Source organism: Schistocerca americana, chromosome 2 (assembly GCF_021461395.2).
Source record: "Schistocerca americana isolate TAMUIC-IGC-003095 chromosome 2, iqSchAmer2.1, whole genome shotgun sequence".
Taxonomy (NCBI): Eukaryota; Metazoa; Arthropoda; class Insecta; order Orthoptera; family Acrididae; genus Schistocerca; species Schistocerca americana.
Window position 1 is genome coordinate 145,402,253 of NC_060120.1, and position 288,358 is coordinate 145,690,610.

The 288,358-nt window shown below is 42.6% G+C and overlaps 2 protein-coding genes and 1 pseudogene across 2 annotated transcripts in view; 2 read left to right on the top strand and 1 right to left on the bottom strand.

The window, feature by feature from the left end:
• The first annotated feature begins 20,083 nt into the window (after positions 1–20,083).
• On the top strand, positions 20,084–184,024 carry LOC124593840 (runt-related transcription factor 1-like). The gene is made up of 5 exons (XM_047132187.1): positions 20,084–20,297; positions 142,679–142,784; positions 158,034–158,185; positions 171,885–172,037; positions 183,762–184,024. The coding sequence occupies exons 1-5, from the start codon at positions 20,084–20,086 to the stop codon at positions 184,022–184,024; spliced, it is 888 nt and encodes a 295-aa protein (XP_046988143.1).
• Positions 184,025–278,952: 94,928 nt separating this feature from the next.
• LOC124597433 lies at positions 278,953–279,070 on the bottom strand (annotated as a pseudogene).
• A 1,557-nt stretch (positions 279,071–280,627) lies between these two features.
• LOC124593841 (transcription factor MafA-like) overlaps positions 280,628–288,358 on the top strand; it is a 19,248-nt gene continuing 11,517 nt past the window's right edge. Inside the window, exon 1 of the mRNA XM_047132188.1 lies at positions 280,628–280,838. Coding sequence (XP_046988144.1) covers positions 280,628–280,838 — 211 coding nt within the window. The remainder of the gene's footprint in view (positions 280,839–288,358) is intronic.

Below are 288,358 nucleotides of genomic sequence, written 5' to 3' on the forward strand. Positions count from 1 at the left end.
AATTCGTTAATTCACTAGCGTTTGTCACATTTCGTCGCTCAGAAGGAGACAATGTCGGAGTGTTGTACGGTGCAGGCTGTCGTTGACAACACTGACTCAAAGAAATTGCAACATTTATTCAGTGAACACTAGACAGACTAGACAGAAAAAAAAAACAAGTTGCACTTGGATAATACTTCCATCAACCCTGTTGAGAAAGTTGTCCACTTCTCAGAGACAAAAAGGAACTCCGTCCCGGCCACAGACGGGCCAGTCGGCTCAACGACGGCCGTGCCATCCTCAACCAATGGGGACATCGAGATACGGTGAAAGACGATTGTTGTTAATGAAGTAAAGATCCACGCAGTGGACACTAAATGAAAAAGCTACTCCTTTTGTTTCAGATCTAGACTGCCATAAAAAAATTAATTAGAACTCAGGGAGAAGTTGTAGTCTAATTCACAATCGATTTATTGATCTTAAACATGACAAGACAACAAAATTATTAAAGAAACATCATACAAAATATATTTATTTAACAAAAGCCTTACTAAAATGGGATCTATGGTGGACAACGTGATCTGTTGGGGATCGACACACGACATTAACCAGAACATTACTCGCTCTATCTCACTTCATACACGTGATTCCAGGTTATGGCATCAAACTACGCCACCACCAAGCATCTATATTCTACCATAAAAAAAGAAAAATATTGGTCCGAAAGAACAGGGTGCTGAGAAGAATATATTTTAGCCCTACGTGGCAGCAGCGAATATTTTACCGTCCTGCTGGTCAAGGCGGCACACCACGATGTGTTCGGCGACTGAAGTCATGGACGAGGGCCGGCCGGAGTGGCCGTGTGGTTCTAGGAGCTACAGTCTGGAGCCGAGCGACCACTACGGTCGCAGGTTCGAATGCTGCCTCGGGCATGGATGTGTGTGATGTCCTTAGGTTAGTTAGGTTTAATTAGTTCTAAGTTCTAGGCGACTGATGACCTCAGAAGTTAAGAGGCATAGTGGTCAGAGCCATTTGAACCATTTGAACCAACTGAACCACGGACGATGGCAATCTGTTGTTTAAATGCACGTTCGCGAAAAATGCAAGTGCTCAGTCTCGCATTCGGTTAATTGAGAATGCAGGTACTTCCCTATGAGCCTCTGAAACCCCGATGGATTTCAGCGTGCAGGTGGACCCGTTTGCTGGTCTGCCAAACCAATCTGACTCCGTGCCACGACTGTGCGAGTCGGATTATGTCAAATGTTTAGACGACCGACTCATGACAAATAAGTACATACACGTGTCACTCGTTGTGACCGTGATGATATCAGCAGTAACTCTGACGGTTCAGAAGGTGTCTGGCCCAGACTCTAAGTCGCACCCTAGTAAAGGACACAAGTCTCACCATTTAGGTAGAGACCTGCAGTTCTTTACTAGTGAAGTGCCAGTACAAGAGATTTGTACCAGAGAGACTTTCTTCTTTCCTCCCCGTTTCCTCCTCGGTTCGGTTCCAAAAGCACATTTCTCTTTTTTGACTTCCCCCACTTATACACAAGCCAATCACAAGCTGCAGACCGGCATTCTAAGCTCGGAGAATGGTCTTTGCACTGCAAACCGATTTCAACAATCAGAAAACGGAATATATCTTCGCGGCCTTTTTCCCACACGTTTGCAGTGTCTTTTGCTAACATAATACAGGGTGGAATCACAGCCCTCCATAAACAGCTTGTTATCTCCCCTGTTGCGTCCATTTCAAAGTTTGCAAAGAAAAGCCATAAACTCGCATTGACAAAACATGTTTTGAAACAGAGTCTGGACGTCTGGGCGGCAGTTTCCCTGTCCCATGAACATTTGCAGAACGTTTACATTTCTTTTGGCGCCTTGTTCGCTAACAAGGCCGACAATGCGCTGTCGGCGACTTCTCGGCCCCATGCCGTATACCTGGACGTCTGCCTCCCCGTCTGGCGCCAAAGCTAATGTGTTTTGTCCAATGCAACCACTGCATGTGGGCGCCTGGAAATGCCTCTTCATCGTTCCCCAGAAAAAACGCGCTTTGTTGGACCACCAACGCCGTGCTTTTACTGCAGTCGTTCAAGTCGGCACCCTGTTCCTTTGAAAGCAGGTAAAGCTTGCCGTATTTCTTTCCCTAGAGCACGCTGCCCACCATTTCATCACAATGTATGAAGTCAAATCGCCGTAAATCGTTTTCCCAACACCGAATCAGAAGTGAGAGTGCCCTGCAATCTCTCAACAGTATGGATCGGCCGTGCCATCCTCAACCAATGGGGACATCGAGATACGGTATGGAGTCAATATTCCTCTCACCAGGCCATTGTTGCATTTGGAGACCTGATGCCTCTATATCTCATTCAAGTAGTTCCTCAATTAACATCACGACACTAAGCGATCCCGTTCCACTTCCTCTACCAAGGGGAAATCCCTGTTAGTATTGGGAATCGAAGTGCCCTCCGCATGGCAGTCAGCACAGAGATTCCTCAGTGGGGGCGCCAGGCGAACCAGAGTGCAAGGTTTGTAGACAGTGATTATCACAGTTAGTAGCGAAAACTTACACCGTAGAAAGTATAAGAGGGCAAAGGGGAAGGGGGGTGCAAAATGATAAGTCACTTCCGTGGAAAAACGTTCTCGAACCGGCCCTGGACGAAGCCAAAGTCTTTAAAGCTATGTTGAACGTTTTATTTGTGGCATACTGCTTCCATTCGGTACAGGAGTTCGTGGCAGTTGTTGAGAACTTCCCTCTGTAATTTGTTATTTCTTCGCATACTCTGTAACGGTATCACCGACCACCTTAGACGGCCTCTGCGAGGAATTTTTAAGTAGTTGTGGCCGTAAGATACCCTAATGGAAACAGAACAATCAGACTGGGATTTGTTTCCGAAAGACTCCAGCAAAGTATAACCAACAGTAGACGGTGGGTCAGGAACAGACGTTCTCCCAGCTCAAAAGCAAGTTGTAACATTACATATTAAAACAGGTCGCCAGCCTAATTAGGCATTCTTGTGTCAAGGACACACACACTAAACTCTTACTTTATATCTGTTCATACTACAACACAGTAACCTAACCTCCCGCGCCCGGGTTCCCGGGTTCGATTCCCGGCGGGGTCAGGGATTTTCTCTGCCTCGTGATGACTGGGTGTTGTGTGATGTCCTTAGGTTAGTTAGGTTTAAGTAGTTCTAAGTTCTAGGGGACTGATGACCATAGATGTTAAGTCCCATAGTGCTCAGAGCCATTTGAGCCATTTTTGAGTAACCTAACCTTGCAGATAAACGTGCTGCTAACAAAAATTAGGCCAATGAGATAGTAAACAGTAACATATGTCTCTCAACAACACGTACCTTAAATGAACTAGATGCAGCAGTTTATAAAGCCTGTTACTGAAACACATGAAACTAGTAGCAATACTGAACCGGGAAATGCTTGAAATGAGTATGAATTTAAATCAGGGGGTCTGTTAATGATCATACTCTACAACTTCATTGCTTAGTACAGGATCTCTTTGCCTGTGCCTCAAACAGCTTGCATTAGAATAGATAACAGAGTAAATAGTTCTTTCTTAAACTCGGTTTAAAGCAACTAAACAGAATTCAAATCTAACTACACTGGCTCTGAAGGAGCCATTGCATTGCCCCATTAACTAACTAGCCTGGTACATGAGGACCGTTAAACTTTCATGGGTTGATTAACCATCTTCATTAACAAAACTACGCCAGTATGTATGAGAAATTGTAAGTATTTTTATCATTAACTATGAATTAAGTACAGCACAACAAACTAAAACTCTTTAAATAACAAGTATAATTGGCTGTGCAGATAACAACACAACATTAGAGTTCAACCACTTTCTCGTAATAAATTAGGTTACTCCGAATTAAATTCACTAGGGTAGGATTCCTGTCCGGGTTTGTGATTTGGGATAGTCACGGGTGTAAGATAGAGTTTTTAGCAACACCACGATTATTATTATAAAATCAACCAAATTTCACAAATAACTGGTCCATTAACAGAGCGACAGATATAAAAAATTTAGTGGAAGGCTGGTGGCAATGGTGGCGCAATTTGCAGTGGCTATTAACCTGGCGGCGATGAAATCACAGCAATACTGTTGGGCTTGCCTTGTTACATATCTTCTTGGTGTCGGAATTATATTTTTCATAGGGCCTAAAACCATGCCATGATAGTGGTATCACCAAATGCAGCATCCGAGGCCTACAAATACTGCCCTTAAGCTCTTCTGGCCTCAGAACTCCAGGAATACGAGCCACAATGATCTGCTACTGCCAGCGAGGTGTTAAACACAGAACTGCTCAGCCCAGACTCCTTGCTCGTCGCAAAGGACGAGTTGCCACTTGCGTGCCAACCAGCATTTTGTAAACTATGTATTAACTCGTTCCAGGACTGAAATGTATTCAGCACGACTAAATATAATGGGTGGTCGAAACAGTCCGAAGAGCTTGTATGTGTGTTGTAAGGTAGGTTGTGCTGAGAAATAACTGTTTAGAAAAAAAAGTTCGATATTTTGCACCGTTTCCGAGTTAATTAGCATTGAAGTTAGACAATCAGGCAGTTGTGCGCGAAAATTCAAGCAGCCCGCCAGAGACGATGTCGCCAAACTTTTGATTTCCTAAAACGGAATAAGAGAGCGATACAAAAGTTGGGCATCAGACGGTAGTTAGGACCGATCCCGAGACAAAGACTGAACTAGAGAACAAGTGACACTAACCGTATCACGTGAGTTGTTTGAAATGCGCGCTCAACGACCTAACTGGCATACTTCAACACAATTAACACAGAAATGGCACAACATATAGAATTGTTTTTAGTGACAGTTTTTCGCAGCACTTCCTACCCTGCAACAACTTTCTAAGCTTTTCATGCTGTTTCATACCATCCTGTAGAAAGTTACGAATTTCAATAAATTATTGCGTACAGTTGGCGAAATTTCTGACACCCGCACTTAATTTTTACCGTCTACTGCTGCTGAAGTATGTCACCAACTCTGAAAAAAATGGAACTATATACTTTTCCTGTGGCGTTGAAAAGAGGCTGTGAAGAATACTTCAACGACTAAACGTATGTTTAACATGGTAAACAAGCAACAAGGAAACAGCACCGCGAAACATTATCCAGCCGTCTGCAGAAGAGGTCCCAGAAACGTCTGCGCGACTGTACCAAATGTAAACAAACATATGTCTCAGGTACATCACCTGCGTTTACATGCTAGCTTGAAGCTGATGACTCTATGCTCTGCCGTTGTAGCTATCAGACACCTTGATCGTGAAACTGTTCATAATTGCACAATGGTTAAGACAATCGAAAAACTGGACAAGGTTTCCACTCATGTCAAATGTCGTCAAACTATTAGAGTAGCGATGCTGTGGTGTTCTAGAAGGCAACCTGATCGAGCCAAGCACTCACGATCTGTCTTTGCAAACATTAAGAAACATTAAGAAGCTGGAAGTGAGACGTATAAGTACGTTATGAGAAAGAACAGCAGTTAAGGAAAAAATACGACTAACATTTTAGCAACAGTAGCACTCGATGTACATGTCACTATGAGGCAGCTTGAATGTGCGAGTGGGATTAGCCGACGGAGTGTTCTACGAATACTATATTCTAATGCATTTCATCCTTTCAATAGCTTCAAGGCAATGACTTTCAAAATCAATTACACTTTACAGGATGGTTACCTAAGAAAACTTCCCACGCAAGATTTTGTTTACGGATGTTGTAATGTTTACAAATCTCGCGCAAGTCAGTCTTCACAATTTTCTCTACTTGTCAGATGAAAATGCACGATGTTTGAAGGAAGTGGCTAAAAAACCACTGGCAATATTGATAATACCTTCAGGAGTTCAGCTGTTTGTATTAGTTTTTATTTATTTGTGGTCAATTACGGTGATACAATCCAAATCTGCAGACCTCTAGTTGCAGCAAAGATCGTACTATACGCAAGGAAAAAATTGTAATGTCTACACTCACTTTTTTAAATTATGGAATGTTAACTATACTAGACTGAACTAATTTTCATTACAAAAGCGTGTGTAAGAGCAGTATAAAGACATTAGCTATAGATAGTGCTTTCACTGTCACAAATTTGTTATAACTGTCGGAAAACTAAGGGGCTTACGCTGTTGATACGTAGGCTTGTTCAACAGAGTCTAAAACCTGCTACGTTATAGAAGCCTTCCATCGGTCACATAAAACCGTCAAATGTTGTGGCGAACAATGCATCAATTGCATGGGATGGAATGTAAGCATATAACAGAACACTTTTTGTTAAGTCGGTTACAGCTGAAACATATGGTAAAGAAAACTTACCCTTATAGGACAGAAATATTGTGTTCACTGCAACAGTCTACACATGGCTACCTACACTGTTCCACACCCTTCGTCAAACGACGGCAAGTATGCAGTCTGTAGGGAAATTCCTACAAGCGTAGTGTATTATAATAGTGAGATTCTGTCAGTAACAAACCCGTTTGGTTTTACGAGAGTTATTATAAATATGTTAAAATTCAATTATTTGATTCGATACAGCTGTCGGGAATTTCAAAAATTATGAGACTACGGTCAGCTGCACAGATGTATTATTAATTTTCTGCCGGTTTCGGTCCAAGCGACCATCTTCACAGGAAGGAATACAAATAGAAGTTGTACATGAGATGGATATGTAACTCCAGTGCATATCCAGCTGACGTACAATTTATTCCTTCCAGTGAAGATTGTCACTACGGATGAAAACGGCAAAAAAATAAATAAAAATTTGCACAACTGACAGCGAATAAGCGAGTTTTCACAAATAAATTTTGGAAACCGTACCTGCAGTTAACGTCTTTACACATCTAGTTCAGTACTGGTCTCACACACACGTATATAAAGAAATTAGGGTCAGTCTAATAGAATTCACATTTCATCAATTTAAAAAATTAAATATTACTATTAGGGTATGGCTTGCGTGTAGTATGATGAATGATACGTTTCTGTACCTAGGGGCCTGAAGGTGGTGGCGGACCGTGTCACCGAAACACTAGCAAATAAAAAGAAAAAACATAACATAAACAACTGAATGTATTATCAGTATTTTCTAGAATCGCATCATTGGACCCTATTTTATGCACTAAAGTAACTGCCTTTCCTAATAACCACGCAGGTCAGAAAGTACCCTTTCTCTCTGCGTTACATTACAGAAAATGCGTTGGTTTTGCTGAGATTGTGCTGAAACATGTTTTCAGGTTCTGGGCCCCTCTTATACATCAGTACCTATTTGAAAGGACTGTTGTTAACCGAAAGTTTACAACAATTAACGACATTTTTATTTTTTGTGGCGGTCATAAATTACCCCAACCCGTTGGTAGTACGCGTTATGGAAAGCACGGGGGTACTGCTAGGGTTAATGTCCACCAATAGATGTTCGGGTTATTAAGGGTTAATGTCCACCAATACATGTTCGGATTATTATGATCAGACAGTATATATGTCTGCCTTTTCAAAATATATGGGCCCTTTGCAGTTTATTTAGTCTTACGCATTATCCCGATCCATATTTACGGTCTCGATTCGCGGTCCATTGTACTACATCCGCTTCTGAAGCTAAAGTAAGAATACGTCTTTGTGATTTTTTCCTATACATTGTTTATGAACTGTCCGTGAAACATCTCAAAGAATTGGAATACTAAAATAAGTTTCCCATGTCGTCTGCCGCATTGTTGATAGATGTGCGCTTGGTTGATGCGTGTTGTAGAAAGCGGTGCGTAATTCGGCCGCTCTATTTTTATCGTTGTTGTAAACGAGGATCTGCAGTGAGCCGTGAGCTGTACTGCGGAAGTTTCCGCGACCTACTCTCAGAGCAGAGCCTTTTCGTGTTTTCATTGCTCTACACCTGCTCTCTGAAAGTGTTTTAGTTTACCTTGTAGTAACAAATACATTGTTATTTATATTTCATTGTGCATTCTGTGCATTCTACGATCATAGGCCATTAAAAAAAAACTAAAGCTACTCCAGGTTTCCCTTTACAAAAGTTGCAGGCAACCTGAATGAGAGCGCATTCTTTCTCAAGATTTAGGTGTTCCTTTTTCCCACGCGCCATTCGAGAGTGGAATGGTAGAGAAGCAGTATGAAAATGGTTCGATGAATCCTCTGCCAGGCACTTAAGTGTGAATTGCAGAGTAGCAATGTTTACATGGATGTAGATGTAGTACACTACAGTACACGATGAGGATGCTGAAAAGTGAAACAGCTCACGAGCTTTTAAGAAAGGTCTGTGGGAGTTTCAGTTTGTGGTACGTAATAATACAATATTCTAATCACTTCTCTTCTAAGCAGAGTAAGTTTAATAGAGTATTAAGAAATAATTATATTCTTGTTTTGGTCGTCAGACTTTGGTAGGCCTAGTGTAAATGGCGAATCTCAACAGTTTTATCCTTTCTTAATGATGTCATACCCTTTTAGTTTTTAATACAATCATTCATTTGCTACATATCAATGCTTTCAATAGTCATTGCCGATGAATAATGGATAAACACGCCAGTTGTTTAAAACGTCAAGTGCTGCCGCCGCGGCGCGAAGTCAACGTATATATTATTGAAATAGAAATTAGATAACTTATGAAGACAACAAATTACCAACGGAAACTATGATAGCAGCAATGAAAATGTATTTCCTTGTTGGCGACTGAAGTCCAATAAACTGCGTGAACCGGGTTCAATTTTGAAAGGATTCACGTTATAGCAAACTGTCATTTAACAGTAAGCACCGAAGTGTCTGTCTTTCACGAGACACCAGATATAGGAAACGTAGTAATGAAAAACATTCAACGAGCACTGCACTCAGCATTCAAGTAACAGTGGAGGATGGAAGTCAAGTTATTACGACATAAAGGCGAGAGTAACACTGCCGTTTGTTCACTGCCAAAGCATCACATTTATTCACAATTGCGATACAGGACAAGCAGTTCAACGTCAAAAGTAACCTCCTCTCAGCATCATTTTGTTACTGAACTGGGTCTGTGAATGAACAGTTCTCGTTATACGTTCATAGGAGCATAGGGGAATGGTTGTAATACACAGACCGAAATGAATTTCTGTACTGTCTGATGAAATGAAAGCAGAATCCTCATCATTATATAACACGTTAAGTTCTGACACCAATAAGGTTTGTCATTGCTGCTGTAGAATATTCTTTCTAAATAATCGACTTCACGATTTACAAAAGCGGTTCTATACATATGTCTTAATTTTTCATCGTCTTAACGTGTTGCGGCAGGGTATTAAATTCATTAACAATGTTACGAACTGGAGAATTATCACTAACTTGGTGGTTGTATCTGAAGAAAACAGAAAATAAAGAGAGACGATAGACAAACTAGACAACGAATGATTTAGTCAAATATGAAAATAAACATCCATTTCAATCTAGATTGATGATGGATTTTCAGGACTATGTGAGCCAGTTGGACCTAAACGTAAGAACAATCGTAATGACACAACTTCGGTGTGTACCAGAAATGTGTAAGGACTAAAGTCTAATCGATAAAATACAAATAGTATTTGTTTATAATGCTTCATGACTAAAACGATAAACCATTAATCACCGTACTTTGACAGATGAGTTTAACCGCTGCTCTTTCCTCTCAGTGTTTGTCGGCTTACGTTAAGTTTCTCTGGCATACGCGAAACCCAATATTGCCATTTACTGCATCGATGTGCAAGCAGAACCGTATAGAGTACTTAAGCTGACCAATAAAACTGGCGAGTACTTTCCACAGTGAAGTCTGCAGCCAAGTATAACTGTGGATTATATGATACCTTACAAATTCCATATTAGCTAGATCTGAAAATATTCTGAACTGCCGGCCGCGGTGGTCTAGCGGTTCTAGGCGCTCAGTCCGGAGCCGCGCGACTGCTATGGTCGCAGGTTCGAATCCTGCCTCGGGCATGGATGTGTGTGATGCCCTTAGGTTAGTTAGGTTTAAGTAGTTCTAAGTTCTAGGGGACTGATGACCATAGATGTTAAGTCCCATAGTGCTCAGGGCCATTTGAACCATTTTTTTATTCTGAACTGTTTTATACGGAAATTCATTTTCTGCTTATTTAGTTGAAAGTCTCACGGTTTATTTATATAATAAATGAAACATTTGTTATTATTATTCACAGAGTAAATTATTTTCTCTCTACGAATCGTTATGCAGCTTGCCAAAGAGCTCAGAATGTTGGAGAAATATTTCTCATCCTCTAACTTACTCGAAAAGGTATGTATTGTGTAGTATAAAATAATCTGTAATTGTTTCGTGTAATGAATCGGTTGATGACAGTGGTCAGGTAATAAATTAACAGTAAGGACAAGTCGAAACAAAACTCATTACGACTCGGACCGTTTAAGACAGATTTAATAACCTGCTGTAAAATGTAACATTAAATATTTTGCCGTTTATTCCAACCAGTGGCGGCTAAACTACTTGCAACACCAATACGAGTTACGAACCAAAGTTGTCATCAACGGTGGTCCGAATGGTATAATTTTTTAGGCAGCGATTACATTTCGTACGACAGCTAAACAATGGTACCGCTCACCTAACAGAATTCGTCATTTTGCTCCAGTATGGACTCGTATTTACTTCAGTGGTAGAGGCTATTAGTGCACACGCGGTACTCAGCAATAATTCAAGCAAAAATCTGCCAATGCCGATGCTACTGAAGTCTATGTGTTTGTTTAATCTTTGATACGAAAATAGCAGAAGGAAAATGTTCGAATGCTTCAGATCTCATTCGGCGATTTTTGTTTTGTTGTTGTTTTAATGCAGCGCGCTAAAAAGAAGCGACAGCAATTAACCACCGCACGTAAAAAAAAACAGCATTATAAAAGCTTAAAATCGCAGTTCAGTCAAATTCAAGACGTGTGCGTCATGTAGAATACTATAAGAGCAAAAGAAATTTCCATTTTCACTGCATGAAATTATGAAATTTTAACGAAGAAGAACAATAAGTGGAGATTGGTGCATAAAGTATCGTATGCAAGGTCTGTGGCAGCTGGAAGAAGGGGAGGTTGAAGTAGACCATGTCCTTTTCGAAGGAACTTTCCAGGCATTTGGCTTCATACATTCAGTGATATCTGAGTGATCGTAATGGCTTATTTCATTTTGTTCTGTTTGCCGTTATAACACAACAGCTCACACAGCTGTTTTAGTAGTCAGCAATGAGAGCCACATGCTTATCAAATTTCTTACTTAGTATCTGGCTATGGATATTTGTACAGAGGGATCATACGGCACTATTACTTCCCTAGAAATATGTGATGAATTCCGTAGTCGACAGATACAGATACTGGCTTCAAGTATTTTTAATTCCGCGGGAATGACAGTTCTTGACATTAAGGTAACAATACTAGAAATTACAGCTCACGGTTAGCTGTGATTATTAATTATTACTATTATTATTATTATGGAACTAAATGCTTATTCTACCGACGCAAAATATTGAATCATTCGGTTGACACGTACTTTGGAATTCTCTGGAATTAGCCTACGTTCAGAATCACATTGATATCACTGCGCTTCTCCAAACGAATCCCTCCGACGTGAAAAAACAAATCCCTGCCATCTTTTGAAGTTACAGACTTGGAGCCTGCTCAGTTTTATTTGTGCGGAGAAATGTTCAATTTTGCAATTCGTATGGGTTCTCGGCTTCATGTTGTTTGTTAAGTGATAACTTTTTAATGATTTTTGCGTTCCTGTTCCTGATGTTATCTTTTTTAGCAGCGTATGTTACTAAAGAGAAGACGCACTGGGATATAAAGTCAAAAGCATCTCTGAGATGTTAAATCTAAGTTTTGGTTGTTGTTGTTTTTTGGGGAAGGAGACCAGACAGCGAGGTCATCGGTCTTATCGGATTAAGGAAGGATAGGGGAGGAAGTCGGCCGTGCCCTTTCAGAGGAACCATCCCGGCATTTGCCTGGAGTGATTTAGGGAAAGCACGGAAAACCTAAATCAGGATGACCGGACGCGGGATTGAACCATCGTCCTCCCGAATGCGAGTCCAGTGTCTAACCACTGCGCCACCTCGCTCGGTCTAAGTTCTGGGAAATAATTCTATTCCCTGCTTTCGTAATAAAATGACACCGTAAGTTTATATGCGATACACGACAGGACGACAAGCGATAAACATTTATCTAAAGGAGACAGCCTTCGTAAACCTAAGAGTAATTAATGACACGGATAAATATTTTAAAAACTATAATGTCGAATATTTATTTTAAAAAGTGCATGAAATGCGACCGTGTTTTGAACTTGTTTACATCTGTAGTTCGGTGACGGCTAGAAACTGGATCCATTCGTTGCAAGCAAGTTACAACAAAAGAAAATCATGTGTAGCTTTCTACCTTTAGAACGAAGAAATCCAATGTGATGTCTGATAAGTCTGTCCTCCGTCATACAGTCACAGCAGTGGAAAGTAACTGACATCGAAAATGGCACTGTTGTTTACATTTCGCTCTATGACAGAAACTTTCGTTAAACGTATTTACTCTGGTTTCACATATTAATTAGTAAAAGCACCGGCGCTGAACTATTGCTGCTGCAAATACAAACCTGAATTGTTGATGCTACAAAAACAAATCGAAATTCATCAAAAGAAGAAAAATTACTTTTCAAAGATAATTATATTTCTCCTATCAGTATGAAGTGCTTTATGCGTTGATAAATATCGAAACACAGTGTAATGAAGGCTTACAGTAGTATAGCTAATTTATGTGACTGTATCACCACGTACTGATGACACAAATGCTGGATAAATTCAGTAGAGTACGAGAGTGCTATCAGTTAATTCGCTGAATCCACACACATGTAGAGAAATGTTTACATGCAGATCACCAATAGATGAAAGTCGTTTCCTTCGTATTACTCGCTTTTCCAAACTTATTTTACAAGACTCATAAAGTTCCTACGACGAGATGAATGACTATGTGTTATTAATGTTTTAGTTTTTCCAAGAATAAGAAAAATTAGAAAGAATGTACAAGAAAGTGAAAACGGAATAATTTAGTCCATGAACATACTTCAAAGTGATAAATCGCTAATTTGCTTCATGCCATAGCTCCAAATTCTAAGTTTTTCTGACCACTGTAAAACTAATGCCTCGGTAGTCATACCCAATATCACTGTAGCACAATTTATTAAAAAATAGAAACGGCAAGATGGTCGTGTGCAGTACAAATCCGAAGTAAATAATGGTGGCTACGCAAGAAAAAGACGAAGATACTTATACCCGAACTGTGACACTTGTCCCAAACCAGCAAAATGCCTTGGATTTTATCTCTTTAAAGTTTTGTACCAAGTTCATTCCAGGTATCGATTACAGATTCTCAATATTCCTGCGAGACGCAGCTTCAAAATCCTCAGTACTTTTGAACGAGATATCTCTGCACTAGCGATGTATTGCCATTCAAAATCAGCACAGCGCTTACGGACGAAGCTCATTTGACTCTTGAGTCGACGCCTATCGGCGACAAAAATGCCTTTCTGCAAATGTGAATGCTCAAAAAAAAAAAAAAAAAAAAAAAGGTTCAAATGTATCTAAGCACTATGGGACTTAACATCTGAGGTCATCAGTCCCCTAGACTTAGAACTACTTTAACCTAACTAATCTAAGGACATCACACACATCCATGCCCGAGGCAGGATTTGATCCTGCGACTGTAGCAGCCGCTTGGTTCCGGACTGATGTGAATGCTCACTTCATGGGTATTTCTACAGTGCATTCACAGTGCGTACGCCTTCACAATTAAAATTTAATGTGTAAGACTAGCATTTACAGGAAAGAAAACGCAAAAGTGATTTTAAAATTCCCTGGTTGTATGAAAGGACGGGTTATTCGGATTATGTTCATTGTGTTGGAGGTCATCTAATGAAGCACTGCCGTTTTGTACAGACCTGATTGTTGCCTTTTTCAGATACTCTTGCAATAAGCGACATGTAGATGAAGAGAATTAGAGTACTTGAATCAGAAGACCTACAATTATTATTTGTAAATGGCTGGTGGTTATGGCGCCAGAGAAATATAAGTTCAGGTATTTTTACGACTGCTTTGTGGACTGACTAAAATTTAAAAAATAAGTGTGAATAATGACATTTAGATCGATCGACACCATATGGCTATCGATACAGGAGACAGAGACGTCTAGGTCTGTAAAATCTCCGTGCTGCAAGACTAGAGCTCTTATACAGCGAGTATGGGGATAACTGTCTCGGGTAGAGTTGGCTAGCAGAAGAGAACCTTACAGTGTGGATATACAAAAAGAATTTTTACATAAATACCTACAAGGAAAGGAGTAAATGAAATTTCTATTATCATGATGGTCCGTTTCTCTACATTCAGAAACAGCAGAATACCTTCAGGTCAGTTTATTCGTAGAAACAAAGAGGCTGCTAATCAAAATAGAACTCAGAAACGATAATGTAGGTCAACTATTACATGCCACTTGTGCCTGCGACTTTGTTTCGCCGGCGTATTGGCTGTATTATTTGCCAAATAATTGCCTAACTGAAATCTGTAAGTTGTACAGAATTAGACAAAACATCTAACGTAAGTTGTACACATTACCTTATTTTCCTACCTTATGAGAAGTGGGTGACGAGCGATGTATTATAGCAACAAGATTTTCTTGGGAAATGTAGAAGTATTTCTGCTAAACTACAATTGAACAATAAATATAATGTCGTTGCAAATTGCTTAAGTTTATGCGATGACAGAGGCTTTCCGATTCAATTTCCTTTTTTAAAAAAAGTAGTGTAACGAGCATTCACAAGAAACTACTTTAGAAATTAGTAGCACTGCATCGAAAATTCCGTCATGACGTGGTGAAAAATATATTTAAATCTTCATTACGAATTAAAAAGTACTTGATCAGCGATGCTCTTTTATCCAGCTCTTATTTCTTCGTTGCGATGAAACTTACATCATGGCATTTCGGTCAACTTCATTAAGCATTTATGCACGACTGTATATCAAAACGGCCTTGCTGTGCTGGTACTGCGAACGGCTGAAAGCAAAGGGAAACTACAGCCGTAATTTTTCCCGAGGGCATGCAGCTTTACTGTATGATTAAATGATGATGGCGTCCTCTTGGGTAAAATATTCCGGAGGCAAAATAGTCCCCCATTCGGATCTCCGGGCGGGGACTACTCAAGAGGATGTCGTTATCAGGAGAAAGAAAACTGGCGTTCTACGGATCGGAGTGTGGAATGTCAGATCCCTTAATCGGGCAGGTAGGTTAGAAAATTTAAAAAGGTTGAAGTTAGATATAGTGGGAATTAGTGAAGTTCGGTGGCAGGAGGAACAAGACTTCTGGTCAGGTGACTACAGGGTTATAAATACAAAATCAAATAGGGGTAATGCAGGAGTAGGTTTAATAATGAATAGGGAAATAGGAATGCGGGTAAGCTACTACAAACAGCATAGTGAACGCATTATTGTGGCCAAGATAGATACGAAGCCCACACCTGCTACAGTAGTACAAGTTTATATGCCAACTAGCTCTGCAGATGACGAAGAAATTGAAGAAATGTATGAAGAAATAAAAGAAATTATTCAGATTGTGAAGGGAGACGAAAATTTAATAGTCATGGGTGACTGGAATTCGAATCTAGGAAAAGGGAGAGAAGGAAACATAGTAGGTGAATATGGATTGGGGCTACGAAACGAAAGCGGAAGCCGCCTGGTAGAATTTTGCACAGAGCACAACATAATCATAACTAACACTTGGTTTAAGAATGATGAAAGAAGGTTGTATACATGGAAGAACCCTGGAGATACTAAAAGGTATCAGATAGATTATATAATGGTAAGACAGAGATTTAGGAACCAGGTTTTAAATTGTAAGACATTTCCAGGGGCAGATGTGGACTCTGACCGCAATCTATTGGTTATGACCTGTAGATTAAAACTGAAGAAACTGCAAAAAGGTGGGAATTTAAGGAGATGGGACCTGGACAAACTGAAAGAACCAGAGGTTGTACAGAGTTTCAGGGAGAGCATAAGGGAACAATTGACAGGAATGGGGGAAAGAAATACAGTAGAAGAAGAATGGGTAGCTTTGAGGGACGAAGTAGCGAAGGCAGCAGAGGATCAAGTAGGTAAAAAGACGAGGGCTAGTAGAAATCCTTGGGTAACAGAAGAAATATTGAATTTAATTGATGAAAGGAGAAAATATAAAAATGCAGTAAATGAAGCAGGCAAAAAGGAACACAAACGTCTCAAAAATGAGATCGACAGGAAGTGCTAAATGGCTAAGCAGGGATGGCTAGAGGACAAATGTAAGGATGTAGAGGCCTATCTCACTAGGGGTAAGATAGATACTGCCTACAGGAAAATTAAAGAGACCTTTGGATAGAAGAGAACCACTTGTATGAATATCAAGAGCTCAGATGGAAACCCAGTTCTAAGCAAAGATGGGAAAGCAGAATGGTGGAAGGAGTATATAGAGGGTCTATACAAGGGCGATGTACTTGAGGACAATATTATGGAAATGGAAGAGGATGTAGATGAAGATGAAATGGGAGATATGATACTGCGCGAAGAGTTTGACAGAGCACTGAAAGGCCTGAGTCGAAACAAGGCCCCCGGAGTAGACAACATTCCATTAGAACTACTGACGGACTTGGGAGAGCCAGTCCTGACAAAACTCTACCATCTGGTGAGCAAGATGTATGAAACAGGCGAAATACCCTCAGACTTCAAGAATATTATAATAATTCCAATCCCAAAGAAAGCAGGTGTTGACGCATGTGAAAATTACCGAACTATCAGTTTAATAAGTCACAGCTGCAAAGTACTAACACGAATTCTTTACAGACGAATGGAAATACTAGTAGAAGCCAACCTCGGGGAAGATCTGTTTGGATTCCGTAGAAACACTGGAACACGTGAGGCAATACTGACCTTACGATTTATCTTAGAAGAAAGATTAAGTAAAGGCAAACCTACGTTTCTAGCATTTGTAGACTTAGAGAAAGCTTTTGACAATGTTGACTGAAATACTCTCTTTCAAATATTAAAGGTGGCAGGGGTAAAATACAGGGAGTGAAAGGCTATTTACAATTTGTACAGAAACCAGATGCAGTTATAAGAGTCGAGGGACATAAAAGGGAAGCAGTGGTTGGGAAGGGAGTAAGACAGGGTTGTAGCCTCTCCCCGATCTTGTTCAATCTGTATATTGAGCAAGCAGTAAAGGAAACAAAAGAAAAATTCGGAGTAGGTATTAAAATTCATGGATAAGAAATAAAACCTTTGAGGTTCGCCGATGACATTGTAATTCTGTCAGAGACAGCAAAGGACTTGGAAGAGCAGTTGAATGGAATGGACAGTGTCTTGAAAGGAGGATATAAGATGAACATCAACAAAAGCAAAACAAGGATAATGGAATGTAGTCTAATTAAGGCGGGTGATGCTGAGGGAATTAGATTAAGAAATGAGGCACTTAAAGTAGTAAAGGAGTTTTGCTATTTGGGGAGCAAAATAACTGATGATGGTCGAAGTAGAGGGGATTTAAAATGTAGGCTGGCAATGGCAAGGAAAGCGTTTCTGAAGAAGAGAAATTTGTTAACATCCAGTATTGATTGAAGTGTCAGGAAGTCATTTCTGAAAGTATTCGTATGGAGTGTAGCCATGTATGGAAGTGAAACATGGACGATAAATAGTTTGGACAAGAAGACAATAGAAGCTTTCGAAATGTGGTGCTACAGAAGATTGCTGAAGATTAGATGGGTAGATCACATAACTAATGAGGAAGTATTGAATAGGATTGGGGAGAAGAGAAGTTTGTGGCACAACTTGACCAGAAGAAGGGATCGGTTGGTAGGACATGTTCTGAGGCATCAAGGGATCACCAATTTAGTATTGGAGGGCAGCGTGGAGGTTAAAAATCGTAGAGGGAGACCAAGAGATGAATACACTAAGCAGATTCAGAAGGATGTAGGTTGCAGTAGGTACTGGGAGATGAAAAAGCTTGCACTGGATAGAGTAGCATGGAGAGCTGCATCAAACCAGTCTCAGGACTGAAGACCACAACAACAACAACAACATATATCAAAGTCGGCTGTAGACAATTGGGAATTTGCAAACAAAGCATTATATTTCGTTGAAACTACAGAGATAAGTATTTGATAAGATCCGAATTTCATGACAAATTTTTGAGAAACCCAGCCGTTATTTGTCATCTGTCCGTCTGATACGCTTTTCACATAGAACGTAAGATTCACCCATTGGTACAGCAGTACAGCTCAAGAGGTCTACGGTCATCTGGTTGTTAAATGTCATGTGGGTAATAACTTGGAAGACACCTGAAATGTTACACGTGTAAAAGCCATCTCTCGTGAAACGTCGATCGTTATTCTGCTTCTTGTTTAGCATTATTACTTTGTTCAGTTGACTACGTTTCAGAGAAGCATCACAGATAAATCCAATGTGGAGCTCCAACCAAAGATCTGTGTCTCTACTTCAGTGATATGGCTGGTAAACGATAAACGAGTTCGAACCGGCATTTGAATTCCCGATACGCCGAAGTGATTAATAAGGCTGTTGTATTTGATAAAATTTCGAAAGTATATTAAAATTTATAGTGATTCTGAAGTAAAAGTGACAGTAAAAGGCGAAAACGTTGTCCTTCAAATGTGGAACCCAGTTTTCTGGTTATAAGATGCTATAATGTTTTATCAAGTGGGTAACGATTAGTGGGTAGCAAACGATCATGTCGAACGCTGTTCACATGTTAGATTAACGGATAAAGATGTAACTAGTTTTTAGTCAATTTGAAGACAAGATGGTAAAATTAAGAAGAAGCGGGGAAGAAGATTAATTCGGAAATAAATTCTCAATAAACAGAGTAAACAATATCAAACTTGCTGTAATCCAGGTAGTCAGAATGAATCACAGTGTCATGATCTGTCACTGGATCATGGGACAAGAAAAAGCTTGAGAGTCGGAATGAATCGTGATTGCGAACCTTTATTAATTTATTACTTTCTGTTTTTACGTACGCACTCAAGAAGCTATTTGAGACTCTTCCACGGTTGTTTCTATTTTAAAAAATCCATTGTACATTAATAATGATGTCAAATCTCGTAGTGGAGATACTACCAACAGCATCAGCAAGGTAACGGGGCGTTCGTTCTAAAGCATGAGGAGAGCCCGATTTTTCTCGAACTCTGACGTAAATTCCCCGAACCATTCGAGACGTAGAGAAACATAGCAATCATCAACTGTCGTTGGTGGTAATCCATGTATTTGGTACTGTTTAGGAACAGGTAAAAAAAAGACATAACTGAAAACAGCTTTCTGTCTTTAGTTTTGCCTTTCCAATCAGTGTATTTTGAGTTGTCGGTACATCGTTCTAATAAAAAAGAAAAAAGAAAATTCCACATTACATTCGGATGCCATACCTTGAATATCACGCTTAATGTTTAATATCACGTGGTGTTTTCCAGATACAATTTTCTAATTATATCTGATGTGTGAATTGTTCTTTCTATATTTTATTTTTCATATTTACTAATTCTACCCTATAACATACCATGCTTCATAGATGTTTCAGTAGCTCCAAATGAAGCCGCTAGTATGTAGACGTGACTTAACTAAACCATGAGAAATCCCTCAGTAGTCAATTAAATCTCAGAACAGTTTGCCTACTCTGGGCGCACCAGTTCTCAGCATGCAGAAGTTTGCGTCATAGTTCAGGTTCTCAACTGGCCCCATAAATCACCCAATCTTAATCCTATATACAACGTGTGACACCATTTGTAACAGCGCGCGAAACGAAACAGTCATCGCCCAGCAATTTGGTGGCTCTGCGAGACATAATAATAATAGGTGGCTTTGGGTGGATATGAAAAAACTAAATAAACTTTTAGTCTCTCTTCTTCCCCGAAATAAAGCCATTATCAACGCTATAGGAACTGTTACAGAGCGTTAGCGTGGTGTCTCCTGTAGATGACAAACCGTTTGTACGATGTGCTTACTTATTATCTCAAAAGTTTCTGCGGAGTAGCCCATATTGTCTACTTATGAAGTCCTTTACAGAGTTTCTCTCCGCAGCGCGCATGGTTTCAGAATTATTTGCTGTTGTAATCGCTGCGTTCCTCTCTCGAGACAGGCAGTGGATTTTCCCCCGGCTGACGGTTGGCGGTTGTGCTGTTGCAGGGAAGAGCTTCACGCTGACCATCACGGTGAGCTCGTCGCCACCGCAGATGGCGACGTACAACAAGGCCATCAAGGTGACGGTGGACGGACCGCGGGAGCCCCGCTCCAAGACAAGTAAGTCTCACCGTGCTAGGCCGCACTGCGGCGCTGCGACGGCTCTACGAACTCTTTATCACGCAGACTCAGTTTCTGAAGCTCTCATTTTTTATATATACCAACAGTAGCAATATTTATGTTGGTCAGTCGTAACAATATTAACACTGTTAATATTTAACAATATTAGTCGCGTGCTCCAAAGTCAGTGCTTTCTGCAGATGACACTAGTACTGAGGTCAACCCAAACAGACCCACGGCAAAAGAAAAATTGGTAAATAATGTTCTCGAAAACTTTATTGAACAATGGAAAATCAAGGATGGAATGTAACAGTATTATGAAAAGAATTGTTGCTACTCATCATATAGTGAAGATGCTGAGTCGTGTCAGAAAGTGAACTTTCGGCCAACAAGGCCTTCGTCGCAAATGGACAACATACACACACACTCAACGTAAACGCAACTCACACTCACATGGCGACAGCAGGCAGAGACCGTGTTCATTTGTGTGTAGTGTGTTTCCGACGAAGACCTTGTTGGCCGGCAGTTCACTTTCTGACAGTCTTTTTGTTGTACTTATCTGCGACTTAGCATATCTGCGACTCAGCACCTCCGCTATATGGTGAGCAGCAACTATCCTTTTCATAACAGTGAAAATGTTATCGAGTGGTTTTCTGCGAGTGGTCGCCACCTCAGTTTCCAAAAGACACAAACTTCGAAAAGACACAACATATTCATTTCTGGTCATCAAAGGGTATTTCAGAATGATAAATAAAAGACATGGTGTCGAAATAATCACTTCGATAAAAACTTCAAACTTTTTACATCTACATCTACATCTACATTGATACTCCGCAAGCCACCCAACGGTGTGTGGCGGAGGGCACTTTACGTGCCACTGTCATTACCTCCCTTTCCTGTTCCAGTCGCGTATGGTTCGCGGGAAGAACGACTGTCTGAAAGCCTCCGTGCGCGCTCTAATCTCTCTAATTTTACATTCGTGATCTCCTCGGGAAGTATAAGTAGGGGGAAGCAATATATTCGATACCTCATCCAGAAACGCACCCTCTCGAAACCTGGCGAGCAAGCTACACCGCGATGCAGAGCGCCTCTCTTGCAGAGTCTGCCACTTGAGTTTATTAAACATCTCCGTAACGCTATCACGGTTACCAAATAACCCAGTGAGGAAACGCGCCGCTCTTCTTTGGATCTTCTCTATCTCCTCCGTCAACCCGACCTGGTACGGATCCCACACTGATGAGCAATACTCAAGTATAGGTCGAACGAGTGTTTTGTAAGCCACCTCCTTTGTTGATGGACTACATTTTCTAAGCACTCTCCCAATGAATCTCAACCTGGTACCCGCCTTACCAACAATTAGTTTTATATGATCATTCCACTTCAAATCGTTCCGTACGCATACTCCCAGATATTTTACAGAAGTAACTGCTACCAGTGTTTGTTCCGCTATCATATAATCATACAATAAAGGATCCTTCGTTCTATGTATTCGCAATACATTACATTTGTCTATGTTAAGGGTCAGTTGCCACTCCCTGCACCAAGTGCCTATCCGCTGCAGATCTTCCTGTATTTCGCTACAATTTTCTAATGCAGCAACTTCTCTGTATACTACAGCATCATCCGCGAAAAGCCGCATGGAACTTCCGACACTATCTACTAAGTCATTTATATATATTGTGAAAAGCAATGGTCCCATAACACTCCCCTGTGGCACGCCAGAGGTTACTTTAACGTCTGTAGACGTCTCTCCATTGATAACAACATGCTGTGTTCTGTTTGCTAAAAACTCTTCAATCCAGCCACACAGCTGGTCTGATATTCCGTAGGCTCTTACTTTGTTTATCAGGCGACAGTGCGGAACTGTATCGAACGCCTTCCGGAAGTCAAGAAAAATAGCATCTACCTGGGAGCCTGTATCTAATATTTTCTGGGTCTCATGAACAAATAAGGCGAGTTGGGTCTCACACGATCGCTGTTTCCGGAATCCATGTTGATTCCTACATAGTAGATTCTGGGTTTCCAGAAATGACATGATACGCGAGCAAAAAACATGTTCTAAAATTCTACAAGAGATCGACGTAAGAGATATAGGTCTATAGTTTTGCGCATCTGCTCGACGACCCTTCTTGAAGACTGGGACTATCTGTGCTCTTTTCCAATCATTTGGAACCCTCCGTTCCTCTAGAGACTTGCGGTACACGGCTGTTAGAAGGGGGGCAAGTTCTTTCGCGTACTCTGTGTAGAATCGAATTGGTATCCCGTCAGGTCCAGTGGACTTTCCTCTATTGAGTGATTCCAGTTGCTTTTCTATTCCTTGGACACTTATTTCGATGTCAGCCATTTTTTTTCGTTTGTGCGAGGATTTAGAGAAGGAACTGCAGTGCGGTCTTCCTCTGTGAAACAGCTTTGGAAAAAGGTGTTTAGTATTTCAGCTTTACGCGTGTCATCCTCTGTTTCAATGCCATCATCATCCCGTAGTGTCTGGATATGCTGTTTCGAGCCACTTACTGATTTAACGTAAGACCAGAACTTCCTAGGATTTTCTGTCAAGTCGGTACATAGAATTTTACTTTCGAATTCAATGAACGCTTCACGCATAGCCCTCCTTACGCTAACTTTGACATCGTTTAGCTTCAGTTTGACTGAGAGGTTTTGGCTGCGTTTAAACTTGGAGTGGAGCTCTCTTTGCTTTCGCAGTAGTTTCCTAATTTTGTTGTTGTACCACGGTGGGTTTTTCCCGTCCCTCACAGTTTTACTCGGCACGTACCTGTCTAAAACGCATTTTACGATTGCCTTGAACTTTTTCCATAAACACTCAACATTGTCAGTGTCGGAACAGAAATTTTCGTTTTGATCTGTTAGGTAGTCTGAAATCTGCCTTCTATTACTCTTGCTAAACAGATAAACCTTCCTCCCTTTTTTTATATTCCTATTAACTTCCATATTCAGGGATGCTGCAACGGCCTTATGATCACTGATTCCCTGTTCTGTACATACAGATTCGAAAAGTTCGGGTCTGTTTGTTATCAGTAGGTCCAAGATGTTATCCCCACGAGTCGGTTCTCTGTTTAATTGCTCGAGGTAATTTTCGGATAGTGCACTCAGTATAATGTCACTCGATGCTCTGTCCCTACCACCCGTCCTAAACATCTGAGTGTCCCAGTCTATATCTGGTAAATTGAAATCTCCACCTAAGACTATAACATGCTGAGAAAATTTATGTGAAATGTATTCCAAATTTTCTCTCAGTTGTTCTGCCACTAATGCTGCTGAGTCGGGAGGTCGGTAAAAGGAGCCAATTATTAACCTAGTTCGGTTGTTTAGTGTAACCTCCACCCATAATAATTCACAGGAACTATCCACTTCTACTTCACTACAGGATAAACTACTACTAACAGCGATGAACACTCCACCACCGGTTGCATGCAATCTATCCTTTCTAAACACCGTGTGTACCTTTGTAAAAATTTCGGCAGAATTTATCTCTGGCTTAAGCCAGCTTTCTGTACCTATAACGATTTCAGCTTCGGTGCTTTCTATCAGCGCTTGAAGTTCCGGTACTTTACCAACGCAGCTTCGACAGTTGACAATTACAATACCGATTGCTGCTTGGTCCCCGCATGACCTGACTTTGCCCCGCACCCGTTGAGGCTGTTGCCCTTTCTGTACTTGCCCAAGGCCATCTAACCTAAAAAACCGCCCAGCCCACGCCACACAACCCCTGCTACCCGTGTAGCCGCTTGTTGCTTGTAGTGGACTCCTGACCTATCCAGCGGAACCCGAAACCCCACCACTCTATGGCGCAAGTCGAGGAATCTGCAGCCCACACGGTCGCAGAACCGTCTCAGCCTCTGATTCAGACCCTCCACTCGGCTCTGTACCAAAGGTCCGCAGTCAGTCCTGTCGACGATGCTGCAGATGGTGAGCTCTGCTTTCATCCCGCTAGCGAGACTGGCAGTCTTCACCAAATCAGATAGCCGCCGGAAGCCAGAGAGGATTTCCTCCGATCCATAGCGACACACATCATTGGTGCCGACATGAGCGACCACCTGCAGGTGCACTCTACGACACTGGAACAAAATCACTTGCCCGGGATCTCTACCAAACTTTGCCCAACATACGATTTTTACACTGGCATTGTTGACACCACTGTCTACTGTCTTTGCTGCGCTGTGCGTTGTTCCGTGTCTCTGTCACTCCGGGTGCCATGTCTGCTTTGGTGCACTAAAGCAGCCGACATGCCGAATTCAGAATTATCAGCTAATGATGCCAAGCTAGGTTGGCAGCTAACGATGTCAGCGGCGGTCTAGTAACTTCGGTTTGGGTCGTTCCAGACAGTTCCCGTCAGCCATCGCGCCAAGTGATTTCAAGGCTTTTGTGAGTAAATATGAAAACATACTTAAAAAACCGCTAGTTGAAGGGCCTGTGAATTAATGCACCGGAAACTGTTTCTAAGAGTCGATAGGCGCTCTTGCTCGTAATTTCCCTGGTGTTTCAGAAGACAACGCGTTGGGACAGAGTGAGGTGGTACAGTGGTAAGATAATGAACTCGCACTTTTTGCTCAGTTAATTATTCTAAACATGTTTTCGACTAGTCCTCAATATATACCACAAAACTACTAAATTTATTTTTTTTCAGCTCCTCTGTATCTCATTCCCTCACGTATCCTTTCTTCTGTAGGACTTTCATCCAGGTCTGGGTTTTCCATGGGAGCAAATATCGGCATTGATATTTGAAATACCAAATTATAAAAAATCCAAGCAATCTGTTCATTCATATCACTTCACAACACACTACATACACAATGCACCCAACCACCCACTTACACGCACACACACACACACACACACACACACACACACACACACACACACACATATACATATATATATATAGGGTGGTCCATTGATCGTGACCGGGCCAAATATCTCACGAAATAAACGTCAAACGAAAAAACTACAAAGAGCGAAACTTGTCTAGCTTGAAGGGGGAAACCAGATGGCGCTATGGTTGGCCCGCTAGATGGCGCTGCCATAGGTCAAACGGATATCAATTGCGGTTTTTTTTTAATAGGAACCCCCATTCTTATTACATATTCGTGTAGTACGTAAAGAAATATGAATGTTTTAGTTGGACCACTTTTTTCACTTTGTGACGGATGACGCTGTAATAGTAACAAACATATGGCTTACAATTTTAGACAAACAGTTGGTAACAGGTACGTTTTTTAGATTAAAATGCAGAACGTAGGTACGTTTGAACATTTTATTTCGGTTGTCCAATGTGATACATGTACCTTTGTGAACTTATCCCTTCTGAAACCGCATGCTTTTACAGCATGATTACCTGTAAATACCACATTAATGCAATAAATGCTCAAAATTATGTCCGTCAATGTCAATGCATTTTCCATTACGTGTAACTACATTCCTCTCAACAGCGAGTAGTTCGCCTTCCGTAGTGTTCTCACATGCATTGACAATGCGCTGGCGCATGTTGTCGGCGTTGTCCGTGGATCACAATGGCAAATATCCTTCAACTTTCCCCACAGAAAGAAATCCGGGGACGTCAGATCCCGTGAACATGCGGGCCATGGTATGGTGCTTCGACGGCCAGTCCACTTGTCATGAAATATGCTATTCAACACCGCTTCAACCGCACGCGAGGTATGTGCCGGACATCCATCATGTTTGAAGTATATCGCCAATCTGTCATGCAGTCAAACATCTTGTAGTAACATCGGTCGATTGATGTCAGGGTCATTTTGATACTTTTAACTTTGTATTAAGTTCTACGTGCCGTATCATCTATCTGTGTGAAAAACTGAGTCGCCACTCGTGCACTTGTGAACGAGCGTTTTAAATCAGGTTAGTATATTACCCATCACTGATGTTACTCGTATGATTTAACCATAAGAAGCATTATGTTTTGATCGTATATTGTAGAATAACACTGGTGTTTATTAATAATTTGTGTTAATTCCTTTAGCAATAGTTACTCTGTCTAATCGGAATTAACTGAAAAAGTAGACTGATAAGCAGTTGATGAGTTACACAACGATTAAAAACAGAAGATGAGATGATAGAACAAATTAAAAAGAATTATAACTGGCAGCTGTTATCTTTCACGTGGCACTTTTACTATCTGTTTCGGTGATTCAGTTAACAACTACTCCAAATAAAAGAATGATGTGACAAACGGAGGAAGGAAAATAGAATTTGTAAGATTTAATGATGACACTGCATTCCGAAGCGAAACTAAAAAGGCAGCTAACAATATACCGTACAATATTGTATACACAAAAAAGACAGTTTCATGAGTCAGTCACTTTTTTTTTTGGCCAGTCCGCGTTTCGATGGTTCACATAATCATCTTCGAGTAGAGAACTGTTTAGCTACGTTGCTAATGTTACTGGAGAACACAGAAACTTTTCCGCAGCAGCAGACCAATGGCAATGTAGGTTATGCTGCGTCTTTTGCTGATGATAAAAACATGTTTTTTTACGAAACTCATTTTCAAAGTTGAAATACACGAATTTCTGAGAGTAAACTGAACTTACAAGGACAGTAGAGAGGTAAACGTCTGCGTAATGCTATTTGTTGTACGTCCTCTCCGTTGTACATTATGTTTATACTGTCACTTATACATGAGGTACAAAGACATTTGAAACGTGCAATAGCTATTCGTTACTCTAAATCACAATTCAATTAATTTATTAAATATTTGTACAAATGAACAAGTCTTTTTATTTTGAAAATGTGAGAGGACTGCAACAGAATATGGGCATGTCCACCATTCAATTATTATGTTAAATGCATATGTATTAAAATGAATACAACAGATCATATACAGACACTGGGGGTTGTTAGATAAATCGCTGTGCACTGAAAATTGTAGTTATGAGAATACTTTTTTGAAACAGTTGGATTAGGCTGTTTCAATATTGTCGTTGACTACATTTTCCGAAAATTTCTTTCTGTGGATATAGATTTCTAGTTGTTCATACGGAGACATGTTGAATCCTTTGTTCGGTTTTTGTTGAACTTTAAGATTACTTTTTACATCGTCAAATGGATGTTCCTTAACTTTTGTATTGGAGGCTGTTGCGGATTTGCGTGGTGTTTTTATCGGAAGGCGTTGATGTTTTCTTTGAGTCTAATGCCAATGTTACGAGCTGTTTGACCTGTGTACTGAGCTGGGCATTTGCTACATATGATTTTATGTATGCCATAATACGAAAACTTCTCGTGTTTTCCTTTTTAAGTTATAACGATATCTGTGGCAAATGTTATTGTTTGTTAGGATCTTATTTTACGTCGTTTGAAGATTTTGGCAAATTTTTGAGAGTTTTTACCGACGAAGGGTATGCATGTCGTCAGTGTATTTTCTTGATTCTCGGTGGTTATTTTGTTCACACAATTTTTTTAAATTTTTTAGCTAAATTTCCTGTTTGTGTGGCTTTAGCTGCAGCTACTTATTTTATGTTTCCCATTTCATTCACATCAATGACTTCCGCAAACCACATAAGACAGCAATAGCCTTCCATATAAAAGATACAGGACATCCATTTGACGAAGTACAAATCAACGTTACGGTAGTACACGCACTGAGAAAAGGACACAAAATGTCTCTGTATAAAGAACTAGAAAACTATATCCACAGAAAGGAACTCGGGGAATGTCTACTGAACGACAATAACGAAATAAGCTCAACTGTTTCAAAAGCTTTTACAAAGCACTTGAATCATTCACATTATCCTCAATGCACAGCAAGTTTTCTAACAATGTCCATTCATTTCTCAATAAGTTCAACCTACTTTGTTTATGAATGATGTAATCTTTTTCTTACATATGCATTTTATATACGTACTATAATAAATAAATTGTGATGTTGTTCATATTCTAATAGTTCTCCAACCGAATCTTGGAAACGCGTCTTGGCCAAATAAATAAGTGACTGACGCAGAAAACTGTTTTATTTTTATTTATCAACAGTTGCAGTTCTCATGACGCCGTCCTTTAGGGACGAAATATTCATAGAATTTTATTTGCTGTCGGAATATTACAAAGTACACGTTGTACAACGATGTTCACCTGCAGTATGCGTGTCCATACTATAAGTACTTATATGCTTTTAGACGTACAACTTTATTAACCGTAACTGTTCATACAATATGGCGCCAAAAGGCACGAATAGTTTTTTTGCAGAAATTCAAACCGTGAGCAGCAAGTACTCTCTTGATAAGATAGCCTATGTGTCTATTATTACACATAAACGACACAACTAGACTGGCAGATATAACTATCAGTAGTCAACAGGACACGATGGTAGACGTCGCCCTCATAAATATGATCATGCGCATATGGCTGCCTATTAGTTTGCTATAGTGCTACAGGACTCACCGCCATTTATTGATAACATTTTTAGAAAGTGGAAAAATATCGGTTATGTTAACAATACTGTTTTACAAAATAACAGTGCATCCAAATGAAACTTACAAAACAAAGAGGTAACGACATAGCGCACCTTCCTGTATATTCTTAATACAAAGTACAGTACCAAAAATCAATACATTCCGTACAGGTAGTCAATCCTATGATCTAAAATACGAGTACACTTTTTTTAGGTTATCCGCAAACTACCTATAAAAATAAAATAAGTTGACAGACATAAAACAGTTATACCTTCTTTAAATTACATTATTTGTGTAACCTTTGGCACCAAATCTTCAGTTACGCAATGAATAAACATTAAACAGCACCACGCTAAGCGTCAAGCATCATTCATGGCATGAAGGCCACATTCAAAGCCAAAACCTTATTTGTGCATTTAACATACATGCATCATATCGTAGCTGAAAGTGCTATATCTAAAATGACTTTAATATATCATTACATAGCGCTATACTACAAAAGAGACAGTTACATATAATATGCATCATCAAGACGGGTGCAATTGAATAAGTGTATTGAACTATTATGCAAGCACACAAGTTACGTGCGCTAATATAACAACGTACGCCTTTCACTTTGAAACGGAACAACTGTAAGTACCACTGCTACATAGAGCACAGCACATTTGTGTGACCAGTGCGTAACGTATCATACAAGGGCTCAGTTGTGGAATCGAACGGGTTACCATCTTTGATGTCATGCGCCAAAAGTTTCTTACAAAAACAAACTCTATTGTTGCTTATAAGTTGCCATGAATAAAATATGAACGTATTACAAACATGTAGTGCATGTATAAACACAATAATGCCAACAAATATCACATATGACACCTCCCTAAATTTCAGTACCTTTCCAAGTTCCTTTCCACAGCTCTCCTAGGTTGAAAGATAAGTACTCGAAAGGATTAGATTAAGAAAAGAAATCGGTTAGGACACTAGATGAGAAGAGACAGTGTAACAAAGGATGCCTCAAGAGGAATACTGATTAAGAAGAGGACCATACAAATTTATGAAAAGTATGGCGGAAAACCAGAAAGATCGAAAAATATTTAACACGGTGTGATGAATCCACCTATTGGTCAGAACACATTACCATACTCATCATCATCAGCATTGTAATCACCATTTGTCTCCAAATAATCCTTGTGAGTCACGTATTATTTAACAGGTATACTGTTATGAACATAATGAATCAACATCCAGATGATGTTGAGGACCAGTTACACATGTGCAAAGGCTTCAAAAATTTGTTCCCCTGTTTTGTTTATGACAACATGTAAGCTTTCTATAAAAAATTATCTCTGCGTGTGATACTGAATATTTTGTTTTAGAAAACTTTCTCCTCACGTAACGTGTAGTTTAGATATCGTGCTCAACTGCTGAGCAAAACTGTCGGTTGGCCCTGTGTTGCGCATACGAACAGTGTCGCGAAAACAAAATTTCAAACTTAATTACAAGCCGGATTTGAAATAAGGAAAATGAAACAAACTAACTCCCAAAAGTAAATGAGGGCACAATGAAAACTATCTAACTGAAACTCAGTACCGAAATACATTATGAAAGTTGTGTCACATGAAGTGCAACGTTTGACTTGGAATAATCACAAAAACAAATTACTGCTCTACTCAGAAAAAATAGCTTTATCAAATTATCAAGAAAGTTCAATGGAAGTTATTCTCCTTGCTTTGCACACCCGATAATTCTGACTATGTACTGTTTGCTCATGAGAATGCAAGGTGAGATCTCCGCAGAAATAAAAATGACTTACCTCTTCCTCAGCATGCTATTTTGTTACTGGTGTACTGTTCTCGAAAAGAAATATAATCAGCAAACGCAGCAACGAAAGGAAAATAATCGACTCTAATTTTTTATTTTTTGCTTGTCAGAAACAATCTGTTGCTGTGTGTGTGGCGTAAGGTGCAATGTACACACCACAAAATAATCAAAGATTTACTAAGAATGATGGAGGTGGGCTTTGCTGGGAATAAAATCGTATTTGAAACATTTAACTCTGATTGTTGACAAAAAGGACTGTACAACACAGTGGTGAATTAATGAAGTTTTGCGGTTGGGGGCGGTTGTTTAGAAGAGAAATAAGATCTAGGGGTCCGCTCCTTGAACGTTAAGAAAAAAACTCAAGAACTACTGTTCTAAAGTGATCAAAGAATTGCTAAATTTTATGTTTTATTTTAGACAAGAACTTTTAAATTTCTTGAAAAGTGTAGCATTTACAACCTTTCTCTGAGTAACTTCTTTTATATAATTGTTAACATATCAACATGCTCAAGATCCTTTTGTTAACACAGAGTTAATAAGCAAATTAAAAGAAAATAAACTGAAATTAGAATAAAATTCTCTTGAAACTGAAGTTCTTAATTTGTTGACAGTTATATTTTAGCTAGTTTAGGGTGCCACTGTGGAAGATCGGAAAGCCCTGCTAATATTTGGCGCCCACCATTCGAGCAGGAGGGAGAGAGTAATCAGTGGTAGAGTTATAGCACATCCTCTCGGGCACACGAAGTAAGGAGCCGTGGGAAACAATGAATTAAATAACTAAATCCACTGACCAAGACTCTAAATTAGCTTGCTTAACTCTGGCACAGATTACAAAATTTACCATTTGACTTTAATTTAGATTCAACTCTCGGAGGGGTCAATGGCCCCTTCCGCCCTTCCCCCCCCCCCCCCCCCCCCCCCCCCGCCCCTTTGTACAACGTAAGAAGACTATAGCGATTATAAAATTCTCTCGTTACAAAATTTACAAACATTTCAGTCGATTACGTAATTTGTGACATAATGAAAATAAAGATATGAAATTACCACTAATTATAAATATTATTAATTATGTAAGGCACAAATATTTCATTTGATAGTTATGACAAACAAAAATCTTATGCATGCACAAGCATGGGACACCATTAGAAATTCCTCTAAAGATCTTCTCCATTAATGCAAAGAAAGAAACATTTTTGTAAACAAGTTTTCATCTCCTGATAGTTTCTCCCAGATTGACAAATAACAATCTCACTCTCTGAAAACCTCAACCGCTAGGCTACAACGCCACAAATCAGAATGCCGCATGCAGCGCAACTGAGTGACTATCAAGTGAACCACAGATAAAATTAAACATAGAGTCAAAGATGTTATTCATTGCTCCTGTAGTGCGCCCAATCATCTTTGATCCGGTACAGTAAAGGTGAATTATTTACAGTAGCAGAAAACATATTAAAACCGTGCCGACCGTACAGGAGTCCCGCGCATGTGAGACTAGTAAGACCATCGCTCAGTTTAGGGCGTTACGGCCGATGGGACGACGGCGCCTCTCCCGAAACGATAGCCGGCTCGTTTCTTCTCGCTGCGGTTTCATTAAAGCTTCAAGGCGCGTGCCCCATAAATACTGCAAATGCTCTTAACGCAGCAATCCCGTTATTAATTTAGCTGCCGGGCGTGTGCGGCGGTGGAGGCGCCATCGAAAATTTCGCGAGCGAATCTGGCGCGCCAGCAGCAGCAGATTGTATGTACAACAAGCTCAGCTCGGCTCCTTGGTCTGGATAGTTGTGCGGGGCAAACATTCCGGCGCCGCCTTTCTCCCACTACGAGATGGTCGGCACGGCTCAAAAGCGCCCGCGGGGGTGCGTGTGTTTGTGGAATTTTAGTCTTGTCTAAATAAACTTCGCAGCCCCTTATATCACTTTCATCAACCCTCGTGCCGAAAAGGACAAACCCCTCCGAAAACGGAAATGTGTAAATGTTCCGGAGAGGACTGCGCCTACGGCATTTTTTTCCCCTTCCTATGCAGCTCCAGGAGGGTAGCTGTGACATTACGAGGATATTAACTGCCGACTGGGGTGCCAGCTTGATGCGATCTGGTAGGTGCGTCGTGGGGATGCGGAAGCAGACTTTTGTGTAGGCGCTGCCTTAGGCTACAAGTGATTAAGCACATCATCAAATTGTCATGCACTCGTTTGCTTTCGTAAAAAGGGTTCCCTTGCGACGATAATCCCGATCCGATTGTTTCATTGCCTCACTGGTATACGACGTATTTTGTTTGATCTCTGGTGTGCTACCGTAGCCGTATTAATGACATACGAGGGTTTCCTTTTAATATAATTGCTCAGGTTCCCGGGGCCAGCTGCTGTTGTCATAAAAGTTTTCTGGGTGAGATGTGCCGAGTCGAGTTGTAAAATAACAATAAGCAAATAAAACCGAAGTTTGACCAACCTGCAGCGCAGGGTAGAAAAAAACCGACTGGTCAAAACCGAAACCGTTATTTTAATTCTGAATAACCGATGTTTTTCGGTATTTTTTTGTCTGGGTTATAATAGATGTATTTTATTTGTTACTAATAACCGAGTAAAAAGGTGTAATAACTAGTTCAAAAAATGGTTCAAATGGCTCTGAGCACTATGGGACTTAACATCTACGGTCATCAGTCCCCTAGAACTTAGAACTACTTAAACCTAACTAACCTAAGGACAGCACACAACACCCAGTCATCACGAGGCAGAGAAAATCCCTGACCCCACCGGGAATCGAACCCGGGTAATAACTAGTAGCCATAGTAGTAGTGGTCCAGCTTTTCGCTTTTAAATAGACCGTTTTTATAAAGAAGTAGTTCAAAAAATGGTTCAAATGGATCTGAGCACTATGGGACTTAACATCTGAGGTCATCAGTCCCCTAGAACTTACAACTACTTAAACCTACCTAACATGAGGACATCACACACGTCCATGCCCGAGGCAGGATTCGAACCTGCGACCGTAGCAGTCCCGATATTCTGGAATGAAGCGCCTAGAACCGCTCGGCCACAACGGCCGGCAAAAAGAAGTAGTTTTTACAAGTGAAATTTGCATTGGTTTGAAATATTGCGTTGTTATAGAAATTGGGAAAAGTGATCAGTGTTATTTTATTAACATTGCAACAGAAACGCGCAAGAAACACATGACACAAGAACTGGTACAGCACTGCTGAGGCAATAATATTGCCACGTGTCGTCGCTTAAGGTACGTGCAGTGTGCCAGACTTGTCCCCACCAGGTCTATACGGTTGTTTCTCGCTGTCACCGCCGGACATCCGCTGTATTGCAGATTTGCGCCAAACCCAGTGTGGATATGATTTTATGAAGTGACGTGCCAATGAAGTATAACGATTCATTTGCTTTAAGATATTAAAGAATTTTCTGCAATTTCTATGAAATAGAGGAAGGATATTACAGTAACTGTAAAAGATTAAAAAGTTAACAATAATTCATTCGTAATATACAATGAAAACAGAAATGAGCTGATGTGAAGCCTGTGTCTACATAATATGCCTTTATCTGCTTGTAGCCATTGCAAGTGGCAAATTAACTCGAAAAACAGAGTTCTTGAAACTAAATTTCCAATCTTTACCACTGACTATTCGTAATACCCAAATAGTTGCATGATCCCTGATTACAACACGATTTTTGAACAGAGTTCCAAAAAATTACAATCAATAGGTGAATACTTGTAATTTTTATGGTATTCAACCAGCTATCCATTTTCGATAAAGCTGCGAACGTTGGACGGACTAACTTTCTGCTATTTGCCTGCTTAATTTAACATTTTGGTTGTATAAATCTCGAAACTGAGAGAGTCAAAATTGTTAAGTCTTCGTTCGATATCTACGTTTATAGGAAAAAAACCTAAACATTTTTATTTCAGAAACCGGTTATTTTTAACGGTTTTAACAGGTTAAACTGGCATAGGAAAAACCGATATATCCGAAAACCGTTTGTTTCAGTAATAACATCCATCCCTAGTGCAGTGGCTTTCTTCTGGGTCTGCTGTTGGGAGTTCGTGCGACATGACTTTTTACTGCGCAAGGCATTATGTCACAACTTTGAAACCGGTCTTTTTACAGATCTCGTGTGACGGAAAGAATGTGAAACTTTATTCTTGGCGGAATGAGAGCGAAAATTTATTGTAAGGATCAATACACATCAGCAAAAACCCACTCCCTCCACCACAAGTTATCAGTCACAATATATTTTTCCACCTCATCCATCACAGGTGCCCATAAAAGCAACGGTTTTGTAATTGTGACGTAATGTCGAGTTCAGAAGGGGAATATCGTGGTCCCTAAACAACAAAAATACACTAGAAGGCTCAGAAAGAAACATGTAACCGTGGCCGAAACGTCAGTTTAACCGAGCAATAATTTTTCTACAGTGTGACGCGGTATTCACCTTTTAAGTTTTTAAAAATGAATACTAGAGGACGCTATTGGGATGTAACAGTACCGTTGTTTCAGAAGGCATTTGTTAGGCCTACTGTTAAAAAGTGCTTCTCTACAATTTGGCGAGTAACCGGAGCAGAATTATATAAAAAAAAGGGAGATTTCACGTGAGATTTTAACGCAATAAAAGTGCGCCGAATCACGTCTTCCAACTTTTAGTAATCAAGTACTTTCAGAACAGACTGTCTACAAACGGAATACAGGCTTTCTCGGTGAATTTCATTGACAAAACCTTCTAGGATAATCAGTCGAGTCGTCGTGTCGTGTTGTCGTAACGTTTCAATGAAGATAACAAGTAGGAAACTCGTCGAAACTTTGCGATAACACAACGTCACGACTCGGCTGAAAACCAGAGATGGTTTCATCGATGTTTATAAATGGTTTCCAGATTTCCTGTCCACATAGTTTGTCAACGATAACTTTCGTGAAGGTCGACGAAAATCGATAGTCGTCCCCAGAGGCCATCGATACCACGCCCAACATGACTGTAGAGTACAGGCGCGATACTTGAAACAATGGTATCCTTAAATGTATCAAAAACTGCTCTAAATTCCGTTGTAAATGAACATTTAGCCTTAGAAATATATCTCTTCTCGATGGGTTCTGCTCAATTTGACTGGGGCTCAAATACAGACTCGGGTAAATTTTTGTAAAGAAATGGTCAAAATATTCGACTGAGTAAATCTCTAATCCGCACTTAACATCGTAACAGCAGACAGATCGACTATATATGTTTCTGAGAGTCGGCAGCTAACCAACTGTCTTATGTTTTGGATATTAGTGGATGGACCGAAAAAGAATAATTCGCCGAGAAGCGCTTAAGACAAAATGCTCCGTGAATCTTTGATGACAATGGATGAGTCGTGATCATTGTTTTAGAGTACTGAAGATCACTAAATACAAGTCATCGATGAAAAGACAAAAAAGTCGAAAATGTCGCACCATTCTCTTCATTGTAACAATTACAGTTGCCGCACAGGTTGCAACCCAATTGATTACCTCTCGGATAAAAACATCTAATTAATGTCTCATTGCCCGTGATAACATAACGACTCAAATGTACCTTTGCGTCAAACGAAAAATTTGTGGACGGATCTTTTCATAATCTCATGTAGTTGTTAAATTATTAAGAGACCAAGTTTTTCAGATACCAACAACAGAGGGATAATATGTTACCAGAAATTGTTTGTATGCGAGTTTTAAAGACGAATATTTGGAGAAACAATAAACTGATCTGTACCAAGTTAAGCTCTTCTTGTTAATGGGAGAACTTCAAATATATCCGTCGGACTACACACTTAAATTATAGTGTGAAGATAGACTGTCGCAGCTTCTGTCATCTTCAGTAAGACGTTTCCGGGTGCTCTTTCGTCACGTTAAATAGATCAACGCCAGCCCACAATTACCAGTGATCTACATTTTGGAACTTACAAGACTAAGAGAACCGGGTCACACATCCAGGGATGTGTTACGGAGTACTTATACTTCCACATCGCCTGTACAGTTTCTTATAATGTTCCTCTATGGCCAGTGCATACTCCCAATTTTTCGACGCAGTAGCGGTGTAGCATATTTGCCACCCTCCTTTATGATAGCCCGTTCCTACTAGCTCTCCGAACACATGGAAGAATAGCAAAAAAAATTGCAAATTAACTAACAGACAGGATAATGTATGTCAACATACAACAACAAAAAATCTGGCTGATCCTCAACCACCGTGTGATAGTACGAAAATACAGACATTCCCATTCACATTACATTTCGTTTATTCGCTGCCAGCACGTCGCACTCCCAAATTCTTGAATTTCCTTGTGTACCCTACCAATGGCAGTTCTGACATGAGTGCAAGATAACCGTGAGAAACACAGAGGTCGTTTAATATTAATTTAGAAATTGTGTCCTTGTACCACGTAGGTGTATAGTGCAGTGGATTTGTAAGTTTAAAAGAGAAAATAATCATTGTCCTCAGGTGGATTCGACTTCCTGAGTTCCGATACATGAGCCCCACGCCCTGATCACTCATCTACTGACTCTGACAACAACAACAACCACAATAATAATAATAATAATAATAATACTAACGAGTAATTATAGGAATGGTACATATTTTGAGATATAAATGACGGTAGACCCTTAGAAACGATAGACGATAAGCGATATTTTGAAAAGTCTACAACACATGTCTCATACAACTCACTTCATAATTTTTAACGTTGTACTGGAAACATTAGCGCTTAGGGTCGTTTGTGGGTAGTACTGACGTGGTGTCAGTAATAATGCTTATAAATTATGCTAATCAGTCCATCAAACCATTAACGACGCAGGACTTTTCATAATGATAACTGAAACCAACAGCCTTATTGCTGTCCCATTGTCCTCGATGGATTACCAGAGAACTAACGACGCAAGCGGACAGAAAACTAAGTTTGCAGAGTTTCCTTGACTGCCACCTAAAATTTTAAGCTCTCAAAATTTCCGCGCACTAATTCCCCGTTGTAGCAGAGTCTAACCTGGCCATGGCCCCTATTATACTGTCAAATATTTTATAAAAGCTATGGCCACACCCCAAATTTTATAGAATTTATAAAATGTTATGAGATATATTTTATGGAATGTAGCAGAGTCTAACCTGACCATGGCCCCTATTATACTGTCAAATATTTTATAAAAGCTATGGCCACACCCCAAATTTTATAGAATTTATAAAATGTTATGAGATATATCTTATGGAATATATATATATATATATATATATATATATATATATATATATATATAATATTTTATAGTGTAATACAAGCTAAAATGAGAGATTTTTCGGCCTTCACACTCATTGTGAACCACAGTGCTGGAATATTAGTGTTTACCACGCAGCGTTCAACTATGCTTCTCGTATTCTTAACGGATGACCTAATTACCTGTTAAGCAATTTTGTATACGGATCAGCTATCATCCTACAAAACTTTCGTGCTCTATAGCCTACGAATGGCCTGCGATCGTGAACTTCGTGAAGAATACTATAACAATGTAGACGATCTACTGTCCCGATAGTGTGCGTGAAAACGGGAGTGATATCAGAAAAATGTCGTGCGTACTAGGAAAATAGAAGAGGATTACACAGCCGACTTGGAATTATTTATTTGATTTGCATATTTGTGATTGTGATACAAGTACGAAAAGAAAGGAAAAATAATTCTTCCACAGACAACAGCACTTGCGTATTGCGCTCGAAATAACTGTGAAACTCTAGTATTTGTGGAAGATAAGCTACCTTTCAGGCGTTTCCGTACTATGTGATAACGCCGCGGAGACACCCCAGTATAAGTAGAAATGCGCTGATACTGAGATGCATTCACGCATTATCAGTACGATGAAGGCAGCCAGTAGTAGCGGTCCAAACATACTTTAACTGCGACGTGACCAACAAAATGTTTATTCACACTGCGTCCACGTCCAGCAGCGTTACCGAATATAGCTGTTAACGCCTACAACCTAAACATGTATATAACTCTTCAAGGCTGTAGTGAATGATTCCTCTCCCCTTGTTTCAGTATTTTACTTAGTGAGATACTTTCCAAAAATTTTTATATGAGCATTATTCCACAGCTCGAATGTATTTAAGAAACGCATTTGGCTTCTGTCAAAAGTAGCTGTACTGTCTATTTTATTTGTCGAAATCGATATCAGCCACGTGATCGTCCCTGATCTGCGGAGTTTGACTTTTGCAGCGAAGGTTGCAAGCCAAAATCCTTGAAAAAAGAATGTAGACATTTATCATGTCACATTTAAAGCTGTATGTCTTCGTACAAATGGTTCAAATGGCTCTGGGCACTATGGGACTTAACATCTGAGGTCATCAATCCCCTAGAACTTAGAACTACTTAAACCTAACTAACCTAAGGACATCACACAAATCCAAGCCCTAGGCAGGATTCGAACCTGTGACCGTAGCGGTCGCGCGGTTCCAGACTGAAGCGCCTAGAACCACTCGGCCACACCGGCCGGCTACCATTCCACAAGGCTTTACCATTATAACAGTAAGGCAGACTAACGACTAAGACCCCCTAAGAAAGGCTGACGACTAAGTCCTGCACCCACGCACAGGAACAGACTCGCGAATTATTTCGAAACATTCTGCACGATGTGAACCACTTCGTTGATCATAGGCTACGAAGCTAGCCACGTGCACCACACGAGGGCCACTACCTGACTCCTGATACTGTGTATTAAGAAACAGCACCACGAAATTCTTTTAACGTGCTGACCTATCAGATAACTAGCTTAAAGTGCAGAAAATAAGTACTTCAAGTGGTTGTTTCCAGATAACGCTCATGGTACTCGCTGTAAGGTGTTGCTTTCCGCCGATATTTTCAGACGTTTGCTTCCCAAGGGGTATCAGGAAACACAGGCCTCCCTATGCAAATCATACGACTTTGAAAATAACGGGACCGTGTAACACCACCTCCCATTCATCCTAATTTTTGGAAAGACTGGTGCTTTATCTCTAGGTCGGAAAGTAGACCTCATCCTCGGAAGTCGAAATACTGGTGGAGGTGTTCCCAGTAGCAAGTAGGATTACCCGATGGCCCTCGCCCAAACATGATACGTTACAGTTTCATATGTGTTACTGTAGCGGAATGCGAGAAATAGTGACTACGACTACCATGACATTAATGAACTTCCACGAATAAACCGTTAGTTGTCGCTGTTGACAACACTACCGAAACATTAGCCAACTCCCGCGAATCGCCCGTCAGTTGTCAGCTGTTAACCCAGTAGGGTAGTCCGCAGGCCTCTTCAGCGGCGCACGCAGAAGTCAAACTCGGGTTAACCAGCGCCGGCGGCGGATCTGCATGGCAGAGCGGCGCCGTAAACGCGCCGTGAGGCGGTGTTTAATGCGGGGGCGTGGCCAGCCCGGTAAGGTTTACCGTGCGGCGCGCTTTGATGTGCCGCTCTGTTTACGAGCCCCGCGCCGCGCCGCGCAATATGGCGCACCCCACGCCAGCCGCTGATTTGTCGGGTATAAATACGCGGCCTTCCTTACCAACCAATCAGCGGCTCGCCGGCGCAAGTTGTTGACGCTTCTTCTCAGTGCGACGCCGAGGCACGACTGACTTCCAGCTACAAAGATGGTCATATAATATCATTGCCACAGATCGATAGCTAGTGGGTGATAGGCTTGCCTGATTTTTGTATCTACATATACAGGGTGTTACAAAAAGATACGGTCAAACTTTCAGGAAACATTCTTCACACACAAATAAAGAAAAGATGTTATGTGGACATGTGTCCGGAAACGCTTAATTTCCATGTTAGAGCTCATTTTAGTTTCGTCAGTATGTACTGTACTTCCTCGATTCACCGCCAGTTGGCCCCATTGAAGGAAGGTAATGTTGACTTCGGTGCTTGTGTTGACATGTGACTCATTGCTCTACAGCAAGCACATCAGTACGTATCATCAACAGGTTAGTGTTCATCACGAACGTGGTTTTGCAGTCAGTGCAATGTTTACAAATGCGGAGTTTGCAGATGCCCATTTGATGTATGGATTAGCACGGGGCAATAGCCGTGGCGCGGTGTGTTTGTATCGAGACCCCAGAACGAAGGTGTCCCGACAGGAAGACGTTCGAAGCAATTGATCGGCGTCTTAGGGAGCACGGAACATTCCAGCCCAATGACTCGCTACTGGGGAAGACCTAGAACGACGAGGACACCTGCAATGGACGAGGCAATTCTTCGTGCAGTTGACGATAACACTAATGTCAGCCTCAGAGAAGTTGCTGCTGTACAAGGTAACGTTGACCACGTCACTGTATGGAGAGTGCTACGGAAGAACCAGTTGTTTCCGTACCATGTACAGCGTGTGCAGGCACTGTCAGCAGCTGATTGGCCTCCACGGGTGCACTTCTGCGAATGGTCGTCCAACAATGTCTCAATCCTCATTTCAGTGCAAATGTTCTCTTTACGTATGAGGCTTCATTCCAACGTGATCAAATTGTAAATTTTCACAATCAACGTGTGTGGACTGACGAGAATCCGCAAGCAATTGTGTAATCACGTCATCAACACAAATTTTCTGTGAACGTTTGGGCGGGCATTGTTGGTGATGTCTTGATTGGGCCTCATGTTCTTCCACCTACGCCCGATGGAGCACGTTATCATGATTTCATACGGGATACTCTACCTGTGCAACTGGAACATGTGCCTTTACAAGTACGACGCAACATGTTGTTCATGCACGATGGAGCTCCTGGACATTACAGTCGAAGTGTTCCTACGCTTCTCAGTAACAGATTCGGTGACCGATGGATTGGTAGAGGCGGTCCAATTCCAAGGCCTCCACGCTCTCCTGACCTCAACCCTCTTGCCTTTAATTTATGGGGGCATTTGAAAGCTCTTGTCTACGCAACCCCGGTACCAAATGTAGCGAGTCTTCGTGCTCGTATTGAGGACGGCTGTGATACAATACGCCATTCTCCAGGGCTGCATCAGCGCATCAGGGATTCCATGCGACGGAGGGTGGATGCATGTATCCTCGCTAGCGGAGAAAATTTTGAACATTTCCGGTAACAAAGTGTTTGAAGTCACGCTGGTACGTTCTGTTGCTGTGTGTTTCCATTCCGTGATTAATGTGATTTGAAGAGAAGTAATAAAATGAGCTCTAACATGGAAAGTAAGCGTTTCCGGACACCTGTCCACGTAACATATTTTCTTTCTTTGTGTGTGAGAAATGTTTCCTGAAGGTTTGGCCGTACCTTTTTGTAACACCCTGTATAGCCCACAAGCTTTTGTACAGACCAAAGAACAAATCTTAAGAATATCATCCATTCTCCATCCTATCCCACTAAGCGAATAGAAAATTATTCCCTCTGTGCGTGCCTTGATCTCTGTCAGGATCACGATTCCTATAGTCTGTCTGTAAACTCAGGAGCGAGCAGCGCTTTAGGTGGGGGAAGTGGCCTTTCTCGGAAGAACGCTGTCACTGGCCTACAGGGGCACCCGAAATCAGTTGCCCGTTACCTGTCCAGCGATGTAGATTGGCGTGCAGTGATATACGTTGTTTCTGTCCGGGGATCGTAGTTTCCAGTGTCAATTAACTTTGCATACTCACTGATATACGTAGGTATCCGGAAGTGGTGGATAATCGCCTTGCATTGCAAGAAAATGTGCAGAATACGAAGAGGAGGTATCTGTGGAGTAACGAGCGTTCAATCGTCTCTAATGCTAAACAGCGTGTGTTAAGAAGGCGACACCAAAAGAATTGTTTGCTGATTTTACCAGTCCCAATCAAAGGGCTGCAATTTATGCAAATGTCAGCCTCGCCACAATAGGACACGTAAGGAAGGAACGCGAAAATAAGCCGAATGGTTTACTGGTATCGCCACGAAAGAAAACTAACAATTTCGGGAGGAAACCCATCGCGTTACGGAAATTACTTACTGCCGTGAAACAAAAAATAGATTTTCCTTGGCAGAAAGATGTTTTACACGAGACACTGCGTGAAATGGGATTTACCTGGAAATGATCTGTAAGTAAACGAAAGATTCTGATAGAGAGAACGGACATAATTGACTGGAGATGTAAGTACCTGATCCAAGTGAGGAAAGTAAGGGAGCTAGGCAGAAAATTCTTTTATATTGATGAAACTTGGGTTGACAACAACATTACTTACAGAAAATGTTGGCAGGGCCCTGGCGAAGATGGCATTATGGTCAATGTTAGCGCAAGCAATAGGATTATACTGGTCAATATCGGACTAAAAGATGGGTTATTACCCAACGCCCATTTTTCAGATTTGATATCGACTGAAGTAATTCCGAATCTACCACCGAACTATGTTATTGTTATGGACAACGCTTCACATTACAGCAGGGAGCATAACAGAGCTCCAACTAGGTCTTCGAATAAGAGAGAAATGATTGCTTATTTATTAAAAAAAATAAGGTGGAAGCTGATTCGTTTATGAGAAAAACAAAATTATTTGATTTAATTAAACAATATAAGCTGGAGGAAATAGTATTTGAAATTAATAAAATACTTGAAGCTCATGGACACATTGTGCTGCGACTTGCACCATACAACTATGACTTAAATCTAGTTGAAATGGCGTGGGCAAAACTCAAAAATTTCGTCAGAGGAAGAAACATTGTTGGAGATATTTGCATGACGAAGTTGCTACAGTTGGTGAAAGAAGGCATGTAGCCATTTTCTGAGCTCCCATCTTTTATTCGAAACTAAATTTTACAGTAACCGTAAAATAGCATATACAAACACTTGTCCCAATTGTTACAGGTTTTGAAACGACAACTCAAGATGACTGGAGTGCGTAGTGCCTCCACGTGGAGAAACTTGAAAGACAGTACTGGGTTAAGGATGGGATTATTGGAGACATACTAGACGCCATAGTTATTAACTTAGAAAGCGACGATGACGACGACAGTGACACTGTTGATGATGACCTCTAAAATACGATGTAGTAAACAGGCACTGAATAATTTCTTAAAAATTTCATTGTGTGTCCTTTCAAGCGTGACTCAGCTCATACGCTATAAAGTTGTACAGATACTTTTCAGACTTGTTTACGAAGACAGGCAAAAAACGTAGTACAAGACACGAAATTATAAATGTCTGGTTACTTTTTAAACATTCTTCGTATTGCAAGAATGGTTAAGTTTCAATGCAGCCCTTCAAAGGAAACTTATAACTTTTAGTACAAACACAAAGTAGGAACAAACCTTAAATTCTACAGATTGACTGAACTATATGGGATTCGCTTTACGAACAGCAATAGAGGAACATACATTGACATGAACAGGCATTCGGTTCTATTTTTGTAGTAGAATTATGACTTCCGTTCTTATGTTAATATTATTTCCTCTATAATGTTGTGTTTCGGAAGAATCTATCGTCTTTTGTATTCCTTATAGTGCTATTGCATTTGTCTAAAAATAAACGCAACCGGCACGTATCTGTACACGGCGTCGCCACGGATTTAAAGTGCGCGCCGCGGCAGGGCCGGTACTACGTTGTGAAACAGCCTGTAGTAGCGCCTTGTGATGTAGATGGGTAGGCAGAGTGGGGACTCGCTCACTCGCTCTTCAGTTTACAGACAGAATATACGTGGGTTGTAGGGTGATGGAGGCGTAATGGTCCCAGTGTTCGTCGAATACAGGGTCTTTATATGTACCCTATAAGGTTGCTCGACAGCTAAGTCAGCCTCTTCCAAGAAATGCCATTTAACGCCATTTGGTCTGAAACAGATATTTTGATGAACACTAGTCATCATTAACACTAGTAAATAACACTGCAACAAAATAACTCGGAATTTCAGCGTAAGTAAAATACAGCTCCAACCTCAAAGACCATTTAAGTAGCGTTCGATCGTTTTTAGGGATAGTTAGTTTAAATAGGTCATTTCTAGCATCATATCTTACTATAACTCACCATCATCCCAAGAATCTTTCACCACAAGGCCACAAACTCATGGAAAGTTGAATAAATTTTTATATAGACTTGAACAGCCGTGCCGGCCGCGGTGGCCGTGCGGTCTAGGCACTGCAGTCCGGAACCGCGGGACTGCTACGGTCGCAGGTTCGAATCCTGCCTCGGGCATGGATGTGTGTGATGTCCTTAGGTTAGTTAGGTTTAAGTAGTTCTAAGTTCTAGGGGACTGATGACCTAAGATGTTAAGTCCCATAGTGCTCAGAGCCATTTTTGTTTTTGAACACCCGTCTGAAGAAACATATCGGTTCGAAACCAACAACGGCATTATATGTGTAAATAAATGGCATTATCAATTGTGTCTGGTTTCTGTTTTCTTCTCTACAAGAATCAACCTGTTATTCCATTAAAGTTCCCCGAATATTTTTGTTAAAAGTTTCGTCTGGGCTATACCGTTCTGCTACGATCCCCGCAGCGTGTCTGAAGTCGTTTCACGTCATGCGTCATCGCTACTTCAAAATAGCTCCAGACACTGGACGGTTCTCTAGAATTTGTCGTACTAACGTCTTTTATGCTATTTCCTTCACAGATGTACTATATTTTCCCGTAAACTTCCAACAAATCTAAGTCTTCCACTACCCTTTCCTAATATTGATTTTACGTGATCGACCTAATTCACTTCTTTGTAAAAGTCGTAAATGTGACCTGCTCAATACGATGACCATTAATATTGTAATCAGATACTATCGGATTCTTTCTACTTGTTGCAGACGTTTACATTCAAACATATCTAGCGACAGCTGCAATTCATTATACCAAGTGGAATTATTGCCCAAGTTTTGCTACGATACATTACGATAGTCCAAAGACGATAGTTTCCAGCAGATAACAGGATCATCAGGGAACATTCATACAGCGCTGCTGATCCCATCTGTTAAATCTTTTACTTGTAGTGAGAAGATTAAAGGCCCAGTTACGCGTCCTGGGGGCTCACCTGATATTACGTCCGTTTCCTGTAGAACACACGTCGTCCAGTGTAACGTTCCGGATTGTGTGATATTTTCCATACGTTGAAAGATACTCCGCATGATCGTGTTAGTAGTTGACGATATGGTACAGAACCTTTCGGAAGAAAAAAGAAATGAAATAAGCGTATGGCATCGCTGGCCTGGAGGCCCCTATTCGGGGAAGTCCGGCCGACAAGTGCAAGTTTTATGTCATTCTACGCCACATTGGGCTGATGAGGATAACACAAGGCCCTGGCGCCGAGCGGAGAAAATCTCCAACCCGGTCGGGAATCGAACCCAGGCCCACTTGCATGGCAGGCGAGCACGTTACCACCCAGCTAAGCAGGCGGACACAGTTCAGACATCTAGTAAGGCTGAAAACACCTGTCCACCTGCAACTATTGTTCGCCAGATGCCGTGTATGAATAACGCAGGCAGTGTTTCGCACTTGTGCCTGTTCCTAAATACGCGCTGATTATTTGAGACAAGTTTGTTTTCCTTCAGGTACCTCATAATATTTGAGGTTTTAATATCCTTAAGGATCCTTCAATAGACTGGCGTTAACATCAGTGGTCTACAGTTCTGTGCAACTGACCTTTTTCCTTTTTGTGAACAGAACTAATCTTCGCTCTTTTACAGTCAAACGGGATTATGTGTAGCGGAAGAGATCTCGATAAATATAAGCTTTGGCAGTAGCTACAGGGGGTGGAAAAGTATGGAAAAACCAAAAGCATGACACATAAGAGATTCTCGATAAGTATTATCTAGGTCCGGAGCTACAGAAGACGGACGAAAACATGAAAAAAACACAACACGTGAGAGATTCTCGATAAATATGAGCCGGGACAGGAGCTGCAGGGGTTGGGTAAAAATATGGAGAAATTAAGAACACTACACAATCCCGTGACTAATCCTTTGTACTAGAGCATTAGCATTCAAAACAGATTCCAGTCGTCTCGGAATGGATAAGTGAGTACAGGTCCTTTATGGTCTTCAAGGGAATCTTGTACCATTCTTCCTGCAAAATAATGACAAGTTTAGCTAACGTTGATGGAGGTGAATAGCAATCACGGAGCCTCCTCTCCAAAGTGGACCACTAAAGTTCAATAATATTGAGAAATGGTGACTGTGATAGCTAGTGGAGAGGCGAAAATTCGTCCTCTTGGTCACTAAAGAAGTCCTGGGCGATGCGAGCTGCGTGAACAGGGGCTCCGTCGTCTCGGAATACAGCAGCACCACAGGGGAACAAACACTGTACCACAGGATGGGACTGATCACACAAAACTGTCACATAATCCCTGGCAGTAGTGTGACCGTACAGAGAAACCATGGGATGCGACTGCCCAAATGATTACCGAACCCCCGCCACATAAACTCGGTCTGAAATTTGAAACACTGTGAAGCAAATTTCCTGAGACCAAATGACTTTCTTCCGTTACTTTGTAGTCCAGGTTTTATGGCTTCGACACGAAGTTTTCCTGTTACGGGCATTTGCAACACTGATGGAGTAGTTTCGGAGTTTCATCTCGTCCTTGAGTTCCCTGCATCTGGAACTACCATCGTGCAGTTTGGTGCTGACAGGGTTCGCGAGTGCGACATTAATTTCTTTCGCAGATGTAGTCCTCTTATGTTTCATCACAGTCCTCTTCAATGACCGTCTGTGACAATCAATCAACAGACATTTTCGTCCGCGTTGTGACTTAGCGGATGATGATTTCTGCTTTGACTGTGTGGGGTACAAATCATCGAAACAGTGCCTCTTGAAACACCAAACACTTTAGATCACTTGCTTACGGAAGTACCTCCCTCACTTAGCTTCGACAGATACACAGAGAACTGTTCTGATGATGAATGACACCTGCAGCGTAGTGAGGACACTGCGCGTGTGTCGTTCTCGGTCACACACAATGTCGCAACCTGCACGCTTGGCTAGCATATGGATTTATGTATGTTCAAACATGCATTTCTTCCGGTTTCCTTTTCTTCTCTCCAACCCCTGTAAATATGGGGGCGTATTGAATCTAAAATCCTACTGGAATTCCGTCAGGGCTTGATGCCTTGTTCGCTTTCAGTAGTCACTGTTGTTTCTCACGGCTGGGAGCGCCAATATCGATATCTCTCATTTGACAGTCTGGTCGGCGGTCAAATATACGCAAGACGTGGCTTACCGTATTTCTTACTTTCCAAGCAATCGCAGTCATTTGTGGTTTAAACACGACCGGCCAATAGTCCTTTCTCTAATCTGTGTTGCGAATTCTCTTGTTGCTCAGAATACGTTACTTAATGCGCAGTGGATTGTTCCCATTAATTAAACCTGCTCATTTCTTAAAAATACTTCCGGATCTGTATTTGAGTCCTCATTTCGCTTGTCAACGACTCACTCATACTTTTCCAAACGCCAAAGAAGTTGACAGGGATACAACTTCATGCCCGAAGTCGCCATCCGAAAAAGCCACTCCAGTTGTAATAAAAAGTTAATTTAAATCCACGACCAGTTTCGGCACTTACATCAGGCCATTTTCTAGTGAATCTGAAAACTGTGGTGCAAAAAGCAACGTCAAACCGGCCACGGACTCTATATAAAGTTCTTATTAGCATTTGGAGCGGTTTGTGTTAACTGAAGATACACTTGCGGAATCGGCACCCTTCGAACATAGACATACTAATAATTACAACTTCCTTTTTGACCCAGAGTCAAAACATTGTTGTAGAGTTGTCATCACACGGTTTTACAGACCGGAAATTTCACAATAGTGTACCGTCTGGTCTGAGGTTACCATTCTTACACGTGGTTTACTGTCGGATATTTCGAAGGTAAGTTTCATTTGTTGTTTATAGTCGGTAAGTGCAGTTTAAATATTTCCAGGTAGCATCCGGTACGTAGTTCAGCCTAGTGTGATTTTTGCTAGGCGCGAGATGTGACAGTTCCGCGAACATGATCGCCCGTTTCATTCACACAAGAACTTTTGTGTACAATTCTGGAATAGAATTCCACAGATAAAACCTACATAGAGCATAAATTCCTACCGAAAGCTTAAAATCTCTTAACAGGATGATATATCGTACAGCAGGGCACCCCAACCATTTTAGATAGCGGACCTCCTTTAAAGGCGAATATCTAGGGCGGAGTCAGTCAAGCGCATAGCAACTGTTGAAATTCAGCGCGAAACCTATAGGATTTGAAAACGTCCTAACGGAAGTGCCATTTTTCCAAAAAACGCACGACAAACTATGAGCCTTTGGTTTAAAGATGAATAGAAACAACTTGAAGCTAATGACGTTCCCATGTGTCTGAATTTCCACTATACTAAGATACCGACTGTTGTTTGATTTACTTCTATTGTTGAACACGCTAGGCTGGCCATATTTCGAATCGAGTAAAGGAGAATGTATTGCCAAGAAAAGCAAAATTCGTTTGATGTCATTTTAATTTTCGGAACGTCAACATCACTTAATTATGGCCGCAAGACGGGAATTAACAGATTTTCAACCTGGAATGGTGATTGGAGCTAGACGCATGGGACTTTCGATTTCGGAAATCGTTAGGGAATTCAGTATTCAGACAACCACAATGTGAAAAGTGTGCCGAGAATTCCGAATTTCACGCATTACCATTCAGTACGATCAACGCAGTGGCCGCCAGACTCCACTTAACTATCGAAAGTAGTGGCATTTGCGCAGAGCTAGCAGTGCTAAGAGACGAACAGAACTGCGTGAAATAACCACAGAAATCAATGTGAGACGTACTACGAAAGTATCCATTAGGATAGTGTGGCGAAATTTGGAGTTAATGGACTATGCCAGCAGACGACCGACGGGAATGCCTTTGCTAATAGCACACATCACATGCAGTGCCTCTCAACATGGTTCAAATGGCTCTGAGCACTATGGGACTTAACTTCTGAGGTCATCAGTCCCCTAGAACTTAGAACTAGTTAAACCTAACTAACCTAAGGACATCACACACATACATGCCCGAGGCAGGATTCGAACCTGCGACCGTAGCGGTCGTGCGGTATCAAACTGTAGCGCCTATAACCGCTCGGCCACTCCGGCCAGCGCAGTGCCTCTCTTGGGCTCCTGACCATATCGGTGGGGTCCTAGACGACTGGATAAAGGTGGTCTGGTCAGATGAGTCCAGATGTCAATTGGTAGGGGCTGATGGCGAGTTGCGACTGAGACGCAGACGCCACGACTCCAAAGGGCAAGTTTTCAACAAGCCACTGCGCAAGCTGGTGGTCGCTCCATAATTGAGTGGACTCTGATTACATGGAATGGATTGGGTCCTTTGGATGTTCCGCTATTTTGAGACGATTTTCAGCCATTAACGGTGGTCAAGTTCCCAAAAAACGAAGGAATTTTTATGGACGATAGTACGCCATATCGTTAAGTGCCCAGTTGGTGGTGACTGGTTTGAAGAATATTCTAGACGATTCGAGCGAATGTTTTGGCCACACAGGTCGTCCGATATGAGCCCCACCGAACAGTAATGGGATGTAAACGAGAGGTCAGTTTGTAATCTCCCCACAGATAATATAATAACATTTAGATTTAGTGTAACCTCCCCACATATAAATAATATTTATAATAACCTTCCAACAGCAAAAAATATAACTGTAACATTGACATTTAGCGTAACCTCCCAATAAATAAATTATATAATAAACTCCCAACAGTAAAAATTATAATTATATAATTCACATTCAGCGTAACTGCCCAACAGATAAATTCCGTAACCTACCAATAATACAATGTGACTAATCTCTCAATAAAACTGTCGCTCACTTATAACCTTTCAATAATGACTGTGAATTTAAACTGGTAAATTTTGGACGTCAGCAGCGCTGCGTCATGACCCTGAAAAATCATTGTGAATAAATTGAAAATTCTTACCTCAATAAGGTCGCCGGATAACGCGTATATATCTGCTCCTATAAGAAATTTTTCTGGCACAGCTCAGTGCAATGCTGACCGATAGATTTGTCATGTATAAAAAGAAACAACTGATTTTTCTTTTCAATAATCGGGATGACCAAGCATTAGAGAAATTAGTAAATTCTTTAAATGAATGATTGTCAAAAGTTAATTTTTATAAGAAAGATTATTATTAAGAGATTTCTTTTTAAAAGCATTTACATGGGACTTGATATAACAATACTACATACGCGCGAGGCTGCTTTTACCTTATACTACAACGCCCAGGGGCCGCCATCGCTCCCCACACCGGCTCAGCCAAGTTCATACACACGACTGATCGCTACTACAACTGCTACACAGTTCCTACTGCAGTCAACACTGCTCTCTGGTCTGAGATTCTCTTATAGCTTACATATCGCAGGCAGCGCGTGAGCAATCCATCGAAATTACATCTGCTCGAGTGCGCTAGCAACAAATTCTTTAATCATGGACCTGTTACAAGTTCTTGCACAAAATACAGCATCGGCAGCACATTCGCAGTTGTAGACGGCTGTAGAGGCAGCATGATTCAGTATTTCCGCAGCGGTCTTCCAGCCACATGTTGAATTCATGCCACGCCGAGTTGCTGCATCACGTTTGGCGAAAGGAGGTCCGACACGATATTTGGTGGTATCTGATGAATTTTGTCGCCTCGGTGTGTGTGTGAGACAATACAGACTTGGCCGGCGCAACAGGGAGAGAAGTACGTGCACGGGCCCCGGCCGTGGCGGCAGCCGCTCGCGGGACAGGCCCGACGTGCCTCCAGAGGAGTGCAGGGTAATTGCTGTGCCTCGGGGATTGTAAATCAGTGCCGGACTATCCAGCACGCCCGTACAGGAGCCTCTGCCTTCAGAGACCGGGTCGCCCCTCGGGAGCGGTCGCTCTTCTTCACGCACACGTCGTGTCGCTGTCCACCCTTGCGGCGACCGCTGCTTTCTATTCTACACGATATTCTCTCTCCGATAGCGGGGATCCACTCTGGGCCAGTGCTGTGTTCCACCCTTAGCCAGAATTGCTATGTTCAGTTTTCCTCGTTCACTTATAGTCTGATCTACACTGATGGACCAAAGCAGCTGGTATAGGCATGCGTATTCAAATACAGAGATATGTAAACAGGCAGAATACGGCGCTGTGGTCGGCAACGCCTAAATAAGACAATGAGTGTCTGGTTCAGTTATTAGATCGGTTACTGCTGCTACACTGGGAGTTCATCAAGATTTAAGTGAGTTTGTACGTGGTGTTATAGACGGCACACGAGCGATGGGACACAGCATCTCAGAGGTAGCGATGAAGTGGGGATTTTCCCGTACGGTCGTTTCACGAGCGTATCATGAATATCAGGGACCCGGTAAAACATTAAATCTCCGACATCGCTGCGGCCGGAAAAAGGTTCTGCAGGGAAGGGACTAACGAGGACGGAAGAGAACTGTTCAACGTCACAGTAGTGCAATCCTTCCGATAATTGCTGTAGATTTCAATGGTGGACCATCAACAAGTGTCAGCATTCGAACCATCCAACGAAATATCGTCGATATGAGCTTTCGGAACTGGAAGCTCACTCGTGTACCCTTGATGAATGCACGACACAAAGCTTTACTCCTCGCCTAGGCCCGTCAACACCGACGTTGGACTGTTGATAATTGGAAACATGTTGCCTGGTCGGACGAGCCTCGTTTCAAATTGCATCGAGCAGGTGGACGTGTATGGTTATGGAGACAACCTCATGAAACCACGGACCGAGCATGTCAGCAAGAAACTGTTCAAGCTGCTAACCAAGGCCAGAGTTACTTTAATTTTTTTGAAGTGGGTAAATTTCAGCTTTAAGCCTGCGACGTCATATCTCGAAGACTACTAAACTCAATCTTTCTTCATCTGTTTCCTGGTCATATCCCGTCATTCCATGGGCTCGGTATGTTAATTTTCAACTTGCACTGTTAGCAGCAGTGAGTTTCCATCTCCCACAAAAATTACGTTAATATTTTGAAAGTTACTTATGGCGCAGACCCATATAGTGTCGCCACATATGCCCCTATTTCGATTACTTTCACTGCATATTCTAAGGCACGCGAAACTTTAAAGTTACAAGACTATCCAATAACTCGCCTCACCGGGTTCAGTCGCCTACAATGATCTATGCAGCGGGAAAAAGGCACCATGCACGAATTTTTCGTACATGGAATGTACTGCTTAACACAGAAGGTGAAAGGAAATATGAAACTCAACAAAAACCGTAAGATTGTCGTCACCAAATTATTGTTGTAGAAGGTTGTGTTTTTCTTGCAGTTGATTGTTGGGGCGCTCAACATTAGTGATGCGGAGAAGCAAACTATCGATTCAGCTGGTTGTTGGACAATAATGGACTGATTCTGTTGTGTACCTGTGTGATTGACAGCTGAGCGTGGAAGGAGAGAAAGTTGTCTGTTCGCCATTTCGCGCAAGGGCTGTATGTCTCCGGAAACATCAGCTGTGAGGTTCCGCACTGAGTACTTTTATACGTTCGCCGTTGAAGTGCAGTATTGAGTTCGTTTTGAAGATAATAATAATCTTAGCTCTTTCCTATGCAGTTTCTCAGCTGTCTTTACATACCGCAAAAACACGCAAAGCATGTAAAAACAAATCATAACAGTTATATTATTGACAACAATTGTCATCGGCAGCTGAGTGGTAATGGGCAGCTGAGGTAGCAGAGCGATATGACTGTTGTGAAGAGGACGAAGTGACCAAAATGATGCTCTGATGTGTTGGTGCCTTGGTAGCTGCCCTGTAAATACACTCCTCGAAATTGAAATAAGAACACCGTGAATTCATTGTCCCAGGAAGGGGAAACTTTATTGACACATTCCTGGGGTCAGATACATCACATGATCACACTGACAGACCCACAGGCACGTAGACACAGGCAACAGAGCATGAACAATGTCGGCACTAGTACAGTGTATATCCACCTTTCGCAGCAATGCAGGCTGCTATTCTCCCATGGAGACGATCGTAGAGATGCTGGATGTAGTCCTGTGGAACGGCTTGCCATTTCCACCTGGCGCCTCAGTTGGACCAGCGTTCGTGCTGGACGTGCAGACCGCGTGAGACGACGCTTCATCCAGTCCCAAACATGCTCAATGGGGGACAGATCCGGAGATCTTGCTGGCCAGGGTAGTTGACTTACACCTTCTAGAGCACGTTGGGTGGCACGGGATACATGCGGACGTGCATTGTCCTGTTGGAACAGCAAGTTCCCTTGCCGGTCTAGGAATGGTAGAACGATGGGTTCGATGACGGTTTGGATGTACCGTGCACTATTCAGTGTCCCCTCGACGATCACCAGTGGTGTACGGCCAGTGTAGGAGATCGCTCCCCACACCATGATGCCGGGTGTTGGCCCTGTGTGACTCGGTCGTATGCAGTCCTGAATGTGGCGCTCACCTGCACGGCGCCAAACACGCATACGACCATCATTGGCACCAAGGCAGAAGCGACTCTCATCGCTGACGACGACACGTCTCCATTCGTCCCTCCATTCACGCCTGTCGCGACACCACTGGAGGCGGGCTGCACGATGTTGGGGCGTGAGCGGAAGACGGCCTAACGGTGTGCGGGACCGTAGCCCAGCTTCATGGAGACGGTTGCGAATGGTCCTCGCCGATACCCCAGGAGCAACAGTGTCCCTAATTTGCTGGGAAGTGGCGGTGCGGTCCCCTACGGCACTGCGTAGGATCCTACGGTCTTGGCGTGCATCCGTGCGTCGCTGCGGTCCGGTCCCAGGTCGACGGGCACGTGCACCTTCCGCCGACCACTGGCGACAACATCGATGTACTGTGGAGACCTCACGCCCCACGTGTTGAGCAATTCGGCGGTACGTCCACCCGGCCTCCCGCATGCCCACTATACGCCCTCGCTCAAAGTCCGTCAACTGCACATACGGTTCACGTCCACGCTGTCGCGGCATGCTACCAGTGTTAAAGACTGCGATGGAGCTCCGTATGCCACGGCAAACTGGCTGACACTGACGGCGGCGGTGCACAAATGCTGCGCAGCTAGCGCCATTCGACGGCCAACACCGCGGTTCCTGGTGTGTCCGCTGTGCCGTGCGTGTGATCATTGCTTGTACAGCCCTCTCGCAGTGTCCGGAGCAAGTATGGTGGGTCTGACACACCGGTGTCAATGTGTTCTTTTTTCCATTTCCAGGAGTGTAACTAGCTGTCAGTCACTTTGTTATTTTGATAAATGTATAGTTGTACTTATTAATTGAGTTATTCATACATGGCTTTGAGTGAAACCAGTCTATGGGAGCAACCGGATGAAAACAGTCGGTTCAGTCTGTTGTAGTTCTACGAGTTGGTTTGACTATTCTTCCTTTCTTTTGAGTGAAACCAGTTTATGGGAGCTACCGAAAGAAGTAAGAAAAAAAGAATTTCAGTGGGTTATAGTGTAACGTATCGATTTTATTATTATTCATCCATCTCTTTAGAGTGAAACGAGTGTGTGGGAGCAACCGATTCAAAACAGTCGACTGAGTCCGCAGTTTTGCATATAGACTAGGTTATTCATTCTGTTTATCAAGTGGAAGCAGTCTGCAGTTTTTCTGTCATTTGAACCATGTATTCGTTTTCTGGACTAAACAACTCTTTAGTGCTGTAGTTGACGGAGCTACCCATTCAATACTCCGAGTGAAACTCATATGTAGTATTTTCACTAGCAGAACTAAAGTAGTGGCATGTAACCGGAGTACACAAACCTCGGGAGTGTAGCCCTATACCGGGTGGGGGGAGGGGGTTATGCGAAGGCATCTCAGAAGCACGCCAAAGTTGAAATAAACACAACACATAATCATTTAATTATGTACTGAATAGGCTAATTTTTTTCATTTTAGCGTTTAAAACCGATTTATTTATTGCAGTGGATGAAGTTGTTCCGGATGCAGTTGACATGTAGGTAATTTAGTTGATATATGGTTTGGGGTACAAAATTGAGCATGGAAGATCCCTTCGGTGTACACGAAGAAAAAGAAACATCGCCAAATTTTAGCGACTGTTTGCATTCGATTATTCGATGTCAATGAAAATATGTGATGATGACCACTAATTCAAAATCATTTTAATCTAGCCCTTAAACACTTATTAAGCTGTTTATTTGCGTGGAAGGTAAATATTTTGCGCAGAAAACACGTTGTTGGCTACATATGAACAACTCGTACCAATGCATACAAACCTGTTTACATTTTACAGCCTTAGAAAACAGTATTTCACAGGTACAAACATATTCACGAATAGCGCCTTCAGACTTACAGTTAAGCTAATCTCTAGCCGTCACTGTAATAATAATGAGCGTATGGCATTGGTGGCCAGGAGACCCCTCACGGGGCGGTTCGGCCGCCGCTCCACAAGTTCTTTACCGCCACCACGGCGATTTGCGAGTGAATGAGAATGAAATGATGACGAAAGACACACAACACCCAGTCATATCGAGGCAGAGAAAATCCCTGACCCCACGGGGAATCGAACCCGGGACCCCGGGCGCGTGAACGGAGAACGCTACCGGAAGACCACGAGCCGCGGACGCCGTCACTGTAAGCCGTCTGTAACCATGTTCGCACCCTTATGGACCGCTGCGAGCGACAGTCGGATTCTCCTGAGCCCCGGCGCATTCAGGTCTGAGCGGAAACTTTCGACCCTTTTGACATTGTTTAAATCATTGTTGTTGACTGCACATTGTTGTCACCTGTCGTCATCGTTATTGACGTTCTGATATTTGATTTCTGTTGAATGCCAATAAATAAGTTTTAGTTCAGTTTCCTGTTCATGTTTATGAATGGGTATTTAATTAAAATGACATCGTGTCTGAAGCAATACGCCGGAAAGCTCAGCGGCGAGAAATGGAAAGAATAATATGACTGGGTAAAAAGTCATCCTCAAAATAAAGTCAATGCGATACTCATTATCCGCAAAGATGATGCATATTCTGAAACTGAAAGAAAGAATTCTAAAGAAAATTAATAAATGACCACAAATATCTCACGTGAAATAATGCACCGATAAGTGACGGGGGGCAGGGGGGGGGGGGGGGCAAACAGAGAGGTCATTGTTCGCATTGGATTAGGGATTAGGGAGAAGATGGGGAAGGAAGTCGGCCGTGCCATTTCACAGGAAATCACGGAAAACCTAAATCAGGATGGCCGGACGCGGGTTTGAACCGTCGTCCTCTCGAATGCGAGTACCTTGTGCTAACCGCTGCGCCCCCTCGCACGGCATTTAATGTAAGAGTTTCAATAAACTTAAATTAAAAAGTAACTGTTCATTTATTTTAACATAAATTTATAATGTAGCACCAGTTATTAACCTTTTCAATCCAACCAAAATTCCATATTTAAATTAAGTATGAAAAATTCTTAGATAACTTCGTACAGAGGGTGCTCAAAAAGAAGTGTCGAATACTTTGAGAGGTGTTATGCAGAACGTATGCCTTTCCAGACCCACGTTTGTTCGATTTATTTTTGTTTTCATGAGTACGATCTCATGTGTTCAACGTGGCGTCCACTCATGACAATGCACCCCTCTGCCCTCCGGCGTAAGGACTGACACACCCTTTGAGGTATACTCAGTTGTTGTACCTACTGGCACGCATTGGGACGTGACCCTATAGTGTCCGCACATCGTTGATTGGCGTGGCATAAACAAATTTCTTCTGTCCCCGTAGGGGACTGAGGTCTGGGGAGCGAGCAGGCCAAGGTGTCTCCCCCCTCCCTCCCCACCCGAGACCAATCCAGCATTCCTCAAATTTGTGCCTGAGATGTCCGCGCACATTGTGACGCCATCAAGCATGAACCACATTTGTATTCGTTGCTGCAATGGTCCAGCCTTCAGCAAGGTAGGCAATAAATTTATAAGAAAATCCAGATAGTGGGCCGCAATTAAGCTTTGTGGTAGCACTTATGGCGCTATTAACCTATCGCTAAATACACCTGCCCATACATTGATTGAGAATCGGTGTTGATGTCCTCTTTCCTAAATTGCTTAGGGAATTTAGGTCTGCCCATGCATGCTGGTTACGGAAATTCAGGAAATCATCTCTTGTGAACCCCACCTCATCGATAAATAAAATCTTGGATATGAACACACTTCCGCAACAGCCACCGACAGAACCCACGTCTGCCAAGATGATCTTGCGGCCTTAGGGCCTGAACGCACTGCAGATGATATGGGTACAGCAACTGTCCATGAAGTAGGTACCTCGCACATAAGAGAGTGAGACACGCCTTCTGCCGCTGCTAATCGTTGTACACTGGTCCCAGTTCTTCCACCAAATGTAGCACATGCTCCTTCATGTCAGGTGTGCGGACTGTGAGGGCCTTCTACTGTCAGTCCTCAGGCAGGAGAAAACATGTCCCATAGATGGGCGATAACCATATCCACCACGACTAAGGTCAAGGAAAAGTTTCATCAGATCATCGGGGAACCTAACAACCACTGATGAACAAGGCAGGCTGCAACTATGGAAAGGCTGAGACATCCCACCCTCCTGAATAGAAAAGATTTCGTTGCTGTTGTGGTCTTCAGTCCTGAGACTGGTTTGATGCAGTTCTCCATGCTACTCTATCCTGTGCAAGCTTCTTCATCTCCCAGTACTTACTGCAACCTACATCCTTCTGAATCTGTTTAGTGTATTCATCTCTTGGTCTCCCTCTACGATTTTTACCCCCCACGCTGCCCTCCAATACTAAACTGGTGATCCCTTGATGCCTCAGAACATGTCCTACCAACCGATCCCTTCTTATAGTCAAGTTGTGCCACAAACTCCTCTTCTCCCCAAACCTATTCAATATTTCCTCATTAGCTACGTGATCTACCCGTCTAATCTTCAGCATTCTTCTGTAGCACCACATTTCGAAAGCTTCTATTCTCTTCTTGTCCAAACTATTTATCGTCCATGTTTCACTTCCATACATGGCTACACTCCATACAAATATTTTCAGAAACGACTTCCTGACACTTAAACCTATACTCGATGTTAACAAATTTCTCTTCTTCAGAAATGCTTTCCTTGCCATTGCCAATCAACATTTTATATGCTCTCTACTTCGACCATCATCAGTTATTTTGCTCCCCAAATAGCAGAACTCCTTTACTACTTTAAGTGTCTCATTTCCTAATCTAATTGACTGAGTATCACCCGGCTTAATTCGACTACATTCCATTATCCTTTTTTTGCTTTTGTTGATGTTCATCTTATATCCTCCTTTCAAGACACTATCCATTCCGTTCAACTGCTCTTCCAAGTCCATTGCTGTCTCTGACAGAATTACAACGTCATCGGCGAACCTTAAAGTTTTTATTTCTTCTCTATGGATTTTAATACCTACTCCGAATTTTTCTTTTGTTTCCTTTACTGCTTGCTCAATATACAGAGTGAACAACATCGGGGAGAGGCTACAACCCTGTCTCACTCCCTTCCCAACCACTGCTTCCCGTTCATGTCCCTCGACTCTTATAACTGCCATCTGGTTTCTGTACAAATTGTAAATAGCTTTTCGCTCACTGTAGATTTTAAGAATCTTTATCCCCTGATCATGATGAGAATTGACCAGTCTGTAAGTCTTTGAAAACCCAAAGGTGAGGAGTGGGCAGAACACGGCCTAACCTGCATAATGGGGATACACTGAAGAAAACAAAACCCAATGTGATTGTGGTGAAGGACAGACTGTTCAACATTTACTCTAGTGTCGACTGTGTCCAACAGCCTGCACGGAAAAAGACCTTCACCAGGCAACTGGAAGTCGCCAAATTTTGGTCAAAAATAGTATAAACTTTGTTGATCTGTCACGCTAACCACTACGCTATATCATCATGCTTAAAAACAAGGTATTATATGTATGACTCTGGTAAGTCAGTGACAGCTATTAATTGCAGCCATCAAAAGTTCAGGTTCACCCAATATCGTGCAAAGCTTCTCTAATGTAAGCCGATCTGTGTGACTATAATAACAGTGCATATGACGCTGAACCACGTCTTCTGTGGAACGATCCAGTTGTGTTTGGTTCGTGTTGTCTATGAAACGCGTGTATTCTTTAACATCGTTGTGTGTGTGTATGTGTGTGTGTGTGGGTATGTGTTTTAGTTTTGGTGTGTTTATCAAGTGTGCTAAAATAGGAAATATGAGGGCCAGACCCAGGATTCGGGATCCAAACACATGAAGATAGAAAGCCAGTCGAGGAACTGCATGTGAACTAACTAATTATTATGTCAGTTTGGCAACAGCGAACGGTTCGCGCGTGACGTTGAGCGTTCTGATTGGAGGAAACTCGCTACGACTCGTGAAGTGTCAACTTTGAAGTAATTTTAATCGTACTACAGATTCTTACCACTAGACGTAGTAAATGGCATTAGAAGTTGTTCGTTAGGTTCCGATATAAATGCTTACTACTGTATGTTTCAGCCCTCTGCGTAGTGATACCCTCTGAAGGCCATGCGCCCTCGAACAGTGGTCACCTGCGGAAATGCGGCTGACAGTAGTCGGTGGTTCAGTAAGCCACTTGGGTACTTCAGGGTTTGTCGGGACTCCCCACTGCGTCATCTCATTACGGCTCGCTGGATACAAATTGGATAGATTTAATCCACATATAAAAGCTGCACGTAGCCGTTTGTAATGCAAATTAGCAGAATTATTGAGATTATAATATCGTGACTGTTAAAACAATGCGATTATGACTGATTCCACGCCGAGCGATATATTTCAGCCGTTTTACCAATGTTTTGGTATTTAATGAAGTGTAGCATAAATTCGGATTAATAACGTAGCCACATCATGTTGCGCTGATAATTTCTGGCGTGCACGAATGTCATCACAGTAATCTCGTATCAGCTTTAATTCGTCCTGATTCGATGACCATTTGATGATTACTGCCGTCGTAGCAAAACAGCGAAACTACCTCAACCAACTCATTCGCTTTTCTAGCTGCTGATATTGCAGCTTGTTCTCCTTCTTACTTTTCTGCATTTACATTCGAAGCGGATTCGGGATGTTATTATTTTCGTCGGCAATTGTAAAAATCATACAACTACTACAAGCTGTAATTAGTTCAACAAGAGAAATTAATTTTCATAAAAGCAACTTTCTCGGTGATATGATCTATCTTGCCTTTCGCCGTGTTTTGTTGATTAATCTGGGACCGGTTAAGCCCGTAAGCGACTCGTGTGTTAAGTTAATCTGAATGCTATTCGAAATGCCTACAGAAAACTGTCCTGATTAAAACGATTTTTGTGTCTGTGAGTATTAACCCATGAAAGTATTATTATAATACGATATGACTTCGTTTCTTAAACAGGGTAGCACAGGGACCAATCACGTGGCTCAACAAATAAGCTGGTCATAAAGAATATTAAATTCACTCTAATGGTCAAGCTTCCTAACAAAAGAACAATTATTTGATCTTCGTAAAATGTAGTATGTTGCACTTTATAGGCAAAAAATGTGTAGTGAGCATGATACACAGAGCCTGAAAACTTTTGATGCTAGAGGAACGCTGTATGTAACGTGAAAGCATTTGCTGCTCTGGAAAGTACGGAGAAAACTTACCTTCTGGAACCTGTAAGAAACTTACTAAAAGTATTGCTAGCCATCTTAACATTGACTGCATGAATGCACCACATAAAAAACAATTCTCATTGGATACATAATAGGGCTGAAGCAAATAATCAAATGAGCATTGCCACATGGCTTCTTCCTTAGAAACGTTTTCTATATGCCTTCAATTTAATGATGGGGCGTTGTGTCATTAAGAATATAAAGATTCTGTATCAATTATTAATTACTAGCTTAGGGCCCGCTACTTCGTTAGCGTAGATTGTATGGTCTGCACAGGTTTCTTTGGTTTTCTGTAATCGAATTTTTATTTTGTTCATAATTTGCTACACATTCTGAACCTCCTAAGCTAATTAAGGCCGTAGAAGCATAATCTTTTCCAAATGTACCTCTCATTAAAAAGCGATTTTAGTACATGGAGTCAAACATTTTTGTTAATCGTGCATTTTGCGTTCTTGTAGTGATATTTTCATAGACATATTCTTTAAATATAACCGAGAAGTGTACTGCTAATTTCCAAAGATTTTGCTTTAAAATTTTTTAATATAACGAAATAATTTCATAAAAATTTTTATCCCCTATTTCACATCCGTAATGGCTGAATTTCCAAAAACAATGTACACGAATTTTTTTAATTTGTAACGAAAAATCCAAATATAAATTTTCATAGGTCTAGCTTCAAACACTTGCTCATAAAATATTTCCAAAATAATTTTCATCTCCCATTTCATCCCATATTTGTAATTGAAAAGTCAAAAAATGGTTCAAATAGCTCTGAGCACTATGGGACTTAACATCTGAGGTCATCAGTCCCCTAGAACTTAGAACTAATTAAACCTAAATAACCGAAGGACATCACACACATCCATGCCCGAGGCAGGATTCGAACCTGCGACCGTAGCGGTAGCGTGGTTCCAGACTGAGCCGCTCGGCCACAGCGGCCGGCTTGAAAAGTGAAATATCAGTTTTAATATATGTGGTATAAAAAATAATTTAGTTGTTCTTTAATACTGATTTATTTCTTTAAAAAAAGTCTTTCACTCATTATTTCACCTCATAGAAGTCAAACTACCTAAAATACTGAAACACGTATTTCTTTACTTGTGAGCGCGAAATTTACATATGTGTAGCTTCAAAATTGCCTTAATAGCGACGTATTTAAAAAAGAAAACATTTCATTCACTATTTCACCACCTTAATGATGGAATTTCGAAAAATTCCTCTTTGAATGACGTCTAAAGAATACGATCAACACCCTCTCCAAATTTCAGGTTTCTATCAAAATGTTCAAATGTGTGTGAAATCTTGTGGGACTTAACTGCTAAGGTCATCAGTACCTAAGCTTACACACTGCTTAACCTAAATTATCCTAAGGACAAACACACACACCCATGCCCGAGGGAGGTCTCGAACCTCCGCCGTGACCAGCCGCACAGTCCATGACTGCAGCGCCTATTCTAGGCTTAAAGATACAAATACAGAATTAAAAAAATTAAATCATTGTATCATTTTTGGACTGCAATTCTTAAATATGATACGGCTGGTCCAACATATGATACGCATGTGATGTTATTATGTCCAAGAATATAGAGAACTGAGGTCCTAAAATGGCATAGAGCACACACGCAACGGTATAGATACATGAAACTGGGATTTTCCTGTGGGGGACAGTTCTAGGCTATTTACTGCATAAAATGTACGTTAGTGTAAACTACAGAAATTTCTCTATTTGTGCCTCCTATTTTTAAACTATAAAGTGTACCACCAATTGGTAAGGATTGTGTTCAGTTATGCTCAACACATGACGCTAATGCAGAGACAAGATACACACAAGAGCATGACTGTCTTACTTTATTTCATAAACTTCTACAGGGCTGTTGATCACGAGCAAGATTCCTCGTGTACTTTCCACCCCAATTGCAACATCAGGAATTGGCAATTTTCCGCTCACACCTCTCTTATTAAAAAGAGATATGTCTTTTTTATTTAATTTACGAAGTTTGGTCCGTTTCGTATTGTGCAAATATATTTATTGCTGCACGAATTCCTCGCACCTTCTCAAATTTATACAAAATATATCTCTCCCACACGCAAATGATAGATCATTCAGTGCAACAGGAACTGGTGCGTGTTTCTCACAGCCTTGTCCACAGACATAGCTTTCCGGCTTTCTTATTTTTGGCCTGGTCCAGCCATAATTTACTGCTGGAGTTGTGGTCGCCCTAGGTTGTGTTGCTGTTTCACAGTAATGGAGAAAAACAATTTATCATAGCTCTTAAAGTATGCATTTTAGAATCCATGTTTGATAGACATCCTTTGTTGCTAATGATCGTTGCTGTCATATCCCTGGATACTGATCATTCCCCCTGGTGTACCCTATATGATCACGTGCATCACTCATAAAAAGATCCCTTCCTATGCCCCAAGAACCAAGTCGGACTTTAAGTTTATTTTCTTACCTCACTGCTCATATTCATCTTTAAGCTTTCGTAACATGTAATATACACTCCTGGAAATTGAAATAAGAACACCGTGAATTCATTGTCCCAGGAAGGGGAAACTTTATTGACACATTCCTGGGGTCAGATACATCACATGATCACACTGACAGAACCACAGGCACATAGACACAGGCAACAGAGCATGCACAATGTCGGCACTAGTACAGTGTATATCCACCTTTCGCAGCAATGCAGGCTGCTATTCTCCCATGGAGACGATCGTAGAGATGCTGGATGTAGTCCTGTGGAACGGCTTGCCATGCCATTTCCACCTGGCGCCTCAGTTGGACCAGCGTTCGTGCTGGACGTGCAGACCGCGTGAGACGACGCTTCATCCAGTCCCAAACATGCTCAATGGGGGACAGATCCGGAGATCTTGCTGGCCAGGGTAGTTGACTTACACCTTGTAGAGCACGTTGGGTGGCACGGGATACATGCGGACGTGCATTGTCCTGTTGGAACAGCAAGTTCCCTTGCCGGTCTAGGAATGGTAGAACGATGGGTTCGATGACGGTTTGGATGTACCGTGCACTATTCAGTGTCCCCTCGACGATCACCAGTGGTGTACGGCCAGTGTAGGAGATCGCTCCCCACACCATGATGCCGGGTGTTGGCCCTGTGTGCCTCGGTCGTATGCAGTCCTGATTGTGGCGCTCACCTGCACGGCGCCAAACACGCATACGACCATCATTGGCACCAAGGCAGAAGCGACTCTCATCGCTGAAGACGACACGTCTCCATTCGTCCCTCCATTCACGCCTGTCGCGACACCACTGGAGGCGGGCTGCACGATGTTGGGGCGTGAGCGGAAGACGGCCTAACGGTGTGCGGGACCGTAGCCCAGCTTCATGGAGACGGTTGCGAATGGTCCTCGCCGATACCCCAGGAGCAACAGTGTCCCTAATTTGCTGGGAAGTGGCGGTGTGGTCCCCTACGGCACTGCGTAGGATCCTACGGTCTTGGCGTGCATCCGTGCGTCGCTGCGGTCCGGTCCCAGGTAGACGGGCACGTGCACCTTCCGCCGACCACTGGCGACAACATCGATGTACTGTGGAGACCTCACGCCCCACGTGTTGGGCAATTCGGCGGTACGTCCACCCGGCCTCCCGCATGCCCACTATACGCCCTCGCTCAAAGTCCGTCAACTGCACATACGGTTCACGTCCACGCTGTCGCGGCATGCTACCAGTGTTAAAGACTGCGATGGAGCTCCGTATGCCACGGCAAACTGGCTGACACTGACGGCGGCGGTGCACAATTGCTGCGCAGCTAGCGCCATTCGACGGCCAACACCGCGGTTCCTGGTGTGTCCGCTGTGCCGTGCGTGTGATCATTGCTTGTACAGCCCTCTCGCAGTGTCCGGAGCAAGTATGGTGGGTCTGACACACCGGTGTAAATGTGTTCTTTTTTCCATTTCCAGGAGTGTATTTCCTCTTGCTCCTCGGCGAAAATTACCTGATAGCCAGCGAAATTAATGGAGAACCAAGTGTCATCATCTCTTCTAACTGCCATGTTTACGCACTTCACCCTTCTATTTTCCAGTGCTTTGTCCAAAAACTTTTTCTTGTTTTGGTCCATACGTCTACTCTACTGATAGAGCGTCGGTGGAGTTCTGGTTCACACTATATGGGCCACGTTTGGTTCCACGTTGTGTGCTATTTTCTTGTTAGCGACGTGTCTAATGCTGCAGCTGTTATGAGTATAAAACCCTTCTGACCGGAAGCAACTCTCTTCCTCTTTTTCCAGAAATTAGCTGTTATTTCTAGTTTTAAGAGCCTTACCATGTAGTCTCGATTTACATGTGAGAACTGCGATGCCTCGACAACACCCGCCGTCATTCTTGCTTTCCGTGTCATGTAGAGAGCACTTCATCATCAATGATGAAACTTACTGGACATGCGCTTATAAAATAGGAAATGAGAATAACTTTTGTCTTCGAGCCGCACTACACTGACAATGTTCATTTCTTGGTAGTTTGATGTCCAGCGTAAGTGTTTAAACTCTGAAGTGTGTTCCTGGAGCCACGCTGTAGGAATTCTTGATGTGTGGGGGCTCGCACTGTCCCGCTGGAATTGCCCAAGTCCGTCGGAACGCACGATGGACATGAATGGATGCAGGTGTTCAGACAGGATGCTTACGTACGTGTCACCTGTCAGAGTGGTATCAAGACGTATCACAGGTCCCATATCACTCCAACTGCACACGCGGCACACCATTACAGTGCCAACTTCAAGAGTCCTTTGCTGACATGCAGGGTCTATGGATTCATGAGGTTGTCTCCATACCCATACACGTCCATCTGCTCGATACAATTTGAAACGACGAGGCAACAAGTTTCCAGTCATCAACGATCCAATGTCGGTGTTGAGTCGGCCGAAGTGGCCGAGCGGTTCTGGGCTCTACAGTCTGGAACCGCGTGACCGCTACGGTCGCAGGTTCGAATCCTGCCTCGGGCATGGATGTGTGTGATGTCTTTAGGGTAGTTAGGTTTAAGTAGTTCTAAGTTCTAGGGGACTGATGACCTCAGCAGTTAAGTCCCATAGTGCTCAGAGCCATTTGAACCATCTTTTCTTTTCGGAGTTGACGGATCCAGGTGCTTTGTGTCGTGTAGTGGCTCTGAGCACTATGGGACTTAACTTCTGAGGTCATCAGGCCCCTAGGACTTAGAACTACTTAAATCTAACTAACCTAAGCACATCACACACATCCATGCCCGAAGTAGGATTCAAACCTGCGACCGCAGCGGTCCCGCGGTTCCAGACTGAAGCTCCTAGAACCGCTCGGCCACACCGGCCGGCGTCGTGTAGTCATCGAGGGTACACGAGTGGGCCTACGGCTCGGTAAGCCCATATCGTTGATGTTTCGTTGAATGGTTCGCACGCTGACTCTTGTTTATGACCCAGCATTGAAACCTACAGCAATTTGGGGAAGGGTTGCACGTTGAACGATTCTCTTCAGTCGTCGTTGGTCCCGTTCTAGAAGGATCTTTTTCCGGCCGCAACGATGCCTGAAATTTGTTGTTTTACCGGATTCCTGAAATTTATTCCTGATATTTACGGTACACTCATGAAATGGTCGTACGGGAAAGTCTCCACTTCTTCGCTTTCTGAGAGGTGCTGTGTCCCACCGCTCGTGCGCCGACTATAACACCACGTTCAGACTTATTTAAATCTTTGTAATCTGCCATTATAGCAGCAGTACCCGATCTAGAAACTGCGTCAGACACTTGTTGTCTCACATAGGCGTTGCCGACTGCAGCGCCATATTCTGCCTGTTTACATATCTCTGTATTTGAATACGCATGTATATAACAGCTTCTTTGGCGCTGAGGTGTAGTTAATAACTTCAGCTATTATGTCCATCCAAGCAAAAGCGACGAGTAGCTGCTCCGCTGTATCGGGGTACAGGGAACCAGCAGCCAGGTCCGACAGTCTCTCTCTCTCTCTCTCTGTCTGGAGCAGCCGGCTCCTTGCCCTCGAGACTGCGCGCACGCACGTGACGGCGAGCGTAGGAGACGACAGGAAGCGCGTCCGCGTGTGCGAGTATCGATCTGAGCTCAGTCGATATGGCAAGTTTTATCGCCGAACTGCGGAGCAAGTTGCGAGGGGCGGCCGGCGCCGCGCCGACCGCAGCCGCAGCTGGCGCGCTCGCACACTCGTCTAATTAACACGGCCCGTCCGCCGCCTCCGCCTCCGCCGCCGCCCCCGCACCCCGCCCGCGCCGCCTCCGCCTCCGCCGCCTCCGCTGGACGGCTCACCTTACGGCCCGTCCCTGCCGCCACCCAAGGAGCAACTGCTGCCCGGATGTCATCCACTCTAACGCGGGGAAGGCTTTATAAGTGGCGCTCTGCCACACAGACGTCGCCCTCTGCGCTTTGCTCCAGTTCCACGGCGTAGGCCCGGCTGCGGCGGTTGAGAGCCTCGCGGTCTTCAGGGAGACGAGTCAGTGAAGGTTCCTTACTACCTCACTCCATATAGCATGTTAATGCTGAGCGTTTGTGACAGCTGATATTAGGTATGAGTGTCATTCTAAAAGGAAAGAACTTTTGTCTCGCCAGACGATGAAATAAAACATTTCTTACAACATGTTTTGATATCTTAGGTATTTCTCAGCATAGTTAGCAATTAAAATTTAAACATCCGTCAAACGCTCCAGGAGGTTTACTTCGCGTTTTACATACTCAGTTGCAGTCATGTGCCGTGCGGGATTAGCCGAGCGGTCTAGGGCGCTGCAGTCATGGACTGTGCGGCTGGTCCCGGCGGAGGTTCGAGTCCTCCCTTGGGCATGGGTGTGTGTGTTTGTCCTTAGGATAATTTGGGTTAAGTAGTGTGTAAGTTTAGGGACTGATGACCTTAGCAGTTAAGTCCCATATGATTTCACACACATTTGAGCATCTGCAGCCATGTTTTTCAACCAATCTCTAACATCCTCTTTCAGTTTGTTGTCATTTCCACAACATTTCCGCTCAGAATATCCTAACATTTTGTGCAAGGATGGCAATTACACGACGCCAAGATTGGCTATAAGATGGATATTAAAAAATTTCACACTTAAACTGCTGAAGTAAGTTCTTAATTAATGCAACAGAAAGAACGTGAGCACCATCGAGAAGTAGCACAATGCCGCTGAATTTAGGGTTGACCTAGTGATGAGGCATTGTGGTTACCGAATTGGACTCACATTCGGCAGGACGACGGTTCAAACCCTTGTCCTGCCACTCTGATTTAGGTTTTGCGTGATTTCCCTTTATCGCTCCCGGTAAATGACGGGACGGTTCCTCTGAAAGGGCACGGCCGCCTTACTTCCCTAATCCGATAGGACCATGACCTCGCTGATCGCCCCCCTCCCCCAAATCAACCAACCAACTTAGGGTTGAAGTTAAAATCTTTTGGGTTGTTAGGCTGCTTCATATTTCTACTAAGCTGATTGACGTTTCGACCCCTCTGCTGGGATCTTCCTCAGGATCATCTGCTAGAACATACATACATACAACTTAGGGTTGCCAGGTACAAATTTAGAAAAGTCAGATTCGTCGTCGTATTTAGAGGGACATTTTCCCCTAGAAGCGGGCCACCTATTTTAATCAGAAATAGAATCAGATGGATATCTTCAGTCGTTTATTCGTAACCAATTAAAGTAATTTTGAATATGCTTAACGCAAAAAAGCCAGTAAACAGATATATAGCGTAGCAATTATGATAGCAGCTAAGAGCTCAGTCTTGTTCATCTTACCTCAAAATAAACTAAAATTTCTTTAGGAGACAAAACAAATAATTGGTCAGAAAACGGTAATCTACTCAGTAACTTACGCCATTTCATTGCTGATAATTTTAACGCAAGGGCAACAAGAGTTAAATACTTCAGCCGAGCGGTCTGAGGCGCTACAGTCATGGGCTGTGCGGCTGATCCCGGGGGAGGTTCGAATCCTCCCTCGGACATGGGTGTGCGTGTGTGTTTGTCCTTTGGATAATTTAGGTTAAGTAGTGTGTAAGCTTAGGGACTAATGACCTTAGCAGTTAAGTCCCATAAGATTTCACACACATTTTTTTTAATGTTTTATACTCGTACATAATACACGGAAGTTTCAGGTTGTAAAATCAAGATGTTAAAAAAGGTAAAACTAATGAACATATGAGAGCTCGTTAATTCACTAAAGTTGTAATTATTGAAGTCCCTGTAGATTAGCACTAAGCGTTTCGCAACATTTCTAGTTCCATCTCCTGGTGCCTCTATTGCTGTTACATGTAGCTACTGTAGTTTACGGTTGCAAGGTGTAATAGTCGACGCCGACTCGCAGTACTCTCAGCAACTATAAAAATGAAACCTTGCGTAACCACCTTTGGAGTGTGCCGTACCGGCAGGAATTGAGCAGTCTGCTGAATTCTCGCGGCTGTGACACAACGCTGCGAAAACACGATAGGCCGCTAGTTTCACGTAGTCTGCATACTGGCTTTATGGGACAGCCGTCGCAACCGCTTTAATCAATTTCGGACGTGTAATCGTCTCATGTAATCGTCTCACCACAGCACCGGCAGGCAAGACACTCAGGTTATCCAGATGAAACATTCACTAGTTACAACAGTAATGCTCTGGTTTGCGCAGGGCGTATGCGCATCTGATATTCAACGATATTGGTTTTAAAGGATTCCCACCAGTACGATACACACCAAAGGTGGTCGCGCAAGTTTTAATTTTTACAGTTGCCGAGAGTATTGCGGGTCGGCGTCGACCATTACACCTTGTCAATCGTAAAACTGCAGTAACTACGTGTAACAACAATAGAGGCACCAGAATATGCAACTAAAAATGTTGCGAAACCCGTAGTGCAAGTCTACAAGCAATAAGTGCAGCTATACCTATCCAGCTGTATGTTCATCAGTTTTACCTATTTTATCATCTGGATCTTAATGCTTGAAAGTTCCGTAAATTATGTATGAGTCATTGCAGCTAGACTTACTGACAACACATGACATGGACATCACAATAACATTCATTAATATACCCATACGGGTTGTCCCAAGAGGAGTGGCCAATATTCAACCATATCAAAGGAACGATCGTTCGAAGCAAAGACATCTAGCAAACGTGGGCTCTAAAATGCGTTCCTTAAGAGTCATGAGCATTTTTTGTGTAGCAAATATGTGTTTGACAGTAGTGAAGATGAAAAAGTTCTCATAGCTGTTGAGGTATGCATATTGGAGACCATGTGCCCTGAAACTTTTTTCTTGTTTTTCTCCATACTACTAGCTCCCAACATATAAAAAACAAAGTGGTTGCAGTAGAACAGACCTGATTCACAATATCGAAGATGAGCAAGTGCTCTTAGCTCTTATAATATACATTTTAGAGCCCGTATTTACTGAATTTCTTTGCTTCAAGTGATCGTTTTTGTCATATCCCTGAATACCAACCATTACTCCTGGGACACCCTGTACATCCTTATGCTACAACTCCGTATTATGTCATTAGCTTGGAGCGGATCTTATCTGTGCGTTTTCCACTTCATCGCTAGTAAGCCTAACAAAAGCCGGACGGTCTGGTCTTTCATATGTTTTGGTCGGACACATTGTTAAAAGTCAGATATACTCTGATGCAGCCAGTCACCTAACGTCATCTGAACTGCAAACCACGCTCTTTGTTTTGAGCGGCGTGGTCTAGTCGGTGAAGGCTCTGACAGTTGGCGGCTGCATTTGCGGTCAAACCTCTCGACAAAAAGTCGGTGAGTAGGGCGCTCTTTTAATCCTCAAACACTGGCCTACCTTTTTGGTGCTGGGAATTTGTTTGGTCTCTCTTGTTTTTGTTGCAATCTTCCTGGACGTTTACGCAAAACCCAAGTCGCGTCACCAGTAACAGTGTGTTTCAAAAACTAGTCGTACTGAGACGGAAAAGTCAGCGCAACTCCCATTCGTTGTTCTTGTGTTCATCTGTCAAAAGTCGACGTATCAACCTGATACGCCCTTTTCTATAGACCAATACACCCCTAAGAACATAAATTCATGAAATTTGGGAAAGGACAAGTTTAGTCCACCAAATATGAAACTGTAACATTTTAATTTTTTCCTGTAGTAATATAAATTTCGTAACAAATGGCTATAGTAATTGAAATGCATTGCCTTTACTTATAGTATATTCAATCCAATGAGTATATACAGGTTGTCCCAGAAATATTGCAACAAATGTTTACAGGAGGCGGGGCACATCTCATGGGCTGAGAACTGCATCTCTGCAAATGTCAGGAATAAGTGTTAGCAGAGGCCCAGATCGGAAAGGAAACAAGAAAGAAATTGGTCCATCATATTTCGGGCTTGTAGCCGGATCACGTTGACATCTTGGCACGATATTTCGGCTAACAAACATGCAGCCATCTTCAGGTGAGTACGCCGGGAAAACTTCAAGATACACAAGAAAGAAATTCATTTGAACCATTTCTTGAAAATAATGAGTACATATGGTGACGACATGAATACAGGTCTGACGATACAACACGTGCTCGAAGTTTGTACCATCAGACGCCACGCATGTCTGACACCGACGGAACTTTGATTGCTGGACACTTTCCAACACATCGGGAGGATCTTTGATTGTCGCAGATGCGCAGACGATTCCTGTGACGAGATCGATTTCAGATGCCACAGAATCGCAATACGTGAGTTATTTCATGGCTCCCACAGAAATAAATCAAGGTTCGATTAATCCGGTGAGCATGGGGACCAGGAAACCCGTACAACACGCCCATTCCATTGATGCGGGAATGAACCGTTCAAATACCTACGAACAGGTAGTCGAAAATTATCCGGCGCCCCGTCGCATTGGAACCACATACTGTGCCTCGCATTTGCTGAAACGTCTTCAAGCAAGCAGGGAATAATCTGTTCCAGAAGGGTCTGGGAAGCCACGGTGGTCAAGCGGAGTGGTAAAAACTTTGGCCTGACTAAGAAGTCGCAGACCAAACCCATCCGAACATTAACCTTGAAGCGATATTGTTCCGCGTGGTGCCGTACACCGTGGGGGTTGTCTGGTGCCCACAAATGCTCATTGTCGTGATGAAATAGTCCATCCTTTGTAATATGGCTTCATCAGCGAACAATGTATAAGCTGGGAGATGCATATCTCGTCCCGTTTGTTGCAGAAACCATTGTGCGAAACGCACGAGTGCAGGATGGTCATCGGTTGCAATAACTGCGCACTTTTAAGATGAAAGGCTTGCAACGATTCGGTGTTTAAAACACGCCGGATATTGCTACGAGATATTCTTAAGTCCGAGGCAACGGCACATACGTTAGGCTCGGATTAGTCTCCACGGCATCCAGCACAACTTCTTATCTAACAACCGAACGCACCGATCATGGCCTGCCCTTACTAGCCCCACCACTTCTTAATCATCTACACTTTCACAAATTTCTATTGAGACGGGCAGACAAACTGTGCTGTGGTTGATATCTGTGTGGAAAGCGTTCCCAATAAATGGATCCGGCAGCTTGTCCATTGCACTCAACTATTCCATACATTAAGAGCATGTCTGCAGACTCACCGTTCGTATACTATTACATGCTCCTCGTATGCTGGCTTGCGCTCGACTGAAGGAATCCTCACGTTCTCTTCCAGTACTCTCCTATACAGCACTACCTATTGACATACTACGACGTTTGCGGCCATGAATAAAGAAAACGAATCAACACAGCCGTTTCGTCAAAGAAATTTATTTCAAAAGACTAGATTCGGGGCAACACTTACGCGAAACTACTCTTTTGTTTTATAGTGGACATGAAGATGGCGGAAGTGTTGAGCTGAAATTATTCGTTCGAAATAGATTTCTTTGGTGATACGACTGTGGTAGCTCGTTTTCTTTATTTGTATCACCAGCCACTGTCCCACGTCCTCGAGAAAGATGGACTTCTACAAGATTTTCGGCCATGGGCTGCTATGCATTCCTCAATCCGCATGATGGGCCCCACTTCCTCTAGAAGTTTGTCGCAACATTTCTGGGACACCCCGTATGTACTACCTTGTCTCAGTCCATGGAGGTAAGAATAAGGGGAAATGGCGCTACGTATCCCAGCCGTACTACGTTTTGAAGCCATGGGGGCGTGGCTCGCTGCCATGACACTCTGACCAAAACATTGCCAGTGTGCTATAGCGCTGCGTGTATTACAGTCGCTAATTGCACCATATACGCATGTAACGTCATCAGGTTGGTTGTTTCAAAGTTTTTGTTTAAAATAAAATCTCACAAAGGCGAAATTCCGCGTTTATTCTGATTAAGAATAGTTTTTAATGCAATATTACGAATAGCTAGCCTTCAATGTAAACGATACAATTTTGTTAATTCACCCCTAATAAACGTGTATCACAAACTAAATAATAGAAACTGAAAACTAAGTTAGCTATACCCTCCCTCCAAAGCCCCATAAATACATCTTGTTTGTAATACGTACTGGAACATTTCAGTTACGTTACACTACTGGGAAACACTGTTCATTACCACCAATATTTACTGAAATACGGTAGATAGAATGGCAAATCTGCACAGTGTCCTGTTTAGGCCTATACTTTACGCCAGTTAATGTAGTGTTAGCTTTTAATTTGGTACATGATGAAGACAAAGTGAGTTACTCAACACTTGGATTATCGACGATACGTACGTATTATACTGAAACGTGAACTTGAAAACTAAGAATTTAATTTTTTGAATTGACATACCTTTTGCAAATGTTTTAGGTGCGTAGGGAAAACTGATGGTACAGCATTTTCTCGGAGCCTTACTGTTGAAAGGGAAGTTCGTCTATGTCCTCTTCTCGGAAATGCTGAGAACATATAGTGCTCCATTTACACGCACGCCAATTCTTCCTCCTCACGGCATTCTCCCACAGAGCTTTCCGACTTTCATTTTTAGGAAATCTAAAATCATACAGGAGAAATACACGCTATAGTACAAGTACCGATGTAGCACACGTTCATTCACAATGAAGTTGTAAAATCACACTTAACGAGACAACTTACACATGAAATGTTATTCCCTTCGATTTCGCATCACAATCAGAACGATTCGTACATCCGAACACCACACAAGTCACCATAATAGCGCAAAATCCTTCCAAAAGCGAGCGACAAGCCTATGCACACAAGCTTACAGCAGCAATGTTTTGGTCGGACTGAGATGGCTACCCTCGGCTTCACATAGCTTCGCAGCTGTGACGTCACGGCGTCTCCCTCTATTCTTACCTCCATGTCTCAGTCAATAGGAATATGCATTATCTTTGGATGCACATTGCCGGAGACTCTGCAAACACTATGACACAGCCAACTTTATCTCTGGCGTCGGTATAGTAATCAGCCAACTACTGTTCTTTAAACGTACGTTACTATATTGCAAATGGAATGTATTCATTAATGTCAATATAAGATTCCTTAATGTCACGCTTCGTTGTATCTTTCGCAGTGTAAATTCCAGAGATTTTGACTGCGCTCTTGTAAAATTAAAGAGCGAAAGTGGCCAATAAAACATACTGAGTGCGACTTATGGCTGATGTCGAAAACTTAATAATGAAACAAATTCTAAATAAAACTTCATTCTTATAATTTCCTAAAACTATGGTTATCTGTCTTTAAATTTCGTAAGGAAAACTATCCTTGCATTCAGAAACCATACTGCACTGCGATCCTTGGAATTCATATTTTGCCACACGTTTCAAAATTTCAGAAACAGTAAACGACTGTTCCTCTTAGTTGTTAGCGTCACACTGACGCCAACGATTAGAAAAGTCTATGACACGGCAGCGGGCATGGAGCGAGGGGGTAGGGGAGGGGGTGTAGGGGGGAGGAATCGCGCGACTCGTAAGATCAAAACGTTCTTTACTCACAGAATGACCCTCATTTACAGTCTGATTCAAGTAATAATAACTTCGAGTGGCTCAGCAGCGTAGTTTAAGTCTTTCGATTGGACGCCACTTCGGCGACCTTTGTTTCACCTAACCTATGCAAGTAGTTAGTTGGCATCTGGATTTAAAGCCAAAAGTCTCCAAGCAGACACCACAGCGCTTCGCTCTCTGCGACGATAAAACTGATTAAATTTCTGTCTCATAAAAATCATGAATATATCTGAAATTCACTTACACTCGAAATTTCTACTGGGGCATTCCGTAATGATGTCACAAACTTTCAGGGATTATGGAAACGGATAAATGTGTCAATCTGAGGTATAAGCAAAACAAAAACCAGTAAACATGGGCTAAAGGCGTATACCTTAAGAACTATCAGCACTTGTTGATCTTCCTAATGCGAAACACATCGCTTCTATTGAACAAGCGCCCGCAGCTCCTAAGGTATGCGTTTTACAGCCCGTGATTACTAGACATTTTTTTCTTGTTATGGATTTTAGAGCGCATGCTTACTAGACTTTCTTTGTTTTGGTCCATACCATTGACCCTGAAAGTTGCCTACCCTGCAATAGTGGCAACAACAGTACTCCACTGTCGGAGGTAACAAAAGGATTTTCCCTTATAACTTTCGACCGGGGCATTTATGGACTACGGTCCCTCATCTATAACTTCTTTTATCGTTCTCCATCACGTTTTTGTTTTCTGAGTCATCAGTCTTATCACTGGTTTGATGTGACCGGCTACGGATTTCTCTCCTGTGCCAACTTCTTAATCTCAGAGTAGCACTTGCAACCTACGCCCTCAATTATTTGCTGGATGTATTCCAATGTCTATCTTCCTCTACACTTTTTGTCTTCTACAGCTCCCTGTAATACCATGGAAATCATTCCCTGATGTCTTAACAGATGTCCTATCATCTTGTCCTTTCTCCTTTGAGTGTTTTCTACATATTCCTTTCCTCTCAGATTCTGCGCAGTGCCTCCTCATCCCTTACCTTATCAGTCCACCTAATTTTCAACATTCGTCTGTAGCGCCACACCTCAAATACTTCGATTCTCTTCTGTTCCGGTTTACCCACAGTCCCTGTTTCTCTACCATACAATTCTGTGCTCCAAACGCACATTCACAGAAATTTCTTCCTCAAAATAAGGTCTATGTTTTGCTAGTCTGCTTTTGATGTTCTTCTAACTCCGTCCGTCATTTGTTATTTTGCTGCTTAGGCAGCAGAATTCCTTAACTTCATCAGAGTTGCCTTTCTAGTGCCTTTACCTTTCCTAAAGCCAAACTGATCGTCATCTAACACATTCTCAATTTTCTTTTCCATTCTTCTGTATATTACTGTTGTCAGCATCCTGGAGGCATGAGCTTCTAAGCTGATCGTTTAATAATACTCAAACTTGGCAGCTCTTGCAGTCTTCGGAATTGTGTTGATGTTATTTTTCCGAAAGTCAATGGTATATCGCCCGACTCATACATAGTAGACACCAGCTTGATTAGTCAAATGGTTCAAATGGCTCTGAGCACTATGCGACTCAACTGCTGAGGTCATCAGTCGCCTAGAACTTAGAACTAATTAAACCTAACTAACCTAAGGACAGCACACAACACCCAGCCATCACGAGGCAGAGAAAATCCCTGACCCCGCCGGGAATCGAACCCGGGCGTGGGAAGCGAGAGCTTGATTAGTCGTTTCGTTGCCACTTCCCCCAATGATTTCAGAAATTCTCATGGAGTCTTATCTATCCCTTCTGCCGTATTTGATCTTAAGTGCTTCAAAACTATTTTAAATTCTGTTTCTAATACTGGATGCCCTATCTCTTAAAAATCGAGTCCATCATTATCAATTACTAAAACCGTCAAGATCGCAATAACCATTTATTTAAAAACGATAACCGGTTTTGGTCTTTATACTGACCATCATCAGATATAATGCACCATATTGTTGCCGCTGTTTGGTGCGCTAGGTCTGATGATGGCCAGCATAAAGGCCGAAACCGGTTATCATTTTTAAATAAATGATTATTGGGATGTTGACTATTTTATAAATTGATAATTTGTGATAGATCGCTCCAAACAATTTTATCTAAATTTACTTCTCCGTCATCCCTGTAACATTATCACAGAATCACCCTGTATAGTATCACTAAGTATGCAAAAAACTGTTCTTTAATTAGCTATGAAGCTGTGTCGATTTTTCTGAATATGGATGGAATTGTATTGGTTTTTCTGACTGTGGCTTTCCTCCCCATAAAACCATTTCAAACTTTCACGTAATACACACAATGATCCAAAGGTCCATTAACCCTTAAAAATGTCTTAATTCACGTAATAATGTACGTAGAGAGGCAAGAGCTGACACATGTGCCTGAACAGAAATGGGTATAATTGAAACCAAAAACGAATGCCAAAACTGGCCAACAGATGGCGCTGGACAGCAACACGTCAGTGTCGCCGCGTTAGAATCATGTCTGCGTGACGGGTGCAAGGAGTGCCGATGTGTTACAGATTGTGTCATCCCCAGCCCAGCTGATAAACACCTGCTGGAAAGTACTACTTTTACTTAAGGTAGTGCTTCAGTCCGTTCTACTTTACGTGTGGAAGATATTTTGCCCACATCGTTTGGTGAGGATTGCGTGCTGAACCGCCACTTTGGTCCTGCTTGGCCTCCCATGTTCCCAGACCTCAATCCGCGTGATTATTATTTGTTGGCTACCTGAAGTCGCACGTCTACCGCTATCATCAGATGTCATTATGAGTGCTGAAAGAAAACATCCGGCGGCAGTTTCTCGCCATACCTACTGGTACGTTGTTTCAAATCGTTTCAAATGGTTCTGAGCATTATGGGACTTAACATCTGTGGTCATCAGTCCCCTAGAACTTAGAACTACTTAAACCTAACTAGCCTAAGGACATCACACACATCCATGCCCGAGGCATCTACATCTACCACATCTACATGTATACTCCGCAAGCCACCCAACGGTGTGTGGTGGAGGGCACTTTGCGTGCCACTGTCATTACTTCCCTTTCCTGTTCCAGTCGCGTATGGTTCGCGGGAAGAACGACTGTCTGAAAGCCTCCGTGCGCGCTCGAATCTCTCTAATTTTACATTCGTGATTTCCTCGGGAGGTATAAGTAGGGGGAAGCAATATATTCGATACCTCATCCAGAAACGCACCCTCTCGAAACCTGGCGAGCAAGCTACACCGCGATGCAGAGCGCCTCTCTTGCAGAGTTTGCCACTTGAGTTTATTAAACATCTCCGTAACGCTATCACGGTTACCAAACAACCCTGTGACGAAACGCGCCGCTCTTCTTTGGATCTTCTCTATCTCCTCCATCAAACCGATCTGGTACGGATCCCACACTGATGAGCAATACTCAAGTATAGGTCGAACGAGTGTTTTGTAAGCCACCTCCTTTGTTGATGGACTACATTTTCTAAGCACTCTCCCAATGAATCTCAACCTGGTACCCGCCTTACCAACAATTAATTTTATATGATAATTGCACTTCAAATCGGTCCGCACGCATACTCCCAGATATTTTACAGAAGTAACTGCTACCAGTGTTTGTTCCGCTATCATATAATCATACAATAAAGGATCCTTCTTTCTATGTATTCACAATACATTACATTTGTCTATGTTAAGGGTCAGTTGCCACTCGCTGCACCAAGTGCCTATCCGCTGCAGATCTTCCTGCATTTCGCTACAATTTTCTAATGCTGCAACTTCTCTGTATACTACAGCATCATCCGCGAAAAGCCGCATGGAACTTCCGACACTATCTACTAGGATTCGAACCTGCGACCGTAGCAGTCGCGCGGTTCCGGACTGCGCGCCTAGAACCGCTAGACCACCGCGGCCGGCTGGTACGTTGTATAATGCTGTTCACAACATTATTCCTCGACTACAAATATTGCTGATGAATGACGGCCGACGTGTTCAGGATTTGTTATGAAGAACGTCTTTGCTAAAAATCAATTGTTATGCTGATTATTGGTTTTGTATCACATGAAGCACCATCTGTTGGTAATTTTGTGCACATTGTTGATTTCAATAAAGCCACATGGCATTTCAAGCAAGTGTGTCAATTGTTACCTCTCTAGCTACATCATTCCGTGAAGTACTGAATTTTCAGATTTGAACGGACTTTTGGGACACACTGTCTAAAGAAATTTTGAACTCACTGAAGTGAGACTTTTTTGTTCTGCGTAGACACGTTGACTCGGACAAAAGAGAGTACTGTAGAGAGTGCAAAGTGCAGCACGAAAAATGGATGCCGGACATGGATTTCAGAAGAAAAACATTTCGGTTGAGCTGACAGGGTAAAACGGCACTGGGCTGGTCACCAGTAGAAGGAAGACTCCAAGGACGGAAGGAAGAAAGGTTAGTATTTAACATCCCATCGACGAGGAGGCCTTTCAAAATAAAGCACAAGCTTGCGTTGTGGGAACGGTGGGGGAGGGAATCAACCATGCCCTTTCAAACGAAGCACCCCGTAATTCTCCTTAAGCAGTTTAGGGGAATCATGTAATACCTAAATCTGGATAGCCAGACAGGGATCTGAACCGTTATCCTCGTAAATACGAGTCCAGTATCTTAACTAAAGACTCTAAGAGTACATTTAAAGACTCTAAGAGAACATTTAAAGACTCTAAGAGAACATTTATTATGCTGCAGCCTCGCTGCTCGCACATCGCACCTCACTGATCCTCAGGAAACGTATTACGCTTACGCTGCAGCCCCGCTGCTCGCCGGGAGTAATGACCGTGCAGCTGTTCACATAGCTATGGGAGTGTTAACAGAGACAAACACGGCATGGCTGGAGTCACTTTGAAGTAGCCAATCATGGCTCATGTTTCAGGATATATGGCGAAATGAGCTTGTTTCATCAAGGGGCCACGTTGGCGAGCAGCTAGCAGCGAGGTGGCAAGGACTGTAATATGGTTTACTGGACAATTTGAGCAAAGAAAAGAGAAGGCTTGATGGTGTCAAGAGGATTGATAGAATTCGGTGGTCTCTGATTCTACATACGACTGAAATGGATAGTTATAGATGACGGCTTCATAAAACACTTTTTATTGTTGATTGGCCAAACGGTTTATCTGTTTTATCTCACCTACTCACTTTGAAGAAGCACTCAACTTACAAAAGAAATAAGAAATTGAATTTTACGCTTATGATATGCCCTCACCAAAAATTTTCACATCCTGGAGATATCTAGAAGTGATAATTATCTCAGATCGGTCAGGACGAGAGTCCACGAGGCTGTTTAGGTATACTACAGCCATCGGGAGCCACCAGCAGGATACAGATATGTGTACATTCCTGTTAACACGGCTGTTATCGTATTGAAATATGGAAGTGTCCACCGCATACCAATCGTGTAGATGAACACGGCATGAATGTGAAGTCAAGGTACGAAAAACACTCATAAAATATCATAGAATCACTTCCGGCTTGATATACGCCATCCTCACAATGGGTGGTTAAACGCCTCGTTGGGTGGTCAGTGCACACCTATTGTTTGGCGGACGGTACTTCTGGTACCATTACCGTTTCTCACCTTACGCGTACTTGCATCGTTCTCCAATGGAGTGTGAACAACTAGTTATATTGCTCCGTATGAGCTTTGATTTCCCTGATATTCTTGTGGCAGACATTTCGCGAAACTTAGGTGACTGTAAGGTGTATGTTATTGTCATTTCTTGCGACGTTTTTTAAACCCAATCTTTCGTGGATGAATTTAATTTTCTTGATATTATTCCAATGAATCTGAGTCAGGCATCTGTACAGTTAATGTAATGTGGCCATTACAATTTATGTCACTCCAGATGGCTACTCCCAAGTATGCTACCGTTGTTACTATTTGCAGGGGCTTTTAGCCAATAGAACACTGTGACAGCGATCGGTCTCTTCGCCTATTTGTTGGTTCAAATGGCTCTGAGCACTATGGGACTTAACATCTATGGTCATCAGTCCACTAGAACTTAGAACTAATTAAACCTAACTAACCTAAGGACAGCACACAACACCCAGCCATCACGAGGCAGAGAAAATCCCTGACCCCGCCGGGCATCGATCCCGGGAACCCGGGCGTGGGAAGCGAGAACGCTACCGCACGACCACGAGTTGCGGGCTCGCCTATTTGTGCTCAACGTTACATTTATTTATAGTCAGTGTCAAGCGACATCTCCTTTCATATGTGATCGATCCTCTACAGGACTTCCTGCATTCCTCTACAGTCTTCTGGCATTGCAACCTTCTTAGAGGCACAGCATCGTCTGTGAATATTCTCACGTATTTTCTTAGAATTATGTAAGTTTCTGAGGAGTAAAATCAAAAGCGTACATTTGTATTTAGGATTATATTTAGCCATGAAATTAAATTATTTTTAAAAAGTCATCTACTGTTTCGTGCGGCTGCAATACTGACTGCCGAAGGCACTATAATTACAATCTCTTTTTTTCAAATACTAGCATGAACATGTTATACATTGTGTTGAGGAGTTGGTGAAACGAAAATATGAACAACATCTTCCTCACACAGTCCAAACCAACATTAATACTTTGTAGACAGTACTACCGCATCGATGACAGCGTAACTGAGGAAATATGCTTCAATGTGACACGAAAATGCCTTCTCCTACGTAGACAACGCAACAGACCAAAATTTGCTTCATTATTCATTTTGCAACAATAAATGAATTAATTGACACCACAACAAAAAACACCAACTACGTAATATATATATATATATATATATATATATATATATATATATATATATATATATACAACAAAAATACAGTATAGGCCCTATCGCAGTGTTGTACCAATTACGTAGTTGGTGTTTTTTGTTGTGGTGTCAATTAATTCATTTATTGTTGCAAAATGAATAATGAAGCAAATTTTGGTCTGTTGCGTTGTCTACGTAGGAGAAGGCATTTTCGTGTCACATTTATATATATATATATATATATATATATATATATATATATATATATATATATATGCGAATGAGCCTATTAGGACTACGCAAAGTACTTAGTGAGGTGCATTTGCCTTTCTTTGTCCCCATACTTCATTCATTCTTTTGCTGTGGGCTTCTTGTCTTTCTTGGGACCACGTTGTTCCAGTCTTCTTCTTTGGTTTCTCTTCTTGGTCAACGTACCACTTGTGAATTTTGGATCTGAAGATTTCCCTGTTTCGAATATCCTGTGGTGTAATTCCTGCTAGTTTCATATCTGATTTGATTTCGCCAATCCATTATTATTATTATTATTGTTATTATCAGTAGTAGTAGTAGTTCTGCCAGTGGTCAGACACATAGCTTTGCTAGGAGTCTAGCAATCAAAATAATTTACAAACAGGAAGCCTATTATTGTGCACAAACTTTAACTTGTTGGATTTCCAATGGGTTTGCGGAGTGCACGTGAGAGTATAGGTGAAGTAAATGTAGCTAAGGAGAGGAGTGGTGCAGCGAAAAAAAAAAAAAAAAAAAAAAAAAAAAAAGAAAGAAAAGCTCTGAGCACTATGGCACTTAACATCTGAGGTCATCAGTCCCCTACTAGAACTTAGAACTACTTAAACCTAACTAACCTAAGGACATCACAAACATTCCTGCTGGAGGGAGGATTCGAACGTGCGACCGTAGCAGCAGTGCGGTTCCAGACTGAAGCGCCGAGAACCGCTCGCCCACTGCGGCCGGCCGGTGCAGTGACAGCATGCTTTGAAGCAATTTTCTGTCCTCATTGTGGGTAGTTAGTTTTCTTTTCTGAGAGAGAATTTTAGGTAGCACTGGGCATTTCTTCATCAATCTATACAAAAGTTGTTAGAAAAAAGCATGGTTAGCTGTCTCGTTGCCACATTGCCACATTAGTTCATGGTGTAATGAAACATTCACAAAAACTAAATATCATTCACTTTGTGTCATTTTAAAACCGAAACACCTAGAAGAACGTTTCTTCATTCTTAAGTTTAGTTAGGCAGAAATGGTGATGACTGGTTGAGCAGGCTGGACGCGCAGGGAGCGGGTGGCGTGGGAGAGGGAAGGAGGGGGTTGAAGCGGCGGTGTTACTAGCTAGCTTCAACATCTGTCTGATTACACTCAGGGGTAACGGTCTTATGAAGTTTGGGAACCACTGCTCTAGAAAAAATCTATGGTGCTTCGCAATTCGTGTTACAGACTTGTAGGGGTTGCAGAGAGGATTTAGTAGGTAAAGTTCCGATAGGGAACCAATTTCTGGAAATGTAGTGTTTGGACGTAAAGTAAGCCTGAATGTCAGGTCACCATCAAGTTTAGAATAGTATCTTTGGATAATGATGAAATCGATGAGAAAGCTCATCTTTCTTCGAGTCGACGACAAATAACTTTCGTTCCAGTAAACGAAAAGGTCATTCATGCGAATCCGAAAACTTCACACGTCGTAGGCTGTGGATGAAAAAAATGGTTCAAATGGCTCTGAGCACTATGGGACTTAACATCGGTGGTCATCAGTCCCCTAGAACTTAGAACTACTTAAGCCTAACTAACCTAAGGACATCACACACATCCATGCCCGAGGCAGGATTCGAACCTGCGACCGTAGCAGTCGCGCGGTTCCGGACTGAGCGCCTAGAACCGCTAGACCACCGCGGCCGGCAGTCTGTGGATGAAGCTTAAGAATTCTCAAGCATGACAGGAAGGTAAGAACGAATTACAATCATTAAAACTATATTGCAGTGTTGCCTTAGTGCGATATGGCCGAACGTGGCGAAAAAGTTGATATTCGTGTAGCGTGCAGAAGCGAGTGATCGAAAGCGATCCGACCTTCATTTCACATCCAAACGGAACATTTCCGGACACTGGTACCTAATCAGAACTTTATGTAACATGCCCTTCTGCCTTTGATAGAATTTGAACATCGTGTGCAAATAACACTCCCTTGTGGTACTCCCGAAACTGCCCTAACTGCTTCGTCCCGTTAGAAAGAACGCTCTGAATCCAGTCACACATCTGACCTAATAATCGGTACGCTCGTATTTTATTTCTCGAACGAGAGGAAGGAAGGAAGATCAGGATTTAACGTCCCGTCGACGTCGAGGCCATTAGAGGCGGAGCACAAGTCCTGATTCAAGAATGGGGAAGGAAATCGGCCATGCCATTTCAAAGGAATCATCCCGACATTCTTCTGGAAGGCTTTACGGTAGTCACGGAAAACCCAAATCAGCATCGCCGTGCGCGGGTTTGAACCGTCAGAAGTGCTAACCATTGCGTTATCACGATCTGTCGGGGCTGAATCAAACGCCTTTCCGCGATGCACGGTAACCGACGTTAACCTGGGCGCCCTTGTCTATGACGATCTGCACTTCATGACCGAACAGAGCAAACTGTATTTTGCAACATGTTCGCTGACGAAATCCATGATGATTTTTAGAGAAGAGATTATCCTTCACCAATAAATTGTGATACGTCCGCATAATTCCACGATAATGTGTGCATCTGTCCGCTGATCATTCTTGAAAACGGGAATGACCTGTGGTTTTTTTCTTAATCGTCTGGTACATTTCGCCGATCCAACGACCAACAACAAATTGGTGCTACGTGCGCAGCACATTCTTTTGCATAATTTCTGTGCCGGCCGAAGTGGCCGTGCGGTTAAAGGCGCTGCAGTCTGGAACCGCAAGACCGCTACGGTCGCAGGTTCGAATCCTGCCTCGGGCATGGATGTTTGTGATGTCCTTAGGTTAATTAGGTTTAACTAGTTCTAAGTTCTAGGGGACTAATGACCTCAGCAGTTGAGTCCCATAGTGCTCAGAGCCATTTGAACCATAATTTCTGTAGAAGCCCATATGTATCTGATCCGTTTTTCTTATTATTTATTTATTTATTGTTCCGTGGGACCAAATTAAGGAGAAATCTCCATGGTCATGGAACGAGTCAATACATGAAATTATAACACGATATTAGAAACAGATAAAATGAAATATAAGTAACATATTCAGGCGACAATTCGTAAATTTAAATAAAGAAAATCAACAATGTAACACTTGAATTTGCTTAATTTTTCAGCTCTTTCAGGAACTCCCCTGCAGAATAGAAGGAGTGAGCCATGAGGAAACTCTTCAGTTTAGACTTAAAAGTGTTTGGGCTACTGCTGAGATTTTTTAATTCTTGTGGTAGCTTATTGAAAATGGATGCAACAGAATACTGCACTCCTTTCTGTACAAGAGTCAAGGAAGTGCATTCCACATGCAGATTTGATTTCTGCCTAGTATTAACAGAGTGAAAGCTGCTAACTCTTGGGAATAAGCTAATATTGCTAACAACAAATTACATTAAAGAAAATATATACTGCGAGGGCAACGTCAGAATTCCTAGACTATTGAATAGGGGTCGACAAGAGGTTCTCGAACTTACACCACACATAGCTGGAACAGCCCGTTTTTGAGCCAAAAATACCCTTTTTGAATCAGAAGAATTACCCCAAAAAATAATACCATATGACATAAGTGTATGAAAATATGCGAAGTAGACTACTTTTCGTGTTGAACTGTCACTTATTTCAGATACTGTTCTAGTGGTAAATAAAGCAGCATTTAGTTTCTGAAAAAGATCCTGAACATGGGCTTTGCACAACAGCTTACTATATATCCGAACGCCTAGGAACTTGAACTGTTCCGTTTCGTTTATAATATGCCCATTCTGTCTGATCAAAATATCAGTTCTTGTTGATTTGTGAGTTAGAGACTGTAAAAACTGAGTCTTACTGTGATTTGGCATCAAATTATTTTCCACGAGCCACGAACTTATTTCATGAACTACATTATTTGATACTGTTTCAATATTACACACAAGATCCTTCACTACCAAGCTGGTGTTATCAGCAAAGAGAAATATTTTTGAATCACCTGTAATATTAGAAGGCATATCATTTATATAAATAAGAAACAGCAGTGGCCCCAGACCGACCCTTGGGGAACGCCCCAGTGAACAGTGCCCCATTGGGACTGAACATCACTGCCACTCTCAATATTTCGGAGAATTACCTTCTGCTTTCTGTTCTTAAAGTAAGAGGCGAACCAATTGTAAGCTACTCCACTTACTCCATAATGGTCCAACTTTTGCAGTAATATTTTGTGGTTAACACTGTCAAAAGCCTTCGTTAAATCAAAGAAAACACTTAGCGTTCGCAACCTTTTATTTAATCCGTCCAAAACCTCACAGAGAAAAGAGAATATAGCATTTTCAGTTGTTAAACCATTTCTAAAACCAAACTGTACATTTGACAGCAAATCATGTGAATTTAAATGCTCCAGTAACCTTGTATATACAACCCTCTCGATAACTTTAGCAAACACCGATGGCATAGAAATAGGTCTATAATTGTCAACATTATCCCTGTCTCCCTTTTTATAAAGTGGCTTCACTACCGAGTACTTTAATCGGTCAGGAAACCGACCACTCCTATAGGAAAAGTTACAGATATGGCTAAGTACTGGGCTAACATACATAGAACAACACTCAGATACTCCGTCATATCCATGAGAGTCTTGGTCTTTAGTGATTTAATTATTAACTCAATCTCGCTCTTGTCAGTATCATGGAGGAGCATTTCAGGTAACAGTCTCAGAACACTTTTTTCTACGTTGCATATCCCTTTCCACTGTTCGACAATTTCTGTCGACTTTTTTTCCGGCGTTCGTGAAATTATTGAACGGATGAACGGTACTAGTATCTTCCACGGTGAAAAAGTCCCGGAAGACGGAATTCAGTATTTCGGCCTTCTCTCTGTCATCTTCAGTTTCCGTACCGACGCGACACACCTACAGTAGCCGTAATCTGCTTAACGATGAACTGGCGATCGCTGGGAGTTGGACAGTTGCTGAAGCGGCAGCAGTGGAAACGACCGAGCGCGCGGCCCGGGGCTTACCGGTGACAAACAGCAGCGCCAAGACGAGATAATGCCTGGCGTGCTGTGAGGGCGGGCCCGTTGATTGCCGCTACAAGCTGCGCGTGAATTATACACGCGGCGCGACACAGACGCTCAAATTAAATTGAACCGCCGCGCCGGCGACGCGCCCACCGGCCCAAAATATTCGGGGCTTTGCGAAGTAGACAGGTTTCATTTTCAGATGGCCGCATCACACGTGACGTGGAATTGTCGCCTCGTCACGCCGACCCACCCTCGATGAACACACGTATACATTCCTCTTTTTTTAATTTTTTTTTTCGGGCCCGGATCGTCCCGCACCTTGCGAACACGTCGTGTCGCTTCTGTCCTTTGATCACACCTGTCGCTTCCGGTGGGAGGCAGGATATCCGAGAGCGGCGTAATTTGCGCCACTAAATGTTGTCGCGCCAGTGGGCCTAAATTAGTCGATGAAGAATTCAAGGCCGATAAGCTTAACTGAGCCCTCGAGTACAGACCAGTCGAAGTTCTAATCGCAGGTGGAGCGTGTTACTACTACCGAATGCGGAGCCCACTTACTGTACGTTATGTAGCTAAAACGGAGCATTAAAGTTTGACTGCCTCATTTGTTTCCGATATGATACCGTAGGGAGTAGATTTGTTCAATTCTTTTCAGTCTTCAGTGAGACAGAGAGGTTGATAATAACCATAAAATTCCAAAACCGCATACTAATGTGACATTGCATCCAGAGTGAAATTGAAGTAAAATTACATGATGTACTGAGTGAAATGTACAGTCTAATGAGTGCAAATGTCGTGTGACTAGGGCACCCCGTCGGGTAAACTGTTCGCCGGGTGCAAGTCTTTCGACTTGACGCCACTGCGACGACTTGCGCGTCGATGGGGATGAAATGATGATGATTAGGACAACACAACACCCAGTACCTGAGCAAAGAAAATCTCCGACCCAGCCGGGAATCGGACCCGGGCCCTGAGGATTGACGTTCTGTCGTGCTGACCACTCAACTACCGGGGGCTGATGGTTTAATGAGTACAGAATATGGACTGAGAGTAAATCGGAGACACACGAAAGTAATGAGAAGTAGCATAAATCAGAACAGCGAGGATCTTAACATCAGGATTGATAGTCACGAAGTAGATGAAGAAATAAATTGCCTAGGCAGCAAAATAACCAATGGCGGATGAAGCAATAAGGACATCAAAAGCATCACTGGCAAAAAAGGCATTCCTGGCGAAGAGGAGTCTACTAGCATCAAACATAGAACTTAATTTGAGGAAAAAATTACTGAGAACGTACATTTGGAGCACAGCATTGGATGGTACTGAAACACGAATTGTGGGAAAACCGGAACAAAGGAGAATCGAGGCATTTTTGAAACAGGTGAGCCTAACAGCTTTTGATGTGTACCCGGTACCACTTCATCTCCTGCACCCCCCTTTTCATCTCAGAGTATTGCTTACACTCAGTGTTCTCGATTATGTTTATGATTTATTCCTGCACGCGGCTTCCCCACAGCATTTGACCTCTAAGGATCCCTATATCCCTGTTTAAGTTGTTCCATGGTGTCTTGGACATATCCCAGCATTTTGTCCTTTCTTCTAGTCAGTATCACCCATCCATTCATTTCCTCATCTATACTGCGGAGTTTCTCCTGATATGTTCTTCTATCAGTCTACTTAATTCTCAGCATTGCTCTGTTACATTATTTCTCTAACATCTAAGTTCGCAGCTTTTCCCATTTTACCACAGTTATGGTTCATTCCGTGTAGAGCTGCAGATGTACTTTCACTTATTAAGACCTATGGTGGCTACTTGTTTTAACGAGGGTTACTCTCTTTACTTGGGGTAGTCTCGTCTTGCTTCGATCGTCATGCGTTATTTTCCTTCCAATGCAACCCAGTTCGTTCACCTTGTCTAATACGTGCTCTCCAGTTTTGATAATTTTGATGTTAACTTTATCATTTCTCCTACTTTTCATTAGTTTATTCTTTACCATCAACCCATGTTGTTTTCCCACTAGCTAGTTCATTCGTATCAACAGGTCCTATAGTAATTTTTCTTCATTTTGAATGAGGATAAGAATGTTACCAGCGAAGATACTACTAATATCTTACTCCTGAAGCCCCCTGTTATATCTGCCATTACTTATTGGACGTACAAGTTGAAAAGTAGAGAAGAGAGACTGCACGCTTGTCTTATACGACGTTTAGTCACAACACTTCGCCCATGTTATTTAGTTGTTATTACTCTGTCTGGCTATTTTACATATTTTACATTACTCGTTCCTCACTAAACCTCCAAATTATTTTGCTGAGTATTACCAGTTTAACGCACCATTTTAACGGTCGAACGCTTTTTTAAAAATCAACAAATCTTATCTATAAAGTGGGACAGAAAGTTGAAACAGTCTACACGTTCATTCTCAGAATACGTAAAACCAGCAATCGGCAACTGTTATTAATGCTACTTGTTGGGAACAGATGGCACCGTTACTCGTTTCGAACTTACCAGTTCACCGTCGGAGGGCTTTAACATCCAAAATTTCGTTGTTCCGTACATGTGATTTTCGCTAACTTCCGTTGTGGTGAAGTTCTTTGAAGTACTGGCAAAACCTATGAAAGAAGTGAAAGGAAATGTTTTATTGTAATTAGACCTAACAATGGATTATAATAAAATATATAAAATCCTAAGATAAGAATTGAACCATTTTTATGTTATTTACGTCGAAAGTACTTCGTCTTTTTATTGTTCTCTTCACCACCTTCAAAGAAATACATATTTCGCCCGAGGCCAGGTAAGATTTAACAATATCGTGAACTTTGAGGACTGTATAGAGCATCACACGCACAAACAAGCACGAAGATGGTTTGGTAAGTCTAATAAATTTCAAGAAAAGAATGTAACATCTTCGTTGCGCCTACAGGTTTGGTAGGCTTGGTTGTTCCAAGGACTGTATAAAGAACTTCAACAATGTACAGAGTACAGTTCATTGTTGACTTTTGAATTGGTCAGTCTGTCGACTGAGACTGAAAATGAGGAAAGGAAAGTTTCCTGCTCTTACTGAACATTTTCATTTGAAGGGCTTGTCTGCCTCACAAATAAAAAGTGAATTGGACTCTGCACCATCAGAGGAGATCATTTACATGTGGGTTAATGAACTGAAACGTGTTCAGCCAAGCACAGAAGACAAAGAGCGCTCTGGCCGTCCAATTGAGGTCACCACAAGGGAAACAATTGACAAAAATCCGTGGTTTGATGGTGTAAGACCGCGGAATTAAAATTTGTGACATTTCGGAGACTGTGGGCATCTCAGCTGAGCGAATTCATGATATACTACCCAGATAATAGACTGTAAAGGATATATGTCCCAGGTGCGTGGCGCGATTGCTCACAGTCGACCAAAAGCGCATCTAGCACATTTCAACACAATGTTTAGCGATCCTTAACGGCATCCCGCAACACTTTTTCCCCAATTTGTGATTCATGATGAAACCTGGTTCCACCATTACACACCAGAGTCAAAACGCAGTCAAAACAACGGACGAAGGCTGGTGAAATTGCACCGAAGAAGACAAAAACCATTTTGTCAGCTGCTACTATTTTTTGGGATTCCCAAAATACTCCGCATACATTACTTGGAAAAAGGCACAACTAGAACGAGAACCTATTATGCTTCAGTGTTGGGACGTCTGAAACTTGCGTTGGCTGGAAAATGACCAAGGCTGGCACGTAGAAATTGCTCTTCCACCTGGATAATGCCCATCAGCGATAGAAAGGGCCACTTTGCTCCATGTGATTTCTGCCAGTTTTATAAACTGAAACTTTGGCTTTCTTAGATGAAATTTTCATTATAAGAGGAAGTGATAGTTGCAGCCAAGGAGTATTTTGTAGAGCTTGGCAGAACCTATCGTTTCGATGGAATGAAACAGCTGGACGATGGATGGACCAAGTATATATCACTCATAGGGGACTATTTCGAGAAGTAACGTGAATTATTTACGAAACGAACATTTTTTCTTGCTTTTTCTAAAGGCTTATCGAACCAGCCACATATTTAAGCGCCACAAGTGTGGATCTGCCTAGTTGGGGATTTACAAGTTTTCGACACAATAGCGAAAGAATCTGACTGTGTAAGAAAATTATAGTAAATCCGGAAAAGATGCCATTCTTTTTGCTTCTACACAAAAGTATGACAGGAATTCGAGATTTTCAAAATGAAATTAATCGCACTCTTTGACTAGCTGTTTCCCACTGAAAGCCGATGTATATGATAAAATCATAACCATCAGTCTCCGTACTATATTTTTTTTTACAAGTTGAACAACTAGACAAAATAGATTTGATAACATTAACAATTTAATCGTATATTTTACTGTCAAGTTCAAATGGTTCAGATGGCTTTGAGCACTATGGGACTTAACTTCTGAGGTCATCAGTCGCCTAGAACTTAGAACTAATTAAACCTAACTAACCTAAGGACACCACACACATCCATGCCCGAGGCAGGATTCGAACCTGCGACCATAGCGGTCGCGCGGTTCCAAACTGTAGCGCCTAGAACCGCTCGGCCACCCCGGCCGACTACTGTCAGGTAATACAACATAAGAGTTTGCATTGCAATTAGCAACCGTTCTACGATTGATATTGGGTTTTTCACTGCACAGTTGTTACATATATCTGCTTCATTTTTGCGTGTTTTAAGAAGCCACTTCTTACAGTGAATGAACTGAATCTATTGCACTTACCGTCCGGTATTTTTGTAGCAATTTATTTTCTACATAAAACTGCCGTTGTCTTCAGCAGTCGATTTCAGTTTTAACGATCGTTTAATGGTTGAAGGTCTCCTTTTTTCTGTCATTCCTGTTGCCCTTCTTCTAAACTTTGTAGGGATTTCAGGTCTATCACCAGCGATATGGTTTTTTTCCTCCTTGTCTCTGGTGTTTCCATAACTGACATCGGTGCAATCTATTCAACGGAGGTAGAGGTCCCTTCTTTAGCTGCAACACTGCGCTTAAAGATTCATTGGGAGCGCTGGGCTGTGATTTGGCAGATCCACCGATAATGTTGGTTTGGGATGCTTCTCCGTAATTTCTAATCATCGCCTCGAAATAAATAAGAGTACAAAAAAGTTATAACTGGTGTCTATCTTCCCCAGGTATCGCGGTGAGTTGTAAGTTGAAATACGTCCTCCGGCATGGCAGGTAACGGGAAGCACACATTGTTCAAGTCACCGTGTACATGTTAAACACACGGCTGGAACTGGTAGAAATGTAAGGAAATCACTATTGTTGATTGCAAATATATCTGAAATTACTTTACAGCGTAAATTTTAATGCCTAGCACAGTTTTTTGGCTCCCAAAGACGAAGAATATCCGCTACAATTGCACAATCCGCTACCCCTCGAGACTTTGACTGAAGGAAGCAGTGGACCGCTATGTGCTGCAATCAGTTCACACAATGAAGTTTTTTTTTTATGGTCATCACTCTACAGACTGGTTTGATACGGCCCGCCACGAATTCCTTTCCTGTGCTAACCTCTTCATCTCAGAGTAGCACTTGCAACCTACGTCCTCAATTATTTGCTTCACGTATACCAATCTCTGTCTTCCTCTACAGTTTTTGCCCTCTACAGCTTCCTCTAGTACCATGGAAGTCATTCCCTCATGTCTTAGCAGATGTCCTACCATCCTGTCCATTCTCCTTATCAGTGTTTTCCACATATTACTTTTCTCTCCGATTCTGCGTAGAACCTCCTCATTCCTTACCTTATCAGTCCACCTAATTTTCAACATTCGTCTATAGCAACACATCTCAAATGCTTCGATTCTCTTCTGTTCCGGTTTTCCCACAGTCCATGTTTCACTTCCATACAATGCTGTACTCCAGACGTACATCCTCAGAAATTTCTTCCTCAACTTAACGCCGGTATTTGATATTAGTAGACTTCTCTTGGCCAGAAATGCATTTTTTGCCATAGCGAGTCTGCTTTTGATGTCCTCCTTGCTCCGTCCGTCATGGGTTATTTTACAACCTAGGTAGCAGAATTCCTTAACTTCATTGATTTCGTGACCATCAATCCTGATGTTAAGTTTCTCGCTGTTCGCATTTCTACTACTTCTCAATAATTTCGTCTTTCTCCGATTTACTCTCAAACCATACTGTGTACTCATTACACTGTCCATTCCGTTCAGCAGATCCTTTAATTCTTCTTCACTTTCACTCAGAATAGCAATGTCATCAGCGAATCGTATCATTGATATCCTTTCACCTTGTATTTTAATTCCACTCCTGAACCTTTCTTTTATTTCCATCATTGCTTCCTCGATGTACAGATTGAAGAGTAGGGGCGAAAGGCTACAGCCTTGTCTTACACCCTTCTCAATACGAGCACTTCGTTCTTGATCGTCCACTCTTATTATCCCCTCTTGGTTGTTGTACATATTGTATATGACCCGTCTCTCCCTATAGCTTACCCCTACTTTTTTCAGAATCTCGAACAGCTTGCGCCATTTTACATTGTTCAAAAATGGTTCAAATGGCTCTGAGCACTATGGGACTCAACTGCTGAGGTCATTAGTCCTCCAGAACTTAGAACTAGTTAAACCTAACTAACCTAAGGACATCACAAACATCCATGCCCGCGGCAGGATTCGAACCTGCGACCGTAGCGGTCTTGCGGTTCCAGACTGCAGCGCCTTTAACCGCACGGGCACTTCGGCCGGCTATTGTCGAACGCTTTTTCCAGCTCGACAAATCCTATGAAAGTGTCTTGATTTTCCTTTAGCCTTGCTTCCATTATTAGCCGTAATGTCAGAATTGTCTCTCTCGTCCCTTTACTTTTCCTAAAGCCAATCCGATCGTCACCTAGCGCATTCTCAATTTTCTTTTCCATTCTTCTGTATATTATTCTTGTAAGCAACTTCGATGCATGAGCTGTTAAGCTGATTGTGCGATAAATCTCACACTTATCAGCTCTTGCCGTCTTCGGAATTGTGTGGATGATGCTTTTCCGAAAGTCAGATGGTATGTCACCAGACTCATATTTTCTACACACCAACGTGAATAGTCGTTTTGTTGCCACTTCCCCCAATGATTTTAGAAATTCTGATGGAATGTTATCTATCCCTTCTGCCTTATTTGACCGTAAGTCCTCCAAAGCTCTTTTAAATTCCGATTCTAATACTGGATCCCCTATCTCTTCTAAATCGACTCCTGTTTCTTCTTCTATCACTTCAGACAAATCTTCACCCTCATAGAGGCTTTCAATGTATTCTTTCCACCTATCTGCTCTCACCTCTGCATTTGACAGTGGAATTCCCGTTGCACACTTAATGTTACCACCGTTGCTTTTAATGTCACCAAAGGTTGTTTTGACTTTCCTGTATGCTGAGTCTGTCCTTCCGACAATCATATCTTTTTCCATGTCTTCACATTTTTCCTGCAGCCATTTTGTCTTAGCTTCCCTGCACTTCCTATTTATTTCATTCCTCAGCGACTTGTATTTCTGTATTCCTGATTTTCCCGGAACATGTTTGTACTTCCTCCTTTCATCAATCAACTGTAGTATTTCTTCTGTTACCTATGGTTTCTTCGCAGCTACCTTCTTTGTACCTATGTTTTCCTTCCCAACTTCTGTGATGGCCTTTTTTAGAGATGTCCATTCCTCTTCAACTGTACTGCCTACTGCGCTATTCCTTATTGCTGTATCTATAGCGTTAGAGAACTTCAAACGAATCTCGTCATTCCTTAGTACGTCCGTATCCCACTTCTTTGCGTATTGATTCTTCCTGACTAATGTCTTGAACTTCAGCCTACTCTTCATCACTACTATATTGTGATCTGAGTCTATATCTGCTCCTGGGTACGCCTTACAATCCAGTATCTGATTTCGGAATCTCTGTCTGACCATGATGTAATCTAATTGAAATCTTCCCGTATCTCCCGGCCTTTTCCAAGTATACCTCCTCCTCTTGTGATTCTTGAACAGGGTATTCGCGATTACTAGCTGAAACTTGTTACAGAACTCAACTAGTCTTTCTCCTCTTTCATTCCCTGTCCCAAGCCCATATTATTCTGTAACCTTTTCTTCTACTCCTTCCCCTACAACTGCAGTCTAGCCCGCCCATGACTATTAGATTTTCGTCCCCCTTTACATACTGCATTACCCTTTCAATATCCTCATACACTTTCTCTATCTGTTCATCTTCAGCTTGCGACGTCGGCATGTATACCTGAACTATCGTTGTCGGTGTTGGTCTGTTGTCGATTCTGATTAGAACAACCCGGTCAGTGAACTGTTCACAGTAACACACCCTCTGCCCTACCTTCCTATTCATAACGAATCCTACACCTGTTACACCATTTTCTGCTGCTGTTGATATTACCCGATACTCATCTGACCAGAAATCCTTGTCTTCTTTCCACTTCACTTTACTGGCCTCTACTATATTTAGATTGAACCTTTGCATTTCCCTTTTCAGATTTTTCAATTACCCTACCACGTTCAAGCTTCTGACATTCCACGCCCCGACTCGTAGAACGTTATCCTTTCGTTGATTATTCAATCTTTTTCTCATGGTAACCTCCCCCTTGGCAGTCCCCCTCCGGAGATCCGAATGGGGGACTATTCCGGAATCTTTTGCCAATGGAGAGATCATCATGACACTTCTTCTATTACAGGCCACATGTCCTGTGGATACACGTTACGTTACAATGAAGTAACAGCATCAAATAACCATAATACCCTGAGTACCAACTTCCCCAGATTCGCCCTATGAACGGAACGAAAGTTCACAATTGATGGGCTATTCCATGTGCTTGAGGTGAAGACCGAAGAGAAGGATCTAGGAGGTTCCTTGCGCTGGTGCAGGGCTCTCGTCGCGTCTCTGGGAGAGATGACCGCAGACCCTCTGATTTAGCGCCGCACAGGCGCGCTGTTAATTGAGCGGCGTGACGCATTGCCCCGGCGGGAAGAGCGCTACGGTCTTAGAGCCCGCGCCCTGAGTTACTGCGCCGGCGACTGTCTGACCCCGCCTCCCAAGGGCCGCTGCGTTTCACCACACTCGGCGAGGAACGCTTCCATCCCCGCGATGCGCCGAGGTGCCGAGAAGTTAGGCTCTGCCGTCAACTTGCTCTCTGGCTAGGAGCTCCCTGGATGCCTTCTTCACCACGTCACACCAACAACAGGTGGATTCATTTGAGGCCGAGGATATAGCTGAAAATTTGTAATAACCAACTTCTGCATTGACGGTAACCGATCAACGGGCGCATAAATTATTTACCGTGGCCTTCAAGTTACTGGTACTGATCTATTCTAAATACCCTATATCGATAATACAGCAAAATCGCGAAGAGCCTCAGACTTCTATGTATTGCGAATACATAGAAAGAAGGATCCTTTATTGTATGATTATATGATAGCGGAACAAACACTGGTAGCAGTTACTTCTGTAAAATATCTGGGAGTATGCGTGCGGAACGATTTGAAGTGGAATGATCATATAAAATTAATTGTTGCTAAGGCGGGTACCTGGTTGAGATTCATTGGGAGAGTGCTTAGAAAATGTAGTCCATCAACAAAGGAGGTGGCTTACAAAACACTCGTTTGACCTATACTTGAGTATTGCTCATCAGTGTGGGATCCGTACCAGGTCGGGTTGACGGAGGAGATAGAGAAGATCCAAAGAAGAGCGGCGCGTTTCGTCACAGGGTTATTTGGTAACCGTGATAGCGTTACGGAGATGTTTAATAAACTCAAGTGGCAGACTCTGCAAGAGAGGCGCTCTGCATCGCGGTGTAGCTTGCTCGCCAGGTTTCGAGAGGGTGCGTTTCTGGATGAGGTACCGAATATATTGCTTCCCCCTACTTATACCTCCCGAGGAGATCACGAATGTAAATTTACAGAGATTAGAGCGCGCACGGAGGCTTTCAGACAGTCGTTCTTCCCGCGAACCATACGCGACTGGAACATGAAAGGGAGGTAATGACAATGGCACGTAAAGTGCCCTCCGCCACACACCGTTGGGTGGCTTGTGGAGTATAAATGTAGATGTAGATGTAGATGTAGTTCATGAATAATAGGGAAAGCTACTCTGAGGGTGCAAATGTTATGGCATAACTCGTAATATTGTCTTGGACCTCCTTTTGCCCGGCGCATTGCAAAAGAAAAAAAAAAAAAAAGAAAGAAAAAGAAAATGGTTCAAATAGCTCTGAGCACTATGGGACTTAACATCTGAGTACATCAGTCCCCTAGAACTTAGAACTACTTAAACCTGACTAACCTAAGGACGTCACACACATCCATGCCCGAGGCAGGATTCGAACCTGCGATCGTATCGGTCGCGCGGTTCTAGACTGAAGCGCCTAGAGCCGCTCGGCCACACAGGCCGGCCAGGCGCATTGCAGCAGCTCGACTCAATAAGTCGTTGGAAGTACTCTGCAGGAGCACGGAGCTATGCTGCGTGTTTAGACGTCCATATTTCCGAAAGTGTTGCCGGTGCAAGATTTTGTGCGGTAACTGACCTCTCGATAATGTTCCATAAATGTTCGATGGGATTGATGTCGGGCGATCTGGGTGGCCAAACTTGTTCTTCAAGTCATTCGTAAACCATTGCGTCCCGGTTACTTGGCGAATTGACATCCTTAAAAAGCACATCACTGTTTGGAAACATGACGTCCTTGAGTGTCTGTAAGTGTTCTCCAAGTAGCAGAACATCCTGAGTATCCAATTACACGTAAACACAGCCCACACGGTTATGGAGCCACCACCAACTTGCACAGTCCCTTTTTACAATCTGGGTCCATGGCTGTGTGGGGTCAGTTCAACACTCGAACCCTACCATAACCTCTTAGCAATTGAAATCGGGATTCTTCTCACCAGCCTACGGTTTTCCAGTTGTCTAGTCTCCAAGTGACACGGTCAAGACCTCAGGACAGGCGATGCAGGCGATGTGTTGTTATCAGAGGAACACGCGTCGGTCGTATGCTGCCACAATCCGTTAACGATAAATTTCGCCACACTAAGGGATACGTTCGCCGTACGTTCCACATTGATTTCTGCTGTTATTTTAGGCAGTGTTAATTGTCTGTTTGCACTCACAACTCTACGCGAATGCCGCTGCTTGTGGGTTGTTAATTCAAGACCGTCGGCCACTGTGGTGAGAGGTAATGCCAGAAATTTGGTATTGTCGGTACGCTCCTGACACTATGGATCTTCGAAATCTGAATTCCCTAACGATTTCCGAAACGGGTCTAACTACCATTCCGCGTTCAGTGACAGTTAATTCCCATCTTGCGGCCATAATGTCTGAAACATTTTCACATCAATCACGTGAGTACAGCCCTTTTATATCTTGTGTACGCGATATTTGTATATATATCGCCATCCCATGACTTTTTTCTACTCAGTGTATAAAGGACAAGTTGTTGAATTACGATTCAATGAATAATGATGCAGTATTATATGCATGGGTTGGAGAAAAAAGAGGAAACACTGCGGGAAACGCATGATCGAACATCAATGCGGATGATCGTATACATCTTGTAATTAAATTTTCCTCGACACATTTAAGTCTCATCTCTACCTACTATAATGATGGACGCTGAATAAATGAACTAATATTTGTGCCACGGCAGGGACTTGAACCCAGGTTTCCTTGTTAACTACGCAGGAATGCTGACCATTACATTTCTGTAGCACGACGGCTAACATTGCTGCATAAACTACAAAAGTCCAATGCCTTCCCCAACACAAACTTCACTTCATATCTTCAGCTTATTTTTCCCTAAATCTTCACTATTTCCAGCACTCTCCGGCGCATTGGAATAGGACACCAAGATTGGACGTAATGGGGAAATTCTGTACCTCAGATGATGGTATAGATCTTAGAATTAAATTTTCCTCGATAGAGTTAAGTCTGATCTTTATCTACGATTATGATGGAATGTGAATAAATGAATTAAAATTTCTGTCACGGCGGGGACTTGTAGTCGGGCTTCCTGTCTTTCTAGGCAGCTTACTAGAAAGCCGCACAATATTTCGACGAGAGAGCTCCTCGTCATATTCAGGTGCTTACTGACGTTTTGCTGCACTGGGTCACTAGTACATGGGTTGGCTCGTTACGAAAGCAGAGGCGCCAAGGGTGGTTAACTGCATGGTGTGCTTGTTAGAGTACCCGTTCTGTACAAACACAGAGCGAAGATGGCTCAACTCTGCGATAAGCTCCCTGATCTGAGATAACTCTAGCTCTATGAACGACAGTCGTTAGTACCCTCGCTCTGTGTTTGTAAAGGACGGGTACTCTGATAAGAAGAAGATTCGGAATGCGCTTCAGCCTGCATGCACTAAACCTCAAGAATACCCAGATGGAGCGGAGAATTCCACGAGGATGGATTCTCTTCGCTATCTTGGTGGCGTGTCCTTTTGATCGGCAGTCTGTTCAAGAAACACCAAATGTGTCGTCCGCTTTCCAGCACGGGTGCACACAATGCTGGGTTCTGTTAAAGACAGCCTAGTACTTTAGAGACCAAGGACATATAAAATCATGTGCCACTGTGGGAAATCTACATTGGGCAGATGTATCGCACTGGTACAGATAGATGCGCCGGACATAGACTTCACACCAGATTTGGTCGGCCAGAGAAATCTGCTGTTGCTGAACACTGTCTCAACGCGGGACATGGCGAAAACTACGGAGAGACAGAGATCCTTACGTCCGTCATAAGTGACGGCCTGAGTAATATACATAACTTAGCAAGACGTGGGAACGAATCCAACGAGCCAACGCAGATGGAGGCTCGGAGCCTGCGCACTTAAATTGGGCGCGAGCACTCTGGCGCCGTGCTCGCTGGGCCGTGATTTGCGGCTGCACTTTTCCCGCTTGCTAAGACCGTGGCTCGTTCCTCCGGCAGAGGGCGTTGGAAGTCGTTGTCCTGTATGATTTGACTACGATAACGTTATAGCCCCACCCCTTGGCGCCTGCGCTTTTCTATCGAGCCAGCGTATATATCAGCAAGACACTGCAGCAACACGTATACCAGGTGTCCATATGGATAAAAAATCTGCTCTTCCATAGCCATGCAGAATATGTAACCCAAAAAAGCCGCAAGCTGATAAAAGCGTTGTATCCAGTGTTCTCCAGCAGGGAACTGAACCTCGACACCAAGCTCCGGCTGTACCGGATGGTTGTCCACCCTTCCGTCACCTATGGCTCCACTGCGTGGACTACGAATAGTGCCTCCCGGTGCAGACCCTCCAGCGCCTGCAGAGTAAGGTGTTTCGGTGGAGTCTCCGTACCCCTCCCCTCACGAGGATAGTTACCCTCCACGAGGAAACGGACATGCCCACTCTCAAGACGTCCATGCGAGAGAAGGCAAGGCGTCTTTACGCCAAACCAGAAACCCTACGCGGCACGGTCGCTGGCTTAAAGAACCTTCTCACAACGCCTCCCCGGCACTGGTACCGACACGCTGTTCATCCTTGAGGACTCTGATTCTGACCATGGCTACCGATAGCACTGTTACGGCCACTAATGAAGCGCTAGTGTTAACTCGACCACTCGATGGGTATCGACCATCGTCAGCCACCACTGTTGACACGTAATGTACACTACTGGTCATTAAAATTGCTACACCACGAAGATGACGTGCTACAGACACGAAATTTAACCGACAGGAAGAAGACGCTATGATATGCAAATGATTAGATTTTCAGAACATTCACACAAGCTTGGGGTCGGTGGCGACAGCTATAACGTGCTGACATGAGGAAAGTTTCCAACCGATTTCTCACACACAAACAGCAGTTGACCGGCGTTGCCTGGTGAAACGTTGTGATGCCTCGTGTAAGGAGCAGAAATGCGTACCATCACGTTTCCGACTTTGATAAAGGTCGGATTGTAGCCTATCGCGATTGCGGTTTATCGAATCGCGACATTGCTGCTCGCGTTGGTCGATATCCAATGACTGTTAGAAGAATGGAATCGGTGGGTTCAGGAGAGTAATACGGAACGCCGTGATGGAGCCCAACAGCCTCGTATCACTAGCAGTCGAGGTGACATTCATCTTATCCGCATGGCTGTAACGGATCGTGCAGCCACGTCTCGATCCCTGAGTCAACGGATGGGGACGTTTGCAAGACAACAACCATCTGCACGAACAGTTCGACGACGTTTGCAGCAGCATGTACTATCAGCTCGGAGACCGTGGCTGTGGTTACCCTTGATGCTGCATCACAGACAGGAGCGCCAGCCAGCGATGGTGTACTCAACGACGAACCTGGGTGCACGAATGGCAAAACGTCATTTTTTCGGATGAATCCAGGTTCTGTTTACAGCATCATGATGGTCGCATCCGTGTTTGGCGACATCGCGGTGAACGCACATTGGAAGCGTGTATTCGTCATCGCCATACTGGCGTATTACCCGGCGTGATGGTATGGGGTGCCATTGGTTACACGTCTCGGTCATCTCTTGTTCACATTGACGGCGCTTTGAAAGTGGACGTTACATTTCAGATTTGTTACGACCCGTGGTTCTACCCTTCAATCGATCCCTGCGAAACCCTACATTTCAGCAGAATACTGCACCACCTCATGTTGCAGGTCCTGTACGGGGCTTTATGGATACAGAAAATGTTCGACAGTTGCCCTGGCCAGCACATTCTCCAGATCTCTCACCAACTGAAAACGTCTGGTCAATGGTGGCCGAGCAACTGGCTCGTCACATCACGCCAGTCACTACTCTTGATGAAACTGTGGTGTCGTGTTGAAGCTGCATGGGCAGCTGTATCTGTACACACCATCCAAGCTCTGTTTGACTAAATGCCCAGGCGTATCAAGGCCGTTATTATGGCCAGAGGTGGTTGTTCTGGGTACTGATTTCTCAGGATCTATGCACCCAAACTGCGTGAAAATGTAATCACATGTCAGTTCTAGTATAATATATTTGTCCAATGAATACCCGTTTATCATCCGCATTTCTTCTTGGTGTAGCATTTTTAATGGCCAGTGGTGCAGTTAGTAGCTAGTTACTATTTGCCTGCGACCTGAACTTCCACCGTTGGTATTGGACTTCAAGTCCCTCAACGTGTACTCCAGTGATGTCTTTGGAATGACATTAGTGTTGAATGGAAGTTTTACTATTCACCAAGACAGTAAAACCGTGAGCCACCGATGGAGCTGTATTTCAAGCTCCCACAAAAAGAAAGAGCAACACGTCAGCAAGTAGCTGATTTCATGAGTAGTTGTTTCGTTGAAATATTACGCAGACTTCACATTATCCGACGCTACACTCGTGAACCACTGAAGTACGTTTCAGGTACTTGGTTGTGGAAACGAGGCTCTGTGCTGTGTCAGCTAGAAACAAGCCATGCCACTGACGGCAGGAAGCAGCTTCGCGGCCTGGCGACAGCTTACGCCAAAGCCATTTCAGCGCCCAACAGTAGAATTGCGGCAGTAGACGACCTACACGTTACGTGGCTCGATTGAAAGGCCTGTTTGCAGCTTGGATCCACCTCTATACGTTTAGAAGTAGCTTTCAGCCTGCTTAGTAGCAGACTACGAACTGTTTAGTGCATAAGAGTTGAGTAAACTATAACGATTACTTTTTAATGAGGGTATCCAAAGCTACTTCTGTAGAATATTCTCCAGACGGAAGCGAGAGAGAGCTACAGCATACTCAAATCATTTTTTATAAAAGTTATATATTTATCGGTTTTGGGCATCAGTCTTTTGGATGATTGACTTCTTCTTCTGGGCCAATCTCAAGCTGCAGATGCCTGAGATATTAGTACTTGCGAATGGTAACTCTGTTACTCTGCGATAACGATGTCCAAAGTGTTGACGAAATGGATTGCCTATTACTTGAAGCACAGAAATTTTAGCTTCTTCAGTGTATAGTTTCTTCTTTATCACGTTGATAGTACGTTTTGAACCAAGTGTCGCATTAAGATGCAAATAATAAAATCTTTGGAAGAGTGTTCACATTTATTAGTATAATGTTTGAGAGTATTTTATCCATCCTCAGCAACTGTGGTCATATGTAACGAAATGATAAGCAACCAGTGGCGTAAAAGATGTTTAAATTCTTTACGGTTTCAGGCACTTAGTGGCCTTCCTCAGATGGTTATGTAATCGCAATTAACAGATATAATCGTCTGAGTAAGGGCACTAATTGCCCGAAACCGGTGAAGAAATTCCTTTATGCAGCTGGTTGCTTATTATTTCGTTATAATTTTGGGAGATTAAACTGATTACCCGAAGAAAAATAAAGAAAGGGCGATGTATGCTCGGACACACCGTGGGTTGCATTCAGCTGGTAAATCAGACAGGATTTTCTTCTTCTGTGCGCAATGGCTCTTTCCCCTGGGCCGTGTGAGACATGTTTCGTAAGTATATCTGTAGAGGGTGTGCGTCTGTAATGGGTGTGTGTGGTGTGATGTGATGCTCGTCTTATACGATGATGAAAGAAGGGAGACGATGAAATCTGGTGCTGGTACTTAGACTACAGCTCTTCAGTAACATCAAGTGGGCTGACAAATAACGTCCCTTCCTGACGACCTTACTATCGTCAATGGCGCCACAGACCGGCAATCCATCAGATATGTTTCGGAGTTTAATCAAGGACATTGACGCAAAGTTTGGTAATGAAGAACATCACACAATGACATCTCCTTCCTTCGCTGTACAAATACCGGCCGTGATATTTTTCCACCCTCAGGATTCGAACCCAGTACTTCGGAGTTGAGCACCAATGGACAGGCGTGCGTTAGCGTATTCGGCTACGAAAATGGCGTTGTTTACAACGAGTTCCAAGCGACGCACCTATTGCAGCAAAATAAGTGGCTGAGGTTTACTACGAAACTGAAAATCTCGAGGACACTATTTGTAATTCAGTGAAGTTTTGGGACTGTTAATGGTCTAATGGATGGGACAATAACGTTCCTGAAACTGACTGGCCTGACCGTAGTCGCCACCTGAACCCAACAGAACATCTTTGGGATGAGCTAGACTTCATTCCAGACAGTCGTCCAAATCAGTACCTACTCTGGTTTTGCCTCTTATCTACATCTACACCTGTATCTGCATGATTACTCTGCAGTCCACAATCAAGTGCCTGGAAGAGTGTTCATTCTACCGTTCCACTCCCGAACAGCGTACGAGAAAAACGAACGCTTAAATCTTTCCGTGTGAGCTCTGATTTCTGTTATTTTGTTATGATGATCATTTCTCCCTGTGTAGGTGGGCGCCAACAAAATATTTTCACCCTCTGAGGAGAAAGATGGTAACTGAAATTTCATGAGAACGTCCTGCTGCAGCCAGAAACGCCTCTGTTTTAATGATTGCCACCCAAATTCGTGTATCATACCCGTGGCACTCTCTCCCCTATTTTGCCATATTAAAAAATGAGCTGCTCTTCTTTGAAGTTTTTCGATGTCCTCTGTCAATCCTATCTGAAGCGGATCCCACACCGCACAACAGTATTCCAGAAGAGAACCGATAAACCTAGTGTAAGCAGTCTCTTTAGTAGACTTGTTACGTTTTCTAAGTGTTCTGCCAATAACTAGCAGCCTTTGATTCCCTTCCTCCACAATATTATTTATGTGATCGTTCCAGTTTAAATTACTCGCAACTGTAATCCTTAAGTATTTAGTTGAGATTGCAGCCTTTTTAGATTTGTGTGGTTTATCATGTAACTGAAACTCAACGATTGTTTTTAGTGCACATGTGGATGACTTCACACTTTTCATGTTTTAGAGTCAATTTTCAGTTTTTGTACTGTACAGATATCTTATGTAAATCATTCTCCATTTCATTTTGATCATCAGACGACATTACGTGACAGTAAATGAAAACATCATCTGCAGACATTCTGAAAGGGCTGTTCAGATTGACTCCTATAACGTTTATGTAGACCAGGAACTCGTTTTGAGGGAGAGTGGACTAGCATTTCTCTACAGACATTCTGACATCTCATTGGAAATGTCCCCAGCAGCCACACGTCATGAAGTCGAATGGTGTATACGGCCCTTATTTATGTCCGCTAATAAGTGTCCCGATGCTTTTGATTAGACAGTATATCTAGTTGAAGTGCTTCCGCTGTTCACACCATGAACAAGATAAAACCTCACCATAGCGCACATCGATTTTTGTTGTATTCTTTATGAGGTATATGATGATCGTTACCAGTTAGGGGCCTGAAAGATGGCTTATGTATCAACGGAAACGACTGAATGTAAAATAAGACCTAAAAATGCAGCTGAAGATGTCCTGTGTACTACATGAAGCTACAGTAACAGCAATCGTCTCAAGGTCTGTCGGAAAATGGGTGTGCAGACACTGCCATCTGAGATTGAGATCTTTTGCCGAACTGGCGCTGATGTTCCTTCTTCATTGCTTATCACCATACTATCATACTCAGGTTGGTTGGAAACAGTCTGAAAAGCATGTAAGGGCTCTACTGGGTAGGTTGCGCTGAGAAATAATTGTTAAGAAAGAAATTCGATACTATTCACTGTTTCCCAGTTAATTATAATTAAAGTTAACAAACCATTCAATTGTGCGCGCAAATTCGAGCGACTCGCCAGAAACAATTAGCATCAGTTGTCTTCAGAGCATAGATGATAAGAGGGCGACAGTGCTCAGACTTTAGCTTTGGGCCGCTTCTTACTACCGTCTTATGTCCAATTTATGTATCGCTCTTTTATTCAGGAAAACAAACGAAGAACATGCTTGGTGACATCGTCTCCGGTGGCCGCTTGAATTTTCGAGCGCAACAACCTCATTCGCGAACTTAAATGCTAATTAACTCGGAAACAGCGGAACGCATCGAATTTTTTCGATTAAAACTATTTCTCCGCAGAACGTACCCTGCAACACTCTTACAAGCTTTTCGGAGTGTTTCTTACCATCATGCATATACGAGGGCAGTTCAATAAGTAATGCAACACATTTTTTTTCTCGGCCAATTTTGGTTGAAAAAACCGGAAATTTCTTGTGGAATATTTTCAAACATTCCCGCTTCGTCTCGTATAGTTTCATTGACTTCCGACAGGTGGCAGCGCTGTACGGAGCTGTTAAAATGGCGTCTGTAACGGATGTGCGTTGCAAACAACGGGCAGTGATCGAGTTTTTTTGGCGGAAAACCAGGGCATCTCAGATATTCATAGGCGCTTGCAGAATGTCTACAGTGATCCGGCAGTGGACAAAAGCACGGTGAGTCGTTGGGCAAAGCGTGTGTCATCATCGCCGCAAGGTCAAGCAAGACTGTCTGATCTCCCGCGTGCGGGCCGGCCGTGCACAGCTGTGACTCCTGCAATGGCGGAGCGTGCGGACACACTCGTTCGAGATGATCGACTGATCACCATCAAACAACTCAGTGCTCAACTTGACATCTCTGTTGGTAGTGCTGTCACAATTGTTCACCAGTTGGGATATTCAAAGGTTTGTTCCCGCTGGGTCCCTCGTTGTCTAACCGAACACCATAAAGAGCAAAGGAGAACCATCTGTGCGGAATTGCTTGCTCGTCATGTGGCTGAGGGTGACAATTTCTTGTCAAAGATTGTTACAGGCGATGAAACATGGGTTCATCACTTCGAACCTGAAACAAAACGGCAATCAATGGAGTGGCGCCACACCCACTCCCCTACCAAGAAAAAGTTTAAAGCCATACCCTCAGCCGGTAAAGTCATGGTTACAGTCTTCTGGGACGCTGAAGGGGTTATTCTGTTCGATGTCCTTCCCCATGGTCAAACGATCAACTCTGAAGTGTATTGTGCTAGTCTTCAGAAATTGAAGAAACGACTTCAGTGTGTTCGTAGGCACAAAAATCTGAACGAACTTCTCCTTCTTCATGACAACGCAAGACCTCACACAAGTCTTCGCACCCAAGAGGAGCTCACAAAACTTCAGTGGACTGTTCTTCCTCATGCACCCTACAGCCCCGATCTCGCACCGTCGGATTTCCATATGTTTGGCCCAATGAAGGACGCAATCCGTGGGAGGCACTACGCGGATGATGAAGAAGTTATTGATGCAGTACGACGTTGGCTCCGACATCGACCAGTGGAATGGTACCGTGCAGGCATACAGGCCCTCATTTCAAGGTGGCGTAAGGCCGTAGCATTGAATGGAGATTACGTTGAAAAATAGTGTTGTGTAGCTAAAAGATTGGGGAATAACCTGGTGTATTTCAATGCTGAATAAAACAACCCCTGTTTCAGAAAAAAAATGTGTTGCAATACTTATTGACCTGCCCTCGTATAAATGCCCCCATTTCGAAACTGTATTTAGAAGGGCAGCATGTCATTCTCAATGGAGATAAGTGATTTCAGGTGTGCCACAGGGGAGTTTCATGGGACCGTTGCTGTTCACAATATACATAAATGATCTGCTGGATGGCATCGGAAGTTCACTGAGACATTTTGCAGATGATTGTTGGGGGGGGGGGGGGGGGGGGTTGTGGTTAGTGTTTAACGTCCCGTCGACAACAAGGTCATTAGAGACGGAGCGCAAGCTCGGTTTAGGGAAGGATTGTGAAGGAAATCGGCCGTGGCCTTTCAAAGGAACCATCTCGGCATTCGCCTGAAACGATTTAGGGAAATCACGGAAAACCTAAATCAGGATGGCCGGAGACGGGATTGAACCGTCGTCCTCCCGAATGCGAGTCCAGTCTGCTAACCACTGCGCCACCTCGCTCGGTTGCAGATGATGCTGCGGAGTATCGAGAGGTTGTAACAATGGAAAATTGTACTGATATGCAGGAGGATTGTAGTGTAACGACGTAAGTTTTGTGTAAATGGTTTTCTTTTGATGTATGACCATGTGCAGACTTCGTCACCTACGTCAGTTACAACACACTTCAAAATTATTTAAGTTCTTTTCAAATTGTCTCTGAATGGTTCTTGAACGAAACTGTAAAACATCATCATTTGAATCGTATGCGCAGAATTTCGTCACTCAGTCCAATGTGTTTGCGTAAACTTTTTCAATTTAGATGTCGTTTGTTTCTCCTCAGAAATTATATTAATGCAGGTTATCTGCTTTAAAAGATATTAGAGCCACACTGAATAAACTTTCAAGACTCAAACTCGCGATGAACGTTGTCAAAAATTAATAATCTTGTCAAATATATTATTAATTCATTCACATAATTCTTCATAAATAAATTCTCGGAACACGTATTTAAACTTTTGTAGCATCCACTAGTTTATTATCTTCCTACATATAGACGTGAACCTGAGCCTTGACAAGACAGAACTGAACATTTACACATGATTAAACTTTCTATGACGTCATTGTTGTACAAAACATTAAAAAATCACAATTTTTAAATTTTTAGAAGCACGACGCAACAACTCGGTTTCAGGATCTTCTTTTGCTCTTTGGCTGTCGCCCCGCGACGTATAGTGGCCAGCAACTTTCTCTCTGATCCCGGCAACGAAGATGCTGTCTCCGTTCGTTGCGCCGCCCTCTCCGTACATGAAACATAAAAAAAATACAAACTTTAGACAATTCACAACCATTACAAATATTACAAAAAGTACATAAACAAAAAACTAAATTAAACCTATATTCACCTGCAAACTGGGCTGACACTGGTGGAGGGGTGACGCTTCAATTTCGCGTCCCACTACATACCCCACCCACAAGCTCAGTTTGTCAGTTTTATTCGTTTACTAGAGCTATTCTTTCCACTAATGTATATTACTAATAAGTTTCTCACAATAACTAATAGTACTATTTACTTTACGTCGTTCTTTTCCCTAATGCCTTATTTATGCCTGAGGTCAAGAAGAAATGAAGCAAAACTTTCTTTAGAATCTCGGCACAGCTTTCTTTACCTTCGGACACTTTGTTGGGTAATGGCAATTTATTTAGGAGAAACAAGCGAGAGAGCCCCGTTTGGTGTGTTCTATATTAACACTATTACAAATCTCTATTAAAGGCAGTCTGCTATGTTCTCGTGAGCCATACAGCTCTGGACGCCCATGGTCCCTAAAATTATTAACCATCCCCTTTGGTTCCTACTATCCGAGTAACTATAAAATATTCAAAATTCCTTCTGACCTAATAACAAAATTTCTTCCATATAAATCCCCTTTTAGTTATCTTTCTCTTGTTGAAGTACCGGTAGATAATTGTAGAACACTTGTTTAAACTTCCTGTTATTTCTTTAAAATAACACGTAACTATCACGAAAAAGTTCACATGAATAAACTATCAACGCTCTTCCGTATGTAACATATACTAAATATTAACTTATTTAGGAATGTAGGGTTTCATTTGATCGACATTATATAATCCTTTAATGACACCTGATGAAGGTTCCATAAGAAGTAACGCTTTGGGATGTACAATCTTATGTACAACATATGGACCTTCAAAGATAAAGAAGAATTTTTTACATTCCTTATTGATCTTCGAACTTTTAGGATGAGATCGTACTAATACAAGATCTCCTACCTGAAATGAGGGTTCTATAGCATGTTGATTATAACTTTTAATTCTCCGTTCAGCATTTTTACAATCTGTTCGCAAACTTTTCATCTGGGATGCATTGTTGGATCTCATTTACTGGTGGCCAAGGTAGAGCAGATAGTAAAGGCTCACCTATAATTCGTTTGCCTAAAATTTCTATAGGTGATAATCCGGTCGACAGATGAGGCAATTCATTTAATATCTTTTCGAATTAAGGCATTATTTTGGGCCACCGAGTATGGTTATGTGCACAATAAGTTCTACATAATCGTCCTCATTCCTTCTTGACTCTTTCTACTAAATTACTTTGAGGGTGATACTTCGAAATTAAGATATGTTTAATTCCATATTGCTTTACATATCTTGAAACTTTTGACTAATAAAGGCACTACCGTTGTTAGACATAAGTCGTTTAGGAATGCCCCAGTTAACAAAGTAATTTCGAGTAAGACAGCGTATAACGCTTGCTGTATTCGCTCGTTTCAAAGTATATAGTTTCACATGTTTGGACCAACATTCCATTACAACAAACACATAAGAAAATCCTCCTGAACTACGAGGCAGAGGGTCGAAAAAATCTAATGACAGTAGATCCCACAGACCTCGAAGAATTACAGCATATAATTTATAACGCTTGGATTTGTTATTAACTTTAACCTTTTGACAGGTTTCACAAGTCCTAATAATACTTCTCACAACACGGGACATATTTTTGAAATAAAAATACTTCATTAGATGTTTAATATGCCCGTAACTTTCATGAATATAAGAAATTAATTCGTACACAACAGTTTTCGGAATGCAGATTTTCCATCTCTGGTGTTCCCTCTGTGCTTTCCAGTACAACAAGTCGCTGAAATATAACCACACACCACGGGTGTTAACTATTTCGTCCCCAATATTGAGGTTTTGTTAGAGCTCCCTGTATTGATCGTCATTTCTTTGATTGCATCTAATAGCAGTTACTATCCGTTTAACCTTACGTCCGTTCACCTGAGTTAAAAGGAAATAAACATGGTAATTTGTTCCTGGTTCTTCTACAATGTTAATATTCTCCATTCCTACTGGAAGTCTCGACAAAGCATCCGAAACTACATTTTGAGATCCTTTTATATACCTAATTTCGTACTGAAATTCTTGCAAGCATAATACCCAACGTAATAATCTACGGTGAAGTAACCGACAATTGTTCAAAAAAGTTAAAGCCTGATGATCAGTATATACAATAGTTTTTCTTCCCATTAATAATCCCCTAAATCTTAGAAAACCCCATACCACTGCGAGAGCTTCCTTCTCGGTTACGAAATAATTTCTTTCATGTTTATTTAAAGTTCTACTAGCGAATCCAATAGACTGATATAATCCCTTTTCATTGGTCAGATCACCTTGGAATATTACGCAAGACACACCATAATCAGAGGCATCCGTACACATACAAAAATCCTGATTGAAATCTGGATGGTATAACATTTTGGCTTCTGTTAACGCTCCTTTTATCTTATTAAAAACTTCCTCTTCCTCTTTTCCCCAGAGCCATACTGATTTCTCTTTTAATAAATCCAGTAATTTAGGATGAACAATATCCTGCCCTGGAAGAAATCTTCTCAGAAATCCTACCATTCCTAAGAATGATTTCAGTTGTTTCCGATTTCTAGGACTCGGGCATCGAGCAATAGCCTCAATACGTGCTGGGTCTGGCCTAATACCTTTACTGTCCACTATATGCCCCAAAGATCTCACTTCCTCCTTTCCGAAGTAAGACTTAGATAATTTTAAAGTAATTCCTCTGTCAATTAAACGGTCAAACAATTCCCGTAATATCGTTACGTGTTCTTCCCACGTTTTAGTGGCTACCAAAATATCATCTACATATAAAATAATCTTTTGTAATAATTGCTAACCCAAAGCAGAATCTAATGCCCTAATGAAAGTTGACACAGATATATTATGTCCTAAAGGTAAAACTTGGAACTGACATCATCTGCCTTCAAAAAGAAAAGCCGTATATTGCCGTGAATCCGGGTGTAATATTACTTGATGGTAACCAGCAGTTAAATCCATTGTACTCATATAACGAGAACCAGCAATCTTAAGAAGTACATCCTCCATAGGAATAGGTCTGTCTCTTTCCATCTCTATAATTTTGTTTAATTCACAAGCATCCAGAACCAGTCGTACCCCACCAGTAGCTTTCTTAACTACCCACAAAGGACTGTAAAAAGCACTACATGATCGTTCGACAATATTTTGTTCTAGCATCTTACTTATTTCTCTACTAGCCGGTTCTTTGAATTGTACTGGAATAGGATAAGGTTTCTTAAAGAATGGTTTTGATCTTTAATCTTAAGTTTACAAACGTAATCTTTGATTCTCCCCGGTTCATCTGAGAAGACGGCTCTAAATTCTAACAACAAAGATTCCAACTCTTCCTTTTCTTGTTCGGATAGACAATTCGTAGATTAACACTTTTCTTTCACTTCGGTTTCGATACTATTACTAGCCTCACATCGGTACACTTCATATTCAAGATCACTAAAATCTGTTAATAGGTTCATGGTCTGTGTGTACCTAATCTGTAAGGATTTGTAACAATTTTCAGGTGCTTGATTATTAGAAAACCTCACTTTAAAAGCACATGCCTCCTTATGGATGGTTACGGAAGAGTCTTTAAAATCTAATTTAGCTTTATATTTACACAGCCAATCTATACCTAAAATTATGGCCACATTTAAGTTGGCTACGACAAGTACAGAGTGAGAAATTAATTGTTTAGAAATTTCTAAAGTTAAATAAACTTCCTCAGTAATATTTTGACTTCTTTTACCAGTAACTCCTATAATTTTCACCCCAGTTACAGGTAAGGTTGGAAATTCCAATATTTTCTTTTAAGTTTAATTAATTCTTTAGATAAAATACTTACTTCGCTACCCGAATCAATTATAATATTTACTTCATTATCTTTAATATAACCTTAATAACGGGTTTATAAGTTATATTCTCCCTTATCTGATTGTCGTCCTGAAGTAAATCGTGTTGCCAATCACCTTCCTTTTGGCAGCTTAACGATAAATTGTAATTGGGTCTTGTATAATTTTGACTAACAGTTCCCTTTAGTTGACCTGTACTAAAGGACTTTACTAGTTTTCCGAACTTTCTATGATAACGTCACCTACAACTTGACGTTCATTAATTACTTGAGGATGACTTATCTCGTTATCGTTATTATGTAATTTCCGCATTTTAGAGTTGTTACCGCGATTTTGTTGGCTCTCTTTATCTTTAGACTGCCGTTTTATATAACAAAACCGGCTATGATTGTTGTTAAATTTTCGTGGTTCTGAATTATTATTATTTCGAGGATTGTCATTTCTACCAAATCCAAACTTCTCGTCTTCCCGTTCTCTATTAAGTATATCTAACAGTTCTAATTATCCTAATAATTCACAAGGTTGTGACCATTCCCTTTCTATCATTCTTTCCTTTACATGATACGGTAACCTACTAATTAGGACTCGTATTAGATGACTTTCAATAATTGGTTCTTCAATTAATTTAGCACGGTTTAAATGCCATTCAAAAAAATTCCTATAACCTCCCCACCGTTTAGTTAAGTGTTGTTGTTTTCGTCTTGACCAATAATTTTGTTTAAATTGCTTAACGAAATCATCCCAGTCACTAAATTCAGTTCTATGCAGTACTGCCCATTCCACAGCTTCTGCTTTAAATGTCCTATTACAAATTGAATCCGTTTCTCATTACTCCATCTAGGAGATAATGAAGTTTCAAAAGCTTTTATGAAGATTATAGGGTGAAGTTCACCTCCTGGTTTGAATACAGGAAGTCGACTTGCTACATTCGAATTTGTCGTTATATCATCCAAACATTCTGCGAGAGACGTAGTTGGATTTTGTTTAGATTGCAGAGACAGAGTTGTGTCGGATTTGCTTGCCATGATTTCTTTATTGTATTGTTGTCGTCCGAGCTAGCAAACAAGATGCGACTGTTGTCCCTGATTACGTTATTGCTTCTACTACTTGAAATGTTTTCATTATTATCTGAGTCAGATAACCGTTTAGTAATTTCCTGAATTCGCATTTTTGTATTGGATACGCAGTTAGCTAATATCGATTCTTCACTGTGTTCACGATGTGAACGCTCTGTACCTTCGTCAGAGTTATTATCTTTGGAGGTCTCAAGGTTACTGCATATTTCGGTAATTAAAAATTTCATGTTTTCTATTTCAGTATGATCTTTTTCTACTTGATGAGTTAATGTCTCTAATTCTACATTATCTATTGAAGAAATCTCTACAGGTTTGGTAGAGACCTCTTTAATAGATTCTAATAATTCTCTACGAACAGTTTCTGTTTGCATAGAAAATTCATCTCGTAACTTACCGTTATTTTTCTCTAATTCATTTACAACTAAGATACTGACATTATCTAGTCTCTCGGTTAAGTCAGTAATATCATTTCAAATGCGAGCTTTTTCCTCACGCGATTCCTGGATATGTTCTTCTAACCTTTTACAATTATCAGCAATCTTATTACTAAGTCCTACAAGTTTTTCCTGCATTTCAGCTTTAGAAGCCTCTATTTTATCACTTAATTCTCAACTGGTTTCATTAAGATATTCCTGTAACCTGTCTGTCGATTTTGTTAGATCCCCTTTTAATCTAGCCTTAGACTGTTTCAATTCATCTTTCAATCTAGCAGTAGATTCTTCATTAGATTGTTTTAATTCCTCTTTTAATCTAGCAATAGATTCTTCGTTAGACTGTTTATATTCCTCTTTTAATCTAGCAGTAGATTATTCGTTAGACTGTTTCAATTTAGCGATCGCCCTAAAAAGGGATCTCATGCTCCTATCGGACATAGATTGCTCTTCGTCTGACATTTCACTTCCCGACATTATTGTAAGATATTAACTAGTTACACACGCAGACTCGTAATCAACAATCCTGTAAAAGCACACTCCCTATGTACAATACTCCACTTCCAACTTGAAACAGGCTCACCGGACACTAATATTATATTTTGTAGTTCTCGATGATCAGGGTGCTGCTATGGGCTGCAGAAGTAACAGCCGTCGATGCAGCCGCTAAGATGCTGCGACTCCGCTTCCGCAACTGGCAGAACGCTGAGTCGAACACCGGAGACGTCACTGGCTGGAACCACGCCCGGCCGCACCGTAGACAGGCGAAGCCCTCAGCAGCACCTCTAATACCAGCCGGAGGACCGCCCCCCCCCCCCCCCCCCCCCTCAGCTGATGTACTGGGCCTGTTTGTTTAGGGAGAAAAAGGCTGTCGGGTTTTGCAGCGTTCAGCTGCTGCCCATCAGATGCGCCTTCTCGTGGAATAACTGCATGATCGTACTGTTTGATGCGCTCCGTCAGATGCCCACACCCGCGAAGTCGCCGCTGGCTGGTAAAGGCTCCACCAAACTCGCGTTGACTTCCGAAGGACTCTTGATGTTTTAATTGTTTCGTACCCGTCTGCCTTAGTTACACACTAGTCCTGCTTATGAGGTCGACACGGTGTAGTGTAACGACGTAAGTTTTGTGTAAATGGTTTTCTTTTGATATATGACCATGTGCAGACTTCGTCACCATGTCAGTTACAACACACTTCAAAATTATTTAAGTTCTTTTCAAATTGTCTCTGAATGGTTCTTGAACGGAACTGTAAAACATCATCATTTGAGTCGTATGCGCAGAATTTCGTCACTCAGTCCAATTTGTTTGCATAAACTTTTTCAATTTAGATGTCGTTTGTTTCTCCTCAGAAATTATATTAATGCAGGTTATCTGCTTGAAAAGATATTAGAGCCACATTGAATAAACTTTCAAAACTCAAACTCGCGATGAACGTTGTCAAAAATTAATAATCTTGTCAAATATATTATTAATTCATTCACATAATTCTTCATAAATAAATTCTCAGAACACGTATTTAAACTTTTGTAGCATCCACTAGTTTATTATCTTCCTACATATAGACGTGAACCTGAGCCTTGACAAGACAGAACTGAACATTTACACATGATTAAACTTTCTATGACGTCATTGTTGTACAAAACATTAAAAAATCACAATTTTTAAATTTTTAGAAGCACGACGCAACAACTCGGTTTCAGGATCTTCTTTTGCTCTTTGGCTGTCGCCCCGCGACGTATAGTGGCCAGCAATTTTCTCTCTGGTCCCGGCAACGAAGATGCTGTCTCCGTTCGTTGCGCCGCCCTCTCCGTACATGAAACATAAAAAAAATACAAACTTTAGATAATTCACAACCATTACAAATATTGCAAAAACTACATAAACAAAAAACTAAATTAAACCTATATTCACCTGCAAACTGGGCTGACACTGGTGGAGGGGAGACGCTTCAATTTCGCGTCCCACTACATACCCCACCCACAAGCTCAGTTTGTCAGGTTTTAACCGAAAAGAAAACTTCTTCTATGTACAATATTTAAATGTTAATATTATACATTTTTCTCACATTTTCAGTAATCTAAAGTCCTTGCTCTTAGATAGATTCAATCCTTTTATGACGATATTGTTGTGACTATTTGTCATTTACTTTTAATTGTGCTATTATGGTAATTCACAACCGAATATATGGGGATTACTCCTTTTCATTTAATAGTTGCCAGTGAATAATCATTTAGTACGTTCTTTAACGTTGTTACATTAGGACAGAGCGTTCAAATTGTGATAGGTTAGTTTCAGTTTTATTCATTTACTAGAGCTATTCTTTCCACTAATGTATATTACTAATAAGTTTCTCACAATAACTAATAGTACTATTTACTTTACGTCCTTCTTTTCCCTAATGCCTTATTTATGCCTGAGGTCAAGAAGAAATGAAGCAAAACTTTCTTTAGAATCTCGGCACAGCTTTCTTTACCTTCGGACACTTTGTTGGGTAATGGCAATTTATTTAGGAGAAACAAGCGAGAGAGCCCCGTTTGGTGTGTTCTATATTAACACTATTACAAATCTCTATTAAAGGCAGTCTGCTATGTTCTCGTGAGCCATACAGCTCTGGACGCCCATGGTCCCTAAAATTATTAACCATCCCCTTTGGTTCCTACTATCCGAGTAACTATAAAATATTCAAAATTCCTTCTGACCTAATAACAAAATTTCTTCCATATAAATCCCCTTTTAGTTATCTTTCTCTTGTTGAAGTACCGGTAGATAATTGTAGAACACTTGTTTAAACTTCCTGTTATTTCTTTAAAATAACACGTAACTATCACGAAAAAGTTCACATGAATAAACTACGAACGCTCTTCCGTATGTAACATATACTAAATGTTAACTTATTTAGGAATGAAGGGTTTCATTTGATCGACATTATATAATCCTTTAATGACACCTGATGAAGGTTCCTTAAGAAGTAACGCTTTGGGATGTACAATCTTATGTACAACATATGGACCTTCAAAGATAAAGAAGAATTTTTTACATTCCTTATTGATCTTCGAACTTTTAGGATGAGATCGTACTAATACAAGATCTCCTACCTGAAATGAGGGTTCTATAGCATGTTGATTATAACTTTTAATTCTCCGTTCAGCATTTTTACAATCTGTTCGCAAACTTTTCATCTGGGATGCATTGTTGGATCTCATTTACTGGTGGCCAAGCTAGAGCAGGTAGTGAAGGCTCACCTATAATTCGTTTGCCTAAAACTTCTATAGGTGATAATCCCATCGTTAGATGAGGCAATTCATTTAATATCTTTTCGAATTCAGGCATTATTTTGGGCCACCGAGTATGGTTATGTGCACAATAAGTTCTACATAATCGTCCTCATTCTTTCTTGACTCTTTCTACTAAATTACTTTGAGGGTGATACTTCGAAATTTAGATATATTTAATTCCATATTGCTTTACATATCTTGAAACTTTTGACTAATAAAGGCACTACCGTTGTCAGACATAAGTCGTTTAGGAATGCCCCAGTTAACAAAGTAATTTCGAGTAAGACAGCGTATAACGCTTGCTGTATTCGCTCGTTTCAAAGTATATAGTTCCACATGTTTGGAACAACATTCCATTACAACAAACACATAAGTAAATCCTCCTGAACTACGACGCAGAGGGCCGAAAAAATCTAATGACAGTAGATCCCACAGACCTCGAAGAATTACAGCATATAATTTATAACGCTTGGATTTGTTATTAACTTTAACCTTTTGACAGGTTTCACAAGTCCTAATAATACTTCTCACAACACGGGACATATTTTTGAAATAAAAATACTTCATTAGATGTTTAATATGCCCGTAACTTTCATGAATATAAGAAATTAATTCGTACACAACAGTTTTCGGAATGCAGATTTTCCATCTCTGGTGTTCCCTCTGTGCTTTCCAATACAACAAGTCGCTGAAATATAACCACACACCACGGGTGTTAACTATTTCGTCCCCAATATTGAGGTTTTGTTAGAGCTCCCTGTATTGATCGTCATTTCTTTGATTGCATCTAATAGCAGTTACTATCCGTTTAACCTTACGTCCGTTCACCTGAGTTAAAAGGAAATAAACATGGTAATTTGTTCCTGGTTCTTCTACAATGTTAATATTCTCCATTCCTACTGGAAGTCTCGACAAAGCATCCGAAACTACATTTTGAGATCCTTTTATATACCTAATTTCGTACTGAAATTCTTGCAAGCATAATACCCAACGTAATAATCTACGGTGAAGTAACCGACAATTGTTCAAAAAAGTTAAAGCCTGATGATCAGTATATACAATAGTTTTTCTTCCCATTAATAATCCCCTAAATCTTAGAAAACCCCATACCACTGCGAGAGCTTCCTTCTCGGTTACGAAATAATTTCTTTCATGTTTATTTAAAGTTCTACTAGCGAATCCAGTAGACTGATATAATCCCTTTTCATTGGTCAGATCACCTTGGAATATTACGCAAGACACACCATAATCAGAGGCATCCGTACACATACAAAAATCCTGATTGAAATCTGGATGGTATAACATTTTGGCTTCTGTTAACGCTCCTTTTATCTTACTAAAAACTTCCTCTTCCTCTTTTCCCCAGAGCCATACTGATTTCTCTTTTAATAAATCCAGTAATTTAGGATGAACAATATCCTGCCCTGGAAGAAATCTTCTCAGAAATCCTACCATTCCTAAGAATGATTTCAGTTGTTTCCGATTTCTAGGACTCGGGCATCGAGCAATAGCCTCAATACGTGCTGGGTCTGGCCTAATACCTTTACTGTCCACTATATGCCCCAAAGATCTCACTTCCTCCTTTCCGAAGTAAGACTTAGATAATTTTAAAGTAATTCCTCTGTCAATTAAACGGTCAAACAATTCCCGTAATATCGTTACGTGTTCTTCCCACGTTTTAGTGGCTACCAAAATATCATCTACATATAAAATAATCTTTTGTAATAATTGCTAACCCAAAGCAGAATCTAATGCCCTAATGAAAGTTGACACAGATATATTATGTCCTAAAGTTAAAACTTGGAACTGACATCATCTGCCTTCAAAAAGAAAAGCCGTATATTGCCGTGAATCCGGGTGTAATATTACTTGATGGTAACCAGCAGTTAAATCCATTGTACTCATATAACGAGAACCAGCAATCTTAAGAAGTACATCCTCCATAGTAATAGGTCTGTCTCTTTCCATCTCTATAATTTTGTTTAATTCACAAGCATCCAGAACCAGTCGTACCCCACCAGTAGCTTTCTTAACTACCCACAAAGGACTGTAAAAAGCACTACATGATCGTTCGATAATATTTTGTTCTAGCATCTTACTTATTTCTCTACTAGCCGGTTCTTTGAATTGTACTGGAATAGGATAAGGTTTCTTGAAGAATGGTTTTTGATCATTAATCTTAAATTTACAAACGTAATCTTTGATTCTCCCCGGTTCATCTGAGAAGACGGCTCTAAATTCTAACAACAAAGATTCCAACTCTTCCTTTTCTTGTTCGGATAGACAATTCGTAGATTAACATTTTTCTTTCACTTCGGTTTCGATACTATTACTAGCCTCACATTGGTACACTTCATGTTCAAGATCACTAAAATCTGTTAATAGGTTCATGGTCTGTGTGTACCTAATCTGTAAGGATTCGTAGCAATTTTCAGGTGCTTGATTATTAGAAAACCTCACTTTTAAAGCACATGCCTCCTTATGGATGGTTACGGAAGAGTCTTTAAAATCTAATTTAGCTTTATATTTACACAGCCAATCTATACCTAAAATTATGGCCACATTTAAGTTGGCTACGACAAGTACAGAGTGAGAAATTAATTGTTTAGAAATTTCTAAAGTTAAATAAACTTCCTCAGTAATATTTTAACTTCCTTTACCAGTAATTCCTATAATTTTCACCCCAGTTACAGGTAAGGTTGGAAATTCCAATATTTTCTTTTAAGTTGAAATAATTCTTTAGATAAAATACTTACTTTGCTACCCGAATCAATTATAATATTTACTTCAGTATCTTTAATATAACCTTTAATAACGGGTTTATAAGTTATATTCTCCATTATCTGATTGTCTTCCTGAAGTAAATCTTGTTGCCAATCACCTTCCTTTTGGCAGCTTAACGATAAATTGTAATTGGGTCTTATATAATTTTGACTAACAGTTCCCTTTAGTTGACCTGTACTAAAGGACTTTACTAGCTTTCCGAACGTTCTATGATAACGTCACCTACAACTTGATCTTCATTAATTACTTGAGGATGATTTATCTCGTTATCGTTATTATGTAATTTCCGCATTTTAGAGTTATTACCACGATTTTGTTGGCTCTCTTTATCTTTAGACTGCCGTTTTATATAACAAAACCGGCTATGATTGTTGTTGTTAAATTTTCGTGGTTCTGAATTATTATTATTTCGAGGATTGTCATTTCTACCAAATCCAAACTTCTCGTCTTCCCGTTCTCTATTAAGTATATCTAACAGTTCTAATTATCCTAATAATTCACAAGGTTGTGACCATTCCCTTTCTATCATTCTTTCCTTTACATAATACGGTAACCTACTAATTAGGACTCGTATTAGATGACTTTCAATATTGGTTCTTCAATTAATTTAGCACGGTTTAAATGCCATTCAAAATAATTCCTATAACCTCCCCACCGTTTAGAATATGGAGGAGGGTCTACCAACTCTAAAGTTAAGTGTTGTTGTTTTCGTCTTGACCAATAATTTTGTTTAAACTGCTTAACGAAATCATCCCAGTCCCTAAATTCAGTTCTATGCAGTACTGCCCATTCCACAGCTTCTGCTTTAAATGTCCTATTACAAATTGAATCCGTTTCTCATTACTCCATCTAGGAGATAATTAAGTTTCAAAAGCTTTTATAAAGATTATAGGGTGAAGTTCACCTCCTGGTTTGAATACAGGAAATCGACTTGCTACATTTGAATTTGTCGTTATATCATCCAAACATTCTGCTAGAGACATAGTTGGATTTTGTTTAGATTGCAGAGACGGAGTTGCGTCGGATTTGCTTGCCATGATTTCTTTATTTGTATTGTTGTCGTCCGAGCTAGCAAACAAGATGCGACTGTTGTCTCTGATTACGTTATTGCTTCTACTACTTGAAATGTTTTCATTATTATCTAATTCCGATAATCGTTTAGTAATTTCCTGTATTCGCATTTCTGTATTGGATACACGGTTAGCTAATATCGATTCTTAACTGTGTTCACGATGTGAACGCTCTGTACCTTCGTCAATGTTATTATCTTTGGAGGTCTCAAGGTTACTGCATATTTCGGTAATTAAAAATTTCATGTTTTCTATTTCAGTATGATCTTTTTCTACTTGATGAGTTAATGTCTCTAATTCTACATTATCTATTGAAGAAATCTCTACAGGTTTGGTAGAGACCTCTTTAATAGATTCTAATAATTCTCTACGAACAGTTTCTGTTTGCATAGAAAATTCATCTCTTAACTTATCGCTATTTTTCTCTATTTCATTTACAACTAAGGTACTGACATTATCTAGACTCTTGGTTAAGTCAGTAATATCATTTCAAATGCGAGCTTTTTCCTCACACGATTCCTGGATATGTTCTTCTAACCTTTTACAATTATCAGCAATCTTATTACTAAGTCCTACTAGTTTTTCCTGCATTTCAACTTTAGAAGCCTCTATTTTATCACTTAATTCTCGACTGGTTGCATTAAGATATTCCTGTAACCTATCTGTCTATTTTGTTAGCTCCCCTTTTAATTTAGCATTAGACTGTTTCAATTCCTCTTTCAATCTAGCAGTAGATTCTTCATTAGATTGTTTTAATTCCTCTTTTAATCTAGCAATAGATTCATCGTTAGACTGTTTTAATTCCTCTTTTAATCTAGCAGTAGATTTTTCGTTAGACTGTTTCAATTTAGCGATCGCCCTAAAAAGGGATCTCATGCTCCTATCGGACATAGATTGCTCTTCGTCTGACATTTCACTTCCCGACATTATTGTAAGATATTAACTAGTTACACACGCAGACTCGTAATCAACAATCCTGTAAAAGCACACTCCCTATGTACAATACTCCACTTCCAACTTGAAACAGGCTCACCGGACACTAATATTATATTTTGTAGTTCTCGATGATCAGGGTGCTGCTATGGGCTGCAGAAGTAACAGCCGTCGATGCAGCCGCAGAGATGCTGCGACCCCGCTTCCGCCACCGGCAGAACGCTGAGTCGAACACCGGAGACGTCACTGGCTGGAACCACGCCCGGCCGCACCGTAGACAGGCGAAGCCCTCAGTAACACCTCTAATACCAGCCGGAGGACCGCCCCCCCCCCCCCCCCCCCCCCTCAGCTGATGTACTGGGCCTGTTAGTTTAGGGAGAAAAAGGCTGTCGGGGTTTGCAGCGTTCAGCTGCTGCGCAACAGATGCGCCTTCTCGTGGAATAACTGCGTGACCGTACTGCTTGGCTGCGCTCCGTCAGATGCCCACACCCGCAAAGTCGCCGCTTGCTGGTAAAGGCTCTACCAAACTCGCGATTTAAAATAGAATGATCATATAAAGTTGATCTTCGGTAAAATAGATGCCAGACTGAGATTCATTGGAAGAATCCTAACTAGAGGCATTCCGAAAACTATGAAAGTAGGTTACAGTACACTTGTTCGCCCACTGCTTGAATATTGCTCACCAGTGTGGGATCGGTACCAGATAGGGTTGATAGAAGAGAGAGAGAAGATCCAACGGAGAGCAGCGCGCTTCGTTACAGGATCATTTAGTAATCGCGAAAGCGTTATGGAGATGATAGATAAACTCCTGTGGAAGACTCTGCAGGAGAGACGCTCAGTAGGTCGGTACGGGCTTTTGTTAAAGTTTCGAGAACATACCTTCACCGAAGAGTCCAGCAGTATATTGCTCCATCCTACGTATATCTCGCGAAGAGACCATGAGGATAAAATCAGAGAGATCAAAGCCCACACAGAAGCATACAGACAATCCTTCTTTCCACGAACAATACGAGACTGGAATAGAAGGGAGAACCGATAGAGGTACTCAGGGTACCCTTCGCCAAACACCGTCAGGTGGCTTGCGGAATATGGATGTAGATGCAGATGTAGATACGTCCATATACCGAAAGCGTTTGAAATCTTAGGTCATCTCTTATATCTACAGCAGTGTGTGAATGAATTGTGAGAAGCTAATATTTTTACAGAGAACTGAAGTTGATTTGCTGTAACCGAGTTGTTGGACTCTTGGCGGAGTACTGTTGCCTTCACTATGAACAACAATTGTAGGTCCCCTGCAGTTCAGATGAGTTCTTGTACATGAAGTAAGAGCGTATTTCATTTCTGTGTCCTCGATAGGAAAACGTTGTGTTTGTGGTAAATTTGACATTTCACAGTACGATGCTGGCAAAAAGGTGTTGTGCACAGGATCAATTCGTTACTTTGATCAATGATAACTTTTATTTGTGAACCACACATTGGCAGTTTGGGAAATCCTAGATGAGTAGCCAGCATCTGGCATGCTTGCGTCACTCTTCCTGACGGGCATACTCGTCAATATTTTCATATTACCTAGACGAGGAACGGAACGAAAATTCTTCAGCAGGTTTCCGTTGCTCTTCTTAAACACACATCTATGACTTTAAGGGACATTGTCTCCATGGGTGATGTGGAAAAATCTAGCGTTTCAATACTTGCTAGGTTCAAATGGTTCAAATGGCTCTGAGAACTATGAGACTTAACTTCTGAGGTCATCAGTCCCCTAGAACTTAGAACTACTTAAACCTAACTAACCTAAGGACATTACACCCATCCATGCCCGAGGCGGGATTCGAACCTGCGACCGTAGCGGACCTGCTGTGGCATAGTGATACTGTCTCATTGTTTTCAAAGAGAAAAACTGATCTGGACACTACTGCTAGAACTGGCAAAACTCTTCTTAGTAACAGACGTATTGGCTACTGTGGCTGAAACTGACTCTTCAACGGTTCGGTGTAGGCTTCCTGATTGTGGGTGAAAGACATGAAAGCCAATAAAGAAGCAGTTGTTAATACCTGCCATAAAGAACACCGGTTGGCATGGGTCAAATCTTAGTCCTCCATGACTGGAAAATAGTTAGTGAGAGCCGAGTGTATTCAACAGACGGAAAATATACTCTCAAAACAAAGTTATAGAGTTCCTTCACTACTGAAGGTGGTCCTGGAATACTAGCTCCAGTTCATGGCGTGATTTATTCACCAAATACATGGACCTTTTCAGATGCTGGAGGGACATCTCAACATGATTTGACCGCCCCTCCCTCTCTCTCCCCCCCCCCCCCCCCCCACGTCCCTCTTCTAGGGCTGTCACGACTTCATGTAAGAAAACAATCTAACCTAGTCGAATCTATGCAAACACGTGTTCAGAATCTCAAAGCAAATTGAGGACACAATAGTTATTAACATTCAGTAGGTTACTAACGGCGTTATACACAGTGTGTGATCTACAACTACAACCACATCCATACTCCGCAAGCCACCTGACAGTGTGTGGCGGAGGGTACTTTGAGTACCTCTATCGGTTCTCCCTTCTATTCCAGTCTCGAATTGTTCGTGGAAAGAAAGATTGTCGGTATGCCTCTGTGTGGGCTTTGATCTCTCTGATTTTATCCTCATGGTCTCTTCACGAGCTATACGTAGCAGGGAGCAATATACTGCTTGACTCCTCGGTGTAGGTATGTTCTCGAAACTTCAACAAAGCCCGTACCGAACTACTGAGCGTCTCTCCTGCAGAGTCTTCCACTGGCGTTTATCTATCATCTCCATAACGCTTTCGCGATTACTAAATGATCCTGTAACGAAGCGCGCTGCTCTCCGTTGGATCTTCTCTATCTCTTCTATCAACCCTATCTGGTACGGATCCCATACTGGTGAGCAATATTCAAGCAGTGGCCGAACAAGTGTACTGTAACCTACTTTCTTTGTTTTCGGAATGCATTTAGTTAGGATTCTTCCAATGAATCTCAGTCTGGCATCTGTTTTACCGACGATCAACTTTATATGATCATTCTATTTTAAATCACTCCTAATGCCTACTCCCAGATAATTTATGGAATCAACTGCTTCCAGTTGCTGACCTGCTATATTGTAACTAAATGATAAAGGATCTTTCTTTCTTACTATGTATTCGCAGCACATTAGACTTGTCTACATTGAGATTCAATTGCCATTCCCTGCACCATACGTCAATTCGTTGCAGATCCTCATGCAATTCAGTACAATTTTCCATTGTTACAGCCTCTCGATATACTACAGCATCATCCGCAAAAAGCCTCAGTGAACTTCCGATGTTATCCACAAGGTCATTTATGTATATTGTGAATAGCAACGGTCCTACGACACTCCCCTGCGGCACACCTGAAATCACTCCTACTCCATTGAGAATGACATGCTGCTTTGTGTCATCTAGCAACTCTTCAATCCAATCACACAATTGGTCTGATAGTCCATATGCTCTTACTTTGTTCGTTAAACGACTGTGGTGATTTAGCTATCCCTACCGCTGCCGTTTTATGCAACCCACAGTTGTATAGCTGGCCTTCGTAACCAACGTGCAAGATATTCACATTCTCTCACTCGCTGCACATAAACTGTTAGTCCCACAGGAAAACCGAACAAAACCGATTTGTAGAAAATTCAATCAGTTTAATATCGTATTGGGAAACGATTTGGCTGGCGCTCGTAGTTTTCGAATTAAAATGACGTTCAAAAGCGCCCGCACTCCTACACTCAGGTCCGACTGGTCAGGATTTCTAGTAGGTTTATGTGGTTCATGGCACTCCGTCGTACCACTGTACAATTATCTGTGACTGCACGAATCATTTCTCACATTCTACTTTTTGCTCTGCATTGATTGGCCTTTTTACACCACTCGCTTTGTCGAGCATTTAAAAATTGGAAAATTCGCCTTTGTGTAAATTTTACCCAACAATTTTGTGACCTTTAACAGCATAAAATAAACAGTTACACCGTTGTTTTTACCACACCTTCCAAGTATGAAACTACTGTGCTGTAAGGATTAGTTTTGGATCCGATTGTCAACGTAAATGGTTTTAGCGTAACTTTTTTAAAAAGTCATTCTTCTTTTATTACTCTCACGCACACGTTTAAATTAGTAACGTTAACGAAGTAACAGACTATGCTGATGGTGTGATAGCCTATTCAATAGAGACCTGAAAAACGTCGAATATCGGGATAGTTTATGTAGTCGGAAATTTTTGCACTTTGGTAGGAGGGAGTGACAGGAACAAAATACTAGATATCCTGCCTAGTAAGAGATGAGTGTTGGGTGGAAGTGCGTTGGGAGGTCACTTTTCTACGTTTCTCCTGAAAAACCTGAAAACCATGGCATCCAGCGAAAACGTTTCTCAGTACAAAGTTTAATTACATTAAATTTCCTACAAAAAGATTCTGCTCATTTGTTTTTGGTTCAAATGGCTCTAAGCACTATGGGACTTAACTACTGTGGTCATCAGTCTCATAGAACTTAGAACTACCTAAACCTAACTAACCAAAGGACATCACACACATCCATGCTCGTGGCAGGATTCGAACCTGCGACCGTAGCGGTGGCGAGGTTCCAGACTGTAGCGCCTAGAACCTCTCGGCCACTCCGGCCGGCTAAGGAAAGCCAGAGCTGCAGTACAGTGGTAAGTGCACTTTATGCTCGCATTTCAATGTGTGCAACTTATTTGCATCGGAAAGAAACACAGAGTTCATAGGGTATGTCCACGTTTTCTTCTGTTCCCTCTAGTGTAAACACAGTAAAAATGTATGGTGATTAATTGTCTGCTCGTTCGCTCTAGTGTAAACCAAGTTGAACGTTTAGAGGAGTAGGCTTCGCAAAGCATCTGTTACTGCTTGAAGTTGACGATGCCTCTATTTTTGTGAGAACACGCCGTCAGTTGAAACATTTACAAAAAGTGCTTTTTGTGACTTTGGAGACAGTACACATAATTAAGGCATGGGATTTAGCAGCATATATTAGATATTGGGCAAGGGATGTATTCGTTTGTGAAGACAAATTGCAAATACCGTCCTACCAAGTACTACATCTGCAGAACGCCACATGCAGGCAAGTGTGCTCAGCTGTATGGGCCCATCTTATCACATGAGGCAGCGAGCAGCTGTTGACCTAGTGTTGCAGTCTTAGGACGCATGAGGACTTGCACTGTTATGTGCATATTAATGTTTTCCTGGCTGAAGCGGCTAGAACCCCTCGGCCACTCCGGCCGACCATTTGTTTTTCTGTAGGACTAATAGTTTGCTCGTAGCGAGCGAGAGAAAATAAAAACCTCTTGGGTATTTTGTGAAGGCGACCTACAACATTGCGGGTTGCATAAATCGACAGCGGTAGGAGTAGCTGAACCACCCTGTGTGCATCCTCGAGAGCTCCCGTTGCCTTACTCATTGAGCCACAGTGCGATGTGAGGTGCGTTCAATTCGTCCGCAGAAAGGGAGAGTTAATAGAGGGTGCTACAGTCAGACAGCGAGTTCTCCCTGTGCGAGAAAGACACTTGGCGCGTCATTAGCGAGCGCGGTAGCGGCGGATGTGGCGACTGCTTGGCGGGGGAGACGGATGGCCGCCGGCGGAAAGCTCAGCTCAGCAGAGCACAGCACAGCACAGCGGCGCGGCGGGGCGCGGTTTAGCGCGCTGACAGATTGGCGCCGCCAGGGAGTCTATCTGTCACGCGCGCTGGAAATAAACTCCGCCCGCTTCCGGGCTGGCGAACCCCTGGCCCTGCCGAGGCACCGGTCACCGGGACGCCGATTCCGACATTCGTTGCCTGGCTGCTGTTTACACTGAGAAGAAGTATAAGTCACGAGGCTGTGATATGCACATATACAGATGGCGGTAGTATCGCGTACACATGGCCTAAAATGGCAATGCATTGGCGAAGCCGTCATTCGTACTTACGTGATTCATGCGAAAGGTGTCCGAAGTGATTGTGGCCACACGCCGGGGATCAACAGACATTGAACGTGGAATGGTAATTGGAACTAGACGCATGGGACATTCCATTTCGTGAATAGTGAGGGAAGTCAATATTCCGAGATTCACAGTGTTTAGAGTGTGCCGAGAATACCAAATTTCAGGCATTATCTCTCACCACGGACAACAGAGTGGCCGACAGCATTCACTAAATGACAGAGTGCAGCGACGCTTGTCAGTGCTGACAGACAAGCAACACTGTGTAATACAACCGCAGAAATCAACGTGGGACGTATGACGAATGTATTAGTTAGGACAGTGCAGCGAAATATGAGGTTAATGGGCTATGGCAGTAGATGAACTATGCGAGCGCCTTTGCTAACAGCACGACATCGCTTGCAGCTGCTTTCCTGGGCTCGTGATCATATCGGTTGGACCATAGACGTCAGGAAACCTGTAGCTTTGTCAGACGTGTCCCGATTTCAGTTAGTAAGAGCTGATGGTAGGTTTCGAGTGTGGCACGGGCTCCAGAAAGCCGTGGAGCCAAGTTGTCAACAAGGTACAGTGCAAGCTGGTAGTTGCTCTAAAATGGTGTGCGCTGTGTTTGCACTGGTCCAACTGAACAAATCGTTGACTGGAAATGTTTATTTTTGGCCACTTGGAGACCATTTGGTGCCATTCATGGACTTCATGTTCCGAAACAAGGATGAAATTGTTACGGATGATAATGCTCCATGTCACCAGTTTGGAGATCATTCTGAACAATTCGAGCGAATGATCTGTCCACCCAGATTGCACGACATGAACTCCGTCGAACATTTCTGGGACATAATCGAGATGTCAGTTCGTGCACAAAATCCTTCACCGGCAACACTTTCGCTATTATTGACGGCTATATAGCCAGGATGGCTCAATATTTCTGCAGGCGACTCCTAACGACTTGTTGAGTCCATACCACATAGAGTTCCTGCACTACGCCAGCCAAAAGGAGGTCCGACACGTCATTAAGAGGTATCACATGAGTTACGTCACCTCAGTGCACACTACTAGGCAGCAACACATTACGAATACTAATAGCTTTGCTCATGTCGAGACTGTAAGAACTCCAACAACTCAGCCACTTCACAAATTCTGTGTGGTTCAGGTATTTGTGGTGTATATTTTCTAACGAGTATTTTATTTCAAAGGTATCCTACATAAGCTCTTGCGTTCTAACAGGCATGATATTTGGTCATTCTTTGCTGTACACGACTACGTCATACAGGACGCGTTTCACAGTCAAAATTTATTCGCATCTTAGTCTTGTTAAGCGTACTACAATATCAACGACTTTTACGTGGCTTGGGCAAGATGACTAGGTCAAGACGTCCAATTGGTGATCCTGCACCACTTGCTTTCTACTCTTTTCTTTCAGTGATTATATGCACTTCTTATCTGTGGTGTGTGAGCTTCTGAGCTTCATGGGCCGCAAAATGTTCCATAACAATTTCTAAAGGATCTAGAGCAACGTAAAACTTCGTACTTTGCCTTCTGCGCTGTTTCATTAATTTATGGCACATGAAATTTCAGATATGGCAGGAACTATTTTAAAAATTGCTGAAAAGAAAAATGGGACAAAAAATAACAGAAAGAGGGTAGAATGAGTTGCGCAGATGCAGCAGATACTTATGGCATTCCTGAAGCAGCAGTACGTCGCCTGTTGAATAAAAATGATGCCTAAAGAAATGGATGCTCTTTCATATGTGTGTGTGTGTGTGTGTGTGTGTGTGTGTGTGTGTGTGTGTCGCTGGGTCTTATTTATGTAGGCCTTTCAAGCCCTTATAATATAAAAACGTGAATTAAAACAAACTTTTCAGGAGATGCCTATTCGTGGTGGAAGATCCTGTGAAGTTTTCACCAAAGTCCAACTAGATGATTTGAAGAACTATTTAATAGCCATGGACAAAATATTTTTTGGTACAATGGAGTAGCAGTGTAGAAGGTTTGTGTTTGAACGTTCAGAGAAATGTGGGATTGCTCTTCCGTTCAGAAGGACAAGAAGGACAACCACGACCCCAGGACAGAGCTTGCTAGCAAAATTTTACGAAAAAATTTAAGCTCAGTATACGGAAACTAGAGGCAACATCCATTACCAGATCAGTGGGTTCAACAAACAAAGTATGGATAAGTTTTTCTTATTTTAAAAGAAGTGCAGGAGAGATAGAAATATTCAGCATATGTCATTTACAATACAAATGAATCTCGATTTGCCACTGTAGCTAATAAGCTGCCAAAGGCCTTTCACCTGCAGCAAAGTGCCGGCCGGTGTGGCCTTGCGGTTAAAGGCGCTTCAGTCTGGAACCGCGTGACAGCTACGGTCGCAGGTTCGAATCCTGCCTCGGGCATGGATGTGTGTGATGTCCTTAGGTTAGTTAGGTTTAATTAGTTCTAAGTTCTAGGCGACTGATGACCTCAGAAGTTAAGTCGCATAGTGCTCAGAGCCATTTGAACCATTTTTGAAACTGCAGCAAATAACAGAGAGTCCAAAATCATTTGTTACATTAACGCTACTGGATACTACCTGCCCCTTTATCTCGTATATGCACGATAATGGGTGGCATCTCAACTTGTGGAAAGCACACCACCAGGAACCGTTGAACATTGCAGTGATAATGGGCGGAGATATGAAACAATATATGTCTTGTTTTTGAAGCTCTTGAATCTTGAAAAGCGACAAGCAATTTGACTCGTCTCTTTTCATTTATTTATGGTAAATAATTTGACTGAATGGGAGTTGAGGTAGATCCATGGTCGGTTTCCCTTTCACATGTCTGTCAGCACATTCTCATTTGCGTGGGTTTCTTGGTTTTTCTGGACAGACAAACAATCACGGCAATTGATGTGTACACAGATCGAATAGGGTACATAATTAATAACTAATTCTGAACCTCACCAAAAAACTTTGCCTACCTATAGTTTATTTTTCTGATTCTCATAGTTAATATTCTAGACCTGTAATACTCGTGATTTCATTATTTATTTAGATGTTTGTCGATTCTACTGCTCTTTGTAATAAACTAAACAGTTCACTTACATCATGTCTGTGGCTTAAGTAGGTGTTACTTCCCTTAACACAGTTTTTCAATGGCAAAAAGCAAAATCCCCAAATTACGATGCACTGCTAGGGCCACAATCTTTCATATCATTAATCAATCCGTACATTTATTCCAGCACTGGATCTCAAGGGTCTCTCTTCATCATGATTAGCCCTGATTCAGTTAAATTCACTCACAAACCCGTAGGGTTTGCAATCTTCATGCAAGACCTTCCACTGTATCCTCTGTACTGTTGCTTGTTGACACATAACAGTAGAGGCTACCAGTTTTTTCAAGGGAAATCATATTTTTATTTTCACTCCACACTACTCATTGTCTGCAACTATTGGATATTTTATTTTTTGGTCTCCTAAATGCGTATTACAGTTAAGGTTGTGACAACGTCATGGTCTCTCACCAAGGGAAAGCCATTACTGACAAAAAGGTCGGTGAGTTATTGAGCTCTGGTTATTTAAAATCGCTTACAGTCGGTATTGCAGTTAACGGGTTCAAATGAGTGGAATCGAGCCTTGTGATCCCCTTGTGTTTAACGTGGATAATTTTGCAGCGGTGGAAACCACAGATCGTGTTCTTGCTACAGACAATGCCAAAAGTAAAAATGTTATTGCTCAGCCTGCAGTAGCTGAGGCCAACTCGTTGGAATTCGTAATGAATTTCCTGATAAACATCAGGCAGAGCAAAATAAAAAGAGGGCCTTCAATAGGTGGTGCCTCCATTAAACCAAAACAGAGACGGATAATTTTTTATTTTAAACCGTTGCCTGCAGAAAGATCGAATGTGACAAAACGTATACAAAGCTCACGTCTTAAGAAGCTCACCAAGGAAACAGGACTGTTAAGGAATCGCGTAATGTGGAACAAGAATGTTTAAAGCTGCAAAGAAAAGAGGCTCTGGATGCAAAGGAAGGTGATGTTACAAAGGACTCGAAGTATGGTTTCTGTAACACATGGCTAAGCTTTTTGTAAGTTCTGACACCCATGATGTCGGCTCACACCTTCAAAGAAAGTACAGTGTAACGCTCCGCATGTGATGAGATCTACGTTGACCGTCAATCAGAAGAGTGGACAGAGTGGTTCAAATGCTACACAAGGTGCCGTGAGGACGAGGACTGCTCATACTCTGGAGTCAAATTTATGAGTTATTTTTGCTGATAAAGTTCATCGATTTTGGGATATTAATTTCCAACTCTGTGCTCTTTTCATTACATACTATTCAATATAGTAACTAATTAGTCACATTCAATTAATTGGTGTACTGTATTCAATATGTATGAAAACTGTCATTTTACCCTAGTGCTGGGGCAAGATGGCGCTGTGGCATTACTTCTTGTAAAAACGGCATAATAAGCACAACTAGCTACAATACACTATAAGGCTATCCTATTCTACACACAACGAAAACAACTCTAAAGATACTTTTATTAGAAATGGTTGACCATTAAAAAAATCGACTTGCCCCACTCTTCACTATGCACAAAAAATAAAAAAAGATTCTGTTATAAGCTAATGTGCTTGAAAATGGACATGACGCCTGAATCATGACGCATTTGAAGAAATATTAAGGGAGCATTAAACAGCTGAGACGGTGTCTTACTTCTGAAACGGTGACACAATGTTAAATGTAGGTTGCCTACCTAACGGCTTCCAGGGGAAGCATCAGATGTGATTTTGTGTACTTCATATAAATAATGATCGCATTTAAATATTAATATACTGTCATAATCTATTCATTAAGAGGTACAATCTTACATTGAAGGTTTAACGCAGTAAGTCAATTATTAAAATTAGAAACTGCGTACATTTCTTGAGGGAATGTACCTGATAGTGCGTAAGTTACTCATATTACATTCATGCATCATTTAAGAATGAGAGCACGTAGCAACTTCCAACAAGCTTTAAATATAATTTCGGACTATTTCGAAACGCTTTCCACTGAAAACCCCACAAAGTAATAAGTTTATCGCTTAGTACATAGCTGTTTACGCAGTACAACTTCAGCATCAGGCGTGAAGTTTTGATTTATTACTTCCTTTCTACCAACTCTATTCGTAACACATTTTGCAGATCGTATACATATATACCAATGAATGAACATTAGATATCATTGTACGATAATATAGTTCAGTAGATATGACGTCATAAACATTGAAATACGTGGAAAGCTAGCTTTTCATAAAACGGAAGGCAAATTACCGAAACTGTACATGGCACTTCGATTCCTCAAGGAACCGCGGGTGGGGTTTACTAGTGTCAGATATTGCGATACGAGTGCCGTTGCTCTGGGAACAGTTCAGCATAGCGTCATTACGCCACTCTTCTACTGCATTCAGTGAACTCACACACAAGATTCATGTCGGTCGACTGTCCATCAGTAAGTCCATTCCTACAACTTTCTCTTTTCTCATTTCTCTCACCCCTTATGCCTATGCCTTGGATACAACCCAGCTGCTCATTTTCTGAAATGGGGTCAATATGAATCACATCCCTTTATTCTTTATTAAGTTGTTTCAGCATCTTAGAAGCTTTAGTTTCCCGATGTACATTATGCTCCATTTCACTCTGAAGGTGCTCTCAGGCTTGTTGTTTTATGTTCCATTTTATTACTAAGTCTTCTGCTTGCGAGTAGTTTCTGAAAAACTGTTTGAGGATTTCCAACTTATCTGCAATTCCTAGTATATAGTATATACTCCACAAGCTTAAGTCATCCAATCACCAGATTCTTCTTCAGATTGGCTTCGAGTTGCTTTGAGTCACTTGGGGAGTTTCTCCTCAACGTAATTATGGAGCAGGCGTTTCATTCCCAAGAGAAGGCAAATCAGATCAACTCACTTCTCTTGAGTAACTGTCAAGACAAGAATATCTTTACCAGTTCTCTTAAATACTTTCAAAGCATCGTGTGTTTATTTTGACAGTAAAATAAACCTGTCATAGGTCAAAAGAGCGATTTTAATGCCACAGGCTTTTCTTGGTACGGCCATGTGTAAGGTGGTATGCCCACGCCTTCTTCTGATCTTAGAACAAATGGTCTATGCAGTTATATCGGGTCTTGCTGGTTAAGTTGGGCTGCGATATAAGATGCAACTAGGCACTTTTTTGCATGACTAACTGTGGCAGAACTGAAAGAAATGATATGTCATAGTTGGAATGCCTTAGGATTAACCGGGAGTCGAAGATGAGGACTTTGGATTCATTGCCTGGTACTTCACTACTTAGCCACCACCCCACGACGTTTATTAACTAGATTTGAGAATTGCAGCCTCAAAGAGTAGAGGTAACGAATGATATGAGTAAACAATACCAGATACCGGCGTGCCTGTGTGGAAAAGGCTGACCTCTTCAGACAAAGCAACAATACTATCGCGCGGCGGAACAGTGCTGGAAGTTAGAAGACTTTGTGCGGAAGAATTATGCAGACACTCCTTGAAGACAAGGTGCAGCGGCACCAGACCTGACGATGGCTAGGTACCCGTACCGACAAATATTACATATAGCCTGCCAATAGCATGCTTTCACTAGAGCGCAGCGCGGCGTTGAGTACGTAGCCTCGTTTTGTATATGAAATAAGTCGCGGCACATTGAGCAAACTTCGAACGAAATAGAACTCAGTACGGAGACGTCCCCACAAGAGGGGTGGTAGGGGGGGGGCAGAGGGCAAGAGCGGGAGCTTCCTCTCCCCTACCCTCCCTCACGCTGTAATCTGAAGTTCTGAGCTCATTCATTACAGATCAGGTTTAGAGAACTTTCCTGTGTTGCTTACTAAATTTCGTTCTTGTGGCATGAAACTACATCCTCCTTGGATAAATTCTGCAGACGCCCATGTACAGCTATGACAATAAGGAATTTCGGCAATTGTAAACTGTTGTAAGCCTGATAGCGATCGGAACCATTAGTAGAAAGGTTTACACAGTCGTCAGTCTTTATTGGGCTCTGCTAACACTTCAGCTCCAGCACAGAGAGTTTTCCTAGAGTGCGCGATTACACTGAGGTGACAAATCATGGGATAGCGATATGCTCATATACAGATGGTGGTAGTATTGCGTAAATCAGGTATAAAGGTGAAGTGCATTGGCAGAGCTTCCATTTGTACTCATGTGATTCATGTGAAGAGGTTTGTGATGCGACGACGGGAATTAATTGAGTTTGAAGTCGGAACAGTAGTTGGAGCTAGCAAAATGTGGCATTCCAATTCGGAAATCGTTAGGGAATTCAACATTCCGAGATTCACAGTGTCAAGAGTATCAAGAAAACCTAATTTCAGGTATCACCTATTACTAAGGACAACGCAGTGGGCGACGGCCTTCACTTAACGACCGCGAGTTGCGACGTTTGCGTATAGTTGTCAGGGCTAAAACACAAAACTGTGTGACATGATTGCAGAAATCAATGTGGGACCTAACGGAGAACGTATCCGTAAGGATAGTGCGGCGAAATTTGGCGTTAATGGGCTATGGCAGGAGACGACCGACGCGAATGCCTCTGCTAGCAGCACGACATCACCTGCAGCGCGTCTCCTGGGCTCGTGGCCATATCGGCTGTACCTTTGACGACTGGAAAACTGTGAGCTGGTGAGACAAGTCTCGATATCAGTTGGTAAGAGTTGACGGTGGGGTTCGAGTGTGGCGCAGACCCCACGAAGCCTTGGACCCAAGTTGTCAACAAGTCGCTGTGCAAGCTGGTGGTGGCTCCATAAAGGTGTGGGCTGTGTTTACATGGAATGGACACGGTCCATCTGAACCGCTCATTGACTGGAAAGGGCTATGTGCAGCTACTTGGAGGCAATTTGCAGACATTCGTGGACTTCATGTTTTCAAACAAAAAGAATATTTTTTATGTATGACAATGCGCCATGTCATCAGGCCACAAACGCTCGTGATTGGTTAGAACCCCCTGGACAATTCGAAAGAATGACTTGACCAGCTTGAGATCTCGGCATTCATCACATCGAACATTTGTGAAAATAATCGAGAGGTCAGTTCGCACAAAAATTCCTGCACCGCAAAACTTTCGTAATTGTGGACGGCTATGGAGGCAGCATCGCTCAATGTTTCTGGAGGAGAATTTCAATGACTTGTTGAGTGAATGCCACATCGAGTTGCTGCACCACTTCGAGAAACAGGTGGTCCGACACGATATTAGGAGGTGTCACATGACCTTTAAAATCTCGATATATAACAGTTATTAGGTAATATCTTCAATTAAAACTTCTGGGCTGAGACGCCGAGATGTATGTATAAACCTCTTCCTGACGTGTCGTCTCCAATTGTGGAAGGCATATTCCGAGGAAACACCAGGAAGCAGTTTTATATTTCGACCATGACCTCTCAGCAAGGAATTTTAGCTGAAGTAGCCACTGGCTGTGAAAGCCTACGTTGCATTACTAGATAATGCTTGGGCGATGAACCGTTGACTCAGTGGAGTGCAGTCAGTTATTGTTTTGCCCTACTGTGAGTGTGCGTGTCACAAGAATGCCACAATAAAAAAAAATTGTGCTGTTTTTGTATTCGACAATTTTCACTTTATTTAGCCCTCTCAGGTTTCAGTAACTATAGGCTATATGGCTGGGGCCCAGTTTACTGTTACTCAGATGAATGAACAGTATGCAGTTGTAGGCCTATATGAATGCAAAGCATTCTCATTTAAAGGACCTCCACATTAATATTGAGGATCAGATGAAAATGTCGATTTTCAATCCACTAAACACATATCACAACACTTGTCGATAAACCACTCAACACTGTAACAGCCGTAAAATGTGTAGTCCTATCAATCTGGAACGATTGCATAACAGTAGCTGTGGGAAAAGCAAATGGCAGACCGAGATTCACTGAAAAGATCTAAGGGAAATAAAGTTCCTCGACTGAATAGGTGATCACAAAACTCTCGTTCGACAAATTCTTGAGTATTGGTCGTTAGTCTGGAAGTCCTCAAATGGAAATGATCAAGGATATAGAAAACATCGGAGGAAGAACCACACATTATGGATGCCTTTATAAATGCGAAATCGTCGTTACATTGTCTTCCATTTCCTGTAGCAGACGCTACGAGATAGGCGATATGAATCACAGAGATGTTTACTATTAAATCTTCTAAACATTTCAGTTAACTTATTACTTTTTCCGACATACACCTCGAGAGATGACCGTGGCGAGGAAAATCACAGAAAACCGAGCTCGTACGTGTTCTCAAGTGTAATAGGAAAGGGTGAGATTAGAGCTGTATCCAAAGTAAACTTCAGCATGCACCCTAAGTTAAACTGCAGAACAAACGTGCAGGTGAGGATTAATATTGTTTTTAATTTTGCTTAAGTCCGCTCTTTGTAATGTGGGCTTGTCTAGTAAACATAAAATAGTCACAGCTCTTGGTGAACCTGAGTAACTGTAGATCCTTTTGAAAACAAAAGTCTAATAACAGCACACATTCTCGCAATTGGCAAGCGGGACGATTTTCGAAATCTATGTTCTTTGTTTTCACCCACAGCCTATCTGATACTTTTTCTTTTGCTGCTGCTGACTAGGGATACCCCTGTTTGTCTGCCTCATTCCATGAATATACCGGACCAACTGCTTTCGCATTTCTAGCGTAGTCGTTCGGGTAATCGTTTTCCTTGCGGCCGTGTATGTTCACAAATTTTATCTAGTCTTGTGGGGTTCTTCTTTTTCACACGATCCTTCAATTTCTTTTTCTTATCTTCATCCATTTGTTTATATTTTGTATTCCACACTGTTCCAGTGATGAAGCGTTTGTCCTTTTGTGTCACATGGTCACTCCTTAAATCTTAGTCCTTCATTTGCACTGCCGTTACCGAGCGAGGTGGCGCAGTGGTTAACACACTGGACTCGTATTCGGGTCCGGTCATCCTGATTTAGCTTTTCCGTGAGTTCCCTAAATCACTTTAGGCAAATGCCGGGATGGTTCCTTTGAAAGGGCACGGCCGATTTCCTTCCCTATCCTTCCCTAATCCCATGTGACCGATGATCTCGTCGTTTGGTCCCCTCCCCCAAATCAACCAACCAACCATTACACTGTGGTTAACTTTTGTTATATCTTTTTCGTCTCTTCTGCATATGTGAAAATAGCACGCACCATTGTTTTATATATTTTTATTTTCCCGTCAGGTATCATAAATTTATTTCTTTAGGCCACTTGATTTTTCACTTCCATGGTTAAATCATTGTAGCTGGTGATAAAAGTCCCCAGATAATAAAAGCCCATGATTTGTTCAGTTGACACAACATTTACTTGTAAATTACATCTTGCAGGTGATTTTGATACTATCATAGTCTTACTTTTTTAAATGAGATTTCCATGTTGTTTTATTAAATTCGTGAAAAAAAACCTCAGTAAATTATCCTCATTATTTACTATCAATACAGGATCATCAGCATAACATATGACATTCATCACTTTATCTCCCATTTTAAAATCTGGCTTCTTTCTTGTGTCTTCAGTAATATGGTTCATTAAGGTTAACAGGAGTGGGCTTAATCAGTCTCCTTGTCTAATACCTTTATCTAGTACAGTATATTTACGAGTATCTTTTATGTTTTTCATTAAACCCCATTGTCGATTAAAGTTTGAATTATAACCTTGTTTCTAAGCCTATCAAAGGCTTTTGACATGTCAACGAAGCACAGGTAGGTAGGGTTTTTAAACTCTGTGTATTTCTCCACACTCAGCTTTAAAACGAAAATATCATCTACTATGTTCCTGTTTCTCCATAGTCAGTCGCCTACTGTATGATTACAGTGACTTCTGTGATTTCTTAAACAGTAGGAGTTGCATTTGTGTGAATGTGTTCTGATTCTTCCGCCTGTCAACATATGAGGTGTGTGAGAGAAGTAATGTTACTGACAAAGATGCGAGCGATCTGGCAACGTTATGTTGTTCTACTTGTGTAGACCGGTGTGTTCATCCATTCCAGATGAACAGTTTGAGTTTCAGCTCCGTTCAGCTACCACATGGTTTTTGAGAGCGCCATGAATGAAGTTGTGTTTTTGTTGTGTGTTACGAAAATGGAACAGCGGAATTTAGAGCAACATTATGCCATTAAATTTTGTGCTGAACTTTGGAAACCCGCGAGTGTGACCTTTGGAAAGTTGAATCAGGTCTATGGGGGACATTCCGTATCAAGAACATAAGTTTTTCGCTGTCACAAATCATTATTCCATCACAGAGAATATGTCGAAGATGAGCTTCGCTAAGTGAAACCTTCAAATTCAGAAACCGACGAAAACGTCGAACACGTGCGTGCTCTTGTGAGATTCCTTTTCCGGAGCAATCTGTCAGCTAAGTGTTTTACGAAGATATTCTTGAAAGGGTGAAGAAAATGGTGAAACTGGACATTGCAGACATGTACATGCAGCATCATTACAACCCCCACGTTACACAACTACTTCCATGACGGAATTTTTGACCTCAAAAGGCATTCCTGCAGTTATACGGCTCCCTATTCAATGGATCTTAGTCCCTGTGTGTCTTTTTTCTTTTCCTGAAGTTGAAGAATGTCTTAAAAGGACGTCAGTTTGAGATTTTGTAGAGCATACAAGAGAATGCGACAGACATGTTAGAGGTCCAGCCAGCTGAAGCCCCTTAGAGCTGCTACCAAGACTGGGAACAACGACTTTGCCAGTGTATAGCTGCCGAAGGAAGCTACTTTGAAGAGACAGTATTGTAGTTTGAATCAAATAACAGCTTTGTTATATAAAAATCGGTTCATTACTTTTCTCACACACCTTGTATATTTTTCTTTCACCTGGATCATTACCGGCATAGCTTTTCTTCGAAAACCATCGTCAGATGTTGTGACACAGAGCGTTCAGCGGTATACACGATACGGGAGCCACAAATGCTGATGAAGTTTTCGAAAAGATAATACATAAAAAGAAATTTTATGAGTGATATCGGGTAAAAAACTGTCGTATTTTATAAGGATCGCGGATAGAAAGACACTACGTCACCTATTCAAGAACAGTGACAGAAACTGACAGCGTTACATAATGAAGCACCAATCACATATATATCCGTATGTCAAACTTCGTAGAGCTGTTCGTCACATACAGTAACATTCATTCTACTCGTAAATGATGTTTATTATCAACAACAATATGACATGTGACCCATACATGAGAGGATACAGTCTTGTATTCATTGCGGCAAGGAAGCAAGCAATTTCGGAAGAAATGTGTTACCATTCCTGAAATATATGCTGTTTGAGATCTGAAGATTGCTGGATAGTACGAAAGTGCACTTCGTTCCATGCTCTGCTTCAGCATCTGCTGTAGAATATTTCACAACAAATTAAAATTTGTGCCAGACAGGGACTGTAACTCGGATTTCCCGCATGTCGCGAGCGATCGCTGTAACCAATTCCGCCGTCGGAGCACGATTCCGAGAGTGTCCCAAATCTCCATGTGTCCTGGTGTGCCTACACCCTCTTGGCCAGCACACTCTGAGACGTTGTTTACTCCCGACATACTGTCTTGCCATGGCATGAAATACTGTAGTGTTGTGTCTGTAGTGTGGCGCTGATGAAGCAATGTCGTTTTATGCAACCCGCAATGTTATATCTGGCCTTCAAAAAGCACTTGCGCCGTTTATATATTATCTCGCTCGATATGCTCAAGTTGATAGTCCTACAAAAAAGAATGAACAGAACATGTTTGTGGGAAATGGCACTGGAGACCACTGTTTTCCAGTCATGTGAAAAAAACGCACGAAACTGACCTTGAAGCGTATCTCCAACCCAACTCTCATCCCTCACCAGTCATGATTTGTCGTATGTTGTTCGTGGCAGTCCCTCCTACAAGTGTACAAAAATTTTCGAATAGACGAACTATTCCCATTATTCGAAGTTTTATGGTCTCTATTGATTGGAATTTTACGCCACCAGCATAGTCTGTTATTTACTTCACATTACTAATTCAAACGTGTCCATGAGGGTAATGGACGAAAAAATTGGGAATTTGTGGTAAGGGCTTATGGGACCAAACTGCTAAGGTCATCGGTCCCTAAGCTTACACACTACTTAACCTAACTTAAACTAACTTAAGCTAAGGACGACACACATACTCATGCCCGAGCGAGGACTCGAACCTCCGACGGTGGGAGCTGCGTAATGAACGGAAAATGACATTTTTAAAAGATATGCTAAAACGATTTACGCTGACAGTTCGATCCAAAGTTAACACTTGTATGTAATGCAATGTATTGCGAATACATAGAAAGAAGGATCCTTTATTGTATGATTATGTGATAGCAGAACAAACACTGGTAGCAGTTACTTCTGTAAAATATCTGGGAGTATTCGTACGGAACGATTTGAAGTGGAATAATATTATAAAATTAATTGTTGGTAAGGCGGGTGCCAGGGTGAGATTCATTGGGAGAGTCCTTAGAAAATGTAGTCCATCAACAAAGGAGGTTGCTTACAAAACACTCGTTCGACCTATACGTGAGTATTGCCCATCAATGTGGGATCCGTACCAGGTCGGGTTGACAGAGTAGATAGAAAAAATCCAAAGAAGAGCGGCGCGTATCGTCACAGGATTATTTGGTAAGCGTGATAGCGTTATGGAGATGTTTAGCAAACTCAAGTGGCAGACTCTGCAAGAGAGGCGCTCTGCATCGCGGTGTAGCTTGCTGTCCCGGTTTCGAGAGGGTGCGTTTCTGGATGAGATTTCGAATATATTGCTTCCCCCTATTTATACCTCCCGAGGTGGTCACGAATGTAAAATTAGAGAGATTCGAGGGCGCACGGAGGCTTTCTGGCAGTCGTTCTTCCCGCGACCAATACGCGACTGGAACGGGAAATGGAGATAATGACAGTGGCACGTAAAGCGCCCTCCGCCACACACCGTAGGGTGGCTTGCGGAGTATAATATACATTTTGATGTAGATGGCGTAATAAGACCAGTCAGTGAAGACCAAAAATGGTCGAACATGGGAAATAATTCGTGCTGTCGCGAGTTTTTGTACAATGATAGGAGAGAGTGGCATGAACAACATACTAGGAATCCTGACCGATATGAGCTGCGCTGTAACTCGAAAATTACGACCTCCAGTGAAGACGTGCCAGTGAAGACATACCCCCGTAAAATATTTAACTATATTAAATTTCCTACAAAAGTGCCCTATTCATTTTTTTCTCTAGGACTAACAAAAAATGGTTCAAATGTCTCTGAGCACTATGGGCCTTAACTGCTGAGGTCATCAGTCCCCTAGAACTTAGAATTACTTAAACCTAACTAACCTAAGGACATCACACACAGCCATACCCGAGGCAGGATTCGAACCTGCGACCGTAGCGGTCGCGCGGTTCCAGACTGTAGCGCCTAGAACCGCTCGGCAACTAACCGGCCTAACCGGCTTAGGACTAACAGTTCGCGCGTAACGAAGGAGAGAATATGAAAGTTCGCTCTTCTTTATGATTGCCAGCTATGACAATGCGGGCTGCATAAAGCGACAGTGGTAGGGGCAGCTGAATCACACTGTATAAACGGCAGCAACGATCCTTCGGACATGCACGCATATGTGGTATTACACAGATACTGCAATACGGAAACTGATTTTGTTTTTAAGGGACTCTATCTTGACTGTTAAACGCATAAGACTCGCGGTTCCCTTACTGTGCGGAAAGAAACCGCGGGAGACAATGCGTCAGGCACGCGTGCTGCTCCCCCGCTGCCCAGTCCACCAGTACTTCCGCCGGCCGCAGCAGTCCCTTGCGAGGAGGCAGGAGGGGCGGAAGAGGAAGGGATAGGGATAGGGATAGGGATAGGGCGGCGACGCAAGCAGCCGGCAGCAGCAGCCGGCCGGGCCGGGCCGGAGAATGTCTAATGAATTGCTTGTTTAATTAATTAGAGGCGGCGCCGCGCAGCCAAGGAGGAGCCCGCCATACGTCTCTGTCGGGCGGCGAGAGTGGCCCGCGGGCAGAGGGACGGGGCCGGGCTGGCCGGCTGGCGTCTGGGTAGGGTGGCCGCTCAAGTTGCGATCCTCACTTACTGCGGACGGGGTCAGCCGCGGCGCAGCAGCCAAGAATTTGGAGTTAATCGCGGCGCACAGTGGAAATATTGTTTCTGCTCTAAGGAAAAGGCTCGCTTGTAAACGATACCGAGTCGCATACTGAATCCCTCCTCATACCGCGTCCCTCCCTCGTCAGTCTGTATAACACGCCCGGGAGTATAAATGGGGGTGGGGGACCCTTAAACCGGTTGTCTCTTCTGCTTTTCTGACCGTGCGCCCTGTCCACACCACGTACCTGGTAATCCCGCGGCGGTCGTACTGTTCTGCTCCACACTGCCGCTGGCTTGTCTGAAATTATCTGTCGAAATATGCAAGCGAGTGAGGGGAGCCACTCATCGGCAGAACACAACACTGTTCTACGTCTGGTGCGAACAACTATGTTCTGAGACGATTAAGGGAAATCGCAGGTTGCACTGTTTACATTCCAATTCATGAATGTTTATCCCAATTAACAATCTTCATGAAACTTCCTGGCGGAATAAAACTGTGTGCCGGACTGAGACTCGAACTCTGGACCGTTGCCTTTCGCGGACCAGTGCTCTACCAACTGAGCTACCCAAGCACGACTCACGCCCCGTCCTCACAGCTTTACTTCTGCCAGTACCTCCTCTCCTATCTTCCAAACTTTACAGAAGCTCTCCTGCGAACCTTGCAGAACTAGCACTCCTGAAAGAAAGGATATTGCGGAGACATGGCTTAGCCACAGCCTGGGGGATGTTTCCAGAATGAGAGTTTCACTCTGCAGCGGAGTGTGCGCTGATATGAAAGTTCCTGGCAGATTAAAACTGTGTGCCGGACCGAGACTCGGACTCGGTACCTTTGCCTTTCTGCAAGGTTCGCAGGAGAGCTTCTGTAAAGTTTGGAAGGTAGGAGACGAGGTAATGGCAGAGGTAAAGCTGAGAGGACGGGGCGTGAGTCGTGCTTGGGGAGCTCAGTTGATAGAACACTTGCCCGCGAAATGCAAAGGTCCCGAGTTCGAGTCTCGGTCCGGCACACAGTTTTAATCTGCCAGGAAGTTTCATATCAGCGCACACTCCGCTGCAGAGTGAAAATCTCATTCTGGAACAATCTTCATGATTATCTGTCCGCAATATCACTCAGACGAGCGTACGCGTTACCGACACGACGCGGGTGATTGTTGATGATGCGAAAGCCGAATGATCGAACAAAAGATCTTACGCTCGTCACACATACAGATATCTGGTAATAGTCCTCCTTGACACTAGTAACGATATAACACTGTTCGTAAAGTTAATTTTTCAGCTCTTGGTTCTCACTTGTACGAGCGTGCGCATAACCGTCGCGGCGCGGCTGATTGTTGATAATGCAGAAACGCGATGACCGAACGCACGTCCTCACGCTCACTACAAGACACTGGCGCTTGACTGCACTCTTTTGTGGTAACTAAATTTTTTCTTGATTACATTAGTTCATTCTGGGAGACTGAACACGGCGCGGATGATTGATACAGTACGGTACGACACGCAACGAGAGGATACATAAATACTTCATCAGCAGCAGTCCACATTTTTAAATTAATTCTTGACGCACTTTCCTCTGAATCATTTGCTTATTTTTTCACTTTACTGTAATAGTACTTGTAGCATCACTTCAACTTCCATACTAACAATGCTACTCACATGCACAGCTACATACAACACAACATAACAGTTTCGTGTTCCGCGCTCGACTCGACAGACGCGGCTGCCCGCAAAGATACGACACAACTAAGCCAGCGATATGACAATACGCTTACAAGTCTTCTCACTAGTCTGATGCGACCCGCGATGAATTCCTATCCTGTGCCAATCTCTCCATCTCCGAGTAGTTCTTGCAATCTATATCCTCAATTATTTGCTGGATTTATTCCAATCTCTGTCTTGCTCTACAGTTTTTATCCTCTACAGCTCCCTCTATACCATGGAAATTATTCTATGTTGTCTCAACAGTTTTTCTAACACCAAGTGCCTTCTTCTTGGCAGTGTTTCCCATATATTCCTTTCCTCGCAGATTCTGCGCAGAACCTCCTCATTCGTTACCTTGTCAGTCGACCTGATTTTCAACATTCTTCTGTAGCACCACATCTCAAATGCTTCGATTCTCTTCTGTTCCTGCTTTCCCACAGTCAATGTTTCACTACCGCACAATGCCATGTTCAAAATGAACATTCTCAAAAGTTCCTTCCTCAAATTACGGTCTATGTTTGGTACTAACAGACTTCTGTTGACCAGGAACGTCTTCTTTGCCACAGCTAGTCTGCTTTTCATGTTCTCCTTGCGCCGTCCACCGTGGGTTATTTGGTTGTCCTCCTACCAGAATGCCTTAACTTCATCGTCTAAGGCGCTACAGTCATGGACTTTGAGGCTGATTCTGGCGGAGGTTCGAGTCCTCCTTCGGTCGTGAGTGTGCGTATTTGTCCTTAGGATGATTTAGGTTTCGTAGTGTGTAAGCTTAGGGGCTGATGACCTTAGCAGTTAAGTCCCATAAGACTTCACACATATTTGAACATTTTTTACTCCAAATGCGTATTCTTTTCTCATTAGGGTGTTCATTCCAATCAGCAGATCTCGTAATTCTTCTTCGCTTTCGCTCAGTGTTTATCTCTGCTGAGCATGGGTACATGATGTCGGACTATCTATACCTATCCATCTGTCCGACAAGACTTCAACCAGGAACTGCCACCCCGTGTGGCAGCGGACCACCTTGCTGGGATGCTACCTGTGGTTTAAATTCCTGTAACTGAGCTGTAACGTCGAATTCCTACATCTCGAGATAAGCCGTTGATCAGTGAAAAGGTGTGGCTCAATAACTGTATTGGGGGGTGCGCTACTGTACCACGACATATGGTTCTCCGACCTCCAGATTCAGTCTTTATGCCTGTTTACTTTCCCGGAGATGTGAAATGTTGCTCCGCCGGAAAGGAAAACTGTATTAAGGTACTCACTGCCTGTATCGATTCCCCAACTCGTTCCTAACAAAGTCAGCACGTCCTTACGTATCATCTGGCTACGAGTCTTGCAGGATTTGCACTTTCTACGCACCGAAAGGCAGTTATTTGTGTAAAATGTACATCAGAGTGCACTGAGGTCTGTATGATCCTCTGGAAACACGACCCGTTGATTTCTACGGACTGCGCTAAGATGCTGTACACACCGCATTACCTTTGTCCTACTCCCTCCAGGTCTAGCACTTCTTGCCCTGTCACCAAAATTGCCAGTCTCTTAAACTTTTCATGCCATCTTTTCACGCTGTTCACATCTGGAAGATCTCGAACACAGGCACCTCCAAACTGCCGCTAAACCCTAAGAAGCCATCGTGTTTCATAGTACCATAAAACCAACTGCGCTTTCGCCTCCATAGCAACCACTATAACAGCTGCACTCCCGTACTCCGCTACCTTGACAAGAGAGCGAGTGAGACAGGGAGAGCGAGGAGATATCAGAAGCTCTCAGAGCACGTGTAGAGCTGCATCCATAGAAACTTTATGAGTAAGGCTATGTTTTGCAAAAGGGTATAGACTTGTTGAAGTGTATTCATAAACCAACTTTGAGTTAGGTTACCATTTTCAACAAACCCCACAGCTGCTTCTTGCATACATGAAATGTATTCGCAGTTGCGACTACGAAGAACCGTCAGCAGTATAAGGAAATGACGACAATGAAAACTTGTGCCGGCCTGGGCCTCGATCGCGGGTTTCCCACTTTACGCGAGCGGTCGCCTTAACGGCTTCGACTATCCGCTTGCGACTCACTCAGACCCAAACTTCCACGCGTCATCGTTTGTGCATCACAATCTGTACTCGTACACACATTATGTAATTCTCGTACAAAGGAGGACATTTTAAATGGAAGTTGTTGCCCGGCATCGATAACTGGTAAATACGATATTGCAACTTCTGCACGAATCAGCGGCTGGCTGGCCCGATTCCCACGGCGTGACGGCCGTTCGCCCCATTTGTGAAATTTTAGAGGTCTAGTTCCCACGGAAGACCCTGAGTCTGTATTCCCCTGAGTATCCTCGAGACGATATTGTTCTGATTATCGATTCGTGTCGTAGTGCCCTCCAGCCAAACGTTTGCTCTTAAAGACGCCCTCCACTTTCAATCTGTGTAACGGGGATGACTCGCATCGCCCTGCCCTCATGCTTTGCTACACTACTGTGCAGACAACATTTTGCCGAAACTGGAACCACATGTACACTTTTGTTTCCTCTTTAAATAGCTTAGCCATGGTTCGGTGAGTGCTAGACTCTACGTGTCTCGCCCGGAGGTAACACGTCGAAATTATTTTATGAAGGTCTACCTGCGTCAGACCCGTGAGGACCACAGGTTTAGAGGTCCCCACATGTAGCTCCAGAAACCGCTCCCACATGGAGAAATGTTAGACAGAAAAAGAAATATAGTACAGAAAACAGGATAAAGATGGTTATAATCAGGATAAAAATGACTACAGATCCATCGAATCTCATATTCACTGACGTTTTATATTCTCATTAAAATTGGAATGCAAGAATGAATTATTCACACGTGGCGCAATCGTACTTTGATTAAAAAACGTAAAATAGAAATTAAAAAAGGCCAGGATGCGGCCGACGCCTTACAACTGAAATCTGTGAAGCTCAACGAATTCTACTTCAGTCCATTGAATCACTACGTAAATGGCATCCACTGACAGTTAAAATTATGCACATGACAATTTTATTCAGAAAACATTTTGTAATAAGAATGACGACACAAACAATAACTTTAACAATAGCTACCTCAGCTGAAGGTGGGCAGTTCCCAGGAAATTATAGCAGAGCAAAGGGAGCAACAGGTGTTGATTTGGTTTGGTAACTTCAGAAGTCAATATGTTTGTCTCTGAGGAAGAATATATGGGGCACTGATGTTGGCGATAACGGCTTGTTTTTATTTTTGTGTGAATTTCGGTTTGTTACTGAAACCATTCAAAATTCCCCAGACGTAATACAATGGTGAGTCGAAATATTTCGACCACCTACTTAATGGCGTGGTTATTCCGCCTTTGGAACGCCGTACGACAGCGATTCTCCGTGCCATGTGTATCACGATCAAATACAGGGCTGCAAGGTACTGGTTAAAGGTGGGGAGACTAGATAAGGTACACATAATAACCGGTGTGCCGATAGAGACGATACGTCACCTTAAAAGTTGGTGTTTGGATACATGGAAAGGTGAGTGTGATGTAAGTGATAAGGGACGTAGACTGCACGACTTCCTCCCTGACATAAGGAAGCGGTTGAGAATGAGACATATCCATCCCAGCCGCCGTATGGTACATTTCTCAACCGGACACGGACCTTATCCCACGCACTTAAGCCGCGTGAGTCTGAGGCAGACACCTACATGCACATGCTGGAAGAAGGTTCCCCAGAACACACAGCAATAAGAGACGAAGAACAATGGGCACAATTAAACGCACTGACAAACAGTATTTCAAAAACAACACATGAAGAGTACATGCGGACACGACATTACAGACATGCCTATGTACAGCGTAACAACAATCTCTAGAGGATGGACAGCGATACCCACAGTGACAGCGGAAATAGTGACAATGAGGAGGAACAGGAGGAGGAAGCTGAGATGTGACAGTAAATGAGCAAAAGTGCTGGCGATCTAGCCAAGAAAACACCAAATGCTGTACATGGATGGGCACCTAAAGTAGTTAATACATAGGATTATTAATAAATAGGATAAGCAATATTATTTCTCTACTAATAACCATTTGTGTGTGTGTGTGTGTGTGTGTGTGTGTGTGTGTGTGTGTGTGTGTGTGTGTGAGACAGGCGGTCAACGGCTCGAAGAAACCATTCGGGGTATTCACCGTCACTAACATTCGGTGATGGTACTAACAAATCTTTCCTCTATCCTATCTTCTTTTTATATTCTTCTTAAAAAACAACAAAATTTTATTTATATTTCAACCTTAAATTATAGATATTTTGAAAAGTATCATTCTTTGTAAATCTTGTAGATAAAACATAAGAAAAGAAAACTGTAAAAAGATGAAAAACGAAAATTGTCAGATGTACGACCTGTTTTAAACATCAGGTACCCGGTCTATAATTTGGAAATAAATAAATAAATAAATTCGACTTGTCAGTGGTAGGTTTCCGGAGGTTGACTGCAGGCTTTGAACCGGCCTCCTTCTAACCAATACACGGCCATCATCGGCCCCAAACCAGAGCCAGCTTTCAATATAAAACATATTGGACCTCCACCCTACTCGCCAGTGAGCTCTCGCTTGATACCACTGAAGTTACAGACATATCTACGCACAGCTCACTCAATTCCCGTGAATTACGGACCGACAGTGGAGTGGAGTTGGCGCCGCGATAGCGTCCCAACATGCCATCCTTCCGGTTCAGATTAGGAGAATTTGACGTCCAGGATAATGACGTGAGTTCAGTACAATGCTACACAAGTCACTGTATAACGATTGAGGCATCCTGAAACGCACATTTTCCTGCTGAAAGATAACCTCGCCGTCGGAGAAGACATAAATGCCCTATATTAATGCTACAGGCCCCGTGACAGCAAAGACGGAAGCCTACGTAGCATACGGTAGCACGGCATCTGTAGGCCTGCCTCCGATGCCCGGTGCATATTTAGAGTAGCCGTCCACCTGGGTGACAGCGTATTTTGCGACCAACAAGAAACGAGGTCATCCGACCAGATGACAAGTTTCCATTGATCCACGGTCCAATCTTAATGATAGAATGTCCCCTGCAGCAGTAATCGAGGACGTTATTGGGTCATCATGTGAACATATAAGCTTCGTCTGCTGCGAATCCACATGATCAGCAACCTGAACTGAACGGCATGGATCAGAACTAGTGTTAATGCACCAGTATTGTCTTTGTTGTCAGATGTGCCACACGGATCGCCACCTACCGGCTGTCCGCAGCTCGTGGCCTAGAGGCTAGCGATGCTACCTCTGGATCACGGGGTCCCGGCTTCGATTCCCGGTCAGGTTGCGGATTTCCTCTGCCCGGGGCCTGGGTGTTTGTGTTGTCATCATCATTTCATCATCATCCTCATCATTCGTCACAGTGGCTATATTGGGAGGTGAAAAAAATTGGACTGTGGAAAAATTGGGACTTCGTACGGGCGCTGATGACCGCGCATTTGGACGTCCCACAGACCAAACATCATCATCATCGCCTATCCCGCTTTTCAGATCGGTACGCCGCAGCCACCACGTTCTATAATATGGCGCGGATACCCAAGATCTTGTCGCCTACTCGTTTTCTTACCCTCCTTCATCTACTTTCCACGTACGACGGCGGTTTGGAAAGTCTCGTAAAAAAGCAAGGAAAAATTTTTCGTAAGCAACTCATCTTATTTCTCAATATAGTCTCCTTCTTCGTGAAGAGATCTTCCACCGGAAAAATAGGTTTTATCAAACGCTGCAAAATACTCGTTGATTGCTCCTTTCAGTTTCCATTTTGATGAAAGTTTCTACTCAGACAGTCAAACATTCAAATTAAGTAAGAGGAAGGAGTCACTCTGGGCTAAATCTGAGGACGAGGAATCATTTCACAGTCCAGTTCATGCACTTTCACCACTGTCTTCGCTGATGTTTGGGATCTGTATTATGCCGGTGAGAGGACAAAAAATGGTTCAAATTGCTCTGAGCACTATGCGACTTAACTTCTGAGGTCATCAGTCGCCTAGAACTTAGAACTAATTAAATCTAACCTAAGGACATGACACACATCCATGCTCGAGGCAGGATTCGAACCTGCGATCGTAGCGGTCGCGCGGTTCCAGACTGAAGCGCCTAGAACCGCACGGCCACTCCGGCCGGTCGGTGAGAGGACACTTTCTTGTGTTCCAACCTTGGTATTTTTTAAGCAAATCCAAGTTTCAAACGATCCGTGAGTGAATGATATGCTCCACTTATGATCCTTCCTCGGAAATCCCAAAAAGCAATGGCTCCCACGTTACCAGCTGACAAAATGGTCTTTGCCTTCTTCGGTGCACTTTCACCAGCCTTCGTCCATTCTTTTGTTTGCTGTTTTGACTTTGGTGTATAATATTGGATTTAGGTTTCATTATCAGTCACAAATCGGCGCAAAAAGTCTTGCGGATTGCGAATAAACAATGCCAGAGACTGTTTTGAGATGTAGTGCTGAATGCGCTTTTCGTCGACTGTGAGTGATCATTGCACCTTCCTATAACACAGCTTCTTCATAGCCAATTGTGCTTGCAGTATATTTTGCACTGGCTAACTTGGGCTGCCAACAGCCTTAGAGAATTTTTATTCGGAGGCATTGCATAATCATGTAAATGATTTTGTCAGCGGTTCCCTTTGTGGTGACATCAGCTGGACGACCGGAATGCTCTTCGACATCGATGCTTGTTGGAACACGTTTAGACTCATTAACCGAATAGTACACAACTGGCCTTTAAGATTGCTACACCAAGAAGAAATGCAGATGATAAACGGCTATTCTTTGGACAAATATATTATACTAGAACTGACATGTGATTACATTTTCACGCAATTTAGGAGCATAGGTCCTGAGAAATCAGTACCCAGAACAACCACCTCTGGCCGTAATAAGGGCCTTGATATGCCTGGGGATTGAGAGAAACAGAGCTTGGATGGCGTGTACAGGTACAACACTATACCACAGTTCATCAAGAGTAGTGACACAGTTCATCAAGAGTAGTGACTGGCGTATTGTGACGAGCCAGTTGCTCGGCCACCATTGACCAGACATTTTCAATTGGTGAGAGATCTGGAGAATGTGCTGGCCAGGGCAGCAGTCGAACATTTTCTGTATCCAGAAAGGCCCGTACAGGTCCTGAAACATGAGGTCGTGCATTATCGTGCTGAAATGTAGGGTTTCGCAGGGATCGATCGAAGGATAGAACCACGGGTCGTAACTCATGTGAAATGTAACATCCACTGTTCATAGTGCCGTCAATGTGAACAAGAGGTGACCGAGATGTGTAACCAATGGCACCCCATACCATCACGCCGGGTGATACGCCAGTATGGCGATGACGAATACACGCTTCCAATGTGCGTTCACCGCGATGTCGCCAAACACGGATGCGACCATCATGATGCTGTAAACAGAACCTGGATTCATCCGAAAAAATGACGTTTTGCCATTCGTGCACCCAGGTTCGTCGTTGAGTACACCTTCGCAGGCGCTCCTGTCCATGATCTAGCGTCAAAGGTAACCGCAGCCATGGTCTCCGAGCTGATAGTCCACGCTGCTGCAAAGGTCGTCCAACTGTTCGGCAGATCGTTGTTGTCTCGTTGTTGTCTTACAAACGTCCCTATCTGTTGACTCAGGAATCGAGAGGTGGCTGCACGATCCGTTACAGCCATGCGGATAAGATGCCTGTCATCTCGACTGCTAGTGATACGAGACCGTTGGGATCCAGCATGGCAATCCGTATTACCCTCCTGAACCCACCGATTCCATATTCTGCTAACAGTCATTGGATCTCGACCGACGCGAGCAGCAATGTCGCGATACGATAAACCGCAATCGCTATACTCTTCAATCCTACCTTTATCAAAGTCGGAAAGGTGATGTTACGCATTTCTCTTCCTTATACGAGGCATCACAACAACGTTTCACCAGGCAACGCTGGTCAACTGCTGTGTATGAGAAATCGGTTGGAAACTTTCCTCATGTCAGCACGTTGTAGGCGTCGCCACCGGCGCCAACCTTGTGTGAATGCTCTGAAAAGATAATAATTTGCATATCACAGCATCTTCTTCCTGTCGTTTAAATTTCGCGTCTGTAGCACGTCATCTTCGTGGTGTAGCAATTTTAATGGCCAGTGGTGTATATCGTCTTCACTGACGTTGCAGAGCCTGCGTGAAATTTGACGAATTTTGCTTTGTTGCGTGTGACCGTCCAGTTCTCCAAATGAAACTTTTTAATAAGAGTACGAAACTCGGTTTTCTCCATTTTTAGTCGCCGTCGACACACTGACCATTTCAGACTGCCGTTAACAATGAACTGCACACCGTATAATGTCGAAATTCTTAGTACGATGCTTGGAATGTCCGAGCTTACGAACCATGAAGGCGCGACAACTGATGTTCCATTCTTTGAAGGACATTTACCAGACCTATCAAACCAACCTTGTAGGCTCTCAACAGTAGCGCGCAAACAGCTGACCAGCTTCGACGTTTTTGAGATGCTTGTTCCATAACTATCTGCCTCTTGTTAAAGTCACTTCCGACAGTGGATATTCCCATTTGGAGCTCCTACCGTTGCTGGAATGATTCCCTAGTCGTCTTTGCTCCTCTTATGTACTTTTCTTAGCGCGCCACGTACCCGATATGCCACCAAGACCATTCAGATGGCAGTGGCATGTTGCGGCTCATCAGTGTACGAAGCCGTAAAGCTGCTACCCCGCGCACCGGCCGCCTGCGACACGAGCGACGCCCGGCAGCTGGACCACGCAGGAGGCCGGGGTGGCCCGTACGAGGCACGCGCCGGCGCTCCTCGGCATAGCTGGCGGCTACAAAGCCGGCGAGCAGGCCGCGGCATGGCATCCAAGACGCGCGCCGCCAGTCTTAGCGCTAATCTCCGCAGAGCGGCCCGGACTTGCACCTCGTAGCAGCGCCGCCTGCGCCGTGTTCGACACGGCGGCTCCCCTCCGGCACAGCCGAGGGCAGCCCGCTAGACCGAACCCGATGGCGTGTTTACCGAGGGGCGCGCCAGCTCTGTTAACTCCTCGGCTCACCACGCGAATCCCGGTACGTCTGTACCGCTGACTCTCAGCCTCGGCACCTGCTGACGTGTCGGCGCAATTGCGAGATGCTAACAAAAGTTTACTACGCCCCGTTTTCGGAGCTTTCGTGGTGTACCGCGAGATCCTACTGGCAGCTGCAGACAAAATCTGCCCACTCTTGGCGAATGATGCACGCGAAACTATGGGACTTGCTGCCCCGCAGAGTTACTCATTTACATTTATAGGCGCACTCTGTACTGTCACACTATTAAAAGCACACTCAGAGAGGTTGTCCGCAGCTCGTCGTCTAGAGGCACCGGCACGGTAGCTCACCGTGTTCGGGCAGAGGATTAGCTACCATCTGTAATAAAAAAAACAACTGAGTGAACGGATCAACGAAGAACCTGAACGGGTGTCATCGGACATCCATCCGAACAAATTCCACGAACAATATAGAACAAAATAAGACAAAAAAAAGCGGTAGCTTTCTCGCTTCCCGCGCATGGGGTCCAGGGTTCCATTCCCGAAGGGATCAGGGATTTTCCCTGCCTCTAGATGACTGGGTGTTGTTGTGTTGTCTTCATCATCATCATTCATCCCCATTACGGTCGGAGGAAGGCAATGGAAAACCACCTCCGCTCCGACCTTGCCTAGTCGGCAGTGCGGGTCTCCCGCATCGTTCCCTCGCTCCTCGGAGTATGGGACCTCATCATTATTATTATCATCATCATCATCAGCAAGGTTCGGGAGGCTAGCTTTGACCTGCGAGACAGGGTTAAAATCATCTTTTTTTATTCCAATGTATGTTTTATTGATTTAGATGTTTATCACATGAATGTGCCGTCAGTTTGAATAAATTCGGTCTCAATTCAGGTACGGTCCAGCGTCGATCAGTAATACACTGAAACTGGTATAAGCATGCGTATTCAAATACAGAGATATGTAAACAGTCAGAATAAAGTGCTGCGGTCGACAGTGTCTGTATAAGACATCAAGTGTCTGTCGCAGTTGTTGGATCGGTTACTGCTGCTACAATGGCAGGTCATCGAGATTTATGTGAGTTTGAACGTGATGTTAGAGTCGGCGCACAAGCGATGGGACACATCTCGGAGGTAGCGATGAAGTGTGGATTTTCCCGTACGACCATTTCACGAGTGTGCCGTGAATATCAGGAATCCGGCAAAACATCAAATCTCCGAGATGGCTGCGGCCGGTATAAGATCGTGCAAGAACGAAACCAACGATGATTGCAGAAAAGCTTTCAACGTGACAGAAGTGCAACCCTTCCGCAAATTGCTGCAGATTTCGATGCTAGGCCATCAACAAGGGTCACCGTGCGAACCATTCAGCGAAACATCATCGACAGGGGCTTTCGGAGCCGAGGGCCCCCTCGTGTGCCCTTCATGAAAGCACGACCCAAAGCGTTACGCCTATTCTGGGATCGTCTACACCGACATTGGACAGTTGCTAATTGGAAATTGTTGCCTGGTCGGACGAGTCTCGTTTCAAATTATATCTAGCGAATGGACGTGTACAGATATGGAGACAACTTCATGAATCCATGGACCCTGGATGTCAGCAGGGGACTGTTCAACCTGGTGGAGGCTCTGTAATGGTGTGGTGAGTGTGCAGTTGGAGTGATATGGGAGCCCTGATAACGTCTTGATACGACTCTGACTTGTAACACGTACGTAAGCATTCTGTTTGATCACCTGTATCCATTCATATTCATTGTGCATTCCGACGGACTTGGTCAGTTCCAGCAGGGCAATGTGGCGCCCCACACGTCTAGAGGTGCTACAGAGTGGTTCCAGGAACACTCTTCTGAGTTGAAACACTTCCACTGGCCACGAAACTCACCAGTCATGAACATTACTCAGCATGTCTGGGAAGTCTTGCCACGTGCTGTTTAGAAGGTATCTCCACCCCCTTGCACTCTTACAGGTTTATGGACAGTCCTGTAGGATTCATGGTGTCAGTTCCCTCCACCACCACTTCAGACACTAGTCGAGCCCGTGCCACGTTGTGCTGCGGCACTTCTGCGTGCTCGCGGTGGTCCTACACGATATTGTGCAAGTGTACCATTTTCTCTGACTTTTCAGCAATAGAATGCCGTAGGAATCGTAACTGTCGTTCCACCCTACAACGAAAGTTACAGCAAGTACGGTATTCGATACATGAAACATGCCTGACAGGTGCCTGAAAGAACAGAGATTAGTATTTTGAAATCGTTTGTAGATACATAAGATAAACTCCGTTGAAGAAACTGTCTCTAATACCCAACCAGTAACAAATGCCTGTAGATAACTACCAAAAGATTTCGACGTCTAACTACTCTAACCACTCTACTGGATAAAAATTCTACACAATTAAAAAATGCATTCTACCGTCCACTGGCTCCTAAAGGCCTGCGTCAAAATCTTTATAAAGACGATACAGGATTAGTAACTTTTATTTCTCGTGTAAAAACAAAAATCTGGATAAAAGTACTTTATAATTGGATTAAAAACATTCTCGACCGCACTACATCATTTATTGGTAGTGGATACCGGTTTTGTTCAGAATATTACCGTCCTCAGATTCATTTATATCGTCATGGGAGGCGTTGGCGATGAACAGAGCATGTGTTATGACTCCATGAACGTTCGTTGTGTCATAACACGTGCTCCGTTCACCGTCACCACCTGCCATCATGGTATGAATCGTCTGAAGATGATGACGTCCTGACCGAGACCGGCAACAACTGTACATGAATGTTTCATAGCCATCGAGACTGTTTTCGAGCCAGGATATCAAATGAAACACCTTTCAGCCATCTACTTTCCGAACTTATTTTATTTGGCGACCAGTTTCAGCGATTTACTACGTGAGCTTCAGGCCCCTGACCGACATGTAGAATGATTTCAGCTTGGTTCTGGTCAAAACAGGGACCAGCAATGCTGGTATTAGTAGAATTATGCTTGCTATAGCGGCCACTTCACCCATCATCTACCGACTCTCTATTTTTAATGTAAGATTCCGCCTGCCAGTTTAACGTCAGTGCATGAGTAACCTAACCAAAAACAAAACATTTCAAGTTCACTCGGAAACGAATGTAACGTTTTTGGTTCAGTTAAACATAGACAAGCCCGTCACTTACTTTCTTCTTTCTTATGTGGGTCACAGCATGTATCAAGTTGAAGAACCACATATTTATATTCATCCAAGTTTTTGCTGTTATTGACAGTTAGTTAACTCGTTATATTTACATCTTAAGAAGACCGTTTCGGCAATTTTTGCCGTAAATTTAGACAACATTGCCTCTGGAGTACAGCGATCTGTTGCTATATTTAGGTTAAAGTCAACAGTCGAGATCGCAATAATATTTTTAATTTACCGGTTACGGCTTATGTTAAAGCTACCCTCAGAACTTTTGTTCCACTATGGCTGGTTCTGGCGGATCCTCAGTTTTCTCGTGATACCGCGATCGTACACTCACAAGTGTGAGGGTGCGCCTTTCAACTTTTTCGTAAGAGGAGACGTGGTGTGGCGCCTTTCGTAGATAGCGATTTTGTTTCCGGTTCGAAGTTATGAACCCATCTTTCATCGCCTGTGACGATGATCGGCACTATATTGTCACGATCAACCTCGTAAAGCGCATGAAAATCTGCAGAGATGGTGCTTCGTTGGTCTTTATGGTCTAGTAATGGGACACTGGTTGGGTATTAGAGACAGTTTCTTCCACGGAGTCGGCTACTTTCGAATATTCATAGGGCTTTCAACTGTTATTTCTTTATTTTGATGTTTATCTTATTCCTCACCAGGAGTCCATCGGGCACACACGTTTGATCATACCAACTGAAGGCGAGTGTGTCAGCACAGCGAAAAGAGACGTCCAGTTGAGCAGCAAGATGTTTGTGATCCATCGATCACCTCCAATTAGTGTCCGCACGTTACAGTTCCCTGCTGCTGGCTGGCACGCGAAAGATTGGACAAGTTTGCACGACCTTGCTGCGACGATGACACATGCCTCGTCCAACGACTCACCGTGCTTTTGTTCACTGCCAGATCTCCATAGACATTCTGCGAACTCTCATGAGTATCTCAGATCCTCTGGTTTCCCGCCAAAGGAAACTCAAATGTCTCCCTGGAATGCGCCTCCGTTGCAGACGACACTTTGAAGGCAATGTATAGGGCCTCTACTTACAGGAAATTCATGTAATTGTATTGGCTGAAGCGGGAATAATCCACCATGACCGAGAAAAAATTCCACATTTTTTTCAGTCAAAAGTGACCCTGAAAAAAATAGTGTGCCATTACTTATTGAACGCCCCTCGTAACAGTGCGTAATAAAATACACTTTTAATATACGAACGGTATGTTCCTTGAAAAGTAGTGTTGCCTTAGCTGTGTGACGAAGATTAAGCTTTGTGTGCACCTATTGCCGTGAACTAGCATGCAGAGATAGCGGGTCTCCTCCAGCTCCAGCAAGTGGTGCGGCCCTCGAGCGGCAATCGATGCTGGGGGCAGCTCCTCGGCGGCGGCGGTGGCGGCGGCGGCGGTGGCGGTGGCGGGGCTGTCCACAAGATGTCTTGAGGCGAGCCGCGAGCCGCAGCCGCAGCCGATACCGCGCCGTAGCGCCGCAATTACTGCCCGCTCGCCTCTGTGCTCACCCCGGCCGCCCTCCTAACCCTTCCCAGGCCCCGCCAACGCGGCCATTACAGAGGAGCTCTGCTAGCCTAGACGACGGCTTCTACACTTATCAAACGCCAATAAAAGGCTCCTATTGTCAATCATTACTCTTCTTCCGCCAGTGTAACATACGAGGAAATCTTTACTAACGCCATAGGACAGTTGCAGCATGTATAAGCATTACTTTGCTAGTAACGAATCAATTCCATTCTAACTTGATGCGACAAGCTTTAGTATTACTTCCTTCCCTACATACTGAACAAATTCCCCTTTCCATCTGGTTTTAATTCATTTTGCCCATTAAAATGCTAAGACCATGAAGATGGCGCGCAATAAATGTTAAATTTCCATTGTTCTTTTACGAGGCGTATTCCGAAAGTGTGGCCCGATCGGTCGCGAAATGGAAACCGCAGTGAAAATCAAAATTGTTTTACTTGCGATAGTTAGCCTCATCTTCCAGCAATGTCTGTACATAGTCGCAGCTCCGTCTGAGGCATCTGTCGTAGCGTTGTACCAAATTTCCAATACCCTCGTCATAGAAAGCATTCGCCAGCACTTTTCACCGATTCTCTCTGCCGACCTGCAATTCGTTGTCCGTTGCAAAATGTTGACGTCGTAGTCAGCGGTTCATGTCAACAGAGATGAATATCAGAGGGAGCAAAGTGTGGGCTCTATGGAGGGAGATCAAACACTACCCATCGAAAACGCTGTAGGGGTATCCTCATTGCCCCTGTAGAGTACGGCCGAGAACCGTCATGAAGAAGGAAATGCCTGACAGTTGTGTGGGCTGCATCAGATCGGGTGAAATCTCTCACGCGCACTCATACTTGGTGGGAGACACTGTTTTCTAGGCGTCTCGACGTGGTCACTGGGCGCTCAGAACTGAAAAGACAGACTTGAAGCAATCCACAAGCCTACTAGAGACATTGTCTAACACACCTATGCAAAGCTTTATCGGATTTTTGCTGTGGTTTCCATTTCGCCACCGATAGGACCTTACTTTCGGAATACGCGTCGTACAAGTTCCTCTGGGGTTTATAACTTACGCCATGTAGCCTACTGCCTACTGTTGTGGCGTAACAAGACAGCTACGCCACACTGAAGTAGCCGAAAGGCACGCGTAATCTCACGTAGGCTAGATAGAGGTCTGAAACAGGATACGAAATGAATGGTAGCAAGAAAAATACGTAGCTGCTATTATACTTAACTTTTAATTCGTCCTTTGTATACAGAATTCCTTGATGATACAAGTGAGACTCTATCTTAAAATGGTTAATGGCGCCTTGCTAGGTCGTAGCCATTGACTTAGCAGAAGGCTATTCTAACTGTCTCTCGGCAAATGAGAGAAAGGCTACGTCCGTGTAGTCGCTAGCAAAGTCGTCGTACAACTGGGGCGAGTGCTATTCCGTAACTCGAGACCTGCCTTGTGGTGGCGCTCGGTCTGCGATCACACAGTGGCGACACGCGGGTCCGACATGTACTAAATGGACCGCGGCCGATTTAAGCTACCACCTAGCAAGTGTGGTGTCTGGCGGTGACACCACACCTACTTCTACATCGACATGTACATGGCTACTCTGTAAATCACACTTAAGTGCCTGACCGAGGGTTCATCGAATTACCTTCACACTAATTCTGTATTATGCCACTCTCGAACAGGGTGCGGCAAAAACGGATACCTATATCTTTCCGTGCGAGCTCTGATTTCCCTTATTTTATTACGATGATCGTTTCTCCCTATGTAGCTCTGCGCCAACAAAATATTTTCGCATTCGGAGGTGACTGAAATTTCACGACAAGCTTTAAATTTCATGAGAAGATCCCGCTGCAACGAAAAACCCCTTTGTTTTTACTGATTCCACGCCAAGTCCTTGTATCATGTCCGTGAAACTCTCTCCCCCATTCCTCTATAATACAGAACGTGCTTCCCTTCTCTGAACTTTCTCAACGTACTCTGTTAACCATATCTGATAAGTATCCCACGCCGCGCAGCAGTACTCCAAAAGAGAACGAACGAGCGTAGCATAGGCGGTCTCTTTTGTAGATCTGTTGTATCTTGTAAGCGTTCTGCCAATGAAACGCCGTCTTTGTTTCATCCTCCCCACATCGTATTCTGTGTGTTCTTTCCACTTCTATTTACTTGTAATTGTAATTCTTAGGTATTTAGTTGAATTTACGGCCTTTAGATTTGATCTATTTATCGTGTAACCGAAGTTTAACGGGTTACTTTTAGAGCTCATGGAGATGACCTCACATTTTTCATTATTGAAGGTCCATTTCCAATTTTCGCACCGTACAGATATCTTTTCTAAATCGTTTTACAATTGGGTTTGGTCTTCGGATGACTTTACTAGGCGATAAACGACAGCATCGTCTCCAGACAGCCTACGACGGCTGCTCAGTTACTTACATGAAATGGAAAAGTGTTTAGAAATGCCTTCGGTAATACCACTGGAGGAAAAGTTGTATTTTCTAAATTGGAAAAATACTGATATTGTTATTCTGTAAAAAAAAATTGTAGTAAAATCTTATGGGACCAAACTGCTTAGGTCATTGGTCCCTAGGCTTACACACTGCTTAATCTAACTTAAACTAACTTATGCTACGGACAACACACACACTCATGTGCGAGGGAGGACTCGAACCTCCGACGGAGGTTATTGTTATTCTGTATGATATTTGCCTTGCGAGGTGCAGGGGCTAGCAGTGTATTTAACATTAAACTCTTCTAGAATCTACATATGTAAATGATGCTCTAAGCCTCCCCTATTCTAACTCCGACTTTTGCTGTTGCACATGGATTAAAAAGAAACGCGAACTGACTGTAATCGACCCTGCAAGTGGAGTAGAAAAGAGTTTGGCGCCTGCAATAATTTAATTTGATAAATAAGTTAAATAATGGAAAGTTTCATTAACGTAGTGAGAAATGATAGGGTTGGTCTACCGATTAACAGAATGAAAGTTCTGTCCAAAATAACAATATGATTTATTATGAGTAAACTCAAAATAATAAACAAAACATATGAAACATTTACAATGCATCAAATTGGCTCAAATTGGATACTCAAATAAATGCTGTGAGGGTGAAGTTGTCCCTAATCTAGATTGTGACATTTATGACGAAGTGGTATGTGGAGCCAATTCTTAAGAGAAACACACAGCCAACCCAACATTAATTGCTGCTACAGTAGTGAGAACTCAGACAATGAACACCCAAGACAGAACGAAGTTAGAAAAGACGAACGGGCGCTCTGCTGAGCTCTGATTATCACCTAGCAAAATTGCCTGCTTTGCCGGTGCTGCGGACGTACATTACCAAGCTGTCTCCTTAACTGCAAGGACACGATCTGGCGTACCGGAGGCGATGGCTGGTTGCTTCGACGTCCCGTCGTGGTGATGATAATGTCGCGAGTATATCCCGAAACAAATTATCCTGGTCTGGTTGTTCCAGACTAAAGACTTCCTAGCAACACAAATGCGCCTCTGAGGGGACGAAGAAGGCTCGCCACACAATCACTGACGGAACACTGATTGAGTTTAACAAGCGAAGTCACACAGTAACTCCGATACAGTCAACTTTAGCCAAAACTGCTAAAGACAGACAACATAGGCCGCTTGTACGCAGAACGCTCAATTGTCAACTGTATTCGTCAAACAGTTACAATTAAATAAAAGTGTATTAGGCAGCCAACGGAAGGCAGGGTGTCCAGAGCAGCGAGAGCTCAGTCTTGTAACCTACTCCGACCGAAAGGCGAGAGCCGACCCCACAAGAGCACCCATACAAACCGAACACAGAACATTCCCGCCCCCACGATTTTGCTACATCACAGAGCTATGCCCTGAGCAAGCAGATCACAGTTACGATTTTGCAGAAAACGCGGGAATTTGACCGCCAAGACTGCCTGGGAACACAAGTCATTCCCACGCCTCACTGGTAGCCCGCCAGAAAGTGTTTTCGCTAAGTTTCTGCGAAATAACGGAATCTCTAGCCCAGCCGCTCCTTCAGGCCCCAGTGGGTGTGTCTCCGCCGCTCTTATGACAATGTCGGCGTCTGGAAAGCATTCACTCGACTCCCTCACACACGTCGGCTTAACCCTTTCAAGACCAACAGAGCCCGACTGTCACTGGACCACCCGGGTGACGAGAGACGCTGTGTGGGAAGTCCGCGTGTGAAGGAATAGCGACTTTTGACCGCATGCAATTAGAGAGGAAGATCGAATTACACAGACTAAGATAGAAATATGAGAGGGGGCTCATGCCACCTCTCAGGCTTGCTGAATAATCCATGTGAAAATAACTCTCATTTATTGAAATAAGCTTTCTTTTATGAAGTAAATTATGGTAATAGGAAGTTTATATACATTTGCCTCACGTATTTCCTTGAATTAGACTTAAGTCAAAGTTACTGATAGACTATAACATTGTCTCTGTGTGGTAATATTAATACCGAGTTTAAACACATAAAAAAATTTTGCACTGTATAGCCGTTATAGAACATCGGACTTTGTATATTACGAACGAATGAAGCGAGTTCTCGTTTGCAGATACTAAAATTACTGTCACTTCAAAAAGTCGAACAATAGTCCACACTTCCACACAAGCATCAACTAGTACAGTTACTGAGCTCACCACTATTTACGAAAATAACGTTTTAAGAGGGGCCTATGCAGAGTCTCTCAAACACTTGAATGAATGACAAGACTTATTTTATTCTGGCACTGTTAATATAAAACAACTCACACTTACATCAAGGTGCGACATCAAGTAGACAGAGCATCAGAACAGGATACAGAATTATAAATCATCGTCGTATATCCATTCTGTTAAAAACAATCTAGGTAGAACTATGAACATTACACAAGAATATCTTTGGATTATTGTTACCCCTTGTTAATTAGAATGTTGTCCTCGGCACTTTGCCGATACATTAAACACTTAACATCTTTTATGTTATACAGTAGGCCAACAAAGATAAGACAAGGGAGATTGGGGCTCGTACGGAGGCATATAGGCAGTCGCTTTCCCTCGTTCTGTTTGGGAGTGGAACAGGGAGAGAAGATGCAAGTTGTAGTACGAGGTACCCTCCGCCACGCACCGTATTGTGGATTGCGGAGTATGTATGTAGATGTAGGTGTAGATAACTTCAAAAGACAGCTTAAAATACAAAATAGTTAACGGCAGTAAAAGGCGCGCCAACTGGTTCAAAAACACAGCTGTGGGAAAACTACAAGACATACACAAAATAGATTCATGTCGGTGAATAGCGGACCTCTTCAAGATTTTTATTTACTTTATAGGCTCTCTACCTGTCTCCTAGTGGTGTGCTCTGCAGATAAGCCACAGGGCGTATTATGAATCGAAACTTAGAGATGCTCTAGCTACTGACAAATGCCGTTTTCCAGCCTGTCATTTAGTTTTCATTCAATAGTCTTCTTAAATCCTACACGTAAATATCAATAACCCCGAACATACGGCTGATAATCATTTCAGCGCCACCACACAAAAGTAGTTTGCAATAACGCCACCGCCGGCCGAAGTGGCCGTGCGGTTAAAGGCGCTGCAGTCTGGAACCGCAAGACCGCTACGGTCGCAGGTTCGAATCCTGCCTCGGGCATGGATGTTTGTGATGTCCTTAGGTTAGTTAGGTTTAACTAGTTCTAAGTTCTAGGGGACTAATGACCTCAGCAGTTGAGCCCCATGGTGCTCAGAGCCAGAGCCAGCCAATAACGCCACCCACATTCTGAATGTAATGAAAGATTACGAAGTGACTTCTTCATTTAGAAATCTCATTTTAATTTTGATTGTCCTGTTATGTCGGAATACGACAGTAGAACGTATGCGACCAATCGAGACTGCGGTATATCGATACGCAATATGGTTGCTCGTAACTGCCAAGTGCGTATGTAATCGATGCATTTAGAAGTGTTGTTCAGAACTTCAGCGGCACCACGTGACTAGAGCTCGAGAGAACAGACATAATGTTCGCTCATGCTGGATCGTATAACTATGACAGATTCCTTGGGTCAGGAAACAGATTACTTGCAGCTAGACAAGTATCCACACGAACCCTGCGACGTCTGGAGCACCATGGACTATCAACACAGCGGCCGTTGTTGCTGTTTCCTTTGACTGGTAGTACAGAGAAGCGCATCGACAGTGTTGCATCCAGCGACAACACTGGCCATACCAGGGCGTAACTACGTTGTTCCTTAGGCGTCGCTCGGCTCTGCATACAGCATCAGTAAGGACGCGTCTGTCTGTGGGGACGCCGAGAGTCTCACGGGTATAGCACCTGATGTAATTGGGTAGAGTACCGTCGGGTACACCACACGATCACTTCTGTACAGTATGGTCCGTAATTTGGACGACAACGACTACAGTTATGAGGTGTTGAGCCCGGTGCCTAAGCCACATCTTCCAGATCTCCACGAAGTTATTGTTCAAGAAGATAACTCCGAAACTCATGTTTCTGGGGCCGTCCTGACTTACCTCGATGCGGATATTCGAGTGTTTCCCTGACTAGTGCGTTCTCCACATCTCTTACCCACTGAAAACACCTGGCCGTGGTTTGCCGAGAGGCTGGAGTATTACCACTCACCGGTCACTACGATTAATGAACTATGGTACAGAGTTGTATAAGCACGTAGTGACGTACCCCCATCTGTCCACCAAACTCATTTAGACTCATTACCGATCTTCGCTGGAGCTATGTTTCTGCCTGGGCTGGCAGTTTTGTATACTAAATTTTGCACCTCACAAATACCTAGATCACATAAGAATTTAATTAATAATTCCTCCTAATATAATGCACGTCCAAAGCAGGTAAAATTTCGCTATTTTATGTGTTTCCTTGTGCTGCAGTTTACATAATTCTTCGGATTGGAAATGCTCGAATTCTTTTCAATTTTCAGTTTTTCGATGTATTTCTCCATTTTCGAAAATCAACAACTTTTCCGTGAAATTTCAGCTGAATATTACTTTTTTTAAAAAGTGACAAGTTGTTTAGAAATTACAGGCAACTGAAGAAGTTATTGCAAGAGAGACCAAATTTGTAGGCATATTCTTCTTTGAACGTGAAAATATTTTAGAAAAATGCTGGTGATGGTATTTTTAATAAAGATTACAGTGTTGGATAAATGTAATGTTTGCATTTAAATGCCAATTTCTCTTAATTCACCGTCTTATAGCATGATTGGATTACATAACAGTGACCTTCGTACGATCCTTGAACAGAAATGGCAGGAATATGTATGTGGGTAAGAAGCAATGGGCATGGGGAGAACGCTTCGTTTTAAAAATCTGTTTACAACGGCTTAAATAGTGCACACATTATACGTTAACTGCTCATTAACGTCATTGTGCAATTTATGGACTATCTTGCTAATTGAGTTGAGATCACAGTCTTTGTTTCCGCATTAAGAATTAATGCTGCTGCTACTTGAGTCTCATGACAAAACTGGATACCTTAGATATATTCGAAAGAGTGTTTACATTTCGGTGCGGTTTTCGCTTAGTTATAGCGGACAATGTGATAAGTTTTCTGACATAAGCAGACCTTTTCTAACGTTAATAGCTGAATTACGACACCGACTTGGTTTCCTTTTATCGTTATGGAACTACAATGCGCAACATAATCACTTTTCCGAAGCCCCTGCGTGCAACCTTCTTCTCTAATAGTGCAAAGGCGTGGTGCACTGAGACATGATACATCACCGTCTTGCTTGGCGATGCTTCAAACAGCAACGACAGATGCAATAAAAACAAATAAAAATTATATTAAAAAAACAAAAAAATAAAATATAATAAATGGCCACAGCACAGAAGTCCTTGTAACGTGTAAAGTCAGTTAATGACGTCACATTGGAACAAAATTTCACCTAAATCCTTCCCAATGCCACCATGAACGTGTCACATGCTCGGAAGGTCGTCACGAACCCTCTTACCCGCATTTCACCCCTCTTTCAACGCCTCTGCGATGGAGGTCAGAACGGCATCTCCTAGCGTTGAAATCACGCGGGTTTCTTGTGAGTAACGCTCCAGACACATCTTCGCTCACAACAGACACGAAAAGGCAGCACCCCTTTTCCTAGGGCATTGATTCTCAAACATTTCGCGTTCGAAATCGACAGTTCGCAGTGCGATGAGCAATAGAATTACGTTCTTCACAGCCTTTGACGCTGTTGACACCCTGCAGCGTATCAATCTCCTCTGAGGGCATGGTGATGCTGCATCCTCATTGAAAGTGATTGCAAGATCGCAACCGTTTGGAGCGCAGTGCGACCGAATTTTAGCTCTCATGTAGAAGTTTGAAACACTAGGGACCATTCAAAACCATTCGACGAAATATGAAACTGATCCGAAGCAGCCAAGGATGCTTCAGCTTTTCAGCGCTGGTATTTTGTGTTCCCCTCACGGGGATCGCGACATTGATACAAGCGTGAATAAAACGACGAAGGGTACCTCTAAGATCACCTAGTTTGGCAAAACCCTCGGTGCCACCCTCCCAACTACGCCGAGAATTTCAAAAATGCACCTGTATTGCCTGTATAGGCGACGTCCTAGGTGCTTGCAGACCGGCAACCCTTTGAAATCCTTCTTTCCCCGATGGCCTACTACGAAGCGCAAGAGCATCAGTTCAGCGGCGAAAGAGCAACAGCGTAACCTGCTTGCAGACGGTTGATACTCCAGTCCGTACAGGTACGTTTTTAAATGCTCAGTAAAGGTGGATAGATGCCACCGACGGTCTTAGTGGGACGTTTTGCCGTTTCATTGTAGTGAAATCTGGTGCCAGTGTGACAGCGGTAACCCACTTTACACGTAACATGACCGTCAGACGTGTGACCTTTTTTTGGCGAGTGTCAACACCCTGCTATTTGAAGCGTCTTCAAGTCCGAGGGTTACGTCGCACGGTACCACACTTCTGCACTATTACAGAGGATCGTTGTAGGCAACTTTCAGCCAAATTTCAATCTTAAACGTCGCGCTAGGTGGGAATTACAGGATTTGGAAAATGTGACCATTTAAATCTGTTGTGCAGTGTATACACATTGGAATGAACCTTCAAAGGAGACTCCAATGACGTAACGTGAGTGGATCCAAACCAAACCCCTGTCCCGCTGTCAGGAGAAGAGGCTACACAAACATCTGCCTCATTGTACCAACTGTAAACAAATATGTTGTAATATTCTTTTGAGATAAGAACGTTTTACGATTACAAAATTTTGTACATTGCTGCAAGTTCATAGACCTCGAATACTTACAATTGAAAGAAAAACAGCCCTCGGTCACTATTTTTAACGAATTAACCGGGTTTCAACACTGCTAGGAGTGTCATGCTCAGCATTTAAATCAAAGAATGGTCTATATTCTATAACACGGCCACAGAATTATGACTAAAAACGTATGATTGAGTATAAGTACGGAATAATCGTGAAAGACTGGCAGTACTTGTACGTCATTTATAAAATAATAAATTTGCCAAAAGGGCATTAGTCACAAAGATATTTAAGATAAAGAAAACTGTGATGGCCAGCCTCTAGGGGCCCTTAGTGTCTTACTCCAACAGTTTTGGGGACATTAGCTATAGATGAAAATCATATCCTATTTTCCTACTGTTGTATATGCCGTGAAACTCTTAATATCTTCACGAGAAAACTGTCTAATGACTACAACAGTAAGACGATACCTTATATGCGCATAGGTAAAGAGAAGGACTATACCTAAGTTAGCTATTTGATCCTTTTGATAGAGAACAGCAGACGCTCCTGGAATATTTTCTGCCCACGGCGGTACAGTATTTTTGAGGCGCTGTTGCCTTGTTACTGTTTATCGAGTTCCAGACATGTTATTCCTTCAAGTCCTCTTCGCAGTCTTTCCAGTGGCGCGGAATTCGGTCTCATAATTCGGCACTTATAAACGTTAGAAATTGCGTACGTCAGAAAAATAGGTATATCGTCCGCTATAATTTAACTAAAACCGTATAAAATTGTGTATTGCCTCGTTAGGGGTACGTTTGGGGTGGCCTAGTTTAGCCACCTTTTTCTATGAGTGCTGGGTGAACGTGAACACAACCCACAAAATTCTGATGGTCGTTCAGACGTATTTTTCTTACAGAGATCGTCGTCTTCGTTGACTTACTCTAGAGTAATTACATTATATTGGTTTATTACTCCAATTTTTCGTCATATCTCTGTTATACTGAAAAAAAGCTGGAGCCATAATGCAATAGCTACGTTATGCGCGTATATCTTGTTTGGAAACAAACTTGTCCCACTCAATCACGGTATTTGCTGTTGACAACTGCAGCTCCCAATTTATTCTTAGCCCTCAGGCTTTCATTTAGTATTGCTTGGTTCCGTTTGGATTTGTTTTCCGGGCGGTGATAATTGTACGTTAACAGGAATAAAGAGCAGTAGGGATGGCTTTACAGATGAACAGTTGGTCGATATGCACATCGCGTATTGGTTCACTGAATGCAGCGGAAGCGCTGGGAAACGACGCTATGCCGAGCTATTGTCGCAGCGAAAGCAACCACATCGCACGACAATATGCCTGTTACGTCTAAGGCTTGTTCTATTAGTCTGTATTTTTGTTGTACAGTTTGCAGAATAAACGTTAGAGACTTTGTCACTGCCATGAACAAACTGCCATGAACATCCGAAAATGAGGAACACGTTTATAGAATAAAAATCCACTTCAGTTGCCAGAATGTTTTTTAAATTTATTCCGCGACCAGTTTCGTAGCTTGAAGCTTCATCTTCAGGTGTCACTAAACAATTATGAGAACACGAATGTGTTGTGGTCAGGCCAGTCAGTCATTGGCAGTCACATCCATGGCAAGCAAACGCATGGGAGCATAGGACCACACAACCCGCCTGAAAAGAACGACTCGGAACTGTTGAGAAAGTATTTTCCCACAAATAATGATAGTTTGGGTAACAAGGCGAATACATCTACATCTACATGGTTACTCTTCAATTCACACTTAAGTGCGTGGCAGAGGATTCATCGAACCATTTTCATATTACTTCTCTACCATTCCACTCTCGAATGGCGCTTGGGAAAAAAGGAACACCTAAATCTTTCCGTTCGCGCTCTGATTTCTCTTGTTTTATTATGATGATCATTTCTCACAACGAAGGCGGGCGTCAATAAAATATTTTCGTATTCGGAAGATAGAGTTCGTGATTGAAATTTCGTAAATAGATCTCGCCGCAAAGAAAACCGCCTTGGTTTCAGTGACTGCCACCCCAACTCGCGTTTCATATCAGTGACACTCTCACCTCCACTGCGCGATAACACGAAACGAGCTGCCCTTCTCTCCACTTTTTCGATGTCCTCCGTCAATCCCACCTGTTAAGGATCCAATACCGCGCAGCAATATTCCAGCAGAGGACGGACAAGTGTAATGTAGGCTGTCTCTTTAGTGGGTTTGTCGCATCTTCTAAGTGTTCTGCCAACAAAGAGCAGTCTTTGTTTCGCCTTCCCCCTAATATTATTTATGTGGTCTTTCCAGTTTAAGTTGCTCGTAATTGTAATTCCTAGGCATTTACTCGAACTGAAAGCCCTTACATTTGTGCGAATTATCGTATACCCAAAATTTATCGGATTTCATTTAGTACTCATGTGGTTGACCTCGCACTTTTCTTTGTTTAGTGCTAATTTCCACTTTTCGCGCCATACAAAAAAAAAAGGTTCAAATTGCTCTGAGTACTATGGGACTTAACATCTCAGGTCATCAGTCTCCTAGAACTTAGAACTACTTAAACCTAACTAACCTAAGGACATCACACACTTCGATGCCCGAGGCAGGATTCGAACCTGCAACCGTAGCGGTCACGCGGTTCTAGACTGAAGCGCCTAGAACCGCTCGGCCACCAACGGCCGGCCGCACCGTACAGAAATTCTCTCTAGATAATTTGGTAATTGGAATTGATCGTCTGATGATTTTACTATACGGTAAACTACAGCGTCATCTGCAAATAATCTGAGGGGGCTGCTCAGATAAATCAAAACTGACAGAATCTTATAGAGAACAGTCTTAGTCAATGTTGAAATTCATGGTGCAACCTTCAGCTGTCATTGATTGGCGACCCCATGGAGTGAATAGGTGGTGGTGGTGGTGGTGGTGGTGGTGGTTAGTGTTTAACGTCCCGTCGACAACGAGGTCATTAGCGACGGAGCGCAAGCTCGGGTTAGGGAAGGATTGGGAAGGAAATCGGCCGTGCCCTTTCAAAGGAACCATCCCGGCATTTGTCTGAAACGATTTAGGGAAATCATGGAAAACTTAAATCAGGATGGCCGGAGACGGGATTGAACCGTCGTCCTCCCGAGAGTGAATAGGTGATTAGGTGGATAGGTGGATAGGTGAATGTAAACAGCGGCCCCAGTTATTGTGATCGCTTCTCAGTTTTAGTTATTGATAACTTCATACCAGTGTCTGAGTTTAATTTGTACAGCACTGAAGATGATCACCATGTGACCGAAAATCGATTCTGCTATCAATAAAACATAAATATTACGGCCAACGCTGACCTTCCTCTTAATTTACTTCAGCTGTCATCTATTTCGCATAATTCGCTAGTAGTTTCTGTCAGTGACCATTATCAAATTGAGCTGGCATAATTGCTTTTGTCTAATTTATGGTATAACTTCCCTGCCGTTTATGCAAGCTAAGCTTGATAATGGTCACTGACCGAAACTTGTAGCAAACTATGCAAACTAAATGAGAGGTGAAGGTTACACCACGAGTTTTATCAATTATTTGGCGGCTGAATATCACCACCTGCCAACATACATAAAGTCTCGATCACGTGGAACACTTTTATTCATAAGTAGTGACCGGTTTCGATCCAATGTGGATCATCCTCTGACCATACTACAGTGATGAGATGTGGAGATGTTAGTACGGAGCAGGTACTGTGGATACCACCCACTGATGTCGACGTCAGTAGGTGATATCCACAGTTTCTGCTCCGTGCCATTGTCTCCACACCTCATCGCTGGAGAATGCTCCGTGAATCATCCACATCGGGTCGAAACCTGTCACCACTTACTAATAAAAGCGTTTTATTCGATTAAGACTATAGCATATACGCTTTTATTGCTGCTCATTTTTAAAAACCGTTCAAATGGCTCTGAGCACTATGGGACTTAACATCTGGGGTTATCAGTCCCCTAGATCTTGGACCTACTTAAACTTAATTAACCCAAGGACATCACACACATCCATGCCCGAGGCACTATTCGAACCTGCGACCGCAGCAGGAGCGCGGTTACGGACTGAAGCGCCTAGAATTGATCGGCCACAACGGCAGGCTTGCTCATTGTGATCGCTGCTATCCCCAATACGTTTACAAAGAAATCAAAATAACACTCATATTCTGTAGAGCCTCCGGAGATCGTAGGTTCCTTACGCTTAAATAGAATAGGCCCTGAAGACTTGGTGCAGCTGGGGCTTTAGCCCATAGACTTCTTTCTTCGTTGACAAGGAGTTTGTTTAAAATAAGAGTTTCAGAAACCTGAGTCTGTGCCTCCAGACAGCCTAAGTGGAGAGGTGGTTTTGCGGCGGCGCATGGCCGGCCGGTGGTAGCATCCTAGAGCAGGTTGCACGTCTGACGGCAGTGCTGTGCTCTCTCCTAGGGCAGCAGCAGCAGTTCCACGCCTTCGCCTTCGGCCAGCGCCCCTTCCTGCCCGGGCACTTCGGCAGCCCGCTCGACCCGCTGCAGCGCGCCGCCTCCGACCCGCTGTCCGGCTCGCTCAGCTTCCGCATGCCCTCCATGTCCAACTGCCAGAGTAAGTACCGCACTGCACTCACCAGCTATATCCCATCCAAGACAACTGCCATAGTAAGTACTGCACTGCGCGCTCTGCCTGCAAGCCCTCCATCTGCTAGAGCAGTGATTCCCAACCTTTCTGAAGTAATTTCCCCTGAATACAGTCAGACATTACACTACTGGTCATCAAAATTGCTACACCAAGAAGAAATGCAGATGATAAACGGCTATTCTTTCGACAAATACATTATACTAGAACTGGCATGTGATTACAGTTTCACGCAACTTGGGTGCATAGACCCTGAGAAATCAGTACCCAGAACAACCACCTCTGGCCGTAATAACGGCCATGATACGCTTGGGCATTGGTTCAAACAGAGCTTGGATGCCGTGTACAGGTACAGCAGCCCATGCACCTTCAACACGATACCACAGTTCATCAAGAGTAGTGACTGGCGTATTGTGACGAGCCAGTTGCTCGGCCACTATTGACCAGACGTTTTCAGTTGGTGAGAGATATGGAGAATGTGCTGGCCAGGGCAGCAGTCGAACAGTTTCTGTACTCAAAAAGGCCTGTACAGGATCTGCAACATGCGGTCGTGCGTTATCCTCCTGAAATGTAGGGTTTCGCAGGGATCGAATGAAGGGTAGAGCCATCGTAACACATACGAAAAGTAACGTCCACTGTTCAAAGTGCCGTAAGTGCGAACAAGAGGTGACCGAGACGAGTAACCAGTGGCACCCCATACCATCACGCCGGGTGATACGCCAATATGGCGTTGAAGAATACACGCTTTCAATGTGCGTTCACCGCGATGTCGCCAAACACGGATGCGACCATCATGATACTGTAAACAGAACCTGAATTCATCCGAAAAAATGACGTTTTGCCATTCGTGCACCCAGGTTCGTCGTTGAGTACACAATCGCAGGCGCTCCTGTCTGTGATGCAGTGTCAAGGGTAACCGCAGCCATAGTCTCCCAATTGATAGTCCATGCTGCTGCAAACGTCGTCGAACTGTTCGTGCAGATGGTTGTTGTCTTGCAAACGCCCCATCTGTTGACTCAGGGATCGAGACATGGCTGCACGATCCGTTACAGCTATGTGGATATGATGCCTGTCATCTCGACTGCTAGTGATACGAGGCCGTTGGGATCCAGCACGGCGTTCCGTATTACCCTCCTGAACCCACCGATTCCATATTCTGCTAACAGTCACTGGATCTCGACCAAAGCGAGCGGCAATGTCGCGATACGATAAACCGCAATCGCGATAGGTTACAATCCGACCTTTATCAAAGTCGGAAACGTGATGGTACGCATTTCTCCTCCTTACACGAGGCTTCACAACAACATTTCAACTGCTGTTTGTGTATGAGAAATCGGTTGGAATGTTTCCTCATGTCAGCACTTTTTAGGTGTCGCCATCGGCGACAACCTTGTGTGAATGCTCTGAAAAACTAATCATTTGCATATCACAGCATCTTCTTCCTGTCGGTTAAATTTCGCGTCTGTAGCACATCTTCGTGGTGTACAATTTTAATGGCCAGTAGTGTAGATTTATCCCTCCCCCCCTCCCCCCCCCCCTCTCCTGTTCCTCTCACGTGCCCGATCTCCATCCACATTAGCGCTTAAATAACTTTTAGAATACAAAAGAATTTAATTTTAACACTTTGTTTTTAAAATGATGAAAAGTAAATGATATTTAGCTTTTGTAGGTGTTTTATTAAACCTCTAACTAATGAGCCAATGAGACAATTGGTACAGCTTATTTGTAACAATCGTTTTTTTTTTTAGGATGTTGAAACAATTTTCAGTGCTTCGTGAGTACTACCTACAACGCCTTCTGAGAAAAGAGAGCTAACGATCCACATTTGAGGGTAGACACTTGTTGCAGAACATGCCATGTCTGCACCACTTCTTTCCGTAGCAGCACTTGTTTCACACAAACCCTGCACCCCGATTTAGAATGAACGAAATAAAAATTTGTTAGGGTTACTGTTTGTAGATCATTTCATTGTTGAATTCCTTACTTGTGAATTGGCAGAAATTAGATGATCTCAGGCCGCCAATACTTTGTGTGTTTCAACTGCCATTAGTAATGACAGTAATAATAATATTAAAGTGTACACCCTACTACAGCGTAGCAGCCATTATATAGTTTCTGTTATGTGAACTGTCAATGAGTTCGTTTATTGCTACAAAGTGAATAATGAAGTGATATCTAGTCTATTGCGGGAACAACTCGGAGAAAGCGTTTTCATGAGATATTTCAGCATATATGATGTATCTCTATTGTACGACGATATGAGGAAGCTGTTGTTCAGACATTCGTTTAACAAGTTGTAACCTCCGCCATATTGGGACGTACATTAATGTTAGTATTCGAAAAAATGTAGTTTTTGGTAACTTGAGTAAGCAGTTTTACATGCTTACGAAATACTGACATTGGTAACGATCTTTTAGCTTAGTTTCGTTCCCGAAACAAAATTCAGCCTTTTCCTTTTCACCCGTCAGAAAATTTAATTTTATCTTTCGGGGGGTAATTGCCCCCAGGTTTGAAGCCACCGAGTTAGAGTAACTACTACACTACGCTTTCTGGCCACATACCCTCCTTGTTCAACTGCCAGTGTAAGCACTGCACTACTTTCTCTGGCAGCATGCCCTCCACGTCCAGCTGCCAGAGAATGGACCACACTGCACTCACTAGTCCCGTGTTGTCCATGTGCGTTTATCAGATTCATTACCACAATGCACTCAGCCCACGTGCTGTCCGTATCCATCTGCCAGAATAACTACCACACTGTACACACTGGTCGCATGCCCTCCAGCTGCCGCAGTAGGTATCACACCGCATTCAATGGCCTCGAGTCCTTCATGTCGAACTGGCAGAGTGAATACCGCAACTCGCTGACTGCTCAGTGACTACACGTCTTCCTTTTCTGTAGGACTATTAATTGCCACATAGCGAGCGAGAGAATATGAAAATGTTGCATGTGGTGTTTGAAGGTGTTGTGGGCCGCATAAAACCGAGAGTTAATGGCCACTGTGTCACCCTCTATGTGATTCAAAATTGCCACAAGGCAGTCGCGTAAGGCAAGCTAGTGAAGTCATGTACATGTGCCAATCAGTTGTATGGAGTCAGTGCAGCAAGATGTGTCGATCTGGAGACGAGACGGAATGGCAGAAAGAATTATCGTGTTTAGACGTGTCCATGACCAAATCAGAATGAAGCTGCCTGATTTGTTGGTGTATCAACAAGGACTGTACTGCGTGTCTGCAAGGAATGAAGTGTTATGCGAAGCCATGTAACACGGCCTAGTAACGGCTGTAGTTGACAGGGAACGAAGACGAGTGTTGCACCTTGTCTCTGACAGCTGATTTGAGACATGACAGATATCGCTGCACTCAATGAACTAAAATCTGTCACAGGTCTCTCAACGAAAGTTGTGAACGGAGCTATAATTTGGAGGCCTGTACCTCGAAAAGGGCAAACAAAGCGGTTATTGGACGCTAGCTAACAGGAGGCGTACAGTGTGATCCAACAAATTTGTCTCTTTTTAAATGATAGAAGGTGTGTACCGTCGGCCCAGTGAGGCGGCTGACAAGCAATGTGTAGGGGATGTGGTTCATGATGCATGTGATTCTTTAATTTGTTGGGCGTTTTTTCGTACGACGACTTGGACTTATCGTGAAGTTATTTCAACATTTTCAGTGACCAAATGTCCCATTTTTCTACATCACGGTAACTGTGCAGCGGGTCGTCCCATCTTCCAATCTTCCAAGATAACAACAGCGAATTTCTCAGCTTTCACATGTTTAGCTGTAACTCAGGGTTCTATTGCATCTCGACTGTCTCGCTATATCACCAGATATTAATCCTATAGAAAATGTTTGGGACTGTTTAGGTCAGCTGGTGAAACGTAGTAGGCTAAATTTTTATAGTCTGGTAGCTCTATAGGATCTGGTCATCGATTGGTTTCAGCAGGATATGACATATATGAAGTATCTTACTAGCTCCAGTCCCCAGTGGGTGGTGACCATTATCAAGGCTAGAGGAGTCGTAAATGTTACTAGCATAATTCTTCCTTAGAGGACTAATTTTTTACTCGTTTTGCTTATAACAGACGAGTCCCAGACAATGGAAGATAACAGGTTAATGTAACTCAAGAAAAGGAAGTTTATAGCTATCAACTGTCGGCAAGCATTCAACTTAATACTTTATTGTTTTCGGTTATTATAGACATGATCACTATAACAAAGGCAGTACATCATATTGATCAATAATGGGTACTACTCATGGATGATTCAACAGCATACCAAATATAGCGATATTCTACAGTGATATGTACGATTTTACACATCTACATCTACACTACTGGCCATTAAAATTGCTACACCAAGAAGAAATGCAGATGATAAACGGGTATTCATTGGACAAATAAACTATACTAGAACTGACATGTGATTACATTTTCACGCAATTTGGGTGCATAGATCTGAAAAATCAGTAGCCAGAACAACCACCTCTGGCCGTAATAACGGCCTTGATACGCCTGGTCATTGAGTCAAACAGAGCTTGCATGGCATGTACAGGTACAGCTGCCCATGCACCTTCAACACGATACCACCGTTCACCAAGAGTAGTGACTGGCGTATTGTGACGAGCCAGTTGCTCGGCCACCATCGACCAGACGTTTTCTATTGGTGAGAGATCAGGAGAATGTGCTGGCCAGGGCAGCAGTCGAACATTTTCTGTATCCAGAAAGGCCCGTACAGGACCTGCAACATGCGGTCGAGCATTATCCTGCTGGAATGTAGTGTTTCGCAGGGATCGAATGAAGGGTAGAGCCACGGGTCGTAACACATCTGAAATGTAACGTCCACTGTTCAGAGTGCTGTCAATGCGAACAAGAGGTGACCGAGACGTGTAACCAATGGCGCTCCTGTCTGTGATGCAGCGTCAAGGGTAACCGCAGCCATGGTCTCAGAGCTGATAGTCCATGCCCCATCTGTTGACTCAGGGATCGAGACGTGGCTGCACGATCCGTTACAGCCATGCGGATAAGATGACTGTCATCTCGACTGCTACGAGGCCGTTGGGATCCAGCATAGCATTCCGTATTACCCTCCTGAACCCACCGATTCCATATTATGCTAACAGTCATTGGATCTCGATCAACGCGAGGAGCAATGTCGCGATACGATAAACCGCAATCGCGATAGACTACAATCCGACCTTTGTCAAAGTCGGAAACGTGATGGTAGGCATATCTCCTCCTTACAGGAGGCATCACAACAACGTTGCACCAGGCAATGCCGGTCAACTGCTGTTTGTGTATGAGAAATCGGTCGGAAACTTTACTCATGTCAGCACGTTGTAAGTTTCGCCACCGGCGCCAACCTTGTGTGAATGCTCTGAAAAGCTAATCATTTTCATATCACAGCATCTTCTTCCTGTCGGTTAAATTTCGCGTCTGTAGCACGTCATCTTCGTGGTGTAGCAATTTTAATGGCCAGAAGTGTACATCCATACTCCGCAAGCCCCCTGACGGTTTGTGGCGTGTGGCGGAGTCTGTCTTGAGTACCTCTAACGGTTCTCCCTTCTATTCCAGTCTCGTATTGTTCGTGGAAAGAAAGATTGTCTGTTTGGGCTTTGATCTCTCTGTTTTTATCCTCATGGTCTCTTCGCGAGATATACGTAAGAGGGAGCAATATACTACTTGACTCCTCGGTGAATTTATGTTCTCGAAACTTCAACAAAAGCGCGTACCGAACTAATGAGCGACTCTCCTGCAGAGTCTTCCACTGGAGTTTAGCTATCATCTCCGTAACGCCCTCGCGATTACTAAATGATCCTGTAACGAAGCGCGCTGCTGTCCGTTGGATCTTCTCTATCTCTTCTATCAACCCTATCTGTTACGGATCCCACACCAGCGAGTAGTATTCAAGCAGTGGGCGAACAAGTGTAGTGTAACCTACTTCCTTCGTTTTCGGACTGCATTTTCTTAGGAGTCTTCCAATGGATCTCAGTCTGGCATCTGCTTTACCGACGATTAATTTTATATGGTCATTCCATTTTAAATCAGTCCTAATGCCTAATCCTAGGTAATTTATGGAATTAACTGCTTCCACTTGCTGACCGGCTTTATTGTAGCTAAATGATAAAGGAACTTTATTTCTATGTATTCGCAGCACATTACACTTGTCTGCATTGAGATTCAATTGCCATTCCCTGCACTATGCGTCAATTCGTTGCATATCCTCCTGCATTTGAACACAATTTTCCGTTGTTACAACCTCTCGATATACTACAGCATCATCCGCAAAAAGCCTCAGTGAACTTCCGGTGTTATCCACAAGATCATTTATATATATTGTGAATAGCAACGGTCCTACGACACTCCCCTGCGGTACACCTGAAATCACTCTTACTTCGGAAGACTTCTCTCATTTGCGAATGACATGCTGCGTTCTGTTATCAAGGAACTCTTCAATCCAATTACACAGCTGGTCTGATAGTCCATATGCTCTTATTTTGTTCATTAAACGACTGTGGGGAACTGTATCAAACGCCTTGCGGAAGTCAAGAAACATCAATCTGGGAACCCGAGTCTATGGCCCTCTGAGTCTCGTGGACGAACAGCGCGAGCTGGGTTTCACACGATCGTCTTTTTCGAAACCCATGCTGATTCCTACAGAGTAGATTTCTAGTCTCCAGAAAAGTCATGATACTCGAACATAATGGGTGTTCCAAAATTCTACAACTGATCGACGCTAGTGATATAAGGTCTATAGTTCTGCACATCTGTTCGACGTCCCTTCTTGAAAACGGGGATGATATGTGCCCTTTTCCAATCTTTTGGAACACTACGCTCTTCTGGAGACCTACGGTACATCAGTGTGGAACATCGTTATATTTGGTATGCCGCTAGTCATTTATGAGTTGTATATATTTTTGATCCATTTGCTGTACAGCTTTTCTTACAGTGATGATGGTTATAATAACTGAAAATGGTAAATAATCAAGCTGAATGTGTACAGATAAAGCAACAGTTCAATGTAAGTTGCAGTACATGCTTTGTAATTGTCGCTGAGTTTAAAACTGGGTGTAAAACGTAACTGACGTCTCAGACGACCTCAGAGATGGCGGTACCGGCACGGGATCACTCAGGAGCGCGCACGATCCTCCGCGGCCTGTGTTCCAAAGCGCGGCGTACGCACGTTGCCGCTCCCTACCCCATCGCGGCCGCATTATTCGCCACCCCGGCGGCCCGGCAGCCCGGAACTGCAGGGGGCGCGCCATAAATCGTGGCGCGGCATTGTGCGCGCGCCGCCTGTCGATTGGCATCCACCTTTCACGCCTCTGCTGCGCCCGCCCTCGCCGCCGCCCCCGCCGCCGCCGACACCCCCCAATATTATTTATCAGCGCGCGGCTGCGGCGCGGCGATCCATCACGCAGTCGTTTCGCTGCGGTTTATTCTCTCCCTCGTTTGCGTCCTGTTGTCGCGGTCCCGTCGCACTCCAAGTCCAATATCCACTGCCGTGCCTCACCGCCAGAGACAACCAGACGCGACGCCTCTCTAAGAGCTCGTTGACACCTTGAGGGAAAGGAGGAGACGACTTCGTCGTGCCCTGTCACCCCTGCACAGAAGGGCTGCCAACACCCAAACTCTGTAAACACGTTAGTGTCCGTGCATCTGCCGACCACCTTTTCCCTACCATCTACCAAAATGCGTGCAGGGAGCCTGAGGACAGTCTCTGTAAAACGGCCAAAATGTCAGTTATTTCAATGTTTTCAATATTTTGTCTCATAACTAAACAATACACACAGCACCCAGAAGGATTTTAATGAAATTTACACTAGCAATGAAAGGCTGTGTATGTCAATAACAGAGATGTTTACGAATATGTCGAAGTCAGTGTGGTTTTGTACACGTGAAACGCGGCAGGCAAATTTGGATACTACTGTAACTGAAAAAAGATAGTGTCGGTAATGGGATAAGGTCAGAGCGAGTTTCAAAGGGAATGCCTTAAATTAAATAAATAGAATCAAACTGACTACACATTCTGAGCTTTGGACTCATTTCCTTTCACTTAAAATGATGCTGGACTTGTTTCTGGATGATTTTGTGTGCGTGGACAATACGTCAGATTTGACATTTGATGCCGCGCGGAGTGGTTGCTCGGTTAGAGGCGCCATGTCACGAATTGCGCACCCCACTCGCCGATGAATCGCTATGCGGTGACCAAGAGGACGGACACGACAAGGCCCTGGACAACGCCACTGACCGACCGGCTTAGTGGTCGGCCGCTCGGGGACGCCCGTCTTCTGGCTTTTCAATTTAAAGGGAGCCACGACTCCATGGACTTTACGGGGCGTAGGCATCGCCATTCGCAAACAGAGTTTCCGACTGTGAGCACCAACTCGAAGACAATAATTACAGAACGAATTACACGCAACTCCCACCAGTATACACTGCCGGAAAAAAAAGTTAGCACGCCGGGAAATGTACGTACATTCCGATCCGACGACGGTGTATGCCACCTGTACTGACAATGGTTTCAACGTCGTCCGACAATAGACAGAGTAGTAGCATAGCTACTAAAGCGCCATTTATGTCTATCCTTTAATAGGGAAGACTCACAGCCAGAAGGCTAAGTGTGGCGTAAACGTATGAAGGAAGCAGGCAACCATGCACGGAGATGCACTCGTGTTTCCTAAAGCCTTCTGAGCAAGTTTGGAAGGGGTGAAGCTGTGGCCTTCTGAGTGACGGGACGGTAGTTTCGCAGAACTGCCACACAAGTCAGACGTGGCGCGTCAGCCAGGGCAGTAGTGGCAGATTGCCACAGCACAAATAATAGGGCTTGTGAGCCTACATGCGTCAATACGAGCTGTTGCGAAACTGTTGTTAGCAGTAGGACTAAAGGTACGCACAACTCTAGTCCGCCTCGCACTCACACCACAGCATCGACGTGCACAGCTCGACTGGTGCCGTCAGAGGATGATTTGAAAGATAGACTGGCGCGCTGTGGTCTGTATCGACGAAAACAGGTTCTTTATGCACACAAGTGACGGACGTTTGCGCGTACGACGTAGGCCTAGTGAGCGCTGTCTAGTAGAGTGCTTCGTCCAAGACACGCTAGACCCACCCCAGGCTCAAGTTTTGGAGTGTGATAAACTACAACTCTCGTACACCTCTGGCGTTTGTGAAGGGGACGCTAACCAGCGGTCGCTAGTGCAGAATGTTGTTAGACGCGTTCTCGTGCCGTTCTTGCAACAGGAAAGTGATGTGTTTTTCCAACAGGAACACTGCCCTTGAAATTCAACTTGCTGTACATGACGTGCAGCACCATCTCCTGACTTGTCTCGAATCAAGCACGTGCGGTAATGGTGGGACGAGAAGTGACTCGTGCGACTCGTCAACCAACAACGCTTACATTACTACGTGAACACTTCAAGCATGCTCAGATGCCTTGCTAAACCCGCATGACAGGACAGGTAGTTTAAATTGTGGAAAGGGGCCAAAATAAGCGGCTGTCAGTTACACTCGAACATAGAACCTTTTATTTGATCAAACATTACAAAAGCCAATAAAGAATTTTTTTAAAGAAAAAAACACAGCTTTAGTTTTGGAACTGAATTAGCGGCTGAATGCCCCGTACAATCTCATGCCTTAAAAGCAAGGCCACTTTAATTTACATACGGCTGAAAGCCAATAACATAAAGCTCAACCAAAGTCAGAAATTTAAAAGGCAAAGCCTTATCTTAAAAAAGTTCCTTAAATAGGCTGAAAGCCCAGAGAATCTGACACTTTAAGAGCAAACAACTTAAATTTAAAATTGACTGAAGGCCCAACACTTAAGGGTTAATAACATTAATTTTAAAAATGCCAAAGGCTTTGCATAAAACAGGTCTTAATTTAGGCTGAAGGCCCAAACCATCTCACGCCTTAAAGGCAAAACAACCTTAATCTAAAAATCGGCTAGAAGCCATACAGTTGCAAACAACAAGAACAAACAAGAAAAGGCAGTACACCCAAAGGCGCTCAGAAGTTCTGAGGGTCGGCCTGGAATTCAAACACTAACGCTCGCGTAGGTGAGACAGGCAGTCGGTCCAACTACTGTCGATCCAACGGCAGCCCAACCGTTAGACAGTCAACGGACCCACCGACAATATTACCTCCGCTTCACCTGACCAGCACACTACAGGGAGTTCAATGGAACAACGTAGAAGGTATTGGCGCCCACAATCTATTATACATTGAGCTGTCAAGCTACACACCGAGCTGGACAGCGACAACACGATGAGGAAAATACACCGCTGAATTTACGTCAATGGCTCAAATGGTTCAAATGGCTCTGAGCACTATGGGACTTAACATCTATGGTCATCAGTCCCCTAGAACTTAGAACTACTTAAACCTAACTAACCTAAAGACATCACACACATCCATGCCCGAGGCAGGATTCGAACCTGCGACCGTGGTGGTCGCGCGGTTCCAGGCTGAAGCGCCTAGAGCCGCTCGGTCACACCGGCCGGCTATGTGTATTCATATCTGTGAGACTGGCATAATCTTTGACTTACTTGTAACCGATTTGGCGCGAATGCGCACAGAGCAGTCTTTGTATCACTTTGCAGAAGTTAAGTTGTTATTTCACTTTGTAAAAGAACAGTCAAGCCTTGTGTTTGGTTAAAGTGGAAATTAAATATATGAAAACTGATACAAAACTGTTTTCTTGATGGTGTGACAGTTAAGAAAAAGTATATGTGAATTTACAAGTAGTTTAATAAAAATGTGAATCGTGAACACCAAGTCAAAAATTATTTCTACCATCCCATTGTTCTGATCTGGGATTGTTTGATCATTAAAAATTTCCTGAAAGACGCATTTGTTAGGTCTTCAAATATAACTAAAATAAAGATCTGGACCTTCTAGCAGTCAAAATGGAATCCCCCTAGAATCAAAAAGATGAGCCATAACAACTTCGACGAAATCTACGTGGGAATCCATTCAAAATAAGTGACAAAATTAATGATATTTTACAGTGACTTCATTATTTCCATTCTGACGATGCCATCCACAGTCAATAACTTGGTTGTTGCCCGATAAAGCGAACATAGGCTGCGTGAGCAACATTTTTAATCTGATTTCTAACCTACTTTTCAAGTGGTGGTATTGTTAGAAATACAACCGTGCGAAAAATGAACAAAATCTCTCACCCGTGGGTCTGTATTCTTGCTTCTCGTGTGGAGGAGTGCGCGCATTCTGGGCGCTGGTGCGACTGGGATTTCACACTTAAGAGTTTTCGGAATCACATGTGAAAGGAACGTTACAAATTGTTGTCACTCCTTCTGGCAGAACACTGCGTTGCTTTAATGCCTGGAGCGTAGTGCTGCCTTGTGGCACGTTAGAGCGAGCGCAGCCTGCCGTCCTAGGCGGCAGCCTCCGACGCCGCCACACGGCGGCCTGCGACGGCCGCGCGATATTACGCAGGAGCCTTGCCTGCCCTGCCGGACGCCGGGCGCAATAATCTAAATTAGCGGACGGCACTGTGCCGCGCGGCCTCTGCCGCTGCCGCCGTTGCGGGACAGGAATGCCCGCCAGCCCTCATTTCGTCCTCGCAAGAGTTTTTATTAATGTCGCCAGCGACGGCCGGCCCCGGAAAAAAGCTGATTATTAATTAATTTTTAGGGCGCCTGAGGGGAAACCTATTCATTTTCTCGGCCCCGGAAAAGCAGCGCGGCCAGCTGCGTCGGCGTCGGCGACCACCGCTCCTGTTGCCGCCGCCGCCGCCGCCGCCGCCGCCGGAGTACAACGATTTCTGTTTTCATCCCTTGCCCCTTATATTAAAACCCATACAGGCCGCCTGCTGGGTGCCGACCCTTTGAAGTCGGCGTGCAGCGGTGTAGGGACGCGAGAGGCGCTGCCTCGACCGCCGCCCGTGCACCAGTGCTGGAGTACCAGGAAGGAGACTTCTCTAACGTTGTTCCTGAAACTCTAATCCATACGTATCACCTACTACAAATACAAGAGCCGTATGAGATACATTGATCATTACAGGACGTTCTCGTGCACCGTCTCTAAATCAGGATGCGCCAGCTGATGTTCTTATGCAACAAGGCCCAGTCACATTAATGTGACCATTCGACGTCAGCGTGCAATAACCACTCAGAACGCCAGGTGGCAGCACTAGCATTGGAGGGTATGTGAAGCATGTCGGGCGGACGCAGAAAACAGTGCAGTGGTCCTAATGCAGGATCGCAGTGATTTTTATGGCGTCCAAAAATGCTTGACCATTGGCTCTCGGCTAGGTTTATAAACTGTTCACTAGCCGCAGAGGTTAAATTGCACAGCGCATGGCGAAATGGATCTACGCAAAAGTGGCGCCAGTGGTTCGCCATTGGCCAAAGATTACACGAGTGAACGACGGCTGCGGAGATGTGTACGGACGAACAGAGGTGCTACTCTTGATCAACTGACCACCCAGATGAGCCAAGGGGCTACCAACATTGTCTCTTCAACGAACATACAGAGAACGTTGCTGTGTATGGGCCTCCGTAGCAGATGCTTGGTTCATGCACCCGTTCGGACTGCTATTGATCGCCGACGAAGGCTGCAATTTTTCCGGCAATACCGCAACTGGACTTTGCGCCAGGTGACCTCTTGAGAAGAATCACGTTTTGTATTTCAACAGCAGACAGATGGCCGTTGGCGCATGTAACACGTAAAAGCAATCATCCTACAATATGGAGGGAGCGTTATGGGCTGGGGAATGTCTTCGGGCGTTACCTGGGTGATCTCGTCATTGTGGACAGCATGATGCATCATCCTTGGGGACCATCTTCACCTCAACCTGCAGTGTGTTTGCTCTCGGACATCTAACGACAGGACAATGAAACGTGTCACACAACTTGCAGTGAACTGCTTGGTCTAAGATCGCAGGGACAGGTGGTCACCAAACTGCCCCGATTTAAACCCAATCGATAATCCGTGAGACCACTTCGATCGGGTTGTTCGCACAGTGGATTCACGACCAAGAAACCTATTGCAGCGGTTCACGGCACTAGAGTCGACATGGCTCCACATCCCTGTCTATATCTTCCGGAACCTCACTGATGCGCTTCCAGCATGTCTCGCATCCGTCTGCGGTGCAATAGGTGCTTATTCAGGCTGTTTACATTAATGTGACTAGTAAGTCTAATTGTTATGCGAATCGGTGGGAGTGTCGTATTGTGAGGATAGTGCAGATTTTTACATAGCGGCCTCCAAGACCAGCATATTATCAGAAGTAGAATGATATTTCCTAAATCCACACTGAAATCTACAAACGTGCCCTTAGGATTCTAACCTTCAAACAAGGTGCTGTTGATCATGCACTCCAAAACTTTTCCAAACGCAGGTGGTGAGAGATACGATAAATACTCTGGCAGGAACGATGCTTTCCAGGTTTCAGGAGGGCAATTGAAACAGGTTCCTTCCTAGTGCGCGGTAATTGTTCTGTTTCAAAAATGAAATTTGCGTTCCTCTAATGAATGATGTAATGATCTGCTGACATATTACGTGCAGACTGATTCCTGGCTCGACACTGTGGATAAGTTGTAGTACACCGTAAGGAGTACAGCTGTCTTTGGTGTTATGACATAGCGATTTTGTACTCGTTAACCCTCGCAATACCGAGAGGGGAGGATGCGATTCTTTACGCCCTCCTTTTGAAAATGTTCGTAGTCAGTTACTTTATATGTTAACAATCTGAAAAAATATTTATTGTTTCCAACGAATTTTTCTACCTGATTCCATAAATGTCTTAAATTTTTCAGTTAAATTTAACCCAAATTTTAAAGTGTTAGTAATCGATGTCTCTTTCCCCAGTGATTGTCATATACAATGTACAGGGTGAGTAACCTAAAACACGCACCGCAATTGTTGTTGTAATGGAATATGGTATTGATGTGTGGTTTTCATAGAATGGATTGGTAATAACAGGCTAGTATTCTTAGGCAGTCAACAGGAAGTGTACTTCTGTGCAAACACCCACTTTCTTAAATGGAACAATGCCTACTTACACTAACAACGTAAAAGTAGGGTAAATTAGAATGTCAGTGGTGTTTGTTACAGAGTTTTAGTGCTAGTCGTGTACGAGGTAAAATATTTTGAAAAGTTCCCACACCGACACTTGTACAGTACCTATGGTTGCACACAATAAAGAACAACGTAAGCGTGTTTACTGGTTATGTTGATTCTGACCACTATCGAGACAACAGACTATCACAGGTTGTGTTCAAAACGACCACCGCCAGCGGCAATACATGCTTCCAGCCTGGAATGGAAAGACCGCTCCACACGTGCTAGCATTTCAGTGGGGGCGTCCATGCAGGCTCCATTAATACGTCGTTGCATATCATCGGGTGTACTGGTGTGTCCTCGTAGGCAGCGTCTTTCATCTTTCCCCACAGAAAAAAGTCTGCAGGTTTCAAATCCAGGAACGGGCCAGCCAAGGTACAGGTCCTCTTTATCCAGTCCAATGATTTGGAAATAATTCGTGAGACATGCTGTAGTCCTTCGTGCCCTATAGGATGGACAGCCATCGTGTTGGTACCGCTGGTTTCTCCTAGTCTGCAGGTGAACGTCTTCTAGCATTCGTGGAAGATCGTCTGTTAGACGTCTGCGATACTGGTGCGCGTTCAGTGTTCCGTCAACGAAAAAAGGGCCCTTGTGCTGATGGTTCGCTATCCCAAAAAAAAATGGCTCTGAGCACTATGGGACTCAACTGCTGAGGTTATTAGTCCCCTAGAACTTAGAACTAGTTAAACCTAACTAACCTAAGGACATCACAAACATCCATGCCCGAGGCAGGATTCGAACCTGCGACCGTAGCGGTCTTGCGGTTCCAGGCTGCAGCGCCTTTAACCGCACGGCCACTTCGGCCGGCTCCGCTATCCCATGCAACACGCTTATACCAATGGACGCTGACGTTCCACATTACGGAGCCAACGGGGATTGTCAATAGACCAATATTGTTAGTCGTGACCGGTAAATGTGGGTTCATGGCTAAACAAGATACATGACACATCTGGGGTATTCTTATTTAATGCCCATATACAGAAGTTAACACGATTCTCATAAACGTTTTCATGCAGCTCTTGATGGAGAGAGATGTGATAGGGTGGAACCTCTGTCTATGGTGTATGCTTAGTACACTTGCCTGCCTCATGGCACTTCCTCGTACTCATACCTCTTCTTACTGTGACTGTGCGGGAGCTAACGTGCGATTCAAGTGCAACAGCTACCAGAACATTAATTTCCTCACCTTCTGTCATCACTTGTCTCCCTGTATTACGTTGTCTAGGTGTTACGTGTTACGCTACCATGCTGCTGGGAGAGGCCGATAAATAATGGCCGAGATGGTTGACGCCTCTTGGAACATTTTGCCACATACGCCTACAAGAACGAAATCTATTCTTTCTACACTCTCCGTACACCACGAGCGTGACGGGTTTTTCTGCAATGGTAAAGCCCAACGTGCACTCACCACCTACTGCTTGGACTGTCACACACTAACTGACTAGCAAGTCGCAGGGCAGTCAAGGAACACACAAGCACACTGTAAGAAAACTCAACATCATACTTAGCAACTGTGCAGGTTGAATGTAACAAACAAGTATTGGTGTGCAAACTTTTCGAAATACGATATCTCGTAAACGACTTGAAATAGACCTGCAACAAACACCACTGACATTCTAATTTAATCAATATTTGTTTCGTAAATGTCAATAGACATTATTCCATTTAAATAAGTATATGTTTGCTCAAAAAGGTATTATTACAAAAATTCAAATGGCTCTAAGCACTATGGGACTTAACGTCTGAGGTCATCAGTCCACTAGACTTAGAACTACTGAAACTTCCCCTTAGAAAAATTATACAAATGACTGTGCTTATACTGACACACAATATTTTTAGCGCATCGCAATCTGACTTTCAGAAATCCCTACAAAAGAATGGCCCTGACTAACATTAACCTATGCATTTCATAAATCGCTTACCTCACAAAAATCTTGGTTACTCGAACTACTGCAATACAGCAAGCGCCACTACTGCCAGCTAAATAAAAGAAGGCACTAACTACTGATAGGCATAGTTAGCAAATGAAAGATATTAATAGAGAACCAACAATGTATTTACCTTAATAGTCATAATAATTAATAGAGAACAAACAATGTATTTACCTTAATAGTCATAATATATATAGCAGTTCATGACAAATTACAAAACTCCGCCATCTCTCTCCCCACATCCACCACTGCTGGCGGCTCACCTCCAACTGTGCAACACTACGTGCTGTTCACATCCAGCTGCCGCTGCCCAACACTACTATGGCAGACAACAATGCAAACTAGACACAGACTGCACACAGCACAGCCAGTGATTTTTATATAGAGGTGGCGTTACCAATAAAAAAACCTAAACAGCCTACTTACATAGCCCCCATGCTCCCCACAAAAAATGTTACAAATTGTTTAGGGCAGTGGCCAATGATTTGATAAAATTTTTCATAATTACAATAACAAAGAAATCAAATGCACACACTTATTGATACAATGTTGGTCAAAAGCTACAATTTTGTTACAGTCCATAAAGACAGTCCTGATCATTCATCATAATAGTAATTACAGTTTTTTTTCACAAAGTCTGAGCAGTAAAAGAAAATGCACGCGGAAGTAGTGGATTTCCATGCAGTCTTGAAGAACTAGTGTTGTCCTTCCAACAGAAAGACAGTGCTGACTCTTGACATGCTGACAGATAATGGGCCACAACAGAGCAAACCCACAGCGGAGTCAGTCGAAGTTTTGAAGAGTATTGGTGGGTAGGTCATCACAGAGCAGACCCACTGTAGTCCTGGTAGAGATTACGGTATTGGTGGGCCACCAGAGGTGCAGACCCACTGCAGTCCTTGTAGAAATAATGGTACTGGTGAGTCAGAAAAGGTGTAGACCCACTGTAGTCCATGTAGAGACGGCCAGCAGCCATCCGTTGCACAATCACCATCGAAGATTCTTGCGGAGAATATAGCAAGTCCATAACCACCACTTGTGCACTAACAAAGTGTTTGGAATTGTCCTTAGAACCAGCAATGCTGTTATCCAGTCCCTTGCTGAATTATTAACACACGTGCAAACACTAACAGTCCCTACTTCTCACATATTGTCCACATACTATGACCAACAGAAATGTGTGCAGTGAAATGGAACTTACAAGTTACTTAATTTGATGAACTGGTGTCAATTACAATTTTATAACATAAGAATACAATAATAATGGTACAAAATACATCATTAAAAACATAATAATACAGATAACATTTGTAGTAATACGGGCTTTACAAAAGAATCGAAATAACATATACATCAGTGTTACAGGAATTATGACAAAAGTACATACATAAAAGATCAGAATAACTTTCGAAACATCAACTTCACATATGGGCAACAAAACAGAATAGATAAATAATGTTTAAACATCTTTACAAAGTAAATAACATATTATTAGAAAAATTCTACAACATAACAACATCAGCTAAACACATAAAGACAGGATGAACACAAATACACAAGGGTACAGAAACATATAGCGGAATAATATAAAAGGAAAGGACAGGGTTTGTTGTACTGCAGTCCAACCCAGAACTTCATTCCATATATCTTTCCTCTTATTTCAATATTTTGTTTCCACCAAACAAATTCTATCCAAGCATGCTTTCTGTATTTATATGTTCCCACATTTCTTACCTCATTATTTATTTTCCATTATCTTACCTCATCATTTATTTCCAAGAAAATCCTACCTAAACCTGTTGTCCCTAAACCCTACTTTTTTGGGTCATATCCTCTTTCAAAATACTTTTTTTTGGCCAAACCATTTTCTTATAGCTTCTAAATGCATTTCTTCCAATTCATCATAGTTAGTTTCTTATATAGTCTACCCCCTCTTAAGCTAACTTAAATCTACTGAGCTCAGATGCTAAACTAAGGGACGAGGCAATGCAGCAGCACAAAACAATTAACACAAACAGCAATGATAAAAAATACAAAAGCCAAAGCAAGCAGCATAAATTACAACTAATATAAGGCAATGTGCAGCAAACAAGAAAAATAAATCAGGCTTAGCAGAGTAACACAAATTAAAATTCAGTAGCACTATGCCTGGCAAACAGCAGCAGCATCTAAACATGACAAAGCTCAAGCAGAAAAAAATATTACACTAAAAATGGCCATGTCTAATACCTATGTCACATCTTAACACTAGAGTGATGCATCACAATTTATTCTACAAAAGAAATTACCAAGTACTGGAAAAGAAAATTCTGTATGCAATTCCTGTGAAGGGAAATGTCTTTTTGTGCTCCTTCATTTTCTTTAAGTACATCATGAAGTTATTCTTTACTGGATCTGTAGGCATAAAATATTTATATTAGTACATCTATAAAATTTTATTTTAACCAATGCTACAGTGCAGTTAGAAACTAGATATTAAACGAAATGAGCAAATATATACATAAAGCAATCCATATGGCATTTCTCTCAGCTAGCAAGACAATAGATGTAAAAATGTTCCTCGTCATTTCATTAGGCAATTTAGTAAATATCATAAATTAAGAGCTCCACAGTGTAATCATATGTTATCAAGTTCGACCGTGTCGTTTTTCCGATGCTTTCTACAAAGGAACGTCAATAGCGAGGATAATGGCCTACCCTTTTTTTTCCACCTGTGCCTCTGGAAGGCACACACTAATGGCATTTTTCAAGGCGACTGTCGCCCAGCTGGGTGCCCACGACGCATTAGGTGCAGGTGGTCACTTAACTTTCTTACCGAAATATTTACGACACCAGTTTCCGCTACAGTGACAGTCTCATATGAAAATTTCACAGGTCGAAAATTTACGTTACAAATGTGTAGAAACAAAATCCTATGAATATAACAGTGTGCAAAAAATTTTCGCCTGCATTGTGATACATTCACGCATTTACACACATTTCATAACTCTTAAAGTACGATTCTTGGTTTCCAACAACCTTTTTCACAAGTCAGAGTCCCTAAACACTACTCATTATTCCTTACCTTATTGTACATATAAATATTCGTCAACACTTCTTCATTATTTCATCATAAGAAATACGTAGCATAATCAAATAACTCATATAGCATCAGCTTATTGATCATAAACATATGGCAACAGCATAATACACATCATCATCATAATAATAACATCATAACACCTCAGTCAACTCTCAAAATCGTCGTAGCTTCCTTCAACAATTTCAAAACCTAAAAAAATTCTCTGCTCATATCAAAAGTGTTATCTGCCTCAAACGCACTTTAAAATCGTGATCCCATACCAAATACATCATTCAAAGCTCTCATAATATCACAATGGTTCCGAAAAATATGAGCATTTCACAAAGTACAGACAAAATACAATTTCATAAGTGTGAAGTTATCCAACTGTGTAATTACGTAAACATCTGTCACTGATGCAGTAAAAAAAGTTTATCTCTCAGTTAAATGATCAGATAGCTGTGTAATTTGTGTGTTAGAGAAATATGGTACCGATGTGTAAAGTTGTATAAGCTAGGGCTCTTTGTGCTTGCCAAACACATGGTACACAAAGTAAGCGTGTATCCCCCTGAGGATAAATGTAATTATATCCTCAAGTGTTACAGATTACAGCAATGGAATGAAATGTATCACGGAAAACCCTTGTATCATTGTACTTCAAATATCTTAAAAAATAAATGTTTTAAGTGCGAAATTAATCACTCAAATACGTGTACTGAAGCGCTAAACTGTGCGTCTTGTTGTAAGATAATCTCTGTGGAAGTGTCGTAGTTATCGTCCTCTGTAAGCAAAGTTCTGCAGAAGTCAATGTACTTACCTCATGATAAATAAAAGTGAAATGCTTTGCGTATAGATATCTTAGTTATTACACTTATTGCCATGATGAAGGAAGTACTGTGCTGTAACGTATTGTTGTGCTACGGAAAAGGCAGTCTCATTGTAGCTATACCACAAAAGTTACTACTAAAACATGTTTTACTTTCCAGAAGAATTCAGAAAAATTGTGCAGATATAAAACAGATACACCGCAAAAGCAACAGTGTAAATTGTATCACACATTAGTAGCGTCGAGATATAGTCGTGTTGCTGTCAAATAAATTAACCACTGTGTCATCTGGTATCTCTCACAAAGCACTTTGAATCCATAATATATTTTCAAGTAAACCAAAATGTTGCATTAAAATCTCATTAGCAGTACCAGTATGTGTCCTAAGTATGTGAGCCTTATAGTCGTTACGTAATCGTGCAACTAACAAGCAAGAATGTACAAATAACGACATTGTGTCGTCTGTTCACTATAACAATGCATTCATAATTTCTGTTGAAATAAGTTCTCTTGGTTCTTGACTGGATATTTAACTTCAAACATTGTTGCATGTTAACAGTTTCTTAAGTCTGATAAAGCCTACTAGCAATGTAAAGTGAAAAGTTATATGGCAAAGACTAAGTTAAAAAGTAGATTATCTTTCTATAAACGGCTTTACATGTGAAATGTGGTGTAAACCTTGACTCTTCCTAGTGCACAGAGTTTCAACTTCAAAGCAATTATCATGTTGTATACATCGGTAAAGAATGCTAAAATTTTTCTCAAGGCTAACGTCTTATGTTATTTTTCTCGGAGCTATCGGGCGCAAGCCGCTGCCTGCTGTCCGAGTCATTGTCTGTCTCTTTGTTGGCGCGCGCCGTTATTGGGATTAGGAGACCTAACTTCTACAAATTCACTCTGATGAGAAGGCCCTACCCTGTTTGAATCCCGCCAGTTCTGATGCAATTCAGGTCTGTCGTTACGAATATATCGTCTGCCGTCATGTCGGTAGATTCCGTAGTTTCTTCCTTGTCCGTCATGTGGTGGAGAATTTCTCCCTGAATCGTAACTACGCACCGAACTGTTGCGTCTGAAGTTATTCTGCCTCCCTTGATAATAATTGTTTTGGTTGCCATATTGTCTGTTTCTCTGATTGTCTCTGTGATATTCATTACCGCGGAGAGGTGATCTTTCCCTGTAATTATTACTACTCTGCCAGTGGTTGTCACACGGGTGGTGTCTGTTTTGGTCACGATTTACGTTGTAAGAATAGGCTTGTCGTGTCCAATTATTGCTTCTGTCGTCACGGAATTGTGACGGATGTGATCTGTAGTGATTGTTTTCCTGTTTTCACATCCCGCGACTGACTGTGTCAATTTCTAATTCTTGTAAGAGTCCTTGAAAAGCTTCAATGTCGTCTTTGCAACGCCCTGCGAAAATAATATTTCTTAAATGTTCAGGCAATTTCATTAAGCAAATGCGGATGAGTTCTGAAGGGCTGTATGGGTTTGAAAGATATTGATTCTTATGCAACATGTCTTCAAAATATTTCACAAGACTGGAAAATTCAGATTGTTCGAAGTGTTTCATCATTATGATGCCATGTTTTACTCGGTCTTGTGTGGCTTGAGACCAATATGCTGAGAGGAAGGCATGGTAAAATTCTCCTTCACTGTGGCAATCGTGAACGACCGATCGCATTCTTACAGCTGGTTCATTCTCCAAGTAGCCACACATAAATTCTAACCTGTGCTCCAATGACCAGTTGGGAGGAAAACAATGAGAGAATTGATGGAGCCACGCTTGTGGATGAATGTCGTTGGCAGAATTCTTAAACGTTTTGAATTTACGTGTTGTAATGAACAGCTTATAGTCAAAATCATCATGTCGGCGAGTAGCATATCGGTCATTGTTACGTCGTGTCGGCGGTTCCATCTCAAAATCCAATGCGCCTTGCCAGTTTCTTTCATAATTTCCGAAGTGTCCTGTGTTGTTATTTTGTGGTTGTTCCGTATTTCTGAGTCCCTCTTCCTGTATTGGGGCGCGAGTGTCCTCTGAAATACGTAATTCTTGTATTACCTGTGTCAGCTGATCTTGTACTTCGCGGATTTCTCTTTGGTGTTGCGTATTAATTTGATTCAGATTTTGTTTCAGTTTCCTAATTTGTTCGCTCTCTTCTGTGTCATTAAAGACTACCGGTTTTGTGTCATTCAGATTATCATCTACCTTCGTAGATAAGTTAGTGAACTGATCCGAAAGTTCGGCTACTTTCTCCGATAGTGTACTTATTTCCTCAGTGTGTTTTTCTGAACCAAGTTTCAGAGTATCTACTGTGTCCTTTAAGTTTTCCTGTGTTTTTGCAAGTTGCGTAACCGAATCGGTAGATGCAACTGAGTCAAATTTAGCTTGCAAGGTCTCATGATTATCATGAACAATAGTTTGCAGTTCTTTTATGGCTGCTTCGTGATTCTGTAATGCATTTTCATGCCGCGAAAAAATAGGTTGAAAATGCTCACAAATTTGTGTTTTTACGTCATTACAGACTTTTTGACATTTCGATTCAATGTTATGTAACTCAGTAGTTAAATCTTCACGTGTTTCTTCAAGCATGGTGTGAAGATTTTGTTCCATTGCGTCTAACTGTTGCTGTGTTTGTCTCTGGTGTTGTTCCATTGTGTCTAACTTTTGAAGATTTTGTTCCATTGTGTCTAGCTTTTTAAGATTTTGTCCCATTTGTCTCTGATTTTGTTACATTTGTTACATTAATTGCAATAATAATGTATTAGTGTCTGGAATCTGTTTCTCTACGCTTTTCGGCAGTGCATTTGCACCGGAAACATTCACATTTTGACAAGCAGAATATGTGTCTTGACTTATTTGAGAAAACGGTGATGACCCAAAACCTGAATCTACAGTATTTGCGAAATTGTGTCCTGTCATTTCGGATTCCTGAGGCGAGCTGTTGCCGACCGATCGATCGATAATGCTTCCCTGTTCACTACGTTTCACTGTCTACACCATTGTTTGCAGCCCGCTCCATTTCCCTATGCACAATTACCAAATTACTACTTTGAACATCAGTTAATTCATTACTCGGTGGCGCTAACACACTGCTTTCGTCTTCACTGTCATTTCTCAGTTTACTTTGGAGCCTAGTATTACGTTTTTCATACGCCATAATTGTCACAATATTTCACACGATAACACAGAAAAGCACAATTTGAAGAGCAAAATAAAATAACATAGCAATGGATATAATGTCTACTTAATTTCAAGCGCAGCTGCGAAATACTTGGTGCAAATCTACATGCATGCCACACCTGTTTTACTGTACAACAATGAAAGACTGCAACTACAAAGGAGATTCTCTCTACAATTACGCGCCAGCAATAAACAAAATCTACACTAATTACCCAAACTACAAGAAAAAATCAGAAGATTCCAGTGAGGTATCCTTGGCTAAGGGTCGACATATGAAACGTCCCCTTAGAAAAATTATACAAATGACTGTGCTTATACTGACACACAATATTTTTAGCGCAACGCAATCTGACTTTCAGAAATCCCTACAAAAGAATGGCCCTGACTAACATTAACCTATGCATTTCACAAATCGCTTACCTCACAAAAATCTTGGTTACTCGAACTACTGCAATACAGCAAGCGCCACTACTGCCAGCTAAATAAAAGATTCGAACTACGGAAGGCACTAACTACTGATAGGCATAGTTAGCAAATGAAAGATATTAATAGAGAACAAACAATGTATTTACCTTAATAGTCATAATATATATAGCAGTTCATGACAAATTACAAAACTCCGCCATCTCTCTCCCCACATCCACCACTGCTGGCGGCTCACCTCCAACTGCGCAACGCTACGCGCTGTTCACATCCAGCTGCCGCTGCCCAACACTACAATGGCAGACAACAATGCAAACTAGACACAGACTGCACACAGCACAGCCAGTGATTTTTATACCGATGTGGCGTTACCAATAAAAAAACCTAAACAGCCTACTTACACTACTTAAACCTAACTGACGTAAGGTCATCACGTTCATCCATGACCGAGGCAGGATTCGAACCTGCGACCGTAGAAACAGCGCGGTTTCGGACTGAAGCGCCTACAACCGCTCGGACACAGCGGCCGACAGGTATTCAAAAATGTTCAAATGTGTGTGAAATCTTATGGGACTTAACTGCTAAGGTCATCAGTCCCTAAGCTTACACACTACTTAACCTAAATTATCCTAAGGACAAACACACACACCCATGCCCCAGGGAGGACTCGAACCTCCGCTGGGATGAGCCGCACAGTCCATGACTGCAGCGCCTAGACCGCTCGGCTAATCGCGCGCGGCTAAGGTTGAGACAGTACGCTGTTTGTTAATCAGTAACTCTCGTGGAGAAACATGTTGATAGTGAAACGCAGATGAAAAGGCTTCCGTGAACAGTGATTATCTCTTTAACCGATTTAAAACCGCTACGGAACATTGTTACTACTGCATGAATGTGAAATGAAGCCAGCCGTTGCGGCCGAGTGGTTCTATGAACTTCAGTCTGGACCCTCTCTGCTGCTACGGTCGCAGGTTCGAATCCTTCCCCGAACATGGATGTGTGTGATGTCCTTAGGTTAGTTAGGTTTAGGTAGTTCTAAGTCCAGGGGACTGATGACCTCAGATGTTAAGTCCCATAGTGCTTAGAGCCATTAGAAACATTTTTGTGAAATGAAACTTAACTGTTCATGGAAGAGTAGATGAGGCTATACATTGTTAGGAAAGTGTGGTACGTACCTAAAGAGCAATAAAACAAAACAATTTGAGTTGTACTAATATTATTTCAATGTGACTTTTAACATTTCTCAACTGAAGAAGTTTAATATGTCAAAAGTTAAGTAAGTTAATATTGAACACACGGTAGGGTTTCTTTCGTAACGAAGCGTGTTCATCGTGTAAAGCTCCCATGCTTGAGTCAAGTAGCCGCTAAATTAACTAAAATAACCGAAATGAGGAGCTTCACGTATGTTGCCGTGACTGGTTCAGTAATTTTGCAACGCTTCATCTGTTATGACCAGACGAAGCCACTTAAATCCGACCATAACTGTGGTTTCGTTGATTGCTAGGTGAGGTGGCACATAGGGATTGTAAGTCATGAAATAGTAGTTCCCTTTATCAAATTAACGAGTAAAAGATTTACTTAACTTTGGAACTCTTCTTTGCCGCAAGAGTACTGTACAGTTTACTACCGACACCGCCAAGCAAAGCATCACTTGATGCACTAATTAAAAAACAGTTTTCCTGCGGTACAAAATACCACATTCACGAAAGTACTTTTCATCGTAAGGCTAACAACTCTTTAGTCCGACACAGTGATGTTGACTGCTTCAGCATTTCCGTGTTCGGCTCTGTAGTCAACTCCCGTGCGAGGGCACTGCTGTGCTGAGACGGGAGGCTGGTCTTCAGGAGTACATCGTAGCAGATTCCAGCGGGACCAATCTAATATCTGTAGTATCGATATGTTTTGCCGACTTTGGTGTGGCACCATCTCTGGACGATACTACGTCATCTTTGGTGTATCTCTCAGCAGTCGATCGATGTTAACTGAAAGCTGGAACTTGCCTGGCGGTAACAGCTTTGTGACAAAATTCTCCGTCGTAGTCAGGATAGTGTGTCATTTATTGGCCTAGAGAACAATCTTTCTCATTGCGGCAGTCATTGGGGACCTTGCACTTTTGCTTTAATTCGTGTGTTTGCCACTATCTCTTCCTTTCTTTTTAAATATGACGTTATTTTGCCCTCAGTCCCCTACAGGCTTCGATGTTATCTATTGATGGTGGGCACTTGCATCTGCGCGGGATCTAATCTATGTTCCTGATTACGTAGCGATATTCTTACCTGCACCAAAGAACAGGCTGTCTTCTTATTTGTCCTTGAGGTTTAGGAATAGACGCATCGTCGTCCTGGTGCATTCTGCTGAAGATGTGATACGCCGATTCCTGGACGCTGCGTGGAAATACAGCCTCCACTTTGCATTGCTTCGTACTCGTCTTGGCGGATGTCTTTCTGGGACTGCTGTTTCTGGTAGATATATCGCTATTGAGAAATGGTCACTGGGATGAAGATCATGAACCACGGCGTACAGAGCAGTGTCTGTGAGAGCTACAAAGCATAAATAAAAGTCGATGCCAAAGAGAGGCCCTGTAGCAGTAGTACAGTAGCTGCTCTATTCCGTGTTCAGTAGACACAAGTCTAAAAATAACAAATCCTCAACATCTCGAGACCGGGTGGGGGCAAAGAAGAGCCGTACTGCACATGACACCATTCAAATCACAAGAGTAAATGGCTGGGGGAACTGTGCGATAAGATGAGAGTCTATTGGTTGGTAGTGGAGTGGAAGGGTGATAGCAAATGAAACACGTAGTAAGGCTGCTATATACGTGCGTTACAGGTACACAGCAATAGTTACTGCTTGCAGGCTGGTGTGTCGAAAGAAGAACCCAAGAGTGATGTGTGTCATTGTTGTTGTTGTTGTGGTCTTCAGTCCTGAGACTGGTTTGATGCAGCTCTCCATGCTACTCTATCCTGTGCAAGCTTCTTCATCTCCCAGTACCTACTGCAACCTATATCCTTCTGAATCTGCTTAGTGTATTCATCTCTTGGTCTCCCTCTACGATTTTTACCCTCCACGCTGCCCTCAAATGCTAAATTTGTGATCCCTTGATGCCTCAAAACATGTCCTACCAACCGATCCCTTCTTCTAGTCAAGTTGTGCCACAAACTTCTCTTCTCCCCAATCCTATTCAATACCTCCTCATTAGTTACGTGATCTACACACCTTATCTTCAGCATTCTTCTGTAGCACCACATTTCGAAAGCTTCTATTCTCTTCCTGTCCAAACTGGTTATTGTCCATGTTTCACTTCCATACATGGCTACACTCCATACAAATACTTTCCGAAACGACTTTCTGACACTTAAATCTATACCCGATGTTAACAAATTTCTCTTCTTCAGAAACGATTTCCTTGCCATTGCCAGTCTACATTTTATATCCTCTCTACTTCGACCATCATCAGTTATTTTACTCCCTAAATAGCAAAACTCCTTTACTACTTTAAGTGTCTCATTTACTAATCTAATCCCCTCAGCATCACCCGATTTAATTTGACTACATTCCATTATCCTCGTTTTGCTTTCAAGACACTGCCCATTCCGTTCAACTGCTCTTCCAAGTCCTTTGCTGTCTCTGACAGAATTACAATATCATCGGCGAACCTCAAAGTTTTTATTTCTTCGCCATGGATTTCAATACCTACTCCGAATTTTTCTTTTGTTTCCTTTACTGCTTGCTCAATATACAGATTGAATAACATCGGGGAGATGCTACAACCCTGTCTCACTCCTTTCCCAACCACTGCTTCCCTTTCATGCCCCTCGACTCTTATAACTGCCATCTGGTTTCTGTACAAATTGTAAATAGCCTTTCGCTCCCTGTGTTTTACCCCTGCCACCTTCAGAATTTGAAAGAGAGTATTCCAGTTAACGTTGTCAAAAGCTTTCTCTAAGTCTACAAATGCTAGAAACGTAGGTTTGCCTTTTCTTAATCTTTCTTCTAAGATACGTCGTAAGGTTAGTATTGCCTCACGTGTTCCAACATTTCTACGGAATCCAAACTGATCTTCCTCGAGGTCGGCTTCTATCAGTTTTTCCATTCGTCTGTAAAGAATTCGCGTTAGTATTTTGCAGCTGTGACTTATTAAACTGATAGTTCGGAAATTTTCACATCTGTCAACAAATGCTTTCTTTGGGGTTGGAATTATTATATTCTTCTTGAAGTCTGTGGGTATTTCGCCTGTCTCATACATCATTAAGGACGATGTATTTCTACTATACCTTTAGCTCTCCACTTACCTTCATACCCCCCCCCCCCCCCACCCACCCCCACCACCAACCCTCCGCAGCACACTTCGTCCCTGCGGAGGTTGTAACCTTTCAGAACTGGGGCGTAAGGTACGTAAATAAGTGTTTGTCGTTGAACACTCCATATGTGTTCGAAACCAGTTAACGTTGCGTTGTAAAATAAGCGCTACCGTAATTGTGAGGATTTGTACATTCTTTGTCCCATCTTTCTATCAAGGTGAAAATGTTACGACAGTAAGGGATTTGTTAAAGGGGCTTGTTCTTTCCCACTTGTAGATTTTAATGGCAGTATCGTCTGTAGTTTCCTCCGGATAAGATTCACATCGCAAGAAAAATGCTGCTTTGTCTGATCACTTTGGCCCTTTGAGTTTTGTTCTAGACATCTTCACTACGCCTGTATCCTACGACTGGGATGGTGATGACTTCTTATTTGGAGACACTTTGCCCACTAGACTTTATTCGATCTCCACGAGAGGTTGTAAAACTGGAAAATTGTGCTGAATTGCAGGAGGATCTGCAAAGAATTGACGCATGGTGCAGGGAATGGCAATTGAATCTCAATGCAGACAAGTGTAATGTGCTGCAAATACATAGAAAGAAATATCCTTTATCATTTAGCTACAACATAGCAGGTCAGCAACTGGAAGCAGTTAATTCCATAAATTATCTGGGTGTAGGCATTAGGAGTGACTTAAAATGGAATGATCATATAAAGTTGATCGTCGGTAAGGCAGATGCCAGACTGAGATTCATTGGAAGAATCCTAAGTAAATGTAATTCGAAAACAAAGGAAGTAGGTTACAGTACACTTGTTAGCCCACTGCTTGACTATTGCTCACCAATGTGGGATCCGTACCAGATAGGGTTGATAGGAGAGATAGAGAAGATCTAACGGAGAGCAGCGCGCTTCGTTGCAGGATCAATTAGTAATCGTGAAAGCATTACGGAGATGATAGATAAACTCCAGTGGAAGACTCTGCAGGAGAGACGTTCAGTAGCTCGGTACGGGCCTTTGTTGAAGTTTCGAGAACATACCGTCACCGAGGAGTCAAGCAGTATATTGCTCCCTCCTACGTATATCTCGCGAAGAGACCATGAGGATAAAATCAGAGAGATTAGAGCCCACGCAGAGGCATACCGACAATATTTCTTTCCACGAACAAATGGTTCAAATGGCTCTGAGCACCATGGTACTTAACAGCTATGGTCATCAGTCCCCTAGAACTTAGAACTACCTAAACCTAACTAACCTAAGGACATCACACCCAGTCATCATGAGGCAGAGAAAATCCCTGAACCTTCCACGAACAATACGAGACTGAAATAGAAGGGAGAACCGATAGAGGTACTCAAAGTACCCTCCGCCACACACCGTCAGGTGACTTGCGGAGTATGGATGCAGATGTAGATGTAGATGCCGAAACAGCGATGGAGGGAAGTATTTTCAGCACTGACGTAAACTGTACGTTGTATTTGCGACACTAGGCACGAATGTAAATATATGCATTAATATCACGAACTTAGCGTTAAGGGGAAATGTGATTTCATTACTTTTATGTGTTTTAAATTGAAGAGTGAATTATGATTACGCTTTTAATTCGAAGCGCTTTTGTAGTAGCATTACTAGTTGTCACTGTGTTGAAGCATGTTGCATTTTAGTTCGCTTTTACTCTTCGCTGGAAGTGGAACCCATAACAGCAGAACGCGTTGCGTTACACTGCACCGCATTCCACAATTGATGTAAATTCCGTGCACAAGCATTTCACGCGATCTGCTTTTAAGCCCTCCCAGACAATATGTAACAGTTTCCCCCATTTACCACGCACGACACTGACACGTTTGCCCCCTCCGTGTCCGGTGTTGGTGGTTAGGTATCGACGTTTGGTGCTGTACGCACGTGGACTTGCCTGTTCTTTTCAGCCAACTGAATGTCTGATCACGTGTAATTTATTTAATTAGAGAGATCGCTACACTGAGACACTGATAGAGAAAATGCATTGACATTCAAACTTAAATTTAATACTGATAATGACGACTATGTTTTTCGCAGGTCTTACAATAAATGTTTGAATAGTTACTTCATTCTTTGTCATATAGGAAATCTATAATTCAGGCAATGCAGTTTCTCTACGTGTCGGGACACCACATGTAGAAACAACAGCCACATGGCGATGAACAAAGGTCATGGCGGATACTAAATTTGCTGCAAGATTTTACCACCGCTCGAAAGTACGGAATTACTTATCCTGAGAGGATGGGGAGTTCGAATCACCATGTTGCCATTTAGATTTCGGGTTGCCATTAGTTCCCTAAAATCGCTTAAAGCAAATTCCGGGGTGGTTCCTCTGAACGTGTAGGGCCAGTTTCTTTCCTCAGTCTGAGTTTCTTCCGCATTTATAATGACATCGTCATCGGATCCATATTAAACCTTACTGCTCTTTTCGCTTTCTTCTTCATGAAGTGAGATTCAGATACAAAAATTAGATGCGTCAATGTAATTTTTGATGGAGTGATAACGAGCACTGCCATTTTCCCAAAAACTAAAATACTGCAACGATTTGGAAATGCTTCTCCTCTTGACGAATAGAGATCGAACAACTACTGCCGGCCGCGGTGGCCAAGCGGTTCTAGGCGCTTCAGTCCGGAACCGCGCAACTCCTACGGCCGCAGGTTCGAATCCTGCCTCGGGCAGGGATGTGTGTGATGTTCTAAAGGTTGGTTAGGTTTAAGTAGTTCTAAGTTCTAGGGGACTGATGACCTCAGATGTTAAGTCCCATAGTGCTCAGAGCGATTTGAACTATTTGAACAACTACTCGGTAGGGAAAAGCACCGACTCAGAAATGACGGATCGTATGAAAATCGTATTACTCTGTTCTTTCACGAAATATAGAAGCTGAGCTGTGGTTGATGCGGTGCTTCATTTCTCTTTAGAAAATTGTCACAAATGCGAGAATACTTACAGCTTGAATGCTGGACAAATAAATCTGATGTGCGTAATCAAACGAAAGGATCCGATTGCGAGAGCTCAGGTTCTTACGCAGATTAAGAATAACTGTACTTGGTCGAACTATTTCTCCAGCAATGATTACACGACTTCGACCGTATTTATAAAGGCATGTACAGTTCCGTGCGCGGCGCGCTATATGACTACTGGAAAGAAACAAACAATACACAGGATATCCTCCCAAACACAGAACAGGGGACCTGTAGAGTACATGTGTAGATACAGTTGTCGACAGAAAAACTTCTACTGCCGCCGCCTTTGAACTTCATGTGCGCTTTGATTTGCTATATTGATGATTACGCTAATTGTGCTGCATTTCTTACGTTCGTTTGATACCGAGAAAAGGCGTAAAATGGCTATAGTCATGCAGCTTTGTTTCTCTCAGATAAACTCCTGATGATCCGAATACTGGACTGGGAACAATACACGTAGCTTGCAATTAACGCCGGTCGTTGTGGCCGAGCGGTTCTAGGCGCTTCAGTCCGGAACCGCGCTGATGCTACGGTCGCAGATTTGAATCCTGTCTCTGGCATGGATGTGGGTGCTGTCCTTAGGTTAGTAAGGTTTAAGCAGTTCTAAGTCTAGGGGACTAATGATCTCAGATGTTATGTCCCATAGTGCTCAGAGCTATCTGAAGGTTGTTTTTTTTCCGTTAACCTCAAAACGGCCAGACCTTTCCTGCATCTCTGTCGCCAAGCGCTTCGGTATCGCCTTTCTTCCTCGTTCTCTTCTGTTCATCTCCTCACCATCGCTTTTTGGGTACCTCTTAGCGCCCTTTCCGTGGTCTTCCTCTTCTTCTCCTTCAAGGTGGTTGCCTTGAATGAGCTCTCTGGCCTTCTGTCTTCCTCCATTCTTGTGAAATGTCTTAATCATTCTAGCTGCCTTCTTCTACCGGTAATAATACTGTAATGGTCAGCGTCTTTTCTCTGATTTCTTCACTTGTGGTGTATTATGTATTGTGTACTGAACCGGGGACATAGAAACGACGGAGAGGCTTCGCCCGCCGTAGCCCTCAGTGGCTCACAACCCCACAACAGGCGACATAAGTCCACCCAACTCACCGCCGCCCCACACCGAACCGAGGCTTATTGTGCCGTTCGGTCCCCAGTGAACCCTCTCGGGAACGTCTCATACCAGACGAGTGTAACCCAAATGTTTGCGTGGTAGAGTAATGACGGTCTACGCGTACGTGGAGAAAGTGTTTGCGCGGCAATCGCTGACATAGCGTAACTGAGGCGGAATAAGGGGATCCAGCCCGCAATCGCCGAGGCAGATGGAAAACCGCCTTAAAAAACATCCACAGGCTGGCCGGCACACCGGACCTCGGCTCTAATCCAGCGGGCGGATTCGTTCCGGGGACCGGCACACCTTCCCGCTTGAGAGGGTTGGGGTTGGGTTTTTTGGGGAAGGAGACCAGACAGCGAGGTCATCGGTCTCCTTGGATTAGGGAAGGACGGGGAAGGAAGTCGGCCGTGCCCTTTCAAAGGAACCATCCCGGAATTTGCCTGGAACGATTTAGGGAAATCACGGAAAACCTAAATCAGGATGGCCGGACGCGGGATTGAACCGTCGTTCTCCCGAATGCGAGTCCAGTGTCTAACCACTGCGCCACCTCGCTCGGTTCCCCGCTTGAGAGGCAGAGCGTTAGACCGCGCGGCCAGCTGGGCTGGCTCTTCACTTGTTACTCGGTCATGTCAGAAAATTCAGCAAGCTCTTCTCAGGCTGTATATTTCTAAAGCTCTAAAATACCTGTGCTGTTTTTAATAGTTCATTACAGTCAACATTGTAAAATGCTTTCTGTAAATGTAAAAATTTTGTAACCGTAGTATTGTTTTTCCTCGCCCTTCTTCTCTAATATGTCTCAGAATCAGTTTTCCTTAGAGCATTCTTACATTTCTGCAGAGTCCAGACGGACCACCCTCGAGATCAGCTTTTACCAGTTTCACCAATCTTGCGTAAATACACTGCCTGACAAATAAAGCTAAGCATCGAGAGACGTGTTCAGATGTCAATGTAACATTGTACGTGCTCACACTGATTAGAGTTGCAATTCTCTTTGACAGGGACAATGGCCACAATATACATTAGTGTTGTTCGTGTTCAATGGGTTTATCAGGTGTGGTAGCGGAAAAAGGGGCTTGAGCAACTTCAGATGTTGCATGATCATTGTTAAGGACAGGGAGCCGCGGCTTACTTGTATGAGACGGCATTATCAGGATCTGACACATTTAGTAATGGGCCTCTTTGTTGGTCTCTGTTTGACCAGCTGGTCGTATCGTGGAATATCCAGATTTGTGAGGCATTCGGACTGACTGTGACCCGATGTTGGACTGTATGGGAACGTTAGGGCAGAAATAGTCGTCGTCAGGATTCCAGTCGACAACGTCTGATGTTCACAAGGAAGAATCGCCGCACCAGTACACTGTAGCACATTCGTATCTTCGCTTTCCATCCGAGAACAAGCACTGGACTGCCTGCAATGTTTTGTGTCATCCCACACCAATGGTCAGAGACTAGCTGCAGCCGGACTAGCGATTTCCTGTCTGTTGAATAGGTTCCGTTGTCGCCACAGCACAAATGGCTGTGTTTGGAGTGCTGCCGTGAATGGAAAACCGGAACTGCTGATGAATGGCTCCACGACCTCAGCGACGGATCACGATTCTGTTCTATCCTAGATGTCCATCACTGGAGGGAATGGCGGCTACCGAGGTAGAGTTCCCGTTCTTCCAATATTTTGATTCGGGAGGACGACGGTTCAATCCCGCGTCCGGCCATCCGGATTTAGGTTTTCCGTGATTTTCCTAAATCGCTCCAGGCAAACGCCGGGATGGTTCCTTCCCTAATCGATGAGACCGATGGCCTCGCTGTCTGGTCTCCTTCCCCGAAACAACCAACCAACCAATATTTTGGAGAGGCGCAGAAGTTTTTATTCCTGTGGCCATGGAGTGAGCAGCCGTCACGCACGGCTATTGGCGTTGTGTACGACTTCGCACACGAGGAGAGGTTCAAAATGGTTCAAAAGGCTCTGAGCACTATGGGACTTAACATCTGAGGTCATCAGTCCCATATAACTTAGAATTATTTAAACATAACTAACCTAAGGACATCACACACATCCATGCCCGAGGTAGGATTCGAATCTGCGATCGTAGCGGTCGCGCCGTTCCAGACTGAAGCGCCTAGAACTGCTCGGCCACACCGGCCACCCGCACGAGGAGAGGTGGACTACAGAGTGGTGCAGTAACTGTCACAGTAGGAAAGCTGGATACTAACAGAAATGACTAGTGAACAAGTAAAATAGTAAACAGAAGATTTACTTAACTTCTATTTCTCCATATATACGAAGTCTCCTTACAACTGATACAGAAAGGAGTATCTATGTCCTAAAGCACGAACTATGGTGTTGGAGCTGCGACTAGACGACATCTGCTTAGCGTCACGAGCATGAAGGGTAGAGCCATTGCAGCCGGCCATCCTATATTACAGTGGCAGAGGGCGCTCGAAGTACAGAGCTGCTGAAGGTATGGCTCAGCGAGCGCACACCATTGGTTCCACCAGATCATCCACGACTACTGCCAGCGTCAGGCGGAAAGTTGCAGTTCTTTGCTTTGATGCCCATAGGGAGGTATCGATATGAGACACCACAGTTAGTGCTTACAGGAACCCTGATGGAGCAATGTTACATCACAGACGCCCTACATCCTCTTGTGTTACCTCTCATTTGGCAGTATCGTGGGCCCACTCTTCAACAAGGCTTCGTTCTCCCGCGTATGTTACGTGTCTCAGTGATCTGTCTCTGTGGTCTTGAAGTACTCCCATGGCCTGCAAGATTCCTTGATCTCTCCGCTATAGAACATGCGTGACACCATTTCAGATGTCAACTCTGTCCAGTTGCCGGTATCTGGAATATGAAGGATCAGTTGCGGGCCAGCTTGCTTCATGAGGGGATACAATGGCCTTAAGGCACCCTTCCCAAATGAGTCAGTGCAGACATCCAGGTCAGTGCGGAAGCAACGTCATACTGACAGCTGGGCTCTCGCTGCCAAGTTCTTTGCAAATGTAATTCGATTTTGTAATGACTGCAATGACGTCACATACCCTTTCAGCCTGTGAAGTTGCATTTCGCATCTTCTTCCCGTTCTGGATGCTTTACTTTTTTCAGGTAGTATCATTCGTCTCAGGGTTTAGCAAAGTCGTGCTACCAGTACGGGTGGCAAGTGGGAGAAGCTGGAAGTCGAGAAGTGGCCGCACTACCACGGTCCTTTTGTGTGCGAAGGCGGGCCGTCGCGCGGCCAGTGAGCTGTCTGATGCGCAGATGTGCGGCTGGCTGCTGCGTTCTTCCGCACGAGCCGAGCAGCAGGTGTGACTGCGTCCGCGGCGGCTGTGCGGCGGTTGTTTGCGCAGCGGCCGCTTGTTTCCGACAAACGGGCCGCCCGAGCGGTCCCTGGGGTTCCCAGGAAGTGGGCCATAAACACTGACCCCGTGGGCTCCAGCCGCACGTGCCCATCCGCCTCCGCTTGCTGCACGCTCTCCTTTGCCTTCCCTTCTCTCCCTCTCCAGAAACGCGTGTGTGTGAGTGTGTGTTTCACACTCTGTGAATTTCGAGAAGGAAATCGTAGTTACACGTAATAGTAATAATAGCGGTAGTAGCTTTTTTTCTTCGTATGTGAGTCCCTTCTAAAACGATGCTGGACGTGTCCCTGTAGTGTAGTTTGTTGTTATGATCTTCCGTCCCGGGATTGGTTTCATAAAGTTCTCCACTCTTGTCTAACTGACGCAATCCTCTTCATCTCCGAATAACTACTGCAACGATACTGCACCTGAACCTGTTTGCTGTATTCGTACCACTGTCTCCCTGTAAAGTTTTTATCTACACGTTTTCCTCCCTACTCTATCAGTTTAATAAGTCAAGGCTGCAAAATACTAACGCGAATTCTATACAGACGAATGGAAAAACTAGTAGTAGCCGACCTTGGGGAAGATCAGTTTGGATTCCGTAGAAATATCGGAGCACGTGAGGCAATGGTGACCCTACGACTTATCTTAGAAGCTAGATTAAGGAAAGGCAAACCTACGTATCTAGCATTTGTAGACTTAGAGAAAGCTTTTGACAATGTTGACTGGAAGTCTTTCAAATTCTGAAGGTGGCAGGGGTAAAATACAGGGAGCGATTGCAGTTATAAGAGTCGAGGGACATCAAAGGGAAGGAGCAGTTGGGAAGGGAGTGAGACAAGGTTGTAGCCTCTCCCCGATGTTATTCAATCTGTATATTGAGCAAGCAGTAAAGGAAACAAAAGAAAAATTCGGAGTAGGTATTAAAATCCATGGAGATGAAATAAAAACTTTGAGGTTCGCCGATGACATTGCAATTCTATCAGAGACAGCAAAGGACTTGGAAGAGCAGTTGAACGGAATGGATAGTGTCTTGAAGGGAGGATATAAGATGAACATCAACAAAAGCAAAACGAGGATAATGGCATGTAGTCGAGTTAAGTTGGGTGATGCTGAGGGAATTAGATTAGGAAATGAGGCACTTAAAGTAGTAAAGGAGTTTTGCTATTTGGGGAGCAAAATAACTGATGATGGTCGAAGTAGAGAGGATATAAAATGCAGACTGGCAATGGCAAGGAAAGCGTTTCTGAAGAAGAGAAATTTGTTAACATCGAGTATAGATTTAAGTGTCAGGAAGTCGTTTCTGAAAGTATTTGTATGGAGTGCAGCCATGAATGGAAGTGAAACATGGACGACAGATATTTTGGACAAGAAGAGAATAGAATCTTTCGAAATTTGGTGCTACAGAAGAATGCTGAAGATCAGATGGGTAGATCACATAACTAATGAGGAAGTGTTGAATAGGATTGGGGAGAAGAGAAGTTTGTGGCACGACTTGACTAGAAGAAGGGATCGGTTGGTAGGACATGTTCTGAGGCATCAAGGGATCACCAGTTTAGTATTGGAGGGCAGTGTGCAGGGTAAAAATCGCAGAGGGAGACCAAGAGACGAATACACTAAGCAGACTCAGAAGGATGTAGGTTGCAGTAGGTACTGGGAGATGAAGAAGCTTGCACAGGATAGAGTAGCATGGAGAGCTGCTCAGGACTGAAGACCACAACAACAACAACTTAATGGAAGATTCCTGGATGCTTTACGATGCATCCTACCACCGGTCCCTTCTTTAAGTCAATTTGAACAATAAATTTCTTTTTTCCCCAATTCGATTTCGTAACTCTTCATCAGTTACCTGATCTACCCATGTAACCTTCAGAACTCTTCTGTAGCACCATGTTTCAAAATCAAGTGTTCTCTTCCTTTCTGAACTGTCCATATAAGCTGCACTCCTCCGAGGCCGGCCGGTGTGGCCGTGCGGTTCTAGGCGCTTCAGTCTGGAACCGCGTGACCGCTACGGTCGCAGGTTCGAATCCTGCCTCGGGCTTGGATGTGTGTGATGTCCTTAGGTTAGTTAGGTTTAAGTAGTTCTAAGTTCTAGGGGACTGATGACCACAGCTGTTAAGTCCCATAGTGCTCAGAGACATTTTGCACTACAGCGAAATATATTCAGAAAAGATTTCCCGTTCGTTCAGAAAAATATTTCCCAGCATTTAATTTTCATTAGATGTTAACAGGATTCCCTGTTTGCCATTGCCGGTTTGCTCTTTATACTCTTTATGCTTCATCCATCTTGTGTTACTTTTCTGCCGAAAAGAGCAAAACTGATCTACTGTTTTTACCATCACGTTTCTTAGTCTAAGTCCCTCAATATCACCTGACTTAATTAGACTACACTGTGTTACCTTTGTTTTCCTTTTGTTGATGTCCATCATATAACTTTTTTCCAAGACTCTATCAACTGCTCTCCCACGTCTTTTGACGTCTCTGACAGAATTACGATGTAATGGCCAAAACTCAAATTTGTTAATTCTTTTCCCTGAACTTTAATACACTAATCAAATTTCTCTTTGGTTTCAATTACTACTTGCTCAACGTTCAGTTTGAATAACGTTGGGATCAGGTAACAAACGTTTTCATTACCTCTACAGCTGCTGCTTCCGTTTCGTGTCCTTCGACACATTACAGCAACCTGGTTCCTGTTCACGTTGCAAATAAACTTTTGTTTCCTACATTTCATACCTATTCTCATAATAATTTCAAATAGAGTACCACAGTCAAGACTGTCAAAGGCTTTCTTAAATCTACAAAAATTATAAACGTATTCAAAGAATGTACCACAGTCAACGTTGTCAAAAATTTTCTTTAACGTACCTTCTAAAATAGCTAGGATCAATATCACCTCGTAAGTTCGTACATTTCTCCGAAGCCAAACTGATCTTTCCGAAGGTTGGTTTCTAGCACTTTTTCCATTCTGCTCTAAACTATTCGTGTCAGCATCAACATCTACATCTACATACTTACCCTGCATTTCACAATTAAGTGCCTGGCGGAGGGTTCGTCGAATTGCGTTTAAGTTGCTTCTCTACCGTACACTCTCGAAGAGTATGCGGGAAAAACCAAAACAAAATGTTCAAATATGTGTGAATTCCTAAGGGACCAAATTGCTGAGGTCATCGGTCTCTAGACTTACACAGTACTTAAACTAACTTAAGCTAACTTATGCTAAGAACAACACACTCACACCCATGCCCGAGGGAGGACTTGAACCTCCTGCGGGAGGGGCCGCGCAGTCCGTGACATGGCGCCTCAAACCGCGCGGCCACTCCGCGCGGCGAAAAACGAACGCTTAAATGTTTCCTGCGAGCTTTCATTTCTCATATTTTATTACGATACTCATTTCTCCTTATGTAGGTGGACGTCTACAAAATATTTTCACATTCTGAGGCGAAAGTGATTGATTGAAATTTCATGAGAATGTCCTGCCTCAGAGAAAAAAGCCTTTTTTTTAACGTCTGGCACCGCAATTTGTGTATCATAGACCTGGCACTTGAAACTTATTAAACCGATGATTCTGTAATATTCACACCTATCAGTACTTGCTCACTTCGGCCCTTTACTTTCTTCTTCAAGTAAGAGAGTACGTCACCTCTTGCATATGTTGCATTTTACGAATAAAATTCGAAGGACTTTTATGTGGGGTGTATGGTAATTAATTGTGAATACTTACATAGTAATGTACGCCGTAACAGAAGAAAAAATGCTGCAGTTAACACGGGCAGGCGAGGCGTTTGGGAGATAACTGCGAATGTGTTTATGAGCAACCACTGAATTCGATACAGAACATAGTCCGTGTGTGTACAAATGCATTTGAAATGTAGACATACTTTGAAGTCCTGAAGATAGCAAGGATAAAATACAGGGAGCTAAAGGTCATCTACTATTTAGGAGAAACCAGACAGCAGATATGAGTCGAAAGACATGAGTGGTGTGTGTACAAATGCATTTGAAATGTAGACATACTTTGAAGTCCTGAAGATAGCAAGGATAAAATACAGGGAGCTAAAGGTCATCTACTATTTAAGAGAAACCAGACAGCAGATATGAGTCAAAAGACATGAATGAGAAAGCAGTAGTTGTGAGTTGTAACGTGCTACAATAGTGTTGTATTTCTTGTTAAAGTGGGTCATGGATCAAATTGGAGGCCACATAGATGTAGAATTGATCAAAAGTTTTCGTTTCAAATACATTTTACTAACGAGGACAGTATTTTGTACGCAGTTCCTCGCAAAAAGCTCGTCTCCGAATACACTTATTGCTTCTCCTATCCTATACTTTCACCGCTTTTTGTTATTGTGATTCGCCTTTGTATACTGGAGATACGTGAACGTCTGTCGCAAAATCAGCTTAAAAGCTCATGCAATCTAATGACTGACATGAATGATTTACAGAAATATGGAAAGGAAGATTGAGTATCAGTTAGATGACGGTTCGTTTCCGTTTGTGAAAGGTAAAGGTGTCGGAGAGACAGTTCTACGTTTCGCTTGATAATGGGAGGAAGATTTTAGGAAAATTATTGACATTAATGAGATTTGTCGGCCTATAAAAAGCGTTCGATAATGTTAAATGGTGTAACTTGTTTGAAAGCCTCAGAAAAACAGATCTAAGCTAAAGGGAAGGACTAGTAGCGTGAAAGATATACAAGAATGAAGAGAGAGCAAGGAAAAAAAGAGAGAAGTGGTCGAACTAAAAAGGGTTTATGGCGTTGATTCAGTCTTTATTCAGCCTCCACATAGATGAAGCTATGGCGGTGATAAGCCAAAGGTTCAGGAGTGGGATTAAATTTCGGGCGGAAGGATATCAATGACACGATTCACTGACGACCTTGCAATCCTTAGCGAAAGAAGAAAGAATTACATGACGTCTTGAATGGAATGAACCTGAACTGAAAGTGCACCAAATGAAGACGAAAGTAATGACGACAGCGTAAACGAGACTGACAAACTTTACCTCCATTTTGGGGACCACGTAGTAGACGATTTGAAGAAGTCCTGCTCTCTTGGAAGCAAAATAGCGCATGACGACAAGCAAGGGGGATGTGTGAGGACTAGAATAAGCAAAGAAGTAGTTCCTCGCTAAATCATGTCCACTAGTACGAAACATATACCTTAATTTTATTCTTGTAGGGTTCCTACAGCTGTCACCGCATCCAAAATATCTGTAGCTATTGGTTTCTCCTTTCACGTACTTCTTCGTCTTCTTCTGTTTCTCTTTCCTTCATGCCCTATTTTACCCTATCTCATCAGGCAACCTTCGGCGTTATCCTTCTCTATCTTCCTTGAGGTTGGTATATTAAGGGCTTCCTTGGCCATCTGTCATCTGCCGTTCGCATTGTATACCAAAACCATGCGAGCTACCGTTCTTCTGAGCTTCCTTGAGCCTGAGTCAATTCCCTAATCATTGTATTTCTTGCGTGGTCTCTCCGAGATAAGCTACACAATTTTCTGAGATAGTCCAGTTTTACAACTCTCAGTTATTGTTGTTGTTGTGGTCTTCAGTCCGAAGGCTCGTTTGGTACAGACCCCCACCCTACTCTATCCTATGCAAACCTCTTCATCTTCGAATAGCTACTGCAACCTACATCCTTCTGAATCTGTTTGCTAAATTCATCTCTTGGCTTCCCTTACGGTTTTTACCCCTCACACTTGCCTCCAGTACTAAACTGGCCATAAGCTGATATCTCAGAATGTGTTCTATCAACTGAACCTTCCTCCTTGTCGGAATGTGCCATAAATTTCTTCCTTCCCTCCCCCCCCCCCCCCCCCCTACCACTTCTATTCAGTACCTCCTAATTAGTTACATAATCTACCCATCTCATCTTCAGCATTCCTCTGAAGCACCACATTCCAAAATCCTCTATTCTGTTCTAGTCTTAACTGTTAATCGTCCATGTTTCAGTGCCATATATGGATTACTCTCCATACAAATACTTGCAGAAAAGACTTCCTAACACTTAAATCCCTATTCGATGCTAACTAATTTCACTTCTTAAGAAACGCTTTCCTTGCCATTGACAGTCTACATTTTATATCAGGGCCGGTCTTGGCACGCCCAATTTCACGCGGGCTGGGTGTGCTGGAACCGTGCGGGCCACGTCTCTTTCTGTCTCGGCTTTGCACATTCCTTCCCGGAAGTACACGGTGCAGTGTGACATTTCATTTATTATTGCGGTGTGGTATTTTTCTGTCGGCACAATTGAGAATCGTGGTGTCAGTGCTGTTTACCCTCTGCTGTTTGTTCGCGGTGCGAAGAACATTCACAGGTCGAGTGTATGTTTGTAAAAAAGAAGGCAGTCTAGCGATCTACCTTCACAAGCCTTTAAAGATGAATGGGAATGACAGAAGAGAAGGATGAGAATTCTCAAAATATATTTTGCCATCGCATACGCGATCGGTACTGCAAATCTACTATGATACTGCAGTACAATACCATGCAGGAAGAATTTAAAGCCTTAGATGACAAAAACGAGCAAAAAAGTAGAACGATCGACAGAAAGGATTTGTTGTTCAGTATATCAAGGAGTACTTTGTGCTTAGTTTACAGTCATGCGACACCTTAAGAAATTGATAGTATGAATAGTAAAATGTCTGAGGTCACACACATTATTCAACAATCAGTTCAACAGTTTTCGATGAAACTGAGCAACGTGTCTGGAGACTTTATATATTACTGCAAAGCATATTGGTTAAGTATAGAACCATGGCTGGAACGATTTTCCGATTTAAAATTTGCTACTGTTGAATTTACGAAGGAAAAAGGAGCGCAGGAACGAAAATTAGAACAATGGGAACGGATTACAGACCTTAGATTTTAAGTGGACGTGACTGCTCGTTTCCTACAGCGAGAAACTGCAAGATGAGAACTAGTTTCTGATTTGATTGGGATGCATTTAAAAAGAAATCGTGTTATAGAAGGGACACTCTGACAAACACAGTCCAGATCCTAAGGCTTACTGCCATTAAAGAAAACGTGAGGTCAGAAGAAATCATTGCGCCCTTGAAAGAATTATGCAGATTGTCTCCTGGACGTTTTGAGGACACTGTCAATATTACATATGTACTGGACCTGTTTTCTAGACTGTTTGCCGTTGCAGTTAAAAACACTTCTGTGCATATAGAAATATAAATGACTGACATGCAAGGTAATTCCTTTTTTAATGACAAATACTTTTACGTTTAAACTGTCCACTACGTCAGCAATGCTTTTCAATGTTCCTGTAATGAAGTTAGCAAAGTGCTATATTATTTCGATGGACGTATTTCTATGAAAGACCTTTTTTCAATAATGAAACTAAGTCACGATTACATGGCAACTTGAGTGCAAGAAACTGTGAAATTATCTGTGACTGTCGGTATGCCGACAGTTTGTACCAGATAACAATTACGTCTCCAGTGTTCCAAAGGAAATCAAAAAATGTTGAAAATTTGTTTTTTGGTTTGTCAGTTATGTTGCTGAGAAATGTAAAATAGAAAACCAAGTCGTATCCAGTGTGACTTCAGTGACATTTAAACGCTGCGCTTTCACGGACTTGTTAAATTAATTCCAGCCATATACACAGGTAAGGAGGTAGAGCTGAAGTTAATCTTAAAATTATTCTTTGCATAGTATTTGCAGGTATTATCTATGGACTATAGTAGTAACTAAGTACAAAATAGACCCTAAGACAAAAAAAAAAAAAAAAAAAAAGGAAATGAAGAAAGAAGAAAGAATTATCCGAATGGGACGAAATCGGTACATGTGATGTACATGTACATGCAAAGAAATGTTTACGTAAGTGATACGTATTGAGAATGACGACATTGAAATTTTGTGCCAGACCGCGTCTCGAACCCGAATTTCCCGCTTTACGCTACCGGTCACCTTAACCGTTTTGGTTATCCGTACAAAATTCACTTCCTGACCCAAATTTCCATATGTCGTCGTTCCTGCGTCAAAACCTGTACTCGTACACACGTGTGTAATTTCCATACAGGGGAGGACATTTTAATTGAAAGTCGCTGCCCGGTATCGGCGGATAAATACGATTCTTTGCACGCATGTCCAACGGAACATTGCGCCTTCCCTCTTAACAACACAGTCACTGGACTACAATTGAATGAAGCAGAACTATTTTTAGTGATGAATTCCGCTTCAAACCGTGCGGTGATGACAAGCGTAATTGATCTGCTCAGTATGTGAACCTCATTATGTTGAAGAAATCATTCAATTTTTTTTTCTGAAACTGCACTCGTTTATTTGCCTGTACATGCACATCACTTCTACCGATTTCTGTCTCATTCGGATAATACTCTGTGGTGCGTCGTTCTCTTAACTTACAGTGTGTTATTTTTAATATCAGGTATGACCTATCACACACATTAGAGAGTTGTTACGGGAGTTATCAGTCTAACAATAAGACCATATATAAAGGATATATAAGAAAATGTACGGCAAGGCTTCACTTCCTCAAGCTCCTGCCGATCTTACGCTGCAGTTAAAAACCAGTTTTTTATCTCGTCATTCAACTTAAGTTTACAGAGTTTACCGATATTAATAGAAGAAAACGTAATAAACACACAAAGAAACATGTTTCACATTTGTCCTCGCCAAAAATCAAACAAAGGAAGAAAACTCGTATTAGCTTCGATTAAACGTACGAAAATATAATCATTTCGTAGTAAACATGGCGAGACATTGAAAACACCGTGATTCAAGATGTACTTCGGTGCTTATCGCTCTTCAGATCGAAAGTCATACGTATCATTAATATATGTTCCATGCAATTCGAGATACTCGTCTCAGTGTCTTCAGAAATAATACAAAATATATTTCTGATAATTTGTTGTTTAATATTTTATCACAGCAGAACCATTACAAACACGCCAAAACTTCATTTTCCCCGTTTTTCTGTTGCTACAAACATCCACATTTGTGGGCCGCTGATTCGTGTGCATGCAACGCAAAACGTAATGATCATTTAACGAACTGCTGCTTTTCAATTATTTAAAATGTCGTGTTGCTGCTCATTTTATTTACATCGCCGGCTCTCATAATTACTTTAGCACGTACTGATTATTTGCTTTGTGTGATTGGTTCTCATGCAATTTTCACGAATAAATTAAATATCTGTGAGCATATACGGTCGAGCACGTCTCTGCCACCGTATTGCATGTGAAGTAGACATTTTTGAAGAGAAAGGCCGGAACACAGTAACAACAGAATTAAGGCAATATGCTAATTTGAAGCCACATGATTCGTTGCATTGGAAACACATGAAAAATAGCAATGTTACATATTATGAGGATATTAGCTCCAAGTCTTCCTCTTTTTTCTTCCTTTCCTACAATGTTTTAAAGTAGACTTCATTGTTATGATATTAGTTAATAGTGTTTATTAACAGCTCTTAATCAAAACAAAAATAAAACGTGTCTAAAAATTAGCTACGACTTCCACTTACCTTCTTTAGTTGAAAATTGTACATAAAATCTGAAAACAATGTAACTACTGAAGGCAGTTTCTGCAAAGGTTAATTCTCATAACGGCAGTTCATTTCCATTACCTTGCACCCATATATGGTGCTTGAAAGAACAAAGCTTAATTTAGCAAATGCGCCAATGAGCACAAGAATGAAAAATATGAGGAATGTAATTCATGAAAGAATTGATTTTATGCTCTGTTATTATTCAGAAAATGAACACGAAAGCTCATTAACAATACTTAGTAACGTCCTCTGACATACCATGTGTCTGCAAAGTACCACAATTTACGAAGTCAGGAAGATAACCTCATATGCTTTCTAACCCCGTAATATTATTTAGGGAGGGGAAAGTAATGTGAATGACCACCAATATGCTCTGGTGGGTCTATGAAAAATGGATACTGATCCTTGTATATTCAAACAAAGACGTGAACCGAACAAAGAGCTAAACTTTCTCACATAAATACGCAGTTGCCAGCTGCAAAGCACGTCTCAGAAATGAAACTGAAAATCATGTAACACAGTATTACAGCAGTTTAGCGCAGCCATGCAACTGTCTCACCAATAATCCTGGGGAAAATAGTTTAGAAGCCCCCATCTCAATAATTCACAGGATACGTGTTTATATTTTACAAGCCGTCAGCTGGCCATACCATGTTCATAGCTTCATGCGGAGAAGAAGAGTAAAGTCTGTGTTGTTATTTTATTGACCTACCCCTTTGGGCGATATATTACGCCATCTTCAGCGCCTGACCGACGTGTAGGAAGGTTCTCACCTTTGGTTCCGTAAAAGACGTATCTGCAGATTCATGAGACACTGATCACTTCGAACCTCACCTGCCGGCAGGTGATGTTCGAAGTGACCGCTGTCTCAAAAATCTACGGATACCAGTCTTCGAATGCTGGCCCTTATTTTGACTGAACCAAAGAGGGCTTGAAGATGGCGCAATACATCGCCGAAATTAGTAGCCCAGTTTGGAAATTTAGATGGCTGAAAGGTGTTTCATTGGACACTCTGCAAGAAGCGTAAAAGTTGACTACCTGTCCAAGCTAACCCATGGAACTGAAATTCGGCGCCAAGCAAGCTGATTGGCTGGTGCTTCTCACTACTCAACCAAAGATAAGTCTATTCTAGCAGAAGGAAACACGGATTATAGAGTTTGAACTATACGACTGTAACTTGCGTAATGATGTATAACAAACAGATTTTCAAAGTAGTCATGAGGAGCTAATGGGGTTTACAGACACTGAAACGTTATCTTCACCTTTTTATTTTGTGTCTCCAAACAATCTTCTGGCCTGGTGTGTAAGTCACTGCACCAACGTTTAGAAGGAGAACAGCTCTGAAATACTCATAGGTTATTCCGGATTTTCTCTAAGTCGAGTAAATGACCCGTTGGTTTCAAGGAGACTGCCGTTGGTTTTAAGGACACAACCAAAATTCTGGCTACTGCTCACAATTTTAATCTCCTCGATATTGAAAAGGTACGTTCGTGTTACTCAACAAACAACAAATTGCTGTCGTCTGAAATCTGTGGTCAGACGTGGCTTGAAATTCGTAGGAGGTTCGGGAATTAGCTGAGTATTAGGTTTCGTGCTCAAGTTCTAAGAAGACGCGGAAATACTATCGAGACTCCTTAAAGTTATTGTAATCAAAATATTGAGAGCAGCATCAACAGATAAATGTAAGGAACACAGAAAGTTCATCTTACAGTCTAATAATTACTTAATATTGAAACCGTTAAAGCTCTACGTACATACTCTGCAAGCACCGTCCATGGTGCAGGGTGGATTCGACGAGGACTCCCAAAATTGGATTTCGCAAACAAAAATGTTCAGATGTTTGTGAAATCTTATCGGACTTAACTGCTAAGGTGACCATCCCTAAGCTTACACACTACTTAACCTAAATTATCCTAAGGACAAACGCACACAACCATGCAGGAGGGAGGACTTGAACCTCCGCCGGGACCAGCTTTCGCAAACCGATTTCCCAGTAGTGCTTCTGGACAGTCATGTTAACTCCTCAAAATCGATTCTGGAAATCCGCTTCTGGTTGCCAGTTTTCCAGTACTGCAGTCGATTTTCGCTCCCATGTAAATGCAACCGATTTTGAAACGTGCTTGGGCTGTCAGGTTTCCTCTTCTTTTCAAAAGTTTTCGACTAATATGGACGGAGTGCCTTTTTGTACAGTGAAGGATAAGTAGAAATATTAGACTGAAGCTGTTTGCACGTCGCCCAATTGAAGAGAAATAGCGACTGTGCTGACTAAATAATAAACTGTAACAGCTGTTTTCCAGTCGCCATATATAACAGTGTTATCAAATCCGCTTCAGACCTTGACATGAAAACACGACAGTGACAAACGGTTTCCGAAATTCGATTTTCGTCTTTCGGGAAGTGTGTCACTCGTAAACGTAGTGTGTGTACGCATCACTAAGGGCCCCAATCTAACTGGTATATCTTATTTGTACAGTTAATACTCGAGACTTACTGTAACGGGACATCCTCCTCTAGCCTTACTTTTTCTCAACAGTAGTTGTTGAAACCAGTTTTGTGTTGCTAATTTTGGACAGGCCTATATTATATCAGTCGCTTTTCTTTCATATAATTTTATACACAGTATTTTACATTTCAAGCTAAAATTTATGAAAAGGAATTAGTTTATAAAATATTTTAGTTTCCATCTCATAACCGATAAGAACTATTTCTGAATGTGCAGTTAAAATTATTTTTTTTAGAAACATCTGAAATTAAGAATTATTTGCATATTTACATATTTCTATTATTAATTACACAACCCTGTACTGTTTACTATTTTTATTTCTGGATTCATTTATGAAATAATAATCGAAATTAATAATGTAACACAAACTAGTAGGAATTCATTTGTTAAGAAAAATTATAAACCTTTTGGAATATTGTTATTCTCGCAGAGTGTGGGAGTCGTAAACTTGCCTCTGGTGTGATCGGATGTATTTTTCTATACATAATCGGTGCGAACAATTTAATTCCGACATTGTTGAAGTGAAAAGTCAACATACTGTATGATATACTAAAATGTGAGACGATCAGTGGACAATATATTTACGTAAAAATTCTGCAACAACAATCTTCCAGTTTATTTAGTTCAAACCAACCGAGTGGACTTGATTGTTAGATTTTCAGCTTCAAGAATCTGATCCCTAGTCAAGAAGAACTGGAGACATCACAACATGGCAAGCTAAGTGAACTTGAAAGTTTGTTGTAATCTTCAATCCTATCTTCATAAAAGACTTTGCTTATTAATTACTTGGAATGGACATCGTTTAATGTGGACAATAGATGGAAGAAGGAAGGAGGGGGGAGATTACAATCCTACGAGCCAACAGAAATTTTGCACAGTATTCCTAGAACAAGCGGTTCTCTAGACGTCAGAGAATTTCATACAGAATGTCAAAGGTTTTGGTAATATAATAACTAAAGCTTCAGGACAAAAAAGTAAGACTAAAGAGTAAACGTATCACTAAACATAATCAGTAACATCATATAAATTAGGTTCAGGCACACTGCAGAAAATTACGTTTTCTACTAATAAGTTTAGGCAGGATGTCTGAAAGAAGATGGAAAAAGAATGTTGAAGCAACTACTCACAAAAATCCCAGAATGCATAAATCTCGAGGGCGTTGAAAAGTTACTGCCACCTCTGTCTGTGATGAATATAGTGTGAAGGGAAGAGTAAAACATTGAAGGAATACAGCTGATTCTTTGTCATGCACAGGACCCCCCCCCCCCTCCCCCCTAGCAGTCGCCATGCGACTTGCACTCCTGCTAAATGTGGTTACAATTCCTCCGCTGTTTGACTTGGATCCCTTGTTGCTCATTGCACAATCTAGCGACCATCTGCTAATGTATTTGATAGTGTCCGGCACGTCCTTTCCTTCGGGTAGCTGTACTTGCTGTTCGGAACGTTCCCCATGCACGCGAAACTACGCTGTGAGCAACAAGAAACTCCTGGGCTACACTCTTCAAACTTCGTTCTTCTTCCAATTTCCCGATGATTCTTCCTCTTGTGAAGTCATCCGACTGTTGCCTCCCAGTCACGTTGTAATGAAGGAAACCACAACAATGCACCATAACTGCTCGTTGATTGACACACTCTGTCTTTTCTCGTGCCTTGTACGACCAGCCACATTTGGCGCTGTAGTCATGCTGACATCAAGCCGTGTCACTTCCTGCTTTCTGAGCACGTCTGGAAAATCTCTGGCTTTCATTCATTTTCACCAAGCCGCCAATATTATTACTTTATCTATCTGCAGAGCAGTGTATTTTGAAAGGATATGAGTGCAACAGTCATAAGTGTGATAAAACAGAAAATACTAGTCCGTAGGCACGGGTGCATGTCAGTTTTAAAAGCTACATATATTACTCGTCTCATCACAACGACAATCAGTAAAGAAAAAAATGACATTTGCAGGTGGCACTCAATCATTTGAACTTACGGCCATTGTCAAAAGTACCTCGTAAATACAAGATCGAACATAGCCCCTTCGTTATACGAAGGCTTTTCGGAAAGTAAGATCCGATCGTGTGCGAAATAGAAACCACAGTGAAAATCCGATGAACCTTTACATTGCTGTGTTGGTCAATGTCTCTAGTATACCTGTCGATCGCGTCACGACGCCCTTTCCAAGTTCTGAGTCCAGAGAGCACTAAAGACGCCTGGTAATTATGGTCTCCCGCCAAGTATGAGGATCTTGTAGGATATTTCACCCGATGTCATGTAATCCACATAACATAACTGTCATGCGCTTCATTCTTCATGTCAACTCTGGGCAATGAAGATGCTCTGACAGCGTTTTCGAAGGGAAGTGTTTGATCACCCACAGTCCTGAATTGGCGCCCCCTGAGTCTCTTCTCTGCTTACTTGAACGCTGGCTATGACGACATCATTTCGGCACAGATAAGGAGCTGCAGACCCGCGTAGAGGAATTACAATGAAATGAACACCCTTAGCTAGTTACAGGCGTTGACATACGTCAACGGGAACAGATGAAAATGTGTGCCCCTACCGGACTCGAACCCGGGATCTCCTGCTTACATGGCAGACGCTCTATCCATCTGAGCCACCGAGGACACAGAGGATAGCGCGACTGCAGGGATTTAACTCTGGCATGCCTCCCGCGAAACCCAAATTCTCAACGTATTGTCCCGCACTACATTCGTAGTGCCCCCGCCCATTATACTCATTACTCGCGGCGCGTTGCCGATTCCCGTAAGAGTTCGGGCTCTGTTTCTGCATTCGCACAGAAGAAGAAGATGGTCAAGTGGCCGGTGAGCCTTAACTATATATAAACTAAGATGGCATCTGTTCTTTCGGACATGTCCGAAAGAACAGATACCATCTTAGTATATATACCGCGTAGAGGGTTGGTGGGAAGCAGACGCGGCTGCCTTCTATCACGAGTGTATTAGAAAGTTGGTACGATGCTGTGAAAAATGTTTAAGTAGGAGCGGCAACTATGTAGACAAGTAGCTGTCGGTGCTGCAAATAAAACATTTTTAATATTGAGAGTGGTTTCTGTTTCACAACAGATCGGACCTTACTTTCCGAATAGCCCTCTTATTTACCACCCACCCTTGGAAATAGCAGTTAAGTTGAAATAAAGCATCGCATTCAAACTATATTAAGCGTAGCAGAAGAGTGGCTGTCTGGCTTAGTTTAGTTTTGCTCAGTAGTAGTGGAGCCGGTAATAGGGGGTGCAGCGAAGCGTGAAAGAAGCCGGGGCGTCCACAAAACTGGATGACGATTACGAAAGGAGGCTGTAGGAACTATATAGAGCATAGCTGCAGCTCGGTAGGCCTCGGGCCATGTGTGACGAGGATGTGTGGTGGTGGCGGGAGTGGTCGGTGGCTGCTGACAGGGGGCGTGGTGGGTGGGGGCGTGTGGGGCGTGCGGGCTGCCAGCTGTTTGCCGGCGCCGCTTTGAAGGCCGCGGTACACACGGTGCAGTCTGCACACGTGCGCTGCACGCGACGGCCACGGGGGCGGACAGCTCTTTGACGTATGAGGTGGCAACTACCAGCCTCACACCTCCCACACCACTTCTGCTCCCTCGGCAACCTGCTGTACGCGATTTGCTTTTTTTGTAAATCTCAACTGCTGTTTGTGAAACTCAAAAAATGTTTGGGACTCCATGTTCCGTCGTTGCCGTTGCGTGCTCAGGGTGGAAGCTGACCGTTTTCTTTTGAAAGAAATGTCCAGTCATTCGCATTATTCAGTTTAGGGAAACCAAGAAATCCTATAACGTTATGACTGGATGGATAGTTGTAGCCAGTTGTACACGTTAATATGACCACCTTTCAATAGGCAGAATAACCAATCTTTGCAGCGCGGGCCACTACGAGGCGTGCAGGAAGAGAGTCAGTGAGGTTCTGGGAAGATACCAGCAGGGATACGGAATCACGCCGACTCTAGTGCTGTGGCCGGCTAAATGAGATGGGGCCCCTCCACGCCCGCACCAACGTGGTGACCAAACCAGAAGTTCTACTGTCACCTCCGTCAACATGTTAGTTATCTAGTAAGTGGATCACAGGATGCTGGGCTGTGATGTTATCCGTGCGTCTGGGTAAGACTACGCATTAACACGGTCGATCAGGTGATAGATAGTGGAGGAAACGCGAGTGAGGGTAGCGATTTGAAGAGCACAAGGAAAAAAGTCCCAAGACTCGTGCTGTGGGAAAAAACCTCTGCGACAGTGGGATGGGACGTAAGAGCAGTAGTGGCTTACTAGCTGCGATAGTTCATGCAAGGTTGGATTTGTTAGTGTGCGTATCATGGATCATTACCGTGACAAGCGATGGCGATGTATCCCAGTTGCTGCAGCCGCTACATTCCTGGAACAATCAAGATCGTTATATAGTAGTGGGAGATCGGCCATAGATCATCTCACTGTGTTGGGGATGTGTGGAGCTTGTCTGCATGCAGTGTACGGTACGGTTTCCCTGCGTGGTGCCAGTTATTCGGCAGTGTATTCCAGCTGGATATCCAGTAATGGCGTCTGATTAACAGGGGCTCACCTGTACCGTTGTGTTTGCGTGTGCTTGGGCTCGGTTGACGATCCCTGGTGCGAATGACGTTATCGATGTGGTCTCATAGATTCTCGATTGGGTTTAAACCTGGGAAGTTTAGTGGTCAGGGGAGTACTGTTAACTCTGGTGCTCTTCGAACCACACACTTACACTGCGAGCTGTGTGACACGTTGCATTTTCCTTCTGGTAATTCCATCTTGCCGAGGATAAACAAACTACTTGTGGGGGTGGACATGGTCCCCAGGGATAGATAGGTACTTGTGTTAATCCACTGCAACTTCCAGAATGACGAGAACACCTTCTGGCCTGAACCCTTTCGACAATTGTTGTTACAGTGTGTTTGCTTTTAGACGTTTCACGCCGTACACGCCAACTGCCATCTGTCCGATGGAGCATAAAACGTGATTCATTTGGAAAGGTCACCTGTCGCTACTCAGTGGTACTGGCGTGTAAATTACGCGCTTGGTTGTCAGCGAACAGCAGTGAGCCTGCTGCGGTGGCCTAAGCGCAGCAACGCTCTCAGAAAACTCATTGAGGAGACATTGTTAGCAGCTCCTTGTGTAAGTAGGCTGTTTAGGTTTTTATGTTGGCAACGCCATGTAGCGCTCTATATAAAAATCACTGACTGTGCTGTGTGCAGTCTGTGGCTGGTTTGCATTGTTGGAATTTGCTATTTTAGTGTTGGGCTGCTGGCTGTTAACAGTGCGTAGCGTTGCGCAGTTGGAGGTGAGCCGCCAGCAGTGGTGGATGTGCGGAGAGAGATGGCAGAATTTTAAGAGCGGACGATCTGGACGTGTGTCCGCCAGAAAGAGTAATTTTGTAATACTGGATATCATGAACTGCTATATATATTATGACTTTTGAACATTATTAAGGTAAATACATTGTTTGTTCTCTATCAAAATCTTTCTTTTGCATAGTATGCCTATTAGTAGTTAGTGCCTTCAGAAGTTAGAATCTTTTATTTAGCTGGCAGTATTGGCGCTCGCTGTATTGCAGTAGTTCGAGTATCGAAGATTTTTGTGAGGTAAGTGATTCATGAAAGGTATAGGTTATTGTTAGTCAGAGCCATTCTTTTGTAGGGATTATTGAAAGTCAGATTGCGATGCGCTAAAAATATTGTGTGTCAGTTTAGTGTTGATCAAAATAAGTAAAGAGAGATATGACTGAGTACGTTCAGTGCTGCTCAGGTGTTTGAAAATCAAATAACGTAAGGGGTTTACCAGCACAGTAATTCATGAATTTTACTAAGGGGATGTTTCAAGGTATATTGGAATTTAAATATACTGATGGAAGAAAGGGCAGCGCCAAAAAATACATACTGTACGGTAATGTAATTTCGGGAATACATTTCTCTAGCTAACATATTTAAGTGTTTAACATTGCAAGATCACAGGTTAATGTAAGAGTGTGATATGCCATTGCACTAGTGAAATGCTGGTACAATAATAACCACTGTAACCGCCAGAATGTTGCATGAATTGTGCTGTACACGTGTCGGATGTCAGTTTGAGGGATGGACTGTTGCACTTGGTCGAGCAATACAGGGAAAATTAGCGCTGTTCGTTCATCGATGACCCTGGAGCTGTCGTCCGATGATATCGCATATGTGATCGACTGGAAACAGATGTGGTGGCCGACCATGCTACAGCAACATATCGACACTCTGTAGAGCACACTGGGGTACAACAGCGGTATGTGGGTGAGCATTATCCTGTTGGAAAGCGCCGCCTATAATGCTGTTCATGAATGGCAGCACAACAGGTCGAATCACCAGACTGACTTACAGTCAGGGTGCACTGGATACCCACGAGATTGATCCTGCTGTAGTGCGAAATCGTCACAGCGTCCGTGATTTTTCATCCTCGTAGCGGCGCTGCTAGCGCCACTCTTATGCAACAGGCACGAAGTCTGATAGACGTCATTTTTCTGATGTTGAAACACGGTTACCAATTTATGTCACACAACTCCATCTTGATGCAGCGATTTTTTTGGTCACCAGTGTATGTAGGAGACAGCTTTCCTTTCGCCTGCGGACGGTGTCATGTTGATGCATTAAGTTGTTCTGAAAGCGGTGCTGATATTCAAGACAGTAAAACCGGGTTAAAGGCTATGAAAGAGAATTTAAATAAAAAGAAATAAATCAGTTTATATTTGGGCATTTATTTTTAATATTTGATCATTGTTCCGTTAAAATTTCAGCATATTAAACTTGATTCATAACTAAATTGGTGCCTTATCTAGGATTGTGAAAATATGAGTTTGTAATCTTACGGAACACATCAAATATGGAGCCAAGATTGGGAGACTGCATACAACACTGCAATCATAAAACAACACACGAAGAATGTTGAAACATATGCAAGAGGAAATTAACCACAACCAACCGATTCAATTTTCACCCAAAGAAGTTACGTTCGTAGCGCAATCCTCTCTGTTATGAAATTACCACACACTGGTATACTAAATTCATACTAACTCTCTGTGAAACCTTCCCAAAAAGAATAGTTGAGGGCTACTTTGATGATTACACCACATGCTTCACGTGGTCAACTTGGTTTACACAAAGAGTGTAACTCCATAATAATTTTGATAATTAAAATAAATTACATCGAAACTCAATTTACAAAAGAAAAACCTCAAACTGGTTACTATCGTCTTACTATTAACCTGATCGGTCAAAAAATTGTATCAGCACATGGTACTGGTCTCACAAAGTACACCCCACGTGGGTTGAACATAAAGAAAAGTTGCTATATTGAAAAATATTGTCAAGACGAGACGTTATAATCTCATGCACATTCGCGTTTAAGATTGATAATCTTAGAGTTACGGCTCATCAACACGTGGTTTCACTTTACTCACAAAGTAGTGACAAAGCAACTACTGGAAGATATTCTGAATTTCACACTCGAATTACACTGCATTGCAATTTAAGAAAACATGATATTTTAGATGTAAACCTGAAATAAAGATGATTAAATTTTCAGTTAGGCTGAACTTAAGAAATCCATTGTCCTACAGACTTAGCAGAGACGCGCTTAGCCAGAGATATTACTTCAGGCGCTCACCACAGACCGACTGCCGTGGGCCCTTACCGAGGGTGCTTCACAGACACAAACGAAAGTGACCAGAGAGGCAGCTTCCTATACCAACATGACAAGGGACGGACAGGACCATACAAAGAATAGAAACCTCTTTGCTTTTAGAAAGCGTAGCTAACTGTTCCGACGTTGGTCCTACTATTCTCTAGCAGACAGGCTTGTCTGCTACCATCGATCATGCAACTAGAAATACATTTGCTCATTCATCCTTTCACACAGAAGGAAAGGGGGATGACAGTATCTTATCATATACAGTATATAAAAGAAAGCGGATGTAGGTTCCGTATGAGACTGTGTGACATGAATTAGATATAAACTGTGTTTGAAACTGTAGTAGTGCGACAGATCGTTCTTGTTTGTGTGTAAAAGTAACACGTTCCACTGCTCAGTCTCCTCCCAGATAGTCGGAAACACCACAGTAAATTTAGAAGTGGAATGTATGCCGTAAATGACAACAGTTTTAAGAAATTAACATGAAAGGAATCCAACAGAGACCTTTCAACGGGCAGCTCCGCAGCGCCAGCAGCTGCGCCGGTGAGCTCCCCCACCCATCGGCTCGGCCGGCCACTGCCCGCGGCAGTGTTTATTGGTCGGCCGGTAACAAAGAGCAGGGGCGACGCGCGGCGCGCTGCTACGCGGCTCGCGGCGAGGAAGCAATCCCCGTGCCAATATCCGCCCCCAAATCGCCCTCATTAGCGGCACCGGGCCTCGCCACGCCACGCCACGCCAGGGCAGAACTGAGGCCTCAGCGCGCGGCCGCAGGCCGGCCGGCGCGGCGTCTCTCTGGTCAACACGTGGCCCTGGCTGCGATTCCCACGCCGATCACCACGCCGCTACTTTTGGCAAAACCGCGCTCGGATCCAAGGGTGAGAGGAGGAGGAGGGTGTCGCAGGGGTCATAACACTCATCGCAATATACATTTGCTGGATTCAGTTACCGTATTTACTCGAATCTGAACCGCACTATTTCCCGGTTTTTGTAATCCAAAAAACCGCCTGCGGCTTAGAATCGAGTGCAAAGTATGAGGAAGTTCTGAAAAATGTTGGTAGGTGCCGCCACAACTAACTTCTGGCGTCGAATATACAGGGTGAAAAGTATTTAAAACGATAAACTCTGGGAGGTTGTAGGGGACATCAAAACAAATATTTTTCCCTAATGTCATTTTTTCCTATGAGGATTAATTAAACCGGTGGAGGCCGTATTACGCTCTTCAGTTGTTAGATTGGGTATTACGATCTTCAGTTGAAGGCAACTGCTGTCTACCTCTGTAGTAGTGCATTGTCTCTTTTACTAATGGAGCGATATACCTGGAGTGAGTACAATGATATGGTTGGTGCGTACTACGTAGCGCACGACAACGGACGAGCTGCACAGCGGGTTTATCAACAACAATATCCTAATCGCCGTATCTCGCCTCATACGACCTTTGCTGCTGTGTACCAACGTCTGCGTGAGACCGGGTCATTCAGCAGATTACCTGGACAGGGACGCTGTCTCACGGTAAGAACGCAGCAATTTGAGGAAGCTGTCTTACAGCATGTGGAGCGGGATCCTTCAATCAGCACTCGTGCAATCGCGCGTAACATGGGGACGAATCAGACGAATGTAAGAACAGTTGCTACGTCCATTTCACTTACAGCGTGTCCACTACATAGAACCAGTTGATTATCCACCAAGAGCACAGTTTTCGCAGTGGTACCTGGAACAATGTGAAATTCATCCTACATTTCCATCCTCTGTGTTGTTTACCGATGAAGCAACGTTCGGGCGTGATGGAGTCTTCAACATGCACAATTCGCATGTTTGGAGTGAGGATAACCCACATGCCACAGTTACTAGCGCTCATCAAGTGCGGTTCTTCGTTAATGTGTGGGTCGGTGTTGTTGGGGATTGTTTAATTGGGTCGTATCTGCTACCTAGGTCATTGAATGGCAGGCACTATTACAATTTTCTCGCCAGAGCACTGCCAGAATTTCTGAAAGACGTCCCGCTCCTTACAAGACAACGCATGTGGTTCCAACATGACGGTGCGCCGACACATTTCAGTCGTCGTTTGCGTCGATTCCAGGACCGACGGTTCGCAGAAACGTGGATTGGCAAAGGTGGTCCTGTACCATGGCATGCTCGATCCCCAGATATGTCCCCTCTGGACATTTTTGTGTGGGGAAAGATGTGCAACCTTGTTTACGCAACTCCTGTTGCATCAGAATAGAATCTGGTTGCCCGGATAGTAGCAGCAGCAGGAACAATTCAGGATACTCCTGGGGTTTTTGCCCGTGTCAGTCAGAACATGATCCGACGGTGTAACCTTTGTTTACGTGTCAATGGAGGCATTTTTGCAAATCTGCTGTAATCGAAATTGGGTTGTGTTAATGTATTGTCTCTTGGTCATAAAAAATGTAAAAGTGTTTGTTGGTTTAATTAATTGGCCGCCAGAGAAATCTTCCTCTACCGGTTTAAATAATCGTCATAGGAAAAAATGACATTAGGGAACAATATTTGTTTTGATCTCCACTACAACCTCCCAGAGTTTTTCGGTTTAAATACTTTTCACCCTGTATGTAGCGCTACACAGGCATGCTTTCCAGGCACAAAGATAAATACTGGCGCCAAAACCTCCGCGTCAGTAAATAAATTAAAAGAAAAGGTAGAAGACTGTAAACATAATGCAATGTATTCTTTCGTGTTTGCTGCTATCTCATTTAAATCCTGTCTGCCTAATAAACTACGAAACAAGAGTGAGACAACAGCAAACGCATAAGACTATACATAAAATGTCATGTTTATATTCGTATTATTCTTATGCTGAATAGTGATACAGTCAGAAATGAAACGCGGCAATTGACTAGATTTTTAAATCTAAGATGACTCTAATTTCTGTTCAGAATGTCATGTACTAAAGAGGCGCCTGTAAAGATTTTCAAACGGAGAAAAATTTTCGATAAACTCTCGTTCAGGACATCTTATATCATACCCAGTCTATTATTTGGTTCTTGTTGACCATTATCAAAGAAAGCAGCAGTGTAAGTAACAACAAATAGCAGTCTCTTGCCATTGTTTCGCTTATGAGACAATTCCTCTCTTCTTTTTTATTGTAAGCGGCAGTAGCGCGCACAAAAGCAAGCCATGCCACGAGCGGCGATAGGTCGTAAACACTCATTATCAGAATGCGACAAACAATGCATGACAGATTAAAATAATGCAGATTCAGCTTAGAGTGACGTAAACACCTATAACAAAGAGAACGGCACTTATCAGATCAAAGCAAAATAAGCAATCGATTCAAACCAGACGAAGCACATGAAAAAGGAAGGGTACCCGCACAAATAAAGACAGAGCGCCTGACACATAGCAATGGCTACTTGATAAAGCTTAACTGTTAAGCTTACAACGCGAACCAAACTACTGTAGCTGTATCTTCATCTCTTTGACCTAAACTGTGTCTCACGTTACAATGGACCAACTTTGTTTCGATTTGGAGGTGCGGTCTATAACTTTTCTCTCTCCTTGAATTTCGAGTCTCAAATTTCAGTTGCGGCTTAGATTCGGGAAATTTTTTTTCCTTGATTTCGAGTCTCGTTTTTCAGGTGTGGCTTAGATTCGAGTGCGGCATAGATTCGAGTAAATACGGTATATTTTTATACACATTAGTTTCCAAATTTCACAGCTAAGTTAGGGAGAATAAAGCAGTATGAAAAAAAGCTTGTCGAAAAATGGAGGGAACTCTAAAAATTACAAGATACGTACATTACAGGATACTTTAAAACATTGATCCAAGAAATGTAGAAAACATTTCTTTAATTTCCGTTAGTGATTACAAAACGTTTGGTCCTGACACTGTCGTGTTCAGCACAATTGTTCAATCCATTTTGCTTCTTTCCTTAGTTATTTTGTCAGTTTTATATTATTTCATCATATTTACAATCTTGTAATTGAACTCGCACAGGTTATTATTGTTATCTAAAATAAGCACAAGGACGCCTCAGGATAGCACATTTTCACTTAACCTTACCGTTTTTAACAGTTGCAAATTTGACTTTATTCGTGTATTTATTGTGTTACATTTTATCACTATAAAAACTTACACGCTTGGTAGGTCCACTGTAGACTTTACTTACACTATTCTTCATTTTATTGTATTCTATACAATTTTATAATTAACGAATATGTATAGACTTACAGTAATGACATGTAACGAGCTTACGTATATAAATACATGTTGTGGCTAATGTACTCCAGTTTGTTATGAATAGCAGCGATACAGACAGTATGACTCAGACGACACTGTGGCCTAGTTTACACAATATTTTAGATATGTCCGTTTTGTGTGTATTTTCGACGATGCCACTATGGCTTCATTATACACTCCTGGAAATGGAAAAATGAACACATTGACGCCGGTGTGTCAGACCCACCATACTTGCTCCGGACACTGCGAGAGGGCTGTACAAGCAATGATCACACGCACGGCACAGCGGACACACCAGGAACCCCGGTGTTGGCCGTCGAATGGCGCTAGCTGCGCAGCATTTGTGCACCGCCGCCGTCAGTGTCAGCCAGTTTGCCGTGGCATACGGAGCTCCATCGCAGTCTTTAACACTGGTAGCATGCCCCGACAGCGTGGACGTGAACCGTATGTGCAGTTGACGGACTTTGAGCGAGGGCGTATAGTGGGCATGCGGGAGGCCGGGTGGACGTACCGCCGAATTGCTCAACACGTGGGGCGTGAGGTCTCCACAGTACATCGATGTTGTCGCCAGTGGTCGGCGGAAGGTGCACGTGCCCGTCTACCTGGGACCGGACCGCAGCGGCGCACGGATGCACGCCAAGACCGTAGGATCCTACGCAGTGCCGTAGGGGACCACACCGCCACTTCCCAGCAAATTAGGGACACTGTTGCTCCTGGGGTATCGGCGAGGACCATTCGCAACCGTCTCCATGAAGCTGGGCTACGGTCCCGCACACCGTTAGGCCGTCTTCCGCTCACGCCCCAACATCGTGCAGCCCGCCTCCAGTGGTGTCGCGACAGGCGTGAATGGAGGGACGAATGGAGACGTGTCGTCTTCAGCGATGAGAGTCGCTTCTGCCTTGGTGCCAATGATGGTCGTATGCGTGTTTGGCGCCGTGCAGGTGAGCGCCACAATCAGGACTGCATACGACAGAGGCACACAGGGCCAACACCCGGCATCATGGTGTGGGGAGCGATCTCCTACACTGGCCGTACACCACTGGTGATCGTCGAGGGGACACTGAATAGTGCACGGTACATCCAAACCGTCATCGAACCCATCGTTCTACCATTCCTAGACCGGCAAGGGAACTTGCTGTTCCAACAGGACAATGCACGTCCGCATGTATCCCGTGCCACCCAACGTGCTCTAGAAGGTGTAAGTCAACTACCCTGGCCAGCAAGATCTCCGGATCTGTCCCCCATTGAGCATGTTTGGGACTGGATGAAGCGTCGTCTCACGCGGTCTGCACGTCCAGCACGAACGCTGGTCCAACTGAGGCGCCAGGTGGAAATGGCATGGCAAGCCGTTCCACAGGACTACATCCAGCATCTCTACGATCGTCTCCACGGGAGAATAGCAGCCTGCATTGCTGCGAAAGGTGGATATACACTGTACTAGTGCCGACATTGTGCATGCTCTGTTGCCTGTGTCTATGTGCCTGTGGTTCTGTCAGTGTGATCATGTGATGTATCTGACCCCAGGAATGTGTCAATAAAGTTTCCCCTTCCTGGGACAATGAATTCACGGTGTTCTTATTTCAATTTCCAGGAGTGTATTAGGACATGTTGTATAGCAGCTATGCCTCGTCATACGTTAAGCGCATGTTTCCGCAACTGTGGAAGCCATACATCTCATTATTATTATTCTTATGTAGTATTCTGCCCAGTGGCAGCTCTGAGTTTTCGTACGGAGAATTTCTGATGCCAAAGTTCCCTGTGTTCAGCTTCTTCCTTCAGTCTGCTGTACCTCTTCCCATCTTTCATGTCATCCAAAAGTTGAATTCTTCTTCTCCCTCGTCCTGCCGTTCCTTTAATTTTCCCATCAATGATTTCGTGTATGAGTCCTCCGTGTCTAAGAATGTGTCGGATCCAGTTGGCCTACCTCTGAAGAATTGTATTCAGAATGTCTTTCTTTGCTCCTTCTTTCTCAGTACAACGTTATTCGTCACCCGATCGGTCCACTTGATCTTCTCCGTTCTCTTCCAGCACCACATTTCAAATCTTTCAAGGTATATTTTTTTTCTTTTTTCTCACGGTCCACGTCTCCGCTCCTTACAGAGCAGTGCTCCAGGTGTAGCACTTCACAAGTTTCTTCCTTAACTCCAAACTTAACTTGCTGATCAGCTTTTTATTGAATGCAGTTTTGGCCATAGCGATTCTTGCTCGAAATTCACTGTCACCAAATTTCCTTTGTCACCAAGTTTCCCAAGTGCATGAACTGTTTCACGTCCTCCAGTTCTCGATTGTCGATAAGTATCGTCAAAGGTTTCTGCCTTTTTCATATCCGCATCACTCTTGATCTTTCGATGTTGATTTTCATGCCGTATTTCCTTCCAGTTTCCACCAACTGGTTCATCATGTGTTGCACTTGTCTTTGACTTTAGCAAACACTACCAGGTCATCACCATATTTGATGGTATTTATGAGGCGTACTGCTACCCTGAAGATTCACCATCCTTTCAAATCTTCTCTCGCCAGCCATTCCCCATACAGTTCAAGAGACTCAGCGGTAGACAACACCCTTGTCTCACGCCTCTCCCTATTTCCATTCTGCTTGTTTCTCCATAGTTTAGCCGCAATTTTATTCTTTGTCCCACATACAAGTTGATAATTAGTCTCCGGTCTCATTATGAGAGATTTTATTGTTTTAATAATTAAAATATCTGCTAGTTGTGTTTCAATGTCCCGTTTTGTTGTAGATCTGAAGATGGTCATTGCTGACCGAATCCGGTAGTCTCACGGCCAAATTGTTTGTTATCGTTGACGGAAATAAGAGAAATGTAGTCTGCCTTCCGCTCATTTACACACCCGAAGAGCCAAATCTGTAGATCTGTATTTATAATAGTAGAGCTTAGTGCAACACAGATAATGGTGAATGCGCATGTAGTTGTGAATTTTTCGGAAGAATGGCTTTGAAATGTTACATTTTCCTGAATTACAATTCGTGAACATTAAAAAGATTTAATACTGTCAACAAGCTCTTCTTTCTTCGTATGCCCACTTTAAAAGCGCGTTTGAAATTTTAGCTTCGTCTGACATATCTTCTCTTCCCTCTGTTACCAAAATATCTTCAAGAATTTGCTGGCCTGCTTCTTGCGTTCCTATGTCCACTATTTTCCTGTGTTTTTTCTTTTTTAGCTGTCTCTGCGAATGTGTGATTTGCAACTAGGATTCCAGACTGTGGCATTCATTTCTCATATGCCCTACGGAACTTGTTCTAACCAAGTTATTTTTACTCTTTTTTTAGTATTTATTGAGCTAAGCAGTTTTTTGTTAATCTGGTGTTGTCCATTCTGTAGATATCACCATAGAACTTCTATGTATTGCATCAATACTGTGTATATTTCTGTAGTTTTCTGTAATCCATATGCCATTTATAATAGTAGGACTACATATTTGTCTTAGTATTTTTCGCTCTTTCTTTGGGATTTAACCATTTTTTGAGTGGCTTCCTAGAGATGTAGTTTGTTAGGCATATAGTGCTCCTGGCAAGACAACTGTTTTGTAATGCCGAAGCTTCGCATTACGGAATATCATTCGATTATTGAAGTGATTCTAAGTTATTCTGTACGATTTCTGGATTTTGGTGGCTCTTTTTCAGTTGGCTTTACTGTCTAATCCATTTGGTACTATGAAATCACCACATGGAGGTAGCATTTCCATCGAGTCAGATCATCTGTTATTGGAAACAATGCTTCTGGAAAATAAAGTGATTAGTTCTTGCAGAACTATCTCGAACAATTGCACTGTGTGAAGAAAGGACAACAGAGCCACAAGTGGTTGCTTAGGTGTATCTGCATAGCTGCTGTCAGTTTATATCGTAGCGTAACCCGGCGATAGTTCACTCGATCGTCCGTCACCGAAAAAAGCTAGAACGAACTATAGTCACAACTTTTATAGGTCAGAGGTAAGGAAGTGCTCGTCAACGTTATTAGAAACTTAAAAGTAGTTCTGTTGTTTGCGTCCTTGCAGTCGCTTGAATTGAAACAGGGAAATGAAGAAAATTAAAATATCTAATCTGTAAAGGGGTAAGCAACGACAATTTCATGCGGTTGTATACGAAATTCATTGACCATCTTGATCACACTATCGTTATTATTATCACGTCGTCTGTTCGTTACTAATCATCATGGTAATTCTGTTTACATCTATAAGCTGTCAGAAAAGATGATCTTCTTAAGAAAACTGTAATGCCTCATTTCAGGCTACTACCACTCTTATTCAGTTAGCACGTAGACAGAGCAAAGAAGAAAGTGAGAGAAAACTTAAGCAAGGTGAACGACATTGCTAGGGCAACAGATACTATTTCTAAGGTTCACCTCTTCGGCCAGGATGTACGGAAGATTAAGAAAAGCTGAAGAAGAGAATGGACAGCCAACTTAGCACAGAATATGGCTTATGAATAAACGCAGCCAACATGAAAACAGTGAAGAGTAGCATCAAGAAGCATACGACTTCCTTAACATCAAGAAAGACGTATTAGCGCAAAAAGTGGAAAAATTCTGATTTCATTGTAGTTAATACCAGTTACTGACGGACCGAGATTTGAACCAGTTACCTGAGGAAGCCTCCATGCCCACTGCCAACTCTAACTTTTATTCTGAATTCGGCATTTGAGACCAGTTTCCGCGGTATCAATTTATGTCATTACATCTTCATTGATATCATTCACTTCAATCGATTTATTTCATTTCTGTGAATCAAATTAAACTCTTATCTAGAGAGTAAAGTTATGTATGAAGGCCTAAGAGGGAAATACGCCAGAAGTAGATTAACAATGGCACAGGAATCCTTCTTAGAAAAAAGAGCTCTTCTGGAATAAGATACTGAAATGGAAATTAGTAATAAGTTACTAAAAGTGTATGTCGGAACCATAGCATTGAATGTAAATAAGACGAGGACCATCGGGTGACCGGAGGAAAAGAAACTGGAAGCCATAAGGTTAACAACGATGTGGAACGACGAAGTACGAAACGAAGAAGTACTAAAATAAGTAAAGACGAGTAACATCTAGCTAGATGAAAGAGCAGAGTAGTGGAACATATGCTGTGGAACAGAAGCATAACTACCTTGGCTTAATGGGGTAACAGGGGGGAAAATAATACGAGCAGACAAGGACTAAAAGACGCGAAAAAATTTATACAGGAAAAGATGGAGTACATCAAAGCACGTAATAGACCAATTAGTTTTTAAGAGTCAATTAGCATTGGCAAAGTGGTGGGATTGGAGTATCGTACAGCATCACTAAGCATGTGGATTTTAAGGTGGCTAATTAACAAATGAAACCAGTCATATAAATTGATTATTGCAGTAACAGCTGTTGAAAGAAATACAGAGCCTTTGCTGGCCACAAAAAACGTAAAATATCTGGTAACATCGGAGCTTATGGAAGGATGTTCGTAGATGATGCTGTGGTACTTAGCAAAGTCCGACAGACTACAGGAAAACCTACAGACGATCAACGCTCGATGCAAGAATACATGGAATGCGCTGCATATAAGTAGGCAGAAAGGGCAATTAATATTGCGCAATTAGCGATAAATCACTGGAATCAGTGACAAGAGGAAAATATCTTTTAGTAAATGTCCATGATGATATAAGGCTGACCGGCCACCGAAAAGCAGCAGTTGGGAAAGCAGTTAGGGTACCGAGATTCGTGAACAGACTGCTCTCGAAATGTAGTCCAAAAGAGAGGTTGATTAGATAAGCTACGTTAGACCGATTCTTGACTGCCGCTTGTCAGTGTGGAACACTTACTAGACACGATTAACAGAGTTGGGAAACACACAAAGGAAAGCGTGTTAGTCCGTCATGGGTTCCTCTGATGCGCTACGATACGCACAAAACCGGATGTTTCCAAAGCTCATACTTCAGGTTCCATTCTTAATAGAAAGATGGGGTCAAGTGTTTTGTATAGCCGTCGGTTAGTGATCATTTGTTAACCCAACAAAAGGATCGTCTTACCGTAACCATCCCATACTCCAGGGTCAAAGTTCCTATTTTACACGCTCCTTCTAGCTTAGGCAAATGGAACAAATCGGTTGGTTCGTTTTGCATTAGTTGTGGTCTACGATGCGCCATAAGGTGCTTATGGATTCACTATTTAGTTCACGGGCGGTTCGTGAGAAAACGCGAAACAAGCGTTCTCCATCGTTTTTGCGCCGTCAGCAGACAAAATCTAAATCATTAACGGCAGTAATTTGCTCAAATTCTAACGGTATATCTTCTACGTCTTTTTCTAGGAGTGCCATCTTCCCGCTTTAAAAATTATTTATCCGTCATCGAGAAACATTCCAGTGAGAGGAGGCAGTAGTAGGAGAGAACGAATGAGATTGTGGCTGTGAGAGGGGAGATAGTGACAGAGAGAAACAAAGATAATGATAATGAGTTAGGCTGAATGGCTGAATGAGAATGACCAAGTGGAAGTGAATCAGTATGAGCGACTTACAGCGATGGACTACTGGGTGTGGGCGAGTTACATTTAGAGGAGTTCGTGGGAGTGAGAGCTGACTGCATGTCAAAAAGAGCGCGAATATGTTCACATGTTAAAATTTTTAGGATAATTTTTAAAGGTGCTGAGAGAGGTAGAATGAGGTAGGTGGTGATCATTTTTCAGTTAGAGTCTTTTAAACAGGAACATGTTCACCCTCATTGTGCTCCGGTAAGAGCATTTTCGCTCTGGTATCTTATACATGAATAAAGATAAAAATCTGGAGTAAATAGTAATTTACGCATAGAACTACAAGGTTATTGTTTTATACGGATACATCTTTTTCATGCATGCACATACAGGGCGACAATTATTGAATTATATGAAAAATATCGTAAATTAGTCACAAACTACGCGGTGCACACTTTATTCAACATGTAAACGTCATTACAGATATTCGGTTTTGGGTTATGAAATGTTCGATATGCCTGTCATCATTGTCGATGAACTGGCGCAGACGAATGCTGAAATTCTGCATGACCCGTTGAAGTGCTGTCGATTAACTCCTGAATGGCTGTTTTCAGTTCAGCAATGGTTTTGGGGTATTGCTGTACACCTTGTCCTTAATATAGCCCCACAAAAAGGAGTCGCTTCTCTTCGGATCCGAGAGTATGGCGGTCAATAGAGGCCCATGCCAGTGGCCTCTGGGTAACCCAGAGACAAAATGCGGTCCCAAAAGTGCTCCTCCAGGACATCAAACACTCTCCTGCTTCTATAGGGTCGAGCTCCGTCTTGCATGAACCATATCTTGTCAAAATCAGGGTCACTTTGGATAATAGGGATTAAACATCTTCCAAAACGTTTTGTACCGTTCGTTTGTCATGGTGCCATCAAGGAATATCGCACCAATTATTCCGTGACTGGGCACTGCACACCACACAGTTACCCGTTGAGGGTGAAGAGACTTCTCGATCGCGAAATGCGTATTCGTCCCCCAAATGCGCCAAATTTGATTATTGACAAACCCATCCAAATGAAAGTGGGCTTCGTCACTTAAACAAACAATACATGCGCATGCTAATTCTCTTCATGCCCCGTGGCCAACCACGCATTTTAAACGTCCTAACGCAAACCGTTATGACGATTTTATTTCATATAGTTCAATAATTGTCACCATGCACTACCTCAGGATACATTTCCACTAACGCTTAGCATCAAAGTATTCATTCATTTTTCACAAATCTTCAGTAGCTCTCAACCACACTCACGACGAATATCCAGAGTTAAATACGTCCCATGTAATTATGAACATAGCTGGAGTTCACGTACACGCCGTTGTTGCTATGTGGCGTCGATGTTCACCGAAACTTGTTGTAAGGGGAGGCACATAAACGAATCTTTCATACCCCATCTTCCGGCATTCAAAAAGAGGAGTGTCACAAGACCTTGATGATCGATCGTAGAATGCGGCCGATTCGTTTTTGAGGTAGGTCACTGTTAAGCAGTGCTCTTGCATAACTGAGCTGAATTTGTGATAACAGAATTCCAACGATGTCCCTTTTTTATTTCTTTTTAACTTTGCTGTTTTACACCGTCTCGACCTGACACACATTGCGTAATGAACAAACAAGAGAGTGAGCTAGCTGCATTTTGGAGACCGCCACTGAAAATAACATGACTGGTGCCATGGTAAACATCTAATATGGATGCGTAACGTAAAATTAATCCCAGTTTAGTAGCTTCAGGCTCTACATATAGCTCTTGAAAATGGATGATAAACACATATAACCTTAATTATAGATTTCTAAACTCTCGTAAAATTTACGATTGCAGTTGGTAATAACTGGCATTCCGGCCGACCTGTTATTTTATAAGGTGCACAACAAGATATTTTGTGCTATTTTGTGTATGACATACCATTGGAAACCGTATAATTGTTGTTACCTATAGCATAAACTATAAATTATAACTTCCTTTGAATATGATTTAGTAACAATGTAACACTCCCCCTACCCCCCCCGCCCCCCTACCCCTCCCTTAAGTACTCTGGGGTTAAGCTCATAATTGCCGAGTGGAACTGGAAAGGGGAAAACGATGGGAGACGTAGTTGTACTAGTAGTGTAAGGGTACAGTACCGCCCGACATTGAAAATTCGTTATTCTTGTCAGAACAACATATTTTCTGTAATAATAACTCACTTTCACCTAATACACCGAAGCCGAATACCAGTGTAGGAAAGAATGACAATTTATTTATTTAATTGATCGCATGTGCACTCCCACAAAATAAATCCCTACATCCAATTTGGTGAGATCTGCGAAATGAATGAATGTATGGTCGTCCTCTAACCGCAGATAGTGAATGTTCAATATATGATCATCTTTGAGACGGTCCTTTGGTCACCTTTGGTGGAACCAAAGAGATGAAATCTACCTGAGCTTTGAGCGCCTGAAATGTGGCTGACCAATACGATAATATGGTGCGCCCCCACCTCGACGGAGGTGCGAGCTGACCTGAGGAACGGCCATGTTTTCAGCACTCTGGTGCTGGATCTTGCTTTGGTAAGACCTGTTTTAGGTGTGCTCCGTAAAGACAGAAGAGTGGAAAGAATGGTATGCATGTGGAATACTTATGAGTAGTTTCGACTAATAATTTCTCTATTTCAGGAACTTTTGTGGGCAGAATTAAATGTCAGGCAGGTAATATTAAGGGGATCGTAGTAATCTTCGGAAGTGACCAACATTCACAATGAAACCACATGTAGCAATAAGTTGAAATACTTCTGAGTGCTGAAGTTAAGCTGAATTACTGGCGTGTGTACTATAAGTTGGAAATATTTAAGAAATGGCGTGTGCAGGACTTGAAATTAGAGACGAGTACTTCCACGTGGTGAGTACTGTGTGAGTCTCAATCTGTGTGTGAGACAAAGGATAAAGAGAAGTACTCATCCATGATATCAGTTGAGGACTCGCGTGTGTGACGAATATGTTCTTAATATTACTTTGCGTGTTATGTTTCCGTGTGACGCTTGATTCAAACTATAATACTCTGAGAGTGAAGCAAGGTGGGTCAGCTGTCTATCCAGCAACGCCACTTGGCTTGCATTGCACAGGAAGACGTGCAAAAATCCTCCAGAGTTCATGGTAGGAAAGAAAAGTTACGAAGTGGGGCAGTATCGTGTGAAACTGGGATGAATACTAATTGAAGTGGGAAAGCTTAAAGTGATGTGATCATAACGTTGTGACTATTCCTTGTGTTGTATTCCATGTTGCCAGTGTGGTGTATTTCATGTAATTTAAGTATGTGTGGTTTGCATGAGAGAGTTGTAAGATAGGTTCAGAGGCAGTGGGTTATGCATGTTCATTTTTGTACCGCTCGGTCTGGAGGGGAATTTCGTGATGATGGGTGTGAGAGACGAAGTGTGAGATATAGCAAAAGATCCACCATCCTATGCAGAAAGTGCACTGTAGTGTTAGATAATTACGAGACCATAAGGTAGAGAATCACCAACGTAAAGCCATGCCCACTGGGCGGAGTTTCTCATGTGCAATTGTTGTAGAAAATGTAATGGTGTGTTTAGGTTATAGAATTTATCTGAATAAAAAAGATCGTGAACAGAAAAAGATTGGTGGCCTTTTCCTTCGAATAGTATGTTGTCATGATATCCAGAATTTATAATGTGTGCGCCATTCATATTCAGTGCGATGGCCATGTGTTGGTCAAAGCCGTTGACTAAGAAAGAAAATGTGGTATTGCCAGAGCGTAGTGAACAATCAGAGTTGTGTAAATTCCTAATAGTCAGAAGTGCGTTATCCGTTTCCGTTGCGTAATATTCAAACAGGAAAATAATTTGTAACTTAATTGTGAGTACTAGAGCTAATGTTATTCGATAAATAAGAATGAATCCACTCACTTGGCAGACCATTCATCTTGCAGGCCTGACTGCTTGATGTCACAGTATGAGCAAGGCATGTGGGTGCCTCTCAGTAGTTGTATGAATTTGATAATAAAAGCGCGGAAGACGCAGGATGACCGTACTGGAATTCTGACCCTGTCTCACCCCTTTTATTTCGTGAACCGGCGAAGATCCCGAAACGGGGTTTTCAGCAAATGACGGCAGGCGCATGTGCAAGCAATCTTGTTGTATGTTTAATCTGCTTAACTCTTTGATCAACCGAAAAATTATCGCAAGTCTTATTTTTTTAATAGCACAACTTAATTTTCTATCAGCATTTGGAAGCTCTTGAAAAGACGGGTACTCTGATATACCGCTTATTAGTTTTGGAAGTACTTCCCGCGGGAGTACTCGAGAAATGAGCGAAGAAAGAAAGAAAACGTAAGGAATTTGGAATCGATGTAAACAACGACAAGTGAGGCTCTCACGTCAGGTTACCCCGATGTACAGGGATACGACAGAGACGATCATTCGAAGAAAAAAAATCTGATGAACAGGGGCTCTAAAATGATTACCTGAATACCTATGTGCACTTCTTCATCTTCGATGTGTGAAACAAATTTCTTCTACTGAAATAATTGTTTTCCATATTGTGAGAGGTGGCAATACGCACTAAAATAAGTGAATTATATAGTAAACATAGGCTCTGAACTGCACACTTTGAGAGCCATGAACACTTCTTCAGTAGAGGAGATGTGTTTCACTGTCGCGAAGATGAAGAAGTGCGCGTAACTCTCGAAGTACATGTCTTAGAGCCGATGTCTACAACACGACTTTTCTTGTTTTAGTTCATGTCAGCACCTCTCAGAGTATGGCAATGAAAGGGATGTCCATAGAAGAGATTTGTTTCACAATGTCTAAGATGAAGAATTGCTCATAGGTCTTAACGGTAATCATTTTAAAGCCCATCTTTACGAGGCCTTGTCATATCCCTGAATACTGAGCATTTCTCCTGAGACACCCTGTATGCAACAAGAAGAAGTGTCTACGCCGCTAACTGCGATTGCTGTAACTGGTACAACACTTTTAGCATGTCAGCTGGGGCTTAGGTAAACTTCTCCGCTCAGGGACTGGGTGTTGTGTTGTCCTATTCATCATCATTTCATCCCCATCGACGCGCAAGTCGCCGAAGTGGTGTCAAATCGAAAGACTTGTACCCGGCGAACGGTCTACCCGGGGGGAGGCCCTAGTCACACGACATTTATTTCTTAATGATGTAGGTTAAGGTGCAATAAATCACACCCTAAAATCATTTATCCTGGTGGTCACTCGTTTTGGGAGTAATCGCCGAAAAAATTTCGGAATATCACGTGATGATCTATATCCTCAAAAATTGTAGCAATTAATAGACCGCTTGCTAGGCGTAATGGTGAAGATACTGACCTCACATGTTGAAGGTCGCCAGGTACACTGACTGTTTTTTTTTATTTTTAAATCTTCATTGAAATGACTTTGATCATTATTTTTACTCAATTAATTGTTTTAAATGTACTTTTATATTCATTTGTCACATTATTTTAAGCAAAGTTTTAACTTCTTCAGTTGCTCTTTTTTTTGTTCCTATAGTTCTTTTTCCACTTGGAATCATTGTACGCATGAATATGATTAATTTGATTTACCTATCATAATGTTTAAACATCCGAAGAGGCTGATCTGTCTGTTAAAAAAACCAAAGATGAAATAATCTGTTTTTATGACTGTGCCATGGTGTCAAGAATGTATGTTTCGTTACAAGATGTATATCTTTTTGGATGGCAGTCGTCATATCAACATTTAAAATGTAAATTCTTATTGCGCCATGGACAAAATAACAAGGATATGATTTAAATGAAAGCAGCGACAATAAGTAAAAAGAAACTCAAGCAAAACGAGAAACAGAAATGTTGAATGTCGTAACACGGATTAAAATGTCATACGACAAATAAGAAGCAATTACATCGAAGTTAGTACACAAGAATAATCAAGATCACATGAACAAGGATCCGAAGTGGAAGGAGGGTGATAGGAAGAAAAATGAGAGCAATTGATGCATTTCATACGATGAATAATGTGACGTGACAAGTAAATAGAAAAAAATTACACTTAAACCAATTAACTGAATAAAAATAATGACCAAAAACATTCGATAAAGATTTAAAAATGAAAAAAATTAAATGTACTTTACGAGATCCAAACCGACAACTATTTGCTTATGAGGTCACTATTTTCACTATTATGCTGTGCAAGCGGTCTGGCTGTATCACTACATATATTGTTTGAAAAGGTCAATCTCACCACTGGGGTCCTCTCCTTGTAAGTAGTAATGTTTAAATGAAAAGCTTTTGTGGAAACAAAAATTCGAAAGCATTGACACAACGAGGGAGCCTGGCATGAGCTCCACAACTGACAATGTTTCACCCAACGGCCGGTTTTGGTCACCTTGCACTTTGGGGTTTAGGATATTTCTCGGGTACTTTTGCAAAAAGTTTTAACTCCAACATTAACAGGAATTGCGACATTATGCTCGTCTTCGGAAGACATATCGGATCATGCGATCTGAAGTTTTCCCGGCGTATTTCCAATTTGAACAGTTCTCTTGTATCCGACCTGGTAGCGTCGTAATTTCTGCGCAATATTTCGGCAGACGTATACGCTGCCATCTTCAGGTGGTCCCTGACGAATGCTGTGCTGTTCCTCTAGGCGCCCTGCATATTCTAGCCGTTACCCCCTCCGCCGTTCCTCTCGTGGTGTCTCTGGTGCGGCCGGCACGTTGGTTACTGGAGGTGATGGAGGAAGCGGCGCCTGGGTATGAACTGGAGTCTGCAGCCTCCCTGCTGCTGCCGTCGGGGGCGGTCCTCGATATCTGGGACCGCATCTTTCTTTCCAGTTCATACCCAGGCGCCGCTTACCCCATCACCTCCAGTAGCCGCCGCGCCGGCCGCACCAAAGACACCAGGAGAGGAACGGTGGAGGGGGTAATGGCTAGTATATACAGGGCGCCGGGAGGAACAGCACAGCATTCGTCAGGAACCACCTGAAGATGGCATCGTGTACGTCTGCCGAAATATTGTGGAGAAATTACAACGCTACCCGGTCGGATACCCGAGAACTGTTCAAAATATCGGATCATGCTAAAAAAAAAAAAAAAGTGTATTGTTCCTATGAGAAAACTTGTCCGCAGCTCGTGGTCGTGCGGTAGCGTTCTCACTTCCCGCACCCGGGTTCCCGGGTTCGGTTCCCGGCGGGGTCAGGGATTTTCTCTGCCTCGTGATGTCCTTAGGTTAGTTAGGTTTAAGTAGTTCTAAGTTCTAGGGAACTGATGACCATAGCTGTTAAGTCACATAGTGCTCAGAGCCATTTTGAGGAAACTATACTGACGTGAACAGCTCTATTGATAAACGATTTAAATGGATTAAACAAGAAACAAAATTAGTTGTCTCTCTACGTACTATTATATCGCGAAAACCTCGTTTCGATATTGTGAACGGTTCACGAAATAAAAAGGACGGAAGCTTTGGGTGGTTCACCCTGTACAGTTATTATTTAGCACAGAGTAAAGTAAGTTTCTCTCAGGTTTCATCGGCCGAGTGCTCACAGTGAAAAGCACCAAAGCGATCGCAGTGGCGAACGGAGCAGGGCAGAGAGCGATTGGCAGTCGGCGAGGCGTGTCGCTCTTGCGGACGCGGGCGCGTGTAGTAATTACGACTCAGTGGACTCGCGGGGAGGGAGGCGCGCCGCCCCACTCCGCACTGATACCTAATACGCTGTCGAACACACAGTTACGAGGTTCGTCCATCAACAGGTGAGAGGTTTACTTTGCCGCAGGAACACAATATGCAATCAATAACCGGGTGGGGCGGCGCGGGGAGGCGCCAGCGGCGCTGCCACCGCCGCCTGAAAGCCACCGCTCTCGGCCGCCGCTCTTGACAAATATTGCCATCGTTACGCAGCGCCCCGTCGAAACAAACTCCTCCAGCGCGAAAATTAAAACGTGCCCGTGGCAGCCCGACAGAGCGCGCCCGTCGCTCTCTCTCTGTCTCTCTATTGCCAAATACAGCCGACACCGAAACCAAGCTGACCCGGCTGCCCCGACTACTTGTTTACTAATTGGCTTACCGAATAAGTTGCTGTCTTTCTGGGTGATACGTCACGTGGCTTATGACGTCATCATCACTTCTTTCTAAGGATCAAGTGCTGCACCCAACTGTTTCTATATCATGCATCCACTTCTTACCACGTCTAGCTCCCTCTATGCACTCGAGCGATAATCCTTTTTTCTTTTTGGCAATCTGTTTTCTATCATTATATCAGTACGATCCTTTCATTTTATCCATTTCTCTTCTATTTTATCATTAAATGAAGATTTGTAGATTGTATCGATTGATTTCTTATTTCGTCCATTTTATTACAGTCCTTACATGTATCATAAACTTCTTCAAGAATGATGTAAGACGTCTATATTTCTATTGTCTACTGTCAAACCACAATTTTTGAAAGATGTTTATATTTTGTTAATAGGATTAAGTAGGACTAATAAATATTTGTCATGTTGGAAATAATGGTGGTAACAGGGAATGTCTGCACCAAAGTGTTTTTGGCAGGCAACACCGCACATTGATATAATTTTTAAAAAAGGCGGGAGAGATCCCGTATGGATACATTTTAAGAAAAAAGCGGGAGAGACCGCGCATTGATACATTTTGCAATGGTAGCTGGGATTGTCTGCACCAGAAAGCATTGTTGGCAGCAGAGACACCACTTTAGCGTTCGTAGGAAGTCAGTAGTAAGCGAGATGTGAAGCGAGTCGGTAGCAGGTCTGAAACGACAGGTTGAGAGGAGCGGTGTGCCTGCCAGCCAGTAGCTATGATTTACAAGAAATTATAAACGGATGTACAGGGACATCAGCTAACTATTATCATAAAATGGTTCAAATGCCTCTGAGCACTATGGGACTTAACTGCTGTGGTCATCGGTCCAATAGAACTTAGAACTACTTAAACCTAACTAACCTAAGGACATCACATACATCCATGCTCGAGGCAGGATTGGAACCTGCGACCGTAGCGGTCGCGCGGTTCCAGACTGTAGCGCGTAGAACCGTAACTATTATCATAAGAGGAACTAATATTATTGAATAAATTTTTTTGAGAAACTCAAGACAACTGAAGGTATGTTTGCGCACTGCTAGTTGTAAGACTATTGTAAAAAGTAAGTCCCTTTTGAACGTTTGTAAAATCATTTCATACAGAATATAATTAATTTTTGCTAGCAATATTACATTACTGATTACAATCCATCTCAAAAACCATCAACGTAAAACTTCGCAAAATTTTATTGTTGTCAAGATAAAGTTTAACTATGAATTACGCAACTTCAGTCAAATTAATTAAGGATTAACGTCAGCTGTGCTATTAAAGAATAACGTCAGCTTTGCTATTAGAGAATAATGTCAGCTTTGATAATAAATACAGCCATTTACTATGACAGCCCACCAGCAGCTAATAAAGTATAGTAAAACAGAGTAAGTATATTCATGTCGCAGTTAGATGTAGAAGTCAGATGGCGATCTAGTAACAGTAAAAAAGGTGGGGAACAGTTTTGGGTTATTGCAGATAACGACTGAGGGCCACGACGACGACACATTCTATATTTCGTCGAAATAATCAGAAACTCACTTTTAATAAGCAGCAATTAAATCTGCATGCGAAGATTGAGAAAGAGAATAAATTTCAAAGAGAAAATTTCATTTGTTATTAATAAGCAAGAGATAGAAATCCTAAGAGAAGGTTTCATAGGTTAATGTAGAAGGGAAGGTTGCATAACAACAAAAGAGATATAGAGGAGACGGGAAGGTATCAATGGCTAGAGTCATAACTTCACATAATTTCATTTGTGTTCCCTTTATTGTTTTTCTTCTCAAAGTTCTTCTAATTGTTCCACAGATAGCTCCAAATTTTTTAACCTTCTTCTCAATGTGTTTGTCACAGTCCGTAGCTCGTGGTCTTGCGGTAGCGTTCTCGCTTGCCGCGCGCGGGGTCCCGGGTTAGATTCCTGGTTGGGTTAGGGATTTTCTCACCCTCGAGATCACTTGCTGTTGAGTGCCCTTCATCATCATGGACTTGAAAGTCACCGAAGTGGCCTCAATTAAAATGGACTTTCAATACGGCGATCGAAATCACCCGCTTGGGGCCTCCGGCCAACAATGCCATACGATCCTTTCGTAGTTAACACTAGTGTCACAGCCTATAATTAATTATCTCATTTACCATTATATTCGATGTGACTGGGTTCTTCCCTTCGAAAGCAATTGTATTTGTCTCATTTGCACATACAATTAAATTCTAATATTTGTTTGATTATCTGGATGAACACAAATTAATGAGGATTGACAACTGTCCGAAACTAATTCCAAGTAAATTTTCTGAATACGGATATCTTGGCGTCAGCTGTGTTATGCATACTATCTATTCGTGTCATGGAAATTTGTGCCGGACCGGGTTTCAAACCCGGATTATCCACTTATCGCGAGCAGTCGAATTTACCATCTCGGCTATCTGTGCACGCCTCCCGGACCACCCGGACCGAAACTCGATTCCCCGTAGTCATTCTGAGTAGAGCGGGAATACAAGGTTGCACGCTTTATGTTATAAGTGTAGGGGAGTATGAAGGAATCAGTCTATACATTTCTCTTCCTAGATGATCTTCTGATTTTGATTTCTGCCGATACTAACCTTTCCATTTCGTGACTATTTCGTCAGTACATAAATTATATAGAGTGGGCGGTAGACTACACTCTTATCGAACATCTTGTTCTATAAAAATTCAATCCGCCATTTTTTCTTTACAAAGACTACTTATAGCATTAGTAAGGTGTTTAGGAAAACTTTTTATTATAATATTTTCCACGAAAAGTATCTTTCAACGTTATCAACAGGTTTATCGTTATCAATAAATGTAATGTGTTTCGAAGCCAAATTCACTAAGTTTTTCAATAATCCGCATTATTATAAATATATTGGCATTACTCTTCCCCTCATGAAGCCTAACTTCTCTAGAAATTATTGCTTACGTAGTACACGTAATAAAATATTGGGCATTAATGTAAATGATAGACTTCCCAGGGCGATTCACGCTCACCTTCGCAAGGCGAAAGCAACTCCTACACGTTTTATAAATCCAGACAATGAAATTCAGATTCATGTTCTGAGACTTGAGGAAATTTCCAATCTGATGACCGCAACCGTTACTCGATTATATGTATACTAAAAATCTTCATTAACGTAATATATAAATCTTTCCCAGCTAATCAATAATGCGCACCGAGCGAGGTGGCGCAGTGGTTAGACACTGGACTCGCATTCGGGAGGACGACGGTTCAATCCCGCGTCCGGACATCCTGATTTAGGTTTTCCGTGATTTCCCTAAATCACTCCAGGCAAATGTCGGGATGGTTCCTCTGAAAGGGCACGGCCGACTTCCTTCCCCATCCTTCCCTAATCCGATGAGACCGGTGCCACGCTGCCTGGTCTCTTTCCCCAAACAAGCAACCAATAATGCGCAAAGTTCTGAACCTGCCAATGTGTTGTAGAAGGACAAGACCATTATGCAGTAATGCCAAAATAATTATGTTAGTACGATAAACAACATTTATTAAAATCCCAATACGGTGGCGGCCATTACGAACGGCCGTTTATGTTCAAATTTTGCTCGCGGCCCACACGATCGGGAAGGAAGACGTTTATCCCCGTGTTCGCGGAACTTGGACTAGGCAATCGTAGAGTTGAAAAAGTTCTGACCCTGCCACAAAGACGTAGCAAGGGCAGGTCAGTGCAGCATCCATATAAGGCTGGGAACAATGACTATGCTTTCACCCATGGAACCACGGTACGCAGGTTATGAAACTGGTGGAGACTGGCCTCATTCGTTTCGTCTCAGTTGTCGGATTAGTTTCACATTCTTTGTCAACGAGTACATTGGTGCAGCAGTCTGCCTCCACGCTAGTTAACAGCATGCTCAGAATTCCATTATCTGGGGGTCTGACTTCAGAGTCGAGGTTTACAAATAGTTCCACTGCGTCGTGAAAATTTGGCATCGTGAGACGTCGGAACAGATTCAGCGCACTCCTGGGGCCGACATTACTACCCGCCGCCCACCTGAATGCTGCCGGTGCGTTGACAAGCGCTACGGTCTATGCTGAACACTTGCTACGAATTCCTAGAACTCTCATGGTTTATAAAAACTGCCATTCTCCTTTTGTATAGTTTCCTCCTGCGCGTTTGAAATACTAACCATTTTCTTAATTTCTTGCTCAAGCGTGGCAGCTAACTGATCTGATGCCATTTTGGCTTTCCGTCTCTAACATTCTATGGGGTAGAGTAAGCGAACTTTAGTGCCTCTCTGCTTTTCCTCTTCAAATTATTTCTACTGTATGGCAGGGCTATTTCCGCTTACAACCTATCACTGTGGATTCGTGGGTCCCAAAATGGAAAGACTGTCTCAGTTTTCATTCGTAGTTGAAGAATATATAAATAAATAAATTCAGAATTATACTGTATCTTGTCTGTAATCGTCTAAACTCTGACAGTATATGCCCACAACAAGTTTTGGCAGAGACACATTCGAGACAAGAGGTGTGACGCTGGCACTGTCGTGGTGACACGAGAATTTCTCTGGAGATACAAAATTACTTACGTGCAAGAAGGAAAAAAATGCGACGTTAGGGAAAGGCTACAAACATGATTTACGTTGAGAAGAGTAATAAACTGAATTTAAATCAAAATACTGTGTCCAGTTGGTTAAGAAATGTTGCTTCGTTTCCATTATATACTTTTCGAGCCTTCCAGGCTTATCTTCAGATAAAGCACGCAAAAGTTTTCCCACTCGTATTTTTAGTGTGTTGCTGGTTATTGGAGGTTGCTTCACTGTGACAATAGGACAGAAAAGATTTCGATGTATTGCTTTGTGTACTTAGTTACGTGATAAGTTGTGTGATACTGCTGTATCATGGAAAGTAACTCGGTTTTCGATACAACGTACTCTACATGGTGACTCAGCTGCCACTACCGATGTCGTTTGATGCAGCCCGCTATGTTATATTTTGCCTTCAAAGACCACACAAGAGATTTTCATATTCTCTCTTTCTCTAGGTGCAAACTATTAGCCATACAGAAAAAGGGACGGGACGTTTTTGTATAAGGTTTAACGTAGTAACATATTGTATTGGGATACGTTTTCGCTAGCGGCCGTAGTTTTCGAGTTATTCAAGAACAACTTACAAAAGTGACCTTCAGACGCATCTCCAATCACACACTAACCTCCCCCCCCCTGCCCCCCCCCCCTGCCCTCCCCCCCCACACACACAGCGGGCGTAATTTCTAGTATACTTTTCATGACACTCCATTCTTCACTGTACAAAAATTTACTGCACGAATTATTTCCCATATTCTAACTTTTTTCGTTTTCATTGACTGGAATTTTTACGCCACCCATGTTTTCGCTTTCATTGACTGGCATTTTTACGTCACAGGCTTTGTCGTGCACTTACAAATTGTGACACTGACGTTTATATAAATTTTATCCCAACCATTTTGTGAAGTTTGACAGCATAAAAAAACAATTACACCGTTGTATACTTCAGGCATTCTGACAACGAAATTACTGTGCCTTTAAGGGTTAGGTTGGGATCGCATGGTCAGCGTAATTAGTTTTAGCGTAACCCTTTCAAGCGTCGTTTTTCTTTCTTTACTCTCATAGGCACGTTTAATTTATTACTGTTCACGAAATAGCCGTCTGTGCTGGTGGAGTAATAGCTCAATCGACAGAGACCAATAAAGGTCGGATATAGGAAACAGTTCGTTAGTCAAAAATTTTGTGCGGTAGAAGTAGAGAGTGCCTCGGACAACAAACTGTAAATCCTGTCTGAGGGATGAGTGTGGGGGTGGAGGTGTGTTTGAAGGTTACTTTTGTACGTTTTTCTTCAACAACTGGAAAACCGTGGTCTCCAGCAAAAGCCTATCCGAGTACAAATTTTAACTACATTAATTTTTCTATAAAAATATCCTGTTCATTTTTTTTCTGTGGGTCTAAAAGTTTTCATGTAGCGAGTGAGAGGACGTGGAAATCTCCCACGTGGTTTTCGAAGGTCAAAAATAGCACGGCGGGTTGCCTAAAGTGACTTCGACAGGGGCAGCTGAATCACTCTGTATAACTGTCGGTCTTCGTAATTGAGTAGTTAGCATGGCTGACTGCCACGTTGAGGACCCGGCTTCGATTACCGGTGCTGCCAGGGATTTTACTTTGGTGGGAGGACTGAAAAGGGATACACTCAGCCACATGATGGCACTGAGGAGCTATTTGACGAAGTAGTGGCCGCTGCAACTCACGAAAAGTGACAATTACCGGAAGAAAGACATGCCGATCCCACGCTCATAATACCGCATCCAGTGACACCATTGGCGGAAGAAAACACAGTGGTCATTCGGTATCGATTGGCCTGCCATTGGACGGAGTTGCCCTTGCGTATACTGAATTACTCACACATTAAAAAGCTTCCTATATCCTTCTCACAATGAAGCACCCTACAGTAACCAGCATGATGCTAGAAACATACATAATGTCTTGCGTGCCTCATCAGAAATTGGCTCTAAAAGTAATTTATGTAAAGAAAGAAACCATTCATAGCTGGCTGATTACCATCATATGTATTTATGTATATTCAGTTCGTTCAAAAATGGTTGAAATCGCTCTAAGCACTATAGGACTTTACGTCTGAGGTCATCAGTCCTCTAGACTTGCAACTACGTAAACCTAAATAACCTAAGGACATCACACACATCAGTGCCCGAGGCAGGATTCGAACCTGCGAACGTAGCAGCTTCTTGGTTCCGGACTGAAGCGCCTAGAACCGCTCGACCACAGCGGTCGGCTATTCAGATGGGACAAGCTCATTGTGTTCTGCAGTATCCGCTGAGGATAAAAACTTTAGATGGTTCTGTAAATGATGGAAGAAATGACCGCAATAATTTGGTTACATCTGAATGATGGGCATGCAAAATACCATAAAACGTATTTTCACTTTTTGGAACGGATCTCTCTTTAAACCAGAATGAATGTAATACACTGAAGAGCCAAAGAAACTGGTACACCTGCCTAATATCGTATAGGGCCCCCGCGAGCACGTAGAAGCGCTAAAACATGACGTCGCATAGACTCGACCAATTTCTGAAGTAGTGCTGGAGGGAACTTACACAATGAACCCTGCAGGGCTGTTCATAATTTCGTGAGGCTACGAGGGGTTTGAGATCTCTTCTGAACAGCGCGTTACAAGGCGTCCCAGATACGCTCAATAATGTTCATGTCTGGTGAGTTAGGTGGCCAGCGGAGTGTTTAAACTCAGAACAGTGTTCCTAGAGCCACTCTGTAGCAATTTTGGACATGTAGGGTGTCGCACTGTCCTGTTGGGATTGCCCAAGTCCGTCGAAATCCACAATGGACATGATGGATGCAAATGATCAGACAAGATGCTGTCAGAGCAGTGTCTAGACGTATCAGCGGTCGCAAATCACTCAAACTGCACACGCCCTACACCATTACAGAACTTCCACCAGCTAGTACAGTCCCCTGTTGACATGCGGGGTCCATGGATTCAGGAGGTTGTCTCCATACCCGTACCCGTCCATCCGCTAAATACAATGTGAAACGAGACTCAAAGGCGAGGTGTAAAGCTTTCTGTCGTCCAGTCATCAAGGGTACAAGAATAGGCCTTCGGCTTCAAACGCCCATATCGATGATGTTTCGTTGAATGGTTCGCACGCCGACACTTGTTAATGGTCCAGCATTGAAATCTGCAGCAATTTGCGGAAGTGTTGGACTTCTGTCACGTTGAATGATTGTCTTCAGTCGTCGTTGGTCCCGTTATTGCGGGATCTTTTTTCGGCCACAGCGATGTCAGAGATCTGATGTCTTACCGGATTCCTAATATTCACGGTACACTTGTGAAATGGTCTTACAGAAAAATCCTCACTTCATCGCTACCTCGGAGGTGCTCTGCACCATAGCTCGTGCGACGACTGTAACACCACGTTCAAACTCTCTAAAATATTGACAACCTGCCAATGTAGCAGTAGTAACCGATCTAACAACTGCGCCAATCACTTGTTGTCTTGTGTAGGCGTTGGCGACCGCAGCGCCGCATTCTGCCTGTTTACGTATCTCTGTATTTGAATACGCATGCCTATACCAATTTCTTTGGCGCTTCTTTGTATAATGACCGTAGCAAATTTCAGTAACCAGATTGTACTCTATTAGATAAGAGCTAGGTCTGTGTTAAACGTCTGAAGCATGTTGTATCGTTTAAATATCCAGAACTAATAATGTGTGTTTCAAAAAGATTTATCTGATTCACAAAAGTGAATTTTCTGTGCAAATGAAGATAGAACTCGGCTTGAATTAAAGTGTAGAGACTAAAACTTCCACCAACAGTAAGTCGCCGGTACACAAAGTTGCCGGTAGGGGTGTGCCAGGCATAGCTACCTTGCGCACTCGCTCGTTCGTTCATCACCAAACGTGCGTCGAGTCGAAAACACGCCAAAAATTTCATTTTCAACAGGGCGGCGTACTGCCGCATTTCCACCTACATGTAAGACTGTATGTTAGCAATGAACAGCCTCAACAACGGATCAGCCTAAGGAGCGTACGGTGTGCACACTTCATCATTCCGTTGACTTGTGCATTCAAGAAAATATGCACTCGTTTGAATACTTCAATTAAATGAACAATTCGCCACTAGAAAACCCATCTAAACACTAGAGGTTATGTACAGCACGTTGCATCCACCTGTTAAACTGCGAACGTCTCTGACCCACTAAATTGAAATAAAATTGGTTTAAACTGGTTTGGTCTACAGACATCAACTAAATTATTAAAAAATAATTTTTTCTTTTAATAAAATATCATTCGTTCCTTAGCTCTCTGGGGAATTACTATATAAACTATTTCATGATTCCAGAGAAGATTAACGTTTGTTGCACTTACCTTTCTAATAAATATTTCTTTACTAATTATTTTGTAGTTACAGAGAAGAACAACTTATCTGAAACATCTTGTATACTGAGGCAAATACGTGAATTGCAGCGAATGATAGTTTTTACCACACTATTTGTAAACGAGACACTACATGCAAAATCAAGAGTTACATATAAACTGACGTGGGCCGAAAAGTTTTTGAATCTTCTTTACAACTACAGTCCATGTATCAGTGCACCGTCTATAACACGCAGCGGTTTTACAGTGCAATAAATTTCGACCAGCAGTGAATCAGTAAGCATTACTGATATGGAAAGGATTTTTATTTATGTGTGTAAGAATGTAGCTTTGGATTTTTATTTCGTTCCCTTTACATTCATGGAAAAGAAATCTGCACTTCGCTAAATATGTGACATAACACTCACTCCACAGGTTTCAAAATGAATAAGTCCAAAACTTATTCTCACTTCATATCGAAATTCTAGATAACTAATTACATTAGGGGATTTGTCACGCTCAGCGAACAGAAAAATATATCGACATGTAGTAAAATCTATATGTCCACATACAGAGAAAAAAGATTTATTTTTAGACCAGTTTTAATACTATTGGATGAGGTATTTTGAATGCTAATAGAGGGTGTTCATTCATCACCCATCACAGAGCGTAAAATATTTTCTTATACACGGGTATTCAGAACCTAAGGACAAAAGGGACTTCCGCATCACATGTCACTGCCAAGTAACATAGATAGATAAACTTTACCGTACAACGAAAGAACTTCTGCTGTTTGGTTCAGAAGGCAGCTGAAACAAATACGGAATGAGATTAACAGAACGACGTTTCTATTCAAAGACAATAACTACATTGAAGGCATAACAGCTCTTCTTGTCAAATTAATCTCCATCCTGTACAGGTTTTTTTTTTTTTTTTTTAATATCCTCAACGAGCGTGAGGAACTCTGCTTAATGTCGGCAGTAGTGTCGAAGCTATATACTTTGTGAATCCATTTGATCCTACCGAAAGTATGGAGTAACATACGAGCAGTTTGAAGGCTGGCGGAGGAGACCTAATTCACTGTATGGAAGATATTAGAATTGAGAAAACAAAGTTTTCTTCTAAGAATTTTATAGCACAACCTTTGTAAAACGCTCACATACAGTGTTATTAGAGGGAAAAATTCCAAATTCACGACGACACTGAATTCGAAAAATTGTAACTATCACTCTGATCATCACAGAAAAGTAGTGAAGGACTTTTGGCTACAGCAGAGAGACAAAAGCCTAATTGACACAGTTCCCTACCAGTGTCGCCATCAGTTAGTTCAAGGATTTCCTTGCTTCTGTTGCCGTCGAAGGACCTTGTCTTATTGCGGGAGTTTTGGCAGGATTCAGCTTCAGATGGTTTTCATTACAGTAGGTTTTAAATTCTTCTAGAGCTTTAGACAAGGTTTGATCCACCTTCTCAAAACAGTTGACCTTAGCGCTGATTGCACATTCATCAGCATAGACAAAAATCTGTGTTCCTTGAAATATTGGCTGAACGACAATGTATATGTTGAATAACAATGGTGCAAGCACAGTACCTTGCGGTAACCTATTCTTCTGTGTTCTCCATCTGCATCTTTCTCCCTGAAATTCCACAAAGAATCTTCGGGTGGGGAACAGGTTTCTGATATTGCACACTAAGTTGAAGTCTTTAGTATGTCAAACACTTTTGTTACAAGAAGCTGATGAAAACTGCGTCGTAACTCGCAGAGAGGTGAATGAATATAGTGCCTTCAACGAGCCGTTTCATGAAGCCATCCTCGATGTGCTGTGTCAAGTTTAATATCTGTATTGTACAGCCTTTTCCTTCTCCGAAGTCAGCTTGCTGTGTTATAAGAAAAGTCTCTGAAAGATTAGCCTTAGGTACCTCTGTCACTTCTGGATTGAGACATTCACCCGTCTCAGGGTAGTCCTTCGCCCAGTGGACGCCCTAACGTACTGCAACTGTAATAAAAAAACGTCCTATGGGGAGGCTTCTCTAATGACCCCCAGAAAGTTGATGTAAGACATGTTGTACTGATCTATCTCGATGATGAGAATGTTCGACATCCATGCCTGGTATGTTACCATATCTCTCTCCATTTCAAAGAGCTTACACAGAAGCCGGCAACTCCACCACTTGCCAGCCATTAGTCTGTAGCATAGAGTCGAGCCACCATGAAATGACGTCATATCTGAAATGCAAGACCAGTTCGTCCCGATGGCCAATCGGCTTAGAGTGGCACCCAGTACACATGCAGTAGCATTCTGTACACCCCCAAAATTAGGCGCAAATTTAATCACGCGCTCCCTCGACAATGCAACAAGTAAAATTCGTTATTTCTTATCTGTACTGGAACTGCAGTTTTAATGTCCAATCATGTAACGTCCTTCCCAAAAAGGAAAATTACACTACTGGCCATTAAAATTGCTACACCAAAAAGAAATGCAGATGATAAACGGGTATTCATTGGACAAATATGTTATACTAGAACTGACATGTGATTACATTTTCACTCAATTTGGGTGCATAGATACTGAGAAAGCAGTACCCAGAACATCCACCTCTGGCCGTAATAACAGCCTTGATACAACTGGGCATTGATTCAAACAGAGCTTGGATGGCATGTAGAGGTACAGCTGCCCATGCAGCTTCAACACGATACCACAGTTCATCAAGAGTAGTGACTGGCGTATTGTGACGAGCCAGTTGTTCGGCCACCATTGACGAGACGTATTCAATTGATGAGAGATCTGAAGAATGGGCTGGCCAGGGTAGCAGTGGAATATTTTCTGTATCCAGAATGGCCCGTACATGACCTGCAAGATGCGGTCGTGCATTTTCCTGTTGAAATGTAGGGTTTCGCAGGGATAGAATGAAGGGTAGAGCCACGGATCGTAACACATCTGAAATGTAACGTCCACCGTACGAAGTGCCGGCAATGCGAACAAGAGGTGACCGAGACGTGTAACCAATGGCACCCCATACCATTACGCCGCGTGATATGCCCGTATGGCGATGACGAATACACGTTTCCAATGTGCGTTCACCGCGATGACGCCAACACGGATGTTACCATCGTGATGCTGTAAACAGAACCTGGATTCATCCGGAAAAATGACGTTTTGCCATTCGTGCACCCAGGTTCGTCGTTGAGTACACAACTCTGTGACGCAGCGTGAAGGGTAACCGCAGCCATGGTCTCTGAGCTCACAACCCATGCTGCTGCAAACGTCTTCGAACTGCTCGTGCATATGGTTGTTATCTTGCAAACGTCCCCATCTGTTGACTCAGGGATCGGGACGTGGCTGCATGATCCGTTACAGCCATTCGGATAAGATGCCTGTCACCTCGACTGCTAGTGATACGAGGCCATTGGGATCATGCACGGCGTTCCGTATTACCCTCCTGAACCCACCGATTCCATATTCTGCTAACAGTCATTGGATCACGACCAACGCGAGCAGCAATGTCGCGATACGATAAACCGCAATCGCGATAGGCTACAGTTCGACCTTTATCAATGTCAGAAACGTGATGGTACACATTTCTCAACACGAGACATCACAACAACGTTTCACCAGGAAACGCTGATCAACCGCTGTTTGTGTATGAGAAATCGGTTGGAAACTTTCCTCATGTCAGCACGTTGTAGGTATCGCAACCGACGCCAACTTTGTGTGAATGCTCCGAAAAGCTAATCGTTTGCATATCACAGCATCTTCTACCTGTCGGTTAAATTTCTCGTCTGTAGCACGCCATCTTCGTGGTGTCGCAATTTTAACGGCCAATAGTGTATCTTACTTTTTCGAGGAGCAGGTTGTCCAATCGTGCCTGAAATGGTGTTCCCTTTGAATATGCAGCAAGTGTCATACCTAATGTCTTATTTAATGTCAGACAAAAGCAAAGTATCGAACCATTGTTCATGTTGAATAAGCAAGAATGGTAGTTGTTACGTTTTTCAGTTATTCATGAAACAGAGCAAATTGAAGCACGAGACAGTGGTGAGTCGGCGACTGCAGAGACAGCAACAGGCAGTACAGCAACCGCGGCGGCCTGTGGCAAGCAGGGTGGAGGGAGGGGTGTGGGTGGGACGGATGGCTCGCGGCGAGTCCCCGGTGACGGCATAGTTAGCGCGAGTGGCGCGGCGCGCGCCTGTCGGCTCGGCAACCCGCCATTCCTCGGCCGGCGACGACTGCGGCGTTCCGCGCGCGCCACGCACACGCCGCGACGGCGGCCGACGCGACGCCCTGCGACGCCACTGGGCGCCGCCAGCGCCGAGGAATGACGCGTCGCCACGCACTGCGCCGCGCCGCGCTGCACGCCCCACCCCTTCACCGCACGGCGCTTCTTACCTCACTTGCATGCCTACTCTGCTATGTGGAGGACGTGGCCGAACGTTTGCCAAATTATATCCATGTGGCGAAATCCTACAAAAAATAATAAACATAAAATTTGTTTGGAAAGAAAGTAGGAGGTATTAACAAATGAACTGGATGTTCTTTTACTAAGCACAGCAGACAAACAGTTAGCCATCCCAGGAGACATAACACTAGTACAGTGTAACCCTACGTCTAGCTTTTTTAATGTCCTGTATTCGGCTAAGAAGAGCACCCGGACTTCTTAAGGGAGGTAGGACGTCAAACGGGCTAACTTGGAGCAGGAGAGGTACCACAGGACATTTTAATTTCCACTGTCTATACTTTTACAAATAAATTCATAAAACTTTAACAGCATGACCAGGAAGGATTCAGGATTCATGCTCATAGCAGTCGAAGCTCAAAAACGTAACAAAACACATTTTTTTACATGTGAAATTTCATCAATTTTTCACGTACAAAATACTGGCTGCGTTTGTTGCTATAGGTACACTTTTCTTCCTAAGTATGAGAGATTCTTCGATGACTTTTGTTCAGCATACAAACCATAGTTACAGGTGTATGAAACTCTAGAAGTTATTTAATTTATGAAAAAATAAATGGACTGTTACATTTTAAACTTCATGTTTAGAAAAAAAACTGAAGTTTTACAGTTCATTATCTCAGTTTTTTCCACAGTTTTTTAATAGATTTGGAAAATTCTAGAGTTTCATACACCTGTAACTACTGTTTGTATGCTATGAAAAATTCATCGAACAATTTCTCTTGTTTAGGAAGAAAAGTGTACCTATAGCAACAAATGCAGCCAGTAATAAGTGAAAAAGTGATGAAATTACACATGTAAAAAAAAGGTATTTTGCTACGTGTTTGAACTTCCACTGCGATGAGTGTGAGTCCTTAATCCTTCCTGGTCATGGTGACTAAGTTTTATGTATTTATTTATAAAAGTATAGACAGTAGAAATTAAAATGTCCTGTGGTGACTCTCCTGCTCCAAGTCGGCCCGTTTGACGTCCTACCCCCCTTATCCCTTTGAGACCAGACAATATGAATAAAGTACAAAATTTTAAACTTTTTTACAGATTTAACCTTCATTGTCCTTATAAGCAACGAATTCAAGAAGAAGTTGTCAAAAAGTGAAAAATCTCTTGTTTTGGAGATGGTTTCACTTTGGAACCATTGCAGCATACATCTATAGACTTCCATTCATTTCCTGTGGAAGCAGCATAATAAATATCGGGTGATCAAAAAGTCAGTATAAATTTGAAAACTGTATAAATCACAGAATAATGTAGATAGAGAGGTACAAATTGACACACATGCTTGGAATGACATGAGGTTTTATTAGAACCAAAATAATATAAAAGTTCAATAAATGTCCGACAGATGGCGCTTCATCTGATCAGAATAGCAATAATTAGCATAACAAAGAAAGACAAAGCAAAGATGATGTTCTTTACAGGAAATGCTCAATTTGTTCACCATCATTCCTCAACAAAACCTGTAGTCTAGGAATAATGTTGTTAACAGCACTGTAAAACATGTCCGGAGTTATGGTGACGCATTGGCGTCGGATGTTGTCTTTCAGCATTCCTAGAGTTATCGGTCGATCACGATACACTTGCGACTTCAGGTAACCCCAAAGCCAATAATGGCACGGACTGAGGTCTGGGGACCTGGGAGGCCAAGCATGACGATAGTGGCGGCTGAGCACACGATAATCACCAAACGGCGCGTGCAAGAGATTTTTCACGCGTCTAGCAATATGGGGTGGAGCTTCATCCTAATAAAACCCCATGTCATTCCAAGCATGTATGTCAATTTTTACCTCTCTATCTACATTTTTTCGTGATTTATTAAGTTTTCAAATTTATACTGACTTTTTGATCACCCGGTATTTCCGCGGGTGATTCACAGCTTACATCAACTTTTGGTTCGACCTATTCGTACATAGCTGCTCATTTCTGTACGATGTAAGCCCTCTTATTTGTGAGCGTATCATCATCATTGCCGTCACCAACATCGTCATAAACTGCATTTTCAGTGAGTAGTTCAGGACCTGGCAAAGGAGCTGAACTTCATGGAGAACATTCATAGAAGCATCCTCAAGGTCACATTCCGCCTCAGATGTCTCTGAATCCAAATCACTCTGGAGTTATTCCTCTCAAACACGGACGTTTAGATTACGGCTGACGTCTTAAAATGTCCATGAACACCTAATACCTTAAACAAATTACAGTCCTAAATGACAAGAAAGAACTGGCATAAAACTTAATAACGTTACATCCAATAACAAAATTAATTATAAAAATACATGCTGATCCAGCGGCTTCCTGTCGAAACCACTCATAAAGGCCGTAGTTCAAACCAATGTTTACCTTACAATAACTTCAGAATACTTACTTTGGTTGTTAATTATGTAACAAAAATGTTCTAGCACAAATCTCCTGAAACCACGTAGCAAACACCGCGCGCCGACTGTTGCTTTGGACCATATATGCGATGTTCCATTTCACTGCATTCCTAGAAGTATCTCAGTGTACCGCTTGGAGTCTCCGCCGTGCAGTAGCATTAACAAAATCATGGTTTGAGGCAGAAATCACTGGTACGAAAGGGGTAAAGTATACTGTATGCAGTTGAATGCACTTATTCTTTATTGTTTCTCGTGGAGTAACCGAACTTCGATGTGTATAGTGGCTTGGTGGGTACGTATGTAAATGCAGGGCAACAAAAATTTCACATGTTTGTTGAGTTCACGGAAGAAGGTCAGCTGAACTGGCAGATGCTGTAAGGTAGACACGAAATGTCTCGCCAAACCAAATAGTATTAAGTTATAAATGTGATGCAGCCCCCTCCGTATTGCTTCTCCGGCTACTGTTAGGATATGCCCAATTATGGTGTGCACAGGCAAAGACGCATTAGTCTCTCTTTCCCTGCTCCGTACGAGAATCGGATGGGTAAAAACTCAATGCAAAGTACCTTTTACCCTGAACCACGCATAAGCTGGATGAGAATGTTGATGTGGATACGGATGTAGCAGACGTTGGAGTGGAATACATTACTTCAAAGGTATGTTTCTGTCGCAAGGAAACGAACATGACTCTTTTATGGTTGACGTATCAAGTAATATGTAAAGTAGTTACAACACAGGATTCGTTTGCAGGGGAGCTGGGAAGATGAAGTCTCTAGCTAACGTGACGTCGTAGTTTCTCGATATTTCCTTTAAGCACGTCTTTATATGGTAATATATGGGAACTAACAACACCCGATAATAAATTGGTCATACCAAGGAGACATCACTCTAATTCTTTCAGTCTCACTGGCTGCAATCCAGTACATTAATTCTTACTGTGTCTTACGAGCAACCGAAGCATTTTTCCTCGGTGGACACTTCATGTACACGTTTGAATGTTCAATCTCTTTGCGCGATGCAAATGCGCTGTCATCTGTTGTGCCCCACAATAAAATAGTGAACAAGTGAAGGTGGCTGTCTGCAGCAACTTGTCAACGTCAGGAAAGAAGGAAGTGGTTGGTTAGTTATACTCCACTATGTAATGGAATGTTATTATTGTTATTTTGAGGGGTAACCATTTAATAATTATTATTACTCGGTGGTGGTGGTTAGTGTTTAACGTCCCGTCGACAACGAGGTCATTAGAGACGGAGCGCAAGCTCGGGTTAGGGAAGGATTGGGAAGGAAATCGGCCGTGCCCTTTCAAAGGAACCATCTCGGCATTCGCCTGAAACGATTTAGGGAAATCACGGAAAACCTAAATCAGGATGGCCGGAGACGGGAATTATTACTCGGAACGATGCCATATGCAGCTAAGTCATAACACCCCTTGTATCCCCCCAACCGTAATAGATACAAAGATGCCGTTTGGACAGTGAATTGCAGGGACAGGGGCTACTTGAATACACTACATCACATTTCATGTTTGTGCTATTTTTTATTACTGATATATGAGGCCACCTTTTTTTTTTTTTTTTTAAATGGAACCCAATGTTAGATTTTAGCGTAACATGATGGGCTTAAAAGACGGTTTCAAATATGTGTATATAATAATATTTAGATGAACAGTTTTTGCGACACAGACATGTTCCCGCATCGTGTTCGTCCTTCGAAGCGGCGTTGTCCAATGCGACCTTTCCTGTTCTGTAAAGAACATGGTAAACGTCGCGAGTCCGTCCTTACACAAACACGCCCACCAACACGCCCATTTACCAGACAACAGTAATACATTCTGCTATATTTTGCCCAAAAATTAACTGATGAAGTCGCGCAAATATAATCGGTTATTTGACAACTGTGATACCAAAATAGCAGACAACATACCGTATTAAAATACTACAAGATGTTAATACATTTTAAGTAAGAGAAATACAAATGTAAATGAGGAGGCCCTTATTGGTCACAATTATTTCGCACATATTTGTTTTTTATTTGAAAATATTTATTACTGGTCACAATACGAAGCAAATACACACAAAGATGCAAAATACATACTGTACATGATACAAAACTTTTCTGAAGCATGTGCTCAGAATGCTTCCCCTCTGTTGCAATGCACATTTGTAGTCCCCATTCGAATGATTTATCAGCGCCTGCGAGGGTGTCACGTGAGACAACAGTGCACGCTTCGATGATACGTTGCTTCATATAGACTGGCGTAGTTGGTATTTGATCATACACTTTATGTTTTATTGCTCCCCACAGAAAAAAAGTCAAGAGTGGTAAAATCAGGAGACCGGCCTGGCCACTTCACTTCAGCACGTCGTCCTATCCAACAATCCGGGAACGTTTCATTTAACAGCTCTGTAGCCACGCGGGAATAGTGAGCAGGACAGCCGTCATGTTGGAACCACATGCACTGACGCGTAGTTAGTGGTACCTCTTCCAGCAAAATGGGCAGAACGTTTCGCAGGAACTGTGCATAGTTATTGCCATTTAGTATACCCGGAATGACGTACGGCCCCACAATGACATTTCCGACGATGCCCCACCACACGTTAACACTCCACGGTTGGTGATGCTGCACCTGTCGAAGCCAATGAGGGTTCTCTATGGACCAGTAAATGCAAATGCAATACGCAAATTCACATTACCGTGGTTGGTGAAAGTCGCTTCATCAGTAAAAAGAACACATTGAAAAAACGTTGGATCATCTTATAGGCGCTGCGGAACAAACCGGCAAAATTCCTGGCGCCGTTCAAAACCCATGCCGGAGAGTGCTTGATATAATGATAGGTGAAACGGGTGAAATCTATGCCGGTGCAATATGCGTGGAACACTTCTCTGAATTATACCGCATTCCGAGGCAACACGTCGCGGCGAAACAGTAGTGTCGTTATGCCCCAAGGCTACAACGCCCTCTTAATGTACTTCGCCAGTTGCAGTTTTCTGCCTTATCCTCTGTATGGCGTTCCATGATCCCGATTCAAGTAGTTTCTTGCAAATACGTGGAAGAAGCTGGCGCGTAGGAAACTCCCGATCAGGATACAGCTCTCCATATTGCTTTGTTGCTCTAACAGCATTTCTTCCACTTTCACCATTCACTAGAAGCATATCTAACTTTTCTTCGTTGGTGTACATGTCTGCTCCAATAAATTGTGACAGAAATGCGATGCTTCATTACCCCAGCAGCACATTTATATCCCTCTCTCCACCTACCTTGCGGCCTTATCGGGAAGCAGCAAAACAACGCCTTCCCTGTTAAGTTCCTCAGTGGTCAGCAGGAAAGGTCGCATTGGACAACGCCGCTTCGAAGGACGAATACGATACGGGAACATATCTGTGTCGCAGAAACTATTCGCCTAAGTATTATGATATACACATATTTGAAACCGTCTTTTTAAGCCCATCATGTTTCGCTAAAATCTAGCATATGGTTCCATTTAAAAAGAAACCAAAGGTGGCCTCATATATCTGTAATAAAAAATAGCACAAACATGAAATGTGATGTAATGTATTCAAGTAGCCCTTGTCCCTGCAATTCACTGTCCAAACGGCATCTTTGTATCTATTACCGTTGGGGATATACAAAGTGTGTTATGACTTAGCTGCCCCACCCTATATATATAGGGTGAGGCAGCTAAGTCATAATGGCAACTATTTACTCACAGCCGATACAAAAGAGTTATGTTACTGTCCGTCAAAGTAGTTACCAGCGTTGTGCAGAATCCGTTGTCATCGATGTGGAAGTTGTAGTATACCGTTAGCAGAGCCTGTTCTGTTGATGGTGCGAATGGAGCGATCTACTACATGTCGAATCTCTGGACTAGTTCTGAAGCGAATGCCACGAAGTGGTTCCTTCATCTTCGGAATCAAATCGAAATCACAAGGACTAAAGTCCGGGGAGTATGGTGGATGGTACAGTACCTCCCAGTCCCATCGACCGAACAGAGTAGCCACAGCTCGCGCTGTGTGAGCCCGCGCATTGTCGTGCAATATGATGAGTGGGTTGCGCAAAAAGTGTCGGTGCTTCTTTCCCAAAGCTGGTCCCAGGTGATGCTCCAAAACCGAACAGTAATACTGTGCATTGACAGTCTCCCGTGGACGAACGTAATGCGTTAGGATAACACCATCACAGTCATACACGAGAATCACCGTATCTTTAGACCGCTCCATTAGCACCATCAAGAGAACAGGCTGTGCTAACGGTATGCTACGCCTTCCACATCGACGGCAACGAGTTCTACACAACGCTGGTGGCTACTTTGAAGGAAAGTAACAGGTGAAAACATGTAACTCTTCTGTATCGGTTGTGAATAAATAGTTGCCACTTTTTAAGTTCCAACCCTCGTATACATCTTATTGTATATATATATATATAGCTTTTAAAAATTTGCCTTCCTCCAGAAGCAGTTCACGTCTGTAACGCTTTATACTTTCTAAGAGAGTAAGAGGTGTGCCGTGAAATCATCTAAGGGATACGCTCCCATATTTACGTATTGAAAGAGGGAAAGTGCCACCAAATTTTTAAAAGTAAGCCCTACCCAGCTGAAGCGATTCATATACAAATAAATCTCGTACGCATGCAAAACTTCGGTGTTTCTGATTAATATATTTCACCAGCTACTTTAAACAGTCCCAGATAGGGTGTCTTAGCAGACCATTAGAAATGTGAAACGGAGTTTAAAAGTTTGTGAGAACAGGAACATAAGTGTGTAGCCCTGAGAACACGGCTGTTGTCACCTTGGAAGACGGGAGTGTCCACAGGATACCAATCACTAAAATGTAGAAGAAACGGCTACACTTAGTCAGTGGGAATATTGAAATAAACATGCTTGTTGACGCTCACGGCTACCTCAAAGAGCAAGGCCTCCACTCAAGTAATATCAAATTTCTGTGTTGGTTGTGCAATTTAAGACGTGCAGACTTCTGTGACGCTGTGAGCAATGGCGTTCTGCGAGGTTCCCGACTCCATTCATTCAATGAGTGAGGTTTCCTTTGCACTGTTTGCTTGGAAAATGGTTGCGACGGACCTGCATCCACTGACTTGTGCAACTCCTCATTTCGTTTCCGACAAGTCCTTTTAATTTTCAACACCCTTCTTTATCATCATCTTCAATTCTCTACGTTTTTAGTTTTCCCACACTCACTTCCATAAGGTTTCTTCTTAGCGAATCTGTCTTATGCAAGTTTCAACAGGAGGCTCTCCATCAAGTCCTATTCTGAATATCTTCCTTCCCTGTTTGTGTGTTCGTCCTCTTCTAATGTTGTCAATCATTCCAGTTCTTCCAATCTGTTCCTTCCATTCCTTCCACACTGCTCTCTATAATTGTTTGTTGCAGACGATTCCTACGCGATATACGGGGGTTGGACAAAAACATGGGAACACAGTGTGAGCTGTTTGTTTGAAACAACTGCAGATGCTAACGAACTCTGCAGGTTACGTAGTTGTATATGACATAGTAAATCTATGTCCCAACTCATTTAGGATAGGTGTTGAACTTAATATATGACTTAGAAGACACAGGCTAAATCCCACTACTCTTCGCGACCAGAAGAGAAGAAAATTTCCTATAGCGTCTTTGATGAGCTATTTTTTGTTGTTGCCCCACCCCCTCCCTCCATACGGGCGTGGGGTAGGTAATCAGTAAAACAAACGTCCCGCTTTTCAACCAAAAGGTTTAAAGGTAGGTAATCACGCAATAATAGAATTAAAACGTGAAACATTTAAAATAAAAACAAGGAGAATTGCATAGATGGTATTCATAAAAAAAACTGCAACTACCTTCATTTTTAGTAAGAACGCAAATTAAAAGATAAAAAATAAAAATTAAAAGAAGTTTTAAAAGATGTACAAACAAATGACTATCTTAAAGTGAAACGTCGAACTTTTACTAACAGCTGGAGAAACTGACCTGGGACGAAAAACGCAGGGTTGTAGTGTGTGTACGTAAGCGTAGAGGCTCGTTGTGTTCTAACTATGGAAATGAGAGTAAGTATTGGTGTGGATAGTCGTAAACAGAGTGTATGAGATTTGGATGTGAGTAGAGTTGTAATAGTATGAAGAAAGCGATAGGATGAATTGAGAGAGAGAGCCCTGATGTGGCATGGGGATACATAGGGAGTGAATCCACATTGGTCCGAATTTCAGTTTCTGGGAGGGAGAGTCAGTTGAGGTTTGTTTGAGAGAGGATATGGAGTGTGTGTACGTGCAGAATTGATGGAATGTGTCGTAATTGGTGTGAAAGGATTGGGAATTACAGGCGAAGCAGCGGAGTTATTGGATTCGAAGCCGGGATTGCTGTTGGATGTACAGAAGTGTTAGTGCAACTGGGACGAAGTGGGAATTTGATCAGGTTGTGCAGGATCTACAGAAAGGAAAGTAAACGGACGTGGGAGGCAAGGCCGAGTGTGTTACAGTTTAGGATTTCGTACAGGTGACAAAACTTTAGTGGATCATGTGTCAGTGCACACTGGCTTAGCAGACTAAACGTCAATTCAAGGTTTTGTAGGTGTGGAATATAGTAGATTAGTATAATGCTCATGTATGGCCAGATAATACAAGGTTTGGCCAGAAAGTAAGTTCCAATCATTCGCGAAATGGAAGCTACATTGAAAATCAGAAAAGTTTTATTTGCGACAGTTAGCTCCACTTTCCAGTTACTTCTCTACATAGTCACCGCTCCAGCTGGGACTCCTGTTTCAACGTTATACCAACTTTGCAATAATCTCGTCATAGAAGGCAGCCGCCTGTGCTTCCCACCAATTCTCTACGCTCATCTATAGCGCGTTGTCTGTGAGAAAATGTTGTCTTCATAGCCAGTAGTTAATGTGAGGAGAGATGAAACACAGAGGGAGCCAATTATCAGCTGTTGTGCGGGTGATCGAACACTTCCCATGGAAAACGCTGCAGGAGCATTTTCATTGCCCCTGCAGATTGCGACAGACAATTGTCACCGTATAACAGTTCTGTAACGTGGACTGCATAACATCGGGCGAAATCTCTCACCAGGACATCATATTTAGCGGGAGACACTATTTTCTACGCATTTTTATGTGCTCACCATGCGCTCAGAATTGAAAACAGCGAAGCGATGCAACTAACAGGGGTACTAGAAACACTGTCGAAAACATGTGCAAATCTTGTAAGCGTAGGCTTCCGCGGCCGTTGTCTTCTTCAATAAAATTCTTCAGGCTATCTGACCGCATCGTCATAATTTAAAATGCGCCAACGTTTCGGCCAGCGTTGCAGCTAGCTTTCATCAGGGCCTTACGTTAACTTCTAAATGAACACACTTGGTTCCTTAAATAGCTGCACGAGAAAACCGTGTCGTTACTTGATTGGCTGTAAAAGGAGGAGGAGGAGGGGTGAAAGGTATGCTTTATTGGTGTTTCCTTTATTACCTGTCATTGGTTGAAATAGCTGTTTTCTATTGGTCTTTATATTAATCCACCCCATTGGAGGAGACGGACGAATAGCGAACAGGTGATGGCTGTGACGTCACATTGTTTCCATGCTGTCCAGAAGCCGGCTGCGGCGTGCCATTGCTTTGTGTGCTCGCGACCACTACTGCGGCTCTCCGCGTGTCTGCATGGGCCGCCACGGCTCTGCCGCCGCTCCGTAGCCCTGCTATTGCAGGCAGCCAAGACCTCGGAAGCTTGTACCCGTCCTCTCTATTCATGTTGGCGGGTCTTTTGGCTATTTCTATCGCCTCTCTAATCTTTCTTTTGAAAGTGAGAGGCAGTTTCGCCAGGACGCGGGCTTCTTGAAAAAATATTGGTTTCCCGCACTCGTCTCGGTGTTCCGCCACTGCTGACTTAGTGTGTTGTTTCAGGCGGATATATCTTTCATGTTCCGAGAGCCTTGTGCTAATCGGACGTCCCGTCTCACCTATGTAGACTAATCCACACGCACAACCAATTTCATACACGCCAGCTGTGTGTAGTTTGTCAACTGCATCCTTGGTAGAACCGAGCATGTCTGATATTTTGTTTCTGCTTCGGAAAATTGGTTTGATGTCGGCTTTTCGTAGAATTTTTCCAATACGTTCGGTGACCCCTTGTACATATGGTAACACAGCAATGCTCTGTGCCTCCTTCTCCTCTTCCCTATTAGTCTTCTCCCTTGTCGACATGCTGCTGTCTATCATCTGCTTCCCATAGCCATTAGTTCCGAAGGTGGACCTGAGGCGTTCAAGTTCTGTCTTCAGATGTTCTTCGTCGCTTATCCTGTACGCTCTCTTCGTTAGCGTGTGCAGGGCGGACTTCTTCTGCGTGGGGTGATGGTGGGAGGAGGCGTGAAGGTACCTGTCCGTATTGGTTGGTTTCCTGTACACTTTGTGGCCAAGTTTACCATCAGGTTTTCGATAAACTTCCACGTCGAGAAAAATCTTTATTAGATATTCACAGTGGTTTCCGTTTCATGACCGATCGGAACTTACTTTCCGAATATCCCTCGTAGTTTCAGTTTGCAGATAAAGTATTACAGTTTGCATTAGTACAGGAGTTGCAGGACGTGTAATGGATCTTTCTGTATCTTTCCACATTAGATTAAGACAATAAGATTCCAATAGCTCCACCTACCTTGGTATGTGCATATCTTACAATTATTTTCATAATATGATATCGTTATCTTCGTACAGAAGTTGCTGGGAATGAGATACTTTTACGGTAGTTAAAATAGGATAAAGCTTTTATTTCATATAACACTGCGTCGGTAGTTCATTGCGATGTTAGCTATTTTTATTATAAAACCGTTTCTCCAGAGAAAATAACAGTTTGCCTTTTTCCGGTGTTGCGTAATCTTCCTTGCGCCTGTCACGTTTATACGATAACTCATATACGACTTTCGTTAAACTAAAGTCAGTCTTTAAGACTTTCTAGCTGACCAGTACATATTAACCTATCACAAAACAAATTTAAGGTTCTCTAATTCATAATGTAATCTGCAGATGAGCGAGCTTAACTGCGCCATTCCGAACACTGTGGTATCGAACTTAACACTGCCTGTTTGGTAGGAATCACATCCATAGGCGTTAATACGCAACATTAGCGATGATGAAAGAAGTGATTCGTGTCTCCTTACAATACAAACGATCATCTAAAGTTAACTACAAAAAACTAAAAGTTAACCGAACTATCAGTTTAATAAGTCACGACTGCAAAATACTAACGAGAATTCTTTACAGACGAATGAAAAAACTGGTAGAAGCCGACCTCGGGGAAGATCAGTTTGGATTCCGTAGAAATATGGGAACACGTGAGGCAGTACTGCCCCTACGACTTATTTTAGAAACTAGATTAAGAAAAGGCAAACCTACGTTTCTAGCATTTGTAGACTTAGAGAAAGCTTTGGACAATGTTGACTGGAATACTCTCTTTCAAATTCTGAATGTGGCAGGGGTAAAATACAGGGAGCGAAAGGCTATTTACGATTTGTACGGAAACCAGATGGCAGTTATAAGAGTCGAGGGACATGAAAGGGAAGCAGTGCTTGGGAAGGGAGTGAGACAGGGTTGTAGCTTCTCCCCGATGTTATTCATTTATATTGAGCAAGCAGTAAAGGAAACAAAAGAAAAATTCGGAGTAGGTATTAAAAACCGTGGAGAAGAAATATAAACTTTAAGGTACGACGATGAGATTGTAATTCTGTCAGAGACAGCAAAGGACTTGGAAGAGCCGTTGAACGGAATGGACAGTATCTTGAAAGGAGGATATAAGATGAACATCAACAAAAGCAAGACGAAGATAATGGAATGTAGTCGAATTAAGTCGGGTGATGCTGAGTGAATTAGATTAGGAAATGAGACACTTAAAGTAGTAAAGGAGTTTTGCTATTTGGGGAGCAAAATAACAGATGATGGTCGAAGTAGAGAGGATATAAAATGTAGACTGGCAATGATAAGGAAAGCGTTTCTGAAGAAGAGAAATTTGCTAACATCGAGTATAGATTTAAGTGTCAGGAAGTCGTTTCTGAAAGTATTTGTATGGTGTGTAGCCATGTATGCAAGTGAAACATGGCTGATAAATAGTTTTGACAAGAAGAGAATAGAAGCTTTCGAAATGTGGTGCTACAGAAGAATGCTGAAGATTAGATGGGTAGATCATATAACTAATGGGGAGGTACTGAGTACGATTGGGGAGAAGAGGAGTTTGTGGCACCACTTGACTAGAAGAAGGGATCGGTTGGTAGGACATGTTCTGAGGCATCAAGGGATCACCAATTTAGTATTGGAGGGCAGTGTAGAGCGTAAAAATCCTAGAGGGAGACCAAGAGATGAATATACTAAGGAGATTCAGAAGGATGTAGGATGCAGTACGTACTGGGAGATGAAGAAGCTTGCACAGGATAGAGTGGCATGGAGGGCTGCGTCAAACCAGTCTGAGGACTGAAGACCACAACAACAACAACAACTATAAAATGACATTCTAATTACTTCGTAATACTACGGTATTGGGAGGGCTTCCCATGCTATGTTACATAGTAGACAACGATTATTTTGGTTATTGTTATAAATTTCCCACGACAACTGCGTGAATGTAGCACCTAGTTGTCTCGTTCCACCTTGCGTCGTCATAGATCTGCTGTTTTATCCTCGCTCAACGGTGGTGAAATCTGTAGGAGTAAAAAAAAGGCTCAAAGAACCACGAATGCTACGTTCTGGAGTCAGGTCGCTAAAATGGTACAATAAATAGTTGTTGGTATTGTTGACATGATTCTATGTGAGCAGCGGACGTTGGGCACCGGTCTGGCAGATATTGGGACAAGCTGGTTATACGAGGCCGTGTCTCTGTGTGTTGCACACACGGTGCACAGCACGCGGCCCGCAGCGCGCACTGTCGTGCGGGTAGCGGCCCCTGGCGGCGCCGGCGGTGCCTCGGCTGCGCGCCGCGGGGCGCTGCGAAATGACAGTTAAACACATTAGTGCGTGCTTAATTAGAACACGCACTCTGCTATGCAGAGCGCCGCTGCCCGCTGTAATCCACTGTACAAATTAGGGCGGCCCTCGGTCCGGCCCCCACCATTCACGCCATCTGAAAGCCCGACAGATTAAACGCAGTAAAATGTTTTTTGTGTTATTTAAAGCCACCGTAATAAGACTTTTTAACTCCCAATCCCGCTGCGCTCTCAAAGAGTCCAGAACGACTAATTAATGTTAATTGCCGGAGACAGATAAATGGAGTTTCCGTATCTAAAAAGAAGTGCAGATTAATCGCGTGCGCAGCCGAGGAAGTGCAGAATGGTGCACCGCGTCGAGTGCCTTTTTTTTTTTCCTACTTTGTTCCGCCTGCTAATTACAACACTACGCAGTCATGCTTAAATCCCGCTGCAACGGAAAACAACATAATTTAGATTTTAATTTCTGTTTTGAGGTGCCGGTTATGTGTGTTGCCGATGTAATGATTCGAATTTCATTAAAATATTTATTGCCGTGTTGCGTTCTTTTATAAATTTTATACGGTCCTGAAGGTGCACTGTTGCTCAACGATTCTTTAAATATTTTATTAAATTAAATAATTTTGTCAGAAACGTCAACGTCACATATGTTTTATTTTACTCAAAGACAGAATACACATGAGTGACTCGTATATACTGAAATAATTTCTATCAAGGTTCCTTCACGTCCATGCATGATGGATAGTGATGTACGAAACAGTGGCGTCTTTCCCATTTATGTCTTAATTTACATCTGCGCACTGAGTCTGACATTGTACTTGCGTACGTACTTAAAGCACGATATCCTCATTAGTAAAAACTATACTGAAATTGCCGAAATATCTGCACAAGTCTTTGTAAGTGTAGTAGTAAATCTATTACAAAAAGTCCACTAAATGGTTTACTGAAGTATACAATCCATATTAAATATTTTTCAGACAGTTTGTCGTAATTGGAGCACACTACCCTGCTTCTCTGTTCGTGTGAAAACGGATGGAGACGGAAAATCTTTACTTGTCGAGTTGCAGTAGCTCATTTTCATACAGCACATTTTGGTGCTTATTACGAATAGCACACTTAAAGATCTGAGTAAAATGGTACTTTTTCGTGATTTATATTCTACGAATGTTGTACAGTCGTTCGCATACATTGTTTTTTCTCCCTTGTTTACATTCAACAGCCGTATCCTTTCCTATTAGTACAGAACTCCGTCGATATTATTCCTACGTTAATTGATTAAGAAGGATGGGGTTCATAGCACGTCCTTGGTATTCGCTCCCACGTAACAAATAGCGGTATTGTAAATGTTCGCATGTTCGCTATAACTTTTCACTTTCCTTGTAATATCTTGTACCAGGAATGAGTCTCCCTCTTGCCGCTGTTCTCATATTGGAATACGAAGTCTCCACGAATTACGCTATGATTATTTCGACTAGGTGTTGTTTCGGAATTTTTAAAACTGTCTGCGAAATAACCGGTATCACGTAATTTTGGTGTATTTGAAGTTCATAGAAAACGAAATAATACCAATTTTAAAACAAATATCTATTTATCAAAGTCAGTAATGGAGGTTATTGTTAAGAAATGTTTTCACAGGCAGTATGGTTCTGCTACGTCCTGTTGAAAAATAAAACTCTCAGCATGTTCTAAACTGGGGAAAAAGTCGCAATGAAAGAGTATGAGGGAGCACTAGCTACCCAGGGCAACCATATAAATCGCTGAAATTATAACTGGCGGCCAGGTAAAATTTTCGTTTCGATGCAAGGTGACATGTGTCAAGAGTTTCTCTATTATTTCTTCTCAAGATATAATCTTGTGGAATCGGATGAATCTTTCCGAAACACCTTCTACTTTACCAACTTTTTCTTTTTCTTACATTTTAAAATTGTGAAATACGACTACAAATACGAAATGTTTATTACCTTTTTTATTACTTTATTATTGAATGAAACTTTTTCTCATGAAAGAGAGTTCCCTAGTTTTAGGCGTCGAGCTGTTCATATTATACCCTGTTGGAATATTTTGCAGTTTTTCCTACACATTGTGTAAATCACCTTCCCTTTTGTTGTTAGTATCCAGCTGTCAGCAAGAACACGGTGAAGATAATATCATCCTCGTCATACTTTACTTGTTATTCAGACATTCACAAATAATTTTTTATTTAAACTGAATTCAGTTTTCTATCATAAATTTTGTTCATGTTCTTTGGGAAATCTAACAAATGTCCTACGTATTCAATTATTACGTTAATATACAATACTCCGTACTCCTTATCCAGTCCAAAATGTTTTGAGACAGTATGAATTTTTAACATACCACGTTTTACAGTCGAACTAAATAGTATAAAGTAATTTTTCCTGTCCCCATACAGATTCTTTACCCCATACAGGTAGCTCTGAATATTTGTGACTATGAATTTTTAATGGCTGTGATAATACTTGTAAGATTTAAAGGAAAAACTTTGGGAAGATGCGATATGTAATAGATGCACGAATAATTCACTTCCTTACTATTACATACTACATGCGCCCCACTTTTTCATTTTAAATTTTACAGGTATTGTCAAAGGTATTAAAATTATACAATCACAAGTCTTTATAACTATCTCTTTGATATTAGGAATCTGTATGGGGCTAGGAGGAATTATTTTAATCTTCTTAATCCGATTTAAAAACATGGTATATTAAAAATTCGTTTTCATTCAAATAATTCACATTACGCAACCCATATATTCATGACTCCTTTGTATAGCTCACGAAAAGACTGTGAAGGTAAAAATGAGAGATTGGAACTCATACGGAAGCTTACCAGCAATCGTTCTTCGTGCGAATCATTATCGCGCCGAACAGGAAAACGCGCAAATGGCAGTGGCGCACAGAGTGCTCTCCGTCACACGATAGACAAGTCAACCATTGGGACGTTGTTCAACTCGCACATCACACTGGTTTGAATATCGATTATGTCGTAAAAAAGCGTTGATACTTCAGGTTAATTTCTCCACTTTGTCTTAAGTCCGTATTGGTAACACCACGTCTCGTCACTCGTGATGATTTTTTCCAGAAAATAACTCCCTGCCTTTTCCATTTCGATAAAGTCATGGCAGGCAATCATGCGTCGCTGGTTTGTCTTCGGAAATCGGTATGTGCGGGAAAAACTTTGCAAAACTGTTATCTTCTTCAAAACATTCTGAAGAATGTCTTCATCACTTTATGTAGAGATGTTGCTTCATTGTGGTTTGTGACACAACAACATTAACACACTACGTCCACTTACGTAACACTGCCATTTTACAACTCTCTGATGGAATGCACAACTGTTGTTAACATTGGTTAATTAAAGCTAACAACGTAGTTTCTGCGTTGACGTCGCTTGTATGACAGGAATAATATCAGTCTCGGAACTTTTTGGACGGACAGTCTATGTGACCTTTCAACGCGACAGTGTGGTGGAACTGTCTTGTTTGTGAGTTTCCATGAACATACAACGAATTAAGTTGCTGATTTGTTGGTGTATCAACATGGAGTATCAGAAGTGTTCACAAGGAATGTCGAGACATGCAACACGGCGTCGCCGAAGGAACAGTGGTCTTAAGAAGATCCTTACCAACAGGAATCGGAAACGAGTGTCACGCATTGTCAATGAAAATCTGTTTGAAGCTCGACACGATCTGGTGTTGTCAGTGAATACAGATCCATGTCAACCGGTTTCCGAGAGAACATCTCTGCAGAAACTGTGTGCAATGGGCATTGGGAGTCGGATACCTCGGAAATGGTCATTCCTAACAATGGCACATAATGCTGCACGTCTGCAGTGGCTCAAAGAACACAGTAACAGCACGGTAGCTGACTGTAGGCTTGTAGTCTTGTCCGGCGAGTCACAGTTTTGATTGTTTTCGGATGCTACAAGCGTCGAGTGACCCGACAGGTCATTGACGTAATAATCCACACTGTGCGAGGGGCGTAGTTTAAGCTGCAGTTGGTCCTCTGATGTTTTTGAGGTGCTTCGTGTATTATGCCTTGGGCCTACACTTTCAACTTGCCGTGTGCATGAAGCAGGGGTAAGGTAATCAGCCTCGTTGTGGTACATTAATAGCAGCTACTGGTAATATACAATGAAGCAACAAGAGTGTTGAAAACAGAATTAAATAAAAACATTTCAAAATTAAAGGGATATCCAGAATCATTCTGTAAACATCCCCCAGGCTGTGGCTAAGCCATGTCTCCGCAATATCCTTTCTTTCAGGAGTGCTAGTTCTGCAAGGTTCGCAGGAGAGCTTCTGTAAAGTTTGGAAGGTAGGAGACGAGGTACTGGCAGAAGTAAAGCTGTGAGTACCGGACGTGAGTCGTGCTTCGGTAGCTCAGTTGGTAGAGCACGTGCCCGCGAAAGGCAAAGGTCCCGAGTTCGAGTCTCGGTCGGGCACACAGTTTTAATCTGCCAGGAAGTTTTTTTAAAGGGATATATTTGAAATCCAAGGTCAATAACTTCAGTTAGTACAGGTGATGCCGGATATCTCGGAAGAGTTCAAAATCTGCAGAATAAATACAACTATAGTTACATCTACACGTATATTACTACACTATTCTTCCCACTGTCTGGTACGTGCCTTGGCGGTCTTCGTATCTACACATATGCATGTGTAGGGAGGGGAGAGGCAGTTGCATTTTTATTTTAATAGAGTCTCCTGACTGCATTTTAGTCGTGCCAGCTATTTTATAACATAACACTTCCTTTTATTCTTGTTCTTTGCTCCTCTGATTTGTTGACATCACTTTGATGCTCAGAGCGCCCGCTTTATCTTAAGAAGTCAGAACTGACTTTCTTTTTTTAGTGTAGGATGCGCATTTAAATTAACTGCAGTCCTTAAATTTTAATGTTTTACCATTGCTTGTAAATCACAATCTAACTGCCGCGATTCCGTCACTTCCTGGTAACGGTATAAATAGAAAACGCCATGATTAACGGAGTCTGCTTCATATTTACAGAATAGTGTGTTATACATCATACAGTAATAACTAAAGTATGATAAGATTCACTACCTTTACTAACATTTTACGGTAAGACCTTTCAGTAACCCTGATGACTTTGTGCTTAGCTGCTGTATAGCACAGCTGTGTTTCCGGTACGTTTGATACACCACACGTGGCTTCGTTCGATATGAACATCTCGAAGTGGCACCACGATCCACTAACAGTCGTCGTGATTAATTCTTACAAACTTAAAGAAAGGTACTCACACATCTCTACCGATTTGTGAGAATTAATTAAGACGACTGCTGGTGAACTTTCGGTCCACCTGAAGATGTTCATTTAGAACGAAACAGCGTTCCTGAAATAAAGCTGGTGGTTTTTATTAACATTCACTGTGGTCACACCTTCTTAGCACAGTCCAGAGCGCAATGGAAGACTGCTGTGCATACAGCAGGTGTTAGATTGGTGCGTAAGTTCGTGGCGTTTTTCCTGAAGTTCAATAAACACGACAGATACACGGACAGAGACTTTAGTCATTAATAATGTATTCTCCTTTACTATTTACGACTTTCTACCAACGACGGTGTAACTTTTCGATTCGGCGACGGCAGAAATCACGTGGGTTTGAGGCGGAGAACTCCACGAGCAATGTTCGGAGCGCATTTTCATTCGAATAGAAAATTCGTTCAAGGTTGTTGTATAGAGAGAGGAAAAGGTGGAAATCTGAGAGCGCAAGATCAAGTGAATACGGTGGGAGAACGACATCCCAACAAATCTTGTATAGTATTTCTTGTCAATCTAGCCGAATGCGGATTGGTGTTATCTTGGAGCAGCATCACTGCAAGCAGTCTTTCTGGTCACTGTGCAAGGCGTCTCAGTTGTTGACCATGAATGCCAGCAGTGATGGTTAAACCTCGGAGGAACAATTTAGCGGTTCACCATACCATCGCTTTTCCACCAGATACATATTATCATTTACGTATGCACACCGGTCTTTGTACAGGGACTTACTGCTCTCTTTGAGCTCAATCATTCCTTTCTTTTCGTTATGTAGCATAAAGACACCATTTGTCGTCACCAGTACAGACACACGATAGGAATGATATGTGTTCTTCATGAGTCAGTTGATGATGAGCGAGCAGAGATGCACATATGGCCAGCCACTGATTTTGGTGAGTTTGGCTCAGAGCATGCGGTACCCTTACACTCGATTTTTGAACCTTCCCCATTGCATGCAAATATTTCAAGATGGTAGAATGATTGACGTGGATCACTGTGGATTAATGCGTTTAAACGATCTTTATCAAACCCTGAAGTTTGTAAGGTGGAGAGTTACTAATGTCAAAACGATCATCCTTAAAACGAGAGAAGCATATTCTTACAGTGATCTGTCCAATGGTCTTATCCCCACATATGGCACGAATGTCACTGTGTGCCTCCACAGCTGTCACGCTTCTATTACTCTAAAAATAATAAAAAAAAAAACTGCAAGGAGCAGGCAATGAATGCCCAACGGTACCGACCGGCTACCGTGTCATCTTCAGCCCACAAGTGTCACTGGATGCGGATATAGTTTACAACACCGAAGCCTCTACTTAGTTTGCCACACAAGGGCTGAGTGCACCCCGTTTGCCAACAACGCTCGGGAGACCGGATGGTCACCCACTTAACTGCTAGCCCAGCCCGACAGTGCTTAACTTCGGTGATCTGACGGGAACCGGTGTTGCCACTGCGGCAAGGCCGTTGGCTCTAGTGAACTTCAACAGAAGAATAGGTAGTAAATGTTCCGATTTCTCAACTTGGCAACCCATTTCCTCGTTTCCGTAGCTCCACAGACTATCTCCAAGTGACAAAATTATATCATTGAACTACACTTCTGGCTATTAGAATTGCTACACCAAGAAGAAATGCAGATGATAAACGGGTATTTATTGGACAAATATATTATACCAGAACTGACATGTGATTACCTTTTCACTCAATTTCGGTACATACATCCTGAGAAATCAGTACCGAGAACAACCACCTCTGGCCGTAATAACGGCATTGTGACTCGGCATTGAGTCAAACAGAGCTTGGATGGTGTGTACATGTACAGCTGCCCATGCAGCTTAAGCACGATACCACAGTTCATCAAGAGTAGTGACTGGCGTATTGTGACGAGCCAGTTGCTCGGCCACCATTGACCAGACGTTTTCAATTGGTGAGAGATCTGGAGAATGCGCTGGCCAGGACAGTAGTCGAACTTTTTCAGTACTCAGAATTGCCCGTATAGAACCTGCAACATGCGGTCGTGCATTATCCTGCTGAAATGTAGGGATCGCAGGGATCGAATGAAGGGTCGTAACACATCTGAAATGTAACGCCCACTGTTCAAAGTGCCATCAATGCGAACAAGAGGTGACCGAGACGTGTGACCAATAGCACTCCGTACCATCAAGCTGGGTGATACGCCAGTATGGCGATGACGAATACACGATTCCAATGTGCGTTCACCGCGATGTCGCCAAACACGGATGCGACCATCATGATGCTATAAACAGAACTTGGATTCATCCGAAAAAAATGGTTTTGCCATTTGTGCACCCAGGTTCGTCGTTGAGTACACCCTCGCAGGCGCTCCTGTCAGTGATGCAGGGTCAAGGGTAACCGCAGCCATGGTCTACGAGCTGTTGACTCAGGGTTCGAGACGTGGCTGCACGATTCGTTACAGCCATGCGGATAAGATGCCTGTCATCTCGACTGCTAGTGACACGAGGCCGTTGGGATCCAGCACGGCGTTCCGTGTTACCCTTCTGAACCCACCGATTCCATATTCTGCTAACAATCATTGGATCTGGACCAACGCGAGCAGCAATGTCGCGATAGGCCACAATCCGACCTTTATTAAAGTCGGAAACGTGATGGTACGCATTTCTCCTCCTTACACGAGTCATGACATCAACGTTTCACCACGCAACGCCGGCCAATTGCTGTTTGTGCATGAGAAATCGGTTGGAAACTTTCCTCATGTCGGCACGTTGTAGGTGTCGCCACCGGCGCCAACCTTGTGTGAATGCTCTGCAAAGCTAATCATTTGCATATCACAGCATGTTCTTCCTCTCGGTTAAATTTCGCGTCTGTAGCACGTCATCTTCGTTGTGTAGCAATTTTAATGGCCAGTAGTCTACATATGACAGTCGATAAATAAACCCATACCAAAAGGAACACTAACATGCGAAACAACACTGCTGCTAACCAATGCGCCAGCTCGTCGTCTCGCGGTGTGGTGATGGCAGCGCCTGCGGCTTGTGCCTGTTGCAGACATGAGTCAGTTCGGGCTGGGCGCGTCCAACAGCCACTGGGGCTACGGCTCGGCGCCCTACTCGCCCTACCTGACCGGCGCGGCGGCAGGGCTGGCGGGCAGCTGCGCCTCCACGGGCGTCGGCTTCAACACGCCGGCGCTCGGCTTCTCCGCTGACCAGGGCTCCACCACGGCGCACGACGCCTTCGCCTCGCCCTCCACCGTCTCCTCGCGTAAGTCTCTACATCTACATCTACATCCATATTCATCTACATCTACATCTACATGATTACTCTGCAATTCACATTTAAGTGCTTGGCAGAGGGTTCATCGAACCACAATCATACTATCTCTCTACCATTCCACTCCCGAATAGCGTGCGGAAAAACGAACACCTAAACCTTTCTGTTCGAGGTCTGATTTCTCTTATTTTGTTTTGATGATCATTCCTACCTATGTAGGTTGGGCTCAACAAAATATTTTCACATTCGCAAGAGAAAGTTGGTGACTGAAATTTCGTAAATAGATCTTGCCGCGGCGAAAAACGTCTTTGCTTTAATGACTTCCATCCCAACTCGCGTATCATATCTGCCACACTCTCTCCCCTACTACGTGATAATACAAACCGAGCTGCCCTTTTTTGCACCCTTTCGATGTCCTCCGTCAATCCCACCTGGTAAGGATCCCACACCGCACAGCAATATTCTAACAGAGGAGGAACGAGTGAAGTGTAAGCTGTCTCTTTAGTGGACTTGTTGCATCTTCTAAGTGTCCTGCGAATGAAACGCAACCTTTTGCTCGCCTTCCCCACAGTATTATCTATGTGGTCTTTCCAACTGAAGTTGTTCGTAATTTTAACACCCAGGTACTTAGTTGAATTGAAAGCCTTGAGAATTGTACTATTTATCGAGTAATCTAATTCCAGCGGATTTCTTTTGTAACTCTTGTGGATCACCTCACACTTTTCGTTATTTGGCGTCAACTGCCACTTGCCACACCATACAGCAATCTTTTCTAAATCGCTTTGCAACTGATACTGGTCTTCGGATGACCTTCTTACACGTACAAAAGTAACTGCAAATTGACAAAAGGCTCATTACCGAATTATCTAAATTCTCTAGCATCTTTAATTTTTAGCGTCCTGTCGGTCTCTTTTGCATGTTATATTATGTTAACAACTTACAGGTGATATACGTCGTTGAACTACCAAATAAAGGTAATTTTGTTATTCAATACGCGTCTGAACTCTATTTTGTTTGAAAAGAGATGATCAGTGGCCTGAAATTTCTTAACATTTGTAGATACAGCATTTTACGGCTCAACAGTCACTAGAGGATGAGGCATGCTTGGGTAAGGCCGGGTGATACGAGATGATTTCAGTTACATTACATCATGGTCTTGTATGGAGTGTAGCCATGTATGGAAGTGAAACATGGACGATAAATAGTTTGGAAAAGAAGAGAATAGAAGCTTTCGAAATGTGGTGCTACAGAAGAATGCTGAAGATTAGATGGGTAGATGACATAACTAATGTGGAAGTATTGAATAGAAATGGGGAGAAGAGGAGTTTGTGGCACAACTTGACTATAAGAGGGGATCGGTTGGTAGGACATGTTCTGAGGCATCAAGGGATCACCATTTTAGTATTGGAGGGCAGCGTGGGGGGTAAAAATCGTAGAGGGAGACCAAGAGATGAATACACTAAGCAAATTCAGAAGGATGTAGGCTACAGTACGTACTGGGAGATGAAGCAGCTTGCACAGGAGAGAGCAGCATGGACAGCTGCATCAAACCAGTCTCAGGACTGAAGACCAGAATAACAACACATCATGGTCAGACAGAGACTCCAAAATCAGGTACTGCATTGTAAGGCGTACCCAGGAGCAGACACAGACTCAGAATACAATACAGTAGTGATGAAGAGTAGGTTGAAGTTTAAGAGTGTAGTCAGGAAGAATCAATACTCAAAGAAGTGGCATACGGAAGTACTAACCAATCCTGGGATACGCTTAAAGCTCTCTAAGGCTACACACACAGCAATAAGGAATAGCTCAGTAGGCAGTACAGTTGAAGAGGAATGGACATTTTTAAAAAGGGCAATAACGAAAGTTGGAAAGAAAAACATAGGTACAAGGAAGGTAACTGCGAAGAAACCATGGGTAACGGTTAACAGAAGAAACAATTCAGTTGATCGATTAAACGGGGAAGTACAACAGTATTCTGGGAAACTCAGGAATACAGAAATACGTGTCAGTGAGGGATGAAATAAGTAGGAATTGCAGTGAAGCTCAGACGAAATTGCTGCAAGAAAAATGGGGAGAAACCGAAAAAGAAATGATTGTGGGAACGACAGACTCCGCATACAGGAAAGTCAAAACAACCTTCGTTGACATTAAAAACAAGGGTGGTAACATCAAGAGTGCAACCGGGATTCCACTGTCAATTGCAGAGGAGAGAGCAGATAGTTGGAAACAATAGATTGAAAGCCTGTATGAGGGGGAACATTTCTCTGGTATGAGAGAAGAAGGAACAGGAGTCGATTTAGAAGAGATAGGGGATCCAGTGTTAGAATCAGAATTTAAAAGAGCTTTGGAGGACTTGCGATCCAATAAGGTAGAAGGGATAGATAGCATTCCATCAGACTTTCTAAAATCATTGGTAGAAGTGGCCACAAAACGACTGTTCTCGTTGGTATGTAGAATGTACACTATCAGTCTGCCAACATACCATCTGATTTTCTTAAAAATATCATCTACACAATTCCGAAGACTGCAAGAGTTGACAAGTGCGAGAATTATAGCACAGTAAGATTAATAGCTCATGCATCCAAATGGCGGACAAGAATAATCTAGAGACGAATGGAAAAGAAAATTGAGGATGTGCTACATGACCATGTTTGGCTTTAGAAAAGGTAAAGGCGAGAGAGACGTTACGGTTGATAATGGAAACGAAACTAAAAAAAATCAAGATACATTCATAGGACTTGTCGAGCTGTAAAAAGCGTTCGACGTTGTAAAATCGTGTAAGATGTTAGAAATTCTGAGAAAGAATGGAAATAAATGAAAGGTTCAGGAATGGAATTGAAATTCAGAGTGAAAGGATATGAATGATACGATTTGCTGATGACATTGCTGTACTGAATGAATGTGAAGAAGAATTACGTGATCTGCTGAATCGAATGAACGATGTAATGAGTACAGAATATGGACTGAGAGTAAATCGAAGAAAGACGAAAGTAATGAGAAGCAGCAGAAATGAGAAGAGCGAGAAACTTAAGATCAGTCGTAGAAGAAGCAGCGTTCACTCCACAGAGGTGATCCTCTGTTCATTATTGGGGTTAATCAGTCTTCATTGCGGTGCCAATTGCTCCACAGTGTTAGGCGACTTGTCCTTGCCCTTCAGAGCCAACAAGCCACGGAACATCTGTATTACGTTGGGAGAGTCTCAGTGTGATTCGAGCACAACTCCAGGAAGGGCATTCCTGGTGGAGAGAAGTCTACTAGTTTCAAACATAGGCCTTAATTTGAGGGAGAAATTTTTGAGAATGTACGTCTGGAGTACAGCATTATATGATAGTGGAACATGGTCTGTGGGAAAACCGAAACAGAAGAGAATCGAAGCATTTGAGATGTGATGCTATGGATGAATGTTGAAAATAAGATGGACTGCTAAGGTAAGGAATGAGGAAGTTCTACAGTTATCGGAGCGGAAGGGAATATGTGGAAAACATTGACAAGGAGAAGAGACAGGATGATAGGACATCTGTTAAGAAATGAGGGAATGACTTCTATGGTACTAGAGGAAGCTGTAGAGGTCAAAAACTGTAGAGGAAAACAGCAAATAACTGAGACGTGTGTTGCAAGTGTTACTCTGAACTGAAGACGTTGTCACAGGAGAGGAATTCGTGGCGGGTCGCGTCAAACCCGTCAGAAGACTGGTGAGCCAGAGAGAGAAAGCGATTTACCTTATACTCTAGACACCGCACTTGAAGATTATAAACAATACAGGAACCTTATCAATTTTGAATAACATAATAATGATTCAACATTTTAGTTACTCGGTTTCTAGGCACTGAAGTCATCATGTGTGATTCCCTTGCTCTCCACTCTTTCGAACATCATTCATAATTCAGGATCCAATCACATTAATATGTTCACCACCTATGATGGACTTCCGTTGTCAACAAGTCTCTGTGCAAGCTGATGGTAGCTCCTCAATGGTGTGGCCTGTGTTCTCGTGGAATGGACTGACTCCTCTGGTCAGACTGAACTGATCGCTGATCATCTGCAGCCATTCGTGGACCTCATATTCCCAAACAACGACGAAATTTTTATGCATGACAATGAACCACGCAGCCCGCCGTGCCGCAATTGTTTGCTATTGGTTTGGACAACATTCTGGACAATTCGAACTATTTAGCCACCCAGATCGCCCGACATGAACCTCATCGAAAGATTACGGAACATAATCGGGAGGTCAGTTTGAGCACAAAATCTTGCATCGGCAACACCTTCGCAATTATGAGCGGCTACAGCGACAGCATGGCTAAATATTTCTGCAGGGGACGTCCAACGAATCTTTTGAGTCCATTCCACGCCAATTTCCTGCGCTACACCAGGCAAGAACGAGGTACCCCATGACTTTTGACGCCTGAGTTAATAAATTCAAGTACACACACACACACACACCACACACACACACACACACACACACACACACACACATACACACACACACACACATATGTTGAAGGCACAACATGTGAAACAGAATGCAAAGAAAAGATGTGTGCACGTTCTCAGTGCTGTGTCAGTGATTTTTCGAAAGGTTGGGAGAAGAACAGCAGTAAAACCAACAGGACAGGCGCACATTTATAAGTAGTACATCAGTTACAAACCTTGACAGCACTAATTTTGGCCGCTATTAGATCATACAAAGTCAGAAAATGTGAGAACTGTTTCTACCCTCAAAATGCAGTGTCTAATATGTAAGTCAAAATGGTATACCCATAAATATGTATAGCTTTTATGCCACTGACAATACGTTTAAAAAAAGGCGAAGACAGTATAAGATGATAAAAATGGTTTTATTATGTTGCACTTAGACGGATATACTCTGAAAATTATCTGCGTAAATCTGTATCATCTGTTATCGCTAACGGGACGGACAAAGGAAGATCGTAGGAGCAATAACAGATGAAATACAAAACACCACTGATCACATAGCTACAATGGGCAAGATCGCATCAGCATCTCTCCTTGCCCTACCAAATTAATTAAAGCTTTTTCTTTTGACCTGAAAATGAAAGCTGTGCAGATGACTATACTCCCAGTTGTTGATTACAGCTATACTATCCTGCAAGGTCTTTCTCAGAAAAGTTCAAGGCGTCTGGAACTTGTACTGAAAGCCTGCGCACGATATTATATCTGAGAGTTTTGATTATATTTCACCATCTTCTACACGACTACCCTGGCTACTTCCAGACGAGCGCAGAGATTTCCGTCCCAACCTTAACGCTCTTGCCTAAATTACACAGGGGAAACACTGTTCTTATTCCTTTTGGTTCAACTTCACTAAGACCTTTTCAGTTGCAGTAACCTGACTTTGGAATGATTTCAGGGAACTAAATAACATATGCACCTGCAAAAGGTGATTAATTAAATATCTGCTAAAACAACAACCCTGACCATCATGTTCGTGTATGCGCATCTAACCCCATTACAACTAAATTCCCTTCTACCCAAGCAGAGCTTCAGCAGTTACCAAAACACTTATGTGGATCATTCTTCCGAAACTTCTCTCTCAGAAGTCAGTAAGCCAAAAAGAGATCACTATTTCACACCAACTATAACAATGTGTAACATCTGCTGTCACAATTTTTGTTATCATTATTATTATTACTATTAGCAGCTCCAGCAGTAGAAAAAATAGTAGCAGTAGTAGTAGCAGAAGTAGTACCACTAGTTTCAACGCTTCTCAGTGTATACTATCATTTTCATTGTTGTTAGATGCTTTCTAATCCCTTTAATTTTATTAATACTGTATTATTACTGTTTATCATATTATAACTATTGTCATTTCTCAAGCAAAGAAGACAAAACAAAATACTGTATTTGCAAAACCTGGATTTGATGTCAGGAGGGCATGAAGATACTAATCTGTTGAGTTTACATAAAAAACAAGCATTTTCAGCAACAGTGAACACAACTCCATGATCGAATCATCATCTCGAGGAAAGAAACGTAATATTCTGACTTCTGGTATGAGGGTACAATTTAAACTGTCTTCCGCAGCAATTTTTTACCCTACGAACTCCCTCTAATACCATGAACGTTATTCCCTGTTGTCTTAATACACGTGTCATCCTGTCTCGTCCTCTTATCAGTGTCTTCCATATGTTCCTTTCTTCACCGATTCTGCAAACAACTTTCTCATTTTGCATCAGCTCACCTAACTTTCAGAATCCTTCTATAGCACCACATCTCAAAGACTTAGATAACTGTTTTTCGGTGTGCCCGGAATGCCTTACAATGCAGTGCTCCAGACGTACATTTCAGAAGTGTCTTTCTCGACTGGGGCTGAAATTTTGTTATTAATGAACTTCTCTTGGCCAGGACTGTCCTATTTGCCTGTCCTAATTGGCTCTTTATTTCCACCTTGCTTCGTCTGTCGTGTGTTATTTTGTTTTAAGATGAAAGAATTCCTTAAATCCCTCTACATCGTGGTCCTCTATTTTGATGTTAAATCTATCGCTAGTATCTTATCCACTACTCCTCATTAGTTTCGTGTTTCGTCGGCTTTCTCTCAGTCGACATTCAGTGGTCATTAGACCATTCAACAGGTCCTGTAATTCTACTACACTTTCGTTGAGGATAGCAACGTCGTCAGCGAATCTAATCGTTTATGTTATTTCATCTTGAATTAAGATCCCACTCTTGAAACTTTCCTTTATTCCTGTCTTCTGTTCTTCAGTGTATAGATTGAGCAGTAGCGGTGAAAGACTACATCCCAATCTTACACGTTTTTTATTCCGAACACTACGCCCTTTGTCTTTCATTCTTATTACTACGTCTTGGTTCTTGTACATCGTCTATTACCTACTTTCCTTATAGCTAACACATATTTTCCTGAGAACTTCAAACTTTTCGCACCATTTTACATTGTCGAACGCTTTTTTAGGGCAACAAATCCTATGGCTGTGTTTGTTTTTTTTTGGTCTTAAGTCTTGCTTCCATCATCAAGTGCAACGCTAGAACTTTCTCTCTGGTGCCTTTACCTTTCTGAAAGACGAACTGAGCGTACCTAAGAGTGAATAGAGAAGATTTCTAACCTTTTTACGGTTTCAGGAAGCGAAATCGCATCACAGAGCGCTTTTTTAAAAAAAATTCTGCCAGCGAACACACCGTTGTAACTGACATCTTAGGAGCAATGTTACGTAAATATGTTACGTAAATATTAGGCGAATAAATGGCTAACACTCTTAGCAAGGTTGCCAGCGAGCACATACAAAAGGTTCAGTTCTTTGTATTAGATATTGCACTCTCTATACCGTATATGTTTGTTTCATTCCTGTATGAGTCTCGTAATAAATTTTTGTATTCATAAATCCGTCTCAAAGGTGAAAATCACTTTTAGCCTAAAGAGAAAACGTTTTATAAAGACGACCGAGGATGATTACTTCTGATTCTTCATTCCTGGCCGTTGTTAGGGGAATCATAATGGCAGACTGATTGTTTATTAACATGGTCAACTG

Bases quoted from the DNA above. Each gene is read 5' to 3' on its own strand.
- LOC124593840 (XM_047132187.1), top strand. From the start codon at position 20,084: ATGGTTTCAGAATTATTTGCTGTTGTAATCGCTGCGTTCCTCTCTCGA. The intron at 20,298-142,678 runs GTAAGTCTCACC...TTAATTAATTAG, and splicing joins GGAGCCCCGCTCCAAGACAA to AGGCGGCGCCGCGCAGCCAA. The intron at 142,785-158,033 runs GTAGGGTGGCCG...GGTCTCCTCCAG, and splicing joins GCTGGCCGGCTGGCGTCTGG to CTCCAGCAAGTGGTGCGGCC.